Here is a 267,100-nt window from a genome sequence, read left to right as displayed (position 1 = left end):
TTAACTGCCCCCCTTGATTTAAGCCAGCTGAGCACGTTGCTTCTTCTACTGAGAGTAAATGCAGAATCTTCTACTACATTACGGATGACGACAAGTTATGTAGTGAGCCGAAATTGAAATGGCAGCGGATAAGTCACTGAGGAAATGGAGTTTAATGCAGGCTGATGTTGTAGAAAAGACTGTGGCTGCACAATACAATTGCGGCTGCAGCAGATGACGAGGAGAAGGAGGGAAGGAAGGAGGGTATATACGGAACAGGGGAGCATGGAAAGTGTGAGTGGAGAAATGAGGGCTGTAAAGGTGGTTGCAGTAAATGAAATGAGGGAGTTTATCACAGTATTCTAAACCAACTCTGACTCTCCCGCTCTTTTATTGTTATAGGTAGTTTTTTCTGCTGCCTGAATATGCTATTCCACCCTTTTGGCATTCGATATTCCTGACTGCTCTGCATACATTATTCACACGCATGCATGTGAAGTCAAATGCAGCATCGACCATCCCAGTCCTACAGAAATTTCAAATAGTTTGTAGGCTATACCTTGTGTTTTTCTGCTGTAAAGTGGATTCAGTCATTCTTTTATCCAAATACAAATCTGCAATAATTACCCGCTGGATACATTTTACATCACTTTAATTGCTTGAGAACAAGAAAAAGTTCTTCTCAACTTCTGTAAGTCGACTCTCTCCCTTTGCTGGTGAGTGTGCAATCAGCGTAAAGTCAACGTTCAGTCAAACCAAAGCAATGAGTTGACCTCAAAGCCAAATAATGAATCTTTACATAAGAGTCAACAACAAAATAAACCGAGAATTTCAAAAGAATCCTCTAATATCTGCACGCAAGGATGCACACGCACTTCCAACTTCTTCCCCCCCCGAAACGGCCAAGTCATTAGACTGCACACTACAAAGAATTACAATGAGCCACTGAGCATTCTCCGCAGCATATGTTACCATCCATGCATCGGAAGTCAGCACTTAAGAGAGGAAATTAAACGGAAAAGCGTTTGTCCATCAAGATCCTCGGAGGGGACATCGGGACCCGCCGCTCCCTTCCTGCCTGTCCAGCTGCTATCAGACACAGCCAGCAGCCTTTTCTGTCAGGAGCCGGAGACTCACCCATAAACACAGACACACACACACACACACACACACACACACACACACACACACACACACACACACACACACACACACACCACAGTGAGCCACGCATGCTAAACAGGGGCCCCCCCTTACCCTTCTGGAAAGCGTGCTGGTGTCTATCTTCAGCTGGGTGGCTATGAGGACAGACATGGTTGAAAAATCACCTCTCGTCTTTCCTCCCCCCCTTCCACCGTGCTCACACCTTTTTGCGTGGGAAGTTGGGGCGACTGGAGGTGTCTGAAGAAGTTCTCCCCCCCAGCCCTGTTTCTCCTCCTCTTCCTCCCTCTCCACCCCCTACAGCTGAGGGAGAGGATGACCCAGGGCTCCAGGAGCCTCCCTCCCTCTCTCTCTCTCTCTCCTCCTCGCAGGGTGAATCAATCACACAGACACTGGCATTGCCTCCACAGGGGGGAGACAGGGTGGGATGGAAAGGAGGCACAGGGGTGGGGGGGGGGTGGGGGTGGGGGCTCTCCTACACTGGGGCTGCTCCAAACACTACTTATATCTCCTGTCCGCACCACCTCCCTCCCTGGCTCACATCCTCCCTCTCTAACACACACACACACACACACACACACTCTTAAAACTCTTCGACAGGAGTTCAAGAATGCAAACAAACAAATTGCTCCTCAGCATATCAGCACCAATACTGCCGGTTAGGCATTTTTTCCCACCCTTCGAGTGTGTGTGTGTGTGTGTGTGTAAGAAGATGTCTGTTTTCCCCGCAGCTTACAGAGAAATTGATCAGCTGAGTTGGCTCTGAAGCTCGGTTGTGATTAAGCACAAGTAATATTTATTCTGCCTGTCGTCCACGTCATAAAATACAACCGCCACCTTCCTAACACACACACGCGCGCGTACGTCAAGTCAAGCTAATGGGACAGAATCCTGGCACAGGCAAACACTGCTGCTATATTTACGGAGTTTGTGCCTTGTGTATTGAATCCCAAGGCTACAACTGAGTAACCGGTTTGTTAAACCAAAGCACAACACAAAGTCGTGGGAAAAGGGGGAAATGAAATGGCTTTTAGAAAACTCATAGATTGTGACTTTCCTCCTCGCTTAATCTAATCTGCTCTAGTGAACACGACAAATGAAGCAGCACAACTTAAGAAGACCAACACGAACAGCAAGCATTCAAATCTCCATCATTAAAAGTGGTGCACAGAGATTCCCACAGTCAGATATGGACTCGGGCTGAATCACGGCTGGTGGAGAAGCTGCTGTTCTGAACTTTTGCTTTCGTGTGTGAAATCAAGATCGTGCGCAAGGTGTGAGTGAGGAAGACCCATAATATCATATCATATTGCAGAACAGTGCCTCAAGTTTTACACTTCACAGCTCTGGAAGCTGGGATTTAATTTAACATTCATGAGGAAAAACGTGCACTATTTCAATATGACCTTGCCAATTATTCATGGGGAAAGTGAATGAAATAGAGTTGAGATGCCTATACCCCTTATTTCATGGACAGAGGTGTGTTTTATACCCTGTGGTAGGAGCTGGTTTGAGGTTTCACAGCACTTCATAAATACTTATATTTAAAGTCAGCTGAATTTCCTTTTCAGCCGTGACTTATGGACCCATTTGAAGCGAGAGACTTCACCACCTCTTTGCAACTGCAGCAGATTGTCACCGGGCTCCAGCTCCTATTTCACATGTTTGATTTGCACATCGAGCGACGAAACCGCGCTGATAACAACACTTTGTTAAAGCTGGGTAATATAATCACAAAACAAGAGGTGGTAAAAAAAAAAAAAAAAAAAAAAAAAAAGATCCAATTGAGCAACAGAAGAGGAGAAAAAAGAACAGCTGCACATGTCAGGCTCTTTTGTGTTCAACATGTAAAATACATGCGAGGATGAAGGATGAAAGCAAAGCTCATATTTGCATGCACCACAGGAGATAAGGTTTCATCCGACAGAGTAATTGCGACAGTGAAGATACCCAGGAATAATAAAGTCTTTTGAGCTATTGTGAGACATGCTGGTTGGGGTTATAGCCGCCGCTGTTAACAAGCTGATTTTGTGCCATGGCATTTCCCAGGGGTCCGTTAAACAGGTCCATGATTGGTCATCTTCCACATTCTTGTCACATTTACAGCCATGACATACACTCCTTTGATTATGGACATTGTGGCTGCCCGTAAGTCAATGTAATTGCAATTAGTGTTAAAGGTCAGAGCAGTTATTGCCATGGAGCACAGAGGTGATGCGGTGCTTCATCGGCCGACAGCAGATTAACAATACACGGCTTGAGTTTCTTCACTTCCCTGTTCTGCAACATTTCCACTCATTTGCTAATTTCCTCCATTTGTCACCTGTCACCCGCTGGTTTGGCAGAACGTGAGCCGCCGTCAAAACCAAACCTGTAATAAAGTCTGTGACATTCAGAGCACGGGCAAATTGAAGGAGACGTTTTAGCTTGTATCAGAAATGACAAGGTACACTTTGGTCTTTTTAACTGAGACATAGCGCTAAAGGCCTACAGCACATGGATGTCTATGTCCACAGAGAAAGCTGGATTTATTATTCAATACTGTGGGGATAATGAAAGCATCAGTTTAGGTTTGGACTATGTATGAGTGTCCCGCCTACATGGGTTCTGTATCTGTTAAATTAAATTGATCAATCATAAACTGATCAATAAATAATGCTTGTACATTTCAAACAACTCAATGTGAATTGCAAGGAGCAAATCATCCTTAATAGCGTGTTGCTATTGGTTTTTCTATTGAGAGCAGCGCTGCTATAAAGATAAACAAAGATGAAAGCTTGAGGAACCGAGGTTTGAAATTCGGGTTCAAACGTGATAATGTGCAGTTGAAATTATTGCACAGTTTTATACATCTTATATCGAGTCGAATATAACTTTCGCAATGATCTGTGTGTTTGGCAACCTTAGTATGGTCAAGAAAACAGCCTGAGAAACCCTGTTAAACTATTTATAGATAAGATTTGACAGATTATTGGCACTAGCTTGAATGAGCTCTGCCATGTTGACCAAGTTAGGGTCACTCAGCAGGCAAAGGTCATCAGAGCAGAGCCTCAACACTCTCTTCATGCTGAATCTTGACTTCTGCCATCAGGAAGGAGGACCGCTGACCCTGGGAAGGCCGAACTTTTAGATAATTTGTCCCCTCAGCTGTTAAACAAGCTGTAGGCCTTGGTGAAATCGCACACACACATTTTAACAAAGGATTAAAGGACTCTTTGTGCTCTTTTTAATCTCTTTTAAATATCTTGTCTCAATAATCACTGCATGTTCATTATGTGTATTTATGTATTTCATGTACTCTTGTGATTTTTGGTTATGTGACTACTGTGCAGACGTGTATTAGTGTGTAGCTGCTACACAGGCATGTATTCACAACTTTGTTTCCCATGATTGCTGCCAAACCTTTATGTCCTTATCCCAGCTCTGATCCTGACCTTGAGCCAGACCACACAACCTATCCCTGGCTAAGTGACTCAAAGCCCCACAGAATCCTCCAGCAGCCAGCCTCCCTGTGGATCCCGTAGATGCATACGACGGTATTTGGTATGCTCCTCAGACCAGCTCTTCTTTGAGCTCAGAGAAGGGCAGTGGTGCAAGCATATGAATAGAGAACACAACGCTGTTTGTCAGAATAGGAATGAGTCGAGGAATACGTGCATATCAGGCCGACGGAGCGTCTTTATCAGCGCCATGCACGCCAGTTTGCAGAGGACAGAGCTCCATCAGGTCATCTGTTACAGGAGACGGGTACAGATGAACCCTGCACCCCCGGGACCTTTGCAAAAGCACGATTGGGTCCAGGATGAGGAAGCTTTAGGTGCTCAATGGTGGCTGAGGAGCCGCAAAAACCTGTGCAGCTTTCATAAACACGGCTCTCATTTACAACAAACCCTCCCCGGAGAGCCAAGCCGCAGCACAGCAGTTAGCGGTGACAAATGACTGCTGCTGAATGGTGTTGTCCCTGGATGCCGGGCGTCCCCGGTTGTTTCTCAGTCTCCGAATTTCATTTCGACAAACAATATGCTATTGTCTGCCACTGCATTATCGCTCTCAATTCGGTCATTGGATAAAGTAAACCGATAGCATCCAAACTTGCACGTAGTCTGAGTGTGTATGTGCAGATAATGAAAGTCGTTTTGTAAGAGCTAATAGTGGCTGTGGGCAGCAACACAAACATTTTAAGCAGGCAATTCAAAGCGCAACGGTTCAATGCAGAAATACAGAGGGCTCACTCGATGAATACAGAATGCTTTTGAAAGGCATTTCATCTGTACATATTCCTGCTGCATACAAATTGTTCCAGGGAAAGTTTGCCTGTATGATTCCCACTCCGGGGAACCTTAAAATTCAGCTCAAGGTGCCAGCAAATCTTTGACGCGAACTTCCAAACAGCTCTGATAAAAGTTCGCTCAAAACCAACTTGATCAAACAGATTCGAGTTGTGTTCATGTTTATCTGCCAACAAACCAAATACGCAGGAGGAACAACATGCGACACGACCATACAAATAAGCTTCTCAAAAATCATCTGCTGTGCTCGAATGTTTGAGCCTGCACTGCACCTTGAACGCTTCTGAAACATTACCATGTTGAAAAGAGAGAGCGCTGTCAGCTGACTCCCTCCCAGTAAAGTGGGGATGATGGAAGTGTAAACTTCGGAGGAAGAGTCTGGCCTTGAAACCGTCAGGCATCAGGGAGCACCAGAGGCAGCCGGCTCCACAGATCAGACAAGACACCACAACGCAAAATATGAAGTGTAATTTCAGCTCTGTGGCATCTGAAGTACAAATGAATGGCAATGATTCCATCAGGCCCAAGGTTCAATATGATTAAATGATTCTGAGTAATTGATTTAAAAGTATTTGTCTCCGAGAGTCACTTTGAATTCTGTGTGAAAACTGCCAGTGACAGGTTGTTGGCCTTAAAACAATATGTTTTGTGTTCTTAAAATACTACAAGGTGCAAGAATCCGCCGATACACAGGTTCAAGTGACAGCCTAGTTTCCACAGAGCGTTTTCTTTTTTTGGGGGGGATGTTTGGATGTGTGTGTCCTTGTGGGAGGATTTTCATTATGAAAGCAGTCATGGACATCTCCACAGACAACATCACAAACACTTCAACACTGCAGCAGCTGCAGAGGCAGCTTACAAGCCAGTGACAAAGACTGCACAAAGATTACTGCCATGTGGTTTATAAACAATAGTAATGTGCTTTGATTTGCATGTTTAACACAAGCTTTGTGATAGTCAAGTTAAGTTCATTGATAAAGCACATTTAAAAACAACTGCAGTTAATCAAAGTTTCGAATAACAATAGAGGAAATAATCAGAAATACAAGAAAATAATAAAATAATAAAATTAAACATATTATGAAATACAATATTGTTGAAATGAAACACATTATAAAATACAATAAACATTAAATTTAAAAAATGCTATTATGTGGATAAAAAAAACCTTAAGGATACACAAAAGGCTGTGACAACAAAAGTCTTCAGTCTAGTTATAAGTATGTCAATAGAGGAGTTCTTAATTGTAAACAGCGAGCATTTCAAATGTCTCGTCGGCTCTACAACAAACACACGATCACTCTTCAGCCATTAATCATTAAATTAAATCAATATATTATTATATTCTGCTTGGTCAATTCCCCACCAGCAACTACATCATCTTTCTCAGATAAATTACAAAAAAGGTTTAAACCTTTAAATAAAAACTTCTGATATCCTTATTGAAAAGGTTTAATTACACGTGATATGTAATGAAATAAAATAAAAGATCAAAAGTGATTAAAAAGCTTGAAACACAGCAGAGACCAGAGACTTTTGACACTTGTCTGTGAAAGGCAGCAGGTTTATTCCTGCCTGTGACTTCTTCAAAGTGCAAAACATATCCTAATACTGGTAATTGATGCAATTAGACCAAGAAAATAAGAGGGGAAAAAACCAGGTTAGAAAAGGTGTGTGTCATTCGTCTCTCTCTCTCATTCTCAGGGCACAACCATCACATCCAAATGAATGTGATGAGTTTTACTCAGTCATGTTTGAGTCTCCTATTTTCTGTGTTTGGATATTTGCTCTTGTCTCATGGAAGACTATAGGCAGCCTAGATATTCATTGATTTCATATGCAAATTACCAGAGATTATGGTAGAATTCAATAGGTTGCGTGTGGGAGTCCATAGAGAGTCAGAATTTGTCCTCAGATATTCCCATCAGCTGTTTCTAATATCCACCAGTCCAGTATCTGGTCAGTCACACAGAAACGTGATGAGGGAAGAGAGAAATCTTCAGAGACAACGACCAAGTGGAAAAGCTTGAGGCAGGGGGTTGGGGTGTGAGTGTGTGACTTTGTACCTCCAGCAGAGGGCAAACTCACACCAGCGTGATGCTGACGTGAACACAGCAGATACCAAGTCAAGTGAAAGAGTATAAATGCAATCTGTGGTGCCAGTGACAGAGGAGAATGGCCACAAAAACAAACACACATTCTAAAATGCACACAATTACACATCATGACATAAAACAGAGTATTTTTGTATAATTCAAACTCAATGGGACTCAAGTGAGTGATATTAGTGACAATTGTAAAATGTGTGTGTAATACAAAAGAACTGCGTATGAAGGGGACGTGTAATGAGCTATTGTGTGAGGCTCTTGGTTTATAAACATGTGTTTGTTTTGTGTTGCCTGTTGCTTTATAACAAGCATCTTAGGGAAATTGAAAACGTGGACCAAAATAAACAGGCTGAATGAATGAACTACAGGTTTGACACAGATCTGAAAACATTATTCCCCCCCCCCCCCCCAGAGGCGGTCAGGTTTGTCACAATTCCAAATGTTCGCAGCTTCTTTTTGAAGCAAACACATGAAATGAAACATGAGTCATGCCTCCACGTATTTTTGTCCCTTATTGAAAACCACAATCAATACATTCCCCTGGGTAATTCAAGTTTACTTCCGTGTGAGTGTTGCTTGGAAATGGCATTATGGGGATGCTGTTGGTGGGATGAACAGACAAGATGTATCAGAAAAGATATTTTTTCTTTGCCCTGTCTCTCTGTGTGTGTGTGTTTGCTGCTTTGAGATATTTTCCTTGAGAGCACATCAAAAAGAAAGAGGCAAAACCAAGCCCAGAATCTGGCAGATGTGCTACAGAGCTTAAGTCAGAGCTGGATAAAAAATGATCAGCAGACTCTTTATCCTGTCAACACATCTCACTCCCTCCAGGCAGTGTACTTACAAATGATTTGATGACACTTTCTGCAATTGAGTGCCTTTGCCAACAGAGGGTGAAAACTCATTCACGTACAAATCCAACAACACTGGGAAATAAATGTGCCAATGTTGTTGTTGTGCTGGCACTTGGAGATTGTCGTACAACATCAGGCAAGGACACTTTGACAAACTCTCAATCTGATGTAAAAAAAAAAAAAAAAAAAGTGGATAATATTATTGCGAAGACAAAATACCCAGAGGACAGAAGCGACTCGACATCTCACCAACACGCAGCATGACTGATCGTTTTCCACAGAGAAATGGAAATAAAACCGTCTCACGGCGCATCAGTGCGCATGGAAAAGTAGTCCGGCAACGCAGTGCCACCTTTGTTGATTTAAAGCTGAGAAAATGAGGGGCAGCGGATGCAAGTGAACGGGATGTGGAAAATAGCAGGTTTAGAAATATGAATTACCTTCTCTGCCTTGGCGGATCCCCTGCGGTAGTTCCCTGCACCTGCTGTTGAGTTCATGGTCCCACACACAGCGACGGTCTGCAGCAGCAGAACAGTGTTCACCTGGAGCCGGAGGAATACTCAACTTTCATCTCTCTCTCCTCTCTCTCTCTCTCCCCTCTCTCTCTCTCTCTCTCTCTCTCTCTCTCTCTCCCTCTCCCTCTCCCTCTCCCTCTCTCCCTCCCTGACACACGCTCATGTACGCACCGGGCTTGGCGCGCTCGCATATCTGAACACTCCACGCGCTGGGAGCTCCATCTCTTCCACCCAGAAACAAGATGAAACTTCATCCACCTGTAGTGACGTCCTGTAGCGAGAAGACCTGTAGTGGAAACGATGGGCAGCTGAGGCTGAGGGGGTTGAGGGGTTAACCTCCAACCAGAATCTCAGCAGCTCCCTGGGCAAGATGCTGAACCCCCCCAATAAATTGACCCTCATGTTGAATGCAATTTGTAAGTGGCTTTGGATAAAAGCATCAGATAAATGACATGTATTGTAATGTAATGTAATAAAAAAAGTCCTGTAGTGACGTGCTGTAGTGAGGTGCTGAAGTCCTGCTGTAGTAAAGTCCTGCTGTGGTAACGTCCTGCAGTAAAGTCCTGCAGTAAGGTTATGAAGTAAAGCAATTTCAAAGAGTTGCCGATGCTACATCAAACTGCCATAGGTGAGACTCTCTCAAAAGATATACTGTATATAGGCTGCAGCTTTTATGCCTGCAGCAGCAGTGAGACAAAGGTTCACACATATATATACACACACACTAGTGAAGTGCTTGTTCTAGACGTACCTGTTTGAAAAGGGTTCTTTTCTTGAACTATGGTAATGCTGGTTGCAACTTTCTTTCTGAAACTGTAAGGGTGTAAAGCTTTGTAGATTAATTGCTAAAGAGGAAGTGATTCTATGAATGTGGCTGACATGATGATCAGCACCCGCAACACCCATGAGTGTCTATGTCAGTCTGAAGTGATGTATTGAAAGCTTGTTTATTCTAATCTAATAATATTAGGCTTACCACCAGTCACTGCGATTTAAACCCAGCATCTGAAGTTACTTCTGTTGTTTTGTCGTGTTGCTCACAATGAGCTGATCCGTGGCCAGTTGCTTTGCATTTGCAAAGAAATGGAGAAGAGGAGAAGAGAAGCGGCCACTTTTATCAGCAAATTGTCAAATGCTTCTATTTCGAGGAGTGAGGGGCCACAAAAGTACATCCACATTTAACTGTGCAGTCTGAATCCATTTAGCTGAATGGGAGTCTAATTGCCACCTTTTTGTAATGTTCACGCCACATCTAGTCTGTCAGATCATCTCAAGGATGAGGTTGTGACATGTTAAGAGCACTTTTATGGGGGGCAAGGTCCAACGTAACCATTTGAGACCAGAATGTATGGATTCTGATCATCCTGAGAGGTACAGGGCACTATGTTGACTGATGATGTATTTTTAGACCAAAAAAAAAGACCAGCATCCAAATTGTTAGATTAGCAAATAATCCTTTTTCTAATCTGAGCAACCATGGGATATTTTGTCTTAAAAAGGGGTGTGATGAGGCACACTGTTGATATATTTCTATCCTCAGGTAGCTGAAACAAAAACTAAAATTTTTTTACTTCCATACTCACACTGGCCAGTATGTAAGTACACTGGGAATATCCGGATGGTGTATTCAAACGGTCAAAAAGTTTGAGTGTTAAACCTTCTGATCAGTCGCCATCTCTCCAACTTTCATCTAACTTTCATTTTGAAATCAAGTGAGCAAAATAGACAGCAGACGAGTGGTGGGAGACATTTGTGGTCACATGTTGCGAAAACCTGGATAATTTGGGATGACACAGTGCTGACGGAATTCACACAATGCCAGTTGGTATGCTGTGTACGCATCGCACTACATGTGAGTGCACTTACTATCTGATTTGAGACACAGCTCTGATCCAAAGCCATATATATAGATAGTAATACATGCCCCGAGGCACAACACACACATACTCTGCTTGTTACACACAGCATAGCAACCAAAAACAAACTGACACAAGGGAAGCACCCAAAAGTAGAAATGCAGCCAGAACTTATTCACTTTTTAGTGATTTAATAAAACATCAAGGGACGAGGATTACGGAGGGTTGAGGCAGGCAAGAGTCAAACAACCAGAGCAGTGCAAACACATCCAAAGGAGCAGGCTGAAAAACAAAATCCACCGATAATGGTCCAAAAGTCCAAAGAACAGAGGTGAGCAGGCAGAGCACTGGGAACTCAGACAGAGGCACACAGTAACAAACATAACACTGTGGTACTGAAGACAGGAAACACAAGAGGGGGCTGATCATGAAAACAGAAATTGTCTAATTATTTGATTGATCACGGCAATACGGACAGAGATTTGAACCAGTGGTGGATCTGGGATTTCTTTCTAAATTGGGGGCCGTAAGGGGGCCACAATTTACACAGGGGGGGCAATTATATGTCCAACATCCATGAAGAACTCTTGATTCAGTACGGTGCACACTGAAGTCATTCCTTGTTTACTGTTAGCTAGGAAGCTTTGGGCAAAGTCACCGACAATTTTATCCATCTATATTTTGAAAATTGTTCCTTGTTCAAGCACATTGTGTTCTTAGAAGCTTAAAAGCTTCTTAGACGCTTTTGTAAGACTAGTCACAGGACAAGGGCACTTCTGGAGCCAATCAGATTTCAGCTGGGGCCGGAACCCCGCTGGCCCCACCTCTGGATTGGAATATGTCCTAAATGCACTTGCTCCGTGCACTTGAGACCAAGCACTGAAATTGTTCAAACAGAGCCCTTAGACCTTAGAAGTGGCTTTATGAATTGTTGGTTGCTGTGACCCACTTACGAGCTGGACAACAGCGCAACACCGTGTATTTTTTTGTACACCACTTCTGTTTCAGGGCCGAAACTTCCAAGGGCGAGTCATGTGCTTAGAACCTTTAAGCGGTTGGGGGGGTGATCAAAAGTGGAAAATATATCACCCTGCAGCCCCTGAGCGGAACATTTTACCATAGCCCTAATGAGGAAGTGGGATGCAAAAGAGTTCATTACAGAGAGTAAAGTGTGAATTTAGTGAAACCACAGGGAGCTAAGAGGTGGAGCATTCTGAAAATACTAATGATCCAGGACTGGGGAATTTCTCTCAGATTTCAGCTGCAGCTAATTAGAAGGAACAAAGGATAGTTTTTTTAACATTAAAGAGAAAAAAATTATTGATATCTTGCAAGGGAGAATTATGTGAATCTTCATTTTTCCCCCCAGACTTGTTGGATGTTGCCGTCACAGATCAGAGCCGAGGTTCATGGCTGATTACAGCATAAGTGTCCGGTAAAGACCATGACATTGCTTCCTGTTGAGGAAGTGTCGAGAGAACAAGTCTGTGCTTTTATCCCCCAACTTTCCTTCTTGCAGTTATTTTTTGCCGCATTGCACTGGTGTTTGGACCATTAATAATTGAACAGTGGTATACGTTATGCCCAAAGACACAGTTTACGTATGACAATTCCCGATAGGCCTGTGTTGGCGAAATATGAACAAGGCAACAATGAACCCACTAATTTCTCCTCCCCTTTAAGGCAGATAATAAAGGGGAAACAACAAAGAAACAGTAGAATATTGTGCCGTTCTTGGAGCAGTCGTAATGTTAACGGTTACCTACGAAAACATAACTCCCTTGGCGACGGTAATACCTGTGCCGTCTTTACTCCCTGTGCCGTCATGTCAGCTCTATGATTATCTGGACTTAATTACATCTTTTTTACAACAAAGTGCTGCTAATAGATGCACTGTATGGATGTGTGTGTGAATGGGTGAATGTAAAACTCTACTGTAAAGAGCTTTGAGTGGTCATCAAGACCAGAAAAGCGCTATATAAATAATAAATACAAAACCATTTAACCATTTACCTACAACCGCTAATCAAATTTCACAGTTCAGTTTTATTCAAATGTGGAAACCATGCCGTCACAAAACCATTTCACTTAATTTTTTTTTAAAAAGGTAAGGGATGACATCCCATGATGGTATTGTAACACGGTTTTGTATTGCAGAAGAAAAACGTCATCCATGAAATGGGAGAAAGTATAAAAAAAAGTGTGTGTGCGACAGAGGGCTGAGCAGCATGGAGGCACCCTCCATCACAGAGCCATCATTTACAGATCACCACCGTGGACAGCAGCCAGCTCTGTGGTGGTGATAATGGAAGAATAGGCAAGGGACTCACAAAGCCACATGAGACCAATTACAGTTGTTATGCCGTGGAGGAAATGTTCAAGCGGAGTGGTTTTAGACTTGGAACTGAGTTACACCCTGAACCTAGGCGAATTGAAAATCCAGCAGATGAAATGGAGTGGGGAAGGCTGAATGAAGGAAATCTGCATAACAATCATGCCACATGTTGCTCCGTTTTTTTGTCTCCCTCCGTCTGTGTTTATGGAGCAGCTTTGTCATGTTTTATCACAAGAGACGACTCTCAGAGCACATTCACCAAAGTTACTGTTGTATTCTGAACTCGTGGTGAATTAATTTGGATGATTAATTTTCAAAAACAATAATCATGTCCTTTGAAATTTGGTAATTTTATGATTCTGTCTCCAAATTGCAGGAAAACTGTGGTGAAAATGTCCCTAGGAAGACCTAATTTATAATAAGAGTGCAAACCTCCGCCTGAAACAGTCCCCTCAAATTCAATCAAGCTACCCCAAATGTCACACACTCATAGGTATCAGTTCCTTAAAAATGCTGGATTTTTTTCCCCCATCAAGATCTGTATATTATTCCATTGGAAACCAGGAAATTATTCAAAAACTGTCTACTTTGCAAAGAATTCCTGGATCAGCAACAAAATGTATAGATTTCTTTCCTGACACATACTGCATCCTTCCACCAAGTTTTATGTTAATCCATTCAGTAAACAAACAAACCAAGAGACAAACGGACAGGGGTGAAAACATAACTCCCTCGGCGGGGGTAATCCCTGTCCCGTCTTTGCTCCTTGTGCCGTCATGTCAGCTCAATGATTATCGGGACTGAATTACATCTTTTTTGCAAGAAAACCAGCTGAAGTATCAGCGATCCCAAGATCCTGTTATCAATAAAGACATTTCCTGTCAGATGGTACGTGGGAGCGCTGAAAATCTTGTGCTGCATATTCAGATCTGATTTCTGTCCCTGTGGTCGACAAGCTCTTCATTGTGGTGATGCTAAATATGCTTAAAACATCCTAAAACAGATAGTTATATCACAGGAGGATATGGTCATTCTGGCAGTTCATTTAAAATCATGCAGTTGCAAATGCATTACACGTCTGCTCAAAAAAAGTTCTAAATCCTTTACACAATCTAACAATATTGTGGGAAGTCATCTTTTACAGTTAACAAGTTCACACAGTTGTAAGACATTTAGGCTATCCAAATGGGCTCCGTGTGTTTGAATATGACCAAATTATTCAGTTAACATTTATGAAACAGTGATCTATATACAGAGTAAATCATAGTCTTCTAGCTGGAAATCCATTTTCTTCCCAGTTATCCTTCCCCTGCCCTCATTAGAAGATCAACGAGTTGACCACATGAGCTGTGGGGCGACGTATAACTGATCTAATGAAGCTGAGGAACTCATGGTTTGAAGTGTAAGACTTGGGGATTATCAGTGGTGGCGTGTTGAAAGTCGACCCCTGTAGTGATAATGACCTGAACGACCAGCAGAAGCAGGGGCATCAGCCTAAATGAGTTGTGAGCTGCTGAAGGGCTGACACGAGTTGGGCTGACGTGATAATGAATACACACAGCAGCAGCAATTCCACTGAGTTTGACATTCATTTTCACTCCTGCACTTTGCCTGAATTCCTTTTTACACAGTTGCTCTCAGAAACGTCATGTGACGCCTCCAACATGACTTTGTGGCACCTGACTGGGTGAGGACCGATTAGGGTGAGTAACTTTCTGAGACCAGCAGAACATCAAGAAAGACAAAAGCACCACTGTCAAAAGTTCGTAGTTAGAACCCTTCAAATTCAGATTTAAATGTCAGAAAGAAAACAATAATGGAGGGATGAGCCGTTATTTTCAACCCCACACAAAAGCAGAATGCAACACTAAGAAACAGATGAGTCCCAGACCACAACATCTAAGAGGCCATTTAAGTTTATTCTGACAAAATGAGACAAGTCATATTTGTCGAAAGGATAAAGTCATTTGTGATTTTTATTTTGTTGCCTTAAAGAAATGTTGATGACAGATATGTGTGTCTATTCACTATAAAGCAATAGCCATGCTATGTTATCTTAGCTAAACTTAGGATAATCAATAAATCAATCAAAACTTTATTTATATAGCACCTTTCAAACAAATCAATTGCAGCAAGAGCTTTACAAGCAATTGAAAAAATGTTTAAAAAAGGATTAATAAATTCAAATACCAATGCACTCATATATTGCAAAATATTACAAAGTACATTATAGTAAAACAATCAAATGTTGATAAAACAAGAGAGAAAGAGTGTGGCAGATATCAAAATCCAGATCGTTCTGGTTTTGGAAAATACAACCGACTGGGAGGAGGGACTTTCTGGAGTCTGTCACTGTGGGGTTGCCATGGTACTCCTGGGCCGAATGATTAATCCCAAAAAGAAGTCTGGCACACTCTTTCTCTCTTTTTTTAGAATTTACACTTTCTTTTATTCACTATGTTATATGTTACTAGTCATTGAAATAATTGACTTCTGAGCTCCACCTTAACCATCCCTTTTAAAGGACTAACTCCTACACTATGCTTATTCTCAACGTAACTCGAACCCTTATACTCTCAAACACACACACGAAAGGCATTACACAAAGCCGTGACCTGCATCCTCTTTCAGGGCGAGGTCTCAGGATTACAGTGGCTGTATCTCCGGTTGTGGTCAGGAGCAACGTGTTGACTTCTTGTTGTATTGCGTTTCAGCCACACGATTCCACACAGCTGTTTACCGCTCCACTAAAATCCACACAGGTATTACGACTGACCCCATAACGTAAATATTTTCTCGATTCATATTTTTATATTAAAATGATGTATACATACTCCATACATGATGTGCAGGAGCTTTCTGTAAATTGAATTTAAAAATGGGCGTTTTCATCTTTCCCTTTCCGTGGTGGATATAGTGAATCTTCTTCTTCTGAGCAGTTTGTTGCAGAGTTGATGAGAAGATGAGCCATTGGGATTAAGTGTCACTGTATTTATTAATATAAGCACTTGTCATCTATGGTAGAAACAGTGTACAGCAGGAAAAAACAAACATTATGTGAAAGTGTGTCTGTGCCAACAGGGGATATTAGGAATGCTCAACTGCATGCAGTGTCACCATTTGTACAATTAGTTTATGGGCTTATGCCAGAGCTTTCATGGGCGCCGTGTGTGGGAAATATCCATCAAATACTTTGTAATATGACAATCCTACATGGGTTTGAGAAATTCCCACCCCAGAGTCAGCGTTGTGGCTGTATTAGAAGGATAAATCATGCCATTAGGGACTTTGCTGTTACACAACGCCACGAGGAATATGTTGTCCCAGATAAATCTTCAAAATGAGCCAACAATTCAATAAGCACCACGGCCTATGTGCAAACTGTCATATTTTATTATCGAATTTGTCAACATGAGGACGAGGGGAGACAGACAGTACACAAGATAAGCCTACAAGAGATTTGATTCGGACACATTTGTGGGGCATGGTGGTTGGTGCTGAAGAGGTAAACAAACAACATTATGTGCACGCACCCCCGAGTGAGTGGCTGTCACAGAAGGACCATGCAGCATTTGCTGTGGCTGTAATGCCTCTGAAATGCTCTCAATTAGAGCAGTCAAGAGGCCAGGATGTCCGCTACAGTCACAGATCTGCACGCGAGAAAGGAAAATACCACTGAAACTGTAGCTCCATCACGTTCATTTGTGGAAATGCACGGTCATGCATCACCTTTGCAGCTATATATGTGTTTCCATGAAGCTGGATTATAAAAGGGAAAATTGGACCAATCATCTCACAACAACAGAAACACTCTGCACACACAAAAGGTCATATTCCAGCTCGAAAACACTTACTCATCATCAAAACCTTTTGTGAGAGTGTGCTTTGTTGTTCTGACAAAAAGAGGGGGGACCATTCATCACTATGAATGGAGCGAGACGATGAATTTCTTTTTTTTTACCCTACTGTACTTCAGCATATTCAGCCGCAGCCTGTGCTGCTCGATATTTGGCTCTGAGACGGTGGTGATTTGTGTTTTTAGGATTGATGATTCTTTGGAATCTGGAAAAGAAGCCCAACCCGAATGTGTAATTGTTTAACTAATCAAAAAGGTTGGTCCTCTGTCACTCCACACTGACAACCCACCAGGTCTGTGGCTTTTCACTTTTATCCTGTTACAATAAATCCATCATTATCAAACTACCACAGAGGAGGTAGCAAGATAAATCGGGGAGGTCTTGAAATCACTCGAGTATGATGCCGCCAGTATTTATAGGCGGCTGATCATTTATTTTTATTTGCACTGTGTATGTCACACTGGATAATGTCCTATATTTCATGTATATATTTATATAACCCAAACTTTTCCGAAACCACAACCTTGCTTAACCGTAAGCTCTTATTGTAGCCATGACAACAGACCTCCAGTAACCCTGCCTCCATAGAAGCATTAGTTCAGGAGATGGGATTTGGTTGTTCAGGTTGGAGGACATGCAATTTTAACATTATGATGTTTGGCAGATATCATGTGTTTACCATATCTCGCATTTACTAATTAGAACTATTAACTTTGGAAGTGCCTCACATTTTAACCTTAGAGGGATACGACAGTCCATTCAATACTTGTCAATAATTAACATATTTTATCAAAAAACCTCAAATGCGAACATCATGGTGGGGCTAGAGCAGATGTCACCTATAGGTCACTATTACTACCGATCCAGGTCCAGACCCCCAGATTCAATCTCACCTGGAACTGGAACTATATCCTATAAATCAAAGAAGAGAATTGTGAAATGTTCAAGCAGACATATTTTATTTTTATGCAGTCACAAGTGGAAAAAGTTTGAAAACCACTGTTCTGCTGTTCAAACGTAGAACTGTGCTGTGTGGAAGGACGTTTTATCTGAATCGGCTGCCTGGGGTTTTTGCACATATCTCACCCACAGACCCTTTTCTTCTGCACTTCTCCGGCACTATTTTTGGTCTGATAACCACACCGTCTGTCTGAGGATAAGACAAAACCTTTATTGTTTTATGTCTGAGATTATATTTAACATCTCAAAGAGCCTGTGATCTGCAAAACTACAGGGCAGCTTTTTTTTGCAGAACGTCAGCAGGTGAATCTGAGAAGCCCTTCTCTTCCTCTGTCTAGTTCTGTCTGTCTGTGTGTCACAGTCACACTCACAGGCACCAAACTGTTTTTATCAACACTTTTCCATTACATCAAGTTCCAGCTTTGTCAGTAAACGCAAGGTGTAAATAAGTCAAGAAATAAAGAATTGAAAACAATCATTTTACACCATTTACTTGCCATCTCAGGTACTTTAGTTCAAATTACATGAAAAAAAACCTGTCAGGTTTGCGATGCGTGCAGTCTGCCTCATCAAACTTTGAAGTGATGCCTCGGTAGGGCCAAAGCAAATTCTGGCAATTCCCTAATGGACTTGGACGCCATGACTTATTCAGCAGCCTCACAGTCGGCCCAGCACCTGAATTTGGGATAGTTTTCACCCTTTTCGTGTTATTTCACTGCCTCTTCCCCTGGAATGTCAAATTAATTCTCAAAAAGATACAGAAAAACACAAGGGTTCTGTGTTCGGACCTCTGACTGTTTTTTTTGTAGCGTTCTTCAAATTACCCAAATTATCCCAATTAGTCTCTTTGATAATTCCCAGTTTCTGTCACATGAGTATGGAGGTAATAATATAAAGAATAGCAGATAGATCCTGATGTATAATTTATATCTTCCAAATTGCACAATAGTTAGCTGGGAATTCAATAAAAGTTGAATTATTTTTGATGATGAATAAATTGAATGACTTGTCCTTGACTACAGGAGCAAGAGGGGTGGACACTGCTTGAGAGATTAACGACGAAAAAATTCCTGTTTTGAAAGTTGTCTTTATTCACCCTTAGAAATACAGTGGAAAAAAAATTCCAAACATGACATCTGTTCATGTCCGAAAACAGCTAACATCAAACTTGGCAATTCTTTGTGGGTTTGTTTTATGTAACTCAATCACAGACTGTATATAAAGATGTCCGACTCGTCTCCACTTCCTCCCACTAACCACAAATGAAGACACAATATCCTGGATACAAACGCTGCCATCTTGGATCAGTGACATTGATGCGGTGACTCTGTTGCCATCAGTTGGGGTGTGATGTTTTATTACTTGTAACATTCATTTATCACAATGCATAACCCCAAAAAAATCACTTCATCGAGTAACAGAATGAATCTAAAGCTTTGTGGACAATTGTAGATTATTCAAATGCAAAAAGGGATATTTAATAGAGTCACTATTGAGCTCTCTGTGGAGATTTGGTGAACCACTGAAACACAAAGCCTTTAATTGGCTCTACTGGGGCCTACGTTAGCCCTGTGGTGGACTGGCAACCTGCCCAGCATGTACCCCATCTCTCACCCAGTGTGTTCTGGAAGAGGCTCCATAAGCAGATGGCTGGATGGATGTAAGAAGTTCTTTTAGGATGCTCGTCCTTCAAAGACATATTTCAACTTCCTCCACAGAAATCAGTTAAACATATGAAAATAACTTATGTTAAAAGCCTCCGTTTTTCTTTGTCCTCTCCTTTTCTTTTTTTTCAAAGAGTGATTAATCTTTCTCTCTATTATGTCTGACACTGTCCCCAGTTTAGACAAGCAACGAGGAGAAATATGAATGTCGGTAAATCACTTCCAAAAGATAACCCACACTCCATCATAGCTCATTGCCATGTAAACAAACAGCTTAATAACAAAGACAGCATGATAACACAAAGTATGAGCTGCATTTCCTGTCAAGTATTCAATATGAGACAAGCTGTCATAGATTCTCCCTTCAGGACAAGCTTATTACCAGGATTCATATGAGAGAGAAAATAAATGAATAGACGCAGAGAGAATTGAGAGATTATTTGACAGTTTTTTGGCACACTGATATTGGCGTGAGTGTAAAATGTGCTGTGATGTTACAGCATTGTACCAATAGGTTTGTCAAGGATCTGTGTAGAGAATATTCAATGCATTTGGATTATCATCATCATGGAGAACAGACACAAATGCATCGATTTTTTTGATTATTTAGGAAAACATCTCGGGTGGCTGTCATAATAGGCTAAATGGAGTGAAATTATCCAAAGTTTGCTGTTTGGAATTGACATTTTTGAAGTCATGAAGAGTGCAGACTTTCAATCAAAAGAGCGGAAAACAAACAGATGGATGGAAAGAGACAGTAAGTGGACTGAGTGGATCAGCCAAGTGTCTCTATTTATACACATCAACAGTCCATAAACAGAAATGTTTAATCTCATAAACCAATAAATCAATTTACGGATATAATTAGGTTCATCATCCATGATCAAAAACTTTGAAAGATTCAGTGTGTAAACCTGCCATCACTATAAGAAGAATAAAACATATTCTGCTTAACTTATTTTACCATTCTGCAGAATGATATGTTACTTTGGATGCAAACTCTTGACATTTACAACAAGAAAATAACTCTAAAGACCAAAATCACAGCGCAAGTCATGTTTAATCAATGTCGTGAAGAAATATGTCCTTATCGATTTGCACAGATTCACCTCCTGATCTGTCGCTCATCAACATTCTGGGACATATTTTAGTCTTTTTAACATGAGATTGATCTGACCCTCACATCTATGCTTTTCCTATGGAGGAAAATAGCCTCGCTCCGCATAAAGACTACTTGCACCACTAAAGTTCACTGACTGAAAACGGCTTACTTTAATAGTTTTGTGATGAGAAATGATGATATACTGCATGCTATTATTATAGATTGCATAAAGATGCAGTAGTGATGCTGGACCAATCATGAGTCAGTCTTAGCTGTCATCCATGACATTTCACCATTTCTTTATAGCATCAAATAACTAATTTAATCAAAACTTAACAGAAAAATTAACACTTGAATGTACAGCAGCGTGATAAGAAGTACCTTCAATCAGAGAAACCATCTTTGAAAAAATAGTTTGAAGTCTTGGTCTATGTCCCATAACACGAGGTAGCTGGATTTAAGACCGAGCACCAACCAACCACCAGGGGGAGATCGGGACACTTTGGCTTCACTTTTGGGGAGTGGTCATGTCAGCCATCTTTATTTACAGTCTATGGCTGGGGTGATAGGGTGAGATTCTATGTTTTCCATCACAACACCCCCCACCTCACGCATGAGGTGTCATCAACTAGCCTGGGATCTAATGGCAAAGCCCACCTCAATATTCTCTGTCACTTTCACTTCACTCTTACAGCTCGAGGACAGAGCATCAGTTCTGGCGTCTCACAGACTTTCTCTGGGGCTTATATGTGGGAACTTGAGCCCTATGAATTTGTCTCTACTACCCTGCAGCAGGCTTGAAGAATTCCATACGGCATTGCATAAGGCCTTATCGCAGTCAGACAACCAAACAAAGCGGCTGCTTTATGGAGCCATATGTCCAAATGAGACTTTCTGGGATACGTGAGATAATGATGCTGCGGTAAAGAATTTCACATTGAAATTTTCTGCTCTACTCTTTCATGCAGGAGTTGGTGCTTATGCTTATGGCTCATCTGGCATTACAAGGCCCTCACCATATTTATTTTACTTTTGACAATGGACATTTAGTTGAAATAATCTCTGACCCAAGCCAGAGATGACCGATTGTTTTCGAGAGGAGCATCTCACCTTTGCTTACTGAAACACCATGGGGATTACTGTACCACCCTGTGCACTGCTCTCTGCGTCCCCGAGGACGTAAAGTGCAGACAAGATTCCAGGATATTAGAGAACTCTTGGGGAGGGTACTGGTATGAAGTGTGTGACAGAGCAGAGTGGGATTTATCCTTGGCTTTAATAAGGTCTCTTGGGTGTGTCTGCAAGAAATCCCACTGCCTTCCAGCTCTTTGGTGGTGAAAGTGGACAGGGCCTGAGTCTGTCCTCACTGGAGCAGAAGGACATTTCAAGTAAGAGAGACTGAAAAGTTGTCAAACCATCTCCGACTCTGAATTAGATTTTAGAAGCTACATCAGCAACATTACAAAAAGAGCCTTTTATCATTTAAGAAACATTACAAGAGTTATACTCTGCAAGGCTGCTGAGAAACTGGCCCATGACTTCATGTTCTCACGCTTGGATTTCAATAATGCATTTTAATGATTGATTGGCTGCAACTTGTTCAAAAATGCTGCAGTTACAATCTAAACCAAAACTAAGAAAAGAGAAGACATCACACTATTATTCAAAGATAGATTATGTCTCTATACACTCGCTGGGGTCATTTACTGCTGGCTTGTTCAACAAGCTCAAACTTCAAAATGAAATACTTGCGAAGCATCGTTCTGTAACTATGCACAAGGATTTCTAACAAACTCCCATTACATATTAGAAATGCATCCTCTGTCAACACATTTGAAAAACTGCTCAAACGTATTGTAGCACTCTTGCTTTTGATTAATTCCATCATGTTTTTTCTTTTATTGCAATCTGACATCAATTTAACCCTTTTTTTCAGATATTTTCTGTTTATAAACCTTGAGCCGCATGTCATGCTATGAAATTACTTTAACAATAAAGATTATTATTAACAAAACATCACATTTTATGTGCTGGTATATTTTCACTCAGTGAATTGTTGCTTTAGCAAACCAGGAGGTTGAAAGTGGATCAAAGGCTTCTATTAAGTTCGTACTATTTTTGTACCCTTACCTTTAAATGAGTTTTCATGCAGATTTTTTTTCAGTTTAAACTTAGTCTGACCTCTCATTTTTTTTTCAATTCATTGAAGCATAAAGCTGCCAAAAGGAAGGAAAAATTACATTACATATTGAAGAAATAAAACTACAATACTGTTTATTTATCAACTTGTATTTGTGCTGTATGTATGCCCGTAAATAACTTATAACACGAATTGATCACAGATTTATTTTACTCAAGCGTTTTATTGTCTACAGATATAAATGAGATGATGTATGGATATAAATATATATATATATAAATAGAGTTCTGTTACTGTACATGTTCAGTGATGAATAGGTGGATGTCAGAGGGTTAAATAAACACTGGCTTTTTCCTTTAATGTCAATGTGACAGAACCTCATAGTGTATTGATCTGTCGGCCCATGCTTGTGTCCCACTTTGCCTGTGTCCATGTGACTGGGTGTTTTAGCGATTCACAAGTCAAATCAGACCATTAATGCTTCGGTTTGGGTGGATGATGGGGGGGCCACTGAACTCATTGGATTTTGTGTCGGCTCTGGGTCACATCACTGCATTAACACAAGTGGCTGGCTGCAGTGAGACAACAGCATGCTCATGTTTTTTGCACAAAGCAGCGACGCACAGCCCGTTCCTGGTCGGAATCCCTGATGATGAAACTGCCAATTGCAAATTAAAGTTATAGAGAGATGCACAGACCGTAATTGCAATCTTTCTCATTTGATAGGCAGAAGTATCTTAATATCATCTTGGTAAATGAGTTCTGATAGTTTGATAATGAGGACCTCTGTGTAGCCGTCCCCCATGAGAGCTGCACACATGACTCGAATAGGAGCTGCTGTGAGAAAGTTTCTGAAACTTTTAAGTGATTCTTCTTCATCAGCGCACAAATGCCCTTGTGTAACTCAAGAGCGTTCCTGTAAACTGCTGATGCTGTTCCAGTCCAGAGGAGAAGAAAGAAAGTCTGGTGTGAACCTGTTAATTTGGTTTTGTGTAGCGATGGACGTGAACTTCATGGTTTCAGATATCACAGCATGCAGACTGATTTCACGACACCCACTCCCCTTTAGCCCCCTCTCTCTTTCTCTGTCCTCTCTCTCTCTCTCTCTCTCTCAGCTCTTTGGATATATTCCCCTCTGATTATAAATAGATTCTAATTAGCTCCTCCAGCCATGGGCAATAGAATTGTTCATCAAGTAGGGACCGCATTCAGAAGCCTTTATACATTAAAGCTTGTGCAAAAGTCAGAAGAATAGAAAATCTCCTCCGCCTCAAATTCAATTTTTGGGTTTCCAACAAAGCTGGGATTCATTTTCCTGTATTTTATCAGTTCAAAAAGAAGTCAGTGGGTAAAATCAATTTCCGTCATGGTTCATAAGGACTTAGCAAGGTCAGCCTCAAAGTCACACAAAATTACAAAAAAATGTAAAGACACTGTTATGGTATAAACTAATGAAATACATTAGTCAAAGTGAAGTTGTTGCGTGTTTGAACCTGGGAAACCAACAACTTCAAGATGGAGCCTGACTATTGCTAAATTACTGTGCTAATAACCAATTTGCGCTGATCATGTGGCGAGTCACACATTTTAAATCCCTTAGAGGAGAACATTATATCATGACTTAATGATGATGACAGACTTTTAAATACAATTAGAGAAGCAGATAAACGTACAAAGACAATTAGATCCAGCTCTTGATACCGATTATAATTTTGAGAAAACTACAAATCATAAACTCAAAAAACAAACATGACTGGCAATGGGACACACCCCAGGACTCTATCAACCCTGGGGGCCTTCCTTAGGTAAGGGTATACAGTTATATAGGCCAAAACATTCTATGATCCTGTCTGCCCACTACTGAAATCATTTGCAAGAAAAAAATATATCGCAACAAAAACAATAAAACCATGAACACACTTGAACCCAGGAATGTACATAGCTAAGTTTAAAGCCAAATGAATGCAATCAAGTACAGGTACACAACTGATGATGTGCCTCAACTTCTGCTGGTGATCTTTGACATCTGCTGCTGGTTAGAAATGTATCTATTTAATTTATCTTCAATATAAATTTTACTGAGGGAGTTCTCTACATCTGCTGCATGAGTCTTCCTGCCTGGTTTGGCAAAAAGATGAGGCTGAGGGTGGAGCCTCATTTAATACAGAGGCCCAGAAAAATGGACAAGACCATCCGCATATTGCATTAAGTCTCTTGCCCAAGGACACTTCAGCATGCTGAAGGGAGGAGACTAAGATCGAACCCCAGACCGTCCGGTGAGTGGACGACCCATTCTACACAGCAGACCAATGTCTGTACAGCTGACTAATATTTGGTTAAGCACATTTGACACACATATGGTGTTGAGAAGTTAAAAGCAGTGGAAATTGATTAGTTCAGGACCCAGTGAAATAACAAAGATTTCTGAGATACGGCCAGAAGAGACATTGTCTTTCTCCCCTTCCGTCTCTTTCGCTCACATCCACCTACACAGCCAGTTTTGCCTGTTTAATAATCCCCAGTCAAAAAGTTCACCGTTTTGTTCTTTAATGAGACCGTGATGAACAGCCCCTCTCTTTTGAAAGGTAAGCAACAGTCATCCCACACTGAGTTAAACTCCCCATTGTCGGAAGAAATGATGATGCAAATTTATCTGTGAAATATTTAAACATTTTTATCTCTTTGAAATTAAAGATTAAAACAGATTCTCTATCCCGGAGCCTTTTGAAGTTTGTGTACTCTCGGTGGTCTTCAGCACTCACACTGAGCCTAATTTTTTACAACATACTAGAGAGTTGTGTGCTGCATGTAATTATGGGAAAAAAATAATTATCTCGCTGTGCAATGGATTCATATGAGCTTGGATTGTGCAATACCTGTTCTGCAGACAAAGAGCCAGGCATCTGGTATCATATTTCTTGTCTCTCCTGTTATATGAATATGATCCATCTGCTCACCTGGTAGCTGTCTGTCCTGTTATTCTGCAGCTGCTGTTTGCCTACCCCGAGCAACTTCAAAGCTTTGCCACTAAAAGCCTCCTCTCTCTATATGGATAAGGATATTTCTTCAGACCATTTTGAGTCTCTTTGTTAAAACGTCATGTTTCGGTTATGATATATTTTGCATGTTGATGTGATGCATGCCTTGCAACAAATACAATTTCAGACTTTGCTCATAATCAGTCAAATCCTTGTGTGGCATGAAATCAAATCACCATGAGGGAACAAAGCATAACGATTAGGCAGTAACTTCATCAAATATCAGACACACAAATATGCTGCTTCTCAAGACTTTACACCCACATGATGACTTGCATGGCCAGAAAAGCGCAGGTCATTAGCTTTAAAAAGAAGATTATTTTATCTTCCAGTTATAGAGCTCTAGTATTATCCGAAAAATTAGTCCTTAATGCTGATAGCCAAAGGGCATCAATTAAGCTCAACAACCAGAAAAGAGCTCCTAGAGCATTTATCCATTCAGCATGTAATTATGTATTATTTTGCCTGGGATGACTTACTGTATTAAAGCACATTTGTCTGCTAATAATTATATAAACCTACGTTATGAATTTACATGGAGATTTAAATGAGCATGAAAAGGTCTCATACAATGAATTCAGATGGGATATCGTTCAAAACTGTGAAACTTTGTGGAAATTGGTGTTTTCATGAGGCACATCATCCAAGCTTTAGCTTTGGAACCTTACACGTGACTTGTTGCTGCTCCAGCTCTGGTCTGCTCATTTCATCTCCGACACACAAATATCTCACATTATTGAGTATTCAAGAAGGGGGGAAAACTCACCACAAACCGGGTACTCATACTTTTAATAGCTTGAATAATTAGATGAACACTGGCAGGAAAGACAGAAAAACCGACAGACTGCATTTTATCATGTTGAATTCTAATTGGCAGATTGATCAAATTGTAATTCCTAGTGCTGAATAAAACAGAGTCATGCTGCCCTCTGTCTGTAATTTACCAAAACACATCCCAACGCCTGAACAAATGAACATGTTTGAGACTGAAAAAGAAACCTGCAGCTTTAGTCTTTGTTCTCCATGTATAAAATAAGTGATATACTGTTAAATTTTACAATGTGGTGTATATGTGTAATTTTGTGTTAGAGTTAGTTGCTTTTGAATGAAAGGACTGATGTTTGAATCTACCTCCAAGAATAAATACAAATAAGAAACACACAAAATTGCCTTTTATTATTTTTTTCTAAATGAAACAAATCTCTATAGATCAGTTCTAGTATAAAGATAATTTACTGCATCAGATGAAAGCGCAGTAACTTGAATCAGGAGAATAGTAGCTACACTGAATACACTAGGTCCTCCAGAGTATCACTGATGCATCACTTAACAGCAGCTTGGTGTGGTTCTATAGGTAATTAGGTCAATGGTGGTTAGAGGTGTAAACAAACACCAGCTCAAAGGTCATCACTTAGAAAGTGCTGCGTCTCACACTTCTCGACATCAGGCAACACCACTGACCCAAAATTAAGACCTTAGCTGACACAGTGCACGGAAACACACAACGGTGTCCCCATTTTATCTGTGTCTACTTGTGAGTTAGCAGGATTACGCAAGAACTACCCAAACGATTTCCATGAAGGTTTTCTGGAGCGGTGGGTCATAACCAAGGGAAGAACCAATTTTGGTAGGGATCTGACTGAGGGGGCAGATTAGATCCGGGATTGTTGATTTGTCAAAGAAAATCTTTGGTTCTTGAAAAAAATCTGGGGATGCTTAGGACCATAATTCAGATCTAGTGACTTCAGATTTGATTCCATAAGGGCACTGTTGGGCCTCGTCTGAGGTTTGCTCTCTACTGAGTCCCTTTTGAGTTCTTTGATAGTGATGGGTGACTCAGATATAACTGAATAGCAAACAAATAGACACTCTTTCCATATCATGAACCAATGCTGATGAGTTATGTGATGAACAAAAAATCCTGAAGTGGTCCCCAATTATTTCAATTTGATTGGATTCTGCTGCAACACTGTTTACCCCTCATCTCCAGGAGTAATTTAATTTTTTTTGGGTGAACTATCCCTTTAATCATGTTGATTTAAAAAAAAAAAAAATGTAAACACGTAGTGTGGCTTGTGGTGTGTTGGCCAGCAGGGGGAGCTCACAGTCTAAGAAGGTGGTGCCATGGTGTAGCATGGCTTAGCATTTAAAGGGACAGGCCTGTGTTTATTCCACGTTCATTTTCTCTGGGCTTCACTCGAATGAACTCAGCAAGTTACAAAGTCAAACGCTCCACATCCCCCATAATAAAGGAAATAGAAAAATGCATGTAAACACGAACCGCTCACTGGCTCTACCACATATTATGCACAGCCACTGGAAGCCGACCCCTGGGGGCTTTTCCGAAATTTAACCCCTGCATGTACAGTATGTCTGCTTGTTTGCAGGCTGCTAAGCACCGGGGCCGGCCGGAGAGGGAGAAGCCGGGAGGGGATGGGATGCATGTGGTCGGCCCTCCACCCTGGGAGTCCTCTGGAGGCCCGAGCTGATCCATGTGTTGTGTTCCCTTCTCCCTGGAGGAGGCTGCAGGCTGCAGGACTCACTCCACTCACATTTGCATGAGCAGCCGAAGGATCCACACACGATCCTCCTCCAGCCTCAGTGAGAGTCCACACTCCTTCTCTTCCAGCTCTCCGGAGCCATTATTTTATTTACTAAATGCCCGTATCCCTCCGCAGGGTCAGAGAGTATTTTGAAGAAATTGCCAAACGCTTTTTCCGTGGGATTCATTCCCCCGCGTGTGGTTATCGACGCTCCCGACCCGCGGATCGATTCACCGGACACCGCTGCGTCGACGAGCCGCGTCGATGAAGGGGAAGCTTGGCGTGCGGTAGTGTTTGGCAGAGGTAGGTGGGTCTACTTTCCCAAGGAGCCTAGAGGGGGCTGTGCTGCGGTGCCACTTATCATCAGATATGGCCACCGTTACAGAGTCCGCCGGAGCCTCATCTTCAACTTAATTTTGTGGTTTGTTCTCGGGGTAGATTGGCGGCTGGGCCCCGGTGGCAGGCGGCGGGGTGGGGGGTGTTTCTGTGGAGCTGATGCTGGGTGCTACATGCCTCGGGGGGCGGCGGGTGCTGCGTGGCAGGCTGGCCGAGAGAGGCTCCTAACTGGCCGCTCGGTCCCGCAGCTCGTCGGTGGCAGCTGAAGAAAATAGAACCAGTGGCCAAACCCAGCGGTGGAAACCCAGCGTTGACTGGGATTCGCGTTTTTTAAAGTTGGCGTTTCACCGACTCTTGCAGCCAGCTTGGATTTTTTTTTCCTGGGCTCCGTTTCCTTCCGCACGTAGATGGTAGGATTGTTGGCCGTACACTCGGGTGGCTAACACCGCCTAGCTACATAACCCCAACTCGTGCGACGACAGCTGTCATTGGGAGAAAGGAAAGTGATCTCTCTCCCCCACCGCCTCCGAATGCACAGGAAGAGCCATTCCGCTGGATTTACATGATCCGCCCTTCCATCAAATGGGCAAAGTTGGGAATAACATCGCAGCGTTGGAATATAATGATATGCGTGATGCATTTCTGAGAACTGCGGTGTTGCTTCATTGGAGAGAGGCTAGCTAGCTAGCGCGGTTAGCTTGCTAGCTAGCTGGGGGTTGATTATAAGTGCGACGTTTCATCTCCCAGCATTTTGGCCATGAAGAGGATAACTCGCTGCTCATAGGGCTGGAAGGTAAGACCTAGAAGAGGAGTTTAATTTGCTTTTCCACGCCGGCTACATTCGTGTGGTGTTCCCCTTTTATTCTGTGGAGTGAAGCTGAGAGGACGGGTTCCACCTCCAGTCTGGTGTTGGGGGTTTGTCGCCGCCTCGGCTCTCATGACTCAGACTATTCAACGGAAGGGAACATTCAATAGACAGGTCCATGGGGCTAGTAGCCACTTTTTTAATCGCTTTAAACACCATTTAAAAAGCAGCAGTCGCTCAGAATCACCCTTTGTTTGTAGCAGAACGCAGAAATCAAGCTTACGTCATTGTGTAGCATGTCATTTTCACTTTAAGCCTAGCATTGTAGTTCCAGCAGAACAGTTCCGTTCCGTTGAATAGACCGAGCCTTTGTGTATGTGTGTGTGTGTGTGTGTTGGGCACAAATGCTCCTCATCGCCTTGTGTCCAGATGGAGGTGGGCTCGCGGATATTGTGGTAAAAGATTGCAAGTAAAGTTTACCATCACCCACTAGACTATAGTGTCAGCTGGGGGACAATGGGAGGCAGAAGCATGAAGGTTTGGTGGGTTTTTTTGGTGGAGGCGATGAGTTGGCCAACTCACTGCATCCATAGGTAACCTGTTTGCTGTGGGAGCCTCTTGCAAAGTTCACCGGGAAAATGTCCCTCAAATGCGGATCCAGTTGAATCACACAACCGCAGTCTGGTAAAAGATGGATTTGCTCCTTTGTGCTTTTCTCCTGTCACATCGATGTGAATTGTACTTTTTGTGTGTGTGTCTGTGGTCGCCAAAGAAAAGGCGACAGAGTTCAACACAACAGGCTAGCTATCGTTAGCTGTGTGCAGCTGCTTTGTGCCCCAGCTTGAGTTAACAAAAGCTAACGTTAGCAATTGTGCCCATGGTGGTCGTGACTGCCGGGGAGTCACCAGATCCCTGCCTCGAGTGGCTCTTTCCATCACTTTCTAGGGAGGGACACTTTCCTGCTTTTTAAAATGCTCCTTATTCCTCAGTATTGTAGCCCGTGTGGTGGTCTGGGAGCAGCGTTAGCCCCTGTCCTCGCTCCTGATCTGAAGATGTAAGCTCTGACTCTCGTATTGTCTGGATAATTGCACTGACAATTTAACTGCTATAATGACTATTTCTCGTGGAGTTTGGTGTTGTTCGACCGCCATCTGTCCACAGAGCCCGGAGGCTGTTCGAGGCCAATATAGACACAGGAGAAAGGGAGAATTGCCACAGATCAGCAGCAGAAGATGGTTTAGTTCCACGATATCGAACAACAAAAAAACATGAGACCTCTCCTGGCTCAGTGATACAAAATGTGGAAACCAGCCCAGGCCATACAATGTCCTCCCAAACCACAGTGAATTACTACCTTCAATAGCACTGACTTTAAATAACAGTTCAGTATAAAACATGCTAAGAGCAAGTGTATGTAATGTGGGACCAAACAACAAATCATAAACGCATATTGTACAGATGGGCCATAAGCTAAATTTTTAAGGATACAGCGTAATGATGCAAATCTGGTCCACCATGGTTTAGAAACCATTTTTCTGCTTTACTGGAAATGCAAAAGTTGACTTTATCGTGACTAATCCAAACTATTAGTCATAATGTAGTCTGATGTAATTGCATGTTGGTGCAGAAAAACATCAAGTAAGAGATGCTAGGTGTAGATTTTTAGCATCTATGTTGAAGGCATGGTTCCTCTTTTCTTCAGAGGTAGTCTGCTTCAAAAAGGAAGATGATTTGGAAAAAATGGCTACCTTTTGTCTTTGTCGGATGTAAACCAAATAAGTAAAAAATATCAGTTTTATAAATATTTTACAAATAACTTACTCATGAGTAATTTATCAGATTATATTTGTCATAACCCTGCTAGGCTTTACTAGGGTTTTTATGCATGGGTCTGCATTTCTGCCTAGATACAAGAAAATGTTACACATAAAAGATTTAATCTTAGTATACAATCAAGTATTGGAGATCATGGACCAAAAATTGACATTTTTAATCACCAGTGTGACAATTTACATCATACATATATATTTGTGGTCTGACTTCTTATTTAACGTTTAAACCCATATTCACCAAAGTTACCAAAACCGCCACAGTGTACTCTATTGTGGGCTTTATCAAACAGTTAAATCTGTCTTGGCAACTAGTGACTTTCTCATCAGTAGATGCAAACCAACATGAGCATCCCATTGGATGGTACTGTCCATGTGAGAAACTGAAATTCAACATTCTCTTTCATTCTAGCTATAGTTTTTTTCATTTATTGCAACAAAAAAAAACTGTTAACTTTGGCCTTGTCTACATTTCATGTCGTGAAAACAGCACAACAGCTACAGCTGCAGTCAATTGTCACTGTCTAGATTGGGTTCAGATGCAGTCCTGATGTGAAATAAGCGTTTTAACTTTGCTGGCAGTAAAATATTTGATGAACTGTTATGCACTGTACGTCAGAAGAAGGGAGAAATGCTCCGAATCACTGTGGTGCACAATTCATGAGCTGCTATGCTGACAATCTGTACTGAGAGATGCACATGAAATGGTCATGTGCATCTCATGTGTGTTAGTTGACCATGAGAGGGTCAACTAAAAAAAAACAGTTGAAGTGCATTTGTTGTAGACACAGTGTTGGTCCTTTGTCGTAAAAGGGATGGGCCAGTCACACAGTCTTCTGAACTGGTTGACTGGAAACATCAATTCATGCACATCCCACCCAAAAACTAAAAAAATATGCATGAATACGAATGCATGTAGCAGTTAAGCTCTAAGTGATGAGCAAAATATGATTTTTGCTGCATCACTTGCCTGCAGCACAGTCAAAGTCTTAGCTGCACTACCTTGTTGAGAGAGGCTCGATCTTAACAAGATTCAACAAGATACTGGCACAACACAGATGACAAATTACAGACAAAAACATCGAGAAATATAGAGGTTATAAAAGACATTTCACAGATGCGTTTCATACATTGCACGGAGGTCACCCGATGGTTTCAGCTCCAAACAATGTGCCATTTGCAGTCATCACATTTCAAAGCAGTTGAACACCTTCATAGAAGTACCAAATTAAGGAATATCTCTTTGATGAGTCTCTCCAGTAAAGTTCAAGAGGCATTTAGAATCTTTGCCAACTGTTATGGCAGTTTTTGCTGACCCAACACCTTATCAATACAGTTATTGTTTTTATTCGTCTTTTAATAGGAATTGGACATGGCCAATGGTCATCATTAAGGTATGGCTTTTGTACTTCAGTGTCAAAAAGCAAGATGACCTTTGGAGAAGACCGTTTTGTACAGTAAATTTTGTACAAAATCCAGTCTGGAAAAGAAAGAGATACGTTTCCCAAAAAGGTTCCCAATCAGTGGCTGGTAAAATATGGTAGATGAAAGATAAGAATTAATAAAGGTTAGATATTTGAACCTAGGAAATCCCTTATTTGGTCAACAGCATAATTCCTCATGCAATAACTTCTGTAAATCATGGAGCAACACAACTTGATGCTAAATGTCATTTGCAAGATATGACAATGAACAACACAGGAAGGGTTGAAAAAATACACCTAATGAAAGAAAGGCCTCTCACTATTAGACATGTGATTGGACCAGGGTAGGGGTCTCACCATACCAAAAATGTAGTTGTCGATACCGATTGCTGGAAACATCATTGATTCTCGATATCTAATTCGATAACATGGCAAATAAACAATAAATCCCTTTTTCTTCAGAATACGCTCCTTTTTATAGAAAATATTTGAACATACAATAACAACATTGACTATGTAGCCTTCAAGTAAAAAATAAAAATAAAACACTATTAATATCATAGATCAGTGGCATGTAGAAAAATTCAAATTTCAGTTGACAGGTATAGCTCAATGACTGTAAGAAAACAGCAGAGGCTGCACACGCAATTTACTAACGCATGCACACACACCAATGTACTTGAGTGCAAGGCTGCACCCTCCCAGCGCTAGTCAACAAGTGATTTTCCTCCTCTCCAATCATCCACACGCAGAACCAACATCCACAAGAACCTGCTGATGTCACATCCATGTTCCTGGATAAACAGGGCTTCGCTTATTCTGCAACAACGAAGTTAAAACACAGCGTTGTGTCAGTCTGCGGGAAGAACCTCTCTCCCGTCTGCAGGAGCACACGTGTGTGTGTCTGTGTGTGTGTGTGTGGGTTTGCTCATCTGTCGCTAATCACATATTTAGTCAGTTATTAATCGATGATGTCAAGTCATGAATAGAAGGCAGGGTAATACAGAATGTTACAAGGACACCGGAAATGCAACGTGCAGCCAACATCCTGCAGTGGTGGGTGGGTATTGTTTGGTACCACTGGTACCGTTAAAAAGAGCACCCTGACGTTTTTAGACTTTTGGCAATACCGGTTCTGGTGATGTTCCTAGACCAGGGCATGTGAGGGATGCATAGAAGCATGTTTTTTTCGAAGTGGAAAGTATGTACGTCATCCCAATACACCAAGACATTTGTTGTCTGCCTTTATTTGTGTCATTCTGCAAAATGAGTCCTTTTCACTGATTTTGCAACATTACCCACAATGCTCTCAACTCACCCAATTATACAATATAAGTGGAATAGAACAATCTTTGGCTGTTAATGTTTCTGTTATCCAATCATCAGTTTACCATTGTTTGTTTTTTTCAGTATACTTTTGAGCCACCTAATAATTTGACTTCACATTGTAGAATGCAACTAACCGGTAGCATTCACCATAATTCCATTGAGTGGTTTGTAGTGGGTTTTCTTTAAGTGGGTGGGTTGCATTGAAATCGAAAACCTGGAGCTGCTGCCTGTGGAGTGTTTGCAGAATGCTTTGAGAAAGATGTGGAAATTACTGTCGCTCCAGTCCACTTACATTGTTCGGAAGCTAAGTTAATGAATATGTCTTTGCCCAGAGTTAAACATTTTTCAGTTTTAGATAAAGAGGATGTTTTTGTACTAAAGGTAGGAATCTTTGGATAGAGTAAAGGTAATGCTCCATAGGCACATAAACCAGATCCAAAATACTTCAAGCCCATTGAATATGGTCAGAAGTAGGTGTGTTACATGACAAGGGTGGATGCCCAAGGACATAAAGTATTGATGCATGATCAAACGGATCTGAGAAATGGATGAAGTTTAGGGAATATTTATCAGAAATAAGTGGAGTAGACGTAATTGCATCACAAGCTATTGAACTTCCTCAACACACAACACTGCAGCCCCATTTGTCTGAGCGATAGATGTAGCTGTATCAAATGTGCTTAAAAACGTATACGGACATCTGGAAATATCCCACGTTTATTCATCCAACATTGGGGGTTAAAATGTTTATATTTCATGTCATATCCTGTTTCCTATTAATTCCTTAAAAGCCTTTTGAGAATATTAATTAAAATAAAGTGAAAATTGGCACCTGTTTTGTCTTTCAGAGTTCGGAAATTTGTGCTATCCAAGCTTGGATGGCCTGCCGTTAAACATCCCAATCTCATCTTTCTTATCTATTTCAGAATGTCATCAGAGGATAAGACTGTGGAGCCCTCTGACCAGGGACCCTCACCGCCCTCCAGCTGTGTAGGGGCCACGTCCACAGAAAGTCCTGCCCACTCAGACAAGCGACCACGTGGCAGGCCACGCAAGGATGCTGCTGCCATCCTCCCCCAGGTGCCACCCTCATCCACGCCGAAGAACAGAAAGAAGTAAGTTTTTTCCTCAACATGCAAATAAATAATTTCGTAATTTTATAAAGTAGCGTTCCTTTTCAATACTTGAATTGGATACAATCAAAATTTGGAATGAATACAGTATTATTCATCCATTATGTATACTGCTTATACAATGAGGGCCACTGCGGGAGGTGGAGCCAATGTCAGCTGACATTGGGTGAGAGGCGTGGTCAATATTATCCCTGAAATACAATTTCTTCTACTTACCGTTGTCAAGCCCATTGTACTCTACAACATTAAGTATCACATTTAATTTGAATCCAAAGCAACAATATTGCAAAGAGGCTTTGTAACCCTTTTTATCTCAAGGAATTAAACCATACGATGGATTAAATGAAATACAAATGTTACAATTCTATAACCTTTATAAAAAAAAAATCCAAAATACATTACAACACCTTGTCCTGTGTTATTGATTATTAATAGTGTTATATCTCTAATAAATATCTATTATCATTTAAATCAATGGATATCACATTATAATGTGATGTGTCGAAATGAGGAAATCCCTGCTTGCTGCGTGCAGAGGAAAAGAGAAAAATGACTGTCCTAATATTGGAAAGATATTCACAGAATTTTGAGAAACACTAGCACAGAAATATCTTGTGACGTATTGTACAAGATGTCTGGCTTCTTTGTTACTCCCTTAGCAACATATAATGCAGCTTAGAGCTGCTCTGTAATAAAATGCCCGCAAGGTTCTTAACTCTCTCCCTAGTCTCTCCTCTCAATCAATCTTAATACCCTGCTCCCAATGGATCATTTAATCTGCAAGCATCCAGATGATGCGTTAATGCCACAAGGATGACCTGGGACAGACTTGAATTGTTTCATGTTGATGAACAGGTCAAGATCACACCAGCCGTTCATGTTCTGCTCTTGCTGTTGTATTATTTGTTTTAATGGTCAATGTTTTCAAATTGAGACTGTAGTTGTTTTTGTGAGATCATTATAAATCCATCAGATTTGACTGGATTTGAACCACTGAACCCTTTGAAAATAGTCCCTTAACTGTCTCAACAAAGATCAGCGCTTTGTAGATGGACTTCATCCTGTAACGCCAATTACAATCACCCTTATGTGTAATCGCACTATTGTTCGTAAAAGCAATAGGTTAGTGAAAGCCCCTGTTTTAAAAGATTAGGAACAAAACTACTATTTAAGTGACCCATAGTGGCTCAACCACAAATGTTCTCTCTATCTTGTGGTCAGACCAACTGGCTGCCTCTTCTAATGAATACAAGCAATATGTATAAATAAATATTAAAATTACAAATGCTAAGTGTTGAAAAGCCAGTATCCTTGTGACAAAAGAGGACGTGTCAGAAATCACTGTTGTAGACCGGGTTGTTAGTATTTACTTGATTTGCCCACGCTCCATCTGCTAGTCAGTCCATGCAAGAATGATAGTGATCCGTGTCAGGTTTTCCAGGCAGCACTTTGCTAGCTGGGACTACTTACCATAGCATTATTTTCACCTTTTCTCTTTTTTTCCTCTCTCCCTCTGGTGGGACTGTGAGGGGGATAACTTGTGCATGGTATGGGGTTGAATGTTAGTCTTGTGCATTTGTCAGTATTATCACTGGCTGTCTTGGTGCTGAAATTCGATTCCTTTAGCTTAGTTATATATAATTACATTTGAATCCTGTGTTGTAGGCTATGTAAAGAGGTCACCACCAACTAGTTTGTCTGTACACACTAGATTGTGGTAAGAGATTGAAAATGTCACACACAGTTTAGTTGTGCGTTGATTTCTGGAATTGAAACCTAATTAAACATCATCAATTATAGCCTGTAAAAGTGCTAGAGAAGGTGTGGAACGGAATATGGCTGAAATATGTAAATGGTCTGTTATTCTACACATTTAGCTTGCTCCTGGTACATGGCTTCATTGGACCACGTCTATGACCTTGTGCTTGTCAGATGAAGTGTAGTTTGGAAATGTATATAATTGCCATCTTTTTGCCTGTGGAATGTCCCAGTTCCTTCTCTCATAAGCAGTCATACATTGAACAAAGAAATTCGCTACGAGAAAATGAAGTTGGAATTGATTTTTAGTTATTTTATATTCAGCATTTACTACTATGAAACTGTTGCTGTTTTTGATTCTCTAGCTTGTAAGTGCAGATGCTATAATCATCTAAGTTGTTGTTTCTCTTGGTGTGTTCTAATAATTCATTCAGTCATCAATTTGAATTTTTCATTGTGGGGAAAAATCTGGTTCCTCATGAGTATTTTGTGTATGTTTTAGATTTTGTTTAATAAATGCAAGTGTTATTTGAAAGTATAGTATGAAAGCCTGTATTTGGCTCATCAGTTACTGTGTGGACCTAAACGCCATCAAAAAAAGTTCTCTGTCAAAACTTGGTTGCTCCCACCTTACTAAGATGTAAAAGTTTGATTTGAGCTGAGAGGTAATTTTATTTTACCAGAGGCCTCTACTCTTATTTTTGTCTTTTGTGGTTTTTTAGGTTTCTCCTTATCTTGACATGGAAGTCATTTAGAGGGAGGAGTTGATTTGGCATCCAGCCATTTGTGATTTCTCTCTCCAGTGGCAGGGGAAATGTAGCCCAACCCCCTGAGAAAGCTTCCGTTCGTGGAAGAGAAGTGCATGTGCTGGTGTGTGTGTGTGGGTTGGTGGGTGTGTGTGTGTATCTGTACTGACACACAGGTAGATGGTTGAATATGTTGGTTGTCTGACTTCCTGACGGAGCATATTCAGTCACTGAATGGCTTTTTTTTTTATTTTATCTTGCTTTAAGGCACTGGTGACATCTTCTAAAGAGAAGAGAGGGAAGTGGGGAGGGGAGAGCCAAGATGACATTTAACTTGGCACTCAACAGAGCGGATCTTGAAAGAAGTAGTAATGACATATGAGAAGGGATATCCCAATTGGGTTTTATTGCTTCCGCTTTTAATCCTTGTTGTTAAATAATCAGCATTTGCTGGAAAAACAAACCAACTGTCCAACAAAATAGACGGGGGTGAAAACAACATAGTTAACAATGGTGTAAAAATAATTCTATGATGCTTATACTGTATTATTGGTTTTGTCCAAAGCTTTAGTGATTATAAACACAGTCGCTAATAATTGCTCAAATAACCCTGAGGAAATGTTTGTAGAAAATCCCAAACGTGACGCATGCACATCCATTATTAGATTATTTTTAGTGTCTTAAATAACCAAGCTATTATTACATAATACACGAAGTCTGCATTCTAATTTGAAATTTAGTTTGAGCATGTTTAGCTTGATTCTAATGAGTCGTCATCCCTCAAGGGACACGATAAAGTTGCAGTGAAGACCAACACACGCATCACAATGCTGGTGTATGAGCAGTGGTACATTTGTGAATGACGTTACAAAAATGCCAACGGTGCCTCTTATTTCTGATTCACTCTTGACCTGAATTTAATAGAGCAGAGTTATCCAGATCAGCCATCCTCCGTCTTTAAAGTTGATGTACCACCAGTCTAAATTGACTGGTAGTACACCCCCCCCCCCCCCCAAACCCCCAAGCTACCACCCATCTTACCCTGCCCAGCAGTTTGTATCCCTCCATTAAAAATCAGGGATAGCTGTGACTTTATTTAACTAATTCATTACCGCTTCGCCATCCCTTCTCTTGAGGCGAACCCATACACTCCTGTCTCCTGCTTTTCACTGCCTCTGTTAATTCGTCTTGTCTTTTCCTCAATTTAGGGGTCGCACCAGAGGAAGGCTTGCCGTAGACGAGGAAGACAGTATGGACGGGACTGAGATCACGGAGTCCATAGGCACTCAGGACACAGGTGAGACTTTGCAGATCCATCACGCACACGCCGGTTGGTACTGACGTAAGACTTGAGCATCCAGGCGGCCTCATGCAGAATGCTTCAGAGCATATTTCAGCAAAGGCAGAGGGTTCTACCTCTCCTGGAGAAGGATGGATGAGAGCTTTTTCTTGGCACCTCATGCTTCTACTTCAGTGCTATAATTGAAAGGGTTTAACTTGAGCTGTGAAGCTGCAGTGGGTGTGTGGATTTTTTTTTCCTCCCCTTACTGCTTCCATCTCTCCTCCTGCTCCGAGATTGGCATTGAGGTGCAGTGGGAAAGAGCCCAAGGCTAATGCCCTCTAAAAGCTTTTTAAAATCCCATCAGTCTCTCTAGACCCATTTATGTGCTTTTTTTATGTGTGTACATCACATCATGTGACCATGCCTACCATTCTTATACATCTCAGTGCTTGCTCTGTTGCTGTGCTGGAGATATTGTGGGGGGGACGGGGGGGGATAACATTCTGCCAGTGGCTACTCTTTCTTCTATTAGCTGTAGTTTACCTTACACCAACAACACGCAATTTTTATTTAAAACATATGATAAAAAAATCCAAAATAAAGGCCAGAGGATGCTCTTGGTTTTCACTCCATATCTCCTCCCCAGCTTAACTTATAGACCGGTGGTTACCTCAGCGGCTTTCTCTGCCTTTAGGCTTTTTGCTAAACTAAATCTACAATTCTATACCATCCCGGTAAAGTGATATGTGTGCAGCTGAGGGGAAGCAGACTACATCTGTTTTCTGAAAAGGTCAAGACATGAGCTAAATTAAGTTATACTGTTACCTCGGATTTGTGTCAATTAGACAACATAAAGATTTATATTTGACACCATTCCTAACAGCATAGTGAAACATTTCATAGGTATATTTGGTTAGGACGTAATGAGCTTGAATTTGTCCTAGTGTTATTCCATTGGATGACACAGAATTATTGTGGTATTAGCCTAATTACATTACGTTAATAAAACATTTCCAGGGCCCAAAGTCCCTGTGAGACTTACTTTTGGGAGTCGTTTTGTGTGATGCAGACACAGTGAACTTTGTCTTTTTTTTTTTTTATAATTTACACCAAAAGCCCTCATGATAGCAACAAAATTGGGCTCTGTTGTAATACATGCAAAATTTCCCCCATTAATATTAAACCCTACTTCCTGAGACATTTTGTCAGCCATTATTCTGTTGTTGTTGGTATTCTGTACAGGAGCTTGATGTTCCCAGTGGGTTTACTGTAATCAGTGCTTGAGCATATGGTCCCCATATTTTAAGATCCATTTCACTAATAATGGCCTGTTTTTTTGACCTGGAGCAAACTGACTAGAATGCAGCCACTTTCCCCTATGACAGCTTGTATTAGTCAGACAGAGCATGCTGTTTTTACAGTTATAATTGGCGATGAATTAAAGAGCAATTGAGTGTTTAATGGGCCGGAAAACTCACAAATACAATAGATAGATGCAATGCTCCTTAAATATATAATATGCAACAACCCTTCATAAAAATGTTTAAAAAACAACTCGGATCTATGTTTTATATGTTGTTGACCTGTGTACTTACATTATCAAACATGTTTCCCACTATGTTTAAATCCAGAGAACTCACACCCTAACCCAATTTATATGAGGTAACGGGTCTTTTTATTTGGGGTTCCTTTTCGTTGTCCTGTATCCGCTTTACTTGTGGCTTTGCCCGTCCGTGTTATATCTCCCCAGGCAACGTATGACGTCAGAAAGTTTAAGTTAAGTTCCTTACCCTGTTTGTATTAGTCACCCATAATGTATTGTCAGGTAGATTTTCATCAGCAATGGTGGTGAAACCCACCGCTCCCCTGATCCCACGTTGCTTCACGACGTCATCAAACTAGGTCTTTTGTCAATATTTTGATTGAGAGACCCCTAGCAACTCAAGTAACATATTGAATGTTTATTTCTTTAATGACTTACTGATTATTTCATTTGTTTGTTATCATCAGAAACACAAATCCTGCCAGTGGAGGCCGTGGAAGTGGTGACCGGTGAGGTGCCAGAGCAGGACGATCCCTCTTGCCCTCTGGTCCAGAGCCCTCCAGCTGAGAATTCAGCAGGACCATCTGTCCCAGGAAGTAGAGAAGTCAAAAGCAGGTTAGAAACACTAAACTTCCCCTGGATCATCATTGTTTGAGAACTAAAGAATACTGTGTTTTAGGTCATTTGTTTTTAAAAAGTGGGACAGATGACACCTCAGAAAACTAATGTGGTTTGACAGTGTTTTGATCTAGAAAATATAAATATAGCTGTACATTTTAATGGTAAGATTGTAAGGTGGCACATAACCTCTCGACCAGAGTGGAGCGTGACAAATTCAGGCCTTTAGAGGTTAACCTGCAAGGAGAGAAGGCAACTTGTGCTAGCACTGCTAATGTTAAAAACACTCGATATGACATAATTCACCAGTAAAAGCTGTGTTCTTGTTTACATTTGTCAATTTTCCAGGTGTTATATTTGATATTGCTAAACTAGTCCAAATATACATTTGATATTTAAATGAAATTGAAATTAGTTTTTAGGCACAGCCTTGGTCGACATGTGGTGCACTTGAATGCAATTATGCATTTGTATTCTGCTATGTGACAAGTGTGTTTGCCTTGCTGTGTGCACATGCATGGATGGATCAAATCTGCTGGTTAAGGCTGCACTCTCCTCCCAGGCGTCACTCTGTTAAAGGTTATAATCCATCTTCTGGACTGTCTCTGCTATTGATGTTAGTGATGGAGGGTAGAGCAGCAGCATCTCTGGGGAGCTTATTAACAGGGCCATCTCATCGCTTAACAATGTGATAAATATTTTCCCTTTTTTATATTTCTTAACTTCCAATCTCTTGGCTACCATTATTATATTGTTTTGTTTATTTACCATTCTCCAAAATATCTTTCTAAAATGGACTCTGCAACATTTCTAAAACAACTTCAGTTTTCTGTTTTCAACTCAAAAGTCTTGCACAAAAAATAATGCTGAATTAAACATTGTTTAAATTAAGCACCTTTTTCAGAACAAAGGAATCATGTGTTCGTATTTATGGTTCTCCCAGACAGTCCCATTGCCAGAAAAAGAAGGCCCTAATTAAGGGTGACACACATGGCACTGTCTTAACTCACAGTACTTATATATAATTAAAACCCCCCCACCACCCATTTTCTTTGTTTCAGTGAGCGTCTCTGTGCCTTCTGTTACTGCGGTGGCCATAGCCTGCTGGGTCAGGGGGATCTGCAAGTATTCAGTACCACGCCTCAGCTTGAAGCACTATTCATCCAGAAGGGTGGAGGAGGCTCGACAAGTGATAGCAGTGATGGTGATAAAACCACTCAGCCAAAAATGGCTGGAGAGACCACCTCAGGACAGATGGAAAAGACAAAGTAAGTAGGCCTGGCTGACGGTGTTTAAACAAATGGCTTGGATGTCAGTGTTGGTCAGAACTGCAATTTCATCTGTGATGTCACGCTGTTCAAAGTTAATGATCTGCATAGAAATGGAATTTGCCTCATTTCATTGATTGGTCAGCTTGAGCCTTTTTACACAATGAACATAGGTTGGGAAATAACAGACGCTGTTGTAGGTCAAATTTACTTTGGACTTTTATGTTGGAAAAACCTTTACTTCCTACACATTCGACCATACACTCAAAGAACCATGCGCACAAACACACACATAGATCGCACAAGCCAAAGGGTATCCCTCAGTTAGCATGTTGTGTTGTCATTTTTTATTGAAGATTAGATCAATTTGCCTTGAAGCCATACTATCCGTCAGTGCCCTGAGGCTGAGGGATGCCACATCAGGTGTGTGCGTGTGTCTGCGAGTGTGAGAGCATTCACATGCACACATGCCATGCCAACAAAGGACCCTCCCTGGACACTTTTTGGTCAGCTGCCTAATTTGTTTTGGTCCTTTGGAACCAATTGGGTGCCTCTCTGGGTTCCCTGTGAAATAATGTAATGGACGTTGTGAGCGGTATGGGTCTGGCACAATGCCAAACCAGTGGCTGTTTATGTGTGTTGTAGCTGTGTGATTGGTCATTGGGGCCAGCCCTCGGTTGTGCCACGCAGGGGAGTAGGGAGCCCAGGGCAGGAGGATAAATTGTATATTGATTTGTCAGAGAAGCAGCGTTGGGTGAGGGGAACTGTGGAAACGTGAGGAGGTGGAAAAAGATCATTTTGTAACCTGTGTTAAAACTTTGGCTGTAAACAATAATATGACACGGCTGTTTGTCATGTCTGTGCCACCATGCGTCCAGAAGCCAGTGTCTTGATTTTGGCCATTGGTTTGTTTACTGGAACTTAGGTTCTTTTTAAATGCTAATGCTCCCTCTCCACATTTTCCGCATGCTATGTGGCTCACTAGTTCAAGCCAGGGACTCAGAGAAACACATCCCTTTGAACAGATTTTAAGAGACAGAACAGCCAGCCTCTTGTGCGGACCCAAAACAAGAAGGCCCTCTTCCTCCTCCTCCTCCTCCTCCTCGTCCTCCTCTCCCTCCTCCCCCACAGCTTTTTATTTGCTCTCTAACATTTTCCCCCAGCTCATTCTCTCTGTCTACATCTCATTGCTTTTGAAAAACACATCGTCCTCTAGCTTTTATGTCTCTGTTTTCGATTCATTTTTAAGTTGACTCAGGCGGATTCTCTATCTTAGCAAATCTTCTAGCTGTTCTCTTTTAAAAACTAATCTGTGCTGGCATGCTTTCTTTGCTAACTTTTTCCTTTGTTCCAGTGTGTCTGAAAGCTGCGAGGAGGAACCAGACCCAGCCAGTCGATGTTGGGATGAATTGTCTCATGTTGGCCTTCCACAAGATCTTAAGGTCCAGTCTGTCTTTGAGTCAGGTAAGACGCTGACAATTTTATTGGAGAGTTAATATTTAGATATTAAGGTGTCATCTTTAAGTGCTCAATATGTTCATTTGAATTAATATACATTTTATCAAAATTTCAGGGCAATGCTGGGCACATCAGAGTTGTGCCTTGTGGTCCGAAGGTGTTTGTGAGGGCGAGGGACAATCTCTGCTTAATGTGGACAGAGCCATTGACTCAGGGAGCACAAAGGTGAGTCAGGGAAGACCATCCATGGACTAATAGGTGTTAACACCATCTTAATGTGTTGGGGCGGCAGGGGAGGGTCTGCGTCAGTGAGGCACAGCAAAGCTGATGGATCAGACTGGCTGGTAAAGGTCGGCCCGGCAGCGTGGATCTCTCAGCTGTGAAATGGAAAAGGTCATGCCACTCAAAAGGGCTGAGCTCTCATGGCAGCTTAGCTCCTAGCGTTAGCAGTGGCACAGCTCACAGCTCTCCGATTGCGTTTGCAGCCCAGTGGTCTCGTAGCCCATCAGCAAGTCTTCCCCTTGAACTCATAAGTGGCTGTTTGTGCACACCTGTAGAACTGAGGAATAGGAAGTGTGTGGCAGGAGCTTGACGTCAACTTTTTAAGGCAGGTTTCACATGACTATGATCAAAAGTTAATTGTCCAGGTAAAATCAACAAACTGTTTTTTTCATTTTGTTTACAAATGCCAAATACACCATTGAGACAAACAAATGGTTGAGTGCATCCAAACTGTGTCAACAAAGACAGTAAATACTTTAATTTATGAATTTTATTCAAGTGGCTTCAGTTTGACTGTTCTGTAAAATTTCACTCAGAAATTGCATTATAAACCTTAACCTTTAAATTATTTATGAGTGAGGTTTATTATTTATTTATTTACATTTGAGCCGTTACGGTCCTGTTAACCACCTCTTCATTTGATCATGAGTATTTTGTAAAATATGTTTCAATATGAGTTCTATAATAAACAGTTGATCATTCATATTTAATAATAATGATTTTAATATTACTGCAATGAGGTGCATGTGATAAATAAATGGTACAGGCACTCTTAATAGCCACAACTGTGCGTAATAGTCGCATGAGAAAATAAAGAATATTTGTCCTAGCGGAGAGCAGACATGTTTGACTTATTTTGTGATTTCTCTGTTTCTGCAGCACTGTGCATACTGTAAGCGCCTTGGAGCATCCATCAAGTGCTGTGCTGAAGGATGTGCTCAACATTACCATTACCCCTGTGCAGGGGCAGCTGGGACATTTCAGGATATCGGGAGTCTCTCGCTCCTCTGCCCAGAACACATTGAATTGGCCATTGACAAATGTAAGTTGGGTACAGTAAATTGTATTCAAAAAGTAAGGTTAATATATCTTGGAGATTAGAATTTTTGTAATTTTATCAACTGCTTGTTCTCTAACAAGTTTGCCTCCCTTATTTTCCTGACTCAAAGGTGTTTCTTAAATTGTCTTCCCCATAGTTGTAGATGATTCAAGTTGCGCACTATGCGATAGCCCAGGGGACTTACTGGACCAGCTCTTCTGCACCAGTTGTGGTCAGCATTACCATGGAATGTGCCTGGATATGGCCGTGACCCCTCTGCGGAGGGCAGGTTGGCAGTGTCCCGAGTGCAAGATCTGCCAGACCTGCAAGTAAGTCATCCCCTGACACCCGATATTACGCATCCTGTACTCCACATTTGTGTCCTTTTCTATCTTTATTTTTTATCCACTTACTATAGCTACTAGGCATGGTTACCACTGGTAGTTTTTATAAGTTTGTGAATGACCAACTTCATGTTGCAACTTGAAGCTCAGTCTTATAATCTTTGAACTTCTTTAAAATTTGCTCCATTCAACTTTCAGTTTCATATTCACATAGAAACCCTAGTAATTGTTGTTATATCGTGTTATTACTGGAGGGTGTTTTGTCAATAATTAGTTGTGGTTCATTATATATTGTCTCAAAATATAAAGGATGAGATGGAAATTTAGAGACTGTCTCAAAATTGTCTGAAGACTTTATACTGAGCATCACCAATTATTTTATAATTCTATTGTGGTTATACCGATATTCATTATTATCTGTATTAAGAGGCAGTGAAAATAATTAATATATATATATATATATTTAAAAAAAAAAATTATATAGCCAGTGTTGGCCAGGGAAATGCGATTTGTGTGTTTACCGTCAAGTTCTCTTTTTATTTCTTCCAATTCCTCAGCCTTACTCATTCCCAACCCTGCAATTAGAGAAGCAGCACCCCCACACAACATGACGCACAGCTACATGCCCTGAGCTTCTGTATAACAGCGAGGCAAATATTTTATCATACTCACATTTCTGCAGCAGCAAGCATTACTTTGTTTGTGTTAAATCATGGTACAACAACATTCCACCCCCCCTTTCTAATAAAGAACAATTAAAGTGACAATATCCCCTTATTAACTCTGCAATCAAGCTGTGTTTACCAACACAAACATTCAACTGGTGTATAAAACAGCAAAACTAAGGAAGAGACTCATTCACAGTTTAGAGGTAAATCCCACTGATGCCTCTGAGCTGCGGGTTACTGAATACCAACTTTTCTCTGTAATTAGTAGTAGACATTATGTATAAAATTGTCACAATAATTAGAGACAAATAAACGAAACTTAACTAATTAAATGAGCCCCTGTAATGTTCCCAGATCAAACATGTTGCATGTTCTTGTCTACACATTACTAGAGAGTCTCATCTTCTGTATATATGTTTATCAACATTGGGTAGTCAGTTGTCAAGGGCCAGTCGGTGTGCTCAGCCAGGCGTTTAACTTCTCTGGTAAAAGTAGTGGTTTTATTCAGAATGACTAATGTTTGTTTCAGTTAAATAATATGTCAGTTTTGGAAAGGAATAGATTCAACCTAATAATTGTTTCTCAATTGTCCCCCAAAAACCTTCTTAGTTACTTTTGGCTGATTTATGCGTTAATTGATGCGTTAATTTATCCATAACATAATGGCTGATCAGGTATCTATAGAAACAACAGATGTGAGCACAATAACGACAACTTCTCATAGAATATGCACAGTGTTCGTAAGCCTGGGTTGTGCCTTTAATTTGCAGTATATCAAATGTCCTTTACTGGCTCTTTTCTTACAACCTTTTCTCTCTCTTTGCAGCAACCCAGGAGAGGACACTAAAATGCTGGTGTGTGACATGTGTGACAAAGGCTACCATACCTTCTGTCTGCAACCTGCCATGGACTCGCTTCCCACCAATGGATGGAGGTGTAAGGTAGGAAAGACCTCATGCTGATGCTGAATTTAAAAAAGGGTTGCTCTGGTTGGCATGTAGGAATATTGAGTTCAGTAGTATCAGTTACTGAGACATAAAGCTGAGGATGCTTGGGGTAATTTAGAAACGATTAGATAAATATATATGCGTTAATCTGAAACATTTAGCTATGAGCTAATTTCCATTTGTACTTGAAACATGTGAACAAGTTAGAGAATGATAAACAGTTAAATTCAGTTGAACTATTCAAAATATGAATATCTGCTGGGAATGAGTAATATGTCTTCCATCCATGTAAGTATGAGTTGTTGGTATATATATATGTGCGTCCTGTAGTTAAGAAGTGATTCATACAGCTGGATTTTAAAAGGCATCGGTTGGCGTCGGTGCTCTAAGATAACATAGTTTGTGTACATGCGTGTGAACGTTTATCACCCGCAACCCTCAAAGCAGCCTCAGCCTCCAGCAGCGCAAATGGCGAGCTTGTCACTTTGGCAGCTGGTTAACCCACCACCCAATTTTTCTGCAGTGGTCACAGGAAGCCACAGCAAGTAGAGGCAGCAGGTGATGAAAGGTCTTCACGCTTTGCTTCTATATCTGACTCAGTACAGGAGAAACACAACCCTCAGTCCCACATACAACTGTGCAGCTTGCGTCTTCCTGAGCAGCCGCTACCAACCTCTGTCTCCACTTAGACGGTGTTTTTGTTCTGAGAGCCGTTGACTTACTGAAATGGAGATCAATAAAAAATGAGTCATTGTTCCAGTTTCATTGCATGTATGAGCTCCAGAATAGCAGGCTGAAATTTGATCAAAAATGCTGCCTGCTATTTATTTGCTTGAGCCGACCTGTGGATCAGCTGCTCACAACTGTTGAGACATTTTTTAAATGTTGCAGCACCAGAGTCAACAAGTAGCAAAAATCAAAATGTAAAAAATGAATTGTGCCAAAAATGTTAAAGACGAGGCAGAGGAACATTACTATCCCAAATATGACAAACTTCCACTCAAATATGAACAGGATAAAATGATTAAGTGATGACAGGGTTAAAAAACTGATTTACTTTGACATCATAATGTTTGGAAATAACTTTCCTGTTCATTATTTAATACCATATGTCAGGAACTGAAGGGAAGATGGCAACCATATTTCCTGCAACTTACTGTAGATTGGCAGAATTTTGCTTCAGTGCTACTACTCTGACTCAAATTTAGTTGGATTGAGTCATGGTCTGAAATATATGCATCAGCCCGCTGTCGGCCTGGACCCGTTTCATGCTTATTTCCCATTTGGTTACTGAATTGCCTTATCTGTATGGCCCTCATTGGATCTGATAACTTTGAATTTCTTGGTACTGAGAAGTCTTACTTTGCTCCTCAGAACTGCAGAGTTTGCATCCAATGTGGAACACGTACCAGCGGGCAATGGCACCACAACAGCCTGCTGTGTGAGAACTGCGTACTAAACCAGGACCCTGCTTTGTGCTGTGCGACGTGTACTAGCATCCTGGACCCTGAGCATCACAAAGACCTACTGTTCTGCCACACTTGTAAAAGGTAACAAACATTTGTTTATATCTCAAATATCTATGCTGTTCCCTGGACAACACTAGGAAAACCACAACATTAAAGATCACATTATAGAATTGTCCGGTGATCTCTGTCAAACAATTCTTTATATTCCTCTGCACTCTTTTCAGATGGCTACACCTAGAGTGTGAGCGTCAGAACTCAGGCCAAGCAGATATCCACCCCAGAGAGGACTATGTCTGTTCCAACTGCAGGTCCCCTGCTGCAGAGCAGGCGCTACAGGCAGAGGATATGGATACCGGCCCAGAGCTCAGCCCGCAGCCTGCCTCCATGCACACAGACTCTGAGACTAGTCTACAACTGGCTCAAAAGCACACGGACCTAGAACCTGGCACTCAGCAGCCTCCTGAAATGCACAATGACCCCAAACCGGAGTTACTCGCTGTTCCATTGCACTCAGATCCAGAGCCGGCTCAGGCTACTGTCCAGGAGGAGAAGCTGGCTATGTCAGCCCAGGAGCCTGGTAGGTCTTTGTTCCAAAAGAGGGTTAGATTATACACAGGAAAATAACTGCTGTCATCTCTTTCCTTTTTTCTTAATCCCACCTGGTACTGAAAACTGTTTCATCAGCATTTTAATCATGTCTTGTTATTTCAAGCAGTCTAACTTTTCCAATGCATAGGAAACAATCCACAGAATCACCAGGTGATATGACTGAAAATGAAAGGCAATCTTTGTAGCTGGGGGTTCATTGACTCAGCCTCCAGGCATGCAGAAGTGGTTGAAAATTTTGGCTACACAAGACAAAACTGGGCTGAAGTGTCGGCTTTTATGAAGTTCTGAAAGTCGCAGTTGTTGCTGATAAAAGGATTATGAAGAGAGTTGTTTGGAGGCAGGCCAGAGAAAAGGTCTTTTTTTGGAGCATTTTTCGGAGGACTCCCCAATAAGCAGATGGTGTTCAACTAGCGGCAGATTAAAGCGACTGTATTGTCTTTGTAGCTCTGTGTATTGAAAACTGAAAGTACTTGTTTGTCCCTCCTTTCTCCTGGGGAAGGTAGTTTGTGATGATTGATATTTGAATTGAATCTTAACCGTTCATCTTGAGTACTACTAATATTATACAACATAACATTGGATTCTCACTTTGAGAATAGGCCGGACATATAACATAATAAGATTACATTAGATACTGAGGAGAGAAGGCTCTGTTTAACAATACATCATAATCATCTAGCAGATCGCTGTGTACACGTCTGCCTGAAACAGGTGTGGGATAGTAAATTAAGACACAACAAGTGGCGTCAGCAAGATTCAGACAGTCTTGGATTCAGTGACTTTGAAGAAGTATGCTGTTAAAAGTGACCCTGCCTTAAAACCTCGTTTTCAAATCAGAAACCGTTTTTATCGGCTCGATTGTAAACTCTTTTCTATTTCTTTGTCGTGTGTGCATTTCTAGATTAAGAACATTTTTGCAAGGATGCACCTATCCAGTTTGGCTTGCTGGCGCTTGCGACCCAACTATTTGAGTTAAAATCTGAGCAATATGGCAGTAACACCCCACAGTAAACTCCTCCTTAACTTGATCCAGTTCTGTTTCTGCTCGTCACTGGGTTTCTGCTTGTTGCAAGCCTTACCAGCACATTGAGTCACCTGATGCTGCTACTTGTTGTCTGGAGTTCAGGGCTGCACCTCCACTCTGGTTCATGTGAGGTCTGCCAGCAGCGGAATGAAGTATCAGGGAAATAAAAAGTGAGATAGGGATGCCAGTGGAAGCTTGGCTGCCCACTCTCGTCTAGCCAGCCGACTCCAGTGGCACGAGAAAATAGGTTGGAGTAGCATGATGGTGATGATATCAGATCTCCTGTCTGCAAACCTGCCTTGGAGCTACACTGGCTCATTCATGACTGCTCGCACAGCTTGCCTGCTCCACTCACAATACACATGTGTTCTCATTTTACTAGCTGTGTCCTGTGGCCATTAGCCACCCCATCATCGGATGTAACTTGTAGGGGAATGTTGTTTTGTTTGTTAAGAGAGTGAACATGTCCTCAGTGCATTGATTTTAAGAGGCGCTTCGCAATATACGTTTCTGCAGGTTGTAGCCTTAGACTACAGCTTGAAACTCACTTAAAAAATATATATATATTTACACACATTTCAACTACACTTGAAGCCGAGCCTATAAAAAAGGCAATAATACCTCAACCTATTCCACAAACTTTAAACACATAGATGAGCAACAATTTCAACTACTCCCATCCACAACTTCACTATTAATCTCACAGCGAACAAGCTTAACTGAAGATGTCTGTTAGCTGTTAGCTTGATATGTTGTGTAAACTTATAGCTAGAGGGTGAGGCAGCAGCTGCCCCCCCTGTAGAAGCGTTACCTGCAGGCGATTAATCCACACTGGTGACTGATGTCTGTGTTCTTCATTCAACTTCATTCAAATGTTATTGAATGTTGTCATGTCAGGAATATTATCTAATTGGTTTTCATTTTAGATCTGTTTCTAGAGACATATTAATTGAGTTTATATACAGTTGTACAATTATATTTATTCTAACACTCCCTCCTCCTAATAATAATAATACAAATCCAATACAATTCTGAATAAGGTGTACTGTATTGATAAGATAAGGTTTATAGAACATATGTATAGATCCTCACAGAACAACCAATTAGTCACTACTGTAATTTCAACGTCAGCCATCGAGAAACTATTGAAACATCTTCAACATGTTAACATTTGAATGATCAGATAATGCCCTGGATCAATGGACTATGCATTTACACCATTAGACCAATCAGATTAAACCCCATTTAGCCATCATCTGCCCTCAGATAAATTAGTGTCAGTTTAATGATGACTGAAGTTATCTAGCACGATATCTGAGGAAGAAACAGGAAATATATAGGCACTTAACCTTTCCTCATAGAGTGCAGGCTTCGACTTGACTTAAGACCTCTGCTGTAGTAGTCAAAGGCGAGTATTTATCTAAACCATCACTGTATTCACTGTAGGAGATACATGTATAGGAAGCGGGGTGTTAATATGAATGAGAACGTGTGTTCAGCTTGGTCAATAGTTGAAGGCAGGAGATGGTTGGAAGCCCATCTCCTAATTGACTTTCTGGCATCGGCACCGGATGAGCACCTGCAAGCTGCACAGTCATGAGCCTAGAGCACACAGACCCTGGGATGTTGGTTGTCATGGTTACTCCCTTCCCTGGCAGAGATGCTTAGCAGGTGCATGTGTGTGTCAGGATCACTGTGACATGGGAACTTGTGGATTGAAATGGAGGGTGCCTCGTTAATACTAGGCTATCTGTACTGTCAGAGGCATTCTGGCAGAATATTGGCTCGAAGTGTGGGTGCCTGATAGCCAGGAATGACTACTTCTATTCATACCAGACTAGTCAAATGCAGTGATGCCTTTTGATACAAAACCAAATGGAGAGAGAGATAGGATAGGAGACACTACAAAAACAAAGGGAAAGAAAGAGAGAGGGTGGGAATCATTAGATTAATATCAAATGTTGCCGGATACAAGCGTGTCCCGTTTTTTTTAATTCAGGATTGTGACTGCTTGTAACTCGAAAGCCACCCCCTCTAGTAACACTTCTGTCACTTCAGTTTCAAGGCTCATGCAATAGCTCATTAAGTCAGTACATCAAAATTAATGTTACATCCCCATACAAGATGTCGTGGGAGGAGATATAAAGGGATATATTTCCTGGCACTAATATAGTCATATAAAACTGCTGTGTCAGTTTATTGGCTCTGAATATCTGATCTGTTGATCCGCAACAAATGGTTTGATGTTTCAGCCTTTTCACTGAAAAAAGCTTTGGGGTTTTACCTAGAAGGAGAAGACGCTCACATTTTCCCCATAACTTAAGATGTGAATCAAATCTCTTTTTACCTTTTATGGAACCAATGGGCTGAGCTGAAATGGCTTGTCTATTAATCAATTAGTGAATGAAAAGAGAAGCAATCAACTACTGATACTTTATGATCAATTATGTATTAATTTTTAAGCAGAAATGGGGAAAGGGTTTCACAAATTAGCCGATGGTTTAATAAACACATTATTTGAGTAACATGATTCAGTAAATCATCAACCCCCTCCCTATATGTGTGACTGCTAGGCATCCAAGCCTAACATTTCTATCTGGTCTATTTCCTTTTATTTGTGATTACCTTTCCGTATTAATGTGTTCACAATTCCTCCAGACTTTTTACTTGCAAACATTCATATTTTAATATATAATCTCTTTTTAAATTAATCTTCATTCCTTTAGAAGTCTCAGTTGACGCAGACGCTGAAAAGCAGGTTACTGAACCTTCTGTCAACGAAGTCCTCACAGAATTCAAACCAGGTTTGTACACGCAGCTTTTTTATTTAGTACTTAATCTGCATTGTCAACCCCCACATCGAATTGCATTAATATAACATTTATTGCTGTTGTAAAATTCATATGATATGTAGTTCTCACAGTTTATTCATGCTGCTTAACTGCTCTGTGAACTGTTTATGGATACTGTTTAACAAGACATGGAGTCCCCCTTCAAAATCCATCTGTTTATGTAAATAACATGAACATTTCTATAGTGATGCTAATCATTTGAAATCTCGAAAACATTATATTGAATTGCACATTTACCCATGTTAAATTGTTAATCTTTCAAGGATGTGCAGAATGTGAACATGTCATGTTTTATGACTACTCTGTATCTCCTCAAACAGAAACAAAGCCAGCAGCAAGAACCCAGCTCACATCTCCAGAGAGTCCTGCTTCTTCTTCAACTCCCTGCCAGGAGTCGGAGTCTTTTCCCACCCAGCTTTCTACGGAGGCACTACAAACGCAGGATACCACGTTACAAATCATACCAGCAAAGACAGAGGTCTGCCCTGAACAGGACATGGCCAACCCCAGCACAAAGGATTTTAAGGCCATCATCTCTGCCACCAAAGAACCAAGTACTGCATCAGTACCTTTCACGGACCAACCAGTGGAAGTCTCACTACCCCAGCCTTCAAGTATGGATGTTGTCAGGACTTCTTTTCTGGAAACCGCTCCAAAAGACATTGATAAGGAGACGAGGGAGAGTATTTTTCAAAGAAACCTGGCAGAAACTGTTACGCCCTCAGCCTCGAGTACATCAGAGGAGATGGACACCACACCAGAAAGCAAGCCTAATCTCTCCTTTCCCAGCCTGTCTTCAGAGGAGAAACCTCTCAAGACATCTGTGGAGAGGTTGACTGAAATGGTTTCTTCTCCATCCCACTCCTCCCCTCTGCCTCGCGGGATTTCTCCCAGAGAACCACAGCAGGCCCCGATCCTACCTTCGCTGGGTGACCACGGCTGCGTGATGTCCACCACCACCACACTCATACCACTCACCCCAAAGATTGGAATGGGGAAGCCAGCTATCACCAAGAGGAAGTTTTCTCCTGGGAGGCCCAGAGTGAAACAGGTAGGAACTAGGACATCACATCAAAAAGGATCACTCATTCTTTTTTAGTGTCCCTGCCCAAATATTATACCCCTGGAGTGAAGGCTGATGGCCATGTTCCGAATGCGGATTTGTTTCTTTCGTTGTTTTTTCTCTGTGGTTGAAACGGCTCGTACGGTTTAGGGTGTTTTTCAGTTTTTATTTTTCAGTCTAGTGGTACAGCAGGAAAATGGCATGGAGACTTGTGCTCCCTCTCAGCTCCCTGTGCTGTCTTTTAATTGTTTGTGCACCACATAACTTGTTAGTCACAGGGTTCATACTGTATTAGGCTGAGGTATTAATTAATTCCTTTTGGAATGGTTATCTATTTATGGCTGAAACACATTTTACTGACAGTCCTCACCATATTTCACTTCAGTATGTTCATCTTAAAACCATGATACAAACATGTGCCATTTTATTGTCCCATCAAGCATGGACGTTCATCAAGTCACAGATGAAAGTGACCATTATCATCTCCATATCCCGGTCATTTCCACATTTCAACTGCAGTGGTGTGAAAATAATCCCAGCATCCGTTAAACTAATGAGTTATTATAAGACTCCCTGGCAACGATTGCAGACTCTCTGAGACAAATAATAAGGGGAAGTGAATCACACCCATGGCTATAATACATTATGAATGATGCTGGTGAGGGTAGACTAATTTAGCACGCAAAATGTATTTTTTATCCCATCACTTAAATAAACATTATATGGCTCTAGCTAATTTGTTACACAAGGCTTGAGGACATCTATTCCACAAGATTTGAATTTTGCTCCTCTTTAGTCCAGTATGCTTCTGACTTATGGGTTCATGTGCTGCTGCGCTGACGCAATTCCCCTTGTTTTGTCAACATGCCAGACATACAGTGTTTTCATGGCGAGAGGTGATGGGGCCTCCTTTTCTGCTGTAGGGTGCCATGATGCCCTGGCCGTTCTGCCATGTGAAATGCAACTAACACAACTGCTCTGTAATTTTGACTTTACATAGAATCTATTAGAAACATGCTTGTGTAACTAATTTGCATGAAAATCCTAACGATTGGCTTTAACATTGAATGTAGCCTAATAACTTTACCTATTCATATTAAGACACATCTAATGCTCTCTCATATCGTAGCTCTGCGTAGTTGGATGTGTATTGAATTGTTCCCCCATAGCTCCATCCGAAGCTCACTACATCTCTCTTAACATCTTTCTTTGTATGTTTTGTTTTTCGCTGGCTTTGTTTTTAAGTTGCTGCATTTTGTCGCCCTCCTCCCTCCCTTTCTCTCACTCTCTCACCTGCCCCCCCTTACCTCAGGGTGCATGGAGTCCCCATAGCAGTGTGAGCTCCCCCTTGTCCTGGTCGCCAGACCAGTCAGAGGGTTGGGACGTCCCAAAGACCAGACATTCCTCTGGCAGCCCCGGCTGGAGCATCAGAGTGGTAAATACTGGGGCTCACCAGAGATGGCAGGGCAGCCGCTGCCCTTTGTCAGTTCTCTGTTTACCCTAGTGACACCCACACTCCCTGAGTGTTCCTGAATGTCACTGTGATCTGTGTTGTAGTCTGCACCAACAATTACCAACACCTTAGAGCGAAGGAGAATGGTTGAGCTACTAACTTTATTAAGTGGAACTGAAAGATGTGGCTCTGATGATTATGGGTTGTGCTGGCTTCGCAGGTTAATTCAGAGATCAAGGACAAGGTGTCGTAAAATAATCCACAATCGACAAAAATGTTTGGGTAATAATTTGTTGCAGCGATACCCTGCTGCTAGAGACATTATGCTTCCGTAGTGTCCATCTGGTTTGAACTGCTCTTAGGGATTTTTTTCAAACTTGGATTCAAAGATGAACTGTTAAGATTCCATTGACAGAAGTTGTCAAGAACACCTGGAGGGACTGCTACTGCACTGGTTGGCGGAGGTATAGAACCGTAGGACAGTAGTTGTAAATTAATGTATTTGGCCCGTTCCTGTGTCAACCATGCTCTTTTGTCTCTTTTTTAACTCTAACTTAAATGAGTATTTGATTTTCTTTTGATATTGACTTAGCAAAAAGACCCTAAGAAGTTGGTTGCCATGGTAACAGTGATGTGCTGAGCAAAGCTGGGTGAGGGTTAATTTATATGCTGTTCGCAGGGGTCAAGTCTCGTTCAAACAGCATCCCACAGTCTGTGGGGAGGTGCAATAGGTGGGAATGGCCTCAGGTTAGGATCAGGGTCAAATTTGGGGTAAATGGTTCAGTTAGGCAGACATCTCCAGTCAGAAATGTGCCAAAGCCACTTTTGAACTTGCTAAGCTAAAACAATCTGCCAGAGGCATCTTCTCAACTCTTACCAGCCGTCTGGCAGAAATCGTACTGTTTATCTCAAATAACATATTTTATTAAAAGGTCCAGAATCCAGGTAATATTTTTGTCTTCCAATTGCATTTATGTTCAATTTCTATTTCTATCTATCTTCAAATATTGCAGATATCAAAAAGGTTTCAAAGCCATAGCAGTGCTGATGAATAAATCGCATATCTGTACTTGTTAGCAGCTTGTATTTACACAAACAGAGCTCCCGAATGCGACCAAAGTCTGTGAAGTGCGACACACACTTTTCCTTGGTTTGGTTGCATCGGTGCAAATTACATTCTGTCTCTGTATTTTAGTGAGTCGTGTTGCTTCCTCATCTCCTCTGCAGAGTTTACACTGACACACCCACAGGCCCCGGGCTGGCCCCGCCCTCTCGCACTCGCACACTGACAGTGAGGCAGAGATGAGAGAGAAAAGGCGCTGAACGAGTCAGTAAATGAACAGCGGCGACAAAAAGACTGAATACAGGGTTTCCTCTATGGACTGACGCTGTAAAACGATTAGCGTTGTATTCAGCAGTGATACCCAGCTCTAGTTAATAAGTTAACAATATATATGGGAACTGCCAAGAAAAGGTATAATAGGTGTATTATTGTGGTGCTGAAGGGCGCATTAAAACATTTTGGGTGCACCTAAATTATGTGCAGTTAAGTGCACCGATGCGATGTAAAAAGTTACTGGACAAACTTCCCCACAAAATGACATTGGGTTTCTAAAACTGATCCAGAAGTGGTGAACGGCTCTCCCAACAAATCATTCAAGTCTACTGAACAAACTCTGTCTTGAACGAGTGCAAGTGCAAACAAACTTTTGTAAACAACCAGAGCTTGCATCTCCTCAGTTTAGTTGGTTAGATGGGGGTTGGTCATTGTCTAATCAAATTTTGTTTCTGCATTACAGGGTCGAGGTTCGGGCTTCCCAGGGAGGAGGAGGCCCAGAGGGGCTGGTCTTTCAGGTAGACCTGGACGCGGAAGGGCCAGAGGCAAGAATGGACTGAGTCCCAGCATTAACCCTGGGGTATGTGCTTTTAGCTGGATGGCATCTGGACATCTTTAGCAAATATTAAACTGTATGCAAATCAGTGTTTGCTTCCCCTCCAGCTAATGACATGGATAATGTTAAATGTATTACGGTAATTAATGTTAAGAACAGAGAAAACTACAAGTTGCATTTTATTGTGAAGGTTGCACTTTTCCTGAGGGCTGGTTCATCAATAACTCCAGAACATGACTCAGCGGTTGTGAATAATAGATAGTAATATTAGTATGTGTGTCCTAATTAGTCATGTTAAATCATACTGTTATGCAATCACACTTATACGTTTGTGTATTTTCTTCTGTTATGCAGATCACCACAATAGAAACGGCATACCCCATGAAAGACGAGGAGGAGAATGCCATGCATAACACAGTGGTCATATTCTCCAGCAGTGACTGTTTCACACTGAAACAGGTATTTATTTATTTTTTTCTTATTTTTTTTTTTAATTCCTAAGGGTGTGCTGTTTATGTATTTCATTTAAATATGTCTCCTGAAATCTAAATCGGTGCTTAAAGACCTTTCCAACTGTAGGGAATACAATGCAATGTATAACACATTTTAATGTTTCTTACTTTCAAAATTCTGTTTATTGATCCTGAACTGAAACCCACGTTTTAGAGAAAGAAATAACTACAGTTAGAAGTTATTACAATTCATAACAAGTAACCAGGCAATTAATCAATACACCTAAGGTTTTGCTTGTCAAGGCACCTATACCCATGAATGGCTCAATTGAAACCACTTGGTGTTTAAAGGGCTGTTCTCTCTGGGTTGAAGCTGTGAATATGATTTGGGCCATAAGGTGCTTGCTCACTTATCCTGGTTTCAAAAAATCGTCTTAAAAGGCCAATGTTTCCAAAAGTATTCTGTTGTCCTTTAAGTTTGCATTTCAATGGGCTTTATTCACGTTGAAAATTGAGAGTAAAGGATGACTGCACTGTCCTTATTCACCAAGCATGTCTAGTTTAAAGAAAGCAATTTCCTTTTCTTAGTGTTCAGGATGGAAGCAAGCTGACCTTTAGATTATAGTGCCATTGGCACAAATATTTGTTATTTGAGGGTTCGCTGCCTCAGTGAGATGATTACTAATGTCTTTCTTAATTCTAGGACATGTGTGTGGTGTGTGGGAGTTTTGGCCTTGGCGCAGAAGGCCGTCTCCTGGCCTGTGCTCAGTGTGGCCAGTGCTACCATCCATTCTGCGTCGGCATAAAGGTACATTCCCTATTATTGACTCCACACATTGAGTATTTAATATAAATCCCATCCTATCCAACAAAGACTGACATACAATTGTATCATTCTTACTTTCATAGATCAATAAGGTGGTGCTGAGTAAAGGCTGGCGTTGTCTGGAGTGCACAGTGTGCGAGGCCTGTGGTCAGGCCACAGATCCTGGCCGCTTGTTGCTATGTGATGACTGTGACATCAGCTATCACACCTATTGCCTGGACCCTCCACTGCAGAACGTACCCAAGGAGAGCTGGAAGTGCAAATGGTGAGAAACTTGGTCATAATCTCAACCAAATTAATTTAGAATTAGTAAACTTTAAAAAATATATAAATGGCTCCATTTTATTAAACTTTGTGTTATGTGACGGTCTTCTTCTTCCAAATTAAGAAATCTTTATAAGTGTGTCTTACCCATCTCCATTTGAAAATGAGAGAAAATCTTGTCAACTATAAAATCAGGTCGAGTTCATACCTTGTTTTTATGTTAAATTAAGTGAATTTAAAATGAATGGGAAATAGTTCCATCTTTAAAGCATGTTGACAGCCATGATTCTTGCTGCTCTGTTAATATTGCTTATCCTCTAAAAACTTGTGTAGAATGACCTCTGTCCTTGTGTCTCCTGCAGGTGTGTGTCCTGTATCCAGTGTGGTGCCACAACACCGGGTCTAAGGTGTGACTGGCAGAATAATTACACTCGGTGTGCCCCCTGTGCCAGCCTTCTTACATGTCCCATTTGCCTAGTGGACTACAGTGAGGGCACTGTCATCGTGCAGTGCCGCCAATGTGACAGGTGGGCAGTGTTCCTACAAAACCTGTCGGTTCAAAATGACTAAGCTTGATTGATTATTTTAACATAATTTGCTTTTATCTAAACCTCCTCTTTTCTCTCAATCCGTAGATGGTTTCACGCCTCTTGTCAGGGTCTCCATTCAGACGACGATGTGGAAAAAGCTGCAGACAGCAGCTTTGACTGCACAATGTGCCGAGCTTTTAAGACCACTAAAGGTGGGAGTGATTCTTCGAAATGTTTTTTGTTTTTTTTTACACAATGTTTCTTTGCGGTTTTGTCTGCAGTAGAGTGAATAACCTCAGCCGTGACATTTGATCCTCCTTTTTCTGCTGCTTGTTGTTAATGGCTTTTGTGTGCCCTGTGCTGCTGCAGTTGTGACCAAGGCCAGAGACGCCATTGAGCCTGTAGTGATGACGCAGATTGTCACAAAGGCAAAAGAAATGGGTACGTTCGCAGCTTCAAAACTGACGGATTATAAGTAAAAACAGTAACTTTAATTCATTATGTAAAATGCTCATTGTAGCTTTTGGGGTCTTTTCAGATCTGTCAAGGACCTATACCCAGGACGGCGTTTGCCTGACAGAGTCGGGGCTGTGTCAGCTGCAGAGCTTGTCTGCCACAGCTTCACGGCGCAGGAAACCCAAGCCGAAGCTGAAGCTGAAAATTATTAACCAAAACAGTGTTGCAGTGCTTCAAGCTCCTGTAGACGCCCTCTCAGAACATTCTCGTGATGAAGATATGGAGGACAACAGAGGTACTTGTCTCCTCTCACAAGCTGCTTCTTTCATCTCAAACCTATTAATCCGAGACCTTCAGTATAGCGCTGACATTGACCATCAACACTGGCTTTTTAAAAATTTTGGGCTGGATTTTTTCATTTATTTTTTAAGTTTTCTCCATTTTTATATTTTTCAATGATATTGAGCACTCACTGCTGAACTGAATTACATTATACAAAGATGTTCTTCTGTTATTTATCTTACCCTCATTGATATAAGTGGTGGACAAAAATGATACTAATGTCCATATAAGGTAATTCAGTTCAACAGCAGCACAAACGGCACCTTCCGAAAGGTTCATACAGTTGAACTGTAAACTCTTAAACAATTTCTTTAAAAGATTTTTATATCTTTGGAGATGGAAGTGTTATGTTACAAGGATTTGGAAAAGGTCTCAATAGCTGGTCTCTCTCCTGGTCAAAATATTGCAGTGTAAAATATGAATATCGTCGCAGCTCACTAATGCTCACTGTCGATGTGAATATCATCAGTTCAAACTGCAACTTCGACTGAACAACCTGTGTTTTATTAAATACATAAAAGTAACAGGAATGGGTTGAGCTTCATAAGCTATAATCCTCACAATGCCCGAAACAGTTCTTGTAACATGCAGACGGTTTTCCTGGAATGCTACTAATGAGTAATAACAGAACTTGCATACCCCTTATTTACCTCAATTAAAATTCTTTCTCAAAGTTAGATAAGATTTAAACATATCTTTTCATTTAAGAAAAGTAATGAGCAGGAAAAACCCCTCTGGAAATGAAAGTCCTTTTTAATGGAACTGGTGAACTTCATTTCAATCAGTCTAATGTCCTGCCTCTGAGTGGAGTTCAGATAGAACTGACCCTGGTGCTGTGTCGAGGGGCCTGGTCAGGGTGCTCTCTGCTGCAGGGTTGTCACTCATCATCAATGTTCTCTCCTTCTCACAGAGGCGGAGCTCCTAGATTGCGAGGGGAAGTCTGACTCGAGCCCTGAGCGAGAGCCAGCAGAAGATGACTCCAAGGGGGGCGACGGCGGCAAGAAGAGGAAGAGGAAACCGTACCGGCCGGGTAGGGCACCTGATTGAAGGAGACAGCTCCTCTGAAGCGTAAAATGGTGCAGTGCATGCCCGACGTAGCTCCTGCAAAGCACTGCCATCTTGCTTTGGGCCTCTGAGGAGGGTTCTACCTAGTGTTTCTGAGCGTTCATGCTGAATGCAGTGGACAGCTAATAGAACCAGTCAAAACTTAATATATTTCAAATCATGTCACCTCTGTGATATTACAATTTATTGATATAAAAAATTAATTTCTAATTTCTTCTTAAAAGGCATTGGTGGTTTCATGGTCCGCCAAAGGAGCCGTCCAGGCCAAGGTCCAGGCAAGGCCAAACGATCCCTCTGCAGAAAAGATTCCTCTGGCTCAGTGTCAGAGAATCCTGTTGGAAAAGACGAAGGTTTGTACACGCTTAATGTATCCTCACATCATTATATACATTTTTGTATGTCTGTTTTAATTTCATAATTACAGTTTTTATGTATATCACACAAGCAGAGGAGCTTATTCTGGTATTTTTTTTTATTTATTGTAGGTTGGACAGAAGCGATGCCTGATACTCCGGTAGACGAGATCCCCCCTGGACCGGAGATCCCAGAGAAAATTAAGAAACGTTACCGAAAGAAGAAAACCAAACTGGAGGAAGCATTTCCCGCCTATCTGCAGGTCTGTCACTTTGGATTTGTAATAATTTGTATAAACACTGAGGAGATACAAAAGGACGTCAGTTTTTTTTCTTATATTTGCAAATAGAACATTTCACTGACTTTTTTTCCCAACATAAATACAACATTTTTTTAATGGTTTCATTTTAAACATTGCATAATCTAAAAGGTACATTCATCACAAAAAACATTTTATCATTTTAAATTGTATTGTTAGGCAAGCCTAGCATGCATATGCACAGATTGTCGGGTCTTGTCGTGCCCTATCTTTCTAAAATGGGTTTTATCTCACCCTTGGGAAAGTTGGGGAATTCAAAGTACATTGCCTGGAAACCACTTAGAGAACTTGGACGCGTGGTGCCCCTTCTGTGGGCTTTTTTGAAAGAGGAACAGCTTCAAGGAAGTCACAGAAGAGGAGATTCCTCTCTGATCATGCTTTTTAAATGGCTCCTGTCTGGGTTGTGAATTGACATTTGAAAGCCTAACCAGAGATGACTACAAGGCTCCTTGGCTCAAGCCAGTGTCTCAGTGTCACCTTGTGTTTGCTTATACATAGATATGTGATGTGCATTAAGCCACTGGCAGCTGTCAGTGCTGCTCTTTATCCCACTACAGTGGAAGTGGGGGGGGGGGGGGGGGTAGCTCAGTCTATTATAATGGTCCGACACAATGAAGCACATTTCATTAATTATTGAAATAGCAACATGTTGGGCTTTTAATGTCTTGGTGCAGCAGGGAGCTGCAGTTACATGTTGTGGGGGATAGATGACTTGTGGGTATAAGTAACTCTGGGAGGTAGGTGCTGACAGAAGTGTGGTCATTGCTGAAAGGAAATTCTCCTAAAATTCTCCAGAGGGTCTGTTTGTGAGAATGCAAATGTTCGAGTCAGTCACTCAGGACATTCTCCGGACTTTCTCCTGAATGTTCTAGAAGGGCTGTGACTGTGTGATTGTTAACGTTTTCCTGTCAGCCCTAGTGCCCATGAGTTCATGTCTGAGAATAGTTGTAGTTGCAGTACCTCTTGGTTTCACTTTGGTCAGTTCTATGTCACATGGTGATGATTTCTATGACTAATGTCGAGAATTGTATGGTGAATGTTTTTGAAGGAAAGTGTCAATACCGATAATTGACCAGTGCTTTGTGTCGTCATGTTCAGGAGGCATTCTTTGGAAAGGACCTGCTGGACAAAAGCAAGCAGAGCAGGCAGAAGGGGGTCGAGTCAGGTTTACTGGAAGAAGGGCAAAGCCATGTGGAGAGGAAGCACCCCACCACCGGCTTCCTGGACCCTTCATCATACACTGTGCACAGTGCATCATCAACACCTCTTCCTGCCAGACCCACAGCAGCACGTATGTATACACATTACTTTGGTACATAAGCACAAGGCACGAAATGACTCATAATTGATTCAAATCCATGCCTTGGGCTAAATATTATATATGACCAAATAACTGAGAATAGCTTGAATTAGACCAGTGGTGGAAAGGAATGGATATATAAAGTGAAAACTCTGACACAACAGGTGTATCTTATGTTTATCTTATGTCTTTCTTCTATTACTTTTTCTTCCTTGTCTCTGCAAGTGTTATCGCCCAATGAGAATAATTACCTGTTTCTTACAGTAGTAAATGGGTGTGATGAAAAGCCACTGACACATTTCTCCCTTCGGACGAAGGGAAAAAAAGACTGTTCTGGGGTCTGACTCATCACAGTCTGCCACTACAGTGTCATTCAAAATTACTGCTGAAACAAACAATAACACAGTTTCATTTCATAAGCTGTGTAAAAGTGAAGATTCAGTTTTCTTTGTAAGCTTGCTCCATCTTTCCTGCCCACTCGCTCAGTCTCTTACTCTTGCGAGATGTCTCTCAAGAAATGTCATACCTCCCTAGTGCCGACCAGAATGAGTGGTTGTGCAGCAGGAAAATAGAATGCCACATGCCTGAAACAGAACAACAAAACTGAATGGTGAACACATCTTTGACATTACTTGTCACGGCTGAATCCAAATGTAAAACGTTTTTGTAATGTATGAAAATTCTATTTGTTTTAATCCTTTTCATTAAGCTGCTGAACTCAGTTGTTACTTTCATCCACACCTCTCATCATACGGATCTGCAGGTGATTATGATGAGATTCAATAGTGTACCTGCCACATGTTTTGATTCAAGCTCGGGCCTTGCGCCGCCAAACAATTGTTTAGATTTTTGCTTCACGGCCATTAGATGCTAAAACTGGCTTAGTTGTAGTAAACTGGGATGGTTTTATTATTTTAACCCCATGAATTCTACTCGTATCAGAAAAGTTACTCAAGAAACATGGACGTCAAAAAGGGCATTACAAGAGGAAACTTATCAGCAAAACCCATGTACCACACATAGTTGTTCAATGACAAACTTGATTTTGACTTCTTTTATGGACATTTCAAATTGTTCTAGGACAAACCGAAGCAGTGTTAAACACTGACTTGCAAACATAGTATCGTGAAAAAAGATTAATTATCTCAAATGCTTTCCTTCATAATGACAGATCTGGAAGTGGTCCTTGCTTCCACTCAAAGCAGAATATCTGAAATGTACGGAAAGGGAAATAGAAAGCGGCCAGAATCTTCAATTGTCAAACTCCTTATATATATACACTAATAAAATGCTGCACCCTTGGTACCTTTATTGTATTTATTGATGCAAAGTGCCAGGCCCCATGAATAACAGTTAAGTTTGTTGTTGTGCATCTTCAACGTTTTTTAGTTTTGTGGCGTCCAGATATTACAATTAATATCTTTGTCAGCAACTCTCTGGGAGTTACTGTTATTAGTTAAACAATGTTCATGAAAGATCATTTTAACGAAGTACTTTTCAGTTATTTCAGTGCCACACACTGTGCAGTTTCTTCTTTTGTGTAAACTGGACCAGAGTCTAGATATGGTGTCAAAAGAAATGGTTCCAAATCACACACTTCAATCCGTTCAACATCACCATCAATTATGATTTTGTTCATTGACAGTTTGGTTTTTCTTTCTTTTTTGTTTCTTCCTTTTTCCCATCTACAGACTCGTCTGAGGAACCATTAGTTGATCTATCTGATGTTCTGAACACTGATGCAGACATCTTGGGAATGTTCGGAAAGCCAAGCAATGACTCTGGTGCGTCATGTATCTTACAGGCAGTCACAGCGCTAAGAATTTATTAATAGTCACCTAGTCATTGGTACACAAAATGGTTTCCTGGCGGTTTAGAGATTTTATCAGACATGTTTATTTTGCTTTCACCACCTACTGATTTATTATATGTCACATTCTTTAATAATACTTTTCAGTTCATCTTTGGTTTTCATTGTTTTTGTTTGCATTGTCTGAAGCGTGTTGTGCTTGTTCTGTCTTCACTATTGGTTCACTCATTTGATCTGGTTTTGGGTTCTTGTAGGTCTTGATTTTTGCCCCTTCCAGGTTGACAGCTCACCTACTCCTTTTGGTAAGGGTGCTATGGCCTACTAATCCCTCGCTTTAGTGCATCCTTCCTCCCTTACAGTGTGTGTCTCTATTTGAGTGTGCATGTGTTCAAGCTGCTTCGTACTTGGCTTTTCTCAAACATTTCAAATTGTTCTAACACTCATAAACTGCTTAGTGCTTTACCTAACCAAGTGCACAGTATGCACTCAGTTGTGTCTCTCTATTTGTTTATGAGTCTCCTAAACCCTTTCAAAGTTGTGACTTATTTCTTTATAAATAAGAGAACAAATTAACAGCTGCCTTATCAAATATGTCCTCAAGAGAGCAAAGAAACAAACTGACAAGGACATTCTGGTTTTCACGAAATGAGCAGTTTAAAACCTAGAAATTTAGAGAATCAGAGGCCTTGGTAAATGTCCTTCCGCTTCCTGAAGATGGTGAAGGTTTTCTGTTCATGGGCCTGTAGCTGAATGAAAAAGGTTCTGCAGTTCATTGTCCTTAATTTTTTTGTGAAAACAAATTTGTTCAGCTTAAACGCTCCATGGGCTGATAAAATTCCTTCTAATACAAATTTTAGTTTTGAGTTGAAAAACATTTGGAAAAGACAAAGTATAGAGTAGGAACAGTTGTTTTCATTGGTAGTCATACTGTTTAATGCAGCAAACTAGTTATAGTGACCCATATTATTTAAACCGTCTCTGTTAGGAACTGGATTTTTCTTTTAAAAATTGAAGGTTGTTTTGTCCTCATTTTTCCAAAAGAGATTAATGGATGTAGCTGATTATTTAGAGCAATATTTTCCTTTGCAAACATTCAAGTGTTTATGTTTCTGCACTAAGACCAAGTTTGACCTGTCTGTCTCCTCACAATTTCCAAAACACTCCTTTAGAACTCAGGCACCCCATATAGCTGTCATCCTATACTGCTCAGTTTTGGTTGAATTCCACAGGTTGTTAAGATAACAAAAATGTCCTCACTTCAAGCCTATATTTATGATCACATTCTTGGTTGGGTATCTTGTTGGTTGCTTTGTGCGTGCGTTTATTTGTGTGAGCGTGTGTGCACGAATATGTGCTATAATTTGTTTTTGTATGTCTGTATGTGTTTCCACAGCTGGTCTGGACATGGGGCCCCTGGCAGACGGTTCCCCAGTGGCGGGCCAGTCACAGGCTGGCCGGAGGACACCTCGAACCCTCCACGAGGAACCCCTGGATGGGATTCTCAGCCCAGAACTAGACAAGATGGTCACTGATGGTCAGTGAAGGAGACCAGACATCCAGATTTACAATGTTATTTTAAAACCTAATATAAATGGAATAATGGTAATTTCTGTATCTTTCTTTGTTTCAGAATCAATTCTCAGCAAACTTTACAAAATTCCAGGTTTGTAATTTTTTTTTAAACTTAACTTCGATCCTGTCTTGTCCCACAATGATTAATACGACTTGCCTGTGAACTCTATGCAATGTGTGACAGATCTTGGACAACGGCTCAATAAATTCCAACATCAATATTGTTGAAGGAAATTGATCTATTGCCTTTTTGAAGACGGTTAATTCTTTAAATTCTTGTCATATTTGGCTTGATGTCTTTTTGTTTACATTTTTCTGTAAATCACCATTACATTTTGTAAATTTAATTTAAAATGACAGTTTTTGGCATTCCATTATCTGTAGCACATGGGATCGAAAGATTCTGGCCTTGGATATTGATTGATATTAACACACATCATTCTGCTGTCACATTCTGTTACAGAGCTGGGTGGTAAAGATGTAGAGGATCTCTTCACTGCAGTCCTTAGCCCCAGCACTAGCCAACCACCTCCACCACCACAGGTGCCTCACCCCCAGGGTCCAGGGCCCCTCCCTGGCACTAGCATGCCTCACCCCAATACAGGTACATCATTATTAATCCCCCTGTAATCAACTCTTTTTTTTGTTTTTGAAAAAGTATTCGTCTGATTCAGCTCTGAAAAATGTGTGTAGGGAATCCAATGTTTCCAAGGATGCCAATGATAAATGGTATGATGGGACCAAACCAACGTTTCCCCACAAATCCAGGAGCAGGCCCCTGCATCCCAGACGATTTCTCCCCCCTTAACCGTATGCCTTTCACTGACAATCCAAGGTAATACTTGTTTTGTCTAAACTATTCCAAGTCTGATGTTTCTTTTTTTATTTTATTTTTGAAGAACATTGTGACCTCATGATCTCTTTTCCTTTGTTGTAACAGGGATAGACAATTTAATCAGATGCCTAGAGAGGCAGGTGGTCAATGGCTCTCCCCTAGCCATTGCTCTCGCCCTACAACCCCTGGATCTCTGCCTGAGGGGGAGACTGAAGCCATGTCAAATGCCCAAAGGAGTACACTCAAGTGGGAGAAGGAGGAGACACTTGGAGAGCTAGCCACTGTTGCACCTGTCCTTTATACCAATGTCAATTTCCCCAACCTCAAAGAGGAATACCCAGGTTGGTATATGGCTCGGACGTTTTAGTGCATTTTACCCCTATGTTTTTCTATTGTTAAATTATTTTATTATTTTATCTTTTTGTGTCTACCCACTGCACTTTCTCAGTCACACAGTTCAAAAACACTACCTTCCATGCTCTGTGAGACTGTTGGCATGACAACCCCTCTTCTCTCTCTTTCCACAGATTGGTCTACAAGAGTAAAGCAAATTGCAAAACTTTGGAGGAAAGCTAGTTCACAAGATAGGGCCCCATATGTGGTAAGATCAATCATACCGTTGACTTTTCCAATTTTCTTCAACTGTCTAAAGGCCTAAAAACCTTGAATTACGCCACACATAAAACTGTCAGTACTATTTGTTTGGACATATTCGGATGCATAAAGCAGACGCCTGTATCGCATCTGGCCTCTTGTCTCTCCCCAATGCTATATGAAATCCAACCATTCACAGATGAAGTAATTTAAGCCCTGCTCGGTGTTATAATCACAGACCTTGACTAATGCACTTAGTCTTTTTTTTACTATATTTTAAATAAACTCACATGATAGAATTTTGTTCTCTTAAAACATCCCAGTTATTATCAGGCAGCTTTTGAGGGACTTGATTTAGACTTAAAGGGTGAGCTCCTTCTTATGCACCGTACAGAGCAAGAGAAGGGTCCTGGGCACGCCCCTGTTGTAGGTTAGAAAACCACCCGCCATCTGTGAAGGAGACCCTCTCTAACTGTCATCACAAAGTTTACACTGTTTGACATTTGAGACATTGCTTCAATCCGAGATAACCTCTGTTGCTGTTATCATTTTATATGTCCCAGCCTGCCAATACTTAAGTTCCCACATATCATAGTGAGATGATGAAACAAATGCTGTGAAGGTGAATTTAACATTGCATGCATTATGGTCCATGGAGTAGTATGCATTGAATTGCCCGATTACCACACTTGTAAAAGAATCAGGCTAACGCAGGTATCCTTTTTTTTCTGCAATCTTTTGTTTTATTTTTGTCTGATGCTTTTTTATTGCAACTGTGATTGATTTGCTGTTTAGCAAAAGGCAAGAGATAACCGAGCTGCCCTGCGCATCAACAAAGTCCAGATGTCGAATGAGACGGTGAAGAGGCATCATCCACAGCAACAGCCCCCTGAGGTGTTTGATCCCAACATACCACTAGACACAGAACTGCTGTTTAAAGACCCTTTGAAACCAAAAGAGTCAGAGCATGAACAAGAGTGGAAGTTTAGACAGGTAAGAGTGTATGCAATGAAGTCAGGGAATGCAGCGGCAGGTCCACTTTATATTAAGACAGCTAAGAAGTGCTGGTTTAGTAAAGCTCCCTAAACAACTTCACTATCCTCCACATTAACCCTGATGACATTGGTGGTTAGTAGGTCCAGTTCATTTTTGGCATAAGACTGATATTTCCCTCATCCCTTCTGATGTCTAATTCCTGTTTTCATGTGCCCTTCCAACAGCAAATGAGGCAGAAAAGCAAACAGCAAGCCAAAATTGAAGCCACTCAGAAACTGGAGCAAGTTAAGAATGAGCAACTCCAGCAACAACAGCAGCAACAGCAGGGGAACAACAGTCAGTCAGAGGAAGACGGCAACAACAGTGGGAACCAGAGCCCAGCCTCACTGGCCAGCAATGGCAGCATGTCCCCCATGCAGCAGATGAACTCTAAAGAAGCCTTTGGCAGGCCACAGCTACCAGGGACGCCTACTTCAGGCAAGGAAGATGTGTTCTTAAGACCCCCTCCTCCCCCACCATCTGGCCCTTCCTCCCAACCTCAGTCCCCACAGGTATTCTCACCAGGCTCCTCTGGTTCCAGACCCTCTTCTCCGTGGGACCCTTATGCCAAGATGGTTGGAACCCCAAGACCACCAACTCTTGGGCCAAATGCATGTCGCAGAATCATGGAATCTGGTAAATCCCCCAATTCCATGATGGAGCAACAGGACAGAGGTCGGCCCTCTCCTGCTCATGAATCTTTTGGCTCTCCAACATCCATGAGCAATGATCCTTATGCCAAACCTCCTGACACCCCAAGGCCAACTGGGGATATGGACCCTTTTTTGAAGCCCATGGGTCCGCCAAGGGCAAGTCAGGCTGCTCAGGGAAGACCACCAATGGGTTCTCCAGGAAGGGAATCCTACTCGAGGCCCATGATAAGAAACGAGGCGTATCAACGCATGGCCCAGAATAGGATGATTTTGTCTGACCCTTATTCAAGACCATTACTAGCACCAATCCCTGGAAGTAATGAGTCCGGCTCGGTCCCTCTTTTTAAAACACCTATGCCCCCTCCTCAGGCTCAGGATCCCTTCTGTCGTTCAGGTCCTCATCCTTCTGACAGGTTCTCCCAGAATCAGCTGAATGACCCCTATGCTCAGTCTCCCAATACGCCGAGACCATCTGGGAATGACAACTTTACCAGTCCTCCTAGAATGGGCCAGCATCACTCTCAGGGGCACTCATTTGCTCAGCCAGGACCAATGACTCAAATGTCTAGAAATCCTTATGCTCATGCACCTTCCACTCCAAGGCCTGACCATTTTACATATGACCCCTTTGCCCAACCGTCTGGTCCCAGCAAGCAAGCTGCTGACCCTTTCTCTCAGTCTTCAGTTAACCAACGATCCATCAATGACCTCGGTGGTCAACCTCGTCCATTTTTTGAGCCATATGCCCGCCCCCCCGGCACACCACGTCCACATGACAACTACGGTCAACCATCAAACACCCCTAGCCCAGGTGGGATGAACCAGTTTACTCACCAGTCGCACCCTGGACAGAGGATGTCACCTTCCCACTCAGTAGACCCCTATGCTCAGCCACCAGGTACTCCACGGCCCTCAGTGGGGGAGAGGTTTTCCAAGTCCCCAGGCAGCCAGAGGGGGGCAATTGAGCCATTTACTAGCACACCTGGGTCGTCACGACCAGGAAGTAGTGACATGTTTCCTCAGCCTGGGGTCCTTAGACCAATGCTGAATGACCCTTATGCCCAGGCTCCAGGTACCCCACGGCCTGGTCCTGATGGCCTCAGCAGACAAGGGCCCAGGCCAGGACCAATGGGAAGCCAGGACCTTTACCAACCACCCCAAGGCAGGCTTCAGGAGTCCTTTGTTCATCCAGGCTCCCAAACACCAAAACGCCTGAGTGTGTCTGAAGATGGATTTTCTCAGTCACCTTCCAGAAGACTCAGTCAGACACCTGTCCATGACCCATTTGAACAAGGCCCCATGACCCCTCATCCACAGTCAATGGAGAAAATGGAAATGAAAGATCACTCAGGTGTGGGTAACAATGGAGCTGTCCCTCAAGACCCAGGCCAACTGTCTAACAACCCTCTTGACGCTCAGGGTGTTGCTCTTGCTGAGAGCGAGGAAAGACTCAGACAGGTACACGGTTACAGTGGTTAACATTCTATTCTAAATCTTTATCTAGCTATACATGTCTGTTGAGATTTTATTTTTCACTGGTCGTTCATTTATTTTGAATAAATTCATAACAATGTCTTTCAATTATCAATATTATTAATTTGGTTATTTTTTCTTATATATTTCAAGTGCCAAAATCGATCTATCTATTGTCCAATATGTTAATCAACGTAATCTGTGAAGCGTTTATTAGCTATTAAGCCACAAATCAAACAATTTTGATACAGATTCAACATGAAACATGGACAGAATTTGTAGAAACTGAAATGAAATAGTTTAAACTACAAATATAATCAAAACAAGAAATAATATGTAAAAATAGTATATGATCTTTATTTCATATAATTACATATATAATGCCTGTTAAAAAATATATTCATATATATATATATATATATTCATATATATATATATATATAAATACTGTACTTTACTATCTTACCTTTACATTACTCCAAATTGTTAGATATGTAACTTTTACATCAGTCTATTTTGTACATCAAGTGAAAACTGTGTCTGTGAGAATTGAGGTATGCATTTGCAGGCAATGAAAAAAGGGACTTTGTTGACCTGCATGGATGCACATTAGCTGTGTAGAATGAGCAGTTAAAATAAAGTTTAAATACATAGTTAAAATAAAATATTGTGTACATTGCCAGAAGACTTTGTGTTGGAAAAGGGTTAAATATATCTTCACTTATGTTTTGCAGAGACTACGAATTAGAGAGCTAATCCTAAAGCAGCAGCAACAGAGGATTGCGATTCGACAGGAGAGGGGCCCTCAGGACCCTGCTGGTAGCATAACTCCAGGAACGCCACGACCCTGGCCTCAGGAGGTCCCTGGGCAGCAGGGGGAAATGTTCAACCGACCTCCTCCACCTTATCCTGGACAAGGACCCATGAGAGGGCCAATGAGGTTTCCTGGACCTTTTCCAGGGGATCAGCGTGTCTCTTTCCCTAATGAGGGACAAATGCCTCGGGGCCCACATCCTCGGGATCCTAATATGAGACACCAGGGACCAAGGTTTGTGTTACAATGTTTTTGTATTATTTCACTCTGTGCTTAAATGCTCATTTATTGATAACTCAGAAAGGTATAAATCTAAAAATCTTTCTCTTTTGTTTGTGATCCTGTTCCAGGTTTGCATATCCACCTGGGGTTCTTGGACCACATGGACCCCAAGAGTTCTTTCCCCGGGGACAACACCCAATGCAGGATGTCCATCCTCAAATGAGACGCTCCATATCTGCAGAAATGGCAAACAGCATGGGAGGCAACCACATGGGGCTACCCCAACACTTCCCACCACGGGGTATGCCAGTGCAACAGCACAACATAATGGGTCAACCTTTCATTGAGTTGCGACACAGAGCAGCAGAAAACAGGTCACGCATGCCATTTCCACCAGGTGCCATGCAAGGCAGCAACATCGATCCCAACATGCAGGTTCTAAGGCCAGCAGGCTTTCAGGGAGCCCCTGATTCAAGGTTCTCATTAAATCAGGGGTCCAGGATGGTAGACCCCATGAACTTTCAGACTGGTCATCTACAGATGTCTGCCAGCATGGACAATCTTCATCATCAAGCACAAATGTCAGGAATTAACACACTCAAACAGACTCTTTTGATGAGATCCATGAGCCAGCCTGCTTCAAATGAGACTCAGAACATGGCTGCATCAATGAACCTGAATGCACACCCTGCTGGGCAGAATGACACTATCCATATGGCCAACAATGAAGCTGTGGAGGAGAAACTGGATACAGAGGAATCTGCGGTCAAAGATCTTGAGGACGTAGAGGTGAAAGATTTAGTGGATGCTGACTTAGATAACCTAAATTTGGATCCTGATGATGGTAAAGACCTCGACCTGGAGACTAATGACCTACACCTTGATGACTTCCTAACATCTGGGAAATTTGACATCATTGCTTATACAGACCCTGACCTCGACGACATCAAGAAAGACATGTTTAACGATGAACTGGATCTCAGCGATCCTATGGATGATAATGCTGACACCGGAGACAACCACAAAAGCTTGAGAACTGACACTGGGGCCTCGTCTACTTCAGCATCTGGAATGGCAAAGTCAGAGACCTTTGGTGAGCAGTCCTTAGCTCACGTCAAGCTGGAAGCCCCTGGGAATCAGGACTCCGCTTTTTTTGCACCTGGGAAAGAAATTAAAACGGAGGTCAAAGACTGTCAGAAAGCACCTGAGGTGGGAGACCAGCAAGCTGCTGGAAACACCTTAACCTCAAACCAGCAGGGAGTGCTCTCTGACTCCACCCCAGTCCTTTCTAGTTTACTCATTAAGCAGCAGCCTGAGGAGCAGTCATTAAATCCAATCGGTGAATCTGTCAGTCATGGAGGTAACCTCATACCCCAGCAGAACCAAATCACTGACACTCAGCATACCTCAGGACTCGCAATGAGTCAAACAATATCCAACGACACCACTGCAGACGATTCTTTGACTGGCTTTGGAGCAGAGCACCAGGTGGGGCTATCCCCTGGAGTGGACCAGAGCGGTCTGACTCCGGCCCAGCAGGCAATGTTGAGCCAGGAAATGGATCAGCACGGCCAGCTACATCGTCCTCTTCTGCTGGAGGAGCAGCCACTCTTGTTGCAGGACCTCCTAGACCAGGAGAGGCAGGAGCAGCAGCAGCAGAGGCAGATGCAAGCCATGATACGACAGCGTTCCAGTGACTCTTTCTTCCCTAACATTGGTAAATGATTTAGGCCAGAACTTCAATGTGTCAGCACAGTTTGAGATATTGCTCTTTTTGTGATTATTTCTGATTATTATTACAGATTTTGATGCCATCACTGATCCCATCATGAAAGCCAAAATGGTTGCCCTGAAAGGCATCAACAAAGTCATGGTTCAAAACAGCATGGGGATGACCCCGATTTCCATGAGCAGGTAAAGAGATCACTTAAAATGTCAATGCTATTAAAAAAAAAAAGAAAATAAAAGGCTGGTTAAAAGCAATGACAATACCAACTTACCAACCCAGCCGCTTGTATATTTTGTGTAGCTGTATGAAGGATTGAAGAATTACTGCTGTGGTAAATTGAATTAATAGTGTTACTATGGTATTGCTGTATTTCAGATTTCCTCCTGTTCCTGTTCCACCTTCTCCTGAAAGTGCACCACCACCACCACCACCACCTCCTCCACAAGCTGTTGGACAGGTAATTAATGTTAGATTTTTCTTAGATGTTACGTAATGTAAGATATACAAATTGCAATTATAAAAACAACATACTTGTCAATCTCGCTTTCAGGATGGGAAATTGACACCAGTAGTCAGACCGACTCCTCCAAACTTTGGACCAGGATTCGTCAGTAAGTTCTGTTAAGATTTATGTGCCTTTTCAACTTTTTAATTTGTCAAGAATAGCAAAGTTAATGTTTTTGTATAATGTTTCCCAGATTGCTAACAAAAGATCATTTTTCTCCTTTCAGACAATGCTCAGAGGGCTCAGTACGAGGAGTGGCTCCAGGAGACTCAGCAACTACTTCAAATGCAGCAGAAGTTTCTGGAAGAGAAGATCGGTGCTCACAGAAAGTCTAAGAAAGCCCTGTCTGCTAAGCAGAGAACAGCTAAGAAGGCAGGAAGGGAGTTCCCTGAGGAGGATGCTGAGCAGCTCAAACACGTCACTGATCAGCAGGGTGTAGTGCAGAAGCAACTGGAGCAGGTAAATGCTCAGCCTGTCAAGCTCCTCCATTGAATTATGTCACAGCGTTAACTATTCCACACAATGGCCACCCTAAACATCGTCCTTATTCCTCCTATGATGAAGGTTCATCTTTAAGTAAAGGTTAGAAAATTACAGCCTGTACGTCATATATGGCTTCCTGCAAGATGTAGTTCCCCAAACGCTAGGCTTCTGTAAACCCCAGTGTGGGCTATTTGGTGTTAAAACCAGGTGTAGCAGAAGAAAACATGGCAGAAACAAACCTTATTTTAATAATCTATATTTGTATATGATCAAAAATGAAATCGTTATAATTTCACCAAATTATATGAATCTCACACACAAAGTGACAAAAGAATATCAGATTTTCTAACGGCAAGATATATCGCAGTAACACAGTCATTAGACAATGGGTGAGATGAAGGTGGGAGCAACACATACAATTTATGAGAATAACACTTCTGTTGATAGTTCATCTTACCGTTAGTTTTGTGGATCTCTTTAAATGGCCTTTAATAACCTCGGTCACAGATTATGTTAATGTGTTATGTGTTTTATTCCAGATCCGCAAGCAGCAGAAGGAGCATGCTGAACTTATCGAGGAGTACAGAGTGAAACACCAGCAAAACAATATGACGCCCATAATGCCTGGGATGCACTCGATGCCAGGTCCTGCAGGAATGGTCGCTAGTGGACCACCAATAGTTCAGCCTCCTATGAACCCCATGATGCAGATGCCACCTCATCCCAGCCAGACAAATGCACCTCCACGTATGCCCAACCCACCGCCTGGCTGGCATCCAGGTGCTCCCATGCCTATGGGTGGACCAGGCATGCCCCCATTAATGCCCCCCCAGGTACCTGTAGCAAATCCAGGCCAGCCTCATCAGATGCCAATGGGTAACATGCCTCAGCACCCTCAAATGCCTGTGGAGCCCCAAGCAGCACCAGCTCCACCAGGTGGTGTAAAACCCAACCAGGGGGGCGGTTTGAAGTTTGATGACAACAACCCGTTCAGCGAAGGCTTCCAGGAGCGGGAAAGGAGAGAGAGGCTGAGGGAGCAGCAGGAAAGACAGCGCGTGCAGCTCATGCAGGAAGTTGAACGACAGAGAGCCCTGAAACATCGTATGGAGATGGAGCAGCAAGGGATGATGGGACCAGATGGAAACATGGCACCGCTTTCGCAGATGCCCTTTTTTAATGCAGAGCTGCCACAAGACTTCATGCAGCCTCAGAGGCCCCCTCTACAGCAGCAGCCTCTCGGACCAGTGTTTCCCCAGCAGCAGGGCGCTCAGCCTGGAATGGGCTCACCACCTGGAACATTCATGCAAGGTGAAAGAAGGGCCATGATGGGCAATGGAATGATGCCCGGGGACATGGGACATGGTTTTGGGCCTGATAATATTGCCCTACAAGCTCCCAACTTCCACCAGGGTCAGCCAAGGCCTCGTCAGTTCAGTGGCCCAGGAATGATGCTTCAGATGCCAGGTGAGAGTCTGCCATTTGACTCTGCTACACCTCTACCATCTAACTTCCCAGGCTCAGGTCAGTCTCTTATCCAGCTCTACTCCAACATCATCCCAGACGAGAAAGGGAAAAAGAAGAGGAGCCGCAAAAAGAAGAAAGATGATGACGCCGATTCAGTCAAGACACCATCAACTCCACACTCTGACCTAACAGCTCCTCTCACACCGTGTGTCTCAGACACCTCCTCAACTCCAACCAGAAACCCCCATCTCTTCGGAGACCAGGACTTGTCGAGGTCCCCATTACTGGGATCTTCCACCCCCAGTCACTCAGAGCTGGAAAGACAGCTTTCTGGAGGACAGTCTGGACAACCTGGTCTCTCATCAGATGCAGCAAGGACGCAGGCACTGGAGCATGACCGGATCCTTAACAACATAAAGCTGGAGCAGACTGATGCCAGCGACTGTCACGGGCCCATCGGCTCAGAAATGAGCTCTGTGAAGGAGGAGGGTGGTAAAGGGGGCACATCTCCCTTCCCAGGGCAAAGTCCAAACAAGGGTGAGGCTGGTAATGAACTGCTGAAGCACCTCCTGAAGAACAAGAGCACACCCCCACCTGGATTTTCCCAACAGAGGTCAGAGGAGGACGACGCTGCAGACTGCAAAGCGCTGTTGAGACAGTGCTCCATGGACAGCAATGGGGTCAGTCTTAATGTTAGTCATACCTTTTTAAAGAGCACTGAGAGGATGAAAAGTTACAGAAGGGCTCTGATTCAGATGGGTGGTACATTATAGTTAAATTGGCATTAGTTTTCGAAATTAGTCACAGTAATGTGTAAGCCGTATTGCCTCTCAAGTCATTTGAAGTTTTTTCATGCATTTTTATACTCGACATCTTTTTATATCTGTAGGCGTACTCGGACGGCACCCTTGACTTTCCGGGACCTCTGCTCCCTGAACAGGAGAAAAAGAAAGGGAGGAACAAGAGAGCACCAAAAGGAGGAGAGAAACCTGCCTCTCGCTACAAGAAGAGGAAGAAGGATGGAGATGAGAGGCAACTATTGCACTCTGGCCCCGACTCTGTAATTACCCAAATCAAACAAGTAAGACTAATTTGATCTCATGCAATTATTTATGTTGACGTTTACAGTATTAATTACTTCCACAGTGGGAAATTGTCTATCAACATACCATCACTTGACTGTCATTAGGTAGATTACTTGTTTACAATTGTACACTCACATATTAGCTCATATTTTTTCAAGTTATATTGCACATCCCTCAGTTATTGAATTAAGACTCAAAATTGATGAAACTAAATTGCTTATAAAAAATGTACAATGGTATAATCTCCTCACATTTAACACAGTTTAGCAACAATTTAATGAACATGTACTATAAGTATATTCTCACAGTACTAGTGACATTGGTTTAGTTGAAAGAAGGGATAACTGCCCACATTCAATTGCCTGTTCCAGTTTGCAGAGAAGATAACTGGACCAGATCTTACAAACTTTGATGATTCCTTCTTCTTTTCTTTTTTCCTCTGATATTTATCCGAACTAAAGGCCATTTATAGGGATAATTCAATCAGCCCCGGGTTCAGCTGAGGCTACTTTTAATAAAAATTAAAGACGTGTACGAATACAATAACATTTATACAAAATGCACATCTACTGTTTATTTTGGTTCTTTTTTGATAAAAACATAAATAGACAAAGTTTATTAAAGATAAATAAGTAAATGAAATATGCTTGCTAGTCATCTTAATACGAATGTCTGGAGAAAAACATTTTATTGGATCAGCTATTATTTTCTAAGACATTCTAGTATTTTGTTTGGTGTTTCCTTTGTGCTAGAGCATCTGTGGCACTATATCTGATTTAACACTTATCCTCTTTTTGTATGTTTTTCTCTTGACACAGCAGCTCTCCCTGCTGCCCCTCATGGAGCCCTTGATTGGGGTCAACTTTGCCCACTTCGCTCCCTATGGCAGCGGCCAGCTCAATGGAGAGAACCTCTTATCTGGTACTTTTGGCAGCGCTTCACTCGATGGTGTCTCTGACTATTACTCCCAACTGGCCTACAAGGTGCGTACCTGCTTACTTTGCTGGGTTTAAACAGAGTGATTTGTGTGAAGTTGATTCCAGCTGACACTGTGCTGGTTTTGATTCCCATCGCAGAGTAACCTGAGTAATCCCCCAACACCACCGGCATCTCTTCCTCCCACCCCTCCTCCCGTAAATCGACAGAAAATGATCAACGGATTTGCCACAACAGAAGAACTGGCGAGCAAAGCTGCTGCCATGGGTAAGAAAACATACTCTGTGACAGGGTGACATTTTTTCCACCGTCACACATTATACAATTGGTTCAGCAAAACAGAAGTCAGATGTAGCTCCATCTTAACAGGCAAGCATTGTGTGTGTCTTTCATTTAGTGTCCAAAGGCCTGGTCCCAAAGCCGCTGCATGTCCCATTTAAGACTGAAGAAGATCTACTAGCCAGGGCTATTGCCCAGGGTCCCAAAACTGTGGATGTTCCTGCTTCACTCCCCACCCCTCCGCATAACAACCAGGAGGAGCTCAGGTAACAAATTCAAATTCATTCTTTCAAAGAACTAAAGCTCCAATAAGATTTTCTCAGTGTTTAACTGTGTATGATAATGTTGCTATGATAGATTTTGGCTGCATCGTGGCTAACTGTTTGTCTTCCTCCCCAAAATATAAATAGTAACAGAGGACAGGAGCCTTGTAAGGACCGGGACACGCCTGACAGTTTTGTTCCCTCCTCGTCTCCTGAGAGCGTGTTTGGCATGGAGATCAGTCGCTACCCAGACCTCTCTCTGGTAAAGGAGGAGCCACCATCCCCCTGCCTGTCTCCCGTCTTCCCCATGCTTCCTGCAGCTGATGGGAAAGGTAAATATACACAACTCTACCATAATTAGAAAGACAATCATAATTCATTGAGTGTGTTTGTGTATTCCTTAACAGTATGGACATTTTTTTAATGAATTTCATCCTTTTCTATCTTCAAGGGTCAGAGGTCAAACTGCAAAATATCAAGACTGAGCCGTCAATGTTCTTCGGCTCGCCCTTTGGCCCCGTGTCTAATGATTCCAAGCAAAGACTGGTGTCTGTAGCCATCACTTTGAGACCAGCTGCAGCTGAGGTGAGAAACATTTAATATGATCTCCCGAGAATAGGAACAATCAACAGTCTTTCGCAGGGGGACAGGGCGCTTCCTGCGGGACTGCCATTTTCAGTGGGTTAATGATAATACATAATCACTTTGTTTTTGTTTGTTTCCCCAGAACATCACAGGTGTAGTGGCAGCCATTTCAGACCTACTGTGTCTAAAGATTCCCAGCAGCTATGAGGTCAGCAGCACTCCAGACAGGGGGCCGCTATCTATGCTCAGCGGTGCGAGGGCGGGGCCTCACGGCATGGAGCAGCGGCCTCCCATGCTCTTCCATGGACAGGGAGACAATGGTGGGCTTCACGGGCGGCCAGGTCAGATGATAAGACCCGGTGGAGTGCAGGGGATGATGCAACAGCAGCAGGCTCATCATTTCCGCTTCCATCCCAACAGCCCAGGTGAGGGATTAAAACTTCAATGAAACAGGAGCATCTGTGATTCACGTACTGCAACACGGCCTTAAATTAGAAATGTCATGTCTGATTTAAAGCCAACGCAACGACCTCACCAACACAATCTTCAAATGTAATTGTTTCCCTGTAAACATCCATGGGAGAGATGCTGCTTATTGACCAGGTGCTGAGAGGCATCATAATTGATTTCATAGATTCTCTCTTCATGAAATTAAGTTTTTTAGAAAACAAACGCCTGCTTATTGATTTCAAGACTCTCGTAACAGGATTAATGAGTGTTTCAGCGCAGAAGAAAGTTTTTTTAATTTTCTAAGCTAGTCTTTATTTGTTTGCCTTATGTCAAATGTGACACCTTTGCATGTTTACAACCACATAATGTATTTTGAAATGTATATAGTTTTTAAAAACAAAATCTTTCTGTTGCCATCAGGTGCTGCTGTAGCTCGAGGACCTGACCAGAGGACTCCTGCCAGCCCCAGCTGTAAACCTCAGTGGTGCTGCCACTGTAAGGTGGTGGTTCTGGGAAATGGAGTACAGAAATCCATCAAAGATATGCCTGCCCACATGAAGGTAACAAAACAAAGTACTCATTAGTGTAGCTGGGTGGTATAATAATTTGGCCGGCTTTCCTTCAACTAGAGCACTTGGATGCTTAAAGTGTGAAGTGAGGGAAATGAGCTCCTCCGTTTCTTACCGAAAGAACACAGTAGCAGTAAAAAGACAGTCAACAATATTTGGTCTTATATCATAACCTTTACAAAACAACTATAGAATACAACATGCTGATGCAGTACATGTATATCGTCCCAGTTCATAAAAACTCATCTCTGTCAAACAGCTATGGATCATTTTCTTATTGATTTCCCAGTGGGGGTAGGCTAGATGAGCTATGACGGCATGCCCAGACCTTTCTCTTAAAGGGTATATTATCTCCTTTCAGCCTGCAGGGCCACACACACACACACCAATATATACTCTTACCAACACACACTGTACCACAGTAATACTGCCTGTGTAGCCTTCTCTGATTATGTAAATCCCGCCTGCCAGAGTTTGACCCACTAATTGATATGAAATGGATTTAACAGCATATCTTATGACATCAGTCCTGAGAGTATTTTGGTTATTTAAATATTGTATGCTTTTGATGTTTATTTCATAACTTGCTTTAACGTCGGTTGAGCTTTAGAAGTTCACATTGGTCAAGCTTTGATTTAACTCCTCATTCCTTATTCAGCCTGTTGAAACTTAGACGGATTTGTCTCATTAGGAATCTGAAGGCCGTTTGAAATCTGAAGAAGAGCTGGTGTTCTGCAGCCACAGCTGCTTCCTTCTCTACTGTTCCTCACCACCACTGCAGTCTAGATCGGCCACAGAAACAAAGGTTTGTATCAGTGTAACACACAGAAACAACACAGTGATCCAACATGCAGTTTTGATGACTGACTTTGTTTTGCTTGTTGTCATTCCCCTTTCTTTCAGGAATCTATGTCCCTCCTCCCAGTCTCAGCACAAATGGAGAGCCTTTCTAAAGCTCAGCACCAGTACAGTAACAACATGTCAACGCTGGATGTCCATTGCCTGGCCCAGCTTCAGCCCAAACAGTCTCCCCCTTCTACCCCTATCCCCTTCCCCACAGCAGGTGACACACCAAAGTTTGACATTAAGTCTGATGCCATTAAAGTGACAGTGAAGCTGAAGGCCCGGCCTAGATCCAATGACTGCTGGAACCAGGGGAAACGACAGAAAGGACTCCGCTGGAGAAAGTGGACTGTCCAGGTAGTGATACCGAGAGGGAATTCCCAACTCCCAGATGAGGATAAGATCGATGAACTCCTCAAGAAACTTGGGGCCTCCCTGCGTCCCCCCGCTTCTCTGCTGGACCACAGACGTTGCTGTTTCTGCCACCAGTTTGGAGACGGGAACACCGATGGCCCTGCTAGGCTGCTTAATCTCGATCTCGATGTATGGGTTCACCTCAACTGTGCGCTGTGGTCGACCGAGGTGTATGAAACCCAGGCTGGCGCCCTCATCAACGTGGAGCTTGCACTGCGTCGAGGTCAAGCCGTCCGCTGCGCTTACTGCCAGCAGACTGGAGCCACCAGTGGCTGCCACCGCTTACGCTGCACCAATGTCTACCATTTTACCTGTGCTCTGACATCACAGTGCACCTTCTTCAAGGACAAGACCATGCTATGTCACGCCCACAGGCCCCGGGGAACAGCAGGACAAGCGCTCGAGCACGAGCTGCGTTGCTTTGCTGTGTTTCGACGTGTCTACGTCCAAAGAGATGAAGTGCGTCAGATTGCCACTGCGGTGCAGCATCCCGAGCTAGGCTACACCTTTAGAGTCGGCAGCCTGGTGTTGCAGGCAATCGGTCAACTTACTCCTCTACAAATGGCGGCTTTCCATTCCACAACAGCCATCTTTCCAAACGGCTACGAGGCTTGCCGCATTTACTGGAGCATGCGCCATGGCAGCCACCGCTGCCGTTACATCTGCTCTGTTGAAGACAGAGAGGGGCTGCCAGAGTTTACCATCCGAGTCATTGAACAGGGCTACCAGGACCTGCTCCTGACCGACACCTCTCCTAAAGGTTTGTTCTCACTAACACAAATTCATGCGTGTTCCAACTTTCAGAGCATCGTCTCTAACCCTCAGTGTGCTTGTCTTCTGGTAAATAGGAGTGTGGGACAAGGTTCTGGGTCCCGTCGCTGAGAAAAGAACTGAATCAGGTACTTTGAAGCTGTTCCCCATTTACCTGAAAGGAGAGGACCTGTTTGGACTCACTGTCCCTGCAGTCACCAAGATCACCGAATCGGTTCGTAGCTTTTTTTCTTTTCCCCTGTAAAGAAAATTCCATTTATATTCCATTTTATAGAGAATTCAGCATGTGACCAATTGTTTGCTCATTTTACTCATTTATATCAGCTCCCAGGAATAGAGGCGTGTGAAAGGTACTCGTTCCGTTACGGACGTAACCCTCTCGTGGAGTTGCCTCTCCTGTTCAATGCAGCTGGCAGCGCCCGCGTTCAGCCAAGGACAAACTCCACCTTCTCTTCTCTGGTCATGAGGTACCTTTGGTTGGAGTTGAAATAATTTGTGGTCACAGACTCTCGCAGCAATTCCCCAAACACAATTTTCAAAAAGATATCAAGAAATTCGATTTTACATTGTTGTTTTCATCATTTCCCTCAAAATTAAGGCCACATGCACAGGCTGTATCCACCAACCACGCCAGGTCCAACCAGAATGTGGCCCAAGGAGAAGGTGGCGCCCCCCATAGCAAGCCTTCAGTAGTGCACCCCAGGTCCTCTCAGTACCGCTGGATGAAGAGTGAGTGGAGAGCCAATGTCTATCTGGCCCGCTCCCGCATCCAGGTGAGTCTTCAAATAATGAGAACTATTCAGTTTAATGTTTTAGTTATGATGGAGTGAAACTAATGCTCTTGGACTCTGGTGGACAACATGAATGGCTGCATATGTCATGTTTTCTCAGGGCCTGGGGCTGTTTGCTGCCAGAGACGTTGAAAAACTAACTATGATGATCGAGTACAATGGAACAGTCCTCCGTAATGAGGTTGCCATCAGGAAGGAGAAGCTCTATAGATCTCAGGTATCGTATCTGTGCTAAAAACAAATGTTGAGCTGAAATTCCTTTTGTTTGAAGTGACTTTCACCACGAGATATATTCTGTTTTATAGAACCGAGAAGTGTTCATGTTCCGTATCGACAGTGAACATGTCGTCGATGCCACTCGATCTGGGGGGCTTGCAAGGTACAGTGGGATTGTTTATATGTTCTGGCCTGAATATTGGTAGAAAATAGTGTCATAAACAAACTATTACATCTTTTGACATCTAGATCTTTTAAAACACTTATATGAAGTTCAGAAAATGGAAGTTTGACTGTTTCCAATCATTTCAAGTGTACAATGAAATATAGCTGCTTATTTCCTGCTCTGATTTTTCCCTATCAGATACATCAACCACTCTTGTGCTCCGAACTGTGTTGCTGAGGTGGTGACATTTGAACGGGGTTACAAAATAATCATCAGCTGCGGCCGCAGAGTTGAAAAAGGCGAGGAGGTGAGTGTCACGTTGTCTAATTAGAAAATCAAATGTGCGACTGTGATGCTGAGAACTGACGTCTCTCTCTCCCTCTCTTTGTCCGCCAGCTTTCTTTCGACTACCAGTTTGACACCGCGGAGGGTCACCACAAGATCGCCTGCCACTGCGGAGCTCCTGAATGCAGGAAGTGGATTAACTGAGGACAACAACTGACAAAACCTAAATGCATTCCTTGCTAAAGTGTGTGGATGCTTTGATCTCTGCACAGAGAGAGAGAAAAAGGCTTCACATTGAAATCATTTTATGAATGAGCAGAAGGCCCGAACCCTCGGAGGAGACAAAATTAATTTACGCATCGGTTCATTAAGATAAGGGGGGTGGGGGGGTGGGGGACACGGGTGGAGGAAGGGAAAACGTAAACACAGTAGCAGGATGTGACTCGTGCCATATGTGAGGGGCTCTGTTGTATGAGAGGCCTCTGTCTGTCTGTATGTATCTGTGTGTACATGGGGTGCGGAATCCACCAGCGAATGAGAAAGCACTGTGCAGGGTGCGGCCTTATTGCTTACTAAGGGCAGGCCCTTTTGTTTCATACTGTTAATGTATACCGTATGACTAAATGTAGACATCACTGAATGAGGAATGTACAGCAATGAATAATGCGAAGGGAATATTAACTTGCACTAAAAAAAGAAAATAAACAAAAAAAACAACACACACACACAAACTTTTAAAATACTTGATTCCATGAGTCAGTTTTATCATAGGTCTCTGTCATGTGATTTGTGTGGAATATGAGAGGTTTTGTATTTATTACTGAGTGAATGAATTTTATTCTCAACATGATGAGATTGAGTTGAAGAAGGCTAGATTGCTATTGTTTTTGAAGACTGAAGAAGACATGCTGTTACTTTTGTATAAATGTACATAAAGAAAACTATAGGAATAACCGACCAAATACTACCTTAACCTTCTCGATGTTTGGGTGTTTTTGAATTGTTTCTGTTTGTCATTGAAATTTATTTAAGATGGACGTTATTTCCGTTTGAGAGTATATATTATGATTATTCTGTACAGAATTTGTAATATAACCACAATAATTCACAAAGTATTTTTGTTGTATTAAAAGTAAGGTATTGTAGCGTATTGTTTTGTGACTTACACATACTTTGACCACTCAAAAAAAGAAATATTTTTGTTGACTAACGTAACGAGTTATCAGTTACAGAATCAAAGAATAAAAAAATGACTTCAAATAGTGAGAGATCGTTGTGATCTGTTTGCTGTTAATCAGGTTTGATTTTAAAGAACTGTGAATTAGGTTTTGAAACCCAAAAAGGCAAACTTTTTAACTTTTTAACACGAATAGGAACACCAACATGTATTTATCTGTTTCTGTTTTTACTTTACTTTTAAAACAAGGTGCAAACGTCTAATGGTGTTTTGAATTAGACGAGATGTGGTGTGTGACAGAAAGAATGGGGGAACTCTCGTTTGGAACCATGGCTTGTTCTACCTTTTTTTTGGACAGAAATGGCATTCTCCTCAATCAGAAATATTTCTTATACCGACACTTCACAAGTCACATGCTTAGAAACGGAAGAGTTTTTGCGTGCACAATATCAAGTCGACTGTAAAATTTTGGAGACAGTCTTAGAACTTGTAATGTATATGGCATGTATTTTTTTAACTTTCCGAAGACTCAATTGTATATATTTTCTCAATGAATGGTTGTAACTAAAATTGTTTCTTGATATTTTTCTTCTCTTGTATGATATTACATCATCCTGCCAGTGTGTTTGTGCTACATTTTCTTGGTCGTGTAAAGTAGTCAGATTTTTTTTTTCTTTCTGCCTTCCTTCTTTCCTCTCTTCCTTTCCTTTTTTTTTTTTTGAAAATGCCTTTTGAAGTGTACAGAGTATGGAGTTTGTGGAATTGAATTTAGAAACATTTACAAAAATAAACTATTTTACATGTTACCATGTTGTATGTATGGTTTATCCAATAGTTCACATCATCCCTCTCTAATTTATAGACACAGCCAAGCAAGGCAAGCACACTTATTTACACAAATGAAATATATTTATTCATCGGTATGTTTAACAGAGCGTGAATGTTATTGACTGCAAGCAAACACAGTAGTGCAATGAAATCATAATTTCTAGGAACTCAAACTGACATTTAGATTATTTATTCCATAGGAGAAGAATAACACTATACATGTGGATTTTTCTAAATTAGATGCCATAAAGGGGCCATGTTTTACACAGAGGGGCCAATTACATGTCCAGCATCACCCATAACTCTGGATTTTGTAAGGTGCACATTTAAGTCATTACGGTTTACTGTTTGCTCTGTAGCTTTGAGCAAAGACACACATCATTGAAGATATTTAGAAAATTGTTCCTTGTTCAAGCTCATTGTGTTCTTCAAAAAAGCTTTGAAAATAAAAACTCTTAACAAATGTCCACCCACACACACATATATATTGTGTGAGAGAGATTATTTTGTTAGTATTGTCAATAAGTGACAGGATGTGCGCAATGGGCTTCTGCGCAGGATGTGCGCAATTGGCTTCTGCGCAATATGTGCTTGCGCAGTTTTTTTTTTTTTTTAAATTAAAATAGAATTGAATTTAAAAAAAATTATTTAATTTCATTTCATTTTTTTTTTTTTTTTATATATATTTGTTTTGAAATGTTATGGTTCATTTTTGTTTTTAAATGTACATATTATTAGATATTGTGCAATGAATAGGTGGTTGAAGTCCTGCCAACACGACAGCCTGCCAAACTTACCCATGAGTTCGGACCCAGCTCCTGTGTCCACTGGTGTCCTGGTTCCACCCATGGTAGCGTAGTGGCGTGGGGCTGGCTCATCCCTGCGGCCCAGGGAGCGCATTTCTCCGTGCTGGTTCAGGGGTAAATGATGCTGGTCTTCACAGGTGACTGACCTACGCAAGCCTGTAGCCGCCCTCCACCCCCCACAGGAGATTATGTGCGTATGTGCGTGTGTGTGTGTGTGTGGCCGCGGCGCTTCCCGGTTCTTCCCGGCATTACGCTGCCTGTGTGAACATGGGCGAGGAAATGAGGCGGACCGCTTTTCGCGGCGCTTCTACCTCCGGTGCGTCCCGGGGTTAGAGGATGATGGTGTGACGTTAATATATTGTTTTACATTGCATGTGTCACGTCGTGATAATTCAGTCTCTTGTGCCGCCCTCTCGGCATTTTTCACCCTAGGCAAACGCCTATGTCGCCTGTACCAGGAGCCGCCCCTACACCTGTGTATTGATTTTTGTGAAGATAGGTCAATGTGAACATGTTCTGGGGGTCTCGGGGGGCACCGTTGAGCCATTTTCCGACGCCCATTGCAAATTCCTCCAGAATACGTACATTTTCACCACTTTCTAACTTTCTGCAAATTTTGGTAAGAATTTGAGCTTGTTAAAGCCCTCAAAAAGCCAATTCATTAGCCGTAAAAATAATAATAATAATAATAATCCTTACAATTCCAATAGGGCCCCACTGTCTGTCACTGCCTGTCAGTGCTCGGGCCCTAAATAACATCATCATCATCATAATGTTGCTGTGTTTACGCTGTATTTGTTCCAGTTAAAATCTGTGTGGCACTGACATCTGTCGGTGGCGCCTCTGTGTGAACGTCAGACCTGCCCGGTGTTGTGTCACATTTGGCTTCCCCTCCAGAAACTTGTTTTTCTGGATGTGCCTGCTGCTGTTCTGCCACCACACGAGGAAATGAAGGGAGAGAAACGACGCGGAAGAGCACACGAGTACCCTGTGGTGTATTTACAGCTGCAGCTTCCTCGTAGCAGAAACACGTGTTTTCGTTTCAATCCTGTTCCACCTCTTTATTTACAGTCTATGGTTCCACCGCGACAAATAATGAGGGGAGTGCTGCTGCGTCAGGTGGGGGGGCAATTTCACAAGGGAACAGACTGCGACACAAATGTAAACAGCGAGTGTTGGAGACGCGTGTCCGTGCCCTATCTGTTTTCATGTGTATTTTATTTTTTTATTATTTATGCATTTAGAGCATACAAAAAACACCTTGACATCTTTTTTCCCCAATATTTACATGATTATTAAGAGCAAATAAAAAAGGGATCAGGTGTGAGGGGCAATTAAATGATTCAAAACAAGTGACCACGAATCATAACAAAGTCTGTTTTGGCTTCAAATAAAAAGAAGTGAAATTACGATTCCTCCGACACCACGTGAACGCGCAGCACTACCTGGTGGGCGGGGCCGCTGCTCCGTGTTGTCGTAGTGAGAGCAGGCGGCTGAGGAGGAGGAGGAGGAGTGGTAGGAGGAGGAGAAGGAGGAGGAGGAGGAGGTGCAGGCGGCCGAGGAGGAGCTGCAGGCGGCCTGAGCGGACACAAGTGGCCGTGAGGCGGGTGTGTAACGCCGTGTGAGTAGGTCCAGCCTGCGGCGGGGTAAACATGGGCAGCACCGTGATGGAGTCCAGCAAGCAGAGCGCCAAGAAGACGCAGAAGAAGCGCAGGAGTCTGCGGATCAACATGCCAGTGAGTCGGTGGAGTGTCTACTGGTTTAGCTTCTCATGAGTATCTACTGGTTTAGCTTCTCATGAGTCGGTGGAGTGTCTACTGGTTTAGCTTCTCATGAGTCGGTGGAGTATCTACTGGTTTTAGCTTCTCATCGTGACTGCGTTCAAAGTCAAAACCAGCGAAGAAGAAATGCTTGATTTGTTGTCGAACTTTTGCGGAATCACTCCTGCGACTTTTAGCCCTTGTGTGTTGCTTGTGCTCGCACATGACGCACCAGACTTGTGTGTGATTGACAGGTGTCTCTTCAGTGAATGTTTATTTCCCACAAATATTATTTCCCATAGCGATAAATGCGATGTTATTATTTCAGATTTTAGCTCCTGAGTTGCGGTTGTGGTTTTAAACTCTTCTTTATGAGCAGAGGATGACAAACACGTTTGTGTGTTGAGTGTCGCAATATTGTGTGTTGACTTTTGTTATATTGTCACCGATTCAAATTGCATTGTAAATAATTATTGATATAGTGTTATCACCCTGCCCAAATTAATTTTCCTTTGTGGACACTTATCTTCTTTAAACATGACCAATATGTCTGACATTAACTCTTGAATGTGACGTCATTGTAGTGTTGTCGATTGTCAATGTTGTTGACCTCTTTAGACAATTTTTCAATAAAGATGTCAGGAAACACATAAGCCTTGTAGTGAGGTCCTGATAGCGCTGGGCCATCAGAAATATACATTATTGCATTATCATTTTCATCAGTAGCAATATAACAAAAGTCTCTATATAGCAATATAATGCTTATTATACGAGAAAAGTGAGGAGGTATAACACATAACTGATCCACCTCAGATTTTTAAAATATTTTTCTGTTTATCAAGTGTTTGTGATTTAAACTTATAAAGAAATAACAGTGTGACATTTATCGTGATAAGAGATGATAAACATGTTTTTGTCATATCGCCCTAGGTCTGTTTAGTCTGTGTAGAAAACCTGTTCAGTCAAAAACCAACAGATACTCATTATTGGATTTGAGCAGCTGGAAAAAAATGTTTCTGCCATGAAATTGTTGCACATCAACTAATCAATAAGAAAACTAATCACTGCAGCTTTAGTATAATAATAAATATGTTGAGTCATAAATATATATATCGACGCATTGTAAGGAAAAAGCAAGTAACACGACCTAAAGGAAACATTTCAGAAGGGCCGACCTCGTCCAAACCAATGAGTCATGATTCATCACGGCCACTATACTTAGGATCTTGGTTTATTTGACTTCGTTTCAGTCGTCAGGTCTGATTTACAATGGACTCTATTCATCAATGTGGTACATTTGTGCCTGGGATTGTGTTTGTCTTTGCTTCACTAGCCTCCGAGCCTCGTGAACTGAATGGTATTACTGCACAGAAGAAGTTCTATTGAACCTCCTGTGTTTCAAGGTTTAAACATCTCATGGATCCTGTGAGAACAGTTTGGTGGCAGCTATAGTAGCATGAAAACAACAATGTTATATGTTGTATAGAAAAGCTTTTCGTCACAATGCAAGAGGCTTTCTCGGCTATATTCATGCTCCCCCTACAGGCCAGATGCATACTTCGCTGTCGTAAATACGATTTGTGGTCCGAGGCTCTCCCACCACACAGCTGTACCGTGTGCATTTGTTGACAGGCCGACAATTGAAAAGTTAGACATTTAACACAAATATGATGGGTTAGTTTTATTTGTTTTAATACAAAGATGGAGATGAAAACTAACATAATAATGCCCTGCATCCTTGGCCTCTTTTAGCTCTCGCCAATGAGTGAATATGCTCCGATATCACTCTTGAAATCACACTGAGAATGGCTAGCTAGTTGTCTCTTAAAGCTAGCTGCTAGCTTCAGCTCTGGTTGTTAGTGTGTGATGTCTGCCGTAAAGCATTATTTAGAAGCTGTTGTTTTATGGTATAAAAACGACTAAGTGTTGCTAGCTGCACGTGTTTAAAGTGGACTGCAGACACATAACCCTGGTATGGGGAAGGCGTGGTTTGCATTGTCTTGCAAAGGTTCCTGCTGTGGTGAAACATGTGTGTCTGCAGGCAGCACGAGAAGCACGAAAGTAAAACAATTATCACTTTCCCTCGCAGTGATTAAAAAGAGCTCTATTGTCAGTTTGGTCTTCAAACCAGATGAGACAGCGTGTGGTGGCTAAACTGGCGTTCATGTTACCTGTTCTGACTTGTCGTTTTGTTTCTCTGCTCTATTTCCTGGAAGTGAGCTTCATCCTTGACACCCAGCTCTCTTTTCTTTTTTCTATGTGCAGGACTTTGGTGCATTTACTTCACCACAAGTGGAGACGAGCCGCTCGACAAAAAGTGGCGCTCAGACGGTACAGAAATGATTTCCATGTCATTTGTTTTTGTGTCATTTACTTTCACTTACTTTCCAATTGTTTCTGTTCCTCAAACTGTCCTTCTCCCCACACATGATTTACCTTGCCTGTTTATCTTTGAGCATATTTAGACTTGGATTTAGGAAAGCAAAATACTACCCGAGGCCATCAGCTGCCAGCCCTCACTGGCTCACAGTAACATTACGCCCACTAGGTCCAGACACAGTGAGATCACATGCAGGAATACAGGAAATTGATTTTTCTAAAAGAAAGCAGCCTCTTCTCTATCTCTACTGTAATTTATATGAATAGGAATAATCTTTCGCCTTCTACTGTGCGTCAGCCAGACTACATATTCTAATGAGACCTCAGTGGTATTTGTGCGATCATGGTAAAAATCAGAATTCTGACTTTTGCTGATTGACATCCAGTCAAAGTTCTTCTTGTTGCTTCACTTGCCTTAACAAGCTCTTGCACAATGTCAGAGTTGTTGGCAAACAGAGGAGATGGGTGTGTGCTCGCACTCCCAACCGATCTGTCAAAGGATTGGTTTAAAAATGTGCGTGTGGAGGAGGGCCCGCCCTTAAACAAATACCGTCCTGAGCAATGTCAGGATTTCACACCGTGATAAATCTTGAAAGCGACCGCAACCTAATTCTCAGCTAATAGAAGATATCATGGTATTTTATGATGTAATAAGGTGGAACAGCGCTACGTACATAAAACCAACAGAGTGACTGTCAGGTGTTCCCAAACCCATCAGCTTCTGCCCCATAAAATAATAAATAAGATTTAATCACTGACATGCACGTGTCTCAGTGTTCCCTGTGGTGCTGTTGATCTTTCAGCACTTTAAGGGTTATGTGGGGACAAACAAGATCAGATGGATGCATTTTATCTTTTGTATCTAATATGGCTAAGATACGCTGTTTCTATAATTGCTTTTAAATTAAATGTTAATTATTTAATTCATCTTTGACCACTGCTGCTCTGCTTTGGCATCCATGGTATTGTTTCTCTGCAAAAAATATGCTGCACACAGTTTTTGGTCACAACAAGGTTTCGGTTGGTCCGGTTATCCCGCCCCCCCGGCCTCTGACGTAGACGGCTCTTTGTACAAAACAGTCAAAGACTTGGTGCCGGCCTGGGACCAGGTTTTCTGACAGAGAGCCAGTTTTTTGGCTGGTGAAACACAAAGAACTTGTTCGAAGTATAGGCACTGGGTCCGAGTTTAGCCCTTTATTTTATAATGAAATGTATTGTTTAATACCAGTTTCAGAAAGGAAAACTGAATGATTAAAAGGGAAACTGACCCACAACAATGCTCCCATTTTCAGTTTGATGTGTTGCATTGACTAGTTTATGAATTTATTTCCCTGTCTAGAGGTACAATATGTTATTTTTGCAGTTGCAGCTGATGCGTTTAGTTTTTACTGTATACAGACTTTTACCTGCCGACACTGTTACCGAAACACTCGTGTAACATTTTACTGTTTGTGGTAAATATGGCCCCTGAGCTACAGATCAGTGTCAATGCTTCACTGTATCATAGTGCACAAATAGTTAATAGATCTGTTGATGGTGTATCCGAGCAGGCCGCGGTGGGAGGAGGCTCTCGCTGTCTCCAGCTCGATTGTCTGACTTTTTTCTTTTTTTCTCTCTCTCGATATCTGCACAGCGACTAGAGAAGGATTTCTTTGCCTGTTTACACGATGCAGACCTCGAAAAGACAGAGTTATAAACACAGACAGTCATAATGAAAAACAATGTCACGGATTGTGTGTTAAGTACACTGATAAAAACATGTGCTGAAGGTGATGTTGTTCACCGTGGTGGCCCTTGAATGCACCAGACAAACAGGGCAGGATATCCTTTGTACAGGGAAAAACCCTCGATTTGTGTTGAAAGAATCATTTCAACTCACAATATTGGAGCTGAGTTCAGCATAAATTGTTAAAATTTAGGTTTTTTCTTTTTCTTTTTGTCAAACAGAAAATGAGATGTAAACCCACTGACAGATCATCACACTTTTTAGCTGCACTATCACAGATCTTAATGAAACTCAGCGGAATTTGGTCACATGAGAAACACGTGGAACCGAACCTTCTTATCTCTCGGTTCACAAACAAAAGGGAGATATGGGCCAATGGAGGTTGAACCTTCTGGGTAGACTCTGGGATTTTGTTGGGTCATATTCCTTTAATGTAGGTCACAGGAGGTTATCTTATGGTTTTAAAGCTCTTTAAGATCATTAAGATTTATAAAAATCTGCAGCGGTGCAGCACAAAAGTGTCATTTGATTTGATTTGACCCAGGTGAAGAAAGAAAGACAGCTAACCAATATTGTTGTTTTTTCAGTAACTTTTATCTCCTTTGCTTGTTTAGAAACGTCAACAAACGTATTGAAAGGTCATGAACAAACCTCATCAGACTTTGCACCCAGTCCTCTTATTGTCATGTGTGTAAAAATGTGGCTGACTATGCAAATCATAGAAAAAGGAGAAGTGACCAGACAGCAGCTCTGTCCAGGAAAAGAGAAATCGGTTGCTTTCATTTCATAATACATCTCTTTACAGTTGCTCATTCAGTGAGGCCTTTTTTTTTGGAATCATTCTGTGCGGAGTTTTTCACATTTTAAATCTGTTTGCCTAACTCTGCCTCCTCACTCGTTCCCTCAGGCAGAGCGTCTCATCCGCTCAGCGAGCCCCAACTCAGGAGTGTCTGCCAGGAGCCCGGCCGGCTCCCCGCTGCCACCATGCCCTCAGTCTGCTCCAGTGCAGTTGAAGATGGGCTCCGGTTCGCCCAAAACCATCTTCCCTTACCCCTCCCACCAGAGCTCCTCACCCAAGTCCCCCCGCCGCTTAAGCTTCAGTGGTATCTTCCGCTCGTCATCCGGCTCGACCCCTTCGAGCATCAAGATCTTCTCTAGAACCAGAAGAGGTGAGTCCAAGATCTCTCGTAGCATTGTCTGCCCAATCATGATGAACTCTCATGAAGCAGAAACAGAGAGAAACTCCTGTAACAGCAATTAAGGAATTGTCTTAAATGGTTTTATGTGAAAAATCTTTGTTATAAGTCGGATAAAGTCTGATGTTATCTTCTACTGAGAAGAGCAGATGTTGGACCCTAACCCTCTCAATGGAGAAGTTTGCAAACGCTGCTGGTTCCATTCTATTTTGAAAACGTTGGGGCTGCATTTTAGATTTCTGCAGCTGAATTTGACGCCATGTTCCGCCTCCTGCGAGCTCTACCCAGGTGCCCCTTGCATGAATGTTCCCGATTCTGTTGTTGTGGAGACGTCAGACATGGACCTGATCTCCTGCTGAGTTGGTTATGTCAACAGGAACCTATATAACACCTGACTGAGATAAGATGATTGGCTGCGTTTGACAGAGCTGACTTGATAGAACAGCAATTTTACAGTTAATCCCAGGGATCATTGCAAACCCTTTGCTTTGTTTTGTTGTCTCCTACAAGCCTACAGGGTTAAGATCCACGTCAGGAAGATGGACGAGCACTTGCGTGCCAACAGATGTTTTTTCATCGCTCAATTCCTCGCATGCAGCACTGCATTGCAGAGCCGGTTTGTTAGATTAGTAAGATACAGGCGTCCCTCAGATGAGCATACAGCCATACTGCATATCTCCATTAAAACCCGATGGCAAAATAATGGTAAGAATGTCGTGTTTCAGGAAGTGCAAATGAGACAGACCAGGCAGAAAAAGGGTCCTTGTTTTATGAGGAACAGACCAATCAGGCGCATTTTCAGCTCTCTGTATTTTCGGGTGGCTGATCATTACACAACAAAACCCAGCCTGTTCCACATGGCAACAGCCCCGTTCACAGCAGAGTCCGTCCTCCACCAGGATGAGTCATATGTTTTTTGGCCTCGCACTCATTCTTCACTGTTTCCTCGTAGAGCGTCGGTTTGGCAGTATTTGGTGGAATGGCTCTCTGAGGGCCAGACCTCAAGCGTCAGCACGCTCGTTTGCTCTGGAGATTGTTATTGATGGAAACCAAAGTAAAACACACCGACGCAAACCCCAATGTGTGTGTACGGCCTTCTGGGGCCGGCTGCTCAGGATTACCAGCGACTGATGTGGTTTGGGACCTGAAGTCCTCTCCCGCGGTTCAATAACTAATTATGTCGTTTGAAGCGAATGGTGGCCAATGATTACAGCAACAATCTATAAATGAATATCACACAGAAACCAAGAACAACCCCTTCTATTTTTATTAGTGGGGTGTTTTTGTAGAGCCCAGTTTCACCACAAGGGTGTGCTCAAGGCATATTCTAGACTTTGAAGTGGGTTGCAACATTTTTACCAACTATATTTTTCAGTTTTTCAATGTAAGCAGGGGAGTTTTACTTCGAATTAGCTGTGTTCAATCCTGAGTTTTGTAGCTTTTGCATATTATTCATTGGATAGCTGATTTTCACTTCGGTGCCTGTACAACAACAACAATAGTAATATTAACAATTGTTAATATTCTTACTATAATAATAATACCCTTTAATTCTATATTTCTTACCTTTTTAAAACACAGCTACAAGGTGCCTTAAAAGTTTAAAATGAAAACTTTAATGCAGAGATCACCTTGAGAAAAATTTAAAAAAAGATAAATTAAAACATTTTAAAATTACTGAAATATATGGTAAGATCATAACTAGGAGAAAGCACACTTATAAAAAGTGTCTTTAAGAGAGATTTAAAAGAGGATAAGGAGTTTTACAGATGGATCTCCTCAGGGAAAGAGCCCTGACAGAAAAGGTCTGGTCACCTTTGTCTCTATATTTGCTACGTATACATATGATCAGAATACCGTCCAGCTGTTCTAAATGTGTATTTTCCCATCGCCTGGACATTGTCAGTCTATCTCCGCTGAAGGCAACTGTAGCGCTCTCATATCCTTATCTGGAAGTGACCGGACTCTCAGGAGCTCCTCACACAACCGTGCAAGTTTTTCCCCCTTCTCCCCCCCTCTCTCTCCCCGTTGCTACCGTGTTCTGTATGTTGTCAGTAAATAAAGGAACTCTGCAGTTTTGTCTTTTCCAAATTCACAAAACACAGGCCATACAAGGCCCGGGTGATTTTTTTTTTTCTCTTCTAAGCTGCGGCGGAGCTTAACAAAAAGCACCTCGGAGCCGTGGCTGTGTTTTTGTAACCCTAAACAGTATCTGAAATCCTCTTGGATCTGAAACCTAGCAACCCCCAATGCAAATGGGAGCGATTTCTTCACTGATATCCCAACTCCCCTCACTCGTCCTGGGCCATTGACCCACTGAGCAGACGGGAACACTTGCATAACATGTTAATTGAGATCTGTGCTGGACACGCTGCAGCTAATGTGAGCAGCAAGTACAGAGCGGGCCATCTGTTGAGGGCAGGGGAGGCGAGCCGTATTGAATGGAAGCCCTCTGATCAGCTGACAGAATATGGGATGTCCCCTCGCTGTCATCTGATGGGGGGGGCCGGCCTCTGCGGTCTTAAAGGTCAGGCCCCCAAAAGAAACGGACAGCTGACTGTACAGATGACGGAGCTGCAGGATCACCTGACCCCGGCTACTGAAACCCTCACCAATTTATTTCCAATCCATAATAATGGCTGAGCTGCATATTTAAGAAGATTTGAAAGGGGAGGAGGAGTTTTTTTTATTTCAGAGGAAACTTTAAATGTGTGTTACATTGTGTGAAGACGCAGTGAGACGGATGTGCTTGTGCTGAGTCTACTCTAGGGGTTGGGGGGGTGGGCAGTGGAAGACGTGGGGGCGGGGAGACGTGCAGCCCCGGCCAATCGCTGGCGTAACCTTCACAGACTGGCCTCCTTTTACAGGCTGCTGACACGGGTGCTATATTAGAGAGATGCCACCCACAGCTGCACCTGACAGTCTAAAGCACTGACACCGCTGAGCGAGAGAGGGTGGGGGGGGGAGAAACGCTGTGCTCTGCCCCAGTTGTTGCTTGGATCACTCGCGAGCGGGACACATCTCTCTGCCGAGGCTGTGTGGAATCCACCGCTTTCATTCGCTCTCTCCGAGTCTTTTTCCTTAGAATACAGTTCACGGCTTCCTGCTGCCTCTGCGCTCTCTCGCCCGGCAGGAGTTTTTTTTTTTCTTGAACATGCAAGCTTCGTATTCTGTGCGTACCCCAAACTGCTGACTCAAAGAAAAAAGGAGAGGTTTATGGAATAGCCAAAGTAATGCTCTCCTCCTGCAGGTTTGTGTGAAATTAAAGAGGACCATCACATGCCAGCGTCTGACTTTCTTTAAGGACCAAACAGCCAAAGACAAATCACTCTCTCATTCTTGTGACTCTTCTTCAAAGCCATCAGGTTTTGGATTTCCTGCACACCTTTGAAAGCTTCTCCACTTGGAAACGGAGTGACTCTCCCTTCGAGCCGTCTCTGCGCCTCCTTCTCGTGATGGTCAGATTCAGCTTTGAGCGCACAACCCCCTGTGTTCCATGAAGAGGTTTGGCAGCCTGAGGAGGAGCAAGAAGCGCAAGGAGCAAGATGGGTTAGGAGGGAGGAATCAGTCCGAGGCGTCTTGTCTGTCTGGTAACCTGCTGTGCTTTTCGCCTTTATCATGACAGCTTGCTTCATTCATCAGCCGTTAATCTCAGGTTCAGATCTTTTAACAGTTTTTCCTTTGCAGTCTGATAGTGCAGCTTATTCAGGACGTTATCTTTAAAAGGATTCAAAATAAGGTGTTAGAAACTCCTCCATCACAAACAAAGAGATGGCATCTATGTTTTATTTGGTATCAGTCTAATGTATGTGCTGAATGTTTGTTGTAGCCTCGGCTGCTCCATATAGTTCGGGGTGTTGGTTACGTGGCCGGTGTCTGGTTTAACGTGACAGGCGTCAGGCAGCCGGCCAGGTCGTAAAAACTGTGCATGACAGGTTTGCCATCACTTTGCTAAATTAATAAACACAGATGCATTCAAATCACTGCACATCTATCGAGCAACGTGCTTCATGCGTTGCACTTGAAAAGTATTGCAGGGATTTAAAAGCTGCAGCTGCAAAGGGAAGATATAAACTAAAGTCTTGTCGCATAATGCAGTGAATGAATATGTCATTTTGTTTATGTAGTAATACTGTCATCGCGTAGGGAGTCGTTTATAACCACAAGATGTGAGTTCAGTGTCATTATTCTGTCCCATATCCAAAGGGAGACTGTTCAGAATAGCTGCTCCATTTAAATAATAATAAAAAACACTTTATTAAAATAGACAGGAAGCGTTACAGCCCGACCAGTAACGCCTTGATTATTGCGAAGGTGTTTTCTCTGGTCTTCTTTAGAAAACCCTGAAACGTTAGCAGTCTGTACAAAATTATGCAGCTCAGCTTTTCAGCAATAAGATATATGATTACATCACCCTTGTTTTATCGTTTCTGATTTCCTCCCTGTTTATGTAGTTCCTTGTGTATTTTAACCATTTGTTTCCTGTTGTGTAGCACTTTGTGTTGTGTCAAGTTCTTAATACTATTATTGTTATTATGAACAGTGACAGAAAACACAGATTCAATCGAAAAGTCCCGACCACCATGCAGACGAACTGGTTATTTTAAAGTGTTGGCTCGTAATGCTTGATGGGAGAAGCACTGGGAAACGGTGTGAGGCGTTCAAGTGGCACTTTATCACAGTCTTCACAGCTCCTGATTTAGAGCCTCTCTGACCTCGGTGGAGGAGATGAGAAGAGCAGGGTCCTGTCACAGTGATGTGCGTCTATATGTGGCTGTGTAAGATGTATGGTTAATTGTAATAGCAGTATACGGTGTGGTGACACCTCTGCTTAAATCATTAGTCTTTTGATCCAGAGCCTCCATATACCATGAGGGTTGCAGCCATGTTGCTTATAGTGCTCCCCACACCCTTTTGCTGATATTAGAGGCAACAAGTCCCCGGTTTGACTCCCGAACCATTTACTGCCTGTCACTGCTCTGCTCTCCTTTCCTGCATTTTCCAGTCTGTTTTCACTGTCCCTACAAAAACAGGCACAAAACACCCCAAAAGAAGATGTAACAAAAGAAGTTGACATTCAGATGTGGAATTTCAGCCAATTAGAGGACATATGTGTGTTTCTTAGCAACACTTCATGTCACTTTGAATTGCGACTGCTCGTTTAAATGTTTTGCCGCAGCCCAGTTTGCACACGTATGTGATTTTGTGAAGGTGAGGTGCTAAACCGTCACATCAGTTTTTACTGGGAGCCTGTATTATGGTGCCCCTAGCACATTAGTCTAAAAAAAACCTTGGTACTTCCGCCATTGATTACCACGAAACTTGGTGGAAGGATGTGGATTAAGGAAGAAACTGTTCAATTTGGGTGCGGATCCAAATCAGGAAGCCGATCAAGCATTTACATATTTTATTCAACATTGTGAGAATTTTTTTTACATTTTCCTCAATTTCTCAGAGAATATTTTATGAATCTCAATGAAAATGAATCAGGTGTTTTTAAGGGACTGATATTTATGTAAGTTTGTGCAATTTGGTGCTGATCCAAAATAAAATATCTGGAGCCAGTGAATTTCAGCATTCAGAAGGGGGCTGTTTGGCCTTGCAGGAGATGTCTGAGTTCTCTGAGCTCTCTCTGTGTCATTCTAGGTGCTACTCAGGGTCACTGACTGGTTTCTATATCACAAACTTCTTCATTATCTACACACAAGTTCGAACCAGTGCATAACATATCTTGTGTTACTTCCCAGGGGTGACACTTTCCTCTCTACTGCTCTGGCTCTGACACTTGAGTCATTGCATGTATGGAATCTGCAGCTATATCTTTACTGTGAAAGGTTATATCAGGTCCTGTAAAGGTTGTTTTTTTTATATAATGCATGTAAATTTGGATGCACTGCTTAAAGCAAGACATCCATTTCCTGTTTCCTCTGTGGTGTCTAAAGCTGCCCCCTATCAACCAGGCTCAGGAGAGGGCTCTCAGTGCCGCTGTTATCTCCTCCTGTGGAATGTGCCACAACAGCGTGGCTAAAATAAGAAGACTACACGGCGGAAGCAGGGCGCGCCAAAGAGGGACGGTGCACGCCAACTAAATGTCAAGAGATAATATGGAGTGCACTTGGACAGGCGAAGCAAAATAGTCTCACAACACACAGGGCTTAATTTTAACAAAACTTATGTTAAGAAAGCAGTAAAGGTTTATCTCTAGGCATGAGGTGATGTTACTGCACTTACTGAGTCATGATCTCAGTTTGGTACATGTGACTGAGGCAAGTGGGACGATTCACTGATACTGTTTTCATTCAGGAGTCCTCATGTGACATTTAAATACTCTTGGCTTTACCGTGTTGAACTTTTAAACGCGACAAAAGTTAAGTCTCATGGTGGAGGATTTGTAATGTGAACCGTTTGCTCCACATCACCCATGTCCCTCGTTGGCCGCAGCCTTAGAAATATGTCAGCCAGGTGGAGCAAGGGGCAGCACGAGTGTCACATGTCATCATGCGTAAGAGACATCTGATGTGAAAGAGTATGTACGTATGTGGGGGGGGCGTTTATGTTCCATGTGATGGACACCTCCCTACGCACAATGTCCCAGTGCAAGCTGCGTCACAGACAGCTGACTGCTGCGATGATGCTCACATGGTAATCGGACTGTTCATTGTGGAGGGAAAAGACAAACTGCTTGATGAATTGTTTTGTCTGTTCCCAAATTTTAGAGAATATTCCATAGATCCTTCCTTAAAGCATTCAGAGGGATGCAGATGTAAACAGCCGTCGCTTCATTGCAACGTTTTTTAAAGAATTTGCCAAGGGGATAATTATAGCCTTGAGTTATCAATTAAATATGATCACTTATTTAATCAGTGGATTTAAAAACAAAAATAGGGAAACGTCTGATGAATCTCTTTGCTATCGTCTCATCTTGTGATTTGTTTCAAGGGTTTTTCAAATTTCTGTTCCTTCATCATCCATATTTTATTTTCAGAACACGCAGCCAATTTGTCGGGCTAAAAATTTAATGAGGTCCCTCCCGCGGCGAGGTAACAGGAGCTGTCACCGGTCGCTCTTTGCCTCCTGATCCCACACAGGAATAAACCCACCTCCTCCTGAACGGCTGCAGGATCATGTAGCACAAAGTGTTTAGGAAGAGACGTGGAATTAAAAAGTGGATTAACAAAAATGAAAGGCTCTGCACACCCACATGGTTTGTTCACTTCTGGCTCATTAGACTTCAGCTCAGGATGAGGTTGGGGGAATCTGTGCGGTAATTAAATTCCTACACAGAGTCGTCAGGTAACAGGCAAAATAGGTGAAAAAGACTGAATCATGGATGTTAAGGACCATTAGTAATGCAAAAAAAATTAGGCTGATTTTTCTGAAACTCCCCCTAGAAGGACTTTGCCATTTACTTGAATCTAATATTAATTGATAATATGTAGACTTCATTACATTTTATCTAGATTTTAATTTGAGCCTGACCTAGACATGGTTTGGTCGATATAAAATCAGCCAGTACCCGTATAATATTTGCATTTTTTAAATTTATACTTGTGAAAACTTGTTGGTTAATCTATTAATAATTACCTATATGGTTGAACTGTAAAATATCAGGATTTATTAAATTTCTTTGTCTTAAGGGTTTGCTGTGGCTCAGGAGGTAGAACTGGTCGTCCTCTCACCAATGGGTTGGTAGTTCGATCCCAATCTCCCTAACTCCATAAACTTATTACAAACCTGACGACTGCACGTCAGGTTTGTAATCACCACGAAAGTTTGTAATCTGTGTGCGATTGATGTCTGATAGAGAAAGTAGATGCACATAGATGCACTCTATCAAAGTACTTTGAGTGGTCATCGACAATAGAAAAGCGCTATACTAACACAGACCACTTATCATAACATCATGTCAGGAGTCATTGTCAATATATCGGACAATATGTCTGTATGAGAAGTATTTTTGATTCCTTATATCGGCATCAGCCCCGACAGCCTACATCATCTGCTCTGCTATTAAATACCAGTCTGTAATTACTTCGACAGCACAATCCAGCCTGTGTATAACTTGTTCACGTGGAGATTTGCAATAGAGATAAAGTTGTGATGCCTTTCAAACACACTGGGTAGAAAGTAATAACTTTCTCACACTTATGACAAAAATCATAATGTTTAGTTTTTGAGCAGTAACCAAGTGTATCCAGTATGTTTTTCTTTTTGTAAACTTAAACATAATGCCTTTAATGCGTCTCTCATGTATATCTACATCTTACATTTGCTTATTTAACTCAGTTTTCTGGCTGCATTTGGTAATGGAGGTTAACAGACTGCATCACTGTCTGTCAGCAGCCGGGGTTTATCTCTGGTATCTGTGTTGTTTCTCAGCACACACGACCGTCAGGCCCCGATGGATCAGATATGCATTCCTTCTCTGTTAGAGCATGTGACAGCACTGATGCTATCTGCAGCAGCCACAACTTCAGCACCTCAGCCTCGCCAGCTACACCTCAACAAGGTCGATCCGCTGCCGTTTAAATGTCATTTTTTACGGTTCTCAGCGTCGAATTGTTTTTTTGTTTCCACCACCACAATATCAACAGTGATCACCAAATGATTTATATTTTTCTTAAATTGGTAAAAATTGTCGCTGTCTATTAGGGGTGGGAATTGGCAAAAATGTGACGATTCAATACTATTGGGATATTTGGGCCACGATTCAATAGTATTGCGATTCTGTGATATATTGCGATACTGCAAGTATTGCGATTCGATTCTGCGATTCATGTCCCCCATATTATTCAAAGGCATTACAAAAAATAAGGAAAATAAGACTGCTCAACTCACTTCAAATGTCACATTTAATTCTGTGAACAACATTGTCTTCTACACATTAACTGAAGTGCAAAAACTAAGAAAGGGTAGTGCAAAAACTTTGTCCTTGAACTTTCAGGACACAGGACCTTTGTAATTATTTTCTGAATAGGAGACCTCTCACATGAACACTGAGCTCAATCATATAAATAAGAGTAACCTAGAGCTTCAATCAAATTGAGACCTGCAAGGTCATGACCCAAAATGTTAAATTCATTTGGGAATATTGGCATTTTTGTTCAGAAAAAGGAGTTGGTCAACATCATCAGATGTTAAAGTTCCTCTGGGCCATTACTATATCTCCTGCAGTGGAGAACATCCTTTCCTCATACACACTAGGTATCTTTTAAACTCTGAAACTCTTCTCGTCATGCTTTACCAGCCAGGGGCTGTTACATATATAATTGTAAATAAATATTAAAAAAAATATATATATTTTAAAATGTTTTTAAATATTGCAATACTTTGTGCTACAGTATCGATATAATCGCGGGCGCAAAATATCGCGATACTGAACAGAATGGATTTTTTCCCCCACCACAACTGTCTATCTCCCACTATCACGACAACTCACACATTGTCATCAGTCATTGGGAAAGTGAGTTCCGATCACATGTGGTTACAGGGGGACACAGTTTTAATTCCAGGTGTGAAAAAATTAACTTATGATCAGATCTCTCAGAACGGACGTAAATACCAGGTCTGAACAGAACCAGAGAGAAACCAAAGTTGAGGTGTTCACGCTCCACCTTTTTTATCTCTGTCCACAGCCTCTGGACTCTCCACACCCCCCACCACCCCGACCCAGGTGACCAGCCAGCCTGTGTTCACCCCGGAGGCCCAGCCGAGCGGACCCAGCCCCGAGCGCCTGGAGCCGAGCTCCAGATCCCGGTCCCACTCCACACCTGTGGACACCGGACAGCGCCTCTGCCTCCCCTCCACCAAACCACCGATCCCTTCCTCCAGCCCTGTGCCAGCGTACTCTACCTCACATCAAGTGAGTCACCACGAAAGAGAGAGTCACTGTTTGTAAGGAGTTGTTTAAATTGCATCGCTAGCTATTTTAAGAATTTGAGTGTCAGGACGGTCGCCGCATGTGATCTCTGTGGCTGTGACACAGTCCTAAATAGATGTGACTTGTTGCTCGAGTCAGAGATGATGCATTCTAAACATAATGTGGAAGGCTGAGCATCGCTTATGGCTTCACAAAGTTAATGCATCTTTCAGTGTTTATGATGCAGCCAGATTTCACAAGTAATGACTGAACCGTCCCTGAGCGCAGAATAACATATGCATGAAAGTATTCGATTGTATTTGTTGCTTTTACTGAAAAGAAAATTGAGGCAGAATTGGCAGGTAAAAAACTGCTTCTTTAAGTTTAACTCATGTTCTGAACGAATGATCAGACTCATTGGGTCATGGGATGTTGACGCTGAAAAGTATTTTTCCTTTGTGGCCTTACATGCCTTGTGTCTGTGAGTCATGTGCTGTTTATCAGTGCTGAGTCAGAAGGGTTCACTGCACGGTGGTGAGCAGAAAGCACAGATGATGCAAATCTCTCTAATTCAAGCTATAACGCTCCAGCATGAGGTAGAGTCAACAGATCTGTGTTTGATCCATTTGTTCTGAGCATCAGCTGCACGATGGTGGGTGTCAATACTATTTTGGCCTCGAAGCAAAATCTCAACCAGCGTTAGATGTCGGCGAAGCAGCTGATAACAAATCTAGTGTTCGTCACAAGACGGTTTATTAGGATTCAGGCGTTCTGAGTCATGATGCCTGAGCAGTTTCCTGCAGCTGGTGAGGAATGACTCCAGGACTATCCGTGCAGATTTAATGAATAATTATCTGCAGCTCGGTCCGACCGGTCTGCTGTGAGCGATCGTGGATTCTAGCCAGAGAAGGTAGATCAATATTTCATCAGCAGCAGTATTTACTGTTGATATTAACACCCAAGGACTCGTGACTGAGGTTGAGGATGAGTCGGCGTCCCTCATCCTGTCACCGACCCTCCTCCATTATCATTCATGTAAAGAAAGTTGATGATTGTGGTTTACTTTTAACCGAATCCTACAGTTTAAAACCAATCCATTGTATGGATTTGTGTAGGTCTGCCTCCCTGGAGTTTGCTGTGGTGCCTCAGCCGACTGCATCGCCCGCTGTGCTGCAGCATCGGGAGATTTATGAAAGTGCAGGAGTAGTTTTTTGGCAAAAGAAGCGCTGCGTCACCGTCGCAGGACGACACGACGGCTGCTTCACATCCCGGAGCAGGTACCCAGGCTTCTCACACTGCTGCAGTGGCCTTGTTGTGAACACACCAGCAAAGTGGGACCTGAGGAAAATCATATATCAACAAACGCACTCTGCGAATGCAAATCTCTCAACATGACACAGCACATTTCACGCTGGGAGCCCGCCCTGTGAGATGCTAATAAAACACACAGTTGTCATTTCCACTCTCTGCTGATGCCCGGACTCAAGTGTTCGCTGGTGTCAGCCATGTTGCTGGTTTTGTCAAATGGAAACGTGAGGATGTGATAAGGCATCCCCAGCTTCTTGCTGCCTAGCAACGAGAGGGATTTCCTAATATGGTGAGGCACCCCTCTGCAGGGAGGGGCGTGTCCTCAGCGCGTGGAGCTTCCTGTTTGATTTTTTCAAGCCACCCCTCCGCTTGACGTGAGGCTCTATCTACCTCCCGCTGCGTGGTGTTCGGTGGATTGTTGTTCACACAGTGAGTGTTGTGGGTCTACTGAAGTGTGTGCGTGTGGTGGTTGTTTGGGCAGCGTGCACGCCACAGATCTCCCTCCACTGCAGCAAATGGATCAGGACTGTTCCACTCCGGGATGAGAGGGGGGTGTGCTCCAGCAACAGCGTGTCGCTGAAGTGGCAGCTCCGTGTTTGTGTCACGTTGCGTGTTTGCATGTGTCCGATCTGGACTCGTGTGTAACGGAACACAGGAACGTGTGAGTGCTCGGGTTCTGTTTGAGTTCCTGTGTGGTTCCTCTGCTGCTGATGTTCTCCTCCTCGGTCCGTGGGATCTCCGAGGAGAAGTGTCTTCACGCTCCTGCTCATTCACTATGTACAGCAAAGTTTTTTTGTAGTCGTGTGTTGTCGTGAGGATTCAGCACAAACTTGCTCCTCTGTGTCCCTGCCTCAGGTGTCCGGGTTATTCGAAGGCATGCTGGAGAAACTTGAACTAGATGGTGAAGGTAAGTGCGATCATCTGCTGCTCTGTGTTGTCTCTGCTCCACCGACTCACCTCCTGCAGAGGATACGATTCATCCTCCATCGATGGAGTAACAATAACAAATTGTAATGCTACATATAATAAAGCTGGGAATATCTTCTAAATCTGCAATGTAGAGATGTGGATGAGGGTTGTGCAATTTGTCACTGGTCACTGTTATGTGTTGAAAGGTTGATCAGGGCGTCCTAGGTGTCATGTCAGTTTAATATAAATCACACATATCTAGATTTAAAGAGTGTGTGCAGATGTGACACGAGACAGAAATTAGTTGTATAAACCTTATGAGAACTTATAATACGCCTGTTTAAAATGAGGTCAGATGTCTGTGTATGGCTATAATTCAGTTTTATATGTGTGCAATGCTGATGCAGTGTTTATACTTCTTGTCTTTTTTTTGCTGTGTGTCAAGAGTTTAAAACTACAACCTTCACACATCTGTCTTTAAATGTGATGATTTGATGATGGGTATCTGTCTTGTTATTTAGTAAGATTAAATGTCCATCAACTTAATTTTTCTAAGGACCAATCTTTCCTGCAGCTGGCCTCTCAAATCAATAAATACACATGGCAGATACGTCTCCTAAGTCTTTAAGATTAAACATTTCACAGAGAACAGGCAAAACATATGTTAATGAATATATACAGATGTATAGAAAGAATCTAAAAGCTGCTCATACATAAGACCAGCTCCCCAGACCCTTTTCTGTTTCTGTTTACAATAATGTGAATCAATGAGCTAGCAAATCTTTACATTCACTGACCTTGGACAGTTTCATGCTTTTTACTTTGTTCGTAAACTAAATCATCATTTGACTCTCCACAAATCAACAAGTCTGCTCAGCGTTCCTTAAGTGATTATAATCTTCAAAGTGCTGCCTTCTTCTTCTTCTTCTTCTTCTTATTCTTCTATCCATGTTTTTCCACTGTTTCCGTGCTTGTTGTTGCTCATAGAGGAGCATAATTATCAGTGGGATGGAACAGTGCAGTGGCAGTAAGTGGTTCAGAGCCGTAATGGTTGTTTAGCCTCTGAGACTGTCTTTTGTTTCCTGGCTCTCATTATATATCCCTTGTGCGATTTCACCTTCCTCCTAAAAGTATTTTCCTGCCTCTTTCTTCTTCTTCCAGCTGCTGAACCCGAGAGTGATATTTACATGCGCTTTATGAAATCCCACAAGTGCTACGACATTGTCCCCACGAGCTCCAAGCTGGTGGTTTTTGACACCGCGCTGCAGGTGAGTTCTGATGTCTTTGGAATTGCACTGTTTTTTTGACGGTTGATCATTAGCAGGTTTACACAAAAACTGCTTTATGGATTTTAAACATAACTTGAAAAGGATGTTATGTGGGTCAGAGAAGAAGTCTTTCAACTTTAGTGCTGATCTGGATCAGGGGGCAGATCCAGGATTTTTTTCCACTTTCTTTAACATTGTGAGTAAAGGTTGTTTTGTTTTGAAATCTTGTCTGATTTCTCAGAGAATAATTAATGGATCTTGATAACTCACATTTAGTGAACTGATATCTATGAGTGTGGGGAATTTGTTTGGTTGAATTCGAGGGAACTGATGAGCTCATTCTTTATTATAGCACTTAAATCGCTCGACATACATTTTCCAGTTCATGTAGTTTGTCAGTGTGCTGCAGCTCCTCATCATCAGCATCAGATGAGCCTTCATATAATAATATTAATAATAATATGACAATCATTTTAAATGCAGGGAACATCTACAGTTTCTAGCTGCTTTCCGGTAAAAACAAGGATTAAAAGTAAGAAATCTAAAAACAAGCTTTTACTATGTTGAGATGGCGGCTTGTCTTAAGAACCTAAAGAACCTGAGTTAATGTTAAACTAAAATAAAATAAGCAGGATTGTTGTGCCTCGGAGCAGTTTGTGTGAGATGTTGTCATAAAGCTGTTAAACAGTAATCCATTAGAGGTCTGACCGCTTTGATGTGTAGATCTTCAACCACTAAATCAACTGGAGAGTCAAGAGTAAAAAAAAATACTAAAACCAACATAAAGCCATCCAGACTTTACAATGCTCTTCAATAAAAGAGGATTTTCTATTCCCCAGATGTGTCGGGAAAAGAGAACGTCATTGGAATTAAATATTATGTTTGATTACACATTAATATGTTTGGTCAGTGAGACCCAGGTGATATCTTGAAATATCTGGGGGGGATTTCAACTAACTGGCCAAACGTAGTTTCAGTCAGGAGAGATTTCTAGAGAAACAAATGAGTGAAATAGAGTGAAATGAAAATTTTAGATTTTATCGGCGCAGTCCTTTGAATTTGCCGACCATGTCAGGTCATGACTGAACCTTCATTAAGCTTCGAGAGGATTCTGGTTGTTCACTGATCAGCTGATGAAATGTTTCAGCCGTAGAACAGATCATCACATATTTTGTATTATCCTGTTTTGTTTCCTTTCAAATGTTTCCAGGTTAAGAAAGCGTTCTTCGCCTTGGTAGCAAACGGCGTGCGAGCTGCCCCGCTATGGGACACAGAGAAGCAAAGCTTTGTGGGTAAGAACCACAAAACCTGTCTGGAAATGCACTTGATGATCTTTATGTCTTTCCTTATCACACACTGACAGGAAATATAATGTCGTTTTTATAGAGGTTTCCATATTTTTAAGAGCAATAGATGGAATGCTTTACTTGTTTACAGTTTTCTAGCCTAATAAAATTAGTACTTTTAAGTATTTAGACCAAATTAGATATATGATACTATTCTTCATTACAATGACAAAAATCAACTAGTTCTAGGTAATGTATGTTGTTTACTTTCACTATGCAAAATATTCAAACCTGGAGAAATGCAACATTTTATTCAAGGTAACGGGAGGTGTCATTTTGTTAGCCTTTTAAATTCGTCTCATCCACTTTGCCCGTCTCTGCTGTGACTTCAGAGGCAAACAACTAATGACCAAGGAAAAACACTTTTCCTTCTGTTGTTTCTAACGTGTAAAAAACTTTGATACATTACCTCCTCTCCATAAACATGATTTTCAAAACATTGAGTCACTTCAGGTAGATTTCCATCATGAACACAGCCACTCCCCCAATCCCCAAATATAGTTTATAAATCAATGTGAAATTTGCAAGCAGGAAGATGTTTATATGTGTTCTTATATGTTTATTTATTTATTGCTTATTTATAAAGACAAATAATTGGATCCCAGAGTTCAGTCCACATCGTTATGATCCATTTAAGTTTAATAAAGGCCGATCTGTTTGGAATAGAACATTCTGGTTCAGAGACGGAAAACATCCCGGCTGCGGCGGCGCACTATCGCTAAATCAACACAGAGGCAGTGCTGTGTGTTAACGGCGCTGGTCATGGGCTAGTGGAGCATGATGCTATATTGAGCAGAAGTCATTAGAGCTGTCATAAACCATTAAGCCCAGCAATGACTCGTCTGTATTGACCCTCGCTCAGACAGGTCGGAGGAAAGAAAGCACTGCAGCGTCTCCGAAAAGTAAACCTCCTGTTTGTGCCAAAATCCAAACCACCGGTGAATTGGCTTTTGTTGTGCTGCATGGAGTTTATTGCAAGTCGGGCCGGTGATGAATAATGAATGTCCAGTCAGCGAGAGGATAAAGCAGGGAGGGGGGGCAGCGATGTGTTGTTTGAACCACACCCTTGTAAGCGCTGTCTCTTCTACCCAATTGCACAACGCCCGCGGGCCCGGTGGCGCTGTGTGTGTTGTTTATAGATGAAGTGTTTTTCACTGCTCGTTTTCCATTGCAGGAATGCTGACCATCACAGATTTCATCATCATACTACACAGATACTATAAGTCACCGATGGTACGTCCACTTCACACCTTCGCTTCTTGTCACATTGAGGATTTCCCTGTTTAGTTTTCAACGTTTTTTTTTGTGTTTCAGGTGCAAATTTATGAATTGGAGGAACACAAGCTGGAGACGTGGAGAGGTGAGTGTCTTGTGTCCGTGTTTTAAAACAGAATTTAAAATACAAAAAGAGAAACTAAACTTTCCTCCTTGTTACGCAGAGGTTTACCTCCAAGCAACGTTCAAACCTCTGGTCAACATATCGCCTGATGCAAGGTACGTGTCTGACTGCGCATTAATGGTATCTGCTTTAGGTTTCTCTCTGTCAGCTGATATTATCTTTACTGTGCCGCCTCTAACCGGTCACTGTGTTTGTTGTGTTCACAGCCTTTTCGATGCGGTCTACACCCTCATCAAAAACAAGATTCACCGCCTGCCTGTCATCGACCCCGTCACGGGAAACGCACTTTATATTCTCACACACAAGAGGATCCTCAAGTTCCTCCAGCTCTTTGTGAGTTAATCTGTTTACTAGTGTTACGCCTCCACAAACAAACATCACAGTGTTGTTCCACCTAAACAGGACTGATCACCTGTTCTGCCTGTTTTTTAAAAATGATTTATTTCCTGATGGAAGCTTCCTCTTTCCTCCTCCTTCCAATGCCTTTTGCCACCCTGTGGTCAATGTTGGTATTACTAAAATATCCATTTGCCCTGATGAACCAGGACAGCGATCTCATTCGGTGTCTCCTTGTGTGTTTCTGTGCGTGTCCCAGATGTGTGAAATGCCGAAGCCAGCTTTCATGAAGCAGACTCTCGGGGAGCTCGGCATCGGCACGTACCACCAAATTGCGTTTATCCACCCGGACACGCCCATCATCAAAGCACTCAACATCTTCGTGGAGAGACGAGTGTCTGCTTTGCCGGTGGTGGATGATTCTGGTAAGATCACAAACACTTGTACTAACATTATATGCTCTATTTATAAGCACTAAGTACACGTTCATGTTCTTTCTTTTCTTGCAGGCAAAGTTGTGGATATTTACTCCAAGTTTGATGTGATTGTGAGTTGAATTTTCTGTTCAACTGTTCAATAAGAGACAAAATACTAAATATTAGAGGCTACGTGGCTCTGTGATCCATTGTCTTACTTTGATTGATTTTGATGCTTGTTCATGTTTGCAGAACTTGGCTGCTGAGAAGGCGTACAACAACCTGGACATCACAGTGACGCAGGCTCTGAAACATCGCTCTCAGTACTTCGAAGGAGTCATGAAGTGCCACAAAATGGAGACATTGGAGACCATTGTGGACAGAATAGTCAAAGCTGAAGTGAGACACCCTCGCAGTACATGCTCTAAGAAAGTGTCCAAAATCACTGACCACAGAGTCCACTATACACCATTTTGTAGGGCTGTCCGAATGTAAAATGAGAATTTTTATATAGCTCACATACTCACAGTATCCCACAATAAATTGTGAAAAGTAGTGTACACATCTAATGTAACGCTAGCAGCTTTCTTCCCTGTGACTGGTCCCAGTTCACATAATCCAGATTTTCTTTTATTCCCCTCTTGCTGATTGAAGTAGCAGCATGGCTAACTTAATCCACCCTAACCCTTCAGATTAAAAGTCCATTTATTGTCACAGTGATGGACTTGTTTACAATCAGCTTTGCAATTAGGTTGCAATATATAAAAAAAGCTTGTACTATCTTTTTTTAAATTACACATTCGTTGCCCTGGCTGCTAGTGTTGCTAATGTTAATCATCTACACTAGACTTGTTCTTTGTCCTTATTTCCCGGCCTGCACCCTCTCATCCTACAATGTGGCAGCACACAGGCTTGGGTTGGCTCTTCTCGGATCCACTCGGTTATTGCACATAATGTTAAACATACCTAGGACCTGTGGTAATAGAACCACAGAGTTCTACCTGGAGTCAGGTCTGTATAAAACTTGGATCCAAACCTATATGGGTGTCAGATCACGGTCTTATGGTTTGAGTGGATCCGTGAAGACTTCTGGTCTGAATACAAAACCTCAGGCAGCGGTACATAACAACCTTTCAGCTCCAGCAGACATTTAATACTGTCTATTTATACATAGGTTTTTCCATTTTTTAGAAGAGGGAGGAGTAAATGAGGTATTGGTTTTGGAAACAACCATCACTATACTTAATCTGGGTGTTTTCTTCTTCATGCCAGGTGCATCGGTTGGTGGTGGTGGACGAGCGCTCCAGCATCGAGGGCATCGTCTCCCTGTCGGACATCCTCCAGGCTCTGGTGCTCAGCCCCGCAGGTATAAATGCTCAGCATTGCTAGCACCAACCCCCCTTCCCCCCATTCTGTCCTGGACCCTGAGCTCTCTCCCCCCCAAAACCTGCCCTATAACCTTGCCCCAGGTAGGAAACACACCGGTATTGCTCGCGGCTGCTTGTGAGGAGGCTCGGTGTCCGTCCTGCTGGATGCTTCTGTGTGTGGAGTGAAGAGTCGGTGCTCGCTGACAGAAATCGGCTGCTGGTTCATCAATGAAATCCCTGACTAATCTCCACCTGATGCATTGAAACACACTTGAAAGCGGACATGGTAGTTGTTTTTCAATGTACAGTGGCTTAGAATAGAATAGATCAGTTGGGTATAATGTTGGACAGATTGTGAGAAACAGATTTTCACATAGTGCAGGAGTATACATTTTTAATTCTCTAGATCTGGGCGACGCCATTTTGTGCATTCGGAACCAGAGTCTCTGCAGTAGCGATCGGGGGGTGGAGCCACAGTAGCAATGTCCGGCTGATACATGCACCTGCTATGTTTTTTTCTCCTTATCTTTAATCAAAACCACGGCCTTTCAGTTGGAGAGCAGGACTTGATTTCAACTTCAGTTTTTGATACGCTTGCACTCAAACAAACCTGCTTGTGCTTGGATTTCCTGAGCTGCAGCTCCTCTACTCGAGCTCACACTGCTTCTCTGCGCACGTGAAACCTCTGCTCTCGGATTTCTCCTCTTCTAGTCAGTGCAGATCATGTTCAACTACGGTTGCAAAATTCCGGGAATATTCAAAGTTGGAAACTTTCCATCGGAATTAACAGGAATATACGGGAATAAACTGGAAATGTTGTGGGTAATTTATACTAACTGTGTTTACCTTGTCATATACAGACATAAATATAAACATTTTGTTTTGTTATAGGCTGATTTGAGCCCTGAGGAAACTTTGGGCACTTGACTATATGCTTCTGCGTCGTTGTGTCATTCTTAACATAGGTCTTTGCACAGTATTTGCTAATGTACACAGCCTTTCCTTCTACATTGGATGGGGTGAAATGTCTCCACGCATGAGATAGTGCACGTAGCATTGTTCTGTAGAATAAGATGAGAAAAAAGTTTGTAAAAAAACACTAATGCAATAGTGCAACTAATGCCAGAGATATAAATAGTTAGCCAAACAATTGGAATCGTCTGTACTCATATTTTACAATTGATGGATACATGAATGGAAATAGGCTAGATGAACAGATGAACAATCCTCAATCAGCATGCTAATATATTTTCCCCAGTAATATCATCGAAACTTACCTGACTAGTCCTGCACACGATAGCAGGCCTCAATAGTGCTGTAGTGTGCAGGATGCTGGGAATTATCTGTGCATGTGATGGAAGAATGCACAGTGAAGGGTTGAAACTCAACGTGCAGCGTGTGCTGCATTCCGTATCTTTAAAATACAGTTTTGAATGATGTTTTTATTGCTCAGCGTCTAATTTGCGTATTTTTTTTTAATTCCCCAAATTCCCGAGCTTAACTTTCCATGGAAAGTTTCTGGAAAGTTTCCGGAAATTTACCGGAAACTTTCCGCCCCTTTGCAACTCTATGTCCAACTATCTTTAAGTATTTTCCAAGTTTGAACCTCAGAGGGTAAATTAAAGGATGTTGTGTCTGATGTAGTTTAAGCTGCTAGAATTTGGTTTGGTTTTAGATTTTCCCCCGAAAGCTGTTAACATGGTGGGATGACCTGTTGCCTGATCTGTTCATTACACCAGATGAGTCCTTGGTTACCACCAGACACTTGTGGTTCACTTACAATCATGCTGCGTGAGCCGACACAGAACCAAACTGCAAAATGGAGAATACTTGCACGGTGGTTTGAATCGTAAATTTGAGGTTTGAATGTGCACTGACACTCTGCCCTGTGCAGAGGCTTTACATATTATATATTCTGCTCCGTTTTGCTGGTAGCAAGCTCCACTTTGATGTGAATGTTTTGTGTTGATAAGCTTGAAAGCAAAATTTAAAAGGAAAAAAAACATGCTTGCATAATTTCGATGAATCTTAGTTAGAGGCTGCTGTGTGTTCAAACTGTAACTCCATCAGTGCTCTAAATTAAACATGACGCACAAGTGTGAACTGTCCACACTGGTATGTTTGTATCATGGTATGTTTATATCCTGATTTATATGTTTTGCATTTACACAACCTCTGGAAAAGAATCTGCTGCAGCTTCTCACTGGCTCTAAACCAAGTCCAGTGGGGCAGCAGTTAAAAGCTTCAAATAGAATGAGAAATCTTGTTTTTGAAATCAGGAGGCTCCATTTAGACGTCTTCATGTCTGACATGTCGTCCACATTAAAAGCTGGCAAAGTTTATCCTCCTTCTGCTTTCATCGACTTAAAAACCACTGCTTGTACTCCCTCAGAGATGAAGTGTTCAATAACGTTGTCAAAACTTGATAGAAATGTCTGTAAAATTGCGTCCGGACTTTCTCCGAGGTTTGCTCTTCACTCAAGAACAATGCAGCAGGAGATCCTTCAGATGCATGTACAACAACACGGAAATCTCCAGAGCCCTTATCTCAGAAAGCTCTATTGACATCATCCTGTTTCATCCAGAAATATTTGTTTGCGTTTTGTTACTTTCCTTTTTTACGTCCGTCGTGTTTTAGAAACGTCATCAACACACCCACTCGCTCTCTGTGAATCCTGTGTAGGATCCCCTGCCGTTTTCTCACATGACCTAATTCGGACATTCTCCAGAGATCTTACTAGGGGTCTGGCCTGGAGAGACTCCGGAGTTTCTCACTCTGACATTTGCATTCTTACACACAACCACTCCGGAGAATGTCAGGAGATTATCTGGAGTTCAGTGCATGTCCGAAAGCAGCTTAGGTCTAAATAGACACAAGCTGGTTTGGGATACCGCTGTGAGATCCTGCAGCAGAAGTTGGAATCAGCATAATTCTTAACGATGAAAAAAGATAAACTAAACGTAATCCTGTGTGTTCCCCAATTTGCTTTTTATCTGTTGTGTCCTAACTTTGTGCTCTTCCCTCCTTCTCGCCAGATGCCTGTAAGGAGGAGAACCTGACCGTGTACGAGGGAGGAAGCGTCAGCAGGAGCGGAGACGTGGTGGAAGTAAATAAGACTGTATTTGAGAAAGTGTGCGCCAGAGCGAAGCCGGTCTGAAGGTCCCAAAGAGGAAGAAAGAAAGAAAGAGAGAGAGAGAGATGCCTGCTGCAACTGATGCACTAGAGAGGCTTGGAAACCAAAGAGCTAGACAGCTGAGTGAAGTGGACTCCCTGCACTGACGATTGATTTTCCGATTGTTTTGGTTTGAACACTGATCAGATGCACACACATTATACTGTATATAAACACACACACACACACACACACATACAGAGATACATTATGTTTTCCTACCGGGAGAACGTCGAGACAGGTTCTCGTGAATTAGGGCTTTAGCGTTTCGCTTTGTACGGTTACGATCGTGCTGCTGTCATCGGTCAAATTGTTGCCACATGTCGTATTTGAAGCGGAATCACGCGTCTCTTGCGGGACAACGCTCTTCTCCCTCAGTGCCGCCTCCCCCTTTCCACTGCAGGGAGGGGATGAACAGTCACAGGTGCAGCTTTTTGTTTGGTAGCAAAACTGCACGATGTGGCCATTTTACGACTGTTGGAAAAAGTGATCAGCCTGTGCCAACATGGAGCGTTCAATGCCCAGTCTCTATTTGTGCCTTTTGGTTGCCCCGCCCACATTAGGTTTGATTGATGTTGTCAGAACAGTGGAATTATTTGTCATTTAGAAGAAACGGTTGCAGTACAGATGTGTAATATGAGAAGTTGTAGGCAAAATGTTCCTTCTTCTTCTCTTACAAATACAAATTCTGCTGTATAAGTTTTAATTTTCCAAGTAAAACACAAAAACATGTCCCAAGATCTTACTCATGAAAATAATTCCAGATAAAATCGATGTCATTGTGACAGCGTTCAGATGCGTAACGACGAGTGAGTTCCTCTCGCTCTTCTGAGTCTAGAAATTGAGACTCACTGAGGCTTTAAAGATGCGTATTTGAAAATGATGATGGCGAGACTGAATGTGCTGTTTTAGATGTTTAAAACTTTTCTTTTCTGTGGTTTTGTTGCTTCAGATAATCTTTTACTCAAACATGCAAAAAAAACGTTTCTTCTCCGCTGTAGCTCGACAGGACTCATCTCCATATACGACTGTAAATAGGATTGTTTGTTTTGTTTTTGTTTTTTTTGGGGGGGGGGACATGTCACAGAAAGCTTTATTTTTATGAATGTGTCAACATGTTTAAAGAGACTGCAGTTTTAATGTTATTTTTGTAAATATATTGTGGCAATATGTCCAGTTCTAAGAGACTTTGTATCTGATCAACATGTACTGTAAATGTAGAAGCATGAGAAACCTACACTTCAGCAGTATGAATGTTCCTTGTTTTACTTTTATCAATTTTTCTGGCTGCAGAAAAATAAATGGACACTGAATGTACTTTAAAGCTGCGTTCCTGTTGCTTCGTCACCGTGCACACGCACACTCCTCAGTTCCTCCAGAGACACGTCCTCATGTGGAGATGTGAGGTTTGTTTCAGGGGAAGAATTCATTATCCTGGTGTTTCAGGTTTCATCTCTCTCTTCTTCATGTCTCAAGGACAGCCGGTCTCTTTGTTTTCCGGTTGTGCGTCTCTCCTGTTCTTGTTAACGTGAAATCTCAAGAGCGCCTTGAGGGAATTTCTTCAAATCCGGTACAAACATGCAGTTATTTTCCTGGGAGTTTCAGTCAATCAGTTTGTGTCGGCTATTTATTTATTACTGTTGAGAATCTCTCTGGATTTATTTGTCGCTTGTCGACTTGTTTTCAAACACTTAAAAAAACACGACACTATTTAAACCACTGACTCATGTCGGTGGGAAACTGAGGCAACAAAGAGCAATAGATATCAGAAGATGTCACCTGAAAAATAGTTTTTATACAAAGAAAATGTCTGACCGAGATGAAGGGAGCAGTAATGATGATCGAAGTATTGCCAATAAAGGTGGCAAATGTCAGTGGGCTACAATTCCTTTCATGCAAAGTGCAGAAGTGGAAGCTCGTGGCCTTGTGTTCGGACGTCCTATATGTATCTTAAAATTCAGCTGAAATTATAATTGTCTATCAAAACAAATTTTCAGACATTCATTTTCTTATTATTGAAACCGCGACAAAGATCTGACAATATTTTAAGGCAATTAGTCATGAATACAGGTCATTCTGAAGGACTAATTTATGTTTGTATGTTAGTTTGTATTGGACATTAAATCGTTTAATTTCATATCAGTTTGACGCTGATGACTTGATCAGAGACATGATTAGTAGTTCTCATCTCCCCACGCCTGCTCTCCTGCTGATTCCCAGACGATGTAGAAATTTAGATGCATGTCTTGCGCAGCTCTTTAAACATTTCTGAACGCCTCATCAGACCACAGATGGCCGTGCAGCGCAGTTATTATCACCAAAGCTGGGAGCTGCTGAGCTCTAGGCCCTGGAGCCTTCTCTCCTCCTGGCATCCTGCCCTGAGGATATTTTCGAGCAGGGATAGGCAGCCACGTGACGGAGAGTGTGTGCTGGGGGGAAAAGGCAGTTTTTTTATTTTTTTATTATTTCAGACAAGCGCTGCAGCAGCTGAAAGTTCATCCTCTAAATATACATATATTCAGATGAACGTGCTCGTGAAAATCAGCTGTCGAGACTCGTGCTACATGTCAGACTTGGTTACTGGTGTTTTGGGCTCTTGCTGGATTATTTGTTTTGTGCAAAGCAGCCACAAGGTGTCGCTGTGGCACACAGTTGAAGCAGTAATGGGGATTGAACCACAGACTGTGTTTAAAAACCCAAATCAGTTTCCCATCAGTTTCTGCAGTTTTTTTCCCATCTTGTGGTGATTAGTACCAACCACTTCCTCACTGAACATGTACATCCCAATAAGAGATTAATGCTGAGCTTTTCTTGACCTCTTTCCTGGAAATTGGCAGATTTCGGAGGAAAATTTTTTAATGTGGTGAAGGTTGCTGCTAAATGAGGCAGAGGCACCGTGAGTGGATCTGATGGACTTTCAAATGAGGGATAAAAGTGGACCAGACTCACCCCCAGACAATCCGCTTTGATCAGACAGTCTCCCCTGTGATGGCCACGCCTGGGAAAGCCTCCTCTACACCTTGTAGCCCTAAAGCAGAAAAGGCAGGAGGGCTTCAACACCCCCCCCTCCCATCACCATCCTCCTCTCCTCCTCTCCTTGCTGCCCATCTCGCCCTCTTCCTTCACACATCCACACCCACACTGGACTCTCTTTTGAACGTGGAGGGCTTGATTTAAAATTCCTCTTCAGACCGTGTCATGCATTTTATATGCATGGCGAGCAGGGGAGGGCGAGCAGGGATTGCGTGGGGGGGCCTCCTGCCCAAATGAACTTCCCTATGCTGTTGGTCTCCTCAGGGATATATTCAAACGCACACACACTCCACCTCTTTTCTTTTGACTCCTCTTCCCTCATTTTCCTTCACCCACTCAACTCTTTCAACATTAGTTTTACTGCATCATGCTTTTCACAAATTCCACCCAGCAGCGCCAGGGCCGTAGCCTTTGAAGACAAGTGTGATCAGAACAGAAGCAGGGGGTGTAAAGAAAAAACCTGGCCTCAGGGCATTTGGGTTTTTGCACTCGTGTTTAGCAGCGTATGGAGCAGAGGAGGGAGGCTGACAAGTGCAGTGTTTGGGGACAGCTTTGAAGTCTGACGGGTGCGGCTGCAGCTTCTGCACAGTCCTTCACAAGGAGACTGTCACGTTGACACAAGTGGGCTTTACACACTCACGGTTCACAGCTCACGATGGATAAGAGATAATCAAAAGAGCTGTGCTGATACACCTCAACATGTCTGATTCTCTTTCTGACTCGATGGGACTCGCTGCAGAGAAATAAGACTCCAGAGGCACAAGGTCAAGTAGCTCCATTAAATTCAATCAGGCTGCACCAAATTACTTTTATATATAAACTATTGTTAATATTGGCCCTCTAAATGTGCCTGATTTGTTTCATCAACATCCATGAATTATTCTCTGGGAAAACGGTGAAAATGTCAAACAAAGAATAGAAACTAGAAGGGCATCTAGAAGAGCCCATCCCTCTGTCAGGCCCTTCATGAAACCACATTTAAATTGACTAGATCCAGATTTTTCTTCTGGTCAACGCTCATGAAAATCAGTCCCCAAAACATGACTGATTTTTTTCATGAAGATCTGTGAATTTTAACTCTGTGTACAGTACAAAAATGGAATTGGATTTTCCCTGACCCATACCACATCGTTCCACCAAGTTTTTAGGTAATCCATTGTGTAGTTTTTGTATAATCTTGTTCACAAACCAACAAACCAACATTAAATGGATCTTTCTATATTGGTGGCCATAAGGGGGCACCAATTACACATCCAAAATCCAGGCACAATCAGTCCTATCAGCTCTATAAGGCCACACATCATTGAAAATATTTTGAAAATTGTTCCTTGCCAGGGCACATTGTGTTCTCAGAGCTTAGAGAAAAACAATTCTTAAATCAACAAGTGTCATATTTGTTGTTAGTAAGTATAAGGACAGGGGGAAAAACCAACTTCAGCTCGATATGCCCCTGCCCAGAAACATCATCTCCTCGGCGAAGCTGAAAACCAGGAACCACATGAACTTCATCTGCTTGAGAAATCTGGTTTATTAGGAACAATGTGATCCCACTAGCTTATTGTGGATATAGCAGTAAACAACAGAAACACAAATCACTTTTTTTTAAGTGCTACAGGTTTTGCGATTATAGACATAAAACAGTACAGCAACCATAGTGCCTACATTCATATATGCACAGAGAATATAAAAAAAAAAAACAACCTTACAGTATATTGCTGTTCAACTGTTCCTATTCCTGCTCATAAATCAGCCTCTGTTCCTCTCTCACAGACACGTCACTGGAATATCTCACACCGGGAGCTGGAGGTGGTTTTTAGAGTGATAACGGAGACAAGTCATTTGGGTCTGGCAGGTGGACATTTTTTTACAGATAAGCACTGAGTTATCGCCGGAGCACAAAGTTGACAAAAGGTTTAGCTGATATAGAACAGTAACACTAGACAAACCCTCCACAGAGAGAGATCACGAGGCCTCACCGAACCCAGCGGAGCCACGCAAACTCTCGTTAAGCTACTTTTGTTTTCTGTCTTTTTTTTTTTGTTTTGTTTTCTGTTTTTAAATCAAAGATTAATACAAGTTAACTTTGGTTTCCAGCTCTCTAGAACTATACTGTTAATTTGTGGCAGTTTAAGCTGTAAATAAAGGTTTAAATCAACAGTATAGCAGCCTTAAGCCGATATTAATACGACACAGAAATTCACTTTTTAAACTTTTTCTTGTTATAATAGCAGCCAGGAAATAATGTAGTTACAGTGTGATTCCATAGAAATAGAAGAAAACAAAAGTGAAAAACAAAACCGAAAAAAGTTAAAAGTCTGTGATCTGGTACCTCTCAATAAATAGAAAACTCAACTTCTTTGTTGTTATTTGTTATCCTCTAACCTACTCTGTTATAAATATGGTTACACATAATATTCATTGTGTGAAGACATCATCTTTCAACCATGCAACAAAGAAGTTGAAAAAAAATGATAAACCACTTTTCCATAATTGACGACTGTTCACACTAAAACATTCTGTGTGAGCCCCAAAAACGTTTCTTATCCGACTGTAACACAAGACAAACATCGATGAAATCAAATATCAGGCTGAGAGGAACAAATCAATGATGGATGAATCTGCAGAGAAGGGACCGAGGGACGAGCTGAACCCACAGCCGTCTGTGGCCGAGCGAGTTTTCCTCAGTCCATGTCCACGTCTGAGTGGATTCTTCAGCGTGATGACGGAGTTTCCGTGGGACCTCAGCAGCTGCAGGACACATGTTGGCCGGGTCGTGTCTCTGAAACCTGGGTGGACCGAGTGAAGGGAGGAAGAAAACTGCAACAGAGGTAGAAAACACAAAAGAACTGACGCCTTTTTCAGGGTCGCTGGGCGTTTTGGGGGTTGATTTTGAGGGGGAATGATTTAGCCGAGGAGTGTTGACACTGACTTCTCTTGAGGAGTGCACTCTTCTCGTATTATAATCCGAAATGCAATGTTTATTTCCTGTCTACCTCGCTGTTTTGTGCTGTGCTCATCATTTCTTGCAGTATATGTCATTTTTTCTGCACCGACAGGCTGCTCTGACAGGTTTTTCCCCTCTCCTTAAATAAAACCCTCTTTCTCTGCTGGGGTTTAGTGTGATGCAAGAATTCTAAATTAACATAAAAATAGCAAACAAGGAGCTTTAAAAAAAAAAAAAAAAAGTCCTCCACTGTCCCGCCCAGGGAGAGTATAATGTTGCAGTGAGTACAGTGTTCACTGGAGCTGTCCACAGAGCTAAAGCAGCACACAAACACACACACACTCACACACACTCACACACACACATGCACACTCACACTCACATGCACACTCACACCGTGCTGGTTCTAGCGAGATGTTTCCATTATAGATTCTGAGCAGCTGTTCTGTGGAGGAAGTGCTTTGAAGGACGGCTGTAGGGGGCAAACTGGAGTCCACAGTTCAAACAGGGTTCTTCGTCCTAACAAGCAGGGGGGGGGGGGGGGGGGGGGCGGTTTCTCTCCGGCGTGGGGGCGTGTGGGGGGGTGCCATCATTATCATCTTGGTCGTCCCTGCACGCCCGTCATCGAGGCCTTCAAACAGAGCTCTCTGACACATGCAGCGTCTACACTAACACTCAACGTTCATGCTATAACTAGTACAGAAGCAGGCAGAACAAAACAAAAACAGAAGAACGATAGAAATGTGACTGATCCCTCCTCTCCCCTTAGTTAGGAGCCCAGCTTAGTGTGATTACATCTAAGCTGCCCCTCTCTTTCTAGACGCCATTCGCTCTGTATGGGCCGTGCATCGGGCTCCTTCAGTTGTTTTGATGCGTGTCTGTTTTGACGTGAAGGGGTCTGAGGAAGAGGGAGTTCTCCGAGGGAAGGCGTTTGAAGAGAGCCGAGGTCGGGTAGAGTCTGAAGGTTGTCTCTGAGGGGTCAGGAGGAGTCTTTTTAAAAAAGGGGATTTTAAAAAGAAGGAGAGGCACGAGGAAGAGGAGCAGGATGCTGAGGAATAAAGTCGAGCGTTGGGCTCGTTCACTTCTGCGTCATGTAGGCTCCGATGGTGAGGCCGGCCGCCCCGAGCGCCGCCAGGCCGAAGACCGTCTTGATGGAGGGCCAGGAGCAGCTGAAGACAGAGTCCCCGTGTCGGTCGTACAGCTCCACGAAGGCCTCCTGCGAAACAGAGGAGGGATTCACACACTTAATTGGGCTGTCACAGGAAAACGTGTTTACCTCAGTCAGTTATCTGACGGGTGCAGTCGACTAGAAACCACCACGACAGATAAGCCGGCACGTCTATCGCTCGCACCGAAGACACAACAAATGTAAATGCTCGGTTGATTTCAAATGTGATTAAATTCATTTCAAAGATCTCATGAATTTTCTAAAGCATGTGGCCGCTGCAGCTTTCAGTGAATGTGACTTCAAACAGGAGCAGATAGAACATTTGCATGGATAATTTTCAGCGGCAGTTTAATATTCACAGAAAGGCCAACGCAAGACTGACTTAAAAAGAGGCTACACAACACGTCCGCCTGTGCAAGTGTGTGGCTCCGGTACAAGACACATTCACACACTGCACAGCCACGGGGCAGTTAGGAGAATCGTATCTCGTCCAAGGACACTTTGAAATGTGGAATCAGCTGGGAATTGAACCACTGACCTTCTGGTTAGTGGTTGATACTGTAGGTCATCTTGTACGACAATGCGATAACGTATCTGTACTTGGCTCCACACAGACAAAACCCGCTTGTTTAAATCAATTAATTATTGCTTTAACAATTTGGATCACACAAATTGTAAGAATAATTTGACTTGACTTCATTTTTATCTGCGCAAGAAAGAGGGTTGTGGTTTGGTTAATGAAATAGTTCAGATTTCTGCCTCCACTCCCAGTGGAGTCGGGGTGAATGGAGTCTTGCCCTTAGCACAAAAAAATGATGTTTAAGAATTAAGTTTAAAATATTCAACACTCAACAGCAGCAACTCTTTCCAGAGGCGGTTTCCTCTTCACTCCGGATAATTCACAGACCTCCCAGGGAGCAGTTTTCATAGAGACGCTGGGTTCAAAGTCAGGCCTGTACATAATTTGGCGTAACAGAAACATTATTCCGCGAAAGTCCAAATGTATGGATTTAAAATGAAAGTACATCTGAAAGTAGACGAACACAACAAACTCTCTGCACGACTAAATACTACCAGAGGAAAACAAAACCATTTTTTTCTAATCTGATCTATACATCCAACCATTATTGATGAGCTTTAATTATAAAGCACTTTTCTTAACGAGATAACAAAGTGATTAACAACAGTGAGAGTCGGGGGTACAGGTCCCCAGCTTATTGCAGAAACAAAAAACCATTCACTCTCCCATTCACACCTACAGTCAATTTAGTGTCTCCAGTTTTCCATTCCCCAATCTGCATGAGTGGGAGGGAGCTGGAGCACCCGGAGAAAACCCAGTAAAGGCCCACTGATCCATTAAGTTGTAAATAGTGTTATTACACCCAGAGCTGCTCCATCCATCCCTCCGTCCTGTGTTTATCGTCCCTCACGCGCTCCTACGCACAACCTTCGACGCTACACAACCAGAAACACACTGTAAACAAGCATGGGAATCACAAAGAGCCCTTTGGCAACTGTACATCAACTGATTTTCTTTTTTTCTGTTTTTTTTTTGCAGTTGCACGAGCAGCCGCAGCACTCAAGCATAAATATATTAATGTAGCCCGGACCCTCTGAGTAACATGAATGATTTCTGCTGCTCACAGGAGTTTTTATTTTAAGAGGACTCCGTTCTGCAACCGAGAAAGCGCGAGCGAAGGCCCGGGCTGCATTTAGCTGCGTGTCTTAGACGAGGAAATACAGACATCCGCGGTGACAGCAGGAACAGCTGGACAGGAAGTCACGGTGCTAAGCCTCCAGTCCCCCCCAGCACCCCCCCATCCAACCGCATACACACACGCACACAAGTAGATTATCTCAAATTCAACTACAGAGTGTCCTCCAGTGACACAAGTTGCCAATTGAATATCAATAACAGCGCGTTGAGGCTGTAGCTCATTTGGGTTCTTACTCGTAACTTGATCTGTGAACAATGGGGAATAGTCACGTTTATTTCCCTACAACATTAATGTGTCGGTCCCCATGGGAACTTATTATCATATTATTCTGCTTTAATCCATCTGCTTTAACTCAGGTTACCTGCTGTTATTACCTTTTGTGTGCGTCTAACTAGAAAACACACATTTCATTTTCGACCTTGATCCAAACAGAACTGGGTCACGATACCCTCCCATTAATTGTCACATTTTAACGTACGATTTCCTTTCATCAAACAAAAAGCCCACACAGGACTAAAAAAGGAGACATCCATTCCAGAGTGCAGCGAGGGAGACAAAAGTATTTCCTGTTTCCCCCTCGCCTCCCTTCCCGTCCTGTGGCATTCTTGAGGTTGGGGGCCAGTGTGTGACACAGAGGAGGAAGGATCAGCAGTTTCTTCCCTGCTTTAGACCCTCTGGTGTCAAAACACACGGCTCTCTTAAATCAGCTGCAAATAGCTGGAACCACACGGCATTTCCTTTGTTGCAGCTGAGCGGTTTTAATTATCCAGGGCTAAGACATGAGCGTCTGTGAGGCTGTACCAGAGCTAAATGCTGATATGTTCTTGGAGACAATACCAACAGGCCACGGAAAATTAAACTAATAATCTATCGAGAGATTCCAGGAGTCCCTCTCTGTAGGTATGAGGCTCACATATCTCAAGAGCCATTCATCATATCAGCCTTATCTCACTTGGTATGTGTTTTGGTAACTTCGAATACTCAGGCAACCAGAGCTCTGTAGCAGCAGCGCGTTCACGACAACTGATTCTCCAGTTCAGGGTTCTGCGTTCTAAGCCGAGCTTCACTGAACGCTGGATAAAGAGGTGAACAGCTCTTTGAACAGAAGAGGTGGTGCAGCCTCCGGGTTCTGTGGACTGAGTCCGGCAGCAGGTCTTTGCTTGGCGTGGCTCAATTACTCCAGGTCACTTCCACAGTTTCAGAAAGAAAAGCTGCAACCTGCATTAACACAGGCAAAGCATACAGCCCAGTTAGATTTAGAACTACCACACTAGTTTAGCCTAACCCAAGCCCTGTCTATCACTGATGATTACCTCCCCCCTCTGGCCGGCTGGATCAGGTCAGAATCAGAATCAGAATCAGAAAGGATTTATTGCCAAGTAGGTTTACACCTACCTGGAATTTTCTTTGGTAAATAGGTGCATACATTTAACATGAAAAAATTAAAAAAACTTATCAGGAGTTATGTCCCTAATGTTCATGAGCATCTCTCTGGTGAAAGAGCTCCCGGTTTATAGGCAAAAAACTGAATTAACAAACAAGACAAGACAAAACAACGCGCACCAAAAAACCAAGGCAGCCGTCCGCGGCGCCATCTTGATCGACCAAGACCAAGGTACCAATCATAGAACAAGCTCTGTAGTCAGACCTCCAAATGAGACCTCTCGACTTCATCTATTTTTTCACCTACGTGTGTAAAATTTACAGTTTATTGAGGCAGTTACATGAAACGGCCACCAGGTCCTGCATCGGGTTAATATGGCCGACCACTTCCGGCGCGTGCTCGGCTAAATGACAGAGTCATGAAGCGTGTCCCCGGTATGTCCCAGACAGTCGGCATAGATTATCATCTATTTAAGTCTGAAACAAAAAAAGTGGGCCAATTACAGTAAGAGGTTCGTAAGAGCGGTGATGGATGTTTGAAAGAATCCCACAAGGACACGGATGGTAATAACTCCAGACTGACTCAGGGGAGGGCCGGGAAATAGAGGAAGGCGGGAGGGGAGGGGGGGGTGGGTGTCAGGTGGATATCATGAGACTGAGGCATGCTCCATTTCAGCTCCTGGAACTTTTTCACCCACACGTTAGCGAGCGCTGCTGCTGCCGCGGCCATGTGAGCAGTGTGAAAAACAAACCCTGGCACTTTCTGTTCTCACATTCCTGTCTCTTCTGTCTCCGTCTCTATTGACAACCCATAATGAAAACGAAAGCCTTTGAGGGGAAAATAAGGACAATAATAATAAGCAGCTGCCACAGGAGGACACAGAAGGTCGACCGGGACAGTAAAGGACAAAACATCTGCATTCATCACATCAACAAAAGACAACTATAATCCTCCCAAAGAAAATAAAAAAAAACTCATCTTTGCCCTGGAGCGAACCATCTGCCGCCAGCAGCAGGTGTGCATCAGGGAAATAAAGTCCGGGCTGCAGCTCTCTACAGTATTCACTTTTTGGATCAATGGCTTTTAAAAGGTCACAGCTGCCCCACAGAAGCCATGAATCCAGTGGGAAAGGGCCCAGCCAGGTTTACACACTCCCTTTCCATTTGTTTTTTGTTTTTTTTACAACACACAATGAATCCCTGGGAGAGACACACACAGGAGTCAAGGCGTCAGACTGAGCAGCGAGGACTTGAGAGGATCCTGTACTCGGCCATGGGGTGGCAACTTTGCTGCCCGAGCGTCATTGTTACCCAGGCTGGAAACTTCACACATGATTTGCTTTTCCCACCAGCAGGAGAGGGCCTGTCCTCGACCTCTGATTTGTTTTTCCCATGATTCAGACCTCTGGGTGTCTTTCTCCCGGACACAAAGGGATTCTGCACTGTCGTCCTCCTTCGATGGCCATATGTGACCAGGAAATGGGCCTAGCAACCATTTGCAGATTCCTTCGGGTAAACCCTGGGCTTGTGTGCAAGATAATGAGTCATCTCGGGCACTTGGCTACAGCTCCGTTAAAAACCCCAAGCAGCGCTTTGCCAAAACAGAAAAATGATTAGGCAGTCATCTCTGCTGCGGGACGTTTCCACGGCTAATTGCGGGCAGGCTGGGACAGAGAGAGAGGGGATGTGGGTTAAAGTTCAACTTGTAATTAAAGTGCCTGTTGTGGCTTTGCTGCTATATCCACCTCTGAACCGAGCTGCTCCCCACGCTCTGTTTATTTCCTAAGCATTGGAACAGTAACATACTTACAATATTGCATACGCTGCTGCTCTTTGATTTTCTAATGAGCCTCTCGCAGACTTCTCCGCAGCTAATTAAAGTCAAACTAAACTCCCATTTCAGGAGCCACAGGGAAGTAATGTGAGATTTTAAAAAAACGCAAGAAAGGCATGAATGTCCTTTGTAATCTATCTGTTTTGATCGTAGTATGGGCCACACTAATATATCCCTCTTTCATGTGTGCATATGGTTATTTTCATGTACCATTGCACACACACACATGCAGAAGGAAAATATAGAACAACTCTCTCCACACACAAAGGCAGACAGGAAGACGAGCGCTCATCTGGCAGCAAGGTCAGGTTCGATCAAGTCAGGGAACTGAGACTGTCATCCATCGACCGGACTGGCAAAAAGGAGATGACGGGGGAGTTTGTTGCTATACTCATTACCCGGTGAATCCCCCTGCGTCAGCACCAGCACACAGCTCGGAGCTGAGGAGCGATGAGCCCTTCACAAATCTGCGACAATACTGCAACACCTTGAAACAACGACCTCACAGCCGAGGGAGGACAGGCAGGAACAGGAAGGTTGTTAATATCTGGAAATGAGTCCCAATCAACAAACAAACTTTTAGTAGATCACACGATCAAAGATATAATAAATGTCTATGTAGCATCATTGACATAAGACATCCTCCCAGAGGTCAAACAATTAGTCAATTCAGCGATTGGTCGATCAATAGGTAATTATTCTTGCGCAGTTTTGCATTATCGACATTCTGCATGTAAATTTCTCTGGTGCAGAGTCAAGAGGAGAGAATCGAAACCTTGCTCATCTGTTGAATACAAAGTGACCACCCACAGCTGGTTAGCATTAGCTTAGCATCCAGACTGGTCACAACGGGGCCATAGCTAGCGAGGCTCTTTCTGAAGCTGAGCAAATAAACACAGTGAAGAAAAAGGAATCTGTGTTTAATTTGTTCTCGAGAGAAGTTATTGTTACCAGCTACAAAGTGAAGCTCATCCACCCATGAAACGGCATTTTAACATTTTTCAACATGGGCTCTGGGAATTTCTTAGGAACATTTTTCACAATTTTCTAACATGTTTAGACTTAAGCTACTTATAAGTAAATCGCAAACAATCCGCAGGAAAGTTATTTCTAAAATCAGTTGTAGACCAGTGTAGGATAATCAATGTCTATGTGTCTTTAAATAAGCACAGAGAGCTACAACACTGATGAGGACACATTGAACCACTTCTGAAAGAAAATTCTCCACACTAAAGCACCAAACTGTCATTAAACAAACTTAGAATCTAATAAAAGTGATGGAATTAAGCACAAAAGGTTTTTAATCTCTGGTTCCACAAGTAGCCTCACAACTTCCTGCTTATTAACAGCCAGACGAGATGTTAACTCTGAAGAAACCTCAGTCTGTCTTGAAATAAAAAGAATCAAAAGAAGAGTCTCGACATCAAACCAAGGAAACAGAGACGCCTTTTTCATTTTCCACCTCCAGAATTTCATTGAAGACTCAGGTTTCACACTTGTGTTCTATCAACAGTCATTACACCGGACTCCAGTGTAAAGGGAGAAACAATCTTGACGTCGGATGCTAAACCCCAAAGCTTCATAAATATTCAAATTTGCGTCAGCGGCAGTGTTTGTGTGTTTACAAAACAGCAACCCCCCCCCTCCGGGGAGTGGGCCTGCTCCGCTGGAACATGAAACGTGATCGCCAGTAAATCACCCACACTCCTCATGACTCTCTGTGCTTTTTCTCTTCTTTCTTTCTTATTGTCTCCATTATTTAACGTCTAAACCACCAGATAAATGAGGACTATAGCTTTACACATGAGACTTTGGTTTCTTAGGAGATGAATAATGCTTCAGTAAACTTGTTTTCTTTTTCATCCCATTAAGGAGGCAGCAGAAGGAGGAGAACCACTGGAGTCAGACCGTCCAATTTGTGCAGACGCATGTAGTTTTTCTGAGGTTTTTTCTTGGAGTGCAGAGAGATTTCGAGCTGGCAAACACCCCCCCGATCTATTTGCCTACCCTTGACTGAGCAGTTGTGTCTGATCCTCGCAGGCCGTTTGTTCTCGTCGAGCCCGCTGATTTTTATTGACCAGCTTTGATCCAACGTGCAATGAAGGACTGGGTGACCTTGCAGGTACAGAGGAGCGAGGGATGCAGAGTGGGGGTTTAGCTCTCCTGTCACCTCCCTCTCCTCGGTGCATCGGGACCTCTTCACACCTTCCCCATGCTCAGAGAGAGTCATTTACAATCAGTCACTTGTCCGCGCAGAGAGAAGAGACATCAAGGCAAAGGGAAAGCTACAGAGACACAGTCCCACTCTCTCACAATAAATCAGACAACCCTCTTTTATTCTTTAAAACAATCCTCTCCGATGGTTTTGACCTTGAAACCCATTTTAACCTCCAGCATTCATCCCAGATCCTTTACAATTACCCAGCACTTGGCACAATGGCTTCCTGAAATAGATACAATGCAGCTAAAAAGACGTCTGCGCCGAACCCATCCGGGGGAGGAAGTGACAAGAGTTGAGCCGGGCAGAAAGCTGCAGCTGCTGTGATACCACTCAATATCAAGAGGGTCTCATCTCTACCTCTGCTGCAGGGTGGCCCCACTTCTAATAAAAACAACTCTCTCCTGTTTAAAAGGCCACTGGTGACGTGCAAGAGCAGGGAATGGAAAAGGGCCGCTGAGTCATTGCGCACACGTGTGGAGGCTGATGTGTTTGGAGTGCATTTAACACAGCTTGAGTGGTTTTCGAGAAAGGCACAGGAAGTCTGCAATGTTGGTGTCTAATAAATCTACCTTTTGTCTCCAAGGAAACCACGCGCGGTACATCGGCTGCTCTGATGACGTGTTTCTGTGGCTTAAAAAAACCAACATGTAAGCGTCGTGAGAGCCAGTAAGCTGCGGTGCTTTTCTCAGGGATGGTTGAGTGAAACTCTCCGGTTGTGTTGTTGCTCGTACAAAGAGCCACTCGGTGGAGGAAACTATCTGTGGCATTCAAAACATGCAGAAGAGTTTCACGGACAAAGAGGCAAGGCCGGTTTCCCATTCACTAAAGTTAAGGTAATCATTAAACTTTCACATTTTTAAAGTGCTTTAAATCAGCGGTCTACTGCTGTGGACAGGAACTAAAGCATCACTTATTTCTGGTGAAACAATGGAGCATGTGAGGCCCCCGTTGCTGAGCTGCTCCGGTGGCTTGGTTCAGATAAAAAAGACGCTGATAGAGAGCGTGGGAACCAGCGGACTCCCGAGTGGCCTGTTGCTTCTCCTGTGACAGACACAGCCCATGGGAGAGGTTCATTTCCTGTGACAGGGGCGGCACGGTGCCTCTAGCCTTAAAAGTCACCGCTCACCCCCTAAGACCCTGAGACCACACAACCACCATCTGAGCCAACGCTGATAATAGGCTTCTGTATCTGAAGGACCACTGTATAGGGCCTTAAGAGCGGGATGTGTGGGAACGCCATGTGCAGCGTCCTAATTGAACTGAACTCATGATGTCATCTGCTTTGGGATGTTCTTGAAATGAAGCATTCACTTGTGGTTTTGTGCGCTTGAATCTGAGCTTTTTTCCTTCTTTCAAGCTCTTGCGTAACAGAATTACACAACCCTGAAGTTCAAAAACAGGGGCTTCTGTTCAGTTTGTGTGAAGTCACTTCCTCTGCCGGACACTGTGGGGATGACATCACTGTCTCGGTTGAGACTATGGCTTCTCTGTGGTAGAGCCAAGAATGGTTGAATCAGTCTGTGTGGGTAACTAGGGAAAGACTGATGCAGGCCAAACATGTAGTCATACAACTGTCGCTGTGGAGAAAGGAAGGGTGGGGTGGGGGGGAGGGTTAGGCACTGTAACTAAGAGATTTGTATTTGTTTTGAACCATTAAGCGACTCCTAAATCTTCGCCCTCCAGTGAAAGAACACGAAACCGTGACAAAAGGCCAGGTTTTTATTTCCAGGCAATGTTGTGATTTTGCTTTTGATGACGTCCCAAGTTACAAGAAGCAGAAGCACTGCCAAACAAGTCGAGTGTAACATCATCCGACAGAGAATTAAACATGTTGGCGGAGGAGAACGTATCGGGACATCAAAGCCAGAAGGGCCAGCGCCTCTCGTAGTCTCCTCGTTCATACGGGAGACATCTTGTAAATTCAGCAGATAAATGAAAAGCTTGTCACGTTAGGCGCTTTCGGAGCGGTTCACACGTGGCCTCTCGGGTTGAGCTGTGTTCTCCATGTGCCCACGTGAATGAGAGAGGCCACAGAGAGCGAACTGAGCAGATTGAGGATCTCAGATGTCCGATAATGTGAGAGAGAACAATCCTCTGTTTGAGGCGCAGGCAGCTCCCTCAGGAAGACGCTTGAAAGTTTGAAGAGAGGAGCTGAACATTTTCCACAGAGTCACAGTGAAGGCATCTGCTGCCAGTGGTGGAAAGTGCATTTACCCAAATACTGTCTTTCTTCTACTCTACAACACTGTAGAGAGAAATATTGTACTTTTAATAGAGCCTGACTGTTATTGATTCTTAGGTAGTTTCTGATATATACATATAAACCAGTTCACGCTAACGTTATCATGTTAGAGTCCAGATCATCTTTGTTAGTGTTTTATATAATCAAGTCTTAAAAGGCCTCCCTTGTGAAAGAGATTTTTAATGTCAATGGGACTAAACTGGTTAAATAAAGGCTTATACTACTACTTCTACTAATACTACTACTACTAATAATAATAATAACAATAATAATAATTATTATAATAAAGTAGATGTTGCCATAGCACTTTTGTAAGGTTTTGAATTCTGTTGTACTATTACTTTTACCGAAGCAAAACGATCTGAAAACTTCGACCGGTAATGGTTTTCATATTTGCATCATGCGAAAAACATGTGGGAAGACAAAGCAAAACCCAATATGGGAAGGAAAGCAGCTTAAACCGCAGACTGAGAGCAGAAAATTGTGAAATGCGTGACAAAACATCTCGTATCCTGCATGGAGAGTGAGGTCATTTAGAAACAGGAGGGAGGGAAAGCGATCATTATTCTTCGCACATTTCAACTTCCGACAAAAAAAAACCCTAAGCCGATACCCACAGCCAAATCTTTCCAAATCTCAGAATGAGCACAAGACGTTCTCTGCACAGACATCCCCCCCTCTCTCCTTCCCCCTCCTTTCAGACTGGGAATACTGGGGGAAAGTTCAATGACCTCTCTCAGGCAACCAGCTGATTTTCATCCAGGCTGAGGGGGAAAGGAATGAGAGGAATGCATTGATGTGTGGTAACAAACAACTGCACTGTGCACACCCGAGAAGCCTGATATGAGAAGGAATGAACCCTGGGATAAGTCAACTGCAGAAGGAACACGGCTTAAACATACACATACATTATGTAATAAAATAACTAGAACTACACCCATCTCAAACATAGATGAATGATAATGAAGCTTCATTCGGTGGCTAAGTTACTTCTACTCCCTGTCCTTTACTTTGCCTCTCGACTCAGTTTGGTGTGAGTCACAGGGACCTTGGAGAAGCTGCGCTGAACTGTACGTTTTTAAAAAGAAGGATAGTTTGAATTATCTGTGCAGGTTGGCTCACGCTAAGCTGTGTGACCTTCGCAGTCTTCACACACAGACCAAAGGGAAACAGAGCCTACATGAGGAATGATAATAAGTTGCCTATTGTGACATCGCGGGTCTGGTGTGAAATGTGCAGAAAGCTAATAAGGAACATGTCAGTTTCTAATAGAGTTTTTTTAAAAGCATTGTCTCCCTGGAATAATCCATGGAAAATGTCATTAGTTACATTCAGAGACTGCCTGTTGTCAAATAACATTGATGCTATGTGAATTGAAGATGAGAGTATATAAAATAAAGTCTTTTAATCTGTAGATAAATTAACAGGCCATTTTTATTTTCATATTGTATTTTATTGCAAATTTACATCTACTATCTGTCTATGCATAATCCATCCATCATCGATCATGGTAAAGAATGCTACAGTGATATATATATATATATATATATATAAGTATTTGTTGCTGTAATGAATAAATCTACCTGGCATTGGATCTATAAAGTTTATTTTAGCTAATCTGTATACAGGAAGACATTTACACAGATATGAACCAGGGCGTGTTTGAAATGTTCCTTCTTTATTTATTCTTGTGCTACTTAACACCGGTGTGCTCTTTCCTCTGCTTCTAGTCAGGAGGTGGATCAGCTGAGAATCAGATGATCGTTGAGTCAGATGACTCGAACAGGAGACTTGAACTATGTTTGCTCTGTAAATGTCGGTGGAGTGAGCTAATCTACGCCCACTTTACTTAACAGCATGAACTCCAACGAGATCAAACCCTCTTTATCTACTAGCTACATTTGTTCTGCTTTGGTCTTTCAACCTTGGCGGTGGAGACCATAATTACTTTTTTTTCCCGACTATCACCTCGCCAGCCTGGACCTGGCTGCGGTACATGTGGCGGTCAGAGGGTATGGACTGTGTGTTTACGGCTTTACAAGCCTCCTCTCCCTGCTCTCCTCCTCTACAACCCTGTTAGCCTCACCTCCTGATCAAAGACTCCTTGTGAAGTTCAGCCATTTCATCCAGGAATATTTTTCTAACCCATCTCCTCCCTGGAGTGCAGGAATGTGGACTCGTATTAATGAGAATATTGAAGGTCAAGGAGTCTGGCTGCCTCACCCTGATAGACTGGGTGGCTTCAGAGGATGAGTTTTGAACCAGCCAGCTGATAATTTGACACAGTGACAATCAAAGCTCTTTTTTTTCTCCACAAATGGTATAATGAAATTCTGTAGATTAAATGGAGAGAACACGCATAGTTATTGGACTCTCTCTCTCTTTTTCTTTTACAACCATGAGTGGTCATAAAGTGTGAAAGATAAATGAAGCACTTTACAGGTCAATTAGCAGAGTTGATTAAACTACTTGCGGCTACATTTGCCGACACGAGCCTCGTCTAGACGGGTCACAGATTTAACGCTTCTCTATAAAGCAAAGGGGCGCCTGACATAACTGAATCCAGGCATCGTAAAAATGAAAAGAAAAAAAAAATCAAAATCTGATGCCTCCAGAGAACATACACAGGCATTAATCACTGTACTGTCAAAAAAATACCAAAAAAATGATAAATAAAACACCTAAGAAGAAAAGGAATCACTGTCAGTTCTCCTTCTTCCAATTCTCCCCATTGCCTTTGAAGTAACTGTCATTATTTGAGAGTGGAATAACCAATTAAAGGCGGCGTTCGTAGTAGACTCGTATAACACCACCACGGTGCTGCTGGGATATTCCTGTCGGAGGTAGGTCAGTGTAGCAGCAGGATTTCCCAGAAAGCAACAGGGGTTATCTGTGCCAGTGACAAAATGTCTTCACCACTGAAGCCGATCATCCTCGCTGCCACAGCTTCCTACGACATAAGCCCATCAACGTACTGTGCAAAGCTTTTATCTCACAATCGGAGTGCGTTGCTTTTTTTTCTGCAATCAGGTGAAAGTGAGGCAGCGTGAGAAAATATCTCGTCTGGGTCTTTCTTTCACCTTCAGACACAGCCACCGGTTCACTGGGTTAATTGAGTCTTTGCTGGGAGATACCGACACAGCCCCATCGGAAACGCTCAATCAATACAACATAGTCAAAGTGATATCCGAGCAACGGCTGACCTCACTCACAGCGTCGACTGAAACAGATCCCATTTCCTGTGGGACGTCGGCTGCGCTGCCCAAAAATCACATTGGTTGTAGGAGGGGTGCGGAGACTTATTTACCCCAGACCTCCACGGACCAGGCAGAGAAATCTATTTACCATTATCTGGCTGTTGTCAGTTTTTTGGGAGGGCATGTACTCAGCATTTCAGAGAAGAGCCAATAATGGCATGCTGTTTGTTAATGGCCAGTGCTGTGGCTAGTTGCACTGGGAAATCCCAGGAGAGATGGGGCTTGTGTGTGTGTCTGTGTGCATGTGTGTGCATTTGTTCAAGTGTGTGCGCACCGCTAACAGGAAGCTTGGGACCCCGGGGCCATCTGCTCCCTGCCATGGCTCACATGTCACCCTGTGACAACACAGCATTATTGATTCACACTACCACATCCACTTCTGTGTGTACACACTGTTGTGCCACAGTGGATGTGTGTGTGCATGTGCGCGGGTGTGTACACAGCCATTTTGTGGACGGCAAATAATTGATTTGCACCAGGACATCCGCTTTTGTGTTTGCTCGCCTGTGTGCGTACATTCATAAACTTTCAAAACCTTGAAAAGCGACAGCTCAACCAAATAACTCACAAAGTTAATGGAATAACAGTGTTTTGCTAAAGCTGAGGCTTGTATTACTGATAATAGAGAGTTAACACTTGAATCTGCTGCAGGTTCCCTCAGCAGTACAGAGTACTTTAGCCTTTTTCAGCTCATTGTTTTGATTTTGCTTCACTGTCACTGGCAACATTTTAAGATGCATCAAGCAACAAAGCAAAAAGGCTCAAAAACCCGATCTATGCTACCTCGCAGGAATCAACAGCTGACAGACAACTGCCTTGAACACATAGTGAACATACTGGACTGATTTAACGGCTCAAGATTAAGATATTATTTCTCGGTGGAGACCAAACCAGAGCTTAAAAAGAGATCGAATAGTAGTAGACTGGATGCTGGACACATGAGAACAAATGAATGACGCCCAACCAAGCATTACTGCTTTACAATCTCTAGCTACTGCTGAGTCTTGTACCAGAATCCTAATTGTAATAATAAACATGTATTTGTTATCAGCATTGACAGGAATCATAAAATGCCACAGGTACTAAACACAAACCTCTGAGGTTACTGGGGCATTTCTTTGGCTGGAAACGTTTCCAGAATAGACTGTCAATCAATGTCGGGTAAATTTAAAATAATCTTATTTGCAGGATTTACTATGTAGGTTATACTTTTCCATAAACCGTGCTTTCCCTTCATGAACCAGGCAGAAATAAGACATCATCTTTGCAGCTGCATTTTAAACAGCAGAAGCCATTGTTTCTCTGGAAACTAATTGAGAATATTAAATCATAAAAATAGAAACCTTTTGGGGGGGTTTGTCCCAAAAATATCTACAGAAGCTAGACATGGGAGGAACCGTTTAACCTTGCTCTATATTGATATAGCGCCGCTTGCAAGGGTGGGCCCTATGGCAAAGTCAACTGGTGTCTCAGTGGGCTCCTCATTATCCAGCTCCCACCATGACAGGAAAGGTGGAAAACTCTTTTATCTGCAATCTCAAACGCTTTTCATTTCTCTTCCATGCAGAGCAGCAGCGGGTTTACGATAAGTGTCGTGATCGCACAGGGGGCAACAGGCCGGGGATTTACGAGTAACATGACAATTAAAGGACCACACAGGAGCAGTGATGGCAACACTACTATATTTAGAGGCCTCTCACGTGTCCCTGCATTTTTCAGGGATCCGGGGTGTTACCTGACACTGGAGGCCATGTCTCTGGGTATTAGCGTGTTGTTTGTGAAGAGGCCCGGCACGTGCGCGTTTATAAACAAGTGTTTATGGTGCTGGAGTGAGCAGACAGAAGGAGATGAGAATAAAGAAGGGAACTAGAGAGACGTAAGCTCCTCGCGGCAGCTCAGACAGCCTTTGAGATTCTACTTGAGGGGCATCCATTTAGTGTCCGAGTTTATCTCCTCCATTTATTATTCATCAGTGAGTGTTCTGCCTGGGATAGTAGTGCTTTTAAACAGCTTATGAAACAGGAAGACAGCAGGTGATTGCTGATTTAAGCAAAAATAAGCAAAGGAAACACATATGGCTGAATCCAAAAATACCAGTCTGCAGGCTACACACATTGGCTCCAGCAGCCTGAAGAGAGAGTCATAATAAACAAAACAAAAACCACACGCACACGTCAGCACGCCGGCCGACTGCAGTTCAGTTCCTGAATGGAGCGCGCTCAGCTGACATGATAGCCTGTCCAACAAAAGAACCAAATGGCACACGCCCTCCGCTCAGGAAAGAAACACCCAGGTCATCTCCATTATTTATTTACAGTGGCAGTTCCCCCAGCAGACATTCCTCTGGCTCTCCTGAGGAGGCCCAGAAATAAGAACACAGGATGGGGTGGAGCGTCTCGAGGGGGGGGAAGCGAGGCCGTGGAAAACCGGCAGAGCGCCTGCAAAGCCCCAGAGTTACGTTCCAGAAACTGTATATCTCTGCTAATCACGTTAAAGGGAAAGTTCGCCCAGAAATTAAGAAATTCACTCATTATCTACGCAGCATTCTGCCGATGGAGGGGTGGGTGAAGTATTTGATTCCACAAAACATTTTTGGAGTTTCAGGGGTAAACAGTGTTTCAGCCAAATCCAATAGTAAGTAAATGGTGACAACTCCTTCTTCAAACAAACAAAACCAATAGAAAAAAACACACAAAATGCCTCCATGCTGCTCCTGTGGTGTCATCCAAGTGTCCGGAATCCCCGATATTCAAATTATACTCAAAAAGGCGTCCTTTACTTTTAGTCTAAATATCCGCTGTAATCCACGGGCGTACGCAGATCCAAAGGAGGAAAAGAGCAGACATTTAGGCCAAAAACATGGTTTTGAGTTTTGTTTCTGTTGTTTTATACGTTTGAAAAAATGGTCACAATGTACTTCAATTGTGTTGGATTTGGCTAAAACGCTTTTTAACCCTGGAACTCCAAAAGTGTTTACTGGACTCAAACACTTCTCCCACCCCTCCATCGGCGTAGTGGTGAGTACATTATGAGTGAATTTTCCTCTTTGGGTGAACTATCCCTTTAAATGACTGTTTCCCATACACAGCAAAGGTGCTCATTTTCTGGCACGTTAATGGCAGCATTGGATTGGTAAACATGACATACAGCCAAGTGTCACGTCGAGTTGAAAAGATCTGAGAGTTCAGGTCTGACCTCATGTTCCAGTGAAGAGAATGAGAAACAAAACATATTCTCTTTGTTTTAGTTTTGAAGAGATGCCGTGTTTCTGTGATTAAGAACGACAGCATGTCTGCAGTTTGAAGATCAACTTGATTCTACTGTCAGAGAATAAAAGAATCGCGGCTCAAATTCCGAATAAATAGCTGAATTAATAATTGATGGCACAGTTTCCAGCTGCCACAAAAGCTTTGGTTTGTTGTTGTACGCAGTAAAAGTCTGTAAAGTAATGATGTGGAGCCAGACTTGTTTTTTCTCAAGGAATATTATTTTCGGTGAGAATAGGAACAAAAAGATGTGGTAACCAGGTGTGTTTGAAGGGAATTTAGGGGCCCTGGGCAGAAGGGACTATTAAAACCAACCCCCCCCCCTCCCCAAAAAATAAACACATTACCAAACCACATTATTCTAATCTACAAATGATTACTTTAGTATCAAATTAGTGCAAACCCCAACCACCATCCCGAACACATCATACTTGCTCCTTTAGACGTTCTAGACTTCAACTAAACCAGTGTTCGAATTACGTGGGAGCCAGAGGGGGCTGAGCTCCCAGAGAGTGAGGACTAGCTCCCATGAAAGCAACAAAGTCAAAAATCTGAGGGGGTCTCTCATATCTGAAGTAGGGGTGCAACGATTGGTCTACAAAAATCGATGACAAAAATAGTCGAATTTACTCGTCGATGAATCGTTGGTTACGTCATAGCGCGTGTTTCTCGTGCCGTGCAGCTGAACTAAAAGTCGTTTTACCGGAGGTGCTGATGGAAGTAGCTGAGGAGTGAGCCATCTCGCTTCCTTCCTATCTCTGAAAGCCGTGCATGTGCAATAGCGACAGAACATGGAGCAATGGGTGCGTCCGTTCCAGCGTACCAGGAAGTCAAAAGTTCGGGAGAACTTCACTCTTAACATGGCCCGAAAAAAACTACCTGCAGTATCTGTGCAGCGGACCTGCTCTGCATGGAAGCATGACACGCGCATTTGAGGAGGAGCCACATTTGAGATCGTAACGGAGACGATGCGGACTCGCCTCAGTAAGATGTTATAGTATATGAACGTATATACCTGTGTAAACCTGTGCGCAGTATTCTAGAATCCATTACAAAAATATGGTTTAAACTTTTTTTTAACAAGTTTAAAAGCGTTATGTTATCCTATTGCCTGACAAACGTCTTTTTTTTTATCACAATTATTTAGTCCGAAGAAGACTGTAGTTTGGTTTGTGGATGTTTATATTGCTGTTATTTTCCCTGTCATTTTTGTTAACAGGAAAAATGCAGTCTTGATTTTAAATTAATATTTTTTTATTAGCACTTTACCTGTCCTTGGTTTTAAATTGAAAAAAGCTTGATTTTTCTTTTTTTTTCTTTTGTGTCAACAGTACCCTTATATGCAGCAAAGTTTATTAAAATAATTTTTTTATTAATGAAGTATTGACCTTTTAATGTCTTTATTTTCAGTCATCACAGGCCTTGAACAACCTCAAGCAAAATTTAAAATCTGTTTGCTAAATAAGAGCAATTGAGAATTTGTGTCATTCATAATGACAATAATAATCGGTGACTAATCGACTATCAGAATAGTCGTTAGTTGCAGCCCTGATCTGAAGGTGTCTGCCATATGTGACATTGTAATTTAATGTTAAATAACGCTCATTATCCATCCATGTGTGGTCTCTTACCATTAAGACGTTAAATTAAAACAGGATACCTACCTGACGCCCATGAACGCAGCATGACTGCACTTCACCCCCACACCACTAGGCTGGAGCAAATCGCATAGTAGACATAGTAGCATAGTAACAATTTGACAGGTCATAAAGTCAGAAGAAGAAGTCGTGTGCTTTTAGCTTAACATGCTTTTGAGATAAATACATCTAGATCTAAAAGAAACATCACGGTCAGTTATGCCACTGAAAAAAAGGCCACCGGCGCCAAATTAATATTCGGCCCTGACAAGTTTCGGGTTAACAGCCAAAAAAACTAAAAATAGTAGAAGATTTAAGATCAGAAAATATGGGTTTCCTCTTCGATTTGGCAGTAATGAAATTAAATATATATGGACTATTACAATCAATAATATATTGAAATTAATTAAAATAAATCAATTTCTGTACAAAAATGTCTCTGTCTGTTGTGTGCGTGCGTCAAGTTATAAACAGCCTATGCCTACCGTGCGCAAAAGCGCTGCTCGCGCCTAGGCTATTTAATTGTATAGCCTTGGTAGGCTTTGTGCGCGGTGTGCCAACTTTTTTATGAGATAGAGACCCCCTTAGAGACAAAAAGATAATTCGAACCCTGAACTAAACTGCATAAAGTACGACGCTTTTGGCTTTGGTAGTTGGATTGCAGTTTCCTGTAGATCGCAGTCACAGAATATAGCCCTAACGAAATTCGTTATTGAGGAGGAACATAATCAGGATTTGTTTTTGGGCCCCCCTCCCACCCAGTTCGGGGACCCAGGTTATTTGCGTACCTGCTGCATCGCCCCTGGTAGTAACATCACATGTAGCAGGTTTTTCAGTAAATTGTGCCCCAAAATTCCTGTATATATCCGGCATGGATATATAGATCGGATTATATAAATCTTATTCAAAGTAAAGGTGAAGATAAAAGTCAAATGAGATCCTTACATATACCTGACAGTCAACCATTAGTTTCTTTAAGGCAGATAAACCTCAGCAGTAGAACTGACTGTAGGAGACTTTTTATTGTTATTCTCACCACACCTCCTAAAGAGGCTTAGACATTCTTCCTTAAGTATTCCAAACACTCAGAGACCCAGATAGCAGCGAGACTGGAGATCTCTCCTGGGCTGCTCCTTAAAGACAGCATTAATGTCAGATTGATTCAGAAACGTACAGCCCAGAGCTGCCTGCGTCGGTAGGAAATGTTTCTGCGATTACAGTTGCCGGGCTGACGGCTGTAAACACAGTGGCAGATGGTGAGCGACTGGGGCCTGCGCAGCAAAAGGGGTACAGTACAGGGGGGGAAATCTTGGCTGCTTCTCGCCACACTAAGCCCTTCAGTCTCTATTACAGAGCTGCGGGTCCACATCAAGAGATAACATTGTCGTTGAAGTCTCCAAACTCGGCCTCGGCTGCAGAGTTTTCTACTCTTGCAGCGCTGAAATGATGTCGTTATTTCTCCGTTTGGAAATTACGGGTGGGAGTGAAAACCCCTGAATGCTATTTGCATGAGTAATCGTTCCTCTGTGTGATTGCTGGGAACAAGACGTCAGAGTTGGTCCCACAGTCTAGGTTGTGAGGTTATACTGATAAACAACTGACTGTAACGTGCAGAGTGAAAAGAGAAGATTTCTACTTGGATCGACCATGAGTTATAGAGCTTATTACAGAGCACAACTCCTCAAATGTAGCATTCCCACCATTACCAATGGAGGCTTGTTTTTGTATGTTGACAGCCACCTGAATGGTGCAATAGTCAGTGGCTGACTTGCTAAATATAAAGAATTGGAATCAAGAGGACACAAATTGAATGTGAGACCTCTTTAACTCTTCCATGATGGGCTGTATCGTATGTGCTTCCTTTATAATTCAGTTTGTTTTTGTTTTTTCTTTCCTCTCTTCCCCGCCGACATGTCACCTATATGGAGATTAATGACTTCCTCACTGAACTAGATCCACTCAGCCGCAACAAGGGAGTAGTGGGGTGCAGCCAGACGCCCACAACACCGTAGCAACATGCAGGTCCCACCCGTTGATGGGCAGATTGTGCTCGGGGAATCCCCCACTAGTTGGACCCAAACCAAGCCAACTTACATTGTCCTGTCCTGAAACACACACACCTGTGAGACACACAGAGAAATAGGCCACCTGGTTAGCAGCATTCCTCAGACACCTGATCCTGCTGTTTGAGGCTGCAAAAAAAAGGGCTTTTACGCCCCTCAGCTCCTACACGATGAACACAAGACTCGAAAACAAGACGACAGAGTTAAAAGTTTGCGTCTATGTGATTACGTGCTCAAAATGACAATGCTAACATCCTGGTGTTAAGTAAGTACAATGTGTGCTATGTTCACCACCCAAGGTTTTGCATGTTAGCACTTGCTTGTTGGCACGTGTCAGAACCAACAGCTAAGACAGTTGAAAAGGTGTTTTCACATGGTTATTCATAAACTGAGGAATTAGATATTTGGACATTTTGACCTGATGCTGGCGCTTAACGAAAACCCCTTTTGTTCTCCACAGTTATTACAGTTCATCCTGAAGGGAATGTCAATGTGTGGAGCAAATTTCATGGCAATCCATCCAATAATTTAGATATTTCACAATAACAACCAAAATTTGGAAACTCATCGTGACACTAAAGGAAAAATCATTGGATAACCAAACTCGATACGATTCATCCTCTGGGCACCATCAATGTCTGAACAACAATTAATATCCAAAAGTTAATGAGATGAACTAAAAAACACAATTGTAACACTTGAAGCAAAGTTGTGGGATCATCAAACTGAGTAAGATTCATCCTCTGGGGACCATCAATGCCTGAACAAAATTCCATATCCAATAGTGGTTGAGATTAACTGAAAACTACAATTTGTAACCTCAATTGTGACTGAAGAGGAAAAGTCATGGGATAACCACACTCAGTAGGGTTCACCCTCTGGGGACCATCAACATGTCCTAACTATAGTTGTTGAGATATTTAAGTCCAAACCACTGAGGTGGACCAACCAACTTACTGTCAGACATTTGCATCTCTACAGCATGACTAAAAATAACAGAGATGAAAAAAACAGGAATCAGTTTCTGAAGCTGATCTCACTTAACTTTCCATAGTTGTGAAACTGTTGCTTTTCCCCCACAACACATTTGGGCATTTTGCTCTGTGCTGCCCCCTCAGGCAGTAAATATAACAGAGGTCAAGCATGTAATTTCAGGAGTTGAATGCCGCCTGCCACTTTGTTCAATCATTTTTTATTTACTGCAACCACCAGTACATAAACACATTTGTGCACCTCATGTGGGTGAGACTGTGGCCTGGATGCCATGGTCCCCTGATGTGAGCAATTTCTGTCACCACAAAGGTTGAGTTTAAAACCGAGCGTTAGGGAACAGTGTCTCACCCCCTGGAGCGAGGGAAGTAATCAGTGCGGGATGGCTGCAATTTCACCCTGAGCTTTGGATTTTGCCAATACAGTAAGTGCATTGTTATTTTGAATGTGCAGATAGCTGTATTTAACTCAAACTATATTTGACTCACTGGGGATGCCTAGACTCAACAATGATTAGTGGGCGCTACTATTCCAGGCTCAAATTGTCTCAGAAACAACAGGAAACAGAGGGTGGCTGATAGAGACCTGTTTCCACACCACTCTAACATGTCAAAATGTCACTAATGGGTTGATTAGCTCCCACCTTTGTTTTAAGAGTGGTGGAAAACACAGGATTCACGAGTGAGCAATAACACAACGGAGAGCATGAGCGACCATAAACACAACCTGTCTGAACGCAACCATGTTTGTTCAACATTGTCAACGTTGGGAAGCTACGTCAACACCACCAAAAGAAATAGTGTCTCTTGTTTTGGTCAACAGTGAAGGGACGGATACATGAAATGTGCTTTATTGTGATTCATTTTCTTAAATTTACCTGCAGATAATGGATGAAATGAAGGAAACGAGCCATTATAAGTGTGACCCCAAAATGGATGGACAAGTCCCTCAGGAAAGTCCATGATGAGCAACTTGGATTTAGAAATGTGGCATGTTTACTTCATTGCAATCCACTCGAGACTTTCACAATAAAACAGCTTGTTTGCCACATTATTTCCAAGCAGTGGCGGCCATTGTTCAAGCCAAACCAGGCTACAACTGATGACACTGAGGTCGTGTCCTTGGTTTTTCCGCAGCTGCATGGGCAGTGCATTCTATCATCAAAAACTAATACACAAGGAGTTTTTCATTGGCTGATTCTTATATTTTTGTGTATAAAGCCAAGAAAAATAAAAGAATGGGTGAATAAAAATATTCACTGTTAATCAAAGCTTCTCTGCCCACAGCCCTGAGTTCACTCAAGGGAAATATCTCCAACATGGCAAAGTCGTCAGTAGAAAACCAAACTTTCCTGTCCAAACCCAGCCTTGAATGAGGAGAAAACAACCTTTTTTTGGCACTCGCTGAATGACTTCATTATATTTCAAAATCCAGCCAACGAGTCCATGAAGAAAAAGGAGACGCTGAATTTCACAAACCCAGTCCAGAGCGCAGACAAAGTTCTGTGCCTGCAGTCAGTTATTAAAGGTCAGGTAACAACAAAAACACACATGTTAGGAAATTTCCCACAATGATGAAGGCATTCAAATGTACATCTAAATCAACACCAGTGTCTGATGCTGGACCTCTAAAACATTAAGGCTGATTAGAGTGCACTGTGCTAAACTGTTTTGGAGCCTCGTTTGAGCCCACTTCACTTGGAAGTGGCTTTTGAGCTGTTGAGAGCAGAAATCCACCAAAGTGACCCATAGTGGAGACATATGTTTTCAAATAATCCTAAATAATCCTTTTGGATTAAAAAAAAGACTGTGCTTTCGCTCTCCAGAGGATGCAGAGCAGCAGAGACACAGCCCTCTCCGCCCGGATGGAAAACACAGACGATGATGATGATGACCTACATTATCGTGCAGTGGGCCCAGGCTGCAGAGACACAGAGCAGGCCGGCCTGTGGCAGCTTCAAGGCACAGGTCTGGGGGAAAAAGGCAGACAAAAGGGTTCCAACCTGAATGCACGGAGGAGTGCATGTTAAACACACGCGGCTGTGGGGATGAGCGCCCTATGTTCCTGGAGGGATCCCCCCCTCTGTGGCTGCCTTTGATATGTGCCACAACCTGCCACCTCCAGGGGCAAGGCACACTCAAGGGGAATGTTAAACGGTCCTTCCCTTTGAGAAGATATGTTCAATATGAATCATTGATGACCGTCCCCCCCCCCACCCCTACATCTCCAAATCTGATACCTTCCAGCTACAATAACCAAGCAGCACAAATGTTATGCTCTCATTAAGAGCATCAGTGCTAATTAGAGGCTAATTCATGGCAGATTGGTTTAGCAGCTGCCGGGGAGCAAAGAAGTCACAGAAACAGGAATGGATTCCTCTCTGTGCATCTGAGCAGGAAGTGTGTTCTATAGATTCCTACCCTGGTTCCTACCTGAAGCTCGTGTGTGAGCTCAGCCCTGACCGGCCATGCCCAGAGGCCTGAGCACATTAATTCAATAGTTCTCTCTTTGCTGACATGTGTCTGGCCTCTTCCCTTCTGCTGGGATTATGACTCGTTGCGTCACATCCACCCTGCTGCACCAGAGCTCCACAGCACGTCAGGCCTCAGAGAATGAAAATGCATGAAACAGCCGTGCTAGGCTTTCTCTACTGGGACACATGAAGATACTGGTTGTGTGAACTGGATTTTCTCCTGGCTCTTTTATCCTGCTCTCTCCCTGACGTCTGCGTGGCTGCCGCTGGCGATCCACTGCACTGGGGGGCGGGCTTTCCCAGTACAGCGTCGGGAGGTGTGACACAGCAAGCTCCCTGATTGGCCAAACGAGTTAAACAGCCACCGCGGCCGTCCAATCGGAGCAGCCTCCTGCGTGAGGCCGTCCATCTCGATCGCTCCCTAGCGCCTGTCGTGCGTAATGGACACATCTAGAGCTGGGTTTTTATTAATGATCACCACCGGACGTGGTTTTAACGTTGCGTGACATTTAACCCCAGCAGAGAGCACATGTTGATCCACACACACACACACTCACACACACACGTACGCAGCGGAAATTCACTGATTAAAAAGCGATAAAAGGGGCGAAGGAGCACTTTTGCGCCCCCGTGGCACCAGAACCTGCAGCTACACGGGAATCACACCTACCCATCCCCCGTTGTCTTTAATCCAGCTGTTCAGAGGTCCATTCAAATACTCTGTCATCCACTCCGCGATGTTCTCCACCTGCGAGCTCATCTCCTCCCGGGCCGCGCACTCCACGCACACCGTGCCCCCGAACTCGAAGAAGGCGATGATCCGGCCCCAGTTCACCCCGTCCCGGAACAGCTCGTCGATCACCTCGGCGAACCGCCTCTGCGCCGTGGTGGAGGTGAGGTAGAGCTGCCGGGACATCTCCGTGAAGTCCGGCTGGTACAGTCTCTCCAGTTCGTCCCCAGCCTCCCGCAGGACCCGGTGGATGGCGTCGTGGGGCTCGGGCTGCGGGAGCCGGCGGAACAGGCTGGGGAGGCTCTGGGTGTCGGGCCCGGTGCTGGCTCCACGGCACCGGCGAACCAGAGTCGGCTGTGGGGCAACTATCGACCCGTTATCCGCCTCCTCCTCCTCGTCCCGCACGTCATCGAACCCCCACTCGAAGCCCCTCTTGGAGAGTTTATGGCAGATGTACTTTTCCACAATATAACGATTACTCTCGCTCGCCATCCCGGCTTAATTTGTGGCACTTTTGTGTAGACAGATGGTGTCCTAAATCAAATGCATTATGATCGGATGTGCACTATGCTCCTTACGCACGAGCCTGTCCCCGAAATCCGGTTCTACAAATTCCAAAATGCAAGCGATGCAAGCGAGTAATCCCCGCCAGCAGGCAGAGAAACGCTCCAAGAGTTGAGGAAATCCTTTGATTAAAAAACTGTACAGGAAAACGATTTTAAAAGTCACAAATGTACAGAGTCCGTGGAAGCAGCAATCTTCCTTTCCCCGGATCCTTGCAGGGACATGGGCGACCTTCTCTCAGCACAGAAATCCAATATGCGGAAGAGGGCTGGAGTGTAGTGTTGCTCTCCAGTGCTCGTTTCCCCAGAAGTGGTTAAAGAACCCAGAAGCACATGAATGGAGGCCGGAGCTGTGCGCGCCTGAAGGGGCGTTCAAACGCCGCCAAACTGGGTTAGCAGCGTTTTTACGCACAGACCGTGCGCGGGACCGTGAGCCAGACAAGGTCGGACTGGAGTCCTCTTCCTCCTGCTCCTCATATCCTCCTCCTCTCCAGCAGCAGCAGCAGCAGCAGCCTGCCCACCGCCGCCAGTGGGCCAGGCTCTCACTGGTGAGGTATTCCTGACGTCAGCCGCGCAAAGTAATTCCTTTGGCTGCGCTCGGAGACTGCGAGTGAAGGATGAAGAAGTGCACCAAGGATCATTAACAGCGTCTATTCTTATTAATACGTGTTTAAACAACGTTTTTTTTTATTTTTTGACTTTTTATTTATGACTTCACCCAGATAGCTTTCATTCGGCTGCTCGCCCAGACAAGAGCAAGGGAAGCTCTTTAGAAGATGTTGGCTCATTCATGAGCAGCACACAGGGCTATACTTTGATGTGGTCCAGCCACCCCCTTGTGGAAGGAGATCCAGTGTTGCAGCACACAATTGATGGACCTGTATAAAATGTCCCTCCGTCCTTTGATGCCCTTTCTAGTGTCCTTTCGCATTTCTTTTACACCACATGTCTACTTCTTATTCTCAAATGGGACAAACAAAGCATCAAAAAAACCTGCATGCTGCAAATTTGAAAGAGAGGGATGCTGCTGCTGTGGAAAGTCCCCTCATGGAAGATTAAAATCTCATCACATCAAACAGAATACTTAAATTCCCACAACCCTTCACGAACTTCTGAAAGACACAACTCACTCGCACTGAACTGAGACTTTCAGCCAAAATATTTTCCTCAACCAGAAATCAGTTAAAGCGAAACTGCGTAACAGATACAATTTAAGAAAATTGTATTTCCTGAATTTTTTTTCAATTTCAAACCCAAGGATGAAAACAGGGGAATTCGATTTTATTTCTCTCCACAGTTATTTATTTAGTTTATCATGTAAGAAAATAAGACAGAGACACGTTCACTTCTCACATTTTCTTTCAATGGCACACAAGGTGAAGGTGTTAAGTATTTAAGTAAATTAAAAAGCAACGAAGAAGAATGAAACAAGAGTGCATCATGACTTTCATGTTCAATACTCAGTGATGATCTAATGATGACACCGTTAAACACAGGATGTTAGAGAACTGAAATGTGGACTATATGTTTGAACATATCGTAAGCATAGGCTTCACTTGCATAGCTTAAATAGGTGTTAAACAAAACTGCTTTTACATGGGCTACATGTTCCATCAACTACGTGTTGCTACCTTAAGGAAAAAGAGATCTTCTGAAAGCAAATAAAGTAAGATTATTAAAACCTCTTGAGTGCAGGACAGTACGCCTTTAAACCAAAGTCAAATGAGAACATCATCAAACATGGTCATCCATTCTCACTTTCATTTCTTGGATTTCACCAAGGCTTCCTTTGTCGTACAAAGCCTGGAAGTTGACAAAAATACACAACAAAAAACACTGAAGAGTCATTAAATGAACTGGTAAACCACATGTGGGTGAAGCCACATTGTTCTGTGGACAGGTCCATTCTTATAGCTTTAGCTTCATCAGCAGTCACGTCTTTAAGGCTTAGAATGGGTTTCCACACTGCTCAAAACTAACTCTAAAGATCAACAGAGCAGCAACATGGAAATAAATCTCAAAAATTGTCTTTACACATTTTGGCATTCAGATAGCGGTGCATTTAAAAATAATATTACTATGTTCTGATTTGTATGCTTTTTGTTAAAGTACATTCTCCCCGTTTGTGATGGACCAAATTAAGACTTGTAGTTTTTTCCTCCCTATGTATGCAAAATAGTAAGAAGGTCATGTGATAAGAACAAGATTTTTCCAAAGGTTTGACAGAAACCCGGAGGGAATGGATATTGTTATTCAGGGAGTTACAAAGTCCAGACTGCGCACGACAGTGACAGCAGGTCTAAAATCAGAAGGATGAGGATCACACTTTTCATTCTAGTCCCTTTCCTATTTGACCTCTATGTAAAACAAATCTCTAGCGCCCTCAATAGACTCAAAGGGACATGACTCGAACCAGCGAGTCCTGCCCTCATTGCCCTGACTTGCACCACCCGACAGTTTATGGATCCCACTCGGATCTTTGACTGGGGGGGAGCTGAATATGTGCACAGACACACAAGACTGCATGTGGAAATGATACGCTTCCTTTCACACATTAAAGGAAGAAAGAAAAAAGGTGTGCTTAATTCAATCACATGCACAGATGAAGAGTTAAATCACCTGAGCTATTGTCCCCCACCCCCCATTTTTAATGTCATGGCTTCAACAGCCAGCACCTGCTCTCCTTTCTCAAAGAAATAAGATGGAAGGAGCAGAAAATAATTTGGTGTTTAATCTAGAGACAATAATATCTAATGGCTTTTCTCTCCCCAGGGGTTGGCTCAGTCACAGCAAACACAAACACACACATGTACGCACACAAAAAACTTCACCCAAATTCTGCCCAACACCACGTCTAAACATTTTTGGGAAATTGTGTTTTTGCATTAGCAATATTTAATAACAATCAAAAACTACATATGCTTTCACTTTCTCTCGCTCTCTCTGATTTAAGTGAAGTGTACTGTTGTCATCACATCTTTGTTGGGCTGAGATGCAGAGCGCAAAAACAAAACCACTCGGCGAAGAGGGAAGGTGCTTTGCCTGCAAAGACTTGTGGTACAACAGAGGTTGAGATTGAGGAAGTGTTTCATTGAAGATCGTGAACTTCTTACGGGGCGGACCCAGTTTTTAAATACATGTAACGAAATGGCAAAAAGGTGAGAATTACCATTCAGATTTTTTCTATAGCCCCATGGTGGGAAGGAATCTCAAGCCATATTTGGCCCAACTGGTCCAACAAGCTATCTGCCTTTTATCCTCTCTGTGAGGGGAAATATAAACACTGTGCAAGTAGAGGCAGGGAGACATGGTGTCTGAAATGAAAGTTGCTTACAAAGCCCATATGTATTTTAAAAGCAGGCTGTGTGATGTTTAGTCTGCCCTCCCCTCCCCCACAAAATAAGGCTGCTCGGACAGAAAGAAGCAGGTGGACACATTAAACTGAAAAGTCACTGGAATGCTCTGAAAGGATAGAAAGGAATGGCCGTGAAGTCAATGGAGGACAAGCAAAGAGTAAACATCTGCCGTTTTCTTTCATCCTGTCTGTTAGGATGTTATCAGAAATGCACTCAAAGCCTGGCCTATTCCCCAACTACGGTTGGGCACTTGAACAGCTGGATGAAGGGATGGGATGGGGGTGTAGAGGAGGAGGAGGAGGAGGAAGAAGAAGAGGGGCACTGGGCTGTGAAGCAGGTACGGCTGCTGTTACTCCGTCTTGTCAGCTGCTTTCAACTGCTCTCTCTGAATCATGCAGCGGCGCACGATGCTGTCGAAACTCCCCAGATAGAAGAGGGCGATGGTCCGAAATAATCCCATGGTAACAATCTGCAAATAAGACAAACTGAGGTCAGTAACTGTCAATCTCACAATATCAACAGCAGCAGGGAGGAGCTTCACATTGACCAGTGTCAAAGTGTCATTCATGTGCTCGGACCTGTTGAAGACCTTCTGTGATGGAGGTGACGGGCGACATCCCACAGGTGAGGGCTGAGAGCATGTAGCCGTCGGGTCCCACGGAGCTGTTGAAGTTCCCCTGCTGCAAAAGCAAAGACATAAGGGAAGATATGTTAACAACAACGGATCCTTCTTTCCCCAAGAAGTAGTTGTTTCGACTGTATAATAGTAGAAGAAGCTGGGTGTGGCTTACAACTGCATCGCGCACAATGATCTTGGCCACCTGGTCGGGTTGACACACTCCGGCTGTTTCAGAGATTAATTTAGTTTCTAGAGGCTGCAAGAGAAAAGAACAGAGGAGCAAATGGTTTTACATGGGTGGGAAATGAATCTGAAATTATGTCATTGTTTATAATCATATTGTTGAATATAATGATAAAAGAATATTGAAGATTTTACCTTTGTCTTATTTTCCTCAGCAAATCCTGGAGTGTCAGTGTCAGGGGGGAAGGCCACAGTCACATAGATGTTGTACGGCTTTATCTGGAAAAGAACAGCAGCAACATTAATCACCCGTGTTTGCCTCAATGGCTTTGTGGAAATTCAAAAGTAAAAGTACATTCAGATATATCGTATATACATGGTAAACAATTTGAACTAGATGCCATGCAAATGAGCAGGCAAAACTCACCTCCATCTGCAGAGACTCAGCTAAGCCACGCAGGGCAAACTTGGAGGGGGAGTAGGCAGTGTATCCAAACATGCCGATCTGTCCCGCCTGGGAGGACACGAACATGATGCGGCCCATTCTCCTCTCCTTCATAGTGGTTATGACGGCCCGTGTCGGGTAAACGCTGCCTAGGTAGTTCACCTCCATCAGTTTCTTTTGGAAATGGGGACAAGGTTCACATAAACTATAAAAATAGCTGCAGACATTTCACAACTCAAAGTGCCAGTGGACTGTAATATGCTGAATCACTGACAAACCCTCCTACAAAAGTAAAACAGCAATTGAAGCTTCTTTCCTCTCACGGATTTAATGCATATAATTCATTCTTCTGTCGGCTTTTTGACGACACTCTAGAGTAAATATGAGGAGTTAATATTTAACCGCATAAGTCACAGTAGCTGAGTGACTTCTGACCCTTCTCAAAACAGTCTTGGTTTCACCCACAGGTACTTACTTTAAAACGGTCCACCTCCACTTCCTCAAACTTCCCAGAGATGGATGTTCCAGCACAGTTCACAAGCATATCAACAGGCCCCAGCTTCTCTTGTGCCTGAATGACAAGAAAATTCTCCTTTAGCACTTGAGCACTGAATTATTAAAGGAATCTGAGATGGAAGAGGTAACGTTACCTGTTTTAAAACACTTTCCACCTGGCTATAATCACTGGAGACATCCACTGATGTGCAGAGCACCACCTGAAGGCAGACATTGTATGTGATACTCCACCTGAGCGCATACACAGGTTTAACATGTTCCATTGGAATGAATACTAAGTCCATACCTGCTTGTCATTGATGGCAAATTTCTCAACTTCTTTTTTAGCTTGAACGAGTTTAGCCTGAAGGAAAACAAGCATGTTGAATATGTTAAAACTTGTGCAAACACTTAAAAATATCACCAAGTTTGATCTTTAAAAACTAAATGAAAACGTGAACATAAATGCTCATATGCAGGCAAAGATTCCAGTCCATTTAGCATGTGAGTGGAGCACATCCGTCTCTTGTTACAGGGCACATTCATCTGAATTATTTTCACGAGCTGGCTGACAACCAACAATTTCTAGCTGGTCTAGGCACAGCAGAAGGATTGGTCGAATGTGGTTTGTGCTGACCTCGTCTCGTGCCACCAGAGTGATGAATGCTCCTTGCCTGTAGCACTCGATTGCAATGGCTTTCCCAATCCCACTCGAGCCTCCTGTCACCTGGAAATACAAAGGTTAGGAGGTTCATTCCTCAAAAGTTTGAAGTCTGCTACGGTGTTACCACATCTGCATAACTGCTAATGTTTGGATACCAGCATCAGAAAGGCCTGATACTTGTGAAAATGTCAGGTTGGGCATCAGCAAGTACGGGAATCTATGCACTGATCTCACGCCACATCTTTTAAATATGTTAGTATCACTCACAGGATGACACTTAACGCAACAGTTACAAAACTAGCCACACTACCAGCCTTTGAAGAAGCATTACACAAATGATACAGACAAAGATATTTTTATTTATGTCAACTGCCGCTGCACAAAAGGAAGCAATTTAAATCTTAAATGTATTTATTTGTGTTAATTCAATGATCTAACCTGAGCCAGGTCATAGGACAATAATGGTATCATCACTTCCATGCAGGCTTTGAAGCAAACAGCTGCTGTAATACATTATATAGGTTTAAATGTTTTATACTACTCAATACAGTTCAGGTATTGGGAAGTGAAAATAGTTTCAGAATATCTAGATGAATGCAATGGCAGTGGTGATGCAGCCCGTTATACTGGGAGGTGTTTCTGATATGTAACCTGTCCTCAGGAACATTCCAATGACAATCAACTCAAAAACAAACCACAGAACTCATAAGAAGTCATGCTACTCCTTATAAGTGACACACTGTCGTCACTTCTTCTCTCTGAACTAGTTATTCTACTGTTAACAGTTGCTACTCATTGACGTTGTTGTCAGTGCAAACACAGAAGTGAAGCTATGCTAACATAGCTCCAGGACTGGGTGGACGTTAGCCCGCCTGTAGCCAGCGGAGAGGCGTCAGCTCCCCGAGGAACTTACCACGACGTGGGCCCCGTTCAGCTTCAGAGGCTTGGGGCTGATCAGCGGAGAGATCATGTACAGCAGCAGCACGAAGGCCACGATGAAGGCAGCGACCACGAGCAGCATGACGACCGGCAGGAGGAGCCACCAGGAGTGGATGTAGAGCCAGTCCGCGATCGTGGAGCTCAGCCCTTCCTCAGAGGACATGGGTGGACTCTGGCTAACGCTAGCTTGTTTGCTAAGTAGCGGGCCAGCCTCCGAGGTCCGATAAGGACTGCTGGACCCGAGAGGGCGGAGGAACCCGGGGCTGGGAGGAGGAACCCGGGGCTGGGAGGAGGAACCCGGGGCTGGGAGGAGGGAGGAACCCGGGACTCGGCGGTGTGTGGCGGGCAGGTGAGAGCCCCGCGGCGGACCTTGGCTCCCCGTGATAAAACCCTATGGATAACACCCAGTCTGCACAAACCAAAACAAGTTCAGCCGTGCACCGTCAGTGGAGGCTGCAGGCACCCGGGACTTGTAGTCCTTATCCGAGGAGACTCTCCGGGATCACAGCGGCGCTCGGAAAGCACGTTGACGACATCTCCCACAATGCAACGTTCTTCTTCTTCTTATTCGTCGTATGCGCCTCAGTTCACTTACTGAGTTTTACTTTATACGTATTATATTTGTTTGCCTTGATTTCAACTATTTCTTCTTCAGAAAAAAACTAAAAAAAGAGCCCAAACCATTTTTTTTTATTCTATTATAATATAAATGCGTTTTTTAATGTCTTCAAACTCATTTTGTTTTGCCTCTTTATTTTATCATGTTTGAAAAAAAATCTATTTACAACATTTTTATTTAATTGTGAAATGTTCCTTTATATTATCTTATGTGTGTGCTCCTCTCTGTCACTTCTTGCACAGTTTGAAATAAAACGGAAAAACCAAAACAAACCCGTGCTTCACTAAAGACATCATCACTAAAATTCAATGTAGTAACAGGCCTCTGACTGACATTATTAACATTATTATAACAAGTATATTCAACATTCATAAAGCAGGGTTTTCTAAGTCCTCCTCAAAGCAGATTTTATGATTTTCTCTGTACCATTTGAACATGGAGGCATCAACCAATAACTAAATAGTGAACTCATTGTAACATTTTTTCATTGCTTTGGTTTGACTTGGCCGATTCATCCCACCTAGCCTTCCTGTCCAAAGTCGTCTGTGAATTTTTTCAGTTTGTCCAGATCTTGATCGTTGACTGTTGGCTTCGTGCTGGTTAGAGACCTCTGCATGTCCGACTGAAAAGAGGAAGAAATTATATGGTCATAAAGTAGTGGCTCTAATATGCATTTATACCACACACTTTTATTTCCTTACCATGCATACTATAGGTTCCAATAGCTTCTCCCCGGGGACATCCATCCACGACATTTCAACTGCGTTGGGATCCCCAGGTGAACAAGGAGTCAAGAGGTCATCCACAAAAGAGTTGGGGTCTGTCCTGGATGGGCCTCGTACCTAATTTACATCACAAAAAAAGAAAGGAAACTTTAACAACAATAACTCTAATACATCACAGTGAAGCACAGAATTTTGTGTGAAGTAATACACATACCCGTTTGAAGTGGGTTGCTGACTGGACCTTTCGAACTGGCTGCATTAGAGCATCTCTGACAATTACACTTATATCTGCTCCAGAGTATCCGTTCGTCTTCTTGCCCAGAGTGACAAAGTCAGAATCACTGAGACTGCTGGGAGTCGATCCCAGGTGGAGCTTGAACATGAAGGAGCGGGCGTGCTCTTCAGGCAGCGGGATGTAGATCCTTTTCTCAAATCTGAGAGAGGCGTATTAGTGCAAAGTCAGCAAAGGACATTGACAACATGTTTAGACACAACTTTTTACAGACTAATAACAATAACCTTCTTCTGATGGCGGAGTCTAGGGTCCACGGGATGTTTGTTGCCCCGAGTACCAGCACTCCTTCATTGTTATTCCCCACACCTGTAAAATAACAAATCCAGGGTCGGACAAACTTAAGAGTGGATTGGGATCACAATTTTTTTTAAATATTTCAATGCATTTATTATCATTCTCAACACAGCTTTCGATAACACAGCCTCTAAAATAAAGATAAATATATGTGTTAATATATATATAAACAAATATATAATCTCTCAGGTTTCTTTTAAATTCAACACGAAGAGAATATCACAACATTCAGTAGTTACAAATAGTTGCTTTTTATCTCAGCAGACTTACCCTGCATCTGAACAAGGAACTCTGTCTTAATACGCCGAGCGGCTTCACTCTCGTTCTCGCTTCTTGAGCCACACAGCGAGTCAATCTCATCGATGAAGATGATGGAAGGATTGTGTTCCCTCGCAAGGGTGAAAAGATTCTTCACCAATCTGTGAAGTAGGATGGAAGCTTTCAGGACATGAAATAGGAGCATACGGTCTAAGATGCAGCATATTCCAAAGCTTGACCCATACTTCGGTGGCTTGCTGCTAAACATGACTCACTTTTCACTCTCTCCGAGCCATTTAGAGACGAGGTCAGACGAGGAGATGGAGAAGAACGTTGAGTTGTTTGCCTCCGTGGCAACAGCTTTAGCCAGATAGGACTTGCCTGTGCCTGGAGGTCCAAATAGCAAGATCCCTCTCCATGGAGTTCTCTTTCCTGTTATTCAAACACAGAGGTTATAGAGTGTCTGGCACAACTATCCCATGTGATATTAAAACAAGTTTTAATCTGAGTAAAGTTAAGGTGGTTTTCCCTTTCAATAAGATTCAATACCCGTGAAAAGGTAGGGGAATTTGATTGGAAGAATAACGGCTTCTTTCAGCGCCTCCTTGGCTCCTTCTAAACCAGCGACGTCACTCCATTTGATGTTTGGTTTCTCCATAACAATTGCACCTGTAAACATTTGTTAAACCTTACGAGAGTGTCTAAACATTGCTTTCATAATGACACAATTTTAAGGAACAAACTTACAGTAAATACACATATAAAGCCTGCAGGGGGAGTAATAGTGCTCGGAAAAATAATATTACAAACCTGAGAGCTGATTTTGGAACTTCTTTTGCTCAGGTTCATCACCTTCATCACTTTTATTCAAACAGAACATACAAAGCAATCAATTAAATTGGCAAAATGTAAAGAAAAAAAGTTATGAGGCATTACATGAGCAGACATACCCAACTGCCCCACCCATAAACAAACCTTTTGTCATCAGACTGTGACTCTTTGACAGACAGAGCTTTCTCTTTCTTCTTTAGATACTCCTTTAACTTCTCAGCTCTGTCCAAGTATTCAGAACACTTCTCCCGGACGCAAAGTTTAGCTTTCTTACCATGTACTTCATCTATTGGAAAAAAATAATTTAAAGTTACACAAGAAGGATTTCATGCAGTTTTGGAAAAGCAAATCATTACACAGTTGCAAAAAAATGAGGATATCATTAAAAAAATATCACAAATAAGATACTATGGCAATTCTTGCATGTAATTCAGAGAGGGACATGAAGACTGTATAACCTTGGCCACAATAAACTACAGCCACGTCAACTTTACGTTTAAGTGTCAATCTGAATATCAGCTTGCTGACACAGAGTACTTGAATCTTCATGTCAATGTGCTGTCTTATGTCTTACATTTCATCATATGAAGAAAGTACTGAACGGCACACTTGTAGAGACGCAGAGCCTCCTCATAATTCTGAGCTTTATCCTCCTTAGCCGCCTTGCTGGCGAAATCGATGGCTTTCTAGAGTTTAAGGAGACACAGAAAACCTTAAGTCACCCTGACAGCTTTCAACGACACTCTCGATGATGAGCTTCAGTATCTGAGAAGAAAACAACCCAAAACAGTCATCAGAAAACACTATAGTTTGTTTTTCGTTGTTTTGGGAATTCAAGTGTTGTTTATCTGTGTGTAATCAACAGACGATCGGTCTGAACCGTGTCGAGTGTGTTGTCAACATGACACATGTGACGAGGCTAATCTGGAAAACTAATTTAACGTCTTCATGGTCGAACAACGTGTTGTGTATTTCTTCTCTTCTGTCCGATGACTACGTGCTTTGTTGGAACTGTGTCAGTTGAAGGAGTTAGTAAAATACCCTGTGCAACTATAACAACTCTGGCTGAGTATATTAGTTTTTAAATAAATGTATTTTGGCATTAAATATTCTAAGTATTCATTAAATATTTTGTTTTTGATTAACACAAATCATTAATTTCCTTGGTCCTTTCTTACTTTATAAACAAACCTAAATTTTGCAATTCTACATCACTTTTACACACATGGGTCCAAAACGGCCCATACAGTATGGATTCACTACCGAACATCTACCACACATTTCACAAGGCTGCTTTACCACATCTGATCCATGTTCTATTACATTCAATGGTATGTAAGTACTAGTGAGAAAGAGAAATATGTATAATACTTACTAGCTGTTAGTAAGCTAATTTCTTTTCTGGCTAGAAAAGCATAGCTAGATCAACAAAATAAAACTCGAAATATAACAGGATATACTAAATAGACTGCTTGATATGCATTTGAAAATAGGCTTCTGGTTTTCTTTATCAATAGTGTTAGTTTAGCTGGTTACAATCATTTCAGACTTACAGCTGTAGTCGTCATAAAGATGCTGCATAAAGATGAGGAAGATGAGGAGGCATCCTTGGTCTTGGTCTTGATTCTGGGTCTGAAATCTGTGATGTTTAGGACCTAGACCTTGTTCCATAGGGTCAAACTGGAGTTGGGGGTGTGTCCTGGAATCTAGCTTTCCTAAATGGGGAAGACTCCTTTGATGAGATAGTATATGTCATAGAAGATCACAGGAGCCTGTGGAAACACAGAGTTTCCTCTATGGTCCCAAGCTCCTCAATGCAAGCCCCGACATTTAGATTAGACTGGAAACAAGTTCATTTACAGGATGTTTTAATCCTAAATGTCCGTTAATATCTTCTACGAGGTGCATTCAGGGGCCATCGTAAATGCTTACGTCCGCTAGATTAGCCACTTCCTGTGGACTTTTATGAATGTAACATTTGGAGTGATTCAGAGATTTCAAAATATTGAGTTTAACTTAATGAAAATTATATTGGTTTACCCTGATCCCAGTAACAAGGACGATGAGTTTCTCCTCATCTACAACCGATGAATGTAAATTTGTATACAGGTAATTAAAAAATTTAAATATATTCACAAATGCAAAAAAATAAAATTCCTTGCGTTTACGAAGATGGAGAAATATATTTTCAACAATTTATTCTTCGCAAGACAAAAAAAACAGCCAACTATTTGTTTTAATCTATAATGAGATGATAAGATAAATAATATAATTTGTTTTTCTTTATATTTATATTGTATATTTTTTTAATTCAATAAATTTAATTGATATTTAATGTGATTGATCTTGCATGGAATATAAATTCGAGTTGTATTGTCCACATATTTTTCCAGTTTGTACATTGGTAAATAGTTTACAAACTCTCACACCTGCCCAACAAGTCACCAGGTGTCAACTGGTAAGATAAAGTACAATAAATGTATATTTTATCTAAGTGTGAAACATTTATCAAAAAAACACTTTGCTCTTCTTGACATAACTATAACCTTTATTTACATGATGGAAATGAAAGAGAAAATCGTATGCACCTCTTCACAAAGAAAAGACTGAAGAGTTGGCTATAAATTCAGACATTTACAGTAAAATAAGAGTTGTTTCCCATCAAGTTTGCACACCTTATGAGCTAAAGAGTACAGATGTGAACAATCTCTAAAAGAGCTTACATGAAATGTGCAAGTATTATACATTTCGTATTTGTAGTGACAAAGCACTCATACAAGCAGTATGACCAATTTAGAAATAAACCTAAATTAAAAAAAGAAGGAAAAAAAGCATTCGCAGCTTTTCTGGAAGGCACATGGTGCACACTGCCACTCATGGCTACACATACTCCATGCTTGGAGATGCGTTCCTGTTTTATAGTGTACGAGTAAATGACGTCTTCACCTGAGCCACCAGTGTCCAGCTTCAACATCTCAGGCATTTTAATCGAAATTTGCAATGTGACTTGAACTTAAATTAAGGCTTAGTTTTTTTTCTGTTTGTATTATGGATAATTAGCAAAGCCTGTGGACAGGGAGGGAAAAGAACAAACCATGAGCTCAGGGACAAAGTAATTCAAAGCTATCGAGTCTGTAAGGAATAAAGGGGTAGAACAATTTTGATACGGGACCACTGGTGATTCTCCCCCAAAATCTGTGTTGGATTCAAATGACAAAGGAGTTTGGAAATTTGTTTGGAACTTGGTTAACAATCCAAAACTGCCACAGAACCTCACACAGCTCTCATCCTGAGTACTTCTGTCTCAGATGCTTTAATCTCTACCACCTTGAGACCAGAATGATGTATTTCACCAACACAAATTCTGTGAACTTATGCCCCCTGCTTCACATTCCCAGTCCAAAATGTATATATTCCAAAAAGTACAGTAGACATTATAAAATGCTTGTTATTTCAATACAAAAGAGGATATATATAAGGGTATTTATTTATCTGGTGTGATGCATTGACTAGAAATTGAAGGTGCAGGATATGGTCCTAACTGAAAATAGATGGTTGCGTACATCTTCTGTTGGTTTCCATAAGCTGCTTGGGTATTCTGCTCATCAATACCTTTAGCCTTTAGTGCGTAAGTCAAACAACCCTCTAAATTCCCCAGTGAGGTCTTGATTCTTTTATCAGATTAGCTGGAGATGTAAGTGGTCTTTTTGGACACAAGGGTCCTTTGCGTGGTTATCAGATTGGCAGAACAGAGCAGTAATCTTGCCCATTTATGAGAAACCACCTGGTCTGGTGAATATTTATAATGAAACAGAGAGAGACAAAAAAAAAGAAGGGACAAGGACAGTAAAGAGAGACAATCACAATTCCACTGCTTTGGTTTGACTTGGCCGATTCATCCCACCTAGCCTTCCTGTCCAAAGTCGTCTGTGAATTTTTTCAGTTTGTCCAGATCTTGATCGTTGACTGTTGGCTTCGTGCTGGTTAGAGACCTCTGCATGTCCGACTGAAAAGAGGAAGAAATTATATGGTAACACAGTAGTGGCTCTAATATGCATTTATATCACACACTTTTATTTCCTTACCATGCATACTATAGGTTCCAATAGCTTCTCCCCGGGGACATCCATCCACGACATTTCAACTGCGTTGGGATCCCCAGGTGAACAAGGAGTCAAGAGGTCGTCCACAACAGCATTGGGGTCTGTCCTGGATGGGCCTCGTACCTAATTTACATCACAAAAAAGAAAGGAAACTTTAATAACTAAAACTCTAATACATCACAGTGAAGCACAGAATTGTGTGTGAAATAAAATACTTACCCGTTTGAAGTGGGTTGCTGACTGGACCTTTCGAACTGGCTGCATTAGAGCATCTCTGACGATTACACTTATATCTGCTCCAGAGTATCCGTTCGTCTTCTTGCCCAGAGTGACAAAGTCAGAATCACTGAGACTGCTGGGAGTCGATCCCAGGTGGAGCTTGAACATGAAGGAGCGGGCGTGCTCTTCAGGCAGCGGGATGTAGATCCTTTTCTCAAATCTGAGAGAGGCGTATTAGTGCAAAGTCAGTAAAGGCCAATGACAACATGTTTAGAAACAACATTTTACAGACTAATAACAATAACCTTCTTCTGATGGCGGAGTCTAGGGTCCACGGGATGTTTGTTGCCCCGAGTACCAGCACTCCCTCATTGTTATTCCCCACACCTGTAAAATAACAAATCCAGGGTAGGACATACTTGAGCATGGATTTTGATCACAACAAAAAAGGATTTTTTCAATGCATTTACAATCATTCTCAACAAAGCTTTCGACAACACCGCCTCTAAAATAAAGAAATGACATGTGATACACTCAAAAACATACGAAAACCATCTGGGATTCAAAAAAGATTATTGAACACATGGTTATTATGTAGTGAGTGTGCACATGCAAGAAATAGGTCTTGGATAACAGCTGCATGCAGTTCGAATGTATCTGGAGTCTATCGATCACTTCTCTGCCCAATGTGACTCATTTAAACTGTTAACACTTCAGTGAGTAATAAGTGAATAGAGTGAAGTAGAAAGACAACTCCTATGGCGACCAGAAGAAAGTAATCTGAATGTTTGAAAAGAAATTGAGGAAAAATGTGGGATGAGAACCAACAACCCCAATACTTGCAGGTTGCCCAAAAGTACCTTTTTTCACATCCAGCCATCGGTGCTATATCTTTCCTGTGTACATTGTATATTGTTTACACAATAATTGGATCCTTGCCTTGTAACTATACTGCTGACAGTGAAAATGTAAGCTGCAGATAGGGATAATATATATATATATATATATATATATATATATATATATATATATATATATCATCTCAGGTTTCAAATAAGCCGAACCCTTCAGAATTCAACACAAAGAGAATATCACAACATTCAGTAGTTACAAATAGTTGTTTTTTATCTCAGCAGACTTACCCTGCATCTGAACCAGGAATTCGGTCTTAATACGCCGAGCGGCCTCACTCTCGTTCTCGCTTCTTGAGCCACACAGCGAGTCAATCTCATCGATGAAGATGATGGAAGGATTGTGTTCCCTCGCAAGGGTGAAAAGATTCTTCACCAATCTGTGTAGTAGAATGGAAGCTTTCAGGACATGAAATAGGAGCATACGGTCTAAGATGCAGCATATTCCAAAGCTTGACCCATACTTCTGCGGATTGCTGCAAAAAATGACTCACTTTTCACTCTCTCCGAGCCATTTAGAGACGAGGTCAGACGAGGAGATGGAGAAGAACGTTGAGTTGTTTGCCTCCGTGGCAACAGCTTTAGCCAGATAGGACTTGCCGGTACCTGGAGGTCCAAAGAGCAAGATCCCTCTCCATGGAGTTCTCTTTCCTGTTATTCAAACACAGAGGTTAAGGATTATCTGGCACAACTATCCCATCTAATATTACATTTTTTTTTAATTTGGAGTAAAGTTAAGGTGGTTTTCCCTTTGAAAAGGATTCCATACCAGTGAAAAGGTGGGGGAATTTGATTGGAAGAATAACGGCTTCTTTCAGCGCCTCCTTGGCTCCTTCTAAACCAGCGACGTCACTCCATTTGATGTTTGGTTTCTCCATAACAATTGCACCTGTTACAAAAACATTGAAAAAACATTACTAGTGTGTCTAAACATTGCGTTTATCACAATTGCAAGAAACAAACTTACAATAAATAAACATAAAAAACCTGCAGAGGACGGAATAGTCCTCGGAAAATAATATTACAAACCTGACAGCTGATTTTGGAACTTCTTTTTCTCAGGATCATCACCTTCATCACTTTCATTGCTACACACAAAAACAGAACATAATGAAAATTAATTAAATTGGCAAAATGAAAAAAAAAGTTATATTAACCCCTTACATCATAGGACAACTGATTTTTATAACCCATATCTGAGTGGCATTACATGAGCAGACATACCCCACTGCCCAACCCATAAACACACCCTTTGTCATCAGACTGTGACTCTTTGACCGGCTTAGCAGGAGGAGCTTTCTCTTTCTTCTTTAGATACTCCTTCAACTTCTCAGCTCTGTCCAAGTATTCAGCACACTTCGCCCGGATGCTATGTTTAGCTTTATCACCTTGTGCTTCATCTGTTAGAGAAAAAAAAGGCATTTAAAGTTACACAAGAAGGATTTCAGGCTCCGAGTTTTGGACATTTGCACCTTGAATTTCCCCCCACAATGGTTACATACTTGCAAAACAATTAAGATATAATTAAAAGAATAATCACATACAGGTTTGTATGGCAATAATTGCATGTAATTCAGAGGGGAACATAAAGACTGTACAACCTTGGCCACAATAAACTACAGCCACATAAACTTTACGTTTGAGTGTCAATGTGCTGACTTATGTCTTACATTTCACCACGTGAAGAAAGTACTGAACAGCAGCCTGGTAGAGACGCAGAGCCTCCTCGTAGTTCTGGGCTTTATCCTCCTGAGCCGCCTTGCTGGCCAGATCGATGGCTTTCTAGAGTTTAGAGAGAGACACAGAAAAACTTGAAGTCACCCTGACAGCTACAGATACTGGCCATGACAGCGACAACAACAACAACAATAATCAACAAGAAGGTCAATAACTCTCAGACAATCAATACATCACAGCAAAATTACAATTGTAAGTATATAAAGTTATCAAATGTACTCAAATTACTAAGTTAAACTATACTTGAGAGACTGTGTCAGCCGTGGACAATGTTATGATTGGTGCACATTTACCGTAATGCATTATATAATGAGCATATACAAAGCGACACCTGTCAAGAGTGATGTCATGGAACACAGTGCGGTAGGAATGGTCAGGATCTAAGTTGGTTCACTTCCTTATAGCGACAACACACACTGAACACAAATTGGAAATCTAACATGACCAAATGTAGCTGTCTGGTGTAAGTTGTCTTTTTAGAGGCCCAAATAAAACCAGTCGGTTAGCAACGCTAATCTCCTTAGCGGTAATAGACAGTAGAAACTAACCGCTATTAAACGGAAAACCGAAACCCAGCACAAGCCATAACAACAGAAAGAAACTACCTCTATTAAACATATACGTCATAGCATACGATGTGTGTGGTCTTCGTGTTGTTGACAAGTTGAACACCGCACTCATGCCCATGTTAGCTAGGTTAGCTGAGCATGCTAGTTAGCAGCTAACGTCACAGTCGCCGTTTTACCCCCTCGGAAGCATTTACGCCGAACACCAGCCTACACTCACCGAACTCCACAACAACTACAGTGTTTCCTGCGATTTATTTTTTCAGGCGGGCAACTTTGCTCTCGTATTGACGTGTTTTATTCCGCTGCGGGTCGGTCGTCAACTTACCTGTAAATTATTGTTGGTAGCCATCGGGGCCGATCACTGTGTCCGCTAACCGTAACGAATATCACTCCGCCGTCACTACGTAGCTGTCTGAGTCCGCTTCACAACTCAAACTCACAGACACACCGGTATGTCGACAATCGAGCTTTGTGTGAAGGTTGTTGTCGTTTCCCCAGATCGCTCCCGAGTCGGATCGAGGAGGAAACTTCCGCATTGAACAGTCGATACTGGCGTAGACGGAATGTGATGACGTCAACACGTTGCCTGCGTCACGGTCTCAATGCCTCTGAAGTATAAACTGTCTATAAAATGAATTATAGTTATTGTTTTAGCTTTAAAAACCTGTAATATATTTATTCCTACATGATCTACTCTATCAATCTATTATTACATTTATTTATGATTTACTTATTATTTCCTGTAAAAAAAATCTTAGTTACGGTTGATGTGGTTTGTTATGAGGTGGGTTTGCCATAATTAGACACTACCAGATAAGTAGTCTGTCTGACATATAACATCTGACGAATAATTTACCACACGGTATCAATAAGTCTATTCATGCTGCAGCCCATCCACCTTGTTATGACACTTTTTCAATGTTACTGTTGTGGGCAAGTGATGTGGAGATTTCTAAAACAAGGAACCTCTTTATTCTCGAGGCACTTCTGCAGTTCCTCCACTCTGTCCAGGTACAGTTTACACCGATCTCTGATCTTCTGGTTGCCATCTTTACCCTGAGGTTCACCTGATGATGTGAAGGAGAACATTGATTAGATGCTGTCCCATATTGCTACGGATGTTTGTAGTTATAACATTCAATAAACAATCTATTGCAAAACTTCATAGTGATGGCACAAGTAAAAATTGTCATGTGGGTTTGCGTGCAAGCACTTTGCATTGACATCATTTCACTTGCAGAAGCTCATGGGTAGATCAGTGATAGTGATGGACACTCAAGTACAGACTGATGGGAAGACTTAATAAACATCAGTTATTGTGGTGTTTTGTTGTGACATTAGATGCATTGTTCAGGGTCATTTTTACGCACGTTTTAAAATGTGTAGAAAGTACTTGACAGCGTGCTGATAGGAGAGGATGGCCTCCGCGAAGTTCCCGGCCTGGTCTTCCACTGAGGCCTTCTGTGCCGTGGCAATGGCTTTCTGAAAGAGCACGGAATTGGTTTATAACTTGCACTCCTGTGAAATTGTGTATGAGCCTCAAACTGGTGAGTTCACATAAGTGCCCAAACCTACTTCAGCTTCAGCCACTACTTCAGCCAACATAAATGTAATGTATTTGTTCATGAACACTGATAGTTTGGAGATTTTACATCTTAAATCAGGGTCTCTGCAGTTTAAAACTACAATCGTTTTTTTCTCTCATAAGAATAGTTTGGCCACATAACAACCTACTGCAACATTCAACAATAAAGATAATAGCATGCTGAAATAAAACTACAAACAAAACCAATGTGGAATAACTGATGATCTACGAGCATCTTTGTCAGAATTCATCTCAGTGCGCTTGCCTGTGGGAAAGACTCTGGATACCTACTGTCTCTGCCTGTAATTTGAAGGGTATTGTGGCGTTTTACGGTTTATTCTGTCAACTTCACCTATGGGCAAGTGCAAGTAATTCTGGGAGTCTGGTATTCCTTCATATCTGTTCTACTTGAAATATAGGTTTTAAATTCCATTCATTATGATGTCAGCGAGTTCTTAAAGCCTCTTACATTTGACTTTTTGAAAGTGGATAATTCCATTCAGTTAAAACTATTAATGTGCCCAAAAGGATTTAAGTGACTGGAAAAAGATGCTTTAATATTAGAGAAGTGTCAACTGCAAGGCATCTATTTTAGCAGATTACACAACAGTAGGAAAGTACTCATTCTAGAAGAGGCAGTCCACCTGACGAAGGAACCCCCCTCACCCCATCCACACATCAGGCGGGTTCCTAATGTTTTGATCATGAAGATAACGATCACCTAGCCTATATATACTGTTAGGAGGCGTATACATAACACAGTCCCTGTTTATAACTGTAAATGAATCATTTCACAGACCACCACTGAATCCACAGCCTCGATGTGACTGAGTATTTTGGTTCAATGATGGAGTTCAGTTGGCTCTTATAGAACAGACACATGTTGAACGATTTCACTTAAGTATACACTGTAGGCTACCTTTAAGAAATACCTCAAGTTTCTCTCAAAACGAAACCTGTCACAACGCACTTCCCCCCCCCCCCCCAAACGTATTCACACTTGTTACAGACGCGGATATTTGCACTTTTAAGAAGAGTAACTCATCATCCTACCTGAAGGTTCGTTGGTTCCATGTGGCAGAGGATTCAAAACACTCACAGACTCGACCTGGGATCCCCACGAGTATTGTGTCGTCTCTCTCTCTGTCTATCCCGTCACTGCACAGCCAGTTCCTGTTTGCTCATTGGTCACTCCCCTTTAGTAATTGACATGCCTTCAAGAACGCTGCCTGGCCAGTCGGAGGAATGAAACCCAGTCACTGCTGGAGTGAGTGAGTCACGATGTTGTGGAGCAGGTTGCGAGGGCAACGCTGGTTTTCTTGAGCCACGATGACCTAAATAGAGACAGCACCGCCACAAGTCCACAATGAGTTAATGGGAATCATCTGAGACAGTGGTTAGGACTCAACAACACAAGAGACACAAGGCATGAAGACGTTTAAGACAAGAAGACAGGACACGAACCGTTTGTGTTGTCTGTGCCTGAAAAGTCTTGTGACTGGACAACACAAAAGTCCACTTCACTGAGTCATGTGACGTCTGTCTGTGCCAGTAGAGGTCGCCCGAGAATCAGTGTTCGATTTCCCTGCGTGATGTCAACAGGTCTAGGGTTCCTTTGATCCAAAGAGCTAACATTCTACTGTCGTACCAAAACTGTAGATATATGAAGAACGATGTTGTGTATTAATGACACATATAAACAAGCTCAGTATACAATCTGTTTAAAATATTACATCTTACAATTCCATTTGTATTTACATATGTTTTCATTGTTTTCTTAAAATACCAATCAACTGGGACAGAAGACATGTTGAGACTCAACAACACAGTAAATATAAGATAATGACAGAAGAAAAGTCGTTTGAGTTGTGTCATCATGGAAAGTTTATAAAGACGTTTTAAGAAAAAACACTAAAATCCACTTCACTACTGGGTCATGTGATATCTGTCTGTGCCACTAGATGTCGCCCCAAGATCATTGTTAGATTCTCTTGTGGGCTATTAACATATTTAGGACTCCTGTGATCCAAAAAGCAACCATTACACTTTAAAAACTTTCAAAAATATAAGGTATGAAACAAGGTATGAATAAAAATATAAAATATGTTGGAATATAAACTGTCTTAACCACCTTTGATAATGATCACAAGTGTTATTTCATAATTAAATCTTACATATCCATTTGTAAACTATTTGCACAGGTTTTTGGTTTCTGTTTTGTAATACATACTTTAAATATAGCAGAAAACTTTAAAATCTACATTTATATGTACACACAGAATCTTGTGGGTTGAGACTTTTAATCTTGTAAATAGATCATTTCTTTCTTTTTAGAATGAAATTGAAAGTAAAGAGGACGTGTTGCTGTATGCATACGTGCAGTGTAACGTGTGGAGACCTTTGGCCTCATGTGGATGAACGTGGAGCTCAGCCTGACACCTGATAGCTCCAAAGCTCGGCGCACAGTTTGCGTGCAGGACGACGCAGGGCTGGCGCTGCTGACAACATGCGGCAGGGAGAGAGCGCACCTCCAGCAGCAGAGCAGAGAACATCGACTTCACACTTTTGTTTGGCACAAGCGGATGTGTGTTGCCACTGGAAGAGCCCCGCGCGTTTCTAGCCGCGCACCCATTACGCGCGTTTCATGGAGATCTCCAAATGACAAGACCTGTGCGCTGCGGGTCGTTCTCAGCATCTACAGGGATCTCTGAAAAACGTGGAACATGGCGAGAAGGATGAGAGGAGCTCATCTTCTCCTCGCCGCAGTCTTCACTTGGTCGGTGGCCCTTTTCGGGGACGCGAATGGTCAAGAGTCTGTTAACGACGTGACCGGTTTTAGTTTGAGTCCTCCGTATTTCAACATCGCTAAGGGCTCACGGATCTCTGCCACAGCAACCTGCGGCCAGGATGAAGCTGGGAGTCCGAGATATGATTTATACTGTAAGCTCGTCGGAGGACATAACAACGATTTTCCTACTGAAAATGTACAGGTAAAGAAAATAAAGTGGAGGCAATGCCTGCGCAGCTTCTTGTCCGTGCGTAAAAGGGGAATTGCAGAACTATACATGCTCTAATGGGCAAATTCTGAACTGATACACGACAGGAACTTTAAACATTCGATTTTATTATCATTTTATTACCCTTATAAAGGTGTTGTACGTCACGCTGTCGAGGACTCCACAATTCTACCCTCATGACCAAGTTGTACAAGTGCCAGAAATAGTTGTACACAATTGATTGTGAAGTTCCAAGGTTTCTAAAGGAAATGCCTTTTCAATAGTGGTCTTACCCCTCTGGAGTGGCGCTACCTTAGTATAAGAACAGTTTGACAATGACACGCTTTTTTTCTGAACTCAATATTTTGTTGTGTTTGCAATGTTTTGCAGGAAGCTACGCTGAAAAACACAAAATGTTTTCCTGACTTAAAGCACTTCAATTGGCAGCACACAAATGCATTTAGTTTTCTTAACCTCAAAGTTATCAGTTGTGTAAATGTAAATCAATAACTTTAATTTCAACAAACTTACTTAATCCCGTGTTGCCATTTGATGTAAAAGTTTAAGTTGGTCTGACATTTTTCTTTTTTCAATGTAGATCAGGGATTTGCTGAGAAGTAGCTTCTAAGACATGTTGAGTTTGCTGCATATATTTTGATGTGTGTGTGTGTGTGTGTGTGTGTGTGTGTGTGTGTGTGTGTGTGTGTGTGTTTGTGTGTGTTGTCTGTTTCTAAACCTCATTTAATTTGACACCATTCAGGGTCAGTTCTGTGATTCCTGCAACTCCATTGATCCAAACAAAGCCCACCCGGTGACCAACGCCATCGACGGGACGGAGCGGTGGTGGCAGAGCCCCCCTCTCTCCAGGGGGCTGGGGTACAACGAGGTGAACGTTACCCTGGACCTTGGGCAGGTGAGAGTGAAATACCTCCGTGATCTACTATGAACAGCTGGTAACTTGCCACAACCTGCACTGTGTATAATGATTGTGTGTTGTCAGTAAAATATAGCACCTGGGTGTTTCAGAGGCGAGTGAGGGAAAGTGTTCAGCCTCTTACTCTGCTGGTGTGAGATGAGTTGAAATGTGTGCTGGGAAGCTGGAAATCCAAATTCAGTACTTTGGTTTGCTGCTGCTATTTTTTGGACATATGTTTGGAAGAACGTTTCTCTGATTCACGGTGCTTCATTCCACTTCATTCACAAATATGACAAAGGTGATAAGGTTTAACCGTCATCACCTCAGCCGGCAGTGATCATGTGAATCCTGTCCTACAGTTGGATGCTTTCCAGGAATAAGATTCACGCCCCTCTGGCTGCTGAATATGCTTCCATCTTGACCTGTGTCTCTGGCAGGAGTTTGGCTCTCGGCCCTTGAAACTGTACCTCACGCTCAATTATACACTGTGAGGAAAGAGAGGAATTCTGGCTCGGGACTGGGGATCAGGAGAAAGTGAAATCAGATTGGAGGAGTGCAGGTGGAGGCCTCGACCTCTCGGGTGAGGAGGGCTGTTGACTATGTTTTGTGGTAGATTTAAAAAACGAGTGAAGAGCTCCTCTCCACATGTGTTTGCATCTCCGGCTCCCAGTGGGCACTGCGTCAGACAATGGGTTAGGGCTTTTCTGTCTCTGTTTTTAGACGGACTGAGCTGAGCAGAGATCCTATCGCTAAATATAGCTCACAAGAGGATGAACACATGCACGGCCTTTGGGGAAGTCTGGCTTTAATACGTGGTAATGCTCAGTTTATTTGGGAGCAGCGAAAGCGGCATTATTGCATTATGGTGTGCTAAAAAGAGCCTGGCTAGATCTCCGAGGACACACAACACCCCTGTCCTCTCTCAAACACACACACACACACAAGCACACACACCTGTCACGCACATCTTTCACGTTGCACGTTGTCTTTCGATGGCATCTGTTGTAAACAATGCTCGTCTGCCATCACTGCATTTTAAGCTGCATGGTTGCTATAACTCTCAAATATTGTTAACCTGTTGCATTAAAAGAAAGTTGAGTGGATAAGATAATAATGTGTTTTGGACTGATTGGTGATTTACTTTTGAAGAACTTCCTCGAGAACCTTCCAATCCTCTGGTGCATCAAAACAAGCAAACTCAGCATTCTCAGTTACTGCCAACAGACAATAGATTCAGCAAGTGCTCCTCCCTGCAAGGCGAGAAAAGGCACGATATGAGTGAAATATTATTTAATGGCTGCTTATGTGTGCTTTTACCTTATCATTATTTGGATTTAAAAGTGTTCTTTCTTGAGGCGTCTCCCTGAGTTGAGTTGTTTTATTTGCCTACCACAGTGCTTTACTGCTCTCCTCCACCCTGCAAACCCATGCTCATGCATTATCCAAGACAGAGCTGTCAGATTGTTTGACTGTTCCATGTGAGGCTTTACTAGCTTTGAGTTTTTTTTTCTTTTACTCTTTTAATCCACAAAGCTAATGTTCAATGGAATATGTGGGCCAGACTCAGCTGAATGGTTTCTGCGGTTTCTTTCAAGACGGACGCAGGTGGCTGCTCTGCTGTTCGCTCTCAGTAGATTTATCAGATAATGGCTTAGTTGATGTTTATGTTAAAACGATGAGGTTCAAAGAGAGGTGTTTTTTTTTCTGACAGAGCCTCTTCCGGTTTGTCTGTAAAGAGAGATTGTTTAAACAACTATAAAGACTAATCGGACGACAAGCTTTTAGTCTTGGAAAACTCTGTTGCTCTACAATGTTGGTTTCATGAACTGATAAATGGATTTTGCTGAAATCTTTTACATCCGTGATCCACAGATTGTACTTACAGGCAGGGCTGTAGTGGTTAAAAAAAACATAATTATCAGGCATCTCTCTCACGCCGTGGTTAAACTTCAGTCATCCATATAAAACAGGTGAATAAACCAACATAAAAAGGTGCGTAAATTATATCTTGTACATAAAAGGAACATAAACAGCGTTTCCATCCATTTAACCCTCACAACAGCCCTGCTTACATGTCTTGACAGGCAAACAAGGGATCTTCATGAATATTTTTTGGGGTATGAATATTTATGCCCCAATCAGAATTGTGATGACTTTTCAAATTGCATCATCTTCCGGTCCTAAGTTTAGTTTAACCAAAACTTTGGTTTATGACTTAAAAGTAATGACATTCCACTGTTTTGTGTTCAGGGTGAACGAGTGCAGTGCAGCACATCTTCCCACCTCCACTGGATTTTAAATGGAAGCTCTGCTCTTTACTTACCCGTTGTCATGGTGAATTGCCAGAGGCACGCTTCATCGACAATGTTTTTTTCTTCTTTTTTCTGCACGTGCTTAATTAACTCTGAGTGAATAATCTCAGAGTTGAGATTGAAGTAACTGTATCAGCTCCTCTGGAACCTGAAACTCTGAGGTTCCCGTCTTGTCAAAGGTTCCTTCTGAATCAGGGCCCTGTTAACCATCATTGTCATAGTGCGCAGGTTAAAATGCTGATATTAGCATTTGCCTCAAGGCCCTGCTGTAATGCACGGCTGTGTCTTAGTGCAGAGGCCTTAGCAGGGTTGGAGACTCCTGTTTTCATTCAAGCAGCCTGTTTCCAAATCCTGGTGCCACCTTTCTTTGCATGTCTTCAGGCTGAGTGCACCAGTGACATAATCACTTTTGTTTAACTCCTCCAGATCAAAACCTCCTATGGATAATCTCTCTGTCTCAGACCAGCTGATGTGAGCCGACCAGCTACTCCTTGTTATTGTGACTTCTTGGCTTTTGCCCTATGACCCATGATCTTCAGTTGGCTCCTGCCTGACAGATAAAGCCGGCTCGTTTGCTTTGAGAGTTATTGGTCCAAAATAATTTGAACTGTAAGTAGATATTTATAGGGGATCATCAACTGCAGTTGAAAGTTGGGGGTTGAAGTCAAATGGCATGATCAAATACTGTGGTTAATTCTAAATAATTATTCCTGACAGATGAATATTCGCTTGAAATACCTTAGAAATTATCCCATACTTGGGTGGAAAAACTTATTTTTTAATCGTGCTCCAAATTAAATTGAATCTAAGAAAACCAACCATTTTATCATGTTCAGTGTGACAGTATCTAAATTACGTCTTCGGAGAACATATCTCCTTTTTCAGTGATTTAATAAACTAGCTTTTTCCAGAAATAAATTGTATGTGTTTTTATAGCCCATTACTTTCATATATCGAAAAAGCCATTAAAACTCTGTCCATCCCTGTACAAAATGATGCCAAATTCATCCCCTTGGTACAGGAAAGTAGTCTCACACTCATGGAACCCACTGTGCGTCTCCACCAAAGCACTAGCTCCATTTCCAGGAACCTTTGCCCCTGTGAAACTATTTACAGGACACAGTAGGCAAGCCATTGTTCTGGTAAACAGTTACACCATGTATCAGACTGCCAGTCACTTCTTTTCTGTGGGGGAATGTATCTTAGGAGCCTCGACCACATGTGCTTATTTGCCTGAGTGAGCCCAGTGTGGACCATGTGAGCTGAACATGCCAGAGCTTACTGCCGTCTGTCTCCCATCTGATGAGACTTTGCCGCATCTGATTGGTGGGTGTCGGGCACCGAATGAACATCACGCTTTATTGGTTTAAATGAAGTTCTGATTAAATGTTCAGTGGACTCGACTGGTATTTTTATACGAATGTTAAGGCTGTGGATTACTCCTGTGGGCGACAGGTGTTTGTTGTGTTGATGGTGGAGCTTTGTGCAGTGGTTTTGTCGCTTTAACTGGACTCTGATTGCAGAACATCTTGTTGTTGGTCTATGATTTATGGGTGTATTTACCCGGGAGGTTTTGCCGGTGTGTATATACGTGCCCCTCTCCTGGGGACTGTGATTGAGTGCGAGATTCTGTAACTCGAATGCTAAAGCTGGAAGACAGAAACGATCTGGTTCGGGTTAGTGCAGTGGCTTTGGCTCTGCTCGCAGTTTTGCAATCATCGACAGACAAAGCTTCCAAGAACTCAATTTTAGAGACATTTCCCTGGAACTTAATCCACTCTCTCAGGGGTCCACCTCCCACCGAAGTGGGGTTGAATGTTTTATTTGCAGCAGTCGCCTCCTTTTGTGTTGGAATCCTTCTAGGCGGTATTGTGTGACATCCTTTCTGTGCTCTCGGACTCTCACAAAGGTTGAGTTCTCTTTAAGCCTTGCTGAAAATGACCCGGTCTTCTCTTTTCACTGGATAAATGGATATAGAAATGGAGAGGTGGTGTAATTTGGTGGTGAGAAAATACTCAAACAGAAAGCACACACACACACACAAACACAGACGTCTTGACATTCCACTTTCCCCCGGCATCAGCCCTCTGACTGAATAAACATTCAGACACAACCAAGCATGATGCTCGGATCAGGGACGCATGGATGACCCTGTGAGTACAGATCCAGCGTTCATGGCTGGACTTCATCCTATAAAATCATATAGGTTATAAATAGAACCCATATTCCATGTGATTTTATGTAAAATCAACAGAAAAACAAGAAGGAAGGAAATTACTGTTATCTACATAATCAAAATTTTAATAAAGATTTGCTCACACCATGCAGCCGACACAGTTTGACCCGAGAGACAGGACTGGCTGTGAGACATGTCCCTACTGCAGTAGTGACGATGGAGGTGATGTAAGCGCCTGTCTTTAGCCGCGCTGCCTGAGGCGCCTGGCCAACCCAGCAGATATTTACTACTCCACTCACAGCCACCTCGTGTGGCAGCAGTAGCGGTCTGGCCTCGGTGAGGGCATCACACATCTCCTAAATCTGGAGCTGCGATGAGGAAAAGATTGTGGGGTTTAACATGGGATTTATTCACCTTTTCATGGCCTAATGCCTACATGGAAATGTTAATTAGTGGCTTCAGGTTTACTGACGCAGGCTTTGATGCGATGGAGTTTTTCCTGAGACCCATTTAATACAGCCGTTTCACAAATAGGATTACTTACATCAGCATACATTCAACAGCGGGCCTTCATTTACATGGGAACAAAGGCTGAATATATTTAATATTGTCATGTAACAATAACTTATGCTTTACTAAGTTACTGCCATTCTTACATTTTCTTGTACTTGCAATTAAAAGGCTTTAGGGAAAGTGGGACTTTTTTGTCCTGGGGAAAAACCTATCCCTAAAAATGTTTAATGGCCAAAAACAAAACTTCAAATCGGTTTATTAATTTAAAATATTTTAATTTTATTACCCAATTAGAACCTTTAACTAGAACTTGACTGACATGGATTTTAAGGGCAGATGCCGTATAAAGGAGTAAAGAATTTCTGATACAGATTAACATTTTTGTTATCATCAAACCCTTGTGATAAAGGCTTGCTGTTTCAAAGTTTAACCATAAACATTACAGGCAAATATAGAAAATTTATTTAAATGCCTTTAGGCAGTGTCTATTCTGCAGACACCAATAAATCAGCCGTGCTCGACTTTTAACTGCTTCTTTGTAATGAATTGATATCAGCGTTTCATAAAGAAGCAACCTACCTTTTTCTGTTACAACTACTATTCTCTTGTGACTGTTAGCCAACTGTTCTTTGATACCATATAACTAATTCTGTCATGGAGACAGAGAAATATACACAAGAATAGCCCTCTCCCCTTCCACTGCCCACCTGTCGTGCACAGACAAACAGTTGTACATTGCATTGTTACAAAGCGCAGGGCAACTGTTCCCCCCCCCCCCCCCCCCTCGGAGATGCCTCGTCTCCTCTGAGTTGCATTCTTCTGATCTCGCGTCAGACTCTCAGGAGCTCACTCAGAGAGCTTCTATCTGTCAGTGCTCTGATCCCACTGGAGATGTCAGCTCTGCACTGCCCTTCGGATGGAGTTTGGGTGGAGGATTTTCAGTATCTGCCTCTTGGAAATCTACTTATATACATTATGCTGGCTTTTTGGCCTGTGTCTCATGCCTGCTTTTATTAGATTCCTTAGAAACGTAATCTATATGGTAGAATACAGTATCTCCTATTAGAGAACAATAATCAAATGGGTGAATTGAAGGAATAAGGGAACAACTAGAGTAGCATTCAATAGAGCACACAACTCCGCCAAGGCCTAATAGTCGTCTTTTTTGTGTGAGGATAAAACACTCTACCGTGGCTCCATAACCTGAAGCACTGACATGTCTCAAGTCAAACAGCAGGACTTCAGTTTGGAGAAGGCAGTGCTGCTGCAGTCCACACCTGAGGGGGCACATTTATCATCCCTGAGCTGTCACACCCAAACAAGGAGTTGGCTCCAAGGGATCAATAACAAACACAAACACACTTTGAGCATGAAATGTAAAGCAACAACAGATTTAGAAAATTATGTGACTGACACGTGCGTTTGTAAAAAACAATTTAACACGTGGCTGCGAGTGTAAAAGTGTAAAACATGTTAATATGTTGCTCTTTAAATGGTGTTTGGTCATGAGGGACGTGCTTTGGCTCCGTTGCCACTTTGTGTTAAGTGGTAGGTTAGAGGAGGACTGGATACTTTAGACCTTGTATATGTGACACTGTTGTAGGTGGTCAAGGCCAGGAATTTGAAGAGGGGGTGTAGAGGGTGGTTGTCAAACAGTTCATATCACTGCCTGACCCCTGACCTCTTTGACACCCACCATGCAGCTCCCTCCTTTACTAATGTCTCTGGCATGACACCCTTGTCTCAAGCCCCAGGCTGCAGTTGCAGGGAGCGGCAGAGGATGCCTCTGCTCAGGTGTTTTTCTTTCTAGGCCACGAGCCTGTCAATCGGTCTCATGTCTTTCTACGCCTCCAGTATCTTCTGTTGCTGCGCTTAGCATGCCATCGCTATATTATTTTATGCTTCATCCAAACAATCTAGCTGCTGGACATATTTCAAAAGTGTGTGTTTAGACTGGCAGCGCAGCAGTAAGAGGAACACGTCTTACATTAAGTAATGCCATGCCAGAACAGGCCCTGTACTCCAAGACGTCTGACTGGCTTTGTGTCCCAGAGGAAACAAGTCAGTATCACATGACATCACAGTGTTTAGGATAGATGTGATTTTTTAAGCCTGCGAGCCAGTGACAGCCAGAGGCATTATTTTCATTTTTTTTTAGTCCAATCAGATTTTTGTGAACTTGATAGCTCAAGAACGCCTCCAAGGGATTTCTTCAAATGGAATACAATGTTCTCCTACATGCAAAGATGAACTGATGAGAATTTGATGTTCAAAATTCAAACGTCAAGGTCACTGTTAACTCACTGAACCCTTTTTTTGACTCATGAACATGTTATCTGAAGAACACCTTGAGAGAATCCTTTCAAATGTGGTGCTAATGTTCACCTAGACTCATGGATTATTATCTGATCAGATTTGGGTCTTCAAGGGTAAAAGTTACAGGTGATATTCACCTCACCTGTTTGTGGCCTCTTTAGCATGATATCTCAAGTCTGTGTTTCGGGAATTTCTGCAAATATTGAGGAGTTTTCACTTGGACTCAAGGATTTGTTGCTTAGCTTGCAGCGGTCTAAGGTCACAGTTACCTCAAATTAGTCTAGAAATAAGTTGTACGTAGACTGAAGCTGCACTGATTATCAGAGGAACACATCTGCAGGGTGGTAATTGTAGTTTTTATGAAAGTTGAAAGCACAAGCGTTGCCCCCCCCCCCCCTTTTTTTTGGACATATATGCTGGTGTCAGTACAAGAATATTTAAAAACTACTTTGCACAAATAGCCACAATCACATATGAATATAGTTGTATTGATATCCTGATCACACCATTGCACAGCCTTTCAGATAGAAGCTCTTTAACGATTGACTGAAGAACTACATTAGACAAAATACTGGAATATAGAGTTATTGGGAGATGGCGGTGGACTAGTGGCAAAACTTGGACTATGGGCAGAAAAGGTCTCTGGTTCCTCTGGTTCGACTCCACGGAGAAACAACAAAAAGACGAACCTGGATTGATCTGTCCAAAAATCCAAGAGGATTCTCCCTACCCTGTCTAGTGCCCCTGAGCAAGGCACCTTACTCCCCCAACATCTGCTCCCCGGGCGCCGTACATGGCTGCTCACTGCTCTGTGTGTCCTGCACCAGATGGGTTAAAAGCAGAGGTTAAATTTCCCTCCTTGCATGAGTGTGCATGTCTGTGCATGTGTTTGGGATAAATAAATGTATCTTATTGGTCCTTCACCTGCACATTAGTGTATTTCAATAATAACTGAAATGTCCATTAAGGTTTTCACGAGATGCAGATTCAAAGTCATGATATTGGCACCAGAACCAGCTCGTTCACCAGGTGCTCAAGTATGCAGACTATGTGCTAGAACATGTTCAGATCACTTTAGACTCCTCTGTTGTGGTATTATTTTTAATGTTTGGAAAGAAATGCCACAACTCAAACCCACTGACTGAGGACACACATTTCTGTGTCTGACTGCACTTAAGATCAGAGCGTAAGTAGTTTTTATAAAAGGATAATGAAGGATACTTATTATACTTTGGAAACTGTCAGGATTTCATCTGTGTCCATGACAAGTGGCGGAGAGGATTTTCACCACAGTGTGTTGCTGTCAGGAAACAGGTTCCTGAAAGCAGTCGCATGCTCTGCTTTGGGGGCATTAGGAGCGAAAGGGAATGTGGCGCTATGTTTGGAATCTGAGATGGGTCCACATGCCAGCCAGCACGTCTCTAGCTAGCCAGAACCCCCCCCTACTTCCATCTCTCCACCCTCCTGCCTCCTAATCCCAGGCCCTCCTTTGACATCCTCGCAAACCATGTGAGCTAAACTTCCTTGCAGCAGAACCGGCATATTGATAGTAGGCAGCGCCACTACTAAACCCATGGCTTCTATTTTTAGCAGGATAACAGCCCACGCCTTGTTTGTGTGTGAGTGCGCCGTTCACCTTTTTTTTTTTATTATTGTTCTTTGAGCATCCTGTTCCATGTGGGTGGAAGTGTACTCTGATTAATTTCCAAACACACCCAATTCTAAGACTAGGTCAGGAGGAGGTGTTTTAAGCTCTTGTGTTTAATCACAGAGCGACTGTACGGCTCATCGACCACAAACGCCGTCAAGTCAAAGACTGATCCTGATGATTTTGCTGCTGTGCAGTTAGGGGTTGTTGACAGTTTTCAGTGAACAAGACCTGACAGATCCCCAGCTGACCTCTGCCCTCTCTCACAATCTGTCAACCTAAGAACTTCCTTGAACCTGGGGCCATTACAATGCTTGTGGATTCTTCTTGACTCAGTCCATGACTCAACAGCGAAGGCTTTACCACTTGTTGCTTTGCTTTGATATGTTCTCATAGCTCCCTGCCTCATGTAGAGAAAGAAAGACAGAAATATGAATGCCTCAAATGCCCACTGGGGTTTTCCTTGGGGTTCTGAGGGGTGAGAGGCAAGTGTGGGCCTGCCTGTCCTTCTTCTAAAGAAAATGTATATTTCTATATCTATAGGAAAAAAGTGTCATGTGCCATGTTTTTGAATGAAGATGAATTAAGATGATCCTTTATTAAATGCATGGAAATATAAAAATATAAATAGAATGTTAACATACACAGTGAATGAAGAGTTGAGCAGAATATATTGCACAGGTAGAATTGAGTATTGCACAGTTCGATGAGTTCAACCTGTGCGAGTTTATCGCGCGTGCCAGTTCTGAAATTGCACAAAATAAACTGTGGTTGAAGACTGGGTGTGGTGGTCAGGTGAATGGTTGAGGCCTTTTGTTGACACTGCAGGTGTTATGTGCAGAGATTGAATTCCAAGCCATACAAAGTCCATACCATAGGGCTTAACAAAGAGATCTCTGGCTCTTTCACAAATCACCTCTCCATAGAACAATGTTCAATCAAGCTGAAGTCGCCCGCGTTCAGGGCTTGATGAAGATGTTGATGATCTGCAAAGAAAACTGCTGTGAGCTTCAGAGCCTCACAGCAAGCTCACTGTTGGTTGAAACAATAATTGCACTATGTTCCCTGCACTTGAATGCCCTGTATACGCTGATGGAAGCAGGAGATAGGGAGTTCAGAGAGCGGACGTGGATCATGTGGGCTTAGCTGAAGTCTTTTCACCAACCTGGCTGCACCTGCACCACTTTTATTGCTAAAAACTTTTGTTTGAACTACACAAATGAAAAAGCTCAGAACTGGAAGCCCTTACCTTGATTTAAGTCTAATGTTTAAATCCCCATAGGTACTTTAGAGCTGAATTAGTTCCCAGGCTTTTACAAGGAAGGAAATAAGTGTTGCTGGCCAAGAGGGAGACCTTTCTTAACAGAGCAAGGAAACGACAACATTTTGCCAAAATCCGTTCAGAGCATTGATTGCCTTTTGTTAATCCTGCTCTTTGTGTTGTTGTTCTTTTTTCAGCTCTTTCATGTGGCGTACGTCCTCATCAAGTTTGCTAATTCCCCTCGTCCTGACCTGTGGGTGCTGGAGCGCTCGGTGGACTACGGGAGAACCTACCACCCCTGGCAGTATTTTGCACGTAAGTCACTGTGGTGGTTTTTTCCTTTTTGCAATGCCTTCATTTTTATTGTGTTCCGATAAACAAAATGAAACCACGCCTCTTGCACAACACTTTTATTTACTTGTGCTATGAATCAAATTTTGAAACAATATGACTGAATATACCCACATGGAGCTGCTAGTCTGAGTAGGTGTAAGAAAATACAAGTTTAGTTATACAAATCTAGTTTATCACAGTTTTATAGCTTTTTAAGAAGATTCCCTTTTGAATTTTGTTTGTCTTTATTATGTTGGCTCAACATACATGTGAACATATGAAATGTGAAATGTACTATACAAATACAATACGTCTGATTGATTGACGTAGTAGATGTAGATGTTGATGTAGTAATGAGCATCTGTTAAAACCTTATTAGCTTCTCTTGTTAAAATCGTCACACTCCTCTACAATGTGTCTTCTTCATGGCAGGCATGCGGCTCAGATCTCTTTAGGTGTCCCACTAAACTATTTCAGCAATTCATCACGTACAAAACCAGAGCCCCGGAACTCTCACAGCTAACATTGAACTTATTAATTACACACCGCCTTACCTGCCAAGACAAGTCAAAATGTCTGCAGGGAAAAAATAGGTTTGTTTACTGACACACTGCTTAAAGGCAGGAAGAGTGTGTGTGTGTGTGGGTGTGTGTGGGTGTGTGTCTGTGTGTGTCTGTGTGTGGATGTGAGAAATAGAGAGACATGCCAGGGTAAATTAAAACTGACAATAGAATATTCTCCCTTTGAATGAACATGTCTGAGTTATGATGTCTAATATCTGGGGGGACACCTGTGCACACACATTGCTTCACTTTGCAGACAACTCGCTGAATGCAGTCTTAGGTTTTGCTTTTGATGGATTTGTTTCCTCATTTATCATTTTCAAATTCAGATTTATTTATTTAAATGTATGAGGAAGGGATACAATACTTTTTTGGCACCTCACACTCAAATATCAGATGCCGGAGCTTCAGGTAAGCACTTGAGAACAACAACTGTCTGTGTGTACGTTCACATGGAAACCAAATATTCGACTATTGACCTCATTCTGAATAAGACAGATTGGGAAATTCTGTGAAAACTCCTGCAGGATGTTTTAATGCAATTAAGAAGTACACTGGGGATTAAAAGTAACTGAACCAAATTCATCCATTTGATATTAATGTCTGTATACGTTAAAATGAGAAAAGGTAAGATACTGAGGTGAGACATTGTCTTCTTGTTATTTTCTATTTTTGCAGATTCCAAACGTGAGTGTTTAGAAAAGTTCAGAAAGCAGCCCAACGCTCGTGTAGTAAATGATGACGACCAGCTGTGCACCACAGAGTACTCACGGACCGTGCCTCTGGAGAACGGAGAGGTACAATATCACATCTAACAGTGAGAAACCAAACCACATTTGTCACATTTTATTTGGTAAAAAAACCTCTCTTTTATCCAGATTGTGGTGTCTCTGGTCAACGGTCGACCGGGGTCCAAAAACTTCACCTACTCACCAGTGCTGCGAGATTTCACGAAGGCCACCAACATCCGCCTCCACTTCCTCCGCACCAGCACCCTGCTGGGCCACCTCATCTCCAAGGCCCAGAGAGACCCCACTGTAACACGCAGGGTGAGAGCACACACTCCACCACTTCACACAAAGGTGTCACACTGGCAGTTGCTGTTTTCCCATTGCTGACACATACAAAGTGGCCTGTCCTCCTCCGCTCACACATTCATCCTCCATGAGGCCTGATGCCAGGTCTGTCTGTCCAATCCTCACAGTCGTTCCTCTGAGGTTACTAGTTTGGACAGCTCCCATAGGCTGCAGGTGCAGAATATGGCACCTTTCCTTAAAGTATAACATGTATGTAAGTAACAACCAGCAGTGACAGAGTGATGACACTAAAGCCGATGCTCCCTGTTGTATATATGAGCTGTGGCTTCACAAGGAGGTTGTATTTTCCACCCCTGTGTGTTTGTTTGGGCCTTTGCGGAGGTATGTGCTCTACCGAGTGCCATTCTCTTGATTGATTCTTTTTTTTAAATAGATCAGTGATGTCAACTGTTGGTTATTATCTTTATTTTTTTCTTGTTGTTCTTATCATGCACTGATTCGCCCCATGGAATCCAGCCTCAGCTCTTGGCTCATGGTTTAAGTCTGTACTTGTCGACCTGCAGGATTCTCCTCACGCTGACAAGCGGAGCCAGACGTGTGTTTTGTTGTGGTTGATGTTGCTGGGCTGCCGATGACACGGCCGTTATTTTAAAATGGCGTGGTGATGATAACGTTTTTCCTCATATGTTGACAGTACTACTACAGTGTCAAAGACATCAGCATCGGCGGACGCTGCGTCTGTCATGGGCACGCACAGGTGTGTGGCGGGGGGCGTAATCCAGACAACCCAGACAGGTAAGAAATGCTAATTATCATCATCATCCTCAATCCAGGTTACTTTGTTTTTATCATCACATCAATACTTTCATCACTAATTAATTTTCCTGAACCGGTTTGTTATGGGTGTTTCAAAAATGTGAACTTTGAAGTCAGACTGGAGCTGGTTAATCATTTCACAGACTCGCTCTGTGCTCCACTGTAGTGCCGTAGTGAGACAAAGACCACACAGATAGTGAAGGAATTGTTTGTGAGGATGCCCTCATATGTTTGTACATTGACATCGGCCTTGTAAAAAGCAGCAGATTATTTTAGTCCCTCTGATTACAGATCCTGACTCTGTAAACAGCGGCGGAAACAAAGAGATGAGGGATTACGTGCTGTTTAGGATCAACAGAGCAACGTCATATTCATGAATTCCTCATTGTGTTTGATTATTACCTCCATAAAGGAGGCTATGTTTTTGTCTATTTGTTTCTTAGTTAGCAGGATTGTGCAAAAAAACGATTTCCATGGGATTTTGTGGAGGGGTAGGGCACAACCCAGGGAAGAACCCACAGCATTTTGGTGCGGATCCAGGAATGTCTTTTTTTTTCACGTTCGCTAACATTGCGAGATGAGGCGTTTGTCAACATTTTTGTTTTCATTTCTCAGAGGAACAATTCATGGATCTTGATGGAATAAATCTGGCATGTTCAGGGAACCGATTTTTACGAGTGTGTACAATGAGGCGCAGCTTGATTGAATTTAAGGGGTCTGTTGGGTAGAGGTATGCACTCCAGTGACTGGTTTCCTGGTAACTTGGGACATTTGAATGATTGCTCTCAGGGGTGGGATCACGGGGGCATTGGTCCCAGACTAAATCTGATTGGTCCCTGAAGTGTCCCTGTCGTGTATAATTAAAATTAGGGCACCTCACTAACAATCCAAACAACAAATATGACTAGACTAGAAGATTTTTTATTTTCCAAGCTCTTTTGAAACTTGTGCTTGGAACAATTTGTTTAATGTATTCAAAGATGGGATGATTCCCTCAAAGACATAGTGACAACCTTAGCATTTGTGTTGTATCACTGCTTGTGTCTGTGTGTATCCAAAGTTAATGAGAATCTAAACACTCAATCCATGTATCTGCTCTCCTGCCTCTAGACTCCAGTGTGACTGCAAACACAACACCTGCGGCGAGTCATGTGACCGCTGCTGCCCAGGTTTCAACCAGAAGCCATGGCGTGCCGCAACCGCCAGTAGCCCGAATGAGTGTCAGCGTAAGTATACATGCACAGTACTTCAGTTGATGTGGAAACAAAACCTTTTGAATAATGGCCCACACTAGACACCAACCCCCCGAGTTGACTGAATTGTCCTCTTTGATATTTAAGCCCTGTTGTGGATGTCCTGATATGGTGTTGTACAGAGCCTCAGTAGTGTAGAGAAGACATTCCACAAGTGGCATGTGTAACAGCACAGTGCACAGCTAGCTCTATAGGATAACTGCTTTGTGTCTTCTAAGCCAGCTAGTGAGCTAGCTAACCAGGCCGGCAACAGTCTAGAGAGACCGTCCCCAATACGAGTTAGCCAGCAGACCATGTATCAGCTGGGCTCTTCTGGCTTTGGACTACTGACCCTTTGTGAAATACACGTGACCTTGTAGCAACCCTAAAGACAGAGTGTGAAATGAAGAAGACTTGTAATCCAAACAGTGCAGCCATGCAGTGGAAAGACATCCGCACCAGTCACAAACATTAATGAGACACACGGGTGGGACACAGGAAGAGGATGAGCCGTCTTGTTTGATTTGGATTTTATAGTTTCTCTTTATTCTTTACAACTACACTTATAAGTATCTTTTTGAAAAATAAGTAGCTTAAGGTGCTCAACCACGGCCAAGGGAGTCTGAGGGGGGGAATTTCGCTGAGGCATACAGAATAATTATATGTGTGTGGGTGTGGGTCTCGGGGTTTTCCTCCTCAGCCTGCAAGTGCTTCTCCCATGCATCTGACTGTTATTATGACCCAGAGGTGGAAAATAGGGGAGCAAGTTTAGACACCTTCGACAGGTACGACGGAGGAGGAGTGTGTATCCACTGCCAGGTATGAAATGCATATCAAGTCTAAACTGATTCCTGTGTGTGTGTGTGTGTGCATACTTGTGGTTGAATGGGTGGAACATGGCAAACAAATAAAGAACTGCATGTTGACTGTGTCTCATGGGATTGTGAGGTCAACACATTCTTCTTTTTTTTTTCCATTTACGCACTTTCCACGTTCCACGCGAAGAATTTATTGTTGTGTCAAAATAAAGTAATGTTCGGTGTTGTAAAAGAATAATGTGGAATACTGTGCAGAGTATTTCAAAATGCTGTGTCCTCTCAAGTGCAGGTGGTGCAAGTATGTAAATAGATCGATGTGCAATGCAAAACTAGAAATCCTAACGCACAGTGAAAAAGTCTTGTGTCTTGTGATCCTCAGCTTTCTCATTGTTTTGTGGCTGATGCCTCACACATTATTTTGTGTTTTTCTTTAGCACAACACTGATGGAGTGAATTGTGAGCGATGCATTAAAGGCTTCTACAGACCTTACGGCGTCCCACCTGAGTCTCCCCATGGATGCATACGTGAGTCACTTTCTCACTCATTGGTTGCTGAGTCCGAAGTCTGGAGATGTGTATGTGTGAATTGAAATGGTTTGTTTGGATTTGCTGAGACAAAATGCATAATTTCCTCAGTTTCTTCTGCTGCTTTGATAAAAACATTAAAAACAAATTGTGTACATTCATTCTGTTTCAATTAAAAAGCATCAGATTGTTTGGGAACTACGTAATATCTCACCATGCAGCTATTTGACACACAGTGCATGACTAACAAGTGAAGCCATAACATTGCTCAACTCAAAGGAGAGGCATCAGTGTCTTTTTTGAGACAGACACAAATGGCACCATTGATCAACCACTGGCACCACCGCTTGTATTATTGCTAAACCAGGCTCTGCTCTTGTTTACATTACTTTAATGGCCCATGGCTGTTCCTGGCCTTATAAATAGCTGCCAGTTGTGTTTAGACACGAGAAAGTAGTGGATTTGAACCAGTTGCCCTGAGCACTTTGTTAAGTAAACCTCAGAATCCAAAAACTCAATTAAGTGAGCTCATCAGTGGAATCGCTGCTTGTTTCAGCAAATGGGCAAAGTTTCAGGAATCATTGTTTGCTATTGAGATCTCTCGATTTGAGATCTTGCAGGTTGAATAGTTGAATATTTGAGTTTATACTTCCTGCTGAAGACTTTATCATCTTTATGGATGTTTCAACAGCCAGCAAAGTGCGTAGGATTTCTGCGGGTGCTGCTGAAGACCTATGTAACTGTAGAATGTTCACCTGCACATATGAATTCTCTATCTTCACATGCAGCACTCTCTGTCATAGGGGATAGGGGGGGGTGGCTGAGAGGGAATACGAGTTGTTAGAGGTTATCAAGGGGCATGCAGTGTTGGTCACATGGTTTAAAGGAAATGGCGTCCCCCCCCTCATCACCCTACAAATCACTGACTGTGTTTATGGCATTCATCTATATATTCGTCTGCAGTGATGCACATGTTTAGAACTTCATCATGCAAATATGATCTCCACCAGCCTGCAGGTGCGATGAAAGGACAACAGCCGGTTGTGAAATGGGGTCTGGAAGGTGTATCTGCAAGCCACAGTTGGCTGGAGAAAACTGTGATCGCTGTGCTGATGGACACTATAACTACCCGCAGTGCATTCGTAAGTTTGAATCTTTTGAATTAAGGATATATGAATTTGACGTAGAGAAATTGAGGGGGAAGCATTGGAGTGAATGTGCTAAAAATGTATTTTTATTGTGCAAATCTCGAAAGTCATATATGGAACACTGTCAAACTGAAAGGTGCAGGTGGTCTTACCCTTGTACCTCTGAGTCTTGGATGAGTGACAACTTCAATGTTTATTAAGATCTTTTGTCTGTGTGTGGGAGCTCGGGTGTGGATGTATATAGGGTCAGGAGAAACTGTACCCGCCCTCTGATGGGTGGGTACAGTTTCATCACTTTTTTTTAGCCTTTAATCTTTCAGGCTTTCAGTTTTCCCCTTGAGGGTCGGGTTTTTTTTTTGACAAAGCTTTTTTCAAAGAGGTATGCAGAAGGTTGTCTACACATGTTACTGTATTGACTAACCATTACTGCACATTCCACATGCCATACCTCCATCCAAACAAATATATAGCATGCAGATGTTAGACACACATAGTTTCCCAATCTTATCTCATTCCAATATGATTCAGGAGGCATCAAGAGTATATTGAGATAAGAAGGCCTGTATTTCATCTGTTAGATTAATGCATACTCCCCCCCCTGGCTTTGACTAAGCCTATTGGATTTCTTTATATGAACTAGCAGCGTTCGACTTCAGTGCTCCTGGACTTTGAATAAACATCTAACTGACATTCATTGGTTTTCTCAGAGAGGTGATTTACATCGTAATTTAGCTTTAATTTCACTGAATTGGTTAAAATACTCCAGATAAAGATCACATTTCTTCTTGCTTTAATATTCGTTTTATTAAGTCATTAAATCTGCCCCAGGTGAACTTTTTCTTATGTCATACAAACTCTAAATTAGTTGTAGGCCGATCCAGACAATTTATGAGCGTAAGATTTATTACAAGAGGTTATTCTTAACGATGGGTCTCGTCTCCAGCCTGGTGCACTGACAGACTGGTCTAAACATGTAGATGCAGTCATTAGGAGGCTGTCTGTGTTTTGGGAGATGCTTCTCTGCTGTTTTTATAGCTGTATAGAATTTCTACAACTTGTGTACTTTAGCATTTAAACCAAGATTTTGTCCCTTTTGTTGTAAATGGCCATTGTTGAGAAAAGCATGGGAAATGTTAAATGCTAGGAGATGTTAAGTAACAGTAGCACTAGAGAGGAATCATGGTTAATGGGTGAAAATTATGAAAAATACTTACAATGTTAAAGAAAGTGAAGAATATAACCCTGGGTCTGCCCCATGATCAGAATCTGAACCAAAATTTGATGTATTGAAGTTTTGTGAAAATCCTTCAACCTAAATCTGTGACTGTGAGGGCATCAATCATTATTTCTCTGCAAGAAAAGTTAAGCAGTTCTGTCTCAATATGTATAGCTATATCTTCATAATGTTTGTTTATGTATGTGTTTTGCTTTTTGTGCTTTTTAGTATTTGCAGCAAAATTGATTATTCAAGTAGTGTGAAGATGACGCAAAAGGCTTTTGCAGAATCTCAGTTTATTTTCTGGGGAGATCTTAACTTTGTACCTCTCCTTTGAAACCAGGATATCCAATATACCCAGTGAGCACCAGATCCCCTGCAGGTCCTATTGTGGGTAAGTAGATTTTGTAATTTCTAATTGAACAATCATTTAAAATGCTCTTCTTTACGTTGAACTTCTTTACTGATTAATTTTTTTCATCTTTTTTATTCTCTTTGCACAGAGCCCACAGCCTGTCCTCTAGGTTATTTCGGCTCACCCTACTGTCGACAGCGTGAGTCTTATTCCATCTGATATGTTTTGCTGCTATCGAGTTGTTTATATTTTTATGCTGTGTTTACTACTTTGACTTTTCACCACTGAGTCTGACTGAGTTAAATGTAAGGAGCATTAGACAGGGGTCAGTCAAGAAAGTCTTAAACAAATACATAGGTTAGGTCATGTTTGCAGGTTATGAAAACAGAACTGGCACTATTCTGTTTTATGACTGGGTGTGAAGGGGAGGGTTAAAATACTTGTACGACATATAGTCAGACTGTGTAAATCTTCTGCTCACTGACAGCAGAGCTCTAGCAGTTGTTACACATAACAGTCTGAGGGTCCTAAATGTTGTTGTCCGTCAGTGAGGATTTAAGTTCAAGTGTTCCTGTGAAAGCGTTAGTCAGTTGGGACTTCAGTGAGAGCAGCGAGAGCTGACCAGGCTATTATTAGTTATGACCCCCCTGCTAAATTTCCTTTTCTGGTTTCATCTAAGCTGGGAAACTCATTCTTGTTAATATGGCATCTCTATCAAAACAAAGACCTTTTGGCCCTTTACTTTTTCTGGCTTATTATTTGTAAAGCAATGTACGCTGTCTTCAATCTGTGTAACTGTGAGCTGAGTGAGAAGGAATTCCATCCGCAGCCTTTGAAAAAGCATTTTAATGTTGGAGCCGCTTATAGGGACAAAGAAACTTCTCTCTGGGCTGGTGGCTGTCCTGTATGAGCGCCAAGTCTATTCACATACCAATACCAGGCGAAGCTTGGCAAGAAGTGGGCACCAGTGTGGCTGTACCACTGTGTGCCACAACAGGAGAATAGTTCACGTGCTGAAAGTATTTGTCATTCCTTCTGCATCAAAGTAAAAAGCTCAGGCTCATTTGTAAGGAGGCTTCAGGATTTAACTAAATAACTTTGAATTTTAATCGTGATTCAATTCGTTTTCAATTCAATTAGACTTTTAGTGATGAAATAAATATATTTAATGTGTTTGTGTACAGATTGTGAATGCGACTACAGAGGAACTGTGCCTACAATCTGCGACTCTTTGGGGCTCTGCCTCTGCCGTGAGGGTGTGGGGGGGGAGCGATGCGACCGCTGTCAACCTGGATACCATGTTTACCCCAACTGCCAGGGTGAGAAAGAATCATCATCCCCATTCACCTTCACAAAATGCACAAGCACAACCTCATCATAGTTATTTTAATAAATAAACCATATGTTCTCATAAACACAGGCAGCAGACCGGAAGAGTAAATGTTGACAGTGTAGCTACTTGATATTTTGGATTGATTACACGAATGACACAGAAGAGCTTTTTGTGCAAAGAATGGTTTATTCAGCAACTTTGTATTTAATGAATAATCTTTTTGACTGCATGAATTAATAATTAATAAATCAAACTTCATCATACAGCACTTTTGAAATAAATCAATTGCAAAGCAAAGTGCTTCACAAGCAATTGTCAAAATTGTAAAAGATTATTAATAAACCTATGCGCTCAATGCATTTTAAAAGTTAACAAAACAGTAAAATAAACAATACAGAGTAAATAATAATAAGACAGAAATTATACAACACCACCATGTATCATTGTAAATACAGCAAGTGTGACTTTTAAAGAGCCATACAATTTTAAAACACTAAATGTATAATCCAAGCAGAGACATCCTCTGTCATTTTAAAGTCAGAGCTGAGGACTTTCAGCACTCCAACATTACAGATCTAAAATAACCTCAAAGGCCCAAACCAACTGCCTATACACTGTAATATCCCATGATCCACTTTGATTTGTTTGCTATCGAGATCTCTCGATTTGAGATCTTGCATGGTTGAATATTTGAGTTTATACTTCCTGCTGAAGACTATATCATCTTTATGGATGATTTAATGGCCAGCCAAGTGGGTAGGATTTCTGCGGGTGATGCTGAAGACCTATGTAACTGTAGAATGTTCACCTGCACATATGAATTCTCTATCTTCACATGCAGCACTCTCTGTCATAGGGGATATGGGGGGTGGCTGAGAGGGAATAAGAGTTGTTAGAGGTTATAAAGGGGTTTAAAGGGAATGGCGTCCCCCCTCATCACCCTACAAATCGCCAACTGTCTTTTTGGCATTCTTATATATCTGTCTACAGTGATGCACTTGTAAATATGTAGTCACATTTGTACATTTATAACATTTCATTATGTGAACATGATCTCCCCCAGCCTGCAGGTGCGATGAAAGGACAACAGCCGGTTGTGAAATTGGGTCTGGAAGGTGTATCTGCAAGCCACAGTTTACTGGAGAAAACTGTGATCGCTGTGCTGATGGACACTATAACTACCCGCAGTGCATTCGTAAGTTTGAATCTTTTTGAATAGAGGATACTAATTTTGTTGTCCGTCAGTGAGGATTTAAGTTCAAGTGTTCCTGTGATAGCCTTAGTCAGTTGGAGCAGTGAGAGCAGCGAGAGCTAACCAGGCTATTACTAGTTAATTATATGCTAAATTCCCTTTTCTGGTTTCATCTAAGCTCGGAATCTCATTTGTATTAATATGACATCTCTATCAAAACAAAGACCTTTGGCCCTTTACTTTTTCTGGCTTATTATTTGTAAAACAATGTACGCTGTCTTCAAACCTGTCTGTGTAACTGTGAGCTGAGTGAGAAGTAATTTTATCCGCAGCCTTTGAAAAAGCTGATTTTAATGTTGGAGCCGCTTATAGGGACAAAGAAACTTCTCTCTGGGCCGGTGGCTGTCCTGTGTGAGCGCCAAGTCTATTCACATACCAATACCAGGTGAAGCTTGGCAAGAAGTGGGCACCAGTGTGTGAAATAAATATATTGAATGTGTTTGTGCACAGGGTGTGAATGCGACTACAGAGGAACTGTGCCTACGCTCTGCGACTATTTGGGGCGCTGCCTGTGCCGTGAGGGTGTGGGGGGGGAGCGATGCGACCGCTGTCAACCTGGATACAATGATTACCCCAACTGCCAGGGTGAGAAAGAATCATCATCCCCATTCGCCTTCACAAAATTCACAACCTCATCATAGTTACTTTTCAGACTGAAACATGACCTTTATTTTGAAATAAATAAACCATAATGTTTATTACGGAGTAAATAATAATAAGACTGAAATTATACAACACCACCATGTATTATTGTTAATAAAGCAAGTGTAACTTCTAAAAAGCTATACAATTATAAAACACTCAATGTATACTCCAAGCAGAGACATGCTTTGGCCATTTTTAAGTCAGAGCTGAGGACTTTCAGCACTCCAACATTACATATCTAAAATGATCTCAAAAGCCCAAACCAACTGCGTATACACTGTAATATCCCATGATCGACTTTGATCAAGTATGATCTAAAATAATCTTCTAGAATATCTCATTTTTAAAGAATGCTTTATCAGTTGTGTGCATTAAAGAGCCTTATAATGACTGTTTTCGTTTTCCTGAATTATAAAAAGTTTCTAATAATGTATAATGGCATCAGCTGACCTCCTTTTCCTCATCTTCCAGGATGTGTTTGTGATGGGGCGGGTGTGGCGGACAGGGTCTGCACTCCGGGGGGTCCGTGTGTTTGCCTGCCTAACTACGAGGGGCCGGAGTGTGACGAGTGTGCACCAGGCTACTACGGCTACCCGGACTGTGCTGGTGAGTGGGATCCAGATCCCTCAATACCCCACCAGTGTAATTATGATCGACAAAACAACTGGGTGCCTGTAACCTCCGCTGGCCTGAGTGGTGGTGGAAAAAATGTGGATGCTGCTTTCACCGGACTTAACTGTGGCCTCTTCTCATGACTCTGTTGAGCAAATGTCCTCGTTCTCCCACAGTATCCCATAAAATCCCACCGCGTCATCCAGATTCATGTAATCTGCATGGCACTCAAATGAACTTAAACACAAGATATATTTGGATTCCTTCCTTTTATGGAATTATATTTGATAACAGTATAGCTATTATTATCTAATAATCTTAGCAAAGTTGTTTCCTGTCACCAGCCTGCCGATGTTCACCCGAAGGTTCCCATGGCAACGTGTGCAACCCAGTGTCGGGTCAGTGTCTGTGTTTGCCGGGGGTGCTGGGGCAGCAGTGTGACCGCTGTGTGTCTGGACTCAGGTTCCCTCACTGTGCAGGTAACCACACAGCACCATGCATGCATTATTAATAAAATTGTTTAAAAATTGTACATTTTTTCAAGTTGTTTCATGTGTTTAAAATGTTTGACCAACCTTGTGCTATATTTAACCGTGCAGAGAAAGCCATGTAACGCACTGATTCTCATGTTTTTCTTTAATTCTTCCCTCATTTTATCCTTTTAGCCCCCATAAGCCGGTGCAATGCTGCAGGGACCGAGGTCGCCAATCCTCAAACGGTATGCCACTCTCAATAAAATGTTTATTTTATTACCACATCCCAACCTTTAACCAACTGAAGGGGTTACAGCCTAACGTCAGCACCGGCCCTTTGGGTGCGGTTTTACAGAGAACTGTGCTGCTGATTTTAAAAGGACGTGTGTTTTTTCCCCCTGAAATGTAAATGTACTTAAAAGAAGGAAGAGATATTTCCTTCCATTTTGAAGAGGAAGGAAAAACAATAACAACTGCGCTAATTTCATGTCAATCTGGAAGGTTGCGTTCTTCCTTTTCTTTTTGGCATGTATTATGTACTTGTTTGAATGAAAGAAAAGCAGCCAATTTCTTGCATTATCGTACAATATGAAGACACTCATGATTAATTTCAAAATGTATTTATTAACAAATATAATTCAGCATTCCAAAGTAGCTGCCAGTTATCTTTATGTTCCTTATCTGTTGATTCAGGGCGACTGCGTGTGCCTACCAAATGTAAAGGGAACCTTGTGCGACATGTGTAAACCTCTGTACTGGAATCTGGCTACCGAGAACCCTCGTGGCTGCTCAGGTAAGTGACTGGAATTAAAAAGGACAACTAAACCAGACTTAAGAATTAAGGCGCATTAGTTCTGGTCACTGACCCCATTTTTTCCCACTGAAATAAATCGCCAGTAGCAATCTTTCGAGGTACTGATATGGGTCTCGACCCCTTTAACCCAGATGATATGTCAACACAACCCTGTCAACGAGGCCGGAGCTGCCTTCCTGTCCCACAGAGTGGAGCTGAGGAATAAGACGTTAATACAGGTCAATTCCTGCTGAGTACTTCAAACTGTGACGGAGCAGTAATGAGTATCTGGTGGCACATTAAAAACATGTAATACCTCCGGACTGGTGCTTTGTCCATTCTCCACACGCATAAAAAATACTCCACTGGAAATACTTATTGTTCAGCCTCTGAGGAAAGAGTTTCAGGCTTTGTCAAGAGTTCCTGTCTAATGTTACAGTTCTGCTCTCCAGCAAGAATGTTATCGCTACCACGCTGCCTGAAGACACAAGAAAAGAAGGAGCTTTTAATATCCTAAGAATGCCTCTGGTTGACCGGGGCCGGACATTTTTCCACTGGGTTGAAAGCCAGCCCCGGCAGTAAAGCTCCTCTGGACCTTTTGATGTTCAGATCTCTGCAGATTGGAGGGTTTTGTGCGGTTGCGTTTCAGCCATGAACGTGTCAAAATCCTGTAATCAGGGTCTATTCACTGTAGACCCCCCCCCCCCCCCCTTCACGTTTTCATTACCCTTTACCCCTCTCGCTCTGTCTCCCTCTCTCATACCAGAGTGTGGGTGTGATTTGAAAGGGACGCTGAGTGGTGCTGGAGAGTGTGAACAGGTGAGTGATGCGGCACAAGCAGTGATAACAATACGACCGCCGGTGACTGACACGGAGGAATTAATCAAATTGAGTTGCATTGAAGTTCACAGTCACATGCTGCACTTCTGACTGCTCTGCTTTTCCACAATCACATTTTCTCCTGATGATCTGTTTGCCTAGAAAAGTGGACAGTGTCGCTGTAAGCCTTTCGCTTGTGGACACGCGTGTGACACCTGTAAGGACGGATACTTCATGCAGCAGAAAAAGAATTACTTCGGATGTCAGGGTAAGAAAGCTATCCTACCTGACCAATTTACCGACATTACATTCACTTGCATTTACTGTCTACCATTTTCTGGCACATAAACAAACAGGCTGTTTTCTTCAGGTCTCCACAGATTGGTTATTTTTAAATAGCAACTTTTAGGAATCTGTCCAGTAGATTGCCTCCACTGGCAGTGTATTCTTATGGGGAAACTGCGCAGGTCCACGAAATGGCCACTAAGAAGGGGTTTGTCATCAATAAAAGCCGTCAATTGTTATTCTGGGTCTTTGCTAAGAGTCTTGCAACATTACTCACTCTCACTTCTCATGAGACTTGTTGCAGAAAGATGGAAGAGAGAGTTTCACTCAAATAAACTATGCCCATGCTGTAGAGAGTGGGACCTGTTGATGCCCGATACTGGTAGTCATCATCTGTCCACAGGTGATTCCTTGGACAGCACACAATGCTGTGTGACCATGTTGGAGAATTTCCCCATCTAATCAACAGGGCTCTACGTTAAAAACATTAAGAACAACAATAAAACTCAAAAATTAAAATTTTGTTCTGGGCATGATCCTCTGTGACATCATCAAAAAATACGACATTTTTGTCCAATGAACTTTCAGAATAAAACACGGAAGGTCTGCTGGTTGTTGGTCAGTTTCCTTCTTCATTCATCCTCGCTTTTGACGGGTTTTAGTGGACATTTCATGAACTGTAGCAGTTGCCCCATAAGATTAAATTGTAGCCACTGCTGTCATGTCAAAGCTGCGGAACTTCACCTATCATGTGGAGAATTGTGAGCCGTATAGTCATCTATAGCTTAAATCGATTTTTCAGGGTCCTGAGTGTTGCACAGAATCAACATTGAGAAAATAGATTTCATCCCTAGAAATAACAACTTCCTTTTTCTTTGCCTGATAGGTTGTCAGTGTGATGTAGGCGGGGCCATTGGCATGGCGTGTGATGAGACATCAGGGAAGTGTCAATGTCGGAAGAACATAGTTGGCCGGAAATGCACCGAGTAAGACACGGACGATTTTAATAATTTAGATTCCGTCAAAAGTACATTTTGCGCTGTTGTGATTAACGTAACGTTTTTTGATTTATATTCTCATCTACCTTGTTATAGGCCAGCACCGAGCTACTACTTCCCTTCTTTGCACCAGCTGAAGTTTGAGGTTGAGGATGGCACGTCTCCAAACGCCAGACCGGTGCGCTTCGGTTATAACCCACAAGAGTTCCCTGATTTCAGCTGGCGAGGTTATGCTATAATGTCCCCCGCACAGGTGAGTACGTATTAAAATGAGAACCTTAATGAATTGAATGACTTGTGATTATGAATTCCATTATGGCTTGGAAATTCTTTTGTGATCTGCCACCTCAAGAACTTTGTATCTTCCTTTTATTTATCCTTTTTCTGTCTGTTCTGATACCACTGTGATTCTTTTTGCTTTTACCTCTGCACTGATATTTCTGCTTTGAACACACAAGCCTCTCTTTATATCAGGGCCGATGTAAGAATGTGGATACCAGCTCCGCTATAACTAACCCTATCTCTCTTCAGCCGGAAGTGATCCTAACACTTTCCCTTGGCTTTCCTGGCCTTTTCCATATTGTAATGCGCTACGCCACCCCCAAACAAAGGGGGAGAAAACGAGTGCGAGCAAGGATCTTGGTGGTGGATGAAGCTGGCTTTAAGTCCTGCTGTGACTGTAAGTGAAGGGCCCGCCTCCCTTTTTCGGATGTATTTCCTCTCCTCACCTTGCTTGCTGTCTGTTGATTAACCCGCCCTTGTCTGTTTCACTTCTCCGTTCACCTGACACGATCTTTAACCCTATCTGTTACACCCTCATCATCTTCTCCTCCGAACCTGTGTGTGCTGAAGCAGTCAGCTGTGTGTTGCTCTCGCCCCCCCGCAGAGTGACGTCAGAGTAACAGTGCATGTTGAACCAAGAGAAGGGAGGCAGCACTTGTTCCGTGTGGTTCTGCGATTCATTAACCCGAGCAACACCAGCGTGACTGGTAGCGTCAGGGCTGCCAATAACAGAGGCACTGCAGGTGAATCAGCGTTTTCATTCCACAAACTAACCCATCATTCAGAAAAAGTTAATCATTCCCTTACTGACAGTTACATGTAAGCTGACATGAGTTTCTCTGATATTATTCCCATCAGCAGTGGTATATTTCTGTTAAGTGTGTAAAATTACTCTTTTGCCACAGGGTCAGAACAGAGTAAGGAAGTAATATTCCCAGCGAGTCGCTCGCCAGCCTTCCTCACCGTCCCAGGAGAGGGCTTTGCCGAGCCCTTTGCTTTGACTCCTGGGAATTGGATCATTCACATCAAGGCCGAGGGGATACTGCTGGTGAGGAAGACTCTGATGAAGAAGTTATCGTTTAAAACGTGCATTTTGCTCAATTTTCTTTTGATTAAAAATAACAAATATATAATAAACTGAACTCCTAATATAGACACTATCACTCTCACTTCTCAGGACTATTTAGTGCTGCTGCCCAGGGATTATTATGAAGCACCTCTGCTGCAGGAGAAGATCACAGAGCCCTGCACTTACCTGCCCTCCGCAGACAGGAACGCAAAGTAATTATTTAATTATTCTGTTCAGCAATTTGTGGCCCATTCATACTCACCACTTTGATTTCAGACAAAGATTTCTAGATTGATTTATCTTAACATGGTCCTACAGAAGTCATATCATATTATAATCATAATAGTGATGAGCGGTTATGATGCCTCCGACAGTAACAGCCAGTGGCCGGATTATGTTTATGTTGTATGTCCGTCTATTTCTTGTGAACACGTTGTCTCCAGAACGCCTTCAGGGAGTTTCTTCAAATTTGGTGCAAATTAAAGGTTCAGACTCAAGAATGAACTGTTTAGAAATCAAAGATTACCTAATGAGATTCCAGCGGTCAAAGGTCACAGTCACAATCATCTCATACAGATGTAGGGGAAGTAGAGAAATCCCACAATATTCTGAGCAGACAATCAAAATGGGATAACCATCAAATAGCAGCTAAAATAGGATGATGATGTAATAACCTTTTACCATTCATGCTGAATCTGACTATGTCCGTGTGTCTCTGTCTCAGCTGTCTATTGTACAAGCATGTGGCCATGGACGGCTTTAGCTCCGCACTGGGTTCACAGGGAAGGCTCTCCAGCCGCAGTGGGCGCAGGAGGAGGCAGGCTCGTGTGCGGCGTCCCACCCCGGACCACCCTGAGATGGCTGATCTCAGTGGCAGACAGGTGGGAAGCCATGAAGTAATACATCTGCTATGTACCCACCGATTTCAGTATTATAGACTCTACCTTTACAGTATAAAAGGGTTTAACAGTAAACTAAGGTGACTCGGCAGGTTCCTATCAGTTGTTTTACAGTCCAGAATCAAAGATTATACCTGTGCTGTCTGTATAGTAACTTCTTGAACTTTCTTTTTGACCTTTCCTCGTAATTTTCATTCTCTCAAAACTGTTCCGTGTCCATTTTTTGTTCTGTTCATGTGTCCTATAGTCTCAGCTTCAGCTCAGTTTGCGTGTGCCTCGCTCTGGCCCATACGCTCTGGTGCTGGAGTACGCCAGCGAGGTGGATGCTGTCCAGAATGTCAACATACTCATCGGAGGTCAGCTAGAAGGCCAGATCCCGGCCAGGGCTAATATTTACAGTTGTGCCTACAGGTAAGTCCTGCACTTGTTGCTCCAGCTTCTAAAAATATATGTTGTCAATGTCTTTACAGTGTGTGACAAAAAGTTCAGGTAATCGCAGTTGTAGATTATACATGTTTGTAGCTGTAGTATCTTTTAACCCCTGTAGCTTCCTGTGCCGGAGTGTGGCAGTGGACAGCAGTAATCAGGTGGCAGCGCTGGAGCTTTCTCATAGGACAGACCTGCTCCTGCAAATTTCCACAGCCTCATTCCTGCTGGTGAGAGAAACGTTTCCGCGAAAAAATCATTATGGCTCATAAATCACACTGCAACGTAATTTTTACAAATAAACATATTTCTCCTGATAGTACAAAGTGTATGCAGTGCCTGCGGAGGAGTTCTCCATGGATTATGTTGACCCCAAGGTGCTTTGTGTCTCCACTGTTGGACGCTTCAGCGATGACAGGTAATTTACCTTGAATATATGTCCTTTCGTTGTTGTGCAGAGACACATCTGTTTTCCAGGTGTGTTTGCATTCCTGCTGCTGGGCAAGGTTGTTTACCTGAGGCTCAACGCCAGGTCAAACTTTCTCTGTCTCTACCAGTAAATTTATTCTCACTCTGAACCTAATTACAAGGTTAGATTTCACAGTCACACGTGTCTATAAAAACATCTCCCAAAAGCCAAAATACAACAAAGAAAAAGTTAGAAATGACTTGAAAGCAAAAGTAAATATTAAAGATAATTAAAACCGTAAGAGAATACAAGTAGGAATCCGTGTTTCCCCATGAAAACAAGGAAATGTTACTATATTAGTTTAGTTTCTTAATCTGGAAATACCTCTGATACTGAGTCTGGCATCAGCGTGTACAGAAATCTAGGTACTGATCAAATACTACATCTTTAAAGTGTATTGGTTTCACCCGGATAAAACTGCATTTTTCTTTTTCACTCGATGGTACAGTTTAAGTCTGTGATGTGTGTTGTGCAATAGGAGTAGACTTGACGTTGGCTAATTATTAATAATCATGAAATATGAAAAAATTATCTATCAAAAATAATTAAATTATTAATTGAAGATGATCAGTAATCAAATAACAATAAAACCACTAATGAGAAAATAGGAATTATCAATTAGAAAGTACAAGCTATCAATTAACAATGATAAGGTTATCAACCAAGAATAATGAAAATAATTAGTCAAAAACAATAAAATTATCAATTTAAGAATAATACTATCTATATTAATAATTGAGAAAGGGGGGCACCACCCTGGTTTCCAGGGACCAACGATGTCAAGCTATAATTATCAGTCTCATAATGATAAATGTCAAATTAATAATGTCAATATTTTAATATTAACGATTACTTAATAAACAGTGAAGGCTTCTAAGTTCGAGCACAGGCAATCATAATCCAGCTGTATTCACACACTTATGCACAAATAATCACAGACTACAGATACTTTAATTACAAAAGTATTTATTAAAAAGGGGAAATAAAGTTATAATGTTATTCAATGATTTATCATTTTAACAAGCTCCGATATTTCAAAGATAAACACAGCAGCAGCACTTATCACAATTCAGAAAATACATGTAAAACCTGCGGTCTACCTATGTATGTCTGTCTCTGTGTGTGTGTGTCTGTGTCAAAGTGTCTCTCTGTGTGTATGTGTCTATGTGTGTGTGTGTGAAATAAAGTTAGTGTTATTTAATGATTCATCATCTTAACAAACTCCCATATTTCAAAGATAACAACAGCAGCTTATCACAATTTAGAACACGCATGTAACCTCTGGTCCATCTATGTGTCTCTGTGTGTGTGTATCTGTCTGTGTCTATCAAAGTGTCTGTGTGTGTGTTTGTGTGTGTGTGTGTGTGTGTGTGTGAGAGAGCGAGAGAGAGAGAGAGAAAAGGAAGGGGGCGTGGCGATGACGCAGTCACATCTAAGATGGCGGCCGATCATGATTCGTGGAATCAAGGCCTAAAAACTCTCAAAATGGCGGATTGACTACAAAACAAGATGGCGGAGCCGTTATGAATTTAGAGCCAGGATGGGAGGAGAGAGAGAGCGGAGGCGTGGCAATAATAGACTCAAAATGGTGGGTTAACTTGCGTTATTCAAGACGGAGTCTATGTTAATGACACCATGTGGCCGGAGCTCACACTGGTGGTCGTCACATGAATTACACAAAGGAAATTTTAGACAAAGAGAATTCTTATCTCTGCTTGGCTTTGGGGGCCGAATGGTTTCCAGATGTGTTCAGCCTCTCTAAGCATAGATTTAACCATGTGACATGAACTGTATTATAAATACAGATCGGAAGTGTGTATAGGTCGGTTTAGAAGGAGAGAGAGAGATAGAGAGAAAACATGTAAGGAGAGTTCAAAGAAGCTCTTAAAAAATACGCCTGAGATGAGTTAACAGTGATTCACCCCTCAGCCCTCAAGCGAACGTTGTGGGCCGAGGTTCTGATCGGTGAAATCAGTGCAGACTCACACAGACGTTAACAGTGCGGGCGGAGGCGCTTCTCGCGGCCCTATTTACTGTAACACAAAAACATTGCCATCAAACCGGAAACCGGAAGTAGCGGCTCGGAGTAGTGGCCGGCTAAAACAATGGAACACGGAGGTTCCATCAACAAAATACACTCAAGTATTAAATCAATACGCTACGTATTAAACTAACATCTGCCCAGGGCAGTTCCCTCCTTAAGTTTGCTGGAACCTCTGGGCAGACCCGAAAGGGCCTGGTGGGAACGTCAGCATCGGAGGAAAGAGAAAGGTTTCTGTGAGCTCAGCCTTTTTAAGTCATGTTCCAGGTGACTCCCCCCTGGGAGGAGGGGTCAGGGGTCAGTGTGGCCCTCCAGCCAATTGAGTTGTCAGGATTTGGCCCCCAGGGGCGGGCTTACAGTGGGGGACCCAGGAAGTGACCTGCTGCCATATGGAGATAAGGGCCCCATGCTGGATTTTTAAATGTAAGGGGTCTCCTGAAGTTGGTCTAAGGTTTTACGACTCTTTGTTCTAAGTCAGATCACTGGGCCTTCCCCAACATGTGTAATCGGGGGATTTATGTGTATAGATGAGAAAAGACTGCGATCGCCAGAGGATGTCAGATTAACAGGCTTTAACTAACAACAACTTGTTGCTGTTTACTGTTTCCAGTCAGCACTGTGTTCTGAGGCAGTTCGACAAGCCAACGTCGGCCGGGATTTTGTCTGCTGCCCGTGACGGACTCCTGTCCTCCCCTCCAGTCGTTGCTCCCCAGCCAGAATACGACGAGGACTCGAGGAGGAGACGACAGACGACGGGTTTCCCCGTCCAGGAACCGCAAGGTGTTGGGGTACTGCTCAAATTCCCTCAGGTAATAGATCACGAAAGAAGCAAAATGCACTTCTCCTAACCCTTTTCAATATATGCTGTGGTGAGCTTGAGATTTTCAATAGCAGTTGACATTCAGTGCACGTTTATGTATTTTAGGGGCGTGGCTTTGACAAGAGGGCTGATAGGAGGATCTTTTCAAGTAGCCTCTGCTGGCTTACTTTTCCAGGATTACCAACCCTAGCTTTAAGTTTGCTCGCCTTTTTTTCTTTTCCAGACGGAGATCAGTTTCTCTCCCAAGGTGCCCCTCCCTGGCAGGTATGTGGTAGTAGTCCATTATCACCAGCCTGAACATACCTCCTTCCCTGTGGAGGTCCGGGTGGACGCAGGGCGTGACTGGAGGGGTGAGTGTGTTTGAGGAAGTCCGGCTGACTAACGTGTGGTCAAATAGAATTAAGGAGTTTATTCGCTCCTGTTAGATAGAAGCATGCTTACTTTGGAAAAGCCTTTTTCAGTGAGGGGGTTGATTCCTCCTTAAGATTAGATTAAATCGCTGGGATCATGACAAGATAATGAAAAGACTTCGACACACTTCCCTATATGGCTTCAATGGAGAGTCTGATTATTGTATTATCCTGCTGTTACTCAGCTTCAACTCTGCTTTTCTCTTGCAGGTTCAATAAACGCATCCTTCTGCCCGGCGGTGTCTGGCTGCAGGGAGGTCGTCATCGCTGAGGGACGCATTTCCCTCGACTTGGACCAAAATGTTTGGCGGCCACCCAGCATCTCTGTCATCGTACCACCTAGGAAGACCCTTACCGTGGTCAGTGATGGATGTGTGAAGTCAGGAAGGGTTTTGACGAACCTTGTCCACTTTATTTTGAAGAATTAAATCAGAAAAATCATTTAAAAACATTGAGTGTCTCTTCTGTGTAAAGTCTGAGTGTTTGAGAGGTTGAGGACTTGGAATGCTGAGGTCCTCTCTCCTCAGTGTTATGCCAAACCCGTACAACAACAATGAAGGGCCTGTGTTCTCCCTGGCAGCCCCCACAAAGCGTTATACAAGCTTAGCTTCCAACCTCTGGTGCAGGTCGGTTTTTGTTTGCTAGTTTTCTTTTGCTTCTGAAACACCTTAAAACACAGAGATTATCCATTTATCTCTTTCTCCATCTGACTGATACGTATATTTTAAGAGCAAAACAAACCGAAGTGGATGTTTTTGCTGAGACTGTGTGTTTTTTTCTCTTTTTCTTATGCTTTGTATCATTTGTGTAGGATTATATCTTACTGGTTCCTGACAACAGCTACAGCCCAGATCTGCTGAAAGAGAAGCCGCGGGACAAGTCTGCCGATTTCGTACAGCAATGTCGAGGAGATGGGTTTTATATCGAGTAGGTATCCACCATGTCAGTAAAACAAGCTGGACACAAATCCTTATATCTTTTTTATCCGGGCAGTGATCTATTTTTAAGAGTGCGGTGGACGTTTTTGTAAATTGTGCCTTCTAGCTGTAATAATCTGGTGTTTAACCACATCTGCATTTTAAGGACGTACTTTTCTTTCTCTTTTTCTTCAGCCCGAGAACTTCCTGCCAGTTCTGCAGGGACTCGGCCCGCTCTCTCGTCGCAGCCTACAACGACGGAGCTCTGGCCTGCGACTGCGACAAGTCCGGCTCCACGGGAGCTGCCTGTGATCCAGTTGGAGGACAGTGTCCCTGCAGGCAGCACATCATAGGTCGACGGTGCACGAAATGTGCCACCGGCTACTATGGCTTCCCCTACTGCAAACGTGAGTAAACATTCAATTCAATTCAATTTTAGTTGTATAGCACCAAATCATAATATACATTATCTCAAGGCACTTTACATAGTTGGTAACTGTGGAGAGAAAAAACCCTCATGAGCCCGAAGAAACCTCAAGCAGAGTAAAATGAGGAGCAGAAGAGAGATGGGTGGAAAAGAGGGGAGAGAAAAAAAAAAGAGAGAGATATAGGGGGAGAGAGAGAGACCAGGGACAGTTGTGCACCATCAGGTTTCAGCTCTGCCAGACTAGTTGTTATAATGAAAACAATAGGAGTGATAATTATACATTCTCTTTTGACTTGGTGGGATGTGAGTGTAGACACCTACCACATAAAGATCTCTACCATCTCTTCTTTAAAACCATCTCTTCATCCCTCTAATTTTCACTCAGGATTACATTATTTCACAAATAATTTCCATTCTCTCCACTGCAGCGTGTGAGTGTGGCCGCCGGCTGTGCGACGAGGTGACAGGACGCTGTATCTGTCCTCCTCAGACGGTCAAACCAGCCTGTGACTCATGTCTGCGTCAGACTTTCAACTACCACCCTTTGCTGGGCTGCGAGGGCTGCGAGTGTTCCCCGACTGGCATCAAGACCAACGCAGGACCGGACTGTGAACGCACCACGGGACAGTGCAGGTGAGAGGAGAGCAGGGACTAGAGCATTTATTAGCAAGACGGATAAATTAAACTGCTTGTAGCCATTTACTGTGTCTCGTACTAATGACCAGGAATTGAAAAAAATTAAGTCATGTGGCCACGCTTCATTTTTTACTGGGGTGAAATTTTGATTTTTTTTAACTTGAATTAATTAACTATGAACCTTCATCTGATGTATAGATGATTTTAAGCTTCACTGTTTGTTTTTAAATAATCTGTCAATATGTACTTTTACAGAATAGCTTTACTTTTTTTGATTTCTTTTATCCTGTTATTTTGACATTTCTTTTAAATTATGTTATATAGTTTGATCTGCTGTCATAAATATTAGATTTTGAAATGTGAAACACATTGTAATTGGCTGCTTCGAAAGGTGCTATATGAATGAAGTTTTTTTATTATTATTATAAAAGTTATTACAGTTGAAATGTTTCTAAATGTTGTAATTTTAAATTGTAGATTTTTTAATTTTCCTTGATTTTATCATTTTAAAATGTAAGTATTTGTAAAATAGATGTTCTCTGACATGCACACATTTTAGGTGATGGTAGGTCATGGTAGGTGTGGCCTCCGGCTTTTTACAGTGAAAGTGAAACGTGACACCAAACCCCTCCAAGTGCTTAAAGAGGAGATTAGTTCACAGTCCCTTCAGGCTGATGTGCAGGTTGTCTGTTTCTGTCCTGTAATGCATGAAGAAATAGCAGCAAATTACTGTGCTGAGCATGAACACATGCGATGGGGTTAAACAGTACTTGCATATTTACGAACAGCATAATTAAATAAAATTGAGTTTAGTCCTTACATTTCACGTTAACAACATGCACAGAATGAAGCAACATGTCTGTGTTGTGGATTTGACATTTGACTGAAGATAATGTGCGTTTTGTGCAGTTGCAAGCCTCGAATCTCAGGCCGCAAGTGTGACCGCTGCGCTCCAGGTTTCTATCGCTTCCCTGACTGTGTGCCATGTAACTGTAACCAAGGCGGCGTCACACCGGACGTGTGCCACCCAGACACAGGGAGGTGTCTCTGCAGGGTGAGATCACCTCATTCCATCTCCTATAGTTTCAAAACTCCTCTTACTCATTTTTGTCTATTTCTCTTTCCTCGCTCTGACCTCCTCTCTCTCTTATGGCTGCCGTGTTTTTAGCGGAATGTAGCCGGTGTCAGGTGCGATACCTGTCGGGAAGGTTCCTTCTATTTTGACCCCTCCAACCCTCAAGGCTGCAGCAAGTGCTTCTGCTTCGGAGCCACTGACCAGTGTCAGAGCTCCAGCAAACGCAGGGGGAAGGTGTGTGTTTGCTTTTCGTGCTCTTGCCAGTCTGTGAATGCAAATGTAATGCCGACAAATCCCTCTGGCTTATGGCAGCTAATATATGTGGTGAAATGTTGGGTGTTTAATGCAAGACGCATATACAGGTGTTGTTCTGGAAAAGGACATACACTGGCATGATAGACAGCATACGTTGCCATGGCGACAGCACGTTACCTCATGAGTATTCAAAACTTCAAAGATTATATCATGACGTCATCATGCCAAACCTTAATGCTCTAAATCTCCAGCTTAGGGAGGTGTTTGTCTGATTGTATTAAACTAACACTACTTCAAAATAAAGTCACAAATGTTTGGAATAACACAGTACAGCAGAGTTTTAGGATGGATGTTTCACTTGTCCCTCCTCATACTCCCCGGTGTCAGTTTGTGGAGATGCGGGGCTGGCATCTAGAAAGACCTGACCAGGGGGAGGTTCCCTCTGTGCTGAACACAGCCAGTAACATGGTGGTGGCAGACGTCCAGGAGCTTCCTCCTACAGTGCAGACTCTACACTGGGTGGCACCACAGTCCTACCTGGGAGACAGAGTGAGTCAATGGAGGAAAAGAATATCCAGGCAACAAGATCTGCTGTTTATAGCTGTTTATTAATGATTACATATGTGAATAGATGCCGTGTGGTATCTCCAGAGTGAGGGATTAAAAGATATTATAGAGATAGATAGATAGAAAGGTGAAGTTAAAGTCAATATATTAAAAAATGTTCAGACCTTTGTCCATGACTTTTTTCACAACAAATATTTGAGATCTGAGGATACACTAACTCTGGTTTAAACGACTCAGCTAGAAGTTTATATTAATATTAGTGTTTGGTTTTTAGCTTCTTTAGGGTACGTCACCAGTGTTGTTTAATGTGCTTCACATCTCCAATGTGTTTTCACTTCTGAATAACTGGGTTCAGAGTTAAACATATTTCTTTTGCACTGCTGCAACATCCCTGACTTACTACATTAACTAGTCAAATGTTTTATAAGTGATAAAAAATGATGGTTCTTACTATCCTAGTTGATAAATAAAACAAGGAATGTATAGATAAATCATTTTCCTTTAACCTATTTCTTGTATTTTATTTGTTTCTGCAGTTTTTTACAGTTAAAGGATTTCTCCTTTTCTCTAAGGTTACATCTTACGGTGGTTTCCTCACCTACCAGTCCAAATCCTTCGGGATCCCCAGCGAGGGGATGACTCTGAAGGAGAGACGACCTGATGTCATGCTGACTGTGTGTATATTCTCACCATATCTTCACATCCTTTCTTCTTTTTTTGTCAGTTTATTAATCCAAGTCACTGTTTCTCCCTATAGGGACGGGATATGACCCTGATCCACATGGCTCCTCAAGTCCAACTTGCAGACAGGCTTTATCAGGGCAGAGTCCATCTGGTGGAGGTAAAGAATAATTCAAACACATTAAATATAAGCTTTGGCAGCAAAGAACTAGATAACCATAATTGAATACGTTGTTCTGCAATAATGTGTTGGACAAACAAACAAATAAGTTACTTCTGCAACATATCAAATCTGACAAAGACTAATGTTTAAGAAGAGTCTCCACCTTCAGATTTCTAGTTCTCACGTAACAAATCCATCGCCTGCAGGGAAATTGGCGTCACGCTATCACCAACAAGCCCGTGTCCAGAGAGGAACTCATGATGGTCCTAGCCCGTCTGGCGGACCTGAGGATCCGAGCCTTGTACTTCACCCAGAGCCAGCGTCTGAGTCTGGGGGAGGTGGGCTTTGAGGAGGCCACCAACACAGGGACGGGGAGTCCTGGAAACAATGTGGAGTATTGTTCCTGTCCGCCCCAGTACACCGGAGACTCCTGTGAGGTGAGACACTAAAAAGGCAGTTTATTAAATACAATTTAAAGGTCCAGTGGGTAAGATTAAGGTGAAAGGGATCTATTGACAGAAATGTAATGATCCTAGTGAGTGTGTTTCATCTTAACTATACAAATTGTTGTTTTATTTACCCTAAAATGGGAGACTTTAATGGGGGTTTCCTACAGTAGCCCAGACTGGACAAACTAAACATCCTTTGAGTTTTTAGGAAAACTAAAGGTTACCACATGTTCTCTTTCATGTTTGTAAGGAGAAGAAGAGGTGAGGAGTTTTCAACTGCCACATTTAACTTCACCACTTTGTCACTAAATTCTACAAACTGCACCTTTTAAGGCGTCTAAATAATTGTAAGAGGATTTTATGATTTTAAGGCAACATCCAAAATTTGGAAACAAAACCTGAGAGGGTATGCTGATCAAGTCTATAGATGGCATGTGTGGTTGAGTCTGATGGAAAAAGTGGAAAATGTATTACCAGAAGCAATACGGATCATTTTGTCAGGTCTGACAAACACAAAGAGAAACAGGGTGGAGCAACGATTGAGGAGTCGGACCCCATCCTCATACTTTTTGATTGTCCTGACACGCCTGAACCGAGCACCACACCCTTCACCTAGTGGAAGAGTTTTTCTGATGAGGAGGAATGTACTGGAAAATACCGGCCGATGAGCTGTGCAGCCCAAACTGCGTAGCCCCGGGCTGGGATATGATGCACAATCACGCAGACATAATATTAGTGATTGTACCGATATAATCACCGGCGTGGCTGCAGCTCACAGGAACGTTGTACAAACAAGCAGGATGTAGTTGCCAAGGAAAAAGATTTGCCTGAATTATTTTTCTCCTGGGAATAGTGCTGACTGGACCAAATGTGTTTGTGCTTCTCCAATCAGAATTGTGTTCACGGTTTGGCTCACAGAACCAAAATAAGACTTTTAATTAAACATTTGACAGAACATTCATTAGCGGAGAGAAAAAGTAATATTGTTATTATTTTATATTATGGGAGTGCCACTGTGGTTTCCAATATGAGTGTCGGTGAGCCGTTCCGGGCTGTTTGAAGGAAGGTCTATTATGCGTGCCCCGAGGTTATATGACAAGAACCTCACCCTAACACATGGGGTGAGGCAGTTGGCAACACTGTGTTGCTCATAAAACTTTGTCGGCCTGACACACCCATGTTCTGTCTCTTGTGTGTTTGAGCAGCGTGATTCAGGTGTGAGTTTGTCTGAGGTGTCTGAGGATGTCTGACTTTTCCTCTCAGTCACATATGCTTACCACACACACACACACACACACAGACACACACGCATACACACACAGAGAGTTGTGTCTCCATGACTCCAGAGGTCATTATATTGACGCACATTGATTTCCTGGGGACTCAATCTAACCTTCTAATACTAGTTACCTCTTGCCTAACACTTACCTTAACCTAACCTTAACTTAAGCTAAACCTAACCATAACCTTACCATAAACATGTCTTCATCTTAAAATGAATGTCCCTGTAATGTGACCGTGTTAACAGATTTAGGTCCCCACAGCATTAGTACTACCTGGACCACACATACATGTTTACATAAAGAGTAAAGCGTATACAGTGTTGAGGATTTATCTTTTATCAACCTGTAGTATTTGCCCAACTGTAATTTTCCTGTTCTCTATTTAAAAATGATAATAGTGGATTTCCTGTGTGTTGTCAGTTGCGTGTGTTTGTGCACATCTAACTGTTTCAATACAGTTTTTTTTTCAAGTGTATACGAAAGAATGAAAAGGAGAGGGAGACGATGAGAAAGCATGTAAACCCATGCATGTGTGTGCTTGTGTGCCTGCATACACTCATAGTGATCTGCAAGTGTGACTCAGGTGAGAGATGGGGCGTGTCCACACTCTCTACGTGTGTGTGTGTGAGTGTCTGTGTGTTTAAGAGGCTGAGGCAGGGCAGAGTGGAGCTTTATTTCACACAGACTTAACGCCTGGAATGTCAGATTCGTGTATGGATAGACAGCGGCGTGCGGGGGTCCTGCTGCGGACCCTGATATGTTGGACTTTGATCGGACTGTGCTGCGGCAGCCACAGGCCCTACAGCAGGGGAGAGAGAACTCGCTTTGCCAGGCATCACGGCCGATGGGCTCAGTGGACAGAGTTTCCATTCCTAACTGACCAAGGGGGACGCCAGCCCTCAGGACATGACAGAGGACAGTCCGTTCAGTTTCCCTCTATTAATGACGATGCTAGTATTCAGATTCAGGTAAAAAACACACAGAGATCTGATCTTGTTGTTTTTTTTACAGCTCTTTATGTCTCAGGTGTGGTTTGACGGTGGCCGTTATCTCTGAAGGCAAAGTCCGAGCTTTTGCTCTTCAGTGTTAAATATTAATGTTAGCACTCACACAATTATTTAGAGGCAATGTTGCAGATTGATGAGCAGGCCTGTTCTTACTGTTATAGAATTTTCACATCATGATAAACAACACAAGTTTTGAGGTATTGAATTAATTATATTAAGCAGAATCGTTTGCTCCTGTCTGGTTAATTCATCTTTAAAATATTTTCAAAAAATCACGACTTCATTACGTATATATAGTGCGATAACTGTATTATCAACCCCAGGTATCATAATTGTTGAGACAAATATACAGTGGTATATCAGGGTTTATGGGTTATTCTGTGTATAAACTGTAATTTTGGTAAACCATGTTTTTATATTTTTCTTTTTCTTTTCAGAAATGTGCTCCTGGTTTCTACAGAAACAACAGTGGGTCTTTCCTGGGCCGCTGTGTGCCCTGCGAGTGCAACGGTCTGGCTGACGAGTGTCAGGATTCCACAGGGAAGTGCCTGGTAAGTGATAAACTCTCATTAATGACTCAGGTTAACAGAGGAGACAACCACACATACCTACCACCAAGAGGGATTATTTTAGTTAAGCCGACTCCAGTGTAAATCATGCCAAAGTTTATTTATATAGCACGTTTAAAACAACTGCCCAAGTGCTGAACAGGCTTTAAACAAAGATTAAAGAATGTAAAAATACATCTGAAAAACAGAGAATAAATAGAAAAAGCAATAAAACAAGTATCATAAATAATTAAGACTTAAAATATGGCACAGTAACAGATAAAATCAAGGTCTCAAACTGCACTCGAATTGAGATCAAGTAAATACAAATTGGTCTAAGCATTCATTTAAAGGTTTTTAGGGTCTGAGATGTTCCATTATGTAGCGGTTCTATTAGAAACAGGTAACTTTTGATCCTATTACCTTTAAGGTACAACTGTGGGCACATCTTGTATCACCATATCAGAGGCATTATTTAATATGGTCCCTTGATTTCCTGTCATGGAGCCTGACTCGCTAATTATCCTGCTTGTTGGAAGGATGATCCTTTACGCAATTCCAAATCTCCACCATCTCCGTTGTGTTCTTTTGCAAGATGCTCAAGACCGGGCCTGTGTGTGCAATGCACGCATGGATCCACGCCCTCACAGCAGCGGCTGAGGGGAGGGCATCAAACACACTGTTTGAAAATGAACCTTCTCTTTGCCCCCATGTGTAAAATCGATATAAAGTACAGTATGTGTGCAAAGGTCTAGCATGAGTGCACAATTTTTTTTTAATACAGTGTCTTAATGTATTAATTTAGCTTGTTGACATCCTTAGCTCATTCGCCAGTGGCTTTAATTAACACATTGAATCATTTTCAGAATTGTCAGAACAACACAGCCGGGGACGGATGTGAACGCTGCAAAGAGGGTCACTACTACGCGGGTCACAGGACATGCAAAGTGTGCCCGTGCCCGTTCAGCTCCGCCACAAGCAGGTGGGAGGGAACAAGTGCTACACTCCTTAAAATAGCTGTGTAATAATCAAACGGGAAAATGGATTAAATTGTAATTTTCGCTGTCACTCCACAGTTTCGCTGTAGGCTGCAGAGAGTTTTTCGGAGACTTCACCTGCATTTGCAGATCAGGCTACACTGGAGAGAAGTGTGAGAGGTGAGAGTCTGCACGGACGAGTAATGGAAATACTGTCATCTCATTCTCAGCTGTTCTGCCTCTTATTCTGACTTATTCCTTTTCATCTGAAGATGTGCTCCTGGTTACTATGGTAATCCACTGACACCAGGAGGACGTTGCAAACCCTGTAACTGCAAAGGCAACGGGAACATCTGTGATCCCCGGACTGGAGGTTAGATCACAGACAGCCATGTATGAATTCACAATTAGAGTTTCCCACATTTTGGTTAGTCTAATATGAGAATTTTTTTCCTCTCCTCAGTTTGCAAGAACACTCTGGAGCCTGGAGACACAGACACAGATGATAAATGCCAAGGTACTTTGAGAACTGTTTTAGCTGATTCTGCGACATGCATTTTACGGAAAATGTATTTCTCTGTGAGTCAAATCGTCTCTTGTGTTTCAGAGTGTGACAGCTGTGCCCAGACATTACTACACGACCTGGAGAAGCTGGACGATGAGCTGGGACGTATCAAAGCCAAGTTGGACAACGCCAGCATCAGCGCCTCCTCTAAGGACCAGCTGAAGAACCTGGAGAAGGCCGTGTCCGACACCAAGGTAACACACGTCTCCTGAAACCATGCTCACTCGCTGTGTCAGCCACAGAAAGGGCTGATCACCTCAGAGACTTGATCGCATTCAGAAAATGGCAAATACAAACATCAGATCCACGGCCATGGGCACTGAGATCTTTGTACTTTGCACGCGACCATTTCCTACACATGCACACACTCACTTGCAAATGGTACGGCACAGGATGGGTGTGATTGTTCAAACACACAAAATCCCCGCTGATAAGCAGCACATCCCGTGTGTCGACACGAGTTTGAGACTGCACCACTGGATGCCAGTGTCTGTCGCAGCAACTTGTCGAGTCTCGTCCCCTCAAAATCTATGTGTTGGATCCACTTCATTCGACTGTGCATTCTTTCTACTTTTATATTCATGTGCAAGTCTCATGAATAATTCTCAATGCACCTACTACCACATATGGAGTTCTGCTGTTATAAAGCTGTTGTTACATCTCTGCTGCTTTTTTACAGATTCTTGTCAAAAAATTCAACTCTGCCATCAGCGCCCAAAAGTCCCGGATCAGCCAGCTGGAGGAGGACACAAGCACCCTGGTAGACGACATCAGCAGCCTTAAAGGAAAGGTAGAGTGTCGGAGCCAATACTCATAGGATCACCATTCAACAAGTGAGGGGACTTGTGTGTTAATGTGTATTTTGTCTACGTGTTTGTGTTCAGGCAGATAAAAAGTCGGTTGATGCCGACAAAGCAGTGGCAGACGTTGAGAAAACCCACAAGAGGGCGAAGTTACTGGATTTAGAGATTAAAAGCATGCTCAAGAAAATCCAAGGTGAAGGGAAACTTAAATTCAGTGGCAGCACAACACCTCTTGTTATCGTCCTGTTGTCTCTAAAAGTTTTACATGTTAATAATTTGCAAATTTCTTTGTGTTTAAAGCTCTGCTCGATCAGCTGAAAGAGTCGGGCACCAGCGGCGACACGACGCCCAATGAAAGCCTGAGTAAAAGTCTTGAAGATGCCCAGCGCATGGTGAAGGAGATGCAGGACAGGAACTTCGAACCTCAGAAAACAGCTGCCGAGAAAGAGCTGGACGAGGCAGAGAAGTGTACGACTCTGGAGAAAGTTCTGTAAACTCTCTCAAAACCAAAATATAGTCTCTTGAAGACTCTATTTTCTTCTCTTCTCTTCTCCAGTGCTTGAACACATCAAGACGGATGTAAGTAAGCAGTGTGACAAGAACGAGGCGGCGGCAAAGAAACTCCGCGGCCGACTGGGAGATTACGAATTGAAGCTCAAGGACCTGGACAAAGCTCTGAAGGAGGCCACGGACCTGGTGAAAAAAGCAAATGCTGAGAATGGACTCAGTGCTAAGGCCCTGGCGGAGCTGCAGGTAACTCACAAGTCGAGTAGTTAATCAGTTATAAGGAATATGTGTGTTTCTTGGTTAATAGTTTGTATAAAAGTCATATTATACGACAACATCATACGTATTACTTCCCGGAGGTTTTAAATATATAACCAATAATCATGATGATTTCTACAACATCATTTAAATAAATATAGCATAATGATTGAAACGATTGTGAGAATAAAGTTTTATTTTTACAAGAATACATTTTTTTATTTTCTTGACTAGAGTATATTTCTAAAAAAATAATATTCTGGCTTATTCTCGTAATATAACAAGTTTCTGTCGAATCCAACTTTTTTTGTGATAGTAGAACTTTGAAACTACGGGGGTTATCTTCTTACACATTTCCCTAATATGGCATTGTAGAATAGTCTTTATTATACATCTAAATGATAAAATATAAATTTGCACATAGTATACTAAGAATTACATAGTCATAATGAAATGTATTCATATGCTTCCTACAGAAACGTATTGAAGTCCTAAAAAAGGCGCGGAAGACGGTTGAGGAGCAAATGGCCCTGGCAGAGGATGAGCTCCAGAAATCTGTGGATTTGGTGAAAACGCTCACCGACAGTAAAACGGTAAACACTTGCCTGCTTTGTTACAATGAATTGCCTCATCTCCAATCCCACACCAGCGGGCTCTCAGGTCCTAACACGCCGTCCTCTCAGATAACGATCGCTGTTTTCTTCACTGTTCTCTGTAGTGCAGTTAACTGAATTTTTCTGCTGTTATGAATAACTTGCACCCATCCCCGCCTTCTTCACATCAGGAGTACGAAAAGCTGGCTGCACAGCTGGACGGTGCCAAGACCGATCTGACCAAGAAGGTGAACGATATTTCCAAAGCAGCAGCCCAGGAGGACCTTGTGGTGGCTGCGGAGGAACATGCCAAGAACCTCCTCAAGATGGCAAAGGAGCTTCAGGAGTAGGTTTATTGTGCAAGTAACAAAGACACATTAACTGTCTGTTGCTTGTCCTTTGATTTCCCTCCTGGTTTCAGTACTATTCGAGCATTAACATCACTGCATGAGATTTGTGGTGGTTGTATTCTCCGTGTGTCTGTGGTTTATTTTCTTCCCTTGTTACTGTGTGATAGTTCTGTGAAGAATGCAAGTGGACGGCCTGAGGTGCAGGACGCAAAAAACGCCATTGATGCCTACAAGAACTTAACAGACGCCATTAACGCTGCTGAGGCCGCAGCTAAAGAGGCCAAAAATGCAGCGGACAAAGCCTTGAAGGTAAGCCACACTAACTTCTTTTTGGCATTATATAAAATATCATTAAGCTTTTGACAGAACACTTATTATAATTTGCTTTCTTAATTTAGAACGTGAAGAGCGACAACCTCGCTAAAAAAGCAAAAGAACTGAAAGAGTCTAGTGAGGACCTGGTGCAGGATGCTCGTGAGGCAGAGAAAAACCTTCAGGGTAGGCTCTCTTTTTTTAAACTGTTCCATATTTGATCTTTTTACTTTTAAATGTCACCCCCCCCCCCCCCAAAGCTCAGTCACTGATTTCAGTTTTTTCTCAAACAGAAGCGACCAACGACCTCACTGACCTGAAGAAACGTCTGAAGGACGCTGACAAGAAGAAGGAAACTCTCAAGACAGACCTGCTCGATGCCGCGGACCAATTAAATGACATCAAGAGAGGTAGCGCAAGTAAAGGCATCACATGATGAGCGCTCAAATGAATCTGTTGCCAGAATTCATTATTCCTCTTTTTGTTTTTTCCATCAGATGACATCGGTATTATGATTGACGAAGCCAAGAAGAAGGTAGCTTCAGCGAACGATAAGACGAGCGACACTATGGACAAACTTGCGGCCATCCAAAAGGAAATTGACAAGATCAAAGTCACTCCTGTGGACTCTAACCTCGGCAATATTTTGGACAATGTTGACAAATCGGGTGAGAATTTGAATAACGTTTTTACATAATACACATGTAGACTTAAAAGTATGGCTTTTTAAACCCATTGCATTTTTCTGACTCTTGCAGTGAAGGACTTATTGAACACCATCCCAACTCTGACCAATAAGATCTCAGAGGTGGAGAACCTGACGACAGACCTCTCATCCATTGGCAACATATCTTTGAACATCAAGATGATCAAAGACCTCATCGAACAGGCGCGGGACGCAGCCAACAAGGTGAGGTTCAACATCTGGCCACGTCTGGTTTACACCTCCAACCCTACATTTAACCAACCAGTACCCCTGTGTGGTATCTCGCTCTGTTGGCTCTGATTCTCTACATCCTCTCTTCAGATTTCAATCCCGATGAATTTCGACGGCAACGGCCACGTGGAGCTGCGTCCTCCTTCCAATCTGGAGGATCTGAAAGCCTACACCTCGTTGTCTCTGTCGCTGCAGAGGCCCAAAGGCAGAGGAGACGGACGGCGCCGACGCAGACAGACGGCAGAAGAAAACATGTTTGTGTTGTATCTCGGCAACAGAGATGTAAGTGAATCACAAAACAGCAAGTCAATATGAGGATTTAGTTTTTTATTTGTTCATAATGCATGAACCAAACTCTGTTTTTCAGTCTTCGAAGAACTACATAGGTATGGTTCTGAGGAAGAACGTGCTGTACGGTGTGTACAAGCTCAACGGGGTCGAGTATGAGATGACGTCGGGCTATATCTCCAAGTCTAATCCCGACCCGGCGACGTTTGATAAAGTGGATCTACACAGGTGAACTAACAATGTAGTTCTGTGTAGAAGACGATGCATGTACACATATGCTATCACTCTTATCCTGACTGTGTTTAACCTAACTTTATACTCACGATTCAGGATTTACCAAGATGCACAGATCGTCCTCACCAAAGACATCACGTCCACTGCTGCCAAAGTGCCGATACGAGTCAGCAAACAAGGAGAGGAGAGCAAGAACCTGCTGGACCTCAGCCCCAGTGATGTTGTTTTCTACGTTGGAGGCCACCCTGCCAACTTCACTGTAAGCAACAGTAAGATAGCAACAGCCTAGATGATGAAAAAAGTTTAACTAGCGTGAGATTTATGAATACCCTTCTCTGTTTGGCCTCTCCTCAGCCGCCACCTTCTCTGAAACACCCCATGTACAAAGGCTGTATCGAGTTCTCCTCCTTCAACGACAAAGCCATCAGTCTCTACAACTTCCAAAATGCGGAGAATATAAACCCGACGATTCCGTGCAGGAGGTACTTCCTGACATAATTTGCATTTTTTTTTTTACAATTTATGCATTATACAGATATGTTGAATGAATATAGAGGCCGTATGAATAAGCACATTAGATGCATTGTGCGAGTAGATACATACACACAAATTCCCAGAGCCACAGATACATGCACATTACATGTATGTGACTACATTCCATTGCACACATATACAATTGTGTACATGCAACCAGGGCCGGGTCTAGACAGGCATGTATGAGGGGGCAGCCACAAATCTTGAGGGGGCATTGTGCTTTATTATATTATTATTATTATAAATTGGGATTTAGTTTGAGGGGGCACAACATTTATTTGAGGGGGCCAGGCCCCCTCTTGCCCCTGCCTAGACCCGGCCCTGCATGCAACTCAGAACAGCTCTGTGCACCCTCAGCTCAAGATTCACCTGATAATGTCCCAGTGACATTTCAGGCCTCTGTCAAAATCTGTCAGTGAATTGGCTGCTTTCTCTGTATTTACCAAATCAAAATAACCAGATTTAAAGAAAACTTTTCCTCTGATCCTCCACTCTGTCTAGGTATGCACCACAGATCGATATCAATTTCTTTGAAGGCACTGGATACGGCAAAATGATCCTAGCTAAGCAGACCCCTGTCATCCTCATCGATATGTCGGTCTTCGCGCGGTCAGAAAACGGTCTCCTCTTTTATATCGGAAGCGAGGTAAGCTATTATTTGTATGGATACTGTTTAAATCTAATGTCTTTAAGCTTTTGAATTTGAATTAAAGCTATCATTTGTTTTCTCTTCCACACAGGACAAATACTTCACCGTAACTTTGGAGAAGGGCTTCATTTGTATAAATAGCAACTTGCTACAAGAACCAGTAAAAAGCAATGCAAGATTATTCCCGGTAAGAAACTTTTTTATGATCGCTCAAATGACACAGATAAATAAGAGTAAATTATTGAACCGCATCTTGCTTTTCTTTCGTTTCTACAGAATAACGATTGGGTGGACATCCTCATCATTAGCTCAAACAGAGGAGAATTTTCAGTCCGTGCCAACAATGTAGAAGTGGCTAAGGCCAAAGCTGATATCAACCACAGCCAATATAAAGAGTACTATATCGGCGGTTTGGTGCAAGACCTGAGAGAAAAGTATGTGGTTTTCCCTCTTAGTCATTTTGTGCCATCAGCGTTTCCTCACTGTGCAGAAATAACTTGATTTTCTGTTTCTTCTTCACAGACACAAAATCACCTTTCAACCATTCAAAGGATGTATGAAGAATCTGAAGCTACAAAAAGAACATACACCTATATATGAGCAAGTTGGCGTCAGCAAAGGATGCCCCAAGGATTCCCTGGTAGGAAATCACAATTTTATATCCCTACTTTGTTTGTACACTCACATCAGAGCGTGAACCACAGTGACGTTAATTAACTGATGCATAATGTTCATGTTTCCATCTAGATGTCTCGTAAGGCAGAGTTCAGCAAGGGGAGCCTCCTGTCCGCTGACCTCCCAGGCTTTACCCTGGACAAAGATTTCACCGTCTCCCTGGGATTCAAGAGCATGGAGAATCAGGGTCTCATTCTACAAGACAAAAAGCTGGTAAGTCTTTGCGTGTGTTTTAAAATCTAATTTTTGTATCTCCCCACAGCAACAAGGTTGCTGGTTTGAATCCCACTTCCTTTTGTGTGGAGTTTGCACTCCCACTTTTGCACTAAAAAGATTGTGGTTAAGTTAGACTCTAAATTGATCCTAGGTGTGAATGGTTGTTTGTCTGGTTATTTTGGTGCTGTGCTCACCAAACAGATACAGCCATTAAAGACGAAGCGGTGTAGATAATGGATGGGTTTGTATCTGTGAGAGACCACACGTAGATCTCAGCTTTTTAAAACTTGTTTTTTTTCTACTCTCTAGCCTAATGGGATTACACTTGCACTCGTCGATGGCTACGTCATTCTCAGTTTCAACAATGAGATGCGGAAATCGAACGGACAGTACCACGATGGCCAGTGGCATTACCTGACTGTGACGAGAAGAGCTGGAAGGTATGACCAAGGCAGTGAATATACATATAAACATTAATAATGATATATTAATGTCACAGTCGACGCTCAGGCATACGTATACTGATGAAAAGAAACAAGTATATGGACTGTGATACCTGAGGATTAGATCAAACTTTGGTCACATTAAATGCAATAAAAAGTGAATTTACATGATTTTTCCAAACAGGATGGAGCTGATAATTGACGATGACGATAAGGGTTTGACGCAGACCGGCAGCAGCACTTCCATTCCTAACACAGATGGCTCCCTAATCCTGGGAAATAAACGGTTCAAAGGCTGCATCTCCAACCTCTACACAAGACGGTAATCTTTTCCTCACCGGGCTTGATTTTAAAATGTTGGTCCTGCCCAACTGTTATTATCGTTTTATTGTTTATTTTTCTTTCCTGTTTGCAGGCCAGCGAACCTGTACAAGGCCGAGGACTTTAGCCCCTTTGACGCTTCCGGAGACGTCCTGATTGATGTTTGTACCTCTGACACCCCCGCTCAAATGATGCTGGACAGCAATTCTAAGAAGGTGAGTTACAAGCTCCCACTTTGTGTGATCCATTGTAGTCCTCTGTTTATTCTATTAATTTGTTATTGTTGAATAAAGCTGCATTTCCACTGCAGGAACTTTCCTCAGAAACTATGAACCTTTACAGGAACTCAAGATGGTAATACTTAACAAAGGTCAGGGATGCTTGGCCTCTGAAGTGCCTCTGTCATGTCAGAGTTCTTAAAACAATCTAGTCACTTACTAACAATAATAACAATAAGAACTTATGATTGGCCCATGACTTAGAGAAATCCTTGATCCACCACTGACAAAGGTACAGAAACATTTGGGGTGGGGCTTGCCGTGCTGGAGATGCCTGATTGGTCGAGTACTATTTTCTTGTGTATTAAACGCAATTTAACTGGTTGTCATTTTCCAATCAACAGCAGCAGGTTTGAATCTCCTCCATATTTATTGTTAGTCAGTCATGATTGCTCTACAGTCCTTTGCTTTACCACCATCTAGTGGACTGGAGTGGAACAGCTTGTTGTAGCTGTCGGTTGTTCTCATGTCCGGGTATTTTGCCAACTCCGCCCTGGTCTTTAGACCTTCGGTGGAAAAGAAGAAGAATAACGCTCTGCAGGAACTTTTGTTCCCAGGAACCTTTGTCTAAATTGCAGCTTTACTGGGGCACTTTATTTGTAGATATGACCCAGAAAACTAATATGTACATTATGAACATATTGACTTGATGATGATTGATTCTAGCTGTAAGTCACACCCAGCTTTCATTTTATCCTTTTTAAACTTTCGTACACTTGAATTGTAAAATTCAGTGTTGGTGTGTTGTTGACATTTTTTAAATTATATTTTGCTGCCTTGTTTCCAGAGATGAAGAAGGAGGAGCCCTAAAGAGCCGATGACGCTGACAAGAATCTAACACTGACACGGAAAAATGGCCGTTTGCACAACGATGTTCATTTGCTTTTGCACAAGCTCATTCATTTGCAGTGTACTTGAATAAAAAAACAGCAACTTGCATGAATGTTCCAGTAATCATCATAAGAATTATAAATTGTATTGTAACCTTTGTGTCTTCTATTTAAAAATCCAATAACGACAAATACTTGTGAATAACAAGCTTGAAATCATTTCACGTCTCTTCTCTTTCTTCCATGAGCCACTTTCTAACAGTCAATCACAAGCACGTTCCCTCTAACTCACCACTCATCTCAGCGCTAAAGCATCACAGTCAACAACAAACACGCCTGATTATCATCATTATCATATGGTAGAAGCAGTAACTTTAACCTTTAAGACAATTAATATCAATCAAAAGATTCATATGGACATCAATATTAGTTATTCTACGTTTTAGAACACAGATAGACCTCAGATTTGTGTTCAAACTCAATCTTCCTTTTTGAGTTGCAGTTGGGTCAGAATAGCCTCATGAAATAGTGTAACAATACAAATAAAGTCTTGATTTTAACGACCGAAGTTAAATGACTAGATATTGAATTTAAATGGGGTCCAGGCATTAAGAATGAGAAATATTGGTATTGATGTAACATTAATAGGAAATGAAAGAATTTCCTGAGATGAAATGCAACTAATTTAGTCCTCGCAGTGAAAAATGGGAGTTCTTCTAGATCTTAAATATATAGATACTCTCATCGTATCTTTTCAGAAGTATCAGTGTATTTTTAAAAAAACATTGTTGATCTTGCATGTGCACCATCATTTACTAAACTCTGTCACTTGATTCTGCTCATCTGATTTAAGGAGTTCATGTCACAAATACAGTCTGTTCTCCATTAACCTCTGACTCACATTAAATTATTTACATTAAATAATAGATTTTCAAGTGTTGCATGAGTCCAGAGAAGTGCACTACACTGGTTCACTATGGTCCAGACGTGTAGATCCCCAGCAGGTGAAGCATGTGAAGAAAAAAAACGATATGTCAACTATTAATGATGTTTCTTTATTATATCAACACATGATATATCACACTCATGAGCCATTTCAGAAAAAGAAATCTCAAATTCTTTTTAGAGTTTTAAAAGTTCATCTCTTTTATCACGATGTTGACACCAAACAAATCATTTAAGGAACTATTCTCCTGGTCATTGTTAACCAACAGTTAAAAAGCCCACACAAGTTTATGGGGTTAATGCTTACTCCACAAACAGATAAAAATCAACTGATGTCTATACATCAAACTGAGAAACCTGTCATCAGTTCTATAAACAAATGTTGAATATACAACCACAGGGTTTTATTTTTTAAATTTCTGGGAGTTTGAGACATCTAGTGTCTTTCTGATCTGCACGACAGCAGCAGTCAATTCATGAAGCCATTTTTCTGCAGTCATTTTGATCACTTAAGTTTATGAGGTGAACTTTTCAGCAAACATCTTTTTGAAAAAAAACACTATTTTTAAACTTAGCAAATGTGAATGGTAGCTTGTTTTCTTACAGTACATCAATTATATTTCTGACAAAAAGCGATTTGAATTAGTGATCCTAGTGTTAGTATTTAGGTGGACATCTAGAAAAAAATAATTTGATGTTCTAAACCCCAGAAATGAATCTAAGGAGTTTGATATAGAAAATAATTGGCTGAAACCTAACATCCTTTCATAGACGTCATTAATACTGGAAATAATTGAGGTTCTAATGTCCTTTATTTGCAGAGTTTTCCCTGACTTTTTATTATCCGACGGAGATCATCAATAAGCTGTGAGGTAGCAGAGATTTATGCACCAACCCTGCACCTTGTGTGTTTTGTGTTAGGTGATTCAGGATGGTGTAATGCAGCCCATTAATGACAGTGGATCAGCGTGTGCACTGCCAGCCCAGGTTCCACATGCTTATCGCATGGGAGGCCCTGTGAGTAGCCTGAGCTACAATCTTCCACTGCCGGTGCAGCTGTCCAGGTCAGAGAGCAGCCGACACACATGACACATCAAGTGGACACACACACATGCACACACACTGATAATGATGATGCTTCTCTTATCTTCATCCCCAGAGCTCACTTCTCTCTGGATGTCAGGACCGAATCTTCTGAAGGTCTGCTGTTCTTTGCTGCTACCAAAGGAGGGCGCTCTCATCTTGCTCTCTACATGTCCAAGGGCAGGATCAGACTGTCTGCAGGCACAGAGAAGAAGATCTTCAACAGGGAGAATTATGATGATGGAAAATGGCACTCGGTCAGTGGACGTGATCACTTTGTATTTCAACAAAGAACAAAACTCATTACAATTTCAGAACTAATTGCATGGATCCATTAAACCCACATGAAGGAAGGAAACTACATACTTCATTATTCTTTATGTTTGATCATGTTGTTTGTAGATTCAGTTCAGTTTGGAGAAGAAGAAATTCCGATTGGTTGTGAATGGGATCAGAGCTCAGGATGGTCAGCTGACAAACACTGAGCTGACGTCCATGCAGCAGTTTGTGTATCACTTGTACCTGGGCAGTGTCCCAGAGTCCCTTCACAAACAGCTTCAGGTATAAAAAACATCACACACATACACATACACACACACACACACACACACACACACACACACACACACACACACACACACACAAACACAACCACACACACACACACACACACACACACACACACACACACAAACACACACATACAAACACAGGTAAATTCATACAATCCCAGAAACACAACTTGATTGACAGATTATCAATGTATTTGTTTTTACTTTTCCAGTTGAAGTTCCTTCCGAAGCAGAGTGTGTCTGGCTGCATCCGTAGTTTTAAAATGAACGGAGTGCTCATGTCCAAACCAGCCACAAACCTGGGTGCTGGCCCCTGCTTCAAGGGACCCACACAGAGAGGGGCCTATTTCTCAGGGAATGGAGCACACGTTGTAATTAGTGAGTACTCACCACAGTCACAATCAGATCGACAACACTCTGATTGTGTTGCGCACAGAAGCATTTCTATTGATCATAATGATTTCTAATATATTCTGCATCAGGATCAATAATACGCATCCCCACAATTTGTGTCTCTCTAGACATGACACACAAACTATTAAGAATTAAAAACAAAGCTTTAAGAGGTGATTAAGGTTAAGGAATTGTTAATTTAAAGGATGCATGGGTTATTTAAGATTATGGAAATAAAAGATTATGTGTGAAGGACACAGTTAAAGCCCTACAGGAATTTCTTAGGAAAAAAATAACTGATAGAAATCTTTCTTAGATTTTCTTGTTTTACAGTAACGTGCACCTACACAGTAAGACAAATTCTGTACTGCATTTTGAACACATTTTTGAAACAATTTCCCACATTTCCAAGTTCTGTTAATACCTACAGTCTAAATTAAATCTGTGACAATGACAATCCATGATGTTTTCTGTTTTCAGATGACTCCATTTCCGTGGGCTCCAACTTTGAACTGCTGTTTAATATTCGTCCACGAAATCTGACTGGACTCCTGCTACATGTTGGTGATTTGACCAGGACACAAAGTGGAGCCGGGAGGAATCACTATCTCACGATCTACCTTCTCAGAGGAGAGGTGAGACTCTACTACACTACCTCTAGTTGTTGCTGCCATGTTAGTGGATTTTAAAAACACCTTTCTGTGTCTGCTCTTACACCAAGGATGTATCTTTGAATGAGCAACAGCGCCCCCTGCAGCCACACGTCATGACTAATTATGGGATCTATGTCCAAGGGATAGAGTGGTTTTCATAAAAAGAAAAACATGGCCGATCAATCTGTTGACCAGAGCTCTAATCGTGGTGCCACTTACTGAACTGACACACAACTGAACAGTGGCTATTACCCATGATCCCTGGCTTCCTGATCTAGAGAAGCTGCCACCGAAAACAAAAAACCAAACCCTATTTAGAATTCTTCATATTTTAAAAGGTTCCTCACTTAATTTTAAAGATAAAGACTGGTTTTTAATTACTTATTATAAGGTATTTTTAACTGATCTACAATTCAGAATGACTCTTGAATTAATGGGCCTGACACATAGTCAGTTACACACTTCTCACAGGAGCTGATCACTAAAGTTACATAGAGCAGACACGCTCCTTAAGTCAAACAGATTTTGAAGCTGCATTTTAAAGTATAAAAGTAATAATATAGTATAATAATAAAGGGAAATTGCTCTGCCATTGACATTCACAGGTGGTGGTACAAGTTAATAATGGAAACGGGAACTTCATGGTGTCTGTCAAGCCCAAAGCTTCTTTATGTGATGGAATGTTTCATAAAGTTTCAGGTAAAACACACACACTCACATTCAGACTGAACAAATCCTGCTGTTAGGACTCATTAGGAGACTGTTTTTTAAAATGGTGCTTAAGTCATGAAGTCACTGTCCATGTATCTTCTAGTAATCAAGAGGAAGAATGTTGTGCAACTGCACGTGGACACAGTGGACAATTACAAGATTGGACCCCCGTTCTCCACTGTCCCGCAGACCAAATCACCCCTGTATGTGGGTGGCGTTCCTGGTGAGTGTAATCTCAGTGTTAATCTCCAGTTTTTATATCAGTATCAGTTTGAAATCCCTCACCTGTTCACTGCTTGCTCTCCTGCAGAGACGCCAACGCAGCAGACGCTCCCCCTCATGTCCTCCTTCGTCGGGTGCATCCAGGACATGAGGATCAATGAGGAGTCCGTCTCTTTCGAGAGGCTCCCCAATGCGTTCGGCTCCGTCAACGTCAAAGAGTGTCCAGGTTGAGCCCACGCGTCTCACTGTGTCACCACCACACAAACCTTGGGACCACATGATCCACCGTCAACCATGTGCAATCTGTTACCGAGACAGAGAATGTGATTTGTATGTAAGAATGTACATATTATGAGGAGTGTGTGTCAGTGAGTGTGAACGTGAGTGTGTGTGTGTAAAATAGAGATATGAGCAGCAGTTGACAGTTTCATAGTAGCTGCCGCTTTATTCGACATTTCTGTATTTATTCTGTGACACCAGATCATTAATTCATATCCTCACAGCAGTTTGTTTATACGGTTTTATGATTCATTCTCAGTCGACAATCAAATGCTACTGTAAATTCCGGTCGACGGGTCGGAGAGAGCAACCCAGCACTTGAAGAAACAAACAACAAATTATGCCTTTTGTGATTGTGATACGCCTATGTTTTTTTTTTATGTATGACTCAAACGTTTATACCCTACTTCAAATCATATTTACACAACTCAGAGACAATTCATATGTAGAATTCTGCATTTGAACTGCTTCAATCTTCACACAGTTTGTTCCCATATTAATGCTGTTCTGATTTCATTTTCCATTTTGCATTCCTTCTGCATGCATGACAATGTTCTGTGCTGCTGTTTACGTCAGTTGCGCCAGAAATCAGCACGTACTGAATTTTGTGGAGCGTTTGTCTTTATGTTGAAAATCTACTTTACTGTAGCATGAATCTGGTCTGCAATGCTTGGGACCATTTATCCCCTTTTAACGGTGCAAGATGTCTCACACAAGGACATTCGTGGAAAACATGAATGTGAAAGTGACAACACAGCTGAAAAAAACACAACACACTGCAAAAGCTACAACCAAACCACAAAAGCTACAACACGTATGCAAAAGATACAACACGTATGCAAAAGCTACATCACAAACGAAACAGCCACAACAAAATGACAAGAGTTATGGCAGAAATGCGGAAGAGACTACACAACCGCAAAACCCACAGCACAAACACAAAAGTTACACAAACGGAAGCAGCAGAAGTGGGTAACAATGGCTGTCTGTGACTGGCTTGACAGGTTCACACAAACAAAATCTCACTCTAGTCACTCACTTCCGATGAGATAATGTTTCCGTTGCGTGTCTTTTGTAGTTGTGTTGTCGCTTTTGTAGTTGTGTTTTCAGTTAATGCACATGTGTGAGACATACGTGCCACCATACATATTGCTGTTTAAAACATGTATTTTTATACACATAAAATTCTCCATCAAGTGTTTATTTACCTGCCTTGTACATTTACACCAAAATTTGTGGTATGAGAAAAATAATATGCATGAGGATTGGTTATATTGTACGTGCATTCCTGTGTTGTGACCACTGACTTGTAAAGGATTTTGTAATCTGTTCGTTATAAATACTTTGTTTTGTGCCATAAGTAAAAAGATCTTTTGACAAAACAACATTATTTTTATGTTCTGACGTGTGTTTACTTCTGATTGTAAGATATCGATAAAAATAACTTGAAGTATACATGAATGGGTCGCATATTTGATTTAGAAAAATACCTACAATGTCTATTTTCCTCTATATGCCTACGTTATAGCAGGTGGATTTGTTATAAACGCCTGAAATTGAATGAGTTTAGATGAAGTGGTGTAGGTCTTTGTCAACACACAGTTCTCTGCCCCTCAGGGAAACATATTATTCTTATTCTATCACGATTGAAACCTGTTAGAACACACAGCAGGCTCTGCCACACACTTTCCCCTCGCACCTCATTGGCTGACAAGGTAAAGGCACCACGCCCACTCTCGTGCTGCCTTCACTGACTCGTTGTGACCTTCTGAGTGAAAGTTGTAAAAACAGGTGTTGCCACTAATTATCCCCTCGAATAACAATAGCAACAACATTCATACTTACAACTCATTCATCCCTTATATAATCCCATCTCTGTGGTTATTGCCCCTGCAGTGCCATTTCTTTTTATCTAATCAGAAAAGTGGAGGGAGGCTGAAGTTGGAGTTTCTTTTTTTTATCTGTTGCTGTGTTTTCTTATATTTTGCTTTGTTTTTTAATGTTTTAATGTGTTTTATTACTCACTGTTGTGTTTTTTAATTTGTTGTTGTGTTTTTTAACGTGTTACTGTGTTGTGTTACTCGCTGTTGTGTTAAGGGATTTGCTGGTCCAGTGGTGAACTTGAGGGCCACCGTACACACAGCTATAATTCCGGGGGCTCTTTGAATGCATCACGCTTCCGGTGTGAACGCAGTAACGCACCGGGCAGACAGAGGCAGGCGGGCGGCGGGGAATCGAACAGTGACTCCACCGCTGGGACCACCGACACCCACCTACCACCCTCATGTTGTCATGTCACCTGTTCCCTGTCTAGTGTGAGAAACATGGCTCTAACCGCGGGTTCTCTGCCGGGCTCCAGCGGCTGAGACCCTCCAGCCTGGAAGTGAACTCACCGGACCTCCCTCCTTCCGCCCGTCCTACTCTTCTCTCCGGCCGCCGTCGCTCCCCCCGCTCGGCTCCCTCCATGGCGGACCCTGCGGACCCTGCCCCGGGGGGCGAGTCGAAGGAGAAGCCGGAGCGAGGGGACGACGCGGAGCTGGCTCTGCGGGGAATCAACATGCTGCTCAACAATGGCTTCAAGGAGAGTGACGAGCTCTTCAGAAAACACAGGTTCGTCTGTCTGTCTGCGGGTTTGTGTCCTTCTGAGACATCGAGATGTTTTTGCTTCTGGTGCTAACTCATCTCAGTGAACGGAGCATGATCATGGTGCATCTGATGGTGCAACCCCCTGGCAGCACCATCTGTACTTTGCAACATCCATGTCAGTCACGAATCCTGTTTGAGCTCCCTGAGCACCCCCCCTTCCTGGCTGTGACCTGTGGGTCTCCTGCAGGATCGTGAGGGACCCCTTCACTGTAAATGTCCCCGAACACCAGTGAGCAGCTGGTCCTTCCAGTCAGGCCAGTTCTCTTGCTTCCAGATGCACAGGTTCCACATGTCAATCCTCGCTCAGCTCCCAGCACATGGAGGCTGTTCCTGTTCGGATTTGGCTGCACCTGCCTCATGGGGATAGTTCACCTCAAAAATGAACTTTCACTCATTGTCTATGACCACTGGATGGAGGGGGTGGGTGAAGTGTTGGAGTCCAAGCACTTTGGGAGTTTCAGGGGTAAACAGCGTTGCAGCCAAATCCAAAACGATTGTGTAAATGGTGACAACTTCTTCAAATGTAGAAAAGACACAGCCTGCCTCCATTCTGCTGGTGGGGTGTCATCCAAGGGTCCGTAAGTCTGACAGTCAAATTCGACTCCAAACAACCCATTTTCACCATGTTTTTTAGCATGAATGTCTGTGGTGATCCTCCTCTGGAGCCGCGTCCGTAGCTTCTACTGATGGACATTTAGGCCGAAAGCAATGTGTCAGGTGTAACTGACGCATTGCTTTCAGCGGAATAGTGGTGAATAGATAATGAGTGAATTTTCATTTTGGGCTGAACTTTCCCTTTAAGCTCATCCAAAGTTGCAGTAGTGGGGCTGTAATTTAGCTCTCAAATGTCTGGAGGAAAGCTGTCATTTATAGTAATTTTTTGTAACAAACCAACCAACAACCATCCGGGGGTGAAAACATAACCGAAATAAAGGTTTGGGGAACCCCGTCTCTCACTCTCACCATCCAGAGACCACCTGATTGCTCATGCTGTGCTGTTATTGGCTCCCACCCTTGAACATTGAGGCCACAGCAGGGCAGCCCCTGTGTCTGTCCTGCCCCCCCGGGGTCAAACCTAAATGTCACCTCTCTCACTAATTGAGTGAAGCTCTGGGTGTCATCCTGTTGTGATTGCATCAGCAACAAAAAAAATAGATGAAGGGAAGTAAAAAAAAAAACCACATTGGCAGTAAATGAGAGAGGCCATGCAACTGACTGTGTTGACCAACTTCCTACTTGCACTGTTCAACAGTGTGTCGCATGATGAATGAAGGACAGTAGTTCCCAGGAGGTTCAGGGTATCTGTACCATATGAAATCACCACATTCATTCTGAATCAAGCTATTTATGTTTGTGACCTGAGATGTTCCGATACCATGTTTCCTTCCTCATAAGAAACCAGGACTTTGCATATTTGTCGTTACCAAGTACAAACCTGATACCAGAGCATTTAAAAGATGGCAACTTAAACAATATATTTGAATAGCTGTATGTTACCAACCCTGAAATGAAAAAGATGATTGCTATTCTTATTTTCTGGCCTGGCTCAGGTTAAACCTTTTGAAATAACAAATACATACATTTTTTATTATCAGGCTTGACAGGCTAGTGCACGTCAATGTTTTACTTGTGGGACTTTCCAACGTGAAGTATTGCAAAAATTTGCTGACATATTAGCTAGTACAAGGTAACGCTACACTACCAGAAAGAAAGTTGCAGCTTTATCTCGGTGAAACTAATATACTTTAAAGACGTGGTGTAATTCAGAGGGAAGATTTCTCTCTACCCCCCGTTGCCCGTCGGGAGAATCAGAAGAATTTCTAATGCTGGTATCGGAGCGTCTCCAACTGTGACTCTGTGCTCTCTATCAATCAGTCCAGAGTTTGATCCCTTGTCACTCCGCCTCATCTGTCACTGACATGTCAGTCGTCTCATCACTTCTCCTATATCATCTCTTTCAGGAAGCACAGTCCGCTGATGAGTTTCGGGGCCAGTTTCGTGAGCTTTCTGGTGAGTGCAGGAGCCGGATCCTCAACATGCTGCTGACTCAAATGACTGATGAATTCCTCTTTTAAAGAACCACTTCCTTTACTTAATGACGTTCAAGGAATTTCCCTTTCTGTCTGGGAGCAATGCCAATAAACAAAGCCTCAAAACAGAAGCAAGACTAACTGCTGATTCTGTCTAAAGCAACATATAATAATAAGTTCATTCACACATAATAACACAAACAAGTAATGTCATTTAACACGTCATTAAATCCCTTGTCACTCACCCTTTGACAGTATCACTAGTTCTTTGTCAGTAGTTAATGTACATTGCTAGACAAATACACTTGTCTCCCTGTGGCTGGAGTTTTAAAGTGTTTATTTTTGCCCATTCTAAGGGTTTTGTCGTGTGTAGATGGCTGTGTGTTCTCTTCAGATGTGACAAGCTGATCTTAAACATGTTAGAAGGAAATTGGGATCCTACTGTAAATAGTTTGTTTGAAATCTGTAACCGTTGGGGAAGTGATCAGTTCAGTTTTGTTTTCTTGCTTTCTGGTCTTCGGGATTAATCCCAGGATTAAGATTTGCTTTCCAGCATTTGGCTTTTGTTGAATATCAATGTTAATCAGTTGTTGATCTTCTGGCCACCTCTCTGTAGAACGCCATGATGACGTTTGAAGAGGAGAAAATGCAGATAGCTTTCGAGAACCTCAAAGCTACAGAGAGAATGTGCGAGAGCGAAAACGCCGGCGTCATTGAAACCATTAAGAACAAGATGAAGAGAAGTGTGAGTAACCTCTCCATATTAAATACAGTGTCTTCAGAAAAAACTCAGACCATTTCACTTTCTGCAGTTTATTCTGTTGTAGTTTCTAATGACAAATGGAAAATATGTTTTAACAAATTGATTGAACATCAAAAACTGATGTATCTCCTTTTTATAGAAGTATATAAAGTCATTATAGAAGTATAGTCCTACTATAATACTTATTTATTATCATATCTATTGAATGTAGATAGTTTTAAAATGGAAATCTAATTCATGTAAAGTTACTGTATATAGACCAAGTATATTTAACCTGAAAAGGAGCATTTTAAAATAGACCATAATGCCCAGGCTTACTTGTCAGCTCGTCACATCGTTGGTGTTTGTGTTGGCAGATGGACTCCCAGAGGTCAGGGGGCGCTGCAGTGGACCGACTCCAGAGGCAGATCATCATTGCAGACTGTCAGGTTTACCTTGCAGTGCTGTCTTTCATCAAGCAGGAGCTGTCAGGTACAGCATCCAACTGCAGTGACTGCACGTCTACTGGTGTGGGATGAAAATAAGATGTTTGTTTTTCCAGCAGGTGAGCAGCATTGATATCATTCGCTGTTTCACTGACTTGACTTCCATTCTCCTGACAGCGTACATTAAAGGAGGCTGGATCCTCCGCAAAGCCTGGAAGATGTACAACAAATGTTACAGTGACATCACACACCTGCAGGAGGGCGGCAGCAGGAAAAAGGAGTCGGAACACAAATCCAAAGCGTCTCCGTCGTCGTCCTCCTCTGAGCCGTCGGTGCAGAGCCACTCGTCTTCCCCCGGGCCGAGCCCTTCACAGAGACTTGACGGCATCAGCTCGGAGGCTCTGGACCGGCTGAAAGGTTCGGTCAGCTTTGGTTACGGCCTCTTCCACCTCTGTATCTCCATGGTGCCGCCGCACCTACTTAAGATCGTCAACCTGCTGGGTTTCCCGGGCGACCGCCTCCAGGGCCTGGCGGCGCTCGCGTATGCCAGTGAAAGTAAGGACATGAAGGCACCGTTAGCTACGTGAGTACGTGAGTGAGTAGTTTAATGGGGCGGGGTTTATATTTACATGGCGCTGCTGATTGGGCAACACCTCTGACACACCAACCAATCAAGAGAAAACATACCTAGGTGGGCGAGCTGGCCTATCAGATGAGACTGGGCCTTAGAGAGACGGAAACTAAAAGCACCCGTTTCTGTCAGAGGCTGAAAAGAGGATCTGCAGCAACAGACAGTGTAAAGACAGTGAGGTTTTCTGAACATTGTCTGTGCTTCCCCTTACAGCTTGGCCCTCTTGTGGTACCACACAGTAGTGCAGCCCTTCTTCGCTCTGGATGGCACAGACACACAGGCCGGCATAACAGAGGCCAAGTCCATTCTCCAGCAGCGGGAGGCCATCTATCCAAACTCCTCCCTCTTCACGTTTTTCAAAGGCAGAGTCCAACGCCTTGAGGTAAATCCATGTTAAGAATCAGCCTCTTTTTTTATATCTGATGCTTTGCTGATCGTTCTCCTAAGATGAGAAAACTCAATGTTGTCTTCGCTGTAACTCACAATACAAAGTTTCCCTTTCCAGTGCCAGACCAGTGACGCCTTGACGTCCTTCAGCAACGCCTTGGATCTGGCTTCTGACCAGAGGGAGATTCAGCATGTGTGTTTATATGAAATAGGTACTATTTGTCCCCCCCCCTTCAGATTTTAAACCACCTTCCTCCGCCCTGGCCTGCATCCTAACTCCTGTTGGTTCACGTTTTAGGTTGGTGCAGCATGATCGAGCTGAACTACAGAGAAGCCTTCAAGGCCTTTGAGCGGCTGAAGACTGAGTCTCGCTGGTCGCAGTGCTTCTACGCTTATTTGACTGGAGGTGATAAAACAACAGCTGACTTGGGCTTTATTTTCATTTAGTGCTTTCCTCTGATTCCTGCTCTGTGTTGCGTAGTATGCCAAGGAGCCACGGGCGATCTGGAGGGAGCTATCGCCGTTTTCAAGGATGTTCAAAGACTTTTCAGGCGCAAGAATAATCAGATAGACTTGTACTCCATAAAGAGGGTGAGTATGTTTCCAGCTGATTGTGTAGTGCAAACTCTTCCTTAACTACTGTGTGTCAATGTGCATGCATGTGCTTACGTGCTTCATCAGGCTGAGACGCTGAATAGTCCCTGTCTGACCAAAGAACTCTGCATCCTGTCTGTGATTGAGATACTCTATCTGTGGAAGGCTCTGCCCAACTGCTCCAGTGCCAAGCTGCAGACCATGTCACACGGTACTGGACTGTAAAAGAGATTCTTTCAAGGTCTCACTTGTATCATGGATAAAGGTGTAAGCTTTGCTATTTTGTGTCCTTGTTGTAGTCCTGCAGGGCATCGAGGAGGCCTCGTGCACAGGCCTGAAAAACCTGCTTCTCGGTGCCATAAACAAATGTCTTCAGAATACCAAAGATGCCATTCAGGTAAGCAAATGTCGTGTTAATGATTCAATGTAGAGTCTGACTGATATTTTGGGGATCTGGTGCCGATTAATTGGTCAACATGTATCTAAATATATGTAAAAAGAAGAAAAATTGCAATGATGCCCAAGAAGGGTTGATATTTTACAGTTTAAGCAGAAACTTAATTCTAAATCATTGAATAAAAACATTAGTACAACCAAATAAATATGTAAAACATGAATTATGAATATACATTAAGAAAATGTAAACATGGTTTTTACTTGCAGGTACTGACTGCCACAGGCTACACCCAGTAAATACCCCTTGAATAGCTCAGATTACCATCTGCTCATACCACAATTCATAATTACTTCTGCTTATGAGTCAGTCTACGATGAAGAGAGGAGAGCGCGGTGGTTGTTAATCTGTCACGGAAAGTCTTTTGATCTACTTTTCTGCGTTTGTTTAGTCTGTAAAATAAGATAAGTTTTACTAAATAGGAGCTGAACCTGATTTGTCAGTCAAAGGTTCTTAACGTCCAACTGATATCGGAGTTGTTCCTCTTGTATTTGCAGTATTTCCAGCTGGCAGCGAGGGACGAGGTCGGTAGCCTAACCAACTCCTACGTTCAGCCCTACTCCTGCTATGAACTTGGCTGTGTGCTGCTGAACAGCCCAGAGGCAAGTTGTGTGTGCGTGATCGAGTTTAATTGCGATGGTGGAGAAGTCACGTTATCTAAATACGTTCTTCTTTTTTTCCTTCTCCAGTCTGCAGGGAGGGGCCGCATGCTGATGCTTCAGGCCAAGGTACAGTAGGTCTCTTTGTTTTACACGCTCTGAAGAGTTGTACAGAACACTTTGTTTGCTGAACGACCGTTGATAGATTTCAAGTTGTTGCAGACATTTGTTTAGTCACGGCAAATCCTGGCAAACATACATGGTTCCAGTAGGCTAATCTAATACAGGGAATAGTATGTGCAGTACCTGCTTTTCACTGGGTGTAGCCTCTTTGAGACGTCTGGTTTGTTGCAGTAGCATTGACCATGTTTGCGGATGTGCAGCTGATGTTGACAGAGCACAGTTCTGTCTCTCTCTGCTGTGGTTGAACCACTCGTCTATGTGTAGTTGATCAGACGCAGCAGAGTTTGCGAGGAGCCGAGCGTAAAGCTGTTTCTATCTCACTGGGCAACGAGTGCACTGATCTGTCAGAGAGTGCACACATGATAGATTGCACAGACAAAATAACACATTTGACTCACTCTTGTTCTTTTCTATTCACACGGACGATCCAGGAGGACTATGCTGGCTATGACTTTGAGAACAGGCTCCATGTTCGTATTCACTCAGCTCTGGCCTCTATAAGAACTGCAGCTCAGCCGTGAGCCCTGCACCTCAGAGGGAACTGGAAGAATGGGTCTTTGAAAAAGCCACAATTTCAATCTGGGCACTAAGGTTCTACTGTTTTAATTTATTTTTCATATGAGCCAAATGGATTTTTAAATGTGTGCAATATATACATGTAGGTGTTTTACAGAAGAACAGTTGCAAGAGGACTTTTACTGATCTTTTACCGTCCTACACAATACATTAGATTTTTTTTATTGTTTATATTGTTAATTAAAAAATTACATACCAGTCAAGCCAAAACAGTTTATAATTTTGAAAAGTCAGGTCAATAATGTAAATGGCACAAAGTATTATCTGACAAAGAAATGACGACTCAGTTGATGACTTTGAGAAACTCTATTTCTTACCATCGCAGTGTTTGTCGTTGACTTGACATTTTGTACTGTTGGGACTTTGCTACTCCACTGGTATGACCACTAAGCACTGACTTTTTATTATTTTAACATGCCCCCCTTTTGAAGAAGAATTGTTCTGGATGTAAATAAGTCTTGCTCCCATTTTAAACGTGTGTCAACATCATGTGGCACTTTCCGACTTTATATCTGTTTGTTTTGACATAATAAAAAAATGAATGTTTTATCCAGTACAAAAATGTGTTTGTTTTGAAGTCGCCTACACATGCACCTACCACATATCACTGCTTATTATTAATTCTAACAATTAGAAAAACATTAACAGGTCGTTGCGACAGTCAACTGGGAATATTGATGAAGACACAATACATACGCCGATATACGAGATCAACCCGTTGTGAGTCTCTTCTGTCAATGACAATGTTTTTAAATTGCATCAAATAATATGCATGCATGTAAAGTAGAATAAAACCAAACTTGACGGAAAATGAGCACTTTCATCATAACTAAAGTGACAAACCATCTATAAGAAATTGACGTGTACTTTGGTTTATTAGTATGTCCTATGGTCCATCCACTAACATGGAGGAGAAAGGGGTTATAACCTAAACATATTGCCACCAGGTGGCAGACAAGGCTTCAGCTGGTATGTCGACAGTCTTTAGTCTTTTCCAGAACTTTACATGCTCTTCTTGAAAAATGTGATAAATTTATTATAGCATGTCTATTCACACAATTAAATGTTAAGCTGTCGTGCTGCTTTTGAACTGGGAAGTCGTATACTGTAAATGAAAGACTGATGGTTTAAAGAGATTCTGAATTGCAGATTCATTCTTTTCACTGCATAGTTTAATTTGATACTTTTATGTATGTACGACTGTGCTGCTTACATTAGAAACATTGCTGTAAAACATGTTTTGGCTTTGAGCTTCATAGCCAGTGATTTACCAATGCCGAATTAATTTGCATTCCCAATACACACCCAGCAATTAATCTGGATTTAGGATTTGATATGATCCCTTAGGGCTCTGTGGATGAAATGCAACCCTCTGCAAAAAAGGTAAATGGTAAATCACAAAGCTAGGAGAGCACAGACAGGTTTGGAGAAACAGCAGCACGCGACGGTAACGGCACAGACCAATGTTTTCATTTTGGTACCGGCAGGTTTTCTTTACATTAAAGCAAAAAGCACAAACCAATTGATGTTCAATTAACATTAAGCTTTTATTTAGCAACAATATAAATTCAGTTTTGCTGATAACCAAAGAGTGGTAAAAGAAAACATTAACTCACATCAGCTACAACAACATAACAGAATAAATGTCCAGTGCTTGATTGTGAAAGAGGTAAGGCTTGCATAGTTACAGTGATGCACATGCGTTTAATTTTATTGTTGAGTTTGATACAAGTAGCACTAGGAATATAATTATGCAAGATTGTATACAACACACGCACAAACAAATCTATAAGTGCAGAGCCAGTGTCCCTGCTTTAAGTGTAGTTAGAAAAAAGTGCTACTGTGGCCACAGAACCAGGCAGACGTGTGTGCAACGACTGGTAGTCACATCTATACAGTTACACATTTCAGAGCTTAATAATATTTTATACATTTATTTCATTTGTAAGTCTTACTGCTACAGTACTGGCTAGAGATGGAAAACCTTTTACTTGCAAACACCGTTGCAGGGAAACAGATTTACAACCGACTGCAGGGGGCGTTGCTAACAAGCGCTGAGGCAGATTTCAAACATAAATCATCCGCACCATTTATTACATGAGGGAGTAAAAACAGGCAAGATTTAATACTTTGCATTGCGTTATAGTTTGCTAGTAAAACGAAACTTCATCTTATTAGAGTGATCAGGATGCACAACACTTTCTATTGTCGTGCTCTTGCCTCCTGTCTCTGCGTTGAGTAAAATGTTTTCATAACCAGTAGCAACTCTGCACAAACTACAAACAGTAAAACTGAGGTTGTTGTTCAAACACCATCTATTTAACATGACATATTTCTAATATACATTCTAGTTTTTCCTGTATATGCTTAAACCGTACTCGAGTGGTCCACAACCACAATAAATTAGCAAATAAAGAGTTTCTGTGCTTTTAATCCACACACACATTGAAGAATATACACCAAAGGGTCCATTCGGTGTTTCGCTGCCTTTTTAATAAGATAATTTGAGCCTATTTTCTCAATTTGAATCCTGATCTCTACCAGCTGCTCCAAACCCAAGTACAGCAGATCAAGTCCAAAAGGTGGTAACAGTGGATATCCACGTGTGTGTCTACTTGTTAGTAGATGTCAGGCAGCTGAGTGTAGTTTCTGTCCCAGTAGCCTTTCAAGTAGATCCAGTCCTGAGCTTTATTGTGAGGGTTGGGCCCCTGCTGAAACCACCTGCAGAGATTTAATAAGGACAAAATCATTTAATATAAATAGACCACATGTGGAAATTCCACTGGAATCAAAAACACACAAACAGCACAACATTACTTCATGGAAAAGTGGGAAATGTTCCAAGTCTTCTTGGGAAAACTCCAATGCCAGTGTATTTATTTACCAGTGTTTTAATAAGTCAACTTAAAAAGAAAAAACACCACACAGTTGTAGTTGTGCATTTTGTCCTGGAGAGGGTGCTGCAGCACTTCACACCCAGACAAACAACAGTGAAAAGAGCAAAGCTTTGAACCAAACCTTGGGCCGAGAGCAGCGTTCCTTCTCAGTTATAATAAAGGGAAAGGGCCAGCGGACGACACAAAACAATAAGGAGGCATTTAGTCAAAACAGACCAATAGATCAGCAGCTGAACAATGACATCACACAACATTTTCTCAGGGGCTCACCTCGTTTTCCACTCGTCTGTCGCCTTAGTGCGATTTTTCCGGGCTATCCTTTGTTTTTCCTCAAGCCTCTTCTTCTCGGCGCTCGCCAAATCTATAAGGTCACAGATGCCCCCAATTTTTAAAAGTCTTTACATGGAACTTAGCTGGTGTTGCATTAAAGGGGACTCAAACTGAGGTTGTGTACTGCACCTATATCTCCATTCTCCATGGCGCTGATGTCTGGTCTGAGGCGACTGTCGGTGGGAGGAACGACTCCCTCCATGCTTTTCTCCAGCTCGTTTAGCTCCATGGCGAATGTGGAGAATGCGTAGAACTGCCACAGACACACACAAAAAAAATATCACAAATTTTCAACAGCCATACAAGGAGCAAGAAGGAAATGCAGCAAAACAACACAACTGCCTCGTTTACGTTAACTTTTACTCAAACATTGTTCTCGCTCTTCTTCCATCCTACCTTGGCCGAGTTTTCCGGTCGAGGCGTTATCTTCCAGATGAGCTCGCTGCCTGGGATCACCTGAACCGTCTCAGCATCAGGTAGAGGCATCTCTTCTGGCTCCTCGTCCACACTGCTCTGGGGCCCACAGACAAACACACACACACACACTCACACGTAAGTTCAAGTGTAACTCAAAGCAAACGGACACAAAACAAAGGTGACTTGTGAATTTCCGTTACCCGTTTACTGGCCTTTTTATCATCTGAATTCTTTTTGTCAGACTTCTTGTGGGCATCGAAGGTAGCAGGGTCAACGGTGTACAGGCATTCGGTCCACTTGCCGTATATCGCACAGAGCTTATTTTTGCTGCAAATAACAAATTATACACAGTTACTTTCAGATGCCTTTGATATTTCAGCATTGCACTGACATACAGACACAACTATAAAATCAATGTCCTGGTTTGTTACATGTGACAAACAAAAAATGGAGCAATTCATGACATATTGGCTCATAGTTTCAGGCATCTCATAAATTGTAAAAACAGTGTTAATTCAACAAAGACGATACCTTTTATCTAGGATGTATCCCTCGACTTTATGGAGCTCTTTTCCAAAGAGTCCACAGGGCTTGAACGTCATGCTGCATCTCTCTCCAGTCCTGCCACAGAATGACACACTGCTTACCAATTCCCTTTCACTATTCTCCTTCTGCCAGCCGAGGCTTTCAAACATTAATTATCCTGCTCACGCTCTTCTATTCTAATGGCAACTGTCCCAGTTCTGCTCCCATGATCAATACGCTGAATCCGAAAGTGGATCAACACTCCAGTGCACAGGGAAAGAGATTCCTGCACTCAAGTCTCTGTGCAGGCAAATACACGACACAAGCTCGTTTGCAGACAAACATAAACAGAGTAAGACCATTAAGAGATTTCTTTTTTACTTGTGATTGATCACTTCCACATTGCCGTACTGCTCGATCCAAAGCTGACCCACAATGATGTTGTGGACACAGCAGGTGGGGTTGGTCCAGGTGTAGGCTTCATTATACCTGCAGAGGGAAAAATAATGTGAGATGACAAATACCACTAAACGAATAAATTCAGCAAACAAAGAACAGCCTTCGACTTTGAACTCACTTCGGGAGCTCCAGTGTGATGATTCCCTTCGGCTCTGCTTCTATGCTCTTTCCCCAAAATTTGAGTTTGGGGCAGATGGAACCGTGAAAGACAAAATCCTCCTTGAGGCCCTCAGCATGAAAGGCACTGACAGGAGGGTGATGGCTCACTTGCTCGGATACCCACCGAAAGCCCAATTCGTCCCTGGTGGAGAAGACAGACATGTCTGCGACTGCAGGGAGGCTCACTACAAGAGCAACTCTTCACCAAATGTAAAACATGTTTATAGGTAGGCTCCTGACACACGTTTGTGAATTGAAGGTGGTGTAACGTCTTACCTGATGAGCTCAAAGGTCTCCCCCAGTAGTGGATTGAAAGGCTTCCCAGTCCTCTCCCACTGTGATGCTACAGCTGACACAGCAAACGCTGCAACACACTATACAGCAGGGACAGATTCAATCATTAGTGTTTATATAATGTATATTATGAAGTCCCTCAATAGCTTATGCATATTTTAATAAAAAAATAATGGTAGCACTTGAATCAAATAAATATTGACGTTACTGTGGAAATTAACCGTTAACATTTTTGCTGAAGGTGAACACGGGATGACGATACCTTCATCCTCTCAACAGAGTCGGTTGTGGTGTTGGCCTGGTGGATGAGGTAGGTGTGCTCCATGTACTCTGTTAGGCGCTGGAGAAAGCTCAGAGGCTCGTTAAACACCACGGGCATGGCGATCTTCGACAGCTCCTGAAAGAAGAGTTGGAAAAGATTAAAGAAACCGGGAGGTAACAGACTTGTGCATGAGCGGCGAGTACGAAGGAACGCAGACGAGCTGCAAGCTTCTATTTATGTAGAAAACATTTAGGTTTGATAAATGTGGGAAAAGACAGAAACCATGTGCAAGCTCTTTTCAAAAAGCTTCAAACATCCTCTAAGAATCCCGTCTGTGGCTCTATGTTGACTGTACACTCAGCTGTCTAGTGTGTTGTACGTCCATGTTTAATTAGGGAAATATACAGATATGGTCGGGAAGGAAGGCCTCCAGGCGACCAATAAATAGTAATAACTGAAACAAATAAAAAGGTAATGAGGAGGCACTTTAACTTATAAACCAAACTTTTCAGCTGAGTTTACTCCTTCAATAATTAACTTAAAAACTAAATCTCAAGTCTGCAGTTTGCAAACTGCCAAAAAAAAACACAAATGAAAGGTATGTTTGCTGAAGCCTCTGTCTCCTCACCATGCCGATGCATTTTTTCAGGATACTCCAGATGCTGACGTCATTCCTGGAGAACATGGGGGACGGGAGACATGTTCTGTGGGGCAGCAGTAAAAAGACAGGATTACATTGAGAATTTCCTCAGTGTCCTAATCATGTGCTGTCCCGTCCATCTGTTCATAGGAAATCGAGAGATCGGATTGTAATCTTTTTTTTAAAAATAAACTAGTCACTCACTAAGAATAGATATTTTCCAAGCTGCCGAAATTGTGCTGAACAATTTTCAAAATGTAGTCATTGATGTCTGGCTTTTCTCAAAGCTCTAGATCCAACAGTGAACAAGGAGTGACTGAAATGTGAACCTTAATGAATCAGGAAATGTGCATGTGGATGTTGGACAGATAATTGTCCCCTCTGTGTAAATTGTGGCCCCCTTTATGGCCCCTGATTTAGAACAATTCTAGATGCGCCACTGTGTCAGGGGCAGAGCAGGAAACATAGCTTGACCCCCCCATTTGGAAACAGCCACCTGACACCTTTAAGCTGATGACCTGCTCCAGCCTCATGCAATATCCATGACTGGATCTACAACTGCATGTGTGTTGGTTGTCAAGCCTGGTCATGAGACACAATCCTTCAATTTGTCTTTTCTTCATATGAAATCTGGTTCAGAGACTCACATAATTAAAGTTTGCATTCCTATTAATTAATATCTGAACTTTACAGTTAATTGAAGTGTGATCTTGAACTATAAAAATCCACAGACACCTTTCTAATCTCGCTAAATCTCAAGTCACAGCACAGCGGCGTTTATCTTCCAGTCCTGCTGACAGCTGTCGGGTGGGGTGATTTACAGGTATGCCGGCTGGAGGCAGATGGTGTCCTTGTTTGGAAATGAGTGCAGAAGCAGCCACACAAATAAAGGCAATTACTTCAGCTAAATATATACAGAGGTAGAGAGTAGCGGGGGGTAGCTGCTGCTCCAAAATGTATTTCAGCATGGAGGATTTCTTTCATTAGGCTGAAATGTAACTGATATTATTTTTATCTGAATTTCTGAGTAGGTGAATGATGTCTTAAACAAAAGCATTGTTCCTCAGAGGCCACTTGAACATGTGAGATCAATACTTGAATCAAAGAGTGATTATTTGTGCAATTCCTTAGAAGATTATCTATAACAGGTTGTTATTATAATAATGAGAGTGTGTTTGAAGCTTATGGATGCGAGATACCAGATCAATAAAGTATCTATCGGTAAAAACATGAGCGAATTGGCAAACGACTGGATTTGAAAACACACAGGCAACCAGTGTCTTTAAATGACAGAAACCTCAAATAAACAGACACCTCATAAATCTTTCATACAAAAACAAACCCACGCACGCACACAGAGCCAACCAGTCAGCCAGCCAGTGCCCCTTTCGTCCAACTCCGACTTTGAGCCAGCACATGCTTTAATTATTCATGGATCACTTGTTGGATTAGAGCGAGGCCGAATCGGCATTGGCAGAACAGAAAGGGATGACAAATCCTCCGTGACACAGAGTATCAGACACAGAGCGGCGTGACAGGTTGACTCTTCACATGGAGAGTTGGATCCCTCGGGGGGGAAAAACACAACGGGCTATTCTCTAGGGGTTGGGTGCTCAAAACAAAAAACACTCGACGACAATAACACAGCAGACTGGAACGGTGGTATCTCATTACACCAGCTCTGGCCTGTCCGCTATCGGGTGGGTGTCTGCAACCTGTCATCAGACATGTGTACTAACAATCACATGAAGAAGAACACTGGTTTAACTCGGCTTCCAGCTGTGATAATTAACTCAGCACGCACATCTTTGAATTTTCCAACCGACTCATTACCATGGTTTGTGCCAGTAAACAAGCATGACATCATAACTGGAGCATGTCCCACCTGTGCTTCTTGACTCCATTGAGCTGGTTGCCATGGTTACACTCCCCTGACATTCCGGCAGGCCCCCTGAGCGCGCTGGGATGGCGGAGGCTGCTGAGAAGGGGGGCGTCTCTCCGCTCGTCCTCTTCACACGAGTGGCCGGCCACGGACAGGAAGCTGCTCACTGAGAGCTCCGACTCGGAGTCTGCGGGACGATGACAGGGGGCAGACGCCGGGTCATGCCAAACACAAAGATACACAAACAAACAAACGCGGGGTTGTGAGTGTCCGGCCTCGGGAAGCTGCAGTCGCAACAATAAACGGTCTGGAAAGAACTACCTGCGCTCAAGTTCCTCCCCAACCTCCCCCTCCCTGCTCTGCAGCAAGCCAAACCCCACCTGGGGATTGTGTTCCAGTGAGACGCGACGCACAGGTTTCATTTCCTGCAACATTGTTTGCTCTGTGCATGCTGCTCCTCCCCAAACCAGCGCCGTCAGTGACATTACAGGTGCATCACATACACAAAGGGAGGGGAGAATAGTGGTATTTGTTTACTATGATGGACAACTGTATGTGAGGCTGCTTATTGTCAATCCACGAACCTGTGTAGTATTTGTGCTGACAGCAGCTGCATGCATTTACCAAGAGGTAGCAGACACAACACACGCTGTATTAAACAACATGTGGTTTGGATTTAAAAATTCTCCTGTAAAGATTCTCTTGTATACACTGGGTCTTGGTGTATAGAGTGTCTCTGGCCAGTAGATATCTCAGGGCTATCTATGAATAATGCAATGATTCCCGAGGAGGATCTCTCCATGATGCACAAACGTGTTGTCGACAGAAGTCTGCTGTATATAATCACCATGGTGACGCTTTTGGAAGTAAACTTTGTGCATTACTTTACCACACACAGTGTTTGCTGCTGGAAATACTGTACATGGCAAACATTCTGCTAAGAAACCACTGACTAATTCCTCGATTAACTAATAGTTTGAATTGTAAACCCTGTCAACCTGATCACTATCCTATTAATCTTGATTATGAGAGACGAGGACATTGTCAGTGTTGTTTAGGGAATCACACACACGCGGCCGAGCTGCTGGAGGCATCACACATGTATGTAAATATGTTTCACCAGCTGCCCTGTGGAGTTTTCATGTAAACACACAATTATGCTCAGATGAAGTGTTACTCAAGCAAAAGGCCTGGTAAATGCTTTCCTGATAAAACATTTGCAAAATATGATTATGATTCATAAAATATGACTTTTTTAAGCAAATTTAACAAAATTGCAGACTTGAACTCCTTTTACTTCCTGCTATTGTTGGTGCACCTATTGTCAACCAGCAGAATAGTGTGAAACAGACAAGAGTGTGTATCACTACGGGGAACTGCACCTCAAACATTGCTACTTGTCTAAAACTCCACAGGGTCCCTTTAAAGAACCCGTAACATGGATCTCAGAGTGTTTCTGTATATTTGTGTGTATCCTTCAAAAACATGTAGCCCATAGTGTCAAATGTGTGTCACGTCCCTGCTCTAGAATAAAACAGTAACTAAGTCATGGAATCAACATTCCTGTTGTTGAGGACTTTTCACAAGCACCTTCGCCTAAGTCAGTGGATTGAATCATGAATCGGACACCATAGGTCCCTGTGCAGTGGTCGGTGATGGAAATAATTTTTAATCATGAACATGCATGAGTACAGAAGGAGTCAAACCGCTTTATAGAAAAAGATATATACATTGATTTGGCAAGAGATGTGGAAAACCCAGTGAGACACTTGCTTCTTGATTACTTCACTATCCGAGCAGCTACAGTAATGGCTGCTGACCTGATTCAGCGTCATAGAAGTCATCTTTGGTCAGGGTACTGAGGGCGGACCCCCTCCTGCTCCTGCTGAGGGACTGCTTGAGTTCGTAGCGCTCAGTTGCCAAAGTTTGCAGAGCTTCTGTCAGAGCTTTGTTCTTCTCCACCTCCTGCTCCAACTTTAGGCTCCACACCTGCAAACACAGCGACACCAGACAGACAGTACAGATAGTTTAACTGGGAAGTAATATGACTGACTGATGGTTGCACTGTCTTAGTATTTCTGATGGCAGCTGATTGTTCTATTGCTGCCTAAAGATCTGGTTTCCTCCAGTCGGAACCAAACACCCCGGTCTCTGAGAGCTCTGCAGCCCAGAACTGTCCCGAAGCAACCTGAGCCAGGCCAATGTGGGATAAACTAGATCAGTGTTTCCTATTGTCTCACACTGCTGCTGTGCGTCTTACTCTAATGGAATAGAAGACCGTTGAGTACCAGAAATCATAAAGAAAGAGATAATAACTTTATAAAGTAAATTTAGAAATTACTTGCCTTTTAATGTAGCATAAACAGGAGCTGGAAAATTCACATTACAAATCCGAGAATGCTAAGTAACGCCACGGTCTTTTACAAAAGACAAAGTTATTTCTCATTGTTTATCCTGCCTGAAATATTCAATGTTGTCACCACAGTTCTGCAAACAGAAAATCCTGTCATCTAACTGGTCATGTGCTCAAAGTGGGTTTTAAAGGTTCAGTGTGTAAGATTTAGTGACATCTAGTGGTGAAGTTGCATGTTGCAGCTGAATACACCTCACCCTCCCCTCCCAAATTACATTACATTACATTACATGTCATTTAGCTGACGCTTTTGTCCAAAGCGACTTACATTTTTAGTACACTCAACATTTTATGAGGGGCCATTTAGGGGTTCAGTATCTCGCCAAGGACACTTCGGCATGCAGATGGGGAAGAGTGGGGATTGAACCGCCAACCTTCTTGTTGGAAAACCCACTGTACCCCCTAGGCCACACCGCCCCCAAATATGAATGAGAACCTGTGACAGCCAGTTTGGGTTACTGTAAAAAAACATGGCTGCCTCCGTAGAGAGGACCAGCTCCTGATGTAAATATAAAGTATTTCAATATGAAGGGTCCATTCTAGGGTAAAGAAAACAGTAATTTGTACAATTTAGATGAAACACTAGTGAAAACATCACTAGAATTATTTTATGTTGCCAATAGATTTTTTCACCTATATCTTACACACAGGACCTTTTAATTTTTGTATTTTGTATTTATATATTTACAGATCCCTGTGTGGTGGAGATGGATGAGACAGTGAAACACTCAGCAACATTTACTTATTGAATGATTAGTTTTTTTCTGATCAGCAAACTTCAAGGGAACCAATCAAGCCATTTACATTGAATATTGTTCTGATTTAAATTCGTGCAGCCCTAACAATAAACAAGGGGTTTAGTGTACTTCTGGGAAAAAGATGATGTAAACTTTATTTTGGGCCTCAGACTTGACCTTACAAAAGGCGAGGATGACTAATGTGTAATAATGTGCAGATCCCAACTCTGTGACAGTGCAATCACACCCTAGGATCAAAACACGCTAAGCTACATTAACTTTCTTGACCGTTTATCTGAACCGACGGATTCGTGACTTTACCCCGTTTCAACAAAGACACACATTTGCTGTAACCACAAACCCACACTCAAACTTTTATAGACTTTTGTGTAACCGAGAAAAGAAGGTCACGAGCAGTTTCTTTCACACGAGGTTCAGAAGCCGTCTGGCACCTGAAGTCGGGGACAAACTAAACACTTTCAGTTATGTTGTCATCACAGTACCAACTCAGCTGCTTTAGGATCTTCCGTTTCTGTTAAATTCATATTTGATAAACCCAAATCCTTATAGTTTCTCCCCACAATTCAAAATATGTTCAATACAACGGAGGAAATCATTTTTTTTTAATCAAGATTAAAGTGACTGGTAAAATATTCTCTTGTTCTCTTTACTATCTGTTTATCTTCCCAAACATGAGCTTCAATATGCATCCAAGACAACAGCAGCAAGTCACATAATGACGCAAGCTAATAACGATCACATATATATATATATGTATATACAAATAGATTTCAATAAGATCATTAAGACCATTTAATTAACACATATTCTCTGTTAGATTGTTCACCCAGTAAATGAGCTCAATGTGAGGACGCCTGTTTTAACACTTCCTAAACCAGGCACTTGGCTAAAGAGCGAGGAACACTTTGTTGTGTAACTATCCCGGGCAGCGCTCTCGCTCCCGCTGCATCCTCTCGCCTGAGCACAAACAGCGCTATTTTAAGCCCTGCTGAGACTGTGTGTGCTGGAGCTGTCGCTGGAGCCTGGGAGGGATGCTTCTCCTTGGCCACCACCCCAAAGGGAAGAGCTTTGTATTTTGTTCACAAATGTCCTTTCACTGCTGAAGAGCAGGCGAATCTCAGAGGAAAATGCATGATAAGTCCACACAGGAGTCTGTTACGACTGTATATCAAGCTGTACACTAATCATTATGGCAGGGAGCCGTGAGACTGACAAATATTTTACTTGTGAGTGTGACGTGAGAACTGCACAGAGATGTGGTAACCATCGCAGAGAAAGAGTTTGGGTATTTTTCCATACACGCACACCTGGAGTCTCAAAAGACCAGGCTGCATGTACACACACCTGAAGAAGGACAGTGCAGAGACCAAGGAAATTAAACCATTTGTCTGTTACCTCTCTCCTGGGTAACAGACAAAAAGCTTCTCTTTTAAGGATTTGGACGTGATCTTCTTTCTCACACCAGGTAGATCCAATTTCACCAATAACAGCTGAGAAAAAAAACATTAAAACAGTGCTATTCTCCAGCCCTCAAAGTAATGCAAGACTGATCTGCTTCTCGGTGGTTTCATGCTATAAGCCTCTGCTTGTTTCCCCCACAGTTGTGGAAGCCTGCTGCCTGGGAAACACCAGGAAAGGTTGGGTTTATGTATCAGGTTTGTCTGAGTTCCTATCCAGGATTGTCTATCTTGCAGCCCCAATCTTCATTACAACATTTGGTAAAAGAAAGATAGCAGCACAAACTTCCTCCTTAATGTCATGTAACCAGTCATATAGTCTGCTCCTGTATGTAGTGTCAATGTGGCTACTCCCACTAGCACTCATTAGTTCTGCAGCAGCTGCTGAAATGGGTCAGACCACATCTACTGTAACTGCCACAAAAGCCCTCTGATGATCAATCGTGTTACACATCTGCCTGGAAGTAAAACCACAATTACTGCAACACGTGACCACTTTGTGTTCTGAGGGGGGTCGAATGTGTAAGTGGCTTCGACGGAGGCTTCTGTGGCAGGACAATGGGAATGTGGGATTAAAGTTAATGCTGATTAATACAGCCAATCTCAGCACTGTATAAAATATAATCCAGTTAGTGAATGTAGAGGCAGGAGCTTAGCGTGAGACCAGCAGCTGGGATATGCTTGTTATGACATTTTCTACTGAGTAAACCATCTGGCATTTAAAAATGAATTCAGTGTCCACCGTTGTGACATTTCCAGAGCTGCTTGGGAGATGAGACTGATAAATGCCCCCAACAGCCCTTTTAAAAATGGCGTTTCATTTCCCCGTGACTGGACGGCAGCTGATGCCAAGTCCCACTAAAAGTAATGACATATAGCACCGTACACACTAAACATGTTCACATGCTTGGGGCATTGCAATATCACATGTAGGTCTGTATTTATATATAGCCTAGTTCTTTTTTAGGCTTGATAACCACTCAAAATTCAGTTCAGTAACTTAGCTAAGGACACTTCACCACTGGGGATCAAACCACTGATCTACTGGTTAGTGGGCTAGGTGACGTCTAAAGCTGAGTTTTATTGTATTCAATGCAAAATTGTTTCAGATATTTACAATTACGCACAACAACAAAAAACTCACTAACATGTGGACACAGTTTCTATATGAAGAATTGTAATCCTGCTTTACACATGGTTTTGCGTTGTAGTACGTATCCTACAATCATTCCTCACAGTTTCTTACCTGCAAAGTTTGAGACCAATATAGGATCTCATTATTATTCCTTCATGTTCTACAGTACCCTGGAAAAAATATATCTTCAAATATTAACTTCAAGTATCACACCACATCAATTATAGGTCCTCAATGCAAATTAATCTATTCTCTCCATTCTCTGAATTCATTACATTATACCATGACCCCATTAAAATAATCATATCTTATGAGTCTAGAGTTCAAACAAACCAGCTACATTGCACATAATTAAATCCATTGCATCCTGCAATGATAAATCTTTCTCGTTCATACCAGTGCCCGAGTCCAACCCTCCCATCAACACTAAAAACATCAGAATGAATCCAGTTGATGCCAAACTTCAAACACCTCCCATTAAGTCGACTGGGACCAGCCCACTGCAAACAAAGCCAGATATTCAGCTGACGACAGAAGAAAAACCAAAAACAACAATGAGAGGAAAGCCGGGAATATAGAAAAAGATCTGTTTGTTTTGTACCTGTGCAGATGGATGGAAGTGCCGTCCCGGTCTCGTCTTCCGTCCTGTGGACAAACGCTCGGATGATCTGGCATGTGTGAGTGTGAGTGTGCCTGCGAGCGTGCTTTTCACTGTGCGAGCCTGAAAGCATGTATCGCCAGCTGAGCCTGTGAATATGCATGCACTTGAGTTCTCTCGCTCAATGCACAGCCTTTCCCTAGAGCAGGAGTGTGTGGCTGCAAGTCCAACTGTGTGTGTGTGTGTGTGTGTGTGAGTGTGTGTGTGTCTTACACTGATCTGCAAGCTGAATGCAGACCTAAGCATAAAAGAGGATCTGGCCTGTGTCCTTCCTAAAGACATGCCAGTGATTACAACACTATTCAATTGCTCCCCCGCCCCCAAGGGCACAACGAAACCACTGAGACAGGTGGACAAGGGGACACACACACACACACACACACACACAAAAACACACACACACATATTAAACCTGATTGCAATGAAGGCGTGAATGTAAGGGGGAGGGGCTTGAGGATTCTGTAATCATTCAGAAAGATCTTTCCAACCAATAGGAGCGCAGCACATGGGTGAGGGAATCACTGACATTCACAGAAGCTCAATGAGCTGCAGCTTAAAAAAAAACAAACTAAAAAGTAACTTCACAAACAGTTACATCAGCATTCTCCGTTACTAAATTAAATTAGACAGTTTTCAGTCAAAGGACTTTGCATCATATGGCGAACGCTGTTTCACTTACGAACAAACGTCACATCAGGATATGAGACGGACTCTCGGTTTTGATTGTATTTAATTTTGTGAAAAGTGATGTTTTTTAGTTTGGATGACGGGTGGCTCCCTACCTCTTCTTGTTTTGACAACAGTTCGAGGCAAAGCTGGAGGGAGGCACAAGTTTCACTGGAGAGCTCACTGGTCTCTTTGGCTTTCAGTAGGAGAGGAGCAGCCAATGCTTTAAAAAGGAAGAACATATAATTGCAGGTGTGTGATTGACTTGAATACAATGCATATAATCATTTGTGATTCTTTTCATTATTGATTTTTATGATTGTTTACTCTACTAAAACAGTTAATCACATCCTCAAATGTTCAGTTTTCTCCACAGAAAACTCAACTAACTAACGTATCATCAGACGATAATTGCTGCTAGTGTAAGTATATTAATACAGTTGATGCAGTGGCCCAAAAATATTAAAAAAAAGTATAGACTGCACTGGTATGAGACAAAGTCTGGGACACTTACAAAAATTCTCCTCATTCTTCACCATGGATAGAAATGTTGACACTTCACTCTCCAATTTCTGCTGGCAAGTGCTGGCTACCTGCAGGAGAACAGGACAGAGGCACTTTAACACGGGAACACTCGCCACTCAGCAAATGTCGGATTTCTTTTAAAAAGCACTGAAAGGAACTGCTACCCTACATGATAGACCTTTTCAAAAATGTACTTGGTCTTACCTGAACTGCGTGTGTCAGGTTCCGTACTGCCACGTCACCGTCCTCCTCATTGCTGACGATCTGTTCTTGTGTGCAGTGGTGAGTGCTATAGGATGAATGTGCCTCAAAAGCATCCAACCATTTCTAATGGGGAGAAATACCAGTAACATTGACATATTTATCTAGTGGCACAGACAACACTCAGAAGGAGTAGTATCTCATCTCACTTTTCTAGTTGCCACAGAGTTGGTCCTTGAGGGGACCTTAAAAGAATGCACGGTGTCGTCAAAGCATCGGAGCATGAAGAAGCAATGATCCCACGGTTTGACCTGTAATGACACACATTAACTTGCTCATGGCTGTGCTCGCTGCTCTTGATGTCAAATATCATGGTGTCATTAGTGCAATTAGTAATTGAAGCTGAAACATCTGAGGACTGAGCATCCTTGAAGGGTAATCAATTACAATGAGCCTCTAACCTCCTCTACCCACCATGCAGTAGGCTTGTGTAAGAGATGTACATCCCTGCTTCCTCACACCAGCCACTGCGTCAGCCCTGGAAATAGAAATGGGGCAGACAGAATAAAATACAACACAGCTGTAATCTACATACGGTACAGAATCTCAGTTGCATGTTTGGTGACCTACATCTGAGTTCTCATCTCGCTAAAGAAGGACTGAATAAGATACTTCAATAACAGTAACTGTATATACATTCTAAACAGTATACATGTCCAGTTCATGCTACATTTTCTTACGTAGGATGACTGTGTACAAACTAAGTTATCTCACTGTCTGTGGAACCAGGAGAGAGTTCCATTCTCAATTACCACCCAGTGGGATCGCCATCCAAGAAACCGCGAACTCTGTCAGAGACACGTGAAGTCATCATGTTAAAGTCAAAAATAATCAATTTGATGTAGTTTGTATCTAATCTTCTGTGCAAGTAATGTCCCACAAAGTATTAGGTAAGAAAAATCTGAGATTTTGAGAAGAAAGTCATAATTTAATGATGAAAATAGTTGAAAAAAATGAAAGAAAATGTTTTTTAGGAAATAAGCAGCAAGGAGAACTTGTGCTTGTCGGAGTTACAGTAATTCTGGATCCCAAATCTTCATTACCAATCTCATCGTTTCTTGAGATACTGTGAAACCCAGCAAAATAACACAGATTTTGCAATTTCCTCCAAGTCTGTGAGGTTATTTCTTCTGAATAGGGATAGCTCCTTACACAATGATAATGTGACACCAAAAAGATGAGGTATTTTGTTATTTGTGAAACCTATTCTGAAACCTAACTTCACAAAATGCTCTACGTTCCTAGTTTTAGCACAGGGAACAGTAGCCTTAAATTAAGACTCCTTAATCTTGATATCATTACCTTTCTTATATCACAGCTTTATTCTCGTCATATTATTCAAAGACTTTATTCTAGTATATTACGGCTTTATTCTGTAGAGTTGCAAAGGAATTTTGTAAATAGAAAAGAGATCATTGTGTGTTGACAAGAAAAAAGAAAAGTCAATATCATCAAATGTGCAGGAGTCTGAACAAAGACATTGCCTGATGTATCAAGAGTAAACAACAATACACTTGAACATCTGGGTACCTTCCAGAGAGGACCTTCAATCTTCTGCACCCCACTGTTCACGTCCTTTATGGGAAAAAAATAATAATGATTCTTCAACAGTGTGAAGACAGAGTCAGATTGACAGTGAAGAAGAGTTTTGAGTGAGACCAGAAACACCAGACTCATTTTGTGTTACACTAAACGCTGCATATTTTGAAGAGTAAACATTTTTAATTAATGTAACAGCTCAGTGCTTAGCCCCTTAGTGTAATTTACACAGTGACTATGCAAGGTTTATCAAGCGTCTGAGCACGAGCAAGGAGTGCTGACTCGCAAGGCTTATTCTCCACAGGGGCCTGACCCTAAATGAACAGAGATATGTGAAATGAGAAAATGGGAGGGTGTAGGGTATGACAAATTCCAAAGACCAATTCATGGGATTTAAAACAAGTTCTAGCTAAATTCTAACCTGATGACGGCCAGAGAATAATCAAAATGAATTCGAGGAATGAGTTTTCCTTTGTGGACCATGAATCAGACACTGATCTGGTGTAACGGTGTGTGTTTGTGTTCTCGGTTTTGGAACTACAGGGAGTGGAAGATTTTAAAACCAGCTCTCTGCCCTCACCTTGTCATGATAGGCTGTGACTATGTGTTTCAGTTCATCACTGCGGACCAGGTCCAACACTGTCTGCTCTGCAACATTTACATAAAGGCAAATTACTACGCACATTTAGACACAGCCAATGAAATAAGCAAAACATAATATTTACCAGGCACAACACAAATTGTGACTCCAGTACTACTATCATAAAATTTACACTGAACTAATAAGGTGTGATAATAAGAACACAGTAAATTGTTTACTATTTACCATTTTTGTTCTTCATACTGGGGCTGGCTCCAGACTTGAGCAGCTGTATAATGCACAGCTTCTGCCCCCTGTAGGCCGCACAGTGTAAGGGCGTATTACCCACCGAATCCCTGCAGTGAATATTCGGTGCTTTCTTTCCACTGAGCTGAGTGGAAGAGAGTTGAACCGGAGAAAACAGTTCACCAAAGCTCTGTACACTTTCAGTCAGGAACAGACTATACAGAATAAAGGCAAATCACAAACTAGATAAAATATTGTATGCATTGTTTCATAATTGATTTTGGAAATTAAATGTATCCACAATTCACCAATTCTGTAAAATGGTGATCGTTATCTTTGGTGATGTGGACAGAGTATGATGCAAATTTATGTTGTTACATTTGTGCTTAATCAAGTGAATGAGTACAATCAAAAAATCTGGCTAATACAGGTGTTCTGCCATGGCTCAGGAAAACGCTCACACCAATTTAGAGAGGGTTGAGATCTCCCCCTCTCTGGCTGCTTCCAGCAGCCGCTCCTCTCGCCGCCTCGTCTCCCTCCTCTCTGCAGCTGCACACAGAAACTCGCTATCTGAGAAAGAACAGCTACACAGAGTAATGAGCAGCCATCAGCAAATATTCCAGTCATTTTCATACCCTCCAGCATTGTAATGATTTCATCATCTTCTGTGACATCTTGAGGGATTTGAGCTGTTCCATTGATTATGTCGGCACAGGCATCGAACCGCAGCAACAACAGAACAATCTCCTTCAGGGGCCAAAGTGAAAAGCAACAACAAAAAGAAAATCTGACCACAACTTGTCATCACTCATATGCTTCGGTGGGAGAAAAGCAGAGGAACCTGGGGACATTACAACATTACTACACAACTCGTTTTACTCCAGTCAGACAGTCATTTTTTATGAGCAGCATTTTGTCATATGGTCCTGATCATTTATATTAATTAATCAAAACTTATTTTGATGTTTTGTTGACTTCTAACTGACATGTATCCAGGTCAGTGTGTCAGGCTAGCACACATTGTTTTGTCACGGCTGAGCAGCAATTAAAAAACAAACTACAAACATATGTGCAGTAAAAGTAGCTTTTTAAACATGGATATTATACAGTCAATCTGTTTAATGAAGATTTATTGCACTGCTTATTGTTCCATTCTTCCTTTTTCCCCATTGAAATATAGATTGAATAGCATCTGTAACATCTGCACGTGACCTAAGGTAGATTTTACATATTAAAAAAAGTCCATAACTGTTCTCTGATAAACATGATCAAATAAATAATAGGTGTGTGTGATAATATTGTAAAACCATGCATATTTTCAGATTGCTGTTGTTATTGAGACAAAGGGCAGAAGTTAAATAATATTTCGAACATGTTGCAATTGCAATTGATGAAGTGCAACATCTGACTTCTTTCATTCAATGAAATATTGCAAATGATACGACATATGCACCTTACAATAGTGTGGATGTAGATTTAACACAAAGAATGTGTTGGTCTAAACCAAATAGTGTTTATGTTGGTGCAAGAAAAGTGTTGCATCTGTCCCCATTGATGAGAAAGAAGGTGCAGTATATCTCCAGTTACAATACAGAGCATATACTATTATTATTATAAAAAATATGAAGGGGCAGGGAAGTGGTGTCATTCTTTTACCTTCCTTCCAGTGTAGGCCGCTTTGTGCAGAGGTGTGTCCCCCATGTTATTCTGCATATTCACATCAGCACCCGCCTGCAGATAAGATAAGTTAAAATAAGATAATCCTTTATTAGTCCCAGGAAGGGGAAACTTGCAGCAGAACAGACAACAGTCAAAAATAGACTTCAGTAACAAATAAGTAAACATGCAGTGCAAACACAAGGGAATATAAAAATAGAAGATAATACATACACAGTGTAATGGATTGTACATGAGCCACTGGATTGCAGGTGCACCTGTATAAAGTACAACCACCAGTGCACAGGTGTATAACAAACAGAACGATCTGTGCACCATCTCTGACCTTGAGCAGCTCCTCCACCACCTCTCTGTGTCCAAAGTAGGAGGCCAGGTGCAGGGGGGTCCACCCCGAGGAGCTCTTCCCTGAAGCTGCAGAGACACAGGGACAACATGAAACATCTGAACTCACTGCTGACTCACGGTTCATCTCCTCTACGTACATCTGCAGTTGAGGTTGAGAGAAGATCCCTGGTCGCTCCTGGACCCGAGGAGCCTCTGAATGTGAGAGCAGCTTCCCTCTTTAGAGAAGAGGAGAAGCTGCTCCTCAGGTGTGTCCGCTGCCATCGCTGCCACCTGACGTCCCGCAGGGCCCAGATAATCCAGAGGAGACGTTTTAACTCCACGTTCAATTCGGTCACCGACGTTAATTGAGTCTTTGAGGAAACTTTAATTGTTGAATAACTCGTCCCCAAGCATTTTAAACTTGAGTTGTAGAAACTTTCTTCCACTTCTTCCTCAGAGTGAAGTGACACAACTTCCCTGCAGAAATCTGAGCACCTCCACCAGCTGACAGCTGTTGGCAGCCGTCATGTGACCTGAGCAGGGCCGGAGCTATGGAGTCCAGACACCCCGACAAACTGCCAACTGTGTGTATACACCCCCCCCCCCTTTCAGAATAAATAAATAAAAACATAATAAAATAAAATAAAAATAAATGAAACCAAAAGCAAAAGCTTGAATATATGCAGGAGTTTTGACATCTTCTAAAGCACTGAATTGTGGACAGCAAAGGGGTCTCTCTGGGAAAAAGCAGGAAGTAAAGAAAATGTGCTATTTGTATTTATTTATTCATGTGAATGGCTGCTGGTTTCGACTGTGAGATATTTATATACAATACAATGATTTTATTTAGCAAGATACATCATTGTGTTGGTTCAGTGGTGTATCATCACTTATCAATACGTATATTTTGTGTAATTGTCCGTTCAGGATTGTTGATGTTGGTGAAATGAAGACATTATGTATGCACCACCAGAGCCCATTTTCCACGAGTTAGGAACAGAACTACCGATGATAATTATGACTTTGCTGTTTGTGTTTTTATGACAAATGTATTCTGGCTTATGGACACACTGTATTTCCTTTGTAAATGATGTAGCTTCAAAGTTAGAAGTACTCAATGTTTTGTGTTCTCCTCTTGATACAGGGTGTCACTGCCATACAGCCATTCTATAGCATTTGTACCAAATTTCTACAGTTTTTGTACTGTAGGGCTAGATGTTGACCAGTTTGTTTTATCATTTGGATCCCAGTTCTTCAGATGCAACGGAACCTTTATTCCAATATTGTTTCAGACTTCATACTTTTATTTTACACATTAAAAGAATTATGTATGCCAGTTACATTATGGTAGATCCTTTGAATTATCTTCATCCCGTCTGCACAGTGTTATTGAACTGCTGAACAAATTACTCAACAGTTGCTAATTCTTTATTCGTACACTAGATGGAAGCATTTACTGCACCAGGTGAGGTCTGCAAGTTGAGCTGTGTTTATGTTTTCTAAGTTTCTGTCAGAGAGACATTAAAAATGTATGAATAACATTCACACAACTCTGCACATTACAGCCACATACAACCTCTACCCTTAACTGTATCTTCAGAGCTGCAGGGGCTACAGACGAAATAAGATGAATACCCAATGGAAAAGGCTTGAATGCTGAAATGAACAAATCACATGCAGAAACAATGCCACAGAGTTGAGTCGTTTGGGTTTTATTAACAGAAGCAGCATTTAACAGTAAAATAATGAAACTGTGGTGGGATAAAGTAGAACATGGCAGGTCACCACAGTCTAGATAAAATGATGGCCCCTTCTAGTTTGTTTGTTTGTTAGCAGGATGACATTTTCCATGAAATTTTGTGGAGGAGTGGGACGTGACCCTATTTTTCGTTTTATATAAGAGAGATAGAGTGAGATAGGGTCCCTGAGAATATTTAATGGTTCTTAATGATACACCACATCAGGCATTAAAGGGGACATTTCTGAATGTGTTCCATTCTAGTTCTGTAAGATCATGGCAAAAATGATATTGCTGACCAGTCAGGACTTCATGTGCTCAATCTTAGGCCTTTCACTTTTTAACACAGGCAAAGTCATGTGGACCACCCCATGCTGGGAACAGAAAAAGCCACTTCACAGCTTCTTTTTATATTTCAGCCTGTGTATGCTGTATTTTTTGTTGACTGTAATTATTACTCCCCATCCAGCTCTTATATCGTTGATAGAAAGGTATGACTGCTTCCTTCACTCACGCTGATCATAATTTGCTTCACAATCCAGTAGAGTTTGTGTCAATCTTTTTAACAATAACAGTTCGTAGTTTAATGCAGACGCTCTGTTTGTCTTTCAAAAGGCATCACCCAGTAAATTTGATGTGTTAACACATATCAGTCGGTCATTATTCCTGACAATGTTAATTACACTGCATCTCAAGTTATGGAGACATGGCTGCAGACGTTAATCAAAGCATATTCATCAAATCAGGTCTGGAGAGGGAAAGAAGCACACTGGGCTAGTTCCTGCTAATTAGCATGGCAATTATTGTAAGCTGTCACAGTTCTTAAGCAATGGGGTGGACTGTGTGTGCTCCAGTGCGTAATCCCTCACAAATTACAAGATAATGGAAGCAAAAAGAGGCCACTGCTTCAAAAGGGAACCGAGAGATAGAATCCCCAGCAGGGACATTTTAGGGACAGGCAGCAAGAGAGAGAGAGAGGCAGTGAAAGGTGGGAGAGAGAAGTACAGCATGTATTCCCTGCACATAGAGCTGACTGAATTTGAATGCTTAGTGGAGTGATCGGGTGCAAAGAACAGAGGTCTGAGGAGGGGTTCATCTGATGACACATTTTTTAATGTTATTTTAAAAAATGTCACAAGGTCACTAATAAAACCCTCATGTGTGTTTCATGATGTGAAGCTTGAGCTCATGTGGATGCTTCAGCTGTAGTTACAGATCAATAGACCTTTCTCCTGGAATACATGTGGCATCATGCATGCTTACCTGTGGTGCGACGTATAATATCATGAGCTAATATAATCCAGGATTCACCAATTAGTGTCTTAGAAATCTTGGAAGATGAATTATTATACAAAAATGCGAAAAATAAAAAGTGCAACACAACTGGCTCCAAATGCAAACACATGATGGATACAGGATGGTGCAGTGAAGACAATTTCATTTGAAATGATCAGGCTTACAGTGGATCCAGTTTGTAGACGGTCAGTCAGATGGAAAAAGGAAAGTTGACTCAAAATCCTATGGCGGCTTAATAGCAGCAGGAGGAAGAGACAGGAAGCTGAGTCAGAGAGGACGGACAAAGAGGACTAAGGGAGGCAGGGACAACTGGACACAGGGATGGTAATCATTAAAGTGTGGACAAAGACAGAGGCAGGAACTGAAGCAACAACAGACACACAAGGTCAAATAATGTCGCGATCAGCGATCAGAGAATGAAGGCGGGGTATGGTCCCATCGATCCATGTGCTTGACCAGTCATCACCATCACCATTACTTAACTGATTAAAACAATCTTATCAGAAAAGTTAGCATTTCCACAAACATTGGCGTAATAAGAACTACCTACAATTACAGAAACTGCTTTGAGATGAAATGTATTTTACATCTACATTCACTTTTTAATTAGGTCCATATCTCACCCGTTAATGGAGAGGGTGGGATTACAGAACTGTACTGCAGCCAGCCACCAGGTGGCGATCAATTTGCTTTGGCTTCACTTCTCGGGAACTGTCAGGTTTTCCATCTCTATACACATGGTATATACACAGACAAAAGTTTGCTTCCGATTCATTTCAGTGTGGAAAGACACATCTGAACTTGAAATCCTGGAAATCATCTCAGGCTCTATTCTGAGAGAAATGTGGCCTCTCTTAAATAGGAAATATGGTTTATATTCTTATTCTATAACTGCACCATTGCACAGTGAACTGAAACGAGCGGTAGAGATGGAGTGATGCCGTTTGTGATGGAAATCTGGAAATACAAGAGGCTGGAACTCCATATTTGTCTTTGTGTATTTAATAAGGGGCTTTTTGCAGAAAGGATCAACACAGAGTCACAAGGATCTCAAGTGAAGATGGAGAACATTAAATGCAAGAATCGTATATAGGCTGTTCTGTTCTGTTCTGTAGGAGCAAGAGGAGAGAGGACTCTAAACAAAAGACAACTGATTTACATATGTTTCCTTTGGAGATAAGATGACATACATTCAGATCCCTGGTGAGTCTAAAGGGTCTGACAGTTTTCAGGTCATACATAGTTCAGACAATTAAAACAGTCCAGGTCATAAAGTATTTGGACAGTTTGTATATGTATGCAGGAAGGTCATACAGTATTTAGTAGACAGGTAACATAGTTACCTAGATACAGATCATAAAACTTACCTTTCAACTATAACATAGGTTTCAGCCACACTTTGTTATTTTTCCACCTCACGTTTTACTCAAGTGACAGAGGATAGCTTGCCGCTTAAAGACAATGTGTTTAAAGTGCTGTATAAATAAAGATGTAAAGTGTAAAACCATAATATTTGTGGAGTGCTTTCGTTAGCAGCGATACTGGCTCCTTCAGTTTATATTTACAACCCCAAAACCCTCGGGGGCTATTTCCTGTCCCCCTTTGCTTTTGGCAACATCATGCAAGTAACTTCCTCTTGGCAGATTTTGCTCTGGCTTCAGTTTAAACGGGTCAAACAGCTGTCAATCAAGCACGCTGTGAACACGCTCACTTTCCTTATGAGCTCTGGCAACATAAGTGTACACAGTGTGGGTGGACCCTGGGTGCGGGGGGGACCTTTATGGGACAGTAATTTGTTATTGTCTGCCTTCTCTTTTCTGTGTTATTGCTTTTTATATGGAAATGATCCCAGGTGCCATGAGTGTACAACGCTTAATGAAGTCATTCTTACTTGAGATGTGAACCACACACATTCATTGTAACATGGTCTCATCAGCATTGTCTCTTGAACATCAAACCTAGTGGATCTTCAGGTTCGGCTCATTATTATAATCAGAAGGTGTTGAGACAGTGAGGCATTAATATTCATTTCAGGATTAGAATTCAGATATAATTGCTCTAATGCTGCCACATTGTTAGAGGACAGATTTGTCTTTCAACTTTAGTAGGAGAATCTAATTTGTCAAATTTGAATGGACATTTACAAGCTACTGAAAAGCAAATGGTTCTCACCAAAGCTTAATTTGAAATAATCCAACAGTGCAAAAGAGAAATCAGAAAAGACCTCAAACAAGTAAGTTAACTAGTTAACTAACTAGTTAACTTACTAGTTAGCAGGGCCACACCTCTTATCACCTGTCAAGCCTTCATATACCCGCTCAACCCATCGTGCTGTTTGTTCCAGATTTCTCGACCCGCCCTTTCCCTTCCTTTTATCCATTCATCCTCCTTCACTCATCCCAACCCACATACCATCATCCTCCATCCCTCATCCCTTCATCCTTCCTTCCTACACATACTTCCTCCCTCATCCCTACGCTCATCCCCTCAACCTCTCTTCTTTCCTTCCCTTATCCCTACCCTCATCCTTTCATCCTCTCTTCCCACCTTCCCTCCTCCCTACCTACATCCTGTTAACCTTTCTTCCCTTCTTCCATCATCCTTTCTTCCTCTCATCCCTCTTTCCCTCATTCCTCCCCTCATCCCTTCTTCCTCTCATCCCTCCTTCCCTCATTCCTTCGTCCTCCTTCCCTCATCCCCAAAATGCCCTCTGGTAATTTAACATCCCACACAAGATTCCTTTTTAACACTTGCATAATTTCTCCGGTGATAATTACCGCACAGTGATGTTTACAACGACGACTCACTCAATGAATGTTGCTATGAGGGCGGGGCACAGTTAGACGTGGATTAAGCAGCTTGGAACTTTTGAAAATGCGATGAAAAATTCAACGAGTCAAAAACACTGTCGTGATGAGGCACACCCTCAGCATTTCAATGAGCCTCCGTGGATCTGGAGCGAGGCGTAAATGCCAGCACCCTTCATCTCACGGGCGGCTCTGCCAAACAGACTGTGAGACTGTGAAGCCATCCGACCACAAGTTCAGCTCTCTCATTAATGATTAGCATTTGCTCTGTAAACTGTGGCAGCTCATATGTGGTGTGCAGACCGAGGCGACCAGGGGATATTTCCGTTATGTTTCATCAGTATTTTATCCTTCGCCCACACATTGATGCAGCGGTTGCAGAGAAGGCGTGATGCTGTTCTTCTGAAAGCATAGGTGCCATGCTATGAGTCACTGTTGGTAGGGGTTGTGCTGAAATTGAAAAATTCAAAATGCCATTCATAGCAATTAAAGATATTGTTACCGAATAGGTTAATTATAGACGGCTTTTTGTTTGAGTGTCCTTCAAAAGATTTTAAACAACACAACTCAAATACTGTTGTTTTGCAAAAAGTGAAAATGGCCCAAGATATTTCAAGACTGTACCATTTTCCCAGAGCAGTAATTCCATCAGTAACTTTGTAATGTTTCTGAGGATCGAAGGGACGTGATGGGCCAGACACTTAAACCGCACAACTTTTTTCAATTTATATCATTACGTTTAACATATTTGCACAGACTTGGTGAAAAGATGGAACTATTGGTCAAGAAAGAACCAAGTCAATGTTGGTACAGATCCAGACAAAGAGACAAACCAAGATTCTTTTGTGAGATGTAAAGAAGTTTCATCACATTTTCTTAGATTTTCCAGGGATCTTGATAAAAAGAAGCAGACATATTTAAGTGACTGATTGCTATGAGTGTGTGTTGGTTTGGTGCAACTTGACAAAATGTAAGGGAACTTTCTTGGGCTTAGTGGATGTCTGCCCAATTCTAGTTATTAGAATAAAAAAATTCTGTAAACAGCATTTAGTGTGTAAACTCTGACCGAAAAAACTCAATAGTTGTCCCTCTTTTTTTGTGCCCATTTCTGCTTGTTTTTCCCCTCAATCCATCAGTCGAGTAAGGTCTTTAAATGCTCACTTTGTCAATTATGAAATGTTTTAATATTATACAATAAGAAGTTCAGCTTAGATCTCAACTAAACCTAGACTTTATAGCTAAATTTCACATTTTTAGTCACAGATGCTCATGAGCAAAACACATTCTTATCCGGTGCTGTAGTTTGAATCCTTGAAGCAACAGGCAGACAATAATTTAAATGGTTGTCAAATAATCAAAACTGTTTCAGAGGCTTATTTGCTTCTTTATAGGTTTTAACGTTTGACGTGAAGGATTGTAATTACTAACAAGGTCCAAAACTGAAAAAAGCTTATTGCATTTTATTAAATCATAATTTTGTTTGTACGTTTGCAGTCTTGCATTTGGCTTTATTACATTTTGTCACATAAATCTAATGATAAAATCTAATCAACCATACATTGTAGGGAATTGTCCAATATAATCATGAGGATTTGCATTGTGCATGCTGATATGTACTAATTTGTAAATCATAACTCACTGTATTATGAATATATTGCCTTCAAAAGATCTTCCCATTGGGTCTCAAAGGGAGAATCGTGATGTGTGGTCACGTTCGCGTTCAATTTTAGCCGTGATTACTTTAGATCTGGGCACTGTTACAGTATGGCAGCATCAGTAATCCAGCCCGGCATCCAAACACAAACACTTGAGTGCTGGAGTAATGGAGAGCCACAGCAGGGCCCAGTATAATCGGCAACACTGGAGCCTGTGTGTACCCTCTGTGACACTGCTTTGTTTCTGAGTGCCCTCCATATTCAGATGAGTCGCTGCACTTGAATTTCCAAATCCAGCCACAGTGCAGCTGCTAAGCTGATTGCTTTCCTGACACACTCACCTTGCATTTGGTTTAATATGTACTAGTTTTATTTTTTACATATTTTATTAAGAGAAAAATAATATTATATTTCAAAATACACCTCAGACTTTGGAGATGATTTGACCAAATATTAGATTATTCCTCTTATTGCCAGGAACAACTGACCTTTGATGATCTAATATTAATGCAGTGTGGATTCACCTGTTTGATCTCTGCATTATGTAAGACACTTATTTAATTTTGGGAATACAATTTGTCCTCTCCAGTGAAATTAAATCTAAAGAAGAACAAAACTGATGGCGACGTTTTATCTGTTGTGAAGAGCTTCTCAGTTACAATTTGTGATTTGCTCCTCATGGATAACTTTGTTCTGTGGAAAGTGTCACAGCGCAGCAATAATGCAGTGCTGGTGTCATCCCATGTGCATTAGTTTCCATGACGGCACGATGCCAGTCTCCATGAAGTCACTCCGCTTTTGTTGCATTCTGAATAACTAACATTTGCAACTAATGGGTGCTTCAGCATTAGCCTTGTTTGCAGGCAGCCGGAAACTACCTGAATGTTGAATTTACGGTTTGGCCCTTAAAAGATAATTTAATGAATATGAGGTCTTGCAATTTTGCAGGATTTGAGACCTTTTGAAATTTGTCATTTGTTATATTTTTGGGCATCCTATATAGCAAAAGGAGGATAGATTAATCACATACATTATGTTCATGTACAGTATATGATTCAAATTTCTCATGGAATTCCTACCGTCTGCACCTTTGGTTTTTGTTGTTTTATATTTGATCTAAAAGGGTTTGTTTTCCGCGCTGTCACCCTGATGTGAAAAACACAAGCACAAATTGCTTTCCTCACATGGTTAAGTGCTCAATTCTTCTTCTTTTGTCAAAACTGACACACAGGGAGTGGAAACTGGGACATAGTGTATGATGGTGCAAATGAATTAAAAATGAAGGAATTGGAGCAAAGCTGCAGAAGCTGCCATGATCAAATTTCTTAAAAAACAATGATTTGGACAGACATTTCACTTTAATTGAGCTTATTGTGAACAATGTGGTTCAGGGGTCTGAATGAAGCTGCATTAAAACTCCCACGCTTGTCATGTGCTGCTGTCTGCAGTGGATTATTGTGCTGCAACTGTGCTGTGACTTTCACTCTGAGAGATGGTGGTGAGTCCCATTTGTGAGAAAATAACAGTAATTCAAGCCGGGCTCCTTCAGTCACTTCTACAGTTCTGCAGCCTTTCTCATTTCTGTCGGACCACAGCTGGGGGACTCACAGGAAAGTATCAGAATGCAAATAAGGCCTGCAGCCTCTTCCACTGTCTGTGGCTATAGGAGGTTATACACACACACTCACACACTCACTCACAAACTAGAAACATGAAATATCCAAATTCCAAGTTCATACTAGACTTTGAAGACCCATAGAAGAGAATACAAAAAAACATTTAATCACTGCTGTTAAAACTGTTCAGTGTTTTTCAGTGGGAGAACGCCAGTATGTGTGTCAGTCCCAGTTAAAGGCACTGGATGTTGGAAGGATGGGAGGTAAAAACAGAGAGGGTTAAAGAAATCTGACTACCTTAGGAAAAAACGTTTGTAACCCGACATACAAATGTTGTTTGTTGAAAAGGCTAAATGTCAAAACTGTCAAAACAAACACGGGTCTGCTTCTGCTCGAGGTTTCTTTTCCCTCCACAGTTTATTTTCTCTGTTGGGTGGTATTAATTGATAAGAGAAGATAAGATAATATACAACTTTATTGATCCCACACCAGGGAAATTACCTCGTTAAAGCAGCAGACAAGTCAGAATGAGGTGGACAAGAGACTAAACATATAGAAGAAGTCAAAAGAATGAAATAAAACAAAACAGAATATGTACATTATATACACCTTCACTACAGAAAAGTGAACCGCAGTGGCACAATTGCACAAGATTGTAAAACTGTATTTGTGCATTAGCTTAAGGTGCAATTGGGATATGCAAAAACATGTGAAATAATATGACATGAGATGATACTACATTGGCAATGTGCAGAGGATACTAATTTGCAAAAAGATTTTTTTTGTTTTGTTGGCCAGTAAATCTCAAAATGAAAAAATGCACATCTTATTTCTAGATGTTACAATGTGTATTTTGGCTTAGGGTTATGCTATTGTTCATCGCTGAGAGGAGATCCCTCCCGGTTCTGTGAAAGGCGTCGTGCGCTCTCTTGTGGAAGTTCTCGGCCACTGAGCTCAGCTCTTGTTGGTTGGATGGAACGTCCACGCGTCTGGAACCTGTTGCTGGCTTTTTAATCCTCACTTGCAAGTCGACCGGAGCGCATCGTCCCCCCCCCCCTCGCATCTCCACCAGGACCATGGAGGAGCAAACAGACCTCAACTCCAGCTGGCACCACTTTGACGGCGCCTCAGCTCGGTTCCAGGGCAGCTCGGTGTTTTCAGGAGCCCCGTTTGTCGTCCTGATGGTGATGATGGTGACTCTGGTGCTGGTGATAGTTCTGGGGAACGCGCTGGTCATATTTGCCTTTAAAGTGGATAAGAGTTTAAGGAGACAGTGCAACTTCTTCTTCCTCAATCTGGCAATATCAGATTTCCTCGTAGGTAAGTCTTTTTTGTATTTTTTTTTTTTTTTTACAGATGCTGGAATATGAGAGAGAAGTGTGGATTTAAAATACTGCATGGGCTATCTCGGTTTTCTGTATGATGCTGAAATCCTAAAGATATCTGGTGCTGCTGTTCCGGTGCCAGATGTGCACCAGCAAATTCAACAGTACCACATTAAGCAGCATTTCTTTCTTTCTTTGCAATGTCAATTCTTAACTTTTGCAGCAGGTCAACTTTCCCTGCTCATCTTTTTCACTCACCTTCCTTCCTTCAAAGTTCCCTTTACATACAACCGCCTAATTTAGTGTTTACAAACATTTAATGAACATTTAATACAAAGTTAACAACACACAATGATGGAGCGTGTGTTTATTAAGTGTCACGTTTCTGAAAATGTGCTGATAAAGATGAGATAAGATCGAGATAGACATTTTCACGTCAGTGGATATTGATGATTATTGGGATAAATATGAAATTATTATTTCCTTTGAGTTCATACACTGATTTTTGCTTGTAGGTCAAGGTAATGGTTTTAAACTTGTCTTTCTGAGGTATATGTGTTAATATACCGATGTATAGGTATAGAACATTTGATATTTTGATATTGGTGCTATTATATTATGATAATTATTGTTTTGTCCCTCTCCTGCATACCTGTTTCTGCAGGAGCATTCTGCATCCCAGTCTACATCCCGTACATCCTCACCGGCCGGTGGACGCTGGGCCGAGGGCTGTGTAAACTGTGGCTGGTCATGGACTACCTGCTCTGCTCTGCCTCCGCCTTCAACATCGTCCTCATCAGCTACGACCGTTTCCTTTCAGTCACCAGAGCAGTGAGTGGAACAGTCTGTGCCTCACACCCACCAAATAATACACAGGGACATCAATGTGAATTTGGGATTGTGACACACACACACACCCACACCTACACACTCAGAGAAAATTAGATTGTCAAATCAAGGTATACCAGAGTACTCAGGGAAAAATAACCTTTTTCACAATCGAAACGAAGCACTCAAAGAATAATGTCAAATTTTAAATGTCTTTTTCCCCCTGTAACCATTAAACGCTCACCGCTCGTGGTCCGTGGCTTCATTTTCTGACTGGTGAGTCTCTCAGGTCATTGCTAGGGGCAGTGCCACCTCAGTCTCCAAAATGTGCCCATCTGCAGAGGTTAATCATTCCTGACCCGTTCAGGCGCACTGCCACCCCTAATTATAGTCCTCCCCCACGATGAAGAGGGGGAAAAAAGCCACGTTTTGACTTTGGGCCTCAAAACAACACACAACTGTCAATAAACTAAACGATTCTTGATTATTTTTTTTTCTTTCTACTCAAGCAGGTTTTAATAATTCAAACTTCATCCATGCAGCTGATTTATTTCTCTGAAATACACAGTGTGGGAGGTTGATTTTCTTTTTTTCGGCGCGTCTTTGCAGATAACCTGTATTTAGTGTGAGTCTCCAAACCTCTGCAGCTGTTAGTCCCATTGACTCTTCTGTTGAGGCTTGCGTGTGCGTTAGCCAGCTGACTGTGGTCCAGTATTAACTCGGAGGTGGGATGAGGCTTGGCATTAGAAGACAAAGAGAGTGTTCTGTTTCCTTTCACAAGCAAACACTTAACATCAGAGCGATGAATACAAATAACACCAGAGAGAGAGAGCCTCTTCTTGAATTAGCTAGCTTTGATCATAGAGATCCTCCTCCGTGCCACGGTCCTTCCAACCTGGAGAGATCAATCATCGGCAGAAGCAGGCCACCAGCAGCCAAGCAGCATTTTCCTGAGAGCATCTCTCTCTGTGAACATCGAAAGACAAAGAATATCATCAACAGTCACAGGACAAAGTTTGTCCTCTGAAAGAAGAGATGGATTCAGATTAGATTCATACACACGGCGGTTAGTTTAATCAAAGCATGTTAGCAAAAATCTGACTGAACAGAAATAGAAAGAAGATATCACATCATGTCGTTAGGTTTGATTATGATGATGAGCTAAGATTCATCCTGCAAGGCATCGGAAGGAATGGAAAGATAACGTGAAATGAGGAATCAGTGATGCATTATTACTGAAGCAGGGGCCAGTCACTTCGTAACCTGAGAGGCATCATCATCTTTATTCAGAACTGTGTCATATCTTCAAAGCAGCTGAAGAGGCTCAGGATGTGACGCTGATGCAACCTGTGGAATCCATGTCTGCGTCGTGATTGATCTAATGTGAAGGGCCAGACCATGAATGTCTTTGGAGGCGATCCCTGAAGAAACAAGTCCAAGAACAAAATCCTCTGGTCATTCTTTTTACATGTGTGCATCCAGGGAGTACAGTCAGGGACGGATCTAGGATTTTTTTTTTATCAGGGTCCATAGAGGAGCCACAATTTACACAGAGAGGCCAATTATATGTCCAACATCCATGTACAATTCTTGATTCAGTAAGGTGCATATTTAAGTCTTTGTTACTGTTCGCTCTATATCAGTGAATACATTTTGAAAATAGTTTCTTGTTCTAACACATTGTGTTCTTCACAGAACTCACAATTTGTCTTAGTTGTTGAAAACCTTTGACTTCACTTTTGTTTTGTTCACTTAACTGTTTTTTATATATTTATTTCTGTCAGTGAAATTCAACAGCTTATGTGGAATCTATTTCACTGTACATATGTTCACACTGTACATATTGTGTTTTCACAGCACATTTCACTCCATTTATATTTTTAGATCTCCTTACATTATAAGTACTGCATAATACTTATTACTCTCATGGTGTTTATTTTTGACTGCCCTCTTTCTTGAACAAGCAATAGTTTATTGCATAGTTATTTTGTCCTGAATGTAGTTCTATGACAATTAGGGTAGCAAAATTCCGGGAATATTCAAGTGGGAAACTTTC

General features: G+C 42.2%; 10 protein-coding genes across 13 annotated transcripts in view; 5 read left to right on the top strand and 5 right to left on the bottom strand.

Annotated features, from left to right (window-relative positions):
• Positions 1 to 28,966: 28,966 nt before the first annotated feature.
• kmt2cb (lysine (K)-specific methyltransferase 2Cb) lies at positions 28,967 to 84,695 on the top strand. Its single transcript, XM_061084793.1, has 62 exons — positions 28,967 to 29,530; positions 35,051 to 35,239; positions 38,970 to 39,058; positions 41,054 to 41,201; positions 42,266 to 42,472; positions 43,827 to 43,936; positions 44,046 to 44,155; positions 45,092 to 45,254; positions 45,409 to 45,580; positions 47,090 to 47,204; positions 48,585 to 48,760; positions 48,904 to 49,256; positions 53,039 to 53,116; positions 53,485 to 54,215; positions 55,540 to 55,662; positions 57,480 to 57,596; positions 57,927 to 58,031; positions 58,728 to 58,832; positions 58,934 to 59,115; positions 59,477 to 59,641; positions 59,750 to 59,856; positions 60,014 to 60,085; positions 60,183 to 60,395; positions 61,353 to 61,472; positions 61,732 to 61,857; positions 61,993 to 62,123; positions 63,279 to 63,471; positions 64,190 to 64,243; positions 65,172 to 65,264; positions 65,545 to 65,592; positions 66,684 to 66,824; positions 66,921 to 66,953; positions 67,326 to 67,466; positions 67,556 to 67,697; positions 67,803 to 68,038; positions 68,225 to 68,298; positions 69,087 to 69,284; positions 69,512 to 71,437; positions 72,187 to 72,500; positions 72,617 to 74,205; positions 74,291 to 74,402; positions 74,593 to 74,674; positions 74,768 to 74,828; positions 74,949 to 75,181; positions 75,745 to 77,349; positions 77,559 to 77,750; positions 78,573 to 78,737; positions 78,831 to 78,957; positions 79,088 to 79,235; positions 79,380 to 79,564; positions 79,684 to 79,817; positions 79,960 to 80,242; positions 80,688 to 80,827; positions 81,528 to 81,641; positions 81,740 to 82,853; positions 82,942 to 83,078; positions 83,189 to 83,331; positions 83,463 to 83,637; positions 83,756 to 83,872; positions 83,961 to 84,034; positions 84,236 to 84,344; positions 84,434 to 84,695. The coding sequence occupies exons 2-62, from the start codon at positions 35,052 to 35,054 to the stop codon at positions 84,524 to 84,526; spliced, it is 14,931 nt and encodes a 4,976-aa protein (XP_060940776.1). The 5' UTR covers positions 28,967 to 29,530; position 35,051; the 3' UTR covers positions 84,527 to 84,695.
• A 3,973-nt stretch (positions 84,696 to 88,668) lies between these two features.
• On the top strand, positions 88,669 to 116,899 carry LOC133017683 (5'-AMP-activated protein kinase subunit gamma-1-like). Of its 2 annotated transcripts, XM_061083830.1 has the most exons (16): positions 88,669 to 88,869; positions 91,159 to 91,224; positions 93,906 to 94,167; positions 103,830 to 104,056; positions 106,217 to 106,268; positions 107,432 to 107,538; positions 108,749 to 108,830; positions 110,059 to 110,117; positions 110,199 to 110,244; positions 110,324 to 110,378; positions 110,490 to 110,616; positions 110,879 to 111,044; positions 111,129 to 111,166; positions 111,288 to 111,434; positions 112,308 to 112,401; positions 115,439 to 116,899. In XM_061083830.1, exons 1-16 carry the CDS (start codon positions 88,786 to 88,788, stop codon positions 115,558 to 115,560), a joined length of 1,734 nt encoding a protein of 577 aa, XP_060939813.1. In that variant the 5' UTR covers positions 88,669 to 88,785; the 3' UTR covers positions 115,561 to 116,899. The 2 variants fall into 2 exon arrangements, with proteins under 2 accessions (XP_060939813.1, XP_060939815.1); XM_061083832.1 differs by lacking the exons at positions 88,669 to 88,869; positions 91,159 to 91,224; positions 93,906 to 94,167 and adding an exon at positions 97,676 to 97,784.
• Positions 116,900 to 122,106: 5,207 nt separating this feature from the next.
• bcl2b (BCL2 apoptosis regulator b) lies at positions 122,107 to 147,575 on the bottom strand. Its single transcript, XM_061083899.1, has 2 exons — positions 146,475 to 147,575; positions 122,107 to 122,768 (listed from the first exon to the last, which is right to left on the bottom strand). The coding sequence occupies exons 1-2, from the start codon at positions 147,024 to 147,026 to the stop codon at positions 122,631 to 122,633; spliced, it is 690 nt and encodes a 229-aa protein (XP_060939882.1). The 5' UTR covers positions 147,027 to 147,575; the 3' UTR covers positions 122,107 to 122,630.
• Positions 147,576 to 148,376: 801 nt separating this feature from the next.
• kdsr (3-ketodihydrosphingosine reductase) lies at positions 148,377 to 154,221 on the bottom strand. The gene is made up of 10 exons (XM_061083723.1): positions 153,773 to 154,221; positions 152,833 to 152,922; positions 152,503 to 152,559; positions 152,351 to 152,416; positions 152,176 to 152,271; positions 151,683 to 151,874; positions 151,451 to 151,534; positions 151,245 to 151,328; positions 151,032 to 151,133; positions 148,377 to 150,922 (listed from the first exon to the last, which is right to left on the bottom strand). The coding sequence occupies exons 1-10, from the start codon at positions 153,959 to 153,961 to the stop codon at positions 150,803 to 150,805; spliced, it is 1,080 nt and encodes a 359-aa protein (XP_060939706.1). The 5' UTR covers positions 153,962 to 154,221; the 3' UTR covers positions 148,377 to 150,802.
• Positions 154,222 to 154,778: 557 nt separating this feature from the next.
• Positions 154,779 to 159,803, bottom strand: LOC133017488 (vacuolar protein sorting-associated protein 4B-like). The gene is made up of 11 exons (XM_061083597.1): positions 159,711 to 159,803; positions 157,395 to 157,506; positions 156,965 to 157,106; positions 156,800 to 156,849; positions 156,539 to 156,658; positions 156,265 to 156,421; positions 156,002 to 156,150; positions 155,662 to 155,743; positions 155,357 to 155,576; positions 155,119 to 155,259; positions 154,779 to 155,039 (listed from the first exon to the last, which is right to left on the bottom strand). Exons 1-11 carry the CDS (start codon positions 159,801 to 159,803, stop codon positions 154,938 to 154,940), a joined length of 1,368 nt encoding a protein of 455 aa, XP_060939580.1. The 3' UTR covers positions 154,779 to 154,937.
• vps4b (vacuolar protein sorting 4 homolog B) lies at positions 159,348 to 167,463 on the bottom strand. Of its 2 annotated transcripts, XM_061085036.1 has the most exons (14): positions 167,409 to 167,463; positions 166,998 to 167,278; positions 165,730 to 165,841; positions 165,326 to 165,426; positions 163,724 to 163,835; positions 163,303 to 163,453; positions 163,083 to 163,141; positions 162,823 to 162,942; positions 162,548 to 162,704; positions 162,285 to 162,433; positions 161,448 to 161,529; positions 161,143 to 161,362; positions 160,906 to 161,046; positions 159,348 to 160,826 (listed from the first exon to the last, which is right to left on the bottom strand). In XM_061085036.1, the coding sequence occupies exons 2-14, from the start codon at positions 167,016 to 167,018 to the stop codon at positions 160,725 to 160,727; spliced, it is 1,527 nt and encodes a 508-aa protein (XP_060941019.1). In that variant the 5' UTR covers positions 167,019 to 167,278; positions 167,409 to 167,463; the 3' UTR covers positions 159,348 to 160,724. The 2 variants fall into 2 exon arrangements, with proteins under 2 accessions (XP_060941019.1, XP_060941020.1); XM_061085037.1 differs by lacking the exons at positions 165,326 to 165,426; positions 165,730 to 165,841; positions 166,998 to 167,278; positions 167,409 to 167,463 and adding an exon at positions 164,685 to 164,994.
• A 968-nt stretch (positions 167,464 to 168,431) lies between these two features.
• On the top strand, positions 168,432 to 225,777 carry LOC133018627 (laminin subunit alpha-3-like). Of its 2 annotated transcripts, XM_061085034.1 has the most exons (79): positions 168,432 to 168,934; positions 169,701 to 169,853; positions 180,280 to 180,397; positions 181,657 to 181,775; positions 181,857 to 182,027; positions 182,710 to 182,810; positions 183,942 to 184,057; positions 184,764 to 184,882; positions 185,316 to 185,406; positions 186,417 to 186,548; positions 188,114 to 188,164; positions 188,274 to 188,324; positions 189,310 to 189,444; positions 190,522 to 190,653; positions 191,161 to 191,295; positions 191,827 to 191,961; positions 192,312 to 192,446; positions 192,633 to 192,685; positions 193,134 to 193,233; positions 194,000 to 194,052; positions 194,215 to 194,320; positions 195,224 to 195,323; positions 195,432 to 195,588; positions 196,222 to 196,360; positions 196,523 to 196,665; positions 196,795 to 196,898; positions 197,411 to 197,567; positions 197,833 to 197,996; positions 198,133 to 198,241; positions 198,332 to 198,429; positions 201,132 to 201,330; positions 201,565 to 201,691; positions 201,962 to 202,110; positions 202,563 to 202,678; positions 202,864 to 203,075; positions 203,524 to 203,728; positions 204,641 to 204,785; positions 204,900 to 205,040; positions 205,449 to 205,610; positions 206,201 to 206,302; positions 206,386 to 206,469; positions 206,679 to 206,909; positions 209,649 to 209,762; positions 210,626 to 210,741; positions 210,836 to 210,916; positions 211,009 to 211,109; positions 211,200 to 211,253; positions 211,344 to 211,495; positions 211,981 to 212,091; positions 212,186 to 212,297; positions 212,405 to 212,572; positions 212,661 to 212,857; positions 213,346 to 213,462; positions 213,654 to 213,808; positions 213,980 to 214,121; positions 214,211 to 214,310; positions 214,418 to 214,534; positions 214,622 to 214,792; positions 214,883 to 215,034; positions 215,152 to 215,343; positions 215,429 to 215,577; positions 215,680 to 215,842; positions 215,938 to 216,065; positions 216,619 to 216,763; positions 216,858 to 216,953; positions 217,043 to 217,200; positions 217,289 to 217,406; positions 217,514 to 217,654; positions 217,967 to 218,097; positions 218,285 to 218,422; positions 218,516 to 218,636; positions 221,396 to 221,538; positions 221,634 to 221,814; positions 221,960 to 222,118; positions 222,342 to 222,507; positions 223,003 to 223,157; positions 223,781 to 223,874; positions 223,990 to 224,109; positions 224,197 to 225,777. In XM_061085034.1, the coding sequence occupies exons 1-79, from the start codon at positions 168,668 to 168,670 to the stop codon at positions 224,337 to 224,339; spliced, it is 10,518 nt and encodes a 3,505-aa protein (XP_060941017.1). In that variant the 5' UTR covers positions 168,432 to 168,667; the 3' UTR covers positions 224,340 to 225,777. The 2 variants fall into 2 exon arrangements, with proteins under 2 accessions (XP_060941017.1, XP_060941018.1); XM_061085035.1 differs by lacking the exons at positions 221,396 to 221,538; positions 221,634 to 221,814; positions 221,960 to 222,118; ... (3 more) ...; positions 223,990 to 224,109; positions 224,197 to 225,777 and adding an exon at positions 219,487 to 219,712.
• An 836-nt stretch (positions 225,778 to 226,613) lies between these two features.
• On the top strand, positions 226,614 to 234,222 carry LOC133018070 (tetratricopeptide repeat protein 39C-like). The gene is made up of 14 exons (XM_061084365.1): positions 226,614 to 226,997; positions 228,995 to 229,043; positions 229,680 to 229,808; positions 230,183 to 230,297; positions 230,429 to 230,834; positions 231,096 to 231,264; positions 231,388 to 231,481; positions 231,568 to 231,675; positions 231,751 to 231,860; positions 231,951 to 232,074; positions 232,163 to 232,260; positions 232,815 to 232,919; positions 233,007 to 233,045; positions 233,531 to 234,222. The coding sequence occupies exons 1-14, from the start codon at positions 226,852 to 226,854 to the stop codon at positions 233,618 to 233,620; spliced, it is 1,782 nt and encodes a 593-aa protein (XP_060940348.1). The 5' UTR covers positions 226,614 to 226,851; the 3' UTR covers positions 233,621 to 234,222.
• Positions 234,223 to 236,293: 2,071 nt separating this feature from the next.
• Positions 236,294 to 241,575, bottom strand: LOC133018332 (oxysterol-binding protein-related protein 1). The gene is made up of 12 exons (XM_061084672.1): positions 241,544 to 241,575; positions 239,647 to 239,722; positions 239,019 to 239,153; positions 238,739 to 238,836; positions 238,422 to 238,604; positions 238,226 to 238,333; positions 237,851 to 237,940; positions 237,503 to 237,646; positions 237,299 to 237,413; positions 237,032 to 237,155; positions 236,843 to 236,933; positions 236,294 to 236,396 (listed from the first exon to the last, which is right to left on the bottom strand). Exons 2-12 carry the CDS (start codon positions 239,701 to 239,703, stop codon positions 236,294 to 236,296), a joined length of 1,248 nt encoding a protein of 415 aa, XP_060940655.1. The 5' UTR covers positions 239,704 to 239,722; positions 241,544 to 241,575.
• A 22,392-nt stretch (positions 241,576 to 263,967) lies between these two features.
• Positions 263,968 to 267,100, top strand: part of LOC133017487 (histamine H3 receptor-like) — a 4,770-nt gene continuing 1,637 nt past the window's right edge. The window contains exons 1-2 of the mRNA XM_061083596.1: positions 263,968 to 264,211; positions 264,881 to 265,047. Coding sequence (XP_060939579.1) covers positions 263,968 to 264,211; positions 264,881 to 265,047 — 411 coding nt within the window. The remainder of the gene's footprint in view (positions 264,212 to 264,880; positions 265,048 to 267,100) is intronic.

This window comes from Limanda limanda, chromosome 13, assembly GCF_963576545.1.
Source record: "Limanda limanda chromosome 13, fLimLim1.1, whole genome shotgun sequence".
Classification (NCBI taxonomy): domain Eukaryota; kingdom Metazoa; phylum Chordata; class Actinopteri; order Pleuronectiformes; family Pleuronectidae; genus Limanda; species Limanda limanda.
This window is presented reverse-complemented; position numbering and strand designations above follow the sequence as displayed.

What these genes read in the sequence shown, in the direction of transcription:
- LOC133017683 (XM_061083830.1), top strand. Translation starts at nt 88,786, where the DNA reads ATGGGCAGCACCGTGATGGAGTCCAGCAAGCAGAGCGCCAAGAAGACG. An exon ending in CGTACTCTACCTCACATCAA is followed by an intron (nt 104,057 to 106,216) that starts GTGAGTCACCAC and finishes TCCCTGCCTCAG; the next exon opens with GTGTCCGGGTTATTCGAAGG. An exon ending in CAAGCTGGAGACGTGGAGAG is followed by an intron (nt 110,245 to 110,323) that starts GTGAGTGTCTTG and finishes CTTGTTACGCAG; the next exon opens with AGGTTTACCTCCAAGCAACG.
- LOC133018332 (XM_061084672.1), bottom strand. Translation starts at nt 239,703, where the DNA reads ATGTTCTCCAGGAATGACGTCAGCATCTGGAGTATCCTGAAAAAATGC. An exon ending in GAGACCTTTGAGCTCATCAG is followed by an intron (nt 238,605 to 238,738) that starts GTAAGACGTTAC and finishes CTTCTCCACCAG; the next exon opens with GGACGAATTGGGCTTTCGGT. An exon ending in ACAGACGAGTGGAAAACGAG is followed by an intron (nt 236,397 to 236,842) that starts GTGAGCCCCTGA and finishes AAATCTCTGCAG; the next exon opens with GTGGTTTCAGCAGGGGCCCA.
- LOC133018627 (XM_061085034.1), top strand. Translation starts at nt 168,668, where the DNA reads ATGGCGAGAAGGATGAGAGGAGCTCATCTTCTCCTCGCCGCAGTCTTC. An exon ending in TCTTTTATATCGGAAGCGAG is followed by an intron (nt 216,764 to 216,857) that starts GTAAGCTATTAT and finishes TCTTCCACACAG; the next exon opens with GACAAATACTTCACCGTAAC. An exon ending in TTCTACAAGACAAAAAGCTG is followed by an intron (nt 217,655 to 217,966) that starts GTAAGTCTTTGC and finishes TCTACTCTCTAG; the next exon opens with CCTAATGGGATTACACTTGC.
- LOC133018070 (XM_061084365.1), top strand. Translation starts at nt 226,852, where the DNA reads ATGGCGGACCCTGCGGACCCTGCCCCGGGGGGCGAGTCGAAGGAGAAG. An exon ending in TGTGTGTTTATATGAAATAG is followed by an intron (nt 231,482 to 231,567) that starts GTACTATTTGTC and finishes TTCACGTTTTAG; the next exon opens with GTTGGTGCAGCATGATCGAG. An exon ending in TGCTGATGCTTCAGGCCAAG is followed by an intron (nt 233,046 to 233,530) that starts GTACAGTAGGTC and finishes CGGACGATCCAG; the next exon opens with GAGGACTATGCTGGCTATGA.
- kdsr (XM_061083723.1), bottom strand. Translation starts at nt 153,961, where the DNA reads ATGTCCTCTGAGGAAGGGCTGAGCTCCACGATCGCGGACTGGCTCTAC. An exon ending in CTGAGTCTCTGCAGATGGAG is followed by an intron (nt 151,535 to 151,682) that starts GTGAGTTTTGCC and finishes GTTCTTTTCCAG; the next exon opens with ATAAAGCCGTACAACATCTA. An exon ending in TCACAGAAGGTCTTCAACAG is followed by an intron (nt 150,923 to 151,031) that starts GTCCGAGCACAT and finishes TCTTATTTGCAG; the next exon opens with ATTGTTACCATGGGATTATT.
- kmt2cb (XM_061084793.1), top strand. Translation starts at nt 35,052, where the DNA reads ATGTCATCAGAGGATAAGACTGTGGAGCCCTCTGACCAGGGACCCTCA. An exon ending in AGATATGGAGGACAACAGAG is followed by an intron (nt 60,396 to 61,352) that starts GTACTTGTCTCC and finishes TCCTTCTCACAG; the next exon opens with AGGCGGAGCTCCTAGATTGC. An exon ending in GAGCAAAGCTGCTGCCATGG is followed by an intron (nt 78,958 to 79,087) that starts GTAAGAAAACAT and finishes TCTTTCATTTAG; the next exon opens with TGTCCAAAGGCCTGGTCCCA.
- LOC133017488 (XM_061083597.1), bottom strand. Translation starts at nt 159,803, where the DNA reads ATGCCTGAGATGTTGAAGCTGGACACTGGTGGCTCAGGTGAAGACGTC. An exon ending in AACGCATCTCCAAGCATGGA is followed by an intron (nt 157,507 to 159,710) that starts GTATGTGTAGCC and finishes CTTAAACTCTAG; the next exon opens with AAAGCCATCGATTTCGCCAG. An exon ending in GACTCCGCCATCAGAAGAAG is followed by an intron (nt 155,577 to 155,661) that starts GTTATTGTTATT and finishes CGCCTCTCTCAG; the next exon opens with ATTTGAGAAAAGGATCTACA.
- vps4b (XM_061085036.1), bottom strand. Translation starts at nt 167,018, where the DNA reads ATGGAACCAACGAACCTTCAG. An exon ending in TGGCTCGGAGAGAGTGAAAA is followed by an intron (nt 162,434 to 162,547) that starts GTGAGTCATTTT and finishes TCTACTACACAG; the next exon opens with ATTGGTGAAGAATCTTTTCA. An exon ending in ATTCCTGGTTCAGATGCAGG is followed by an intron (nt 161,530 to 162,284) that starts GTAAGTCTGCTG and finishes GTTATTTTACAG; the next exon opens with GTGTGGGGAATAACAATGAG.
- bcl2b (XM_061083899.1), bottom strand. Translation starts at nt 147,026, where the DNA reads ATGGCGAGCGAGAGTAATCGTTATATTGTGGAAAAGTACATCTGCCAT. An exon ending in TTAAAGACAACGGGGGATGG is followed by an intron (nt 122,769 to 146,474) that starts GTAGGTGTGATT and finishes TCTGTTTCGCAG; the next exon opens with GAGGCCTTCGTGGAGCTGTA.